Raw genomic sequence first — 284,534 nt, 5'->3', positions numbered from 1 at the left:
GAAATGGGATAAACCATGTAAAGGGCTTAGTGGGGTACTTAGCTCTCAGTAAGGGGCACTGGGGGTTCAGTGGTAGAATTCTTGCCTCCCATGCAGGAGGTTTGTTTCCCAGCCGCCCACCTGTCCGTGGAGGCTTGTGTGTTGCTGTGATGCTGGACAGGTTTCAGTGGAGCTTCCAGACTAAGCTAGGAAGAAAAGCCTGGTGACCTACTTCTGAAAAATCAGCCCGTGAAAACCCTATGGATCGCATCAGTCTGACTCACAACCGATCTTGGGGATGGTGCAGGACCAGGCAGCGTGGAGGTCCGTGGTGCGTGGGGTCGCCAACTCGATAGCAACTTAAAAAAAAAGAAGCCCTTAATTAACGTTTAAGCTACTGTTTTGTTATAATTCAGAATCTTCTAGTACATTCCGTAGAGCACAGAGGTTAAGAGCATAGACTCTGAAGGTAAACCGATCTTGCAAAAGTGTTAATTGTGGGCACATTACTTAACCTCTCTGAGCCTTGCTTTCAAATCAACAAAACGTGGATAATAATTGCTACCTGCCTGTGAGTGGCTCCCTAAAGATGCCCTCAGCGCATCCTCTTGCCCACCTGGAGGCCACACAGACACACTGCATACATGTACCCAAGGGAAAAGAGGGTCTCCTACTGCGGATTTCTTAGGGAATCAGGGAAATCAGGTTTATGTTACACTCCAACGGTAGAAACTTTACCAGGCTGCCCACTGGAAATCTCTGTGGCTTCACCCCAGGTTCCTCTACCCTCCCAGCTGCCCCTCTCTCCTTAGCCTTCACACAGCCTCTCAAAAGCTCTTCTAAGCAGCCATCCTACAAAGCCAGACTAGAGCTCACTGCCAAGCACTGTTCAGAGAGCCTTACCAGGATTATCTCACTCAGTGATCACTGAAATCCTGGGAGGGATGATGCCCATATCTATTAATGTACCCATTTTACAGATGAAGAAACTGAGGCAGAGTTTTGGTATCTGCCCAGGGTCATAGCGCTTATAAGGGTGGAATCATGATTCTTCCTCCCCCAGGCTCTGTGCCTGTCCCCTAGACTGCTCTGAGGTCTCATGTATATTGCTTAGCGTGGGGTCTCACTCTATCTATACAGTGTTAGAGTGAGGAGGAATTAGGCCTTGTTTCAGACAGTACATTCCCTTAACAACATCTCTGGAGTACCTACTATGTGCTTGGAGTCCCTGGGTGTGCCAACGGTTAATGCACTTGGCTGCCAACCAAAGAGCTGGAAATTCGAGTTCAACCAGAGACGCCTCGGAAGAAAGCCTTGGTGATCTATTTCCAAAACATTAGCCGTTAAAAACCCTATGGAGCACCATTCTGCTCTGACACACATCGGGTCACCATGAGTTGGAATCAACTTGATGGCAACTGGTTTTGGGGGCTTTAGTGGTTCAGTAGCACCCTGATGGCACAGTAGTTAAGTGCTCAGCTGCTAACAAAAAGGTCAGCATTTTGAATCCATCAGCCACTCCCTGGAAACCCCATGGGGCAGTTCTACCCCGTCCTATAGGGCTGCTATGAGTTGGAATCGACTCGACCGCAATGGGTTTGGTTTTGATTTTTTAGTGGTTCAGTGGTAGTATTCTCACCATTCATGCAGGAGGCCCAGCTTTATTCCCAGCCAACGCAACTCGTGCGTAGCCACTGCCCATCTGTCAGTGGAGGCTTGCGTTTTGTTATGACACTGAACAGTTTTCAGTGGAGTCTCCAAACTAAGATAGACCAGGAAGAAAGGCCTGCTGATTTACTTCCAAAAATCAACCAGTGAAAACCCTAGGGATCACAGCAATTCGATCTACAACCCATCATGGGAAGACGCAGACCCAGGCAGAGGTTCGTTCTGTTATGCACGTGGTTGCCATGAGTCAGGGGCCAACTTGATGGCAGCTAACGACAGCACTCTGCACCAGATGCCCAGGACACAGAGGTGAGCAAACAAGACGTGGTTCCTGTCCTCACAGAAAGTGCTCATTAAATCCTTTGAAAATAAAAAACAAAAAGACACTTAAACCGTAGAGGCACAAGCATAACTTCCGGGCCCTCTAAGCCTTGCTGGGACTGCTTGGCCCATAGCCAAGCCTCACTTCCTCCCCACGATTCGCCCAGAGTCCAGGGGAGACAAGCCCACTCATCCGCTGATTCTGGACGCAAGGGGTTGGTCTCTGGCCATGGGGAGCAGAGAGGAGTCCCAGGCAGCCTGCAGGCTGAGACCCTAGCCCAAACCTTGGTAGTGTCTCAGCCGGGATCGGGGTGCCCTCCCTCTTTCCTCCCTGGTTCTCTCCCCGCTAATGCTGGTAATTGGAAGACAAAGGAGCCTCAGACAGTTGGGGACCTGCGTCCTTAGAGTCTCTGAAAACATGCTATTATTAATTAAAGACTTTGGCTTCGGTGGGGCCCAGGCCTGCCTTTTTCTGGCTGGGCCTCAGACTTGTGTCTTTCTAGTCGTCTCTTCTTGCTAAATTTTTCAGTGTTTTTAACATCAGACTGATGTTACGTATAATTACCAACTTTGCACCCAAATTATATTTGACATGGCTTGTGTGGGAAATTAGACCATTTCAGCGCCTACAAATTCACCTGGGAAGCCGAGGCAGGCTTGCAGTCGTGCCGAGTGGAAGTAATTTAAATATTACATGCGCCCTCATGAAAATGCCAAAACTCTTTCAACTGCCAGGAATAATTTTCCCTTTCCCCCAACTTGCTCCCCCTCCCCAACAACTTTTTGAGTGCACTGAGGGTCAGGGAGCAGGGTCCTGTGGGTGGGAGGCTTTGGGAGGGTCCTTTCCAATGGGGCATTCATAGGGTTTGGTTTTCTGGCAGAGGTGGTCTGGGTGGCAGAGGAGGGGCCTCCAGAGATGCTGATGGGGACCCTGGTGTCACACCAGCAGTGGGATCTGTCTGTCTGTGTCTCTCCTCACACTTTCCTGCCTCTGACCCACCTGTTTCTGGGCTAAGGGAGAGGTGACTTCTGCCCAGGCACCTTCGCTTCTGTGCCTGCCCGGTGCTAGCTATGTCTGGCACACAGGAAGTACTCAGGAAGGGCTTCTGCTGATTGGCAGGCACAGAGGATATGCATTATTCCTGGGACCTGGGGGTCCATCTGACCCTCAGGCTGAGGATCCACCTCTAGCCCCCCACTATCCATCCCATGAGCACTGCTTGGGAGGACCACAGTTGGACACCTGGGCCTGGTCTGGACTCTGAGTGACCTGGGGCTGGGCTTCTCCTGCTCCAGGCCTTAGTTTCCCCACCTGGGAAATAAGAACGTTGGGTGAGGAGGAGATTAGGGGCTCCTCCAGCTCATTTGTTCTGGGACCCTCAAAGAGGGGATGAGGCAGCTTCCTCTGGAGCCAGCCTCCCAGCCTGATGGTATCTCAGAGAGACAGAGGGAAAAAAAAAAACAGCTGCCATGGAGTCATCTCCAACTCATAGCGGTCCCATGTGTATCAGAGTAGACCTGTGCTCCACGGGATTTTCAATGGCTAGCTTTTTGGGAGCAGATTGCCGGGCCTTTCTTCTGAGGTGTTTTTGGGTGGACTTGAACTTCCAACCTTTTGGTTAGTAGCCATTTGTTCCACCCAGGGCCCCTGGGACAGAGAAAGGGGAAGGGAACTGGGGTGTCAGAAGAAAGTTCCCCCAGCCATCATCATCCCCTCTCCGCAAGCTTTCTTTTTTGGAATCGTGGCAACACTCAGGCAAAATCCAGCCCTGGGAGCTGAACTGGTGCATGAGGGAGGGTCTGCTGGGGGCGGGAACACCCAAGGGCGGGGCCAGGACTGCGGAGAGCAAGAGCACCCAAGGGCTTCTTCCACTTGCTCGCCGTATGACTCAGACATATCCCTCCACTTTGGCAGGCCTCAGTTTTCTCATCTGAAAAATGAGGCTAGCAGTTAAGCAGCCACTGTCTAGAGCTGCTGGAAGGATTTGCAGAATGAGATGGTGCGTGCATAGGGCTCTGCCCAATAACTGGCACATACCTTGTGCTCCTCAAAATGAGCCACTAGAAAAATTGAAGCCACCATTAATGGAAACCACCAAATGCACTGGGCTGAGCATCTTACTTTCTTGTGATGTCTGTTCCTATCAGAAATCCTGTAGGGGTGAATATCTTCACTGCTGTTTTATAGGAGAGGAAATGAGGCTCAGAGAGGTTATGTGACTTATCCAAGGTTATACAGCCATGAAGAGGTGGGGCTGGAAGTTAGAGCCCAGGTCTGTCTGACTCCACCATCTTGAGGCCTCTCCTTCCTGGGTACCTCCATGTGGGGCAGGGACCAGAACTGTGATAGCTGATAACCGCGCGCAAAGGGCTACCTGGGCACTGCCTATGCCTGTGACAGCAGGAAAGAGGGTGCAGCCTCCCTGGACTCAGCACCCCCCGGCCCAGGTCAGGAACAGAGTTCACCACCCCAAGCTGAATCCCACGTCACAAGGGCATCCCAGAGCGGGCATTGGCACGGGGCCCTGACCCTGTCCTGGGAGGCTCTGACAGGAGAGGCTGCTGGCTAACCTCGCCAGGCTGGGGACAGGCCAAGAGCAGTGGGTGGACCATGTCCCCCTCCCCCGTGACTTTCCTTGTGCAATTGTTGGTAATTACAGCCCCTATCAGGGCGCTGCCCACCCACACGCAGGCACCGGCACACAGCCCCAATCCTGTCAACCCCCACTGTTCCGCCCCCCACACACTGGTCACATGCACACGGGGCAGGCCCCATCTCGTGGGCACCCAGGTACACAGTCATGTGCAGAAGCAGACACACGTGCAATGCCCACCCACGTGTCAAGAGGCACAGCAGCTCCCAGCTGTAGACACACATAGCTCTGCACACAGAGGCCCCTCTTCACCTGGCCAGGCTCCACCCTGATTCCTGAGGCCACATGGGCTCATTGACAAGAGAGGTCTTGAGAAGCAGCCCTGGCCATTACTCAGCCATGCAGAGGGCCCTTGGAGCCGAGGCTGCTGTAAAAGCCAACGGAACCTCCCCAGGCTCTGAGCTTCATTCAGTCTTGGTGGCAAACTGCTCAGATGGTAACTCTCATTATTCCTTAGAAATGAGGGTTGTGAGACTTCATCTTGCTTATGTTGGACACGGCATCAGGAGAGGCCAATTGCTGGAAAAGGACATCATGTTTGGTAAAGAGGAGGGCCAACAAAAAAGAAGGAAACCCTCAATGAGAATGATTCATTCAATAGCCACAACAATGGACTCAAACATACCAGTGATCATGAAGGTGATGCAGGACCCGGCAACATTTCATTTTATTATTCATAAGGTTACCGTGAGTCAGAGTGGTAACAACAATGTTACTCCTCATTTCCAGATGGTGAAACAGAGGCACAGAGAGGTTAAGTAACTCACTCAGAGCCACACAGCTGGATTGGAGTTGGCAGCATGCAGCTCAGAGCCCAAGGCCTTGGCCACCAGGCTGCGCTGCGGCTGTGGGGCAGCCCTCACCATCCTCTGTACCATCACAGCCCTTCCTGCCCCTCCTGCTGCTTTGCTGTTCCTGGGCACTTTGATCATCTGTGTCCCTTTAAAAATACTGGGAATTTAGGTGCTAGTTTCTCTGTCCCCCCAGAGTAAGCCCCATGGGGGTGGGAGTTTCTCTCCTTCCTTATGTATCCAGCCTCAATGCACAGGGCTTCCTGGCACCCCAGGTCCTGAAGTGGGGTGGGGTGAGGGGGTGGGGTGGTGATGGCAGGGGTTGGGGCCACGTGGGGGCTGCCAGTGACATTCCCAACTCCTCCCCACCTGGCGCTTGGTCTCCACACTGGGTGCAGTACTGGCGTCTGAGCTGTGCCTGGTAGAGCTTGCAAAAACTCTTGAAATGGGCACGGGTCAGTCCTGGACGTGGCACCTATCTATTCTAGTTCCCCTAGGCCTGGGAGGGGTGGCCTTAGATCCCACGCAGTGCCCGGGGAGGCAGGTGGACACCTCTCTTGGCAGCTTCTCCTGTCTCTGGTATTCATCCCCTCCCAGGGCCCCCACCTCACCCCACCTGCCCCACCAGGCCCTCTGATGCCCCCGCTCACCACTAGATGGCGCCAAGTGCCCTGAGACGGTGGGGGAGCTGCCCCAGAAGGGCTGGGGGTGGAGGTGGGTGGTTGGTCCCCGTCTTCCTGATTCTGGTTCTGCATGGGGCTCCCGCACCCCCTGACCTATCCCTTGAATGGCCATAGCAGCCCCCGAGTGCTCAGTTCTTCTCTAAAGGGCTTTCATACATCCCCTTTTGTTACCTCACAAGCCTCACAAAGGCCTGATGAGGTAGACACCATTACTGCCCCCATTTTACAGATGAGAAAACTGAGGCACAGAGAGGTTAAAGCAATGTATCAAAAGTCACACAGCTAATGAGAAGCAGAGTCAGGGCAAGAACATAGGTCTGCCTGGCTCCATTCGTCACCACTTCATCCCTAAAGCTTTCCCATAAGGGTCAGAAGCCCCCTGAGTGAACCATGGGGCCCCAGAGCTGACCAGAAGCTCAGAGGGAAGCCTCCTTGAGAGGGGGCTGGATTGGAGGGGTGCAGTGGGAGAAGCTAGGGCCTGTGCATATGACAGAGGGGTGGATGGAAGAGTCCCGGCTCCCATCTGATCCTCACAGCAGTTGCTGGGCCCAGGGCCCAGGAAATAGAGAAAGAGTGCAGAGTCAGGACTGGAGGGGACTCCCAGGGTAGGGAAGGCAGAGCCAGATCCCCTGAGTGCCAGAGAACAGCCAGGAGAAGCTTGGGGATACACAGGATGGGAAGGAGTCATACCAGATGCTACAGGAATTGGTGGGCTCAGATGGTCCTAGAATCAGGAGGCCCCTGTGTTCAAGTGCTCAGGCTGTGGGCAGGTCAAGCTCAGGCTGGGGGTCTGGCTCTGGAGGCGTGGTTGTTGCTGCAGGAAGGATCAAAAGAAGATGGAAGGAATACAAAGAGTCATTATACCAAAAAGAATTGGTTGACATTCAACCATTTCAAGAGGTAGCACATGATTAGGAACCAATGGTACTGAAGGAAGAAGTCCAAGCTGCACTGAAGGCACTGGTGAAAAACAAGGCTCCAGGCATTGACCAAATATCAATTGAGATGTTTCAACAAATGGGTGCAGCACTGGAAGTGCTCACTCGTCTATGCCAAGAAATTTGGAAAACAGCTACCTGGCCAACCGACTGGAAAAGATCCATATTTATGCCTATTCCCAAGAAAGGTGATCCAACCAAATGCAGAAATTATAGAACAATATCATTAACATCACACACAAGCAAAATTTTGCTGAAGATCATTCAAAAACGGCTGCAGCAGTATATCAACAGGGAAGTGCCAGAAATTCAGGCAGGATTCAGAAGAGGGCATGGAACTGGGGATGTCGTTGCTGATGTCAGGTGGATCCTGCCTGAAAGCAGAGAATACCAGAAAGATGTTTACCTGTGTTTTATTGCCTATGCAAAGGCATTCGACTGTGTGGATCATAACAAATTATAGATAACATTTCAAAGAATGGGAATTCCAGAACACTTAATTGTGCCCATGAGGAACCTGTACATTAGATCAAGAGGCAGTTGTTTGGACAGAACAAGGGGGCACTGAGTGGTTTAAAGTCAGGAAAGGTGTGAATCAGGGTTGTATCCTTTCACCATACCTATTCAATCTGTATGCTGAGCAAATAATCCGAGAAGCTGGACTATATGAAGAAGAACGGGGCATCAGGATTGGAGGAAGACTCATTAACAACTTGCGTTATGCAGATGACACAGCCTTGCTTGCTTAAAGTGAAGAGGACTTGAAGCACTTACTAATGAAGATCAAAGACCACAGCCTTCAGTATGGATTACACCCCAACATAAAGAAATAAAAAATCCTCACAATTGGACCAATAAGCAACATCATGATAAAAGGAGCAAAGACTGAAGTTGTCGAGGATTTCATTTTATTTGGATCTACAATCAACAGCCATGGAAGCAGCAGTCAAGAAATCAAAGGACGCATTGCATTGGGCAAATCAGCTGCAAAAGACCTCTTTAAAGCATTGAAAAGCAAAGATGTGACCTTGAAGACCAAGCCATGGTATTTTCAATCTCATCATATACATGTGAAAGCTGGACAATGAATAAGGAAGACCTAAGAAGAATTGACGCCTTTGAATCGTAGTGTTGGTGAAGAATATCGAACATACCATGTACTGCCAAAAGAGCGAACAAATCTGTCTTGGAGGAATCACAACCAGAATGCTCCCTAGAAGCAAGGATGGCGAGACTGCATCTTACATACTTTGGACATGTTGTCAGGAGGGATCAGTCTCTGGAGAAGGACATCATGCTTGGCAGAGTACAGGGTCAGTATAAAAGAGGAAGACCCTCAAGGAGATGGATTGACATGGTGGCTGCAACAATGGGCTCAAGCATAACAACGATTGTGAGCATGGCAGAGGACTGGGCAGTGTTTCATTCTGTGGTACATAGGGTCACTATGAGTCGGAACCGACTCGAAGGCACCTAACAACAACAGTTCAGGGGAGACCTGCAATAAATGAGGAAGCAGAAAACAGAGAGAAGACAAAAATTAATGGAGAGTCTAGTTTAGTTTGGATGATCCAGGAGAGCTTCTTGGAGGAGGCAACATTTGGTGTGAAGGCCAGAAAAGACTTTCCAGGCGAGGAAGCCCAGGTCCTAAGGCAGGAGTAAGCTTATGGGCTCAAGGAATGAAATAAAGGTCAACTGTCTACTGCAGTCCAGTGAGCAAGGGGTACGGGTGGGAGAGGAAGAGACAGTGGTGGGCAGGGCCAGACCGAAGAGGGCCCTGTAAGGCTGTCTTCTAGATTGGATGGGACATGCTTAGAGGTGGTTAGCACAGAAGAGGCAAGGTTTGGTTTGCATTTTTGAAGATTACAGTTGTCCATGTTGAAGAATGGATGGGGGGGACAAGGGTCAGACAAGGAGACCACCCCAGCAGGCTGGTCTGGACACTGTAAAGCACCTGGGTAGCTTGGTGCAGTGGAATGAGCACTGCTGCTCTGCCCTGGAGTCTAGTCCTGCCCACGCCAGTCACCGAATGTGTGACCTGTAGCCAGCCACTGTCCCTATCTCAGCCTCAATGTCTTTATCTGCAGAAGTGGGAGAAGCACAGCCGCCCAAGCTCCTTCCCTGGGATGCCGTGAGGGTTAAGGTTGGTGTAGGACAAAGGGCCAGAGCTTTATAAACCATAAGGTGAGAGGTCCCCAAGGCTGAGGCCACTTCCTCCTGGGGGAACCGATAAGGGTATGCCATGGTGGCTAAGCTCATCGCTGGGGAACAGCCCCCCACCCCTGCTCTGGGCTCCCCAGTCCTCCAGATGTGGGGTCCCAGTCTGACTCTGATCCTCAGGGGCTGCCTCCACCCCTCCCCCGTCCCTGTCCCTCCATCTTTTTTTTTTTTTTTTGGCATCTTCTTTTTAAAATAAAAATGCTGGCCGCTCGCGCGGCTCGCTGATGTTTATGCCTCAGTAATACATTATGTATTATTTTGTTTTAAGCACAGCTTTTGCATCCTGACAGTAACAATAAAATGTGACTATGGGATTGCTAATACAGACAGACTAATGTTTCCATTGCCTGCCTCTTTTTTTTGCGTCCTAAGCACTTTTGAAAAGGCTCCTTTTATACTCCTAATAAAATTATAGCAAAATACATCGATTTACTGGAAAAGAGTTTAGGGTCGGGGTTGGGTTTTTTCTCCCCCTCCTCCTGTGTGGGCTGCTTCTTATGTTTTTTTTCCCCCCCCCAAAGGCTGATGAATATTCGGAATCAAACCTTCTAAGTGCTTTTTGACCCCTGACCCTGGGTTGCAGCGACACACCATTGGAGGGGCTGAGGCCGCTCAAGGGCAGGGACGTGATGTGCTTAGGATTTTGTCTGGGTGTTGAGAAGTGGGGGTGTACCCGTGTGCATGGAGGGTTGTCCATGGATTGAGGCGTGTGGACTGTGTGCTAAGGTGTCTATGGGTACATTTGGAGGTTGAAGGATATGGCTGTCTCTATCTTGGACCCAGGCATAGGGTGGGGTGTCCATGCGTTGAGGTATATGGGCCTGTGGTAAGGTGTCTGTGGGTCTGACTATGTGTTTGGGGCCCACCTGCTTGGGTGGATGTTTCTGTGTGGGAGCGTTGGGGTGTTGTGGGTGTTGAGGTGTGCGTGTCTGTGTGTTAGGGTGTTGGTGAGTGCCCTGGGGTGTTTGGGGTTTACGGGGGGACATGAATCTATTGGGAGTCCACTGGGGCCTCTGACATTCGAAGCTAAGGGTTGTCAGCTTTAGTCAGTACTGGTACTTCCCCTGATGTCTGTCTCCAAAAAGAAATACATATTAGCGAGTTCCTTTCCACCTGAAAGATGGGGTCTCGTCCTAGCCCATCACTGATCCTTTCTCATGCTGGAGGAGTATGTGTGAATGTGTGTGCGTATATGTAAGTGTGTATGTGTGTGTGAGTTTGAGTGTATTGTGGGAGTATGTGTATATGAATGTGTGTGTACATGTGTGAGTGTATGTGTGTATGAATGTGTGTGCATGAGTACATGTAAGTGTGTATATGTGTGAGTGTATTGTGTATGTGTGTGTACATATGAGTGGACATGTGTATGAATGTGTGTGCACTGTGTGTACGTGTGTGTGTGCATGAGTATATGTAAGTGTGTACGTGTGTGTGTATATTGTGTATGTGTGTATGAATGTATGTGTCCATATGAGTGTACATGTGTATGAATGTGTGTGTACGTGTGTGTGCATGAGTATATGTAAGCGTGTATATGTGTGTGAGTGTGAATGTATAGTGAGAGTATGTGTGTGTATGAATGTGTGTGCACGTGTGTGTGCATGTGTGTGAACATGAGTGCATGTGTGTCTTCAGGGCTCTGTGAGGTCTGGGTGGATGTGGGAGGCTGGTCCACAGGTATGGAGGCCACTCCAGCCTGACAAGGCTGTGCCTGGCTCTAGGGCCGCCTGAGCCAACGGCCAATAACCAGCACCAGGTCTTAGGGCAGGGGAGCACCTCCGCTGCAGGCGGCCTCCTGGGCCGGGGGTGAGCAGGGGCAGCAGACAGGGAAAGGGTCCCAGGCCATTCAAAGGAGAGGCTGTGGATGAAGAGAAGGACAAGGCCCCTTCCTCCCACCCCAGTGGACCGAGGGAGAGGTAGGGAGGGCACACTTGTCACTTTTGCCAACAACCTCGCCGGGATCTGGGCAGCGGCTTCTGGTGGGGTAATGCCCAGTCCAGTGGCTGAGCAGGAGGAGGCAGCCAAAACTTTCTGCCCTGGGTGGGTGTGCACCTGGTGCTGGACTCCGAACTCAGAGGAGCGAAGACTCTCTTTCTAGCTCCTTAAGCCCTGGTTTTGTGGGGCCAGGCCCCACTTGCTTTCACCTTGCCCCAGACTCTGGGAAGTAGAGACCCCTAGATTCCCCCCACCCTTCTGATATCCCCCTCTAGGGAGTGGAAGCCCAGGATCCTTTGGGGCCCCCTGCTTAGGGGGTGCTTCTCAGGCATGGAGATGGAGGACCCTGCAGAGAACCCCAGAGTTCCTGTACCCCAGCCTAGCTGAGCTGAGTGCCTGCAGCCCCGCCTGTCACTCACCAAGCTGCCCTTCCTCCCCCACACTCGCCACCCTCCCTTTCTGGAATGTATGTGGATTTGCACGATTCAGAAACAGGAAAAAAAAAATTGGGTTTTGTATACTAAGCACTTTTGAGGGCAATCTGGGCCCCCTAATCCAGAGGTTTATAACCTCCCCAGCTAATGCTCCCTGACACTGTGTTTTGATATCATTACTACATTATACTCACAATTTTTGAGTGAAAAAATACAGTACTTAGAAAGTCGAAATTCATAAATAAATTCATGTCAAACCGCACTTAATATTGATTTTGTTAGTGTTCAGATTCAATAATAAGGTACTGCGTGCATGAATATTTAAATATAATCATCATTTCTGCATCTCCTAATGGCCTCTGCTCCTCTACACTCAATTTAAACACAATTTAAAAACTATAATGTATTGAAAAATACTAGGATTTAGCAATAAATCATCATCGGGAGATTCCAGGCCTCTTATAGGGTGGCTCGATATGGGTTTCTCCGGGGACTGCACAATTAGATTCATGTTTTTAAACTTCTCAATTATCCATATACCATAATTTTATGTGAAAGTTTGTTTCGCTTCCCCCCCCCCGCCCGCCGCCGCCCCCCACCCTCCCCAGCCCCCCCACCGGCCTCTCTGTAGGAAGTGGTAGAATATCGCTTAAGTGTTCTCTTAGCCAGAGTGGAGTGGGGTCAAGGGTGGCCGTCCTCAAACTGAATTAGAGGCCAGGCCTGCCAGAGGCAGCCGGCGCTGAGTCACTTAATCACATTATTTGGGAAAAATATAGGGGGGAAAGAGATAAAATGACTTAAAATGAACTTGCCAAGGAGGAAGTGGAGTTTTTTAGATTTATTTAAAAAGCCATCCTTGGCCTGATGAAATAGACGCAGGGCTGAGGCAGGATGTGGTAAGAGTCAGTAGAGGGGCTGGCGGGCGGGGGCCAGGCACTCGGAGCACCAGGGGCTTCCAGCCTGGTCCCTTGGCCCTAGAGCTTGGTGAGGAGCCCCTGGGGGTGCAGGAGGTCCTAGGGAGAGGATACAGGGGTGCCCTTGGGACCTGGGGGAGTGCGGGCAGCCCCTCATCTGGGAGCCTGGTGGCAGACTGGAGCGGTCTGGAGGGAAGGCAGGGAGAGGCAGGGCCCTTGGGCATCTGGGGCCTTGGATGGTGCCCTGATGGCGGCAGGCAGCAGCTGGCACTGACAGATGGCATGGAAGTGGCACTGTGACGCTGATTGATGGCAGGGTGGGTGGGTGCTGGGGGCTGGAAGGGATGGGGCCACTGGCTCAGAGCACCCAACCATACACTGAGTCTTTACGGATAGGTCGTATCATTGGTCCCGCTTAGCAAGCACCTACTGTGTGCCTGAGGCTTTCCATACAGCTCAGAGGAGCCTCCAAACCATGTTTGATGGAAGGTGAGGTCATGCCCATTTTATAAAAGAGAAACTAAAGCTCAGAATGGGCCCGCAGTGGGCACACATCTGGGGAGCCAGCTCACACCATAGCCAATGCTCCTTTTACCTGGCTCTGTGCCAGTCTGAGGGTGGATAAGAGGTTGGTCCTGAGCCTTGGCCTCTGCTTGCTTCAAAGTTCTGGTTCAGCCGTTCACATCCCAGGGAGATGGGACCAACATCTGCACATATGGGGAAGAGGAAAGGCCTCGAATATTTGGATTCTGAAACTGTCTGGTTCCTGGACAGTGAGGCCCAACGAGGGGGGGCTGTCAAGTGCTTGGGAAAACCCAAGTGTTAAATGACAATGAGGGATGCTCAGGGTCAATGATGCCCTGGCACCACCCCAGAGCAGATGGGACGGGCAGCTGGCTGAGGTGGATACCCGAGATGCTGGGAGACTTTCCTTGTTGGATAAAAACGCAACCCAGGAGCCCTCACTTGGGAGGGAAGGTAGCCAGGGGGGTCTTGGCTACTTTTCAAATCCAGAAATGAAGGGCTGGCAGAAAGTCACGCCCAGGGAGGTTGATGTCATGTCAATTCACCTCCCAGCCTCATTTCCACATCTGTAAAACGGGGAAAAAAGTACTTACCTTGGTGGGTTGTTGTGGAGATGAAGTGTCATATGGAAGGTGTCTGTCTATTCAGGGTGGCATCTGGCATACATGTAGCTGTTATGGTAATGGCAGATCTGGGGCCAGGCTTCGGGCCCCAGCTAATGCTTTTTCTACTGATCTGTGTTGGTCCCAATCTTGATGGGTGGGCTTGGGGCTATGGGACCAAGTACCATGGAGCCTGATCTCTGAGTGGGTGAGAGCCAGGCTCCTGCCCCCATCAGTTGTGCCAACAGGAGGCGCCTTCCTGGACTCAGGGCACTGGAGGCAGGGAGGTCAGGCAAGGGAAAATCAGGGGCATGAGTTTGTGGCTGAGCCTCTCCAGCAGCCCACAGCTTCCATGGTCTCCTGCTGAGACCATGGACTCATTCATTCACTCATTTATTCAGCAAATATGCACTACCTGCCAGGTACTGTTTTAGGCTCTGGCTAGGCCTGCTCCACCTGTTGTCATTGTTAGGTGCTGTCAAGCCAATTCCGACTATGCACAATAAAATGAAACACTGCCTGGTCCTGCACCATCCTCACGATCATTGTTATATTTGAGTCCATTGTCGCAGCCACTGTATAAATCCATCTTATTGAAGGTCTTCCTCTTTTTCACTGACCCCCTACTTTACCAAGCATGATGTCCTTCTCCAGGGACTAGTCCCTTCTGATAACATGTCCGAAATATGTGAGACGAAGTCTTGCCATCCTTGCTTTTAAGGAGCATCCTGGCTGTACTTCTTCCAAGACAGATTTGTTTGTTCTTCTGGCAGTCCATGGCATATTCAATATTCTCTGCCAACACCATAATTCAAAGGCATCAATTCTTCGATCCGCCTTATTCGTGGTCCAGCTTTCACATACATATTAGGCGATTGAAAATACCGTGCCTTGGGTCAGGTACACCTTAGTCCTCAAAGTGACAACTTTGCTTTTTAACACTTGAATAAGGTCTTTTGCAGCAGATTCGCCCAGTGCAGTATGTACTTGGATTCCTTGATTGCTGCTTCCGTGGGCGTTGATTGTGGGGCCAAGTAAAATGAAATCCTTGACAGCTTCTAGATTTTCTCTGTTTATCATAATGTTGCTCATTGGTCCAGTTGTGAGGATTTTGCTTTCTTTATGTTGAGGTGTAATCCATACGGAAGGCTATAGTCTTTGAACTTTATCAGCCAATGCTTCAAGTCCTTTTGGCTTTCAACTAGCAAGGTTGTGTCATCTGCATATCTCAGGTTGTTAATAAGTCTTCCTCCAATCCTGATGCCACATTCTTCGTTTAGTCCAGTTTCTCAGATCATTTGCTCAGCATACAAATTGAGTAAGTATGGTGAAAGGACACAACTCTGATACACACCTTTCCTGTCTTAAACCATGCAGTATCCCTTGCTCTGTTTGAACTACAGCTTCTTGGTCTAGGTACAGATTCTGCATGAGCACAATTAAGTGTTCTGGAATTCTCATTGTTTGCAATGTTATCCATAATTTGTTATGACCACATAGTCGAATACCTTTGCATAGTCAATAAACACAACATCTTTCTGGTACTTTTTGCTTTCAGCAATGATATCCCTTATTCCGTGCCCTCTTGTGAATCTGGCTTAAATCCTACTCTACCTATTTCTGGCTAAATTGTGTGATATCATGGAGGCTAAAGAACTCTAGGTAAAACCTTCTCCCAGGTGAGCTGTTCTTTTTCTAGTGAATGGGGCTGAGAAGACACAGTGGATGGAATTATTTTTTCTGTCTGCTGCCCTGCCAGTCTGTGGCTCCCAGGTGGTAAGGGCAGGAGCAGGGGTGACACTTTGGAAGCTAGGAGCCACTGTGGGCTCTTGAGCAGGAGTGGGTCACCAAGGAGGCTGAGTCAGGTCCTTCTGTTTGGAAAAGCCTGGGGGACGCTGACTGAGAGACCGAGGGGCAGGGACCTGTGGAAGAGGGGCCCCAGACGAGACCTCTAGCTAATTTCTGCATCCCAGTTACTTGCTCCTGCTGACTGGTGCTCGGCCAAGTTAGAGGGGATAGGAAGGAACACGCTCCCTTGGACCCCCATCACAGCTGGGGATTAGCAGGGGGCACTGCCCAGAGCCTCAGATATGTGGAGCTCCCCAATTCCGGACAGGGAAGGAGTTGCTAGGGAGAGAGAAGGCAGGGTGTGGGCAGAGCTCTTGATCCCTGGAGCGCTCCCTCATCTGCAGCTACTGGGGTAAGGGTGGGGGGCTAGAGGGTGTAAAGGATTTTTCTTCCTCCCCAGTACCCTCCTAGACCTTTCCCCTCAAAACGACCCTGCACCTGTGGACCCCTGGAAAAAAAACCCTGTTGTCATCAAGTTGATTCCAACTCATAGCAACACTATAGGACAGAGTAAAACTGCCTCAAAAGATTTCTGAGGTTTTTTCAGGGTTTCTGTAAATCTTTGCAGAAGCAGACTGCTACATCTTTCTCCCACAGAGCAGCTGGTGGGTTAGAACTGCAGCCAAGCATTTAACCACTGTGCTACCAGGACTCCTTGCTGACCCCTGGACCACTGTCCAATTCACTTCCAGCCAACACTCTGTCATCAGCCTTCCCTTTTCCTGCAAACCTCAGTTCTCTCATCCGGCAAGTGGAGCCACTCCAGCAGAATTCTCTCCACAGAGCTGTTGGGAGAACCTCGTGCGGTAGGGAATGTGAGAGCCTTTGTGCATGGGAGAGGGCTCCAGGGATTTTTCCAGTGTGGGGCCTCTGAGAGTCCCCGGGAGGGGACAAGTTGTAAGGCCGCTGAGAATCCTCTGAGGGCTCCAGCCATGCCCTGGTCCTCAGGCCAGGGAAGAGCCGGGTGCCTCCCCCAGCCCTGTCACTGTGTATCCAGGGCCCATTTTTTTCTGGAAAACAAGCGACATTCATCACTAGTGACAGCTGGCCCTAATGCAATCTCGGCTGGAGCCATGAATTGCAAATGCACTGCAGTGAGGAGGCCCTCCATTAGGGCCCTGGAGAGGTCACAGGCCCTGGGCCCAGGGTGCTGGTCAGTGGTAGGGACACCTCGCAGTGGCCCTTGGGGCCCACGGGCCATGGGGTGGGGTAGGGACAAGGACAAAGGAAGTCTCGAGAGTGGGTGGAAGCAGGGGCCTGGTGACTCAGAACCTGCTTCTGTCCTTCTCTGAGATTCACAGGAAACAAATAAAAAAAACACCCGGGCAATTAGCCAGAGCGAGTCCGGTGAGTGGGGTGGGGCAGGAGGAGCCCAGGGCCCTGGGCTCTGACACCTCATCTGTCTGGAAACCAGGAGGGCCCCACCTGGGCACTCATGTGAACAGGCTGTGCCAGGGTTCTTGGGGGGCCCCAGCCTGCTGCCACCCTGGGGGGCCAGGCCCCTGCCCTCACCCCAGATGGGCCCTGCCCTCCCTGCCCCACCTGTCTGGCCTCCTTCTAGCTGCCCCACACATGTGCCCGCCTCCAGCCTGCCCTCCTCCTCCCACTCATGTGGGCTCCACCCCAGTCCAGGCCTGGCACCACTTCCACACGCGTGTGCCCAGCCGGCACTTCCGGCTGCTGCTTCCTTCTCACATGTGGGTGCCTGGGCCTCACGTGTGTGCTGAGCTCGCCGCCAGCCCAGCACTGAGTCAGGGCTCGCTGGCCTGCCTCTGGCACCCAGTGTAGATGGGTGAGCTTGTTTTTCCCTGTGTGTTTTGGATTCAGGAAAAAAAAAAAAACAAAAACCCAAAGGAGCACGGCCTGAGGCTCTTTTCCCTTCATTTTTCTGCCCAGGTGTCTAAAGAAAACCTCATTGTCTGCTTCAAATTCATTTGCACTTAACTCATCTAGAAGTTTTGCAAGAGCTTTTAATGCTGAAGAGCCTCCAGCCCCTCCCCCCCCCCCCCCCCCGCCCCAGTCTTGTAATTAGTCCTTTAACCCTTGGCAACCTGGAGCTGTCTCCACTCCCCTCTGGGGCTGAGGGAGTGATGGTGGTAGGCGAGGTCTGTCCAGTGTGTTCTTTGCTCCTGGCCACAGACTCACCTGGGCCTCCTTTAGGACCCCCTCTCCAGTGGTCCCCACCCCAGTAGGGGCTTAGAGCCTCCCCCACTAATTAATGGGTACCTGCAAGGGCTGACTGAATCCGGTGCCCAAATTAATCTCAATTACAGCGATTTGGTAACTGCAGCCCTAGCCAGCCCGACTGAGCAGGGATTTCATCGCCTGAGAATGGGGAGCCAGAGCCGGGACAGCTCAGCCTCGATGTTATCAGTGGGGGGTGGAGTGGGGGGGGCTGGGTGGGGCTCAGGGGCCCCAGGCAGCCCAGCCTGTACCAGCACCATCAAATTAGTTCGTACCAGCTAATATTCGCATTGGCAACCAGGCCAGCCTCACTCCCCACTCCCACTTCCCAAGTGCTGGGGAGATTGAAGGAGGCTCCTGGTGAATCTGGGGCTGCCAGGTTTTACTCCCACTTCAGTCCCCAAATTCCATCAGCAGGCATCCTGGGAGCCAAGTGGGGCTCAGAGGTCTGTGGCTCTGGAATGCTGAGCTGAGCAAAGGTCCAAGTTCTAGAACCCAAGGTCCAGCTTGAGTTGCCTCTCCCCTCCCCTCACCCACCCCCCAGGGCTGCAGAGACGCTGGAAGGCAGATGTGGGCTGATGACTCCAGCATGTTGGCAGCTGTCTGCAGTTTCCAAAACCCTCTGCTATCTAGCAGCACTGGCCTGATCCCTGCAACACCCGCACAGGGCAGGATAGGGATCATTAACTCCATTTTACAGAGGGGGAAGTAGAGGCCAGGGAGGAGATGCAACTTGCTCAGCCAGCCAGAGCAGGAGCCAGGGCTATGCAGGACTCCTAGTCCAGTGCTCTTCCCAAGAGAACACATTCCTGAAGACTAGTTCTCTTTTCACCTCCCTTCAGCATCCCCACCTCCCCACCCCACCGCCCAGCACACTCAGCCTCCCCCTCCCTGCACACCTTAGTTTCCCCAATCTATTGCCATTTACTCATTCTTTCAAATAGGCGGGCTTCTCTGAATCTCAGTTTCCTCATCTGTAAAACCAGGGTAATAATAATAATCCCCACTGTTCTGCCCATCTCACAGGGGTGTCTTCAGGATTAAATAAACACATGTCTGTGAAAGCATTTTTTATGTGCTAAAGCCCCATCCAAATGTAAGGCATTGTCTTTATTAGCAGTGATGGGAATTGAGGGAACGGTAGACCTGATAGTCCCTCATCTGTTCCCCACCCACAGGGGCACTTCCACTTGAAAAAAGAGGATGGGAGCTCCCCTGGCTCTGGAGGAGAGATGACTTTTGTGGTGGTAATCCAGGTGGCAGAGCCCACCTGGTAGAGGAGGTCTTTGGGGCTTTTCTTTCTCACCCACTGTTGAGAGTCCCTGCACCTCAGGACTCTGGCTTCCAGACGACTGAGAGGTCTCCTCGGTGACCTCCCCAGTCTGGCAGGTCCCCCACCCAGCCTGGCACTGAGCCTAGGGTGTGGGGAGCGCTCGCTGAAGACATGAATGAATGAATATTATCCAGTCTCCTACTCACTAGACACTTAACACTGCTTAACCCAGTTACGCTCACCCTCTTCCCTGCCTCCCTCCATGCCAGCCTCCAGGGGGCCTGCTTGAGTCCACCACCTTGCCTGCCACACCCTTGGAGGCCTTGGGTAACCCCTACCCACTCCACCCCCTCATCGGGGAAAGGGCCCAAGGCTGGGGTGTGGTCCCTTGGGAGTGCTGCAGCAGGCATCCTGCCATTGCCCCTGAGTCCCAGTCACCACCACTACTTGCAAGGGAGCGGACGCCCCATGAGTCCTCCTGCCTGGCCCCCACTTCCCGCAAACACAGTGGCAGGATGATTGATTTTGCGGGAAGAGCGGCCCTGAGGGTGGGGGTGGGGAGCTGGGGCGCCAGGGGATCCTCACTCCATTTGCTTGTGGCTGCGAGTCAAAGCCAGGTCCCTCTGGAGAGGGCGTGAGGTGTTCCCCGGCTGCTCAGCCTGGCTAAGGGGGGACAGAAAGGGCCCTGTGGGGCCTCCCACATTGAGTCCAGGGCCCTTGGAGGCCCAGTGGAACTGGGAGAGCTCTGACCACTCAGGCTCCTGTTTAAGTCCAGCCCCTCAGAGGATGGACCCCAGGGAAGGTGAGTGTGATGGCAGAGTCTCCTCGGCCCTCCCTTGCTTGGTCTGAACTTCTCAGGGCGTCCTCGGGCTGGGGGTGGAGAAGCGGGTGAATATTGTTCTGCCCAGTGCTGAGCAGACCCCAGCTTGGTTGGCATTCCCCCCTTGTGGCCCAGGCCGAGAGCCCATGGAGATTGCTGGGGGCCTACAGAGGAAGGAGGGGATCCTGGAGTCGCTTGAGAACCATGGGTACATGTGCTCAAAGACACACACACACAGGGGTTTGCATTCAGAGGAGCGGGTGTTTACACTTGCAGGTACGGGGTGTTCCCACTCTCTTGCTCACATAGGCAAACATGTTTGTTACCCAGAGGTACCCTCACCTCCGTGTACTTGGATTCATGGACACACACACGCACACGCACGTGCACACACACACACGCATGTGCGTGCGCGCTTGCGGGGGTTTGTATTCACAGGTACTGGGTGTTTACACTCTCATGTTCACATAGTCAGACATGCTTTTTACCCCCAGTTGCCCCCACCTCCAGGCACTTGCATTCATGGACACATGTACACACACACGCTTGCCAGGATTCACACTCGCAGGGACACAGGGTCAGGTCCTTGAGGCATCACAGCCACAAAAAGCGAGCTTCCTCACAGGTAAACCGAAAGGCACCTTCAGATAGGTAAGTGTGCTCCAAGAAGACACCCAGATGACAGTCCTGGGTGTGTGCTCATGACAACAGCGTCTTCAACGATTAGAAACAGGATTTCTCCCCCTGTTCCTACTGGAGAGATGGGCAAACCGAAACCCAGGGAAGGGAAATGATTCAGACGCCTGGTGAGTCAGCAGACAACACGTCCCAGGAGGTCACCTGGATTCAGGTGCTCCAGAAAAACAGGCTGGTGCCCCCACTTTTCACATTCATCCTGATGTCTTGGGGCTAGGCACAAATGTGCATGGGGAAAAGCAGCTCTTTCTAGCAATGCCCAAGAACGGGTGACTCTCAGTTAGGAATTATGGAGGATTTTTTAGAGGAGGGCTGGGCAAGAGGATTTCAGTAAGTATTAAGTAGGGGGAGAAGAAGAGCAGGAATTCAGAGGTGGGTGTCTTGACTTGGATGATGGGAGGGAGGCAGCCTCTGGGAGCAGAGAGCAACAGAAGGGAGTCCTAAGGGTGGGTTTCCTGTTTGCAGAGGCTTTCCTGGCTGTTATGCAAGACCTGGAGCCCTGGTGGCACAGTGGTTTAGAGCTTGACTGCTAACCAAGAGGTCAACAGTTTGAGTCCACCAGCTGCTCCTTGGAAACTCTATGGGGCAGTTCAATTCTGCCCTATAGCGTCACGATGAGTTTGGTTAATGCAAGACCTGGGGAAGTCCGCAAAGCCAGCCTGGTCTCCAGGGGCCTTGCATGTCAACTGGGTGGATAGATCACCCCTCTCATTCCACGGAAAGATATCCAAATACAATCACAAAATCATGAGGGCCCACCAGTAACCCCAACCCAATCTGGTGACTTAGTCAATGCCACTGAGTTGGGACAGTCAAGGAGGCTTCTGGGACAGGGTGGACTTGAGGACAGGTTGGGATGGGCCACTGCAGAAGATGGACACCTCAGATGGGCAGAAGCTTGGAGAGGGGACCCCGAGAGGCAGACTCAGACCCAGGCTCCAGATCTTGTCTAGGATAGCCTAGAGAGATCAGAGAAGCCCTCAGAGTGCTCATGCAGGAAAGGGTGGCACCTCTTAATACCCTGGTGTTCACTGGTCTTCAGGGATTCACCTCGTAGCAAGGGGCTCCTTCTTCATCTAAGTGTGGGAAACCCCACTTGCTGGACAGTCGTCATGTGGCTACAGTAAGGGCTCGGAGAAGTCCTGCAGAGGCGACACTGGTTTTACTCTCTTTATCCTATCAATGATCGCACAGAATCCTTGTTTCAACCATCGTCTCTTAACAGGTTGTGAAACTAGCTTTTGGAAAACTCTGATCTAAATCCTTAAAGAAAAACCTTTTTTCTGTTGGCTAAAGCCATGCAATCCCCATTTTCGTTGCAAGAGCTTTGGAAAGAATAATAAGAAATACAGAAGAATGTTCAAATCTTTCAATACCTTATCACCTCAAAGTAACCCCCATCAGCATTTCGGTCTGTTTCTTTCCAGTGGTCTGTTTTTCTGGGAATGTGTGGAATGTGTGTTGGGAAGGTAATGGGGGGGGGGTTGCATAAAATTTGCAAATCTAAATTGAGATCATATAGTTTTGCATCCTGTTTTCTTTTCCTACATTTTAATGAACTATTTTTTTATTTAATACACAGGAGAGAGTATACGTACGGTTTAAAGAAGATTAATATACAACAGCCCTGTAACCACTCCTCAGTTTCAGAAATACAGCCTTACTTTTCTCACTTAACCTTGTACTCTGGATATTTTCCCATGCCATTGAATAGTTTTTGAGAACTGAAGTTTTAATTGCTGTTCGTGTTCCTTCAAAGAGTGTACCACACTTTATACAACAAATTCCATCTTTTTAGAAATTTAGATCGTTTCCAAATTTTTACCATTGAAATCACACTGTGGTGGATGCTATTATATGTAAATCTTTGCTCATAATCAGAATAATCTCTGATTATTTCTTTATCGTACATGGATAAAAGTAGAATCATAAGGTGTAACCTTTACAACGCTGTAGTAATAGCCAACATGTGCCAAGCACTTACTTGACAGCAACTTCATTTTTGCGCTAACTTCTCTTCAAAAAAAATTTTTTTATTGTGGTAAATATGTATGTCACAAAACATTCACCATTTCAGTGTTTTTGACAGGTACAATTCAGTGACATTAATTATGTTTGTCTTGTTGTTCAATCATCACCATTATTCATTTCCAGATTTTTCCATCACCTATCTAATTTCTTTATATGCATTAGCTCATTGATAGTTACGATTCCATGTGGTAGGTACTATTCTTTTTCCCATTGTACAGATGAGGAAACCGAGGTCAGGGAAGCTAAATGAATTTCTCCCAGATCACATAACAGTAAGTGACAAAGCTGGTCTTTGAATACCAGCAGTCTGGTTCCAGGGCCCAAGTTCTCAGCAATTATGCCATGCACCATTCATTCATTCATTCATTTATTCAGCAATATTTTCTGAGCACCTACTATACTCCAGGCATTGTTACAGGTGCTAGGGATTTGCAGTGAACCAAACAGATAAAAATGCCTGCCCTACATTCTATTGTGTAGACAGACAATAACACAATAGGTGAAAGATTGCTCGGAGACGGTAACTCTTCTGGCAAAACAAAACAATGCAAGAGGGAAGAGGAGTGCTGAGGCGGGCACGCAATTAAAAATGGTGAGATCAGGGAAGGCATCCCCGAGGACATTAAGGGGAAGTCTGGAAGGAGGTGAGGGAGGGAGCCATGCTGAGATCTGAGCAGAGAACACAGCAGGCAGAGGGACCTGCAAGTGCAAAGGCCCTGAGGCAGGGGGGAGCTGACATGCCCAAGGAGCAGCAAGGAGGCCAGTGGGGCTGGACTAGAGGAAGAGGTGGAAAGCAGGAGCAAGTGAGGTCAGAGAGCTGGTGGGGGGTGGGTGCAGATTGCTGGGTCCTGGCGGACTTTAGCTTTTCTCAGGGGGAGGTGGATGCCTTGGAGGGTTTTGAGCAGAACAGTGATGTGATCCAACTTGTATCTCGCAGGATTCCTCTGGCCACTGGGCAGAAAATAATTGTAGAAAGCAAAGGTAGAAGTGGGAGGCCACTGTGACAATCGATACTGGAGATGGTACCTTGGACTAGGGTGGTAGTGTGGGGCTGGAAAAAAGTGGTTTCCTTCTGGATATATTTTGAAAATAGAGTTGACAGGGTTTGCAAACCACTTGGCTGTGGGATAGGAAGGAGAGGAATCAAGGGTGCCTCCAGTCTGGGGCCTGAGTACCTGGAGAGGGGGAGATGCCATTAGCACACCCTGGTGGCATAGTGGTTAAGAGCTATGGATGCTAGCCAAAAGGTCAGCAGATCAAATCTACCAGCTGCTCCTTGGAAACTATGGCGCAGTTCTACTTTGTTCTATAGGGTCGCTATGAGTCGGAATTGACTTGATGGCAATGGTTTTGTTTGTTTGTTTTGGTGGGAGGAGGTGGGTTTGGATGCATTAAGTTTTGGGGTTCTGGTATCACCATTGTCCTAATACCCTATTCCCTTCTGCTGGGCAGATGGGGGGATGGTACATCCTGCTCCCTTGAAGGAAGATGTGTTCACAGGCCTCACTCTGGCCAGAGGGTTGTTGGTGGGAGTGATGTATATACTTCTAGACTGGATCATTTAATTGCCTCCAGCTCTGCTCACCCCTGAGATTGCTATGTCAGGGTTCTCCCTCAGCCTGGGTCCCTGAGGGACTCATGGAAGAGACCCCCTGTCCACTTGCCTTGAATATGTATCATCAGAAAGAAACAAGCCTCTGTTGTTCTAAGAAACTGCGATTTTGGTGTCGCCTGTTACCACAGTATAACTTATCCTAACCAGACTAATTGTTGTTATTGTTGGGTGCTGTTGAGTTGATTCAGGCTTATAGTGACCCCATGTGACAGAGTAGAACTGCCCCATAGGATTTCCTTGACTGTAATATTTACTGGAGCAGATCAACGGGTCTTTCTATCGTGGAGATGCTGGGTAGGTCTGAGCTGCCCACCTTTTGGTTAGCCCCTGAGCACTTAACCATTGTGCCACCAGGGCTCCTATCCTGACTAATACTGGTGCCTATTAGCAGGACTGTCATGTAAGGTAGAACAGTTTGTACACTGCACGACAGCAGCATATCCACGGGCGTTTTGTTCCCATCATAGGCTTGTCTACCTTCTACGTGTGCATGTTGGCACATACTCACCAGCACACACATATGCAGGACAGTGTCTGGCTGCCATCATGCTCAGGGCATCCCCTGAGCTTGCTTCTCTTGCTCCTCAGCCTCTCTTGAAGGCCCAATTTCTACCCCATCCAACTCTAAAGCTGTCACAGCCACCTCACGGGGAGGTGGGGTTCAGAGTGTGACTGTTGCCTTAGCACCTGGATACAAGTGGGCTAGAGTGTGGATACGAGTGTGTGCTAGACCAGGAAGGTTTCTCCCGGGCAGATCTGGGCCAAGCTAAGGCACTGAGTGAGCTTTGCCACTCCCTAACAGGATGCGTATGCTCTGGCCACAGATTTAACAAAAAGTCTGATTTATGGAATTGCCATTCAGATGAACTGAAGCTGGATGCTACTGATTAAGCCTGAAGCCAGTCCTCCCCCACCCCTGCACCTCCCCCCTCATTCCCCTTTCTCCCCTCCCTCTTGTTTACACGAGCCAGGCCTGGGGTGGGCAGGTGCATTCTGCTTTCTCCTGCCAGCCTGCCTGCAGTTGGACAGGCTGTGGAATAATATGTAGTAGGGTCCCTCAGACTGGAAACCCTGGTGGTGTAGTGGTTAAGTGCTACGGCTGCTAATCAAAAGGTCAGCGGCTCGAGTCCACCAGGTGCTCCTTGGAAACTCTATGGGGCAGTTCTATTCTGTCCTACAGAATTGCTGTAGTCACTGTGAGTCAGAATCGACTTGATGGCAATGGGTTTGTTTGTTTAGGGTGCCTCGGAAGATAGGCCTGGCAATCTGCTTCTGAAAGGTCATAGCCTTGAAAGCCCTATGGAGCAGTTCCACTCTGCACATATGGGGTCACCATGAGTCCGAATTGACTCAACTGGCGACCAACCACCAAGTTTTCTTCTTTTGTTTTTTTTAAGTGTTTTACTTAAGGAAGGAGCCTTTTCCTAACTTGCAAGGGGGTTGTATGCGCTACAGGCAGCCCTGTCTGTGAATTATCCAAGTGAAGATGTCCAGTCGAGAGACGTACAGACAAGCCTATGGCTCTGGGGAGCGGTGTGAGTTAGAGACATAAATGTGGGAACTGTCAGCATATATAGGGTGGTTAAAGAGTCACAGCACTGCTGGGATCACAGAGGGAGCGAGGGGAGATGGAGAAGACAGAGTCAGAAGACCCAGCGGTGTTTAGAGGTTGGGACAAGGAGCAGCCAGGGAGACAGGGGAGAAGCGGCTGAGTAAGAAAAGGTTTCCAAGGAGGAGGACGTGACCATCTGGGTCCAGCGCACCCATGGGACTAGAAAACCAAGGGCTGAGAACCGACTACTGGGTTAGCTACGTGGAGTCATTGGTGCCCAGGACTGGAGAGTTTCATGGAGCGGGTTCAAGAGAGGTTGGGAGGAGAGAGTGGGAGGAGAAGAGCTGGAGAACAGTGAGCCCAGGCCCCACTTTCAAGGAACCTTACTGGGCAAGGGGGAAGAGGATAGGGTGGTAGCTAGAGGGGAAGTGGGTCAAGGGAGAAATAAGGCACAGAGAGAAATGAGGCTGAGAAAGAACCAGAAAGGAGGGAAAAGTTACTGCTGCCTGCAGTAGGAGCAGGGTGAGAGGTACTGGGGCTTCAGTGCTAGCCAGTAAGAGAGATGGGACTCTGTGTACAGGAGGAGATATTGGCCTTAGACCGGAGGAACCCTGTTGCCAAATTGCCCACCAGAAAGCTCCCTGTTGTAGGACCCCACTAGCAGCAGCAGCATATGAGGATGTCCTGTTTCCTGCCATCCCAACACCCCATTTGAGCATCTCATGCCTTTACACCCCAACTTTTCTTAGGGGTTCCCAGTCCTATCCCCAGCTTAGGGTACTGCTCTCTGGAGCAGGAATTGCAATACATAGCAGCCTTTCCCAACCAGACCTTAATGATGTTGCAGATGGGGATACAGAGGCACAGAGAGGTTAAGTAACTTGCTTGAGGTCACACAGCTGTTAAGTGGCAGAACTAGAATTCCATGCTAATTCCGCCCAACACCCTCCTGGCCTCCCAAGCATAAGAAGAGGGTGGTCAAGAGGTCCCCGTGGGCTCTGTAGATGTTGCTGCCTCTCTAGCTTTTGTGTTTATTGCTTTCTCACAGGTGTGCTGGGTGCCCCAGATGCTGCTCATTGCCAAGGTCCCCACAGTGATGTGAGGCAGGGGGCAGTCCCCAGTGGGGAACATCAGTCTGTGATCCCAAGGACTAGGCAGTGGGTCAAATGTTTTCCCGGGGGCTGTTCAGGGGGTAGGCTGAGGACTTGTAGAGGTCTGCGGTCAGGGAAGGCTTCCCACGGAATGTCCTAAACTGAGAGCCAAACCAGCGAACAGTGTTAAGCCGCAGGTGCAAAGACCTAGAAGCCGGAGAGATTAGGAAATTGAGGGGACATCAGGTGGCCAGGGCGGGCACGTGGGGCGATAGGCGTCGTGGGGGCCTACAGCGTCTCCCGTTGGTCGCTCGGGGACTCCCAACTCGCCCCGCAGCCTCGCTCCCCGCCCGTCCACCCACCGCAGGCCGCCTCAACGGAGCCAACACGCCCCACCCGTGCGGTGGTCGCTGGCAGGCCGGGGCGTCTAATGGGCGGCCCGGTCGCGTTCCGGGGAGTGGTCCCGGCTGCGCTAATGTGCGGTCGCCCCGCCCGCCGGCAGCTGGTGCCCCCGCGCCGACCCCGGGCGCCGATCGATACGCATCAGGCGGCGGGCGGCCGGGAGCCCCCGCCCCCACCCCGGGCGCCTCTGACGGCCCAGCCGGGGCCTCCCGGGCGCAGGGAGGCGGGGGGGTGGGGGGGGTGGGGCAGGAGAGCGGCGAGGGGGGAGGAGGCAGAGCGGGGAGGGGCGCCCCACCTCCTCCGTCCCCTCTCCCCGCCTCTCCTGCCCTCTCTTCTGCCCCTCTCCTGGGTCGGCATTCCCCGCTCTGTCTCTCCGCGCTCTGGGTCTCTTTGTCTCTTCTCTTGTCCCTCTCCATCCAGGTCTCTGGGGAGGACCAGGCAGCAGCCCCAGGCACGAGGCTGCGGCCTTTGTCCCTTTCTGCTGGGCAGTGGCAGTCGGAGCCTCCCGCCCCCTGGCTCCTCTTTCCCGCCTCTCTAACCGCCCTGGAGCCTGGAGCCCAGGAGAGCCAGCTGGCTCCTTTAGACACAACGACAAGGCCAGAGTCACTAGTTGTGTGACCCAGGGCGGTGATCAGGGTGAGGGGAGTGAAGGGCCCGGGTGCAAAACTTCAGGAGGTGCCAAAAAAGCTCAGTTATCAAGATAAATAATACTTTGGTGCAATGTTTTTAAAAAATCAAAATTCACTAGGAAGGAAATATCAAAAATGTAAATGAAGACGGGGGAGGGGCCTGCAGAACTGTATGTGGTAACCTATGTAAAGCGCTTGCATTACAATAGTGCCCATGGCAAGTAGTATTAGATTTCAGCAATTATCAGGACTCACTCTATTATTGGAAAAAAAAAAGGAGCCACATAATATAGAGAGTGAATTCTAATCCTCGATTTTTTTATCCAGCGCCCACCTCATGGGAGGGTTTGGGTGATGAAAAGACCCTCTAGGGTGGGCTTCAGAGAAAGACCTAAGACCCTCTGCTGTGACTTTGGACAAGTTTTTCACCTCTCTGGGCCTCAGTTTCCCTATCTCTACATCTCTCCTTTCCGGCCTCTCAGTCAGATAAAAGAGAATGACCTGCTTTGAAAACTACAACTTGCCACGGAAATGCTGTCGTTGTTATGAACACTTTGAGGGTCTCTGCCTTAGGCTCAGTTCCCTAGGGGAAATTAAAAAAAAAAGATTACTGGGTATTGACTAGGAAGAGGCATGTGGAACCTTGGGAGGTAACGGGATTGTTTGGCGTCTTGATCTGGTAGCGACCACATGGGTGTGTATACGCAGGTGAAAATCATCAAGCTGTACACTCAAAAGCGTGTGCATTTTATGGAATGTAATTGCATGTCCACAAAAAAATTAACAAAAATGGTCACCATACAGTCCCTGCCCTTGAGGAGTTTACAGTCCAGCAGGAAAAACTTCCCAATAGTCTAACCTGTTCGGTGTCATCAGAGCAGTGGTGAGCTCCTCATTCCTAGAGGTATGGAAGCAGAGTGGGGGGCATTGCAAAACAGATTGATTGATATGGGGGCCTCGGATTCTGGGCTCCTCCTGGGCTATGATTAACCAGTGAGAAAGCATCCAATGCAAGCATTTAATGGTTATTAGTATATGCACAGAGTCGTGCAACCATCACCACAATCAATTTTAGAACATTTTCATCACAACCAAAAGAAACCCCATGCACATTAATAGTCACTCCCCATTTTCCTCTAATTTCCCCAGCCCTGGGCAACCACTCATCTACTTTCTGTCTCTGTGGATTTGCTCATTCTGGACATTTCATATAAATGGAATTATACAATATGTGGTCTTTTGTGTCTGGCTTCTTTCAGTTAGCATAATATTTTCAAGGTTTGCCTGTGTTGTAGCTCGTATCAGTACTTCTCTCCTTTTTATTACTGAATAATATTCTCTTTTATGGATATACCATATTTCATGTATTCCTTCATCAGTGGATGGAGACATTTGGGTACCCATAATAGCCACTTCTTGGCTACTATAAGTAATGCCGTTGTGAGTATTAGTGCACAAGTTTTTGTGTGGACATATGTCCTCATTTCTCTTGGGCATTATATCTAGGAGTGGATTGCTGGGCCATATGGTAACTCCATATTTAACATTTTGAGAAACTGCCAGACTATTTCCAAAGTGGCTGTAGTGTATGAGTGTTCCAATTTCCCCACAGCCTTGCCAACACTTATTATTATCTGCCTTTTTTATTATAGCCATCTGTCTTAGTTATCTAGTGCTGCTACAACAGATACAGCACAAGTGATGGCTTTAACAAAAATAAATTAATTTTCTCAGTTTAGGAGGCTGTTGTTGTTAGATGCCATTGAGTCAGTTCTGACTCATAGCGACCCTACGTACAACAGAACAAAACACTGCCTGGTCCTTCACCGTCTTCACAATCGTTGCTGTGTTTGAACCTATTGTTGCAACCACTGTGTCAATCCATCTCATTGAGGATCTTCCTCTTTTTTTGCTGACCCTCTACTTTACCAAGAATGATGTCCTTCTCCACGGCCTAGTCCCTCCCGATAACATGTCCAAAGTATGTGAGGTGGAGTCTCGCCATCTTCGCTTCTAAGGAGCACTCTGGCTATACTTCTTCCAAGATAGATTGTTCTTCTGGCAGTCCATGGCGTATTCAATATTCTTCACCAACACCATAATTCAAAGGTATCAATTCTTCTTTGGTCCACCTTATTCATTGTTGAGCTTTCACATGCCTAAGAGGCAATTGGAAATACCATGGCTTGGGTCAAGTCAGGCACACTTTAATCCTCAAAGTGACATCTTTGCTTTTTAACACTTTAAAGCAGTCTTTTGCAGCAGATTTGCCCAATGCAATATGGCTAGAAGTCTGAATTCAGGGTGCCAGCTCTAGGGGAAAGCTTTCTCTCTCTGTTCTGTCGGAAGGTCCTTGTCTCTTTGATCTTCTGCTCCTGGGCAATCATCGTGTGGCTTGGCATCTCTCTTTCCTCATCTCTGCTTCTAGCTTGCTTGTTTAATCTCTTTATATCTCAAGAGATCGACTCAAGATACACTCTACACTAATCCTCCCTCATGAACATAACAAACACAACCCATTCCCAAATGGGATTAGAACCATAGGCATAGAGGTTAGGATTTACACCACATTTTTTTTTGGTGGTGGGGGGGAAGGGGGACATAATTCAATCTATAACACCATCCTAGTGGTTGTGAAGTAGTATCTTATTGTGGTTTTGATTTGCATTTTCTTAATGGCTAATGATGTTGAACATTTTTTCTTGTGCTTATTGAGCCTTTGTATGCCTTCTTTGGAGAAATGTGGTTCAAATCCTTTGCCCATTTTTCAAATGTCTTAATTATCTTTTATATAAATAGCGTCACACCCCATGTATTGTTCTGACTTGCTTCTTTGCACTTGATGGTATGCCATGGAGATCTTTCCATGATCTTTATAAATCCGCCTCATTATTTTTAAATAGCTGTGCACAGTTTCATAGTAGACCGTGGGATAAGTATTTATGCGATTTCTGATTGATTTGTGTTTTTTCAAAAATGTTTGCTATGACAAAACAACAGAGCAAAAACTATCATTACATGCATGTTTGCACACCTGAGTGTTTCTGAAAAAGAAGGCCCTAGAAGTAGGGTTGCTGCGTCAAAATCTTTTGATTCGAAAGATACTGACAAATTGTCTTCCAAAAACTTAACTCAGGTACACTCTGGTCAAGGTTGCATGAGAGGACCCAAGGGCTTTACCAACACTAGGATACCATCAGTCTTTTAATTTCTGCCTATTTGTCAGGTTACAATTTCATTCCTCTGATTACTAATGAGTTTGAACTTTTTTCCATCCGTCATTTTCCTTTCACTTCCTGTGAAATGTCTGTTTACATCTTTTGTTCATCTTTCTGATGAACTTTTTTTTTATATGGTCTGGATACGATCCATTTTTCGCGAAGCTGTTCGCTGCTCTTTCGTTACATGAATGTTAAATTCCAATCTAGAAAAAAGAGTGTAGACACGCTTCCTTTCTGCCTCATGGGTTTTGTGACTTGTTTTTCCTGCTTCAAGGTTGTGAAAATATTTTTCTCTAATATTTCTATATTTAAACAATACAGAAGCATGCTATATTTTGGATGGGATGACAATATTGAAATAAAATAAATTCTTCATCAATTAATTAATAACTAAAAGGCAATCTCAATGCTATTCCCAAAATAGATTTTTATCAAATATGATTTAAAACATTTGTAGAGTTCATATGAAAAAGAAAATGCAGAATAATATTGAAAATTTTTTCAAAGGTGTATAGCCTCAACAGTTGGAAAAACAAACCATGAAAAAAAAGTTGCCGTTGAATTGATTCCGACTCATGGCAACCCCATGTGTTGCGGAGTAGAACTGCACTCCATAGGTTTTCATGGCTGTGACTTTTCAGAAAGCAAATGGCCAGGCCTTTCTTTCGAGGTACCTCTGGGTAGGTTCAAACCACCAACCTTTTGGTTTGTAGCTGATCATTGAACCATTTGCACCAACCAGCGACTCCTAAAACAGACTAGGAAGCCATAGTCATTGAGATAGTGTGGTATTGGAATGGGAGTAGTTGAGCTGACCAATGGAATGGAACAGGTCCGTGTTTATGTGGGAATTGAGTTTTATGATAAAAGGTGACATTTCAAATAAATAGAATTCATAAATGGTTAGGCTATCCATTTGGGGGGAAATAAATTCATTTATTCATCAACTATTTATGAATACCTAACATATCCCAGGCACTGATGCTGTAGTGGTTAAGTGCTACAGCTGCTAACCAAAAGGTTTGCAGTTCGAATCCACTAGGTGCTCCTTGGAAACTCTATGGGACAGTTCTGTTCTGTCCTATAGGGTCTCTATGAGTTGGAATTGACTTGACGGCAACGAGTTTTTAACGGTGCATGTGGCACAGGGGTGGAGCAATGGACAAAACAACCAAAAGGAGGACAATATTTCTTGGACTCACAGAGCTGATTTCTGGTGAGGTAGGCACCCAAACAACAAAATTATACAAGTAAAGTAAATTATACAGTGTGTCAGAAAGTTACACGAGCTATGGAAGCAAATAAAGCAGGGAGTCGGGGATGAGGAGAGAGATGACAATTTTAAATAGAAAGGTCAGGAAAGACTTCAATGAAAAGGCGGTACTTGAGCAAAGACTTGAAGGAGATGAAGGAATTGGCCTTATGGCTATCCATGGGAAGGGTGATCCAGGTGGAGGGAACAGACAGTGCAAAGGCCCTGAGGTAGGCCACTGTCTTTGGAGCTCTCACTGTGGGCAGTGTGGCTGGAGAAAGATGAGCGACAGGGAGAATGACAGGAGATAAGATCAGGGTTGGGGACCAGGGGACAAATTATATGAGGTCCTGTAAGCCTGGGTGCAGACTTAAACTTTCACCCTGAGTGGGATGGGAGGTCCTGGAGGGTTGTGACAGAGCCGACTGAGGGTTTATGGGACCACTCTCCATCTAGGTGGAGAATAGATGGCAGGAGCAAGGATGGAAGTAGGAAGATCAGGGAGGACACTCTTGCGGTTGCCCAGGCCAGAGGTGTTGGCTTGCACCAGGGCGACAGCAGTAGAGGTGGCAGGAAGTGGTCAGGTTCTGGATGCCTTCTGAAGATAGAGCAGTCAGGATTTGCTGATGGATTGGATATGGGGGGTGAAGGGTGAGGGAAAGAGAGGAGTCAAGGGCAACTCCATGGGTTTTGATCTGAGCCCTGGGAAGCTGGAGCTGCTGTTAATGAAGACAGGAAGGCTGTGTGTGGAGCAGGTTTTAGGGGAAGATCGGGGGCTCAGCTTTGGACATTTTGAGTTTGGATGCCTATTAAACATCCAAATGGAGATGGTGAGTAGGAGCTAAGAAGAGAGATCTAGGCTGGAGGTATGCACTGGGAATGGTCAGTACAGAGAGCTGGGCATCTGATCGGTAGCCGTGAGCTGTGTGTGGCTGGTAAGCACTTGAAATGCGGCTGTCCCTAGCTGCGATGGACTGTCTGTGTAATAGGTCCAGATTCCAAAGGCTTAGGACCAAAACAAAAAGCAAAATAGCTCATTCATAGTTTTTTATATTGATCACAAGTTGAAATGATAAAAAAAATATTTTGGATATATTGGGTTAAATAAAGCATAGTATTGGTATTAAAAAAAAATCTCACCTAATTTTTTTCTACTTTGAAAAAAATGTAGGCACCAAAAAATTAACAATTACGTGTGGGGCTTGCATTATATTTCTACGGGACGGTGCTGGTCTAACTGGTTGCCATCAGTTGATTATGACTCATGGTGACCCCATGTGTGTCAGAGTAAAACTGCATTCCACAGGGTTTTCAGTGGCTGATTTTTTTAGAGTAGATTGCCAGGCCTTTCTTCTGAGGTTCTTCTGGGAGGATTCGAACCTCCAACCTTTTGGTTAGCAGTAGAGCATGTTAACTCGTTTGTACCACCCAGGGACTGCACACTATGAGTGCTGGTCAAGATGGTAGTGAAAGCTATCAGTGCAATGAGGTCTCCCTGGAAGTGAGTGTGGAGAGATCAGGCCCAAGGACCAGGGATCCCCGGGCCCTCTGAGGTGAAGAGGAGTTGAAAAGAGATAAAGAAGGAGCAACTAGGGAGGTGGGAGGAAAAGGAGGAGACGGAGGTCCTGGAAACCAAGGCAAGAACAGGTTTCAGGCAGGAGGGCGGGGCTGCTGATGGGTTGAGTGAGGGCTGAGAATTGCCATTGAATTTAGCAACATAGAGTCACCAGTTGGTGTGACCAGTTTGTTAATGCATACAATATCCCTGAGCTCCTACTGTGTGCTGGGTGCTGGAGTTACAACAATGAACAAGAAGGGGGCCCCGCCCTCGTGGGGCTCACAGTGTAGTCAGGTGGGTAGGGGCAAGAGTGAGGGCCGGCCCCTAAGTAATGAATGAGCTGTCACTCACCTGAGAGCAAGGGTGAAGGAGGAGGGTGCAGGAGCCAGGAAAGGAGTCAGGAAGTAAAATTTGGAGCCATGCCGAGGGCTCTGGAGAAGTGTTGTTAGTTGCTATGAGTCACTCCCCCTTACTTCCCCCTACCCCAAGGAGACCCCATGCACAAAGGAACTAAATGCTGCTTGGTCCTACACCATCCCCATGATCGTTCGTGGATCTCACCTTCGTGATCCATAGGGTTTTCATTGGCTGATTTTTGGTAGTAGATTGCCAGGCCTTTCTTCCTAGTCTTTGTCTAGAAGCTCTGCTAAAACCTGTTCAACATCATAGCAATACGCAATCCTCCACTGACAGGCGGGAGGTGGCTGCACTTAAGGTGCATTGCCCGAGAATCAAACCCAGTAGCCCTTATGAAAGGAGAGAATTCTACCACTGAACCACTAATGTCTAACTCAGGGGAAATATCTATTCACATTTTGAAAACCCCTACCCTTGGGTCCTGAGCCCTGTGTGCCAAGCAAGGGAGGAGCCAAAGTAACATGCCAGGGGCTTCACAGCAATAGAGCACCCTCAAAACACTCCTACAAGGTGGCCAGGATTTGAACTCAGGGCTGTCTGGCCCCAAAGTCTGTGTTCTTAAGCACTCTGCTCACAGCCCTGATGTCCACGGGGACATGAGCAGTTACAACAGGCTCTTTACTCTGGCAGTTGGAAGCTCTTAGGCTGCAGAGTCCTCAGGCCTGGCTTTGTCCCTGAGCTCCAGCGCTTACTCACCTTGTTACTTTAGGTGAGTCCCTTCAGCCTCAGTTTGCTCATCTGTAAAAGGGAACCAATAAAATAGAGTGACAGCACATTAGCAAACACACCACCGTCCACTGTAGGCAGAGTGTGGCTGGGAGGATCAAGCCAGACCATGTAACTGCAGGTGCCATGGACTCACCCTCCAGAAAAGGCAGGCAGAGCAAGGTGGGCAAGGTGGGAGGAGGGCACTGAAGCTGGTTCACACTTCAAGAGCCTCCCTGGACTATGTCCTCAAGAGCTCTGAGCCCCACTCCTGGTGCCCCGAAGGTGAGGGACCTCCTCTGGCTCCCACTGTCTCCTCCTGCCTCGGACTGTCCCCGCCACACTGGATAAACAGCACCTCCGGCTGCCTGCCTCCTCAATCCCTCACGCTTCACCAGAATTAAATTCATCATTCATTTTTTATGGTTTATACATAGTGTAATTTATGTTTTCAAATATATCGAGGTCACACTTTAGCAGAAAAAAAGTATTTCACATTGAAATTGAAGGCATGTGTGTTCCATTAAACGGGGATGTTTGGGCTAATTTTAAGAGGCTAAAAGTAGTAGAAAGTAACATTAAAATAAAATTTGAGAGATGTAATTACCCCTAATCGCACCATAAAATAATCAATACTGCATTCCATTATTTCTGACTTTCCTAGTTATAGCTTTTTTTGTTAAGCTCTTGAATATTGATGAGGTGAAAGGGTCGTGTCTTCTGGCAGAGGTCTGATGGAGGTGGAATTAAGGTGGTGTCCGCTCAGATTATCCCGTGGAGAGCACGAATGCTGCTCCTTCCTAGCTTCAGTTCCCAAGGGGCGGCACCAGGCTCCCTGATCTACTGTCTGGTGGGTGACCCAGCTCTTCTGTTCCAGGGCCAGGTGGGGAGGCTGTGGATGCAGGCCGGGTTCATTTGTTTGGGCTACATTTTTGGAGTACTTGATGTGCCAAAAAAAAAAAAAAAAAAAAGAGCCCTGTACCTGCATCAGCTCATTTAACTCCTACAGCAACCCTTTGCAATGGATGTCAGCAAGAGCCCCATTCTACAGATGGGCACACTGAGGCTTAGTGTGATAAAGTGACAGTGACCAAAGAGCAGAGTTGGAATTTGTGCCTAAGTCTATGCTCTTGCCACTATCTATGCCACCTCCCTGCAAGAACTTCAGCCCCTGGCTTGAGGTGAGCTGAGGGATGGAGTGGCAGGGTGTGGGGATGCTGACCAAGACCTGGAATAGGATGACTCAGTGCCAACCTTGAGGACACTTGTCACTGGCCACAGTAGTATGGGTTCCCTTTGGGGTAACATGAGAACTTCTCCCCATTCCCTGTGTTTTATACAGTGGGTTCACTTCTCTGAGCCTTCATGTCCTCATCTGTAAAATGGGGGTCACAATAAAATGTTCCTCCCTGAGTCGTGCGGTTTAAAGGAGTTTGTGCTGAGCACAGTGCCAAACCAAAAACCAGACCCACTGCCGTCGAGTCGGTTCCGACTCATAGTGACCCTATAGGGTAGAGGAGAGCTGCTCCATAGGGTTTCCAAGGAGCAGCTAGTGGATTTGAACTCTCGGCCTTTTGGCTGGCAGCCAAGTGCCAGGCATTTGGAAAGTGCCAATAATTGGTAGCTGCAAAGGCATTGGTGACAGTGACACTAATGAAGATTCTCCTTCCCTTCCCTGGTCTCAGTTTCCCCATCTCTAAAATGCCCCTGGGTGGGACACTTGAACCAAACAAGGCCTTGTTCCCTTCAACTTGCTCTGTTGTATGATCTGTGCACCAAGGTTCTGCCACTTGCAGGAGGAACTTGTCTTTGGGACTGCCCAGTGTGAGAAGTACCCTCACTTCATCTCATCTAGCCCCACCTTCTGAGCAGGGTCACATGTCTGAGGGGTACTTCTCAGTCCCCCTTCCTCCCACCTCAAGGGGCTACAGACAGTGTCCCCGAGACTAAGGACTGGCCCTAGAGAATGGCCCTATGGGAGTCTACCTGCCTAAAGAGAACACAGGTGGTCCTTCAGGTCCCTGAGCTGGGAGACCTAGAGTCTGGACACTCTTAAACCCCAAATCTGGACGCCTTCCTGCCTAGAACCTGAAAAACCTCACACTCAGCGTATAGGAGTACGCTTGTGTCTGCAAATGGATATTTTCTGTCAGAATCTGGACATCTTCCCACCCAGAATTCAGACAATGATATGCTCAAAACCTGGGCACCCTCATAGCAGCACTGTTCACAACAGCCAAAAAGTGGGAATAGCACAAATAATTATCATCAACTGGTGAATGGATAAACAAAATGTGGTATATCCATAGAGGGGAATATTATTCGGTCATACAAAGGAAGGAAGTACCGATACATGGTACAACATGGATGAACCTTGAAAACATTATGCTAAGCAACAGAAGCCAGACACAAAATGACACATCCTGTGATTCCATTTACGTGAAATATTCAGAACGGGCAAATCCATAGAGACAGAAAACAGATCTGCGGTTGCCAGGGGATGGGGGAGGTGAGCAATGGGAAGTGACTGCTTAATGGATTCAGGGTTTCCATTTGGGGTGGTGGAAAGTTCTAGAACTAGTTAGTGGTGATGGTGGCACAACTTTGTGAATGTACTAAATGCCACTAAATTGTCCACTTTAAAATCACTAAAATGGTAAATTTGATGCTACTTGTGTTTTACCACGATACAAAATATTCTGGACAACCTGGGGCCTGGGCCTGTGCGCCAAGCGTGCTCACGCTCTGTGCAGGGTTCTTGGGACCAGCTGCTCAGCCCCAGCCCATTAGAAGCCGGGACAATAGGGAGCTGATGAGCCGCCTCACTCCCTGTGTCATTACCATTAATAATAAACAACAATAGAGTGTATTTTTAAAATTTTCCCTAATGGAGACTCCCAAGCAGCAACAAAAAACATTCAGGTTACCCGCTGGTCCTCTAAAGATACTGACACACAAAAGCAGAGTGGAGAACGGCGAGCTGGGATGGAGGGCTTGCTTGCTCCCTGGCAGCCGGGCAGAGTCCCTCACTTACCTCACCTCCCTGTCAGCTCCACTCACCAGCTTTTCCAGGGTGGGCAGGGACAAGAAGGTGGAGAAGGGTCTTTTGCATCCATAGGGTCCTTGCCAAGACTCTGGCCCTGGACTCAGCAGGCACATCATACATGGTTACCCCCAGAAAGCTACAGGTCCAGACCAACCAAACCCATGGGTTAGTTTTCTGCCCTTCCTTCCAGAGATTGTGTTTGAGGATGGAGGGAGAGGACCCCAAGCCTATAGCTGTCTGCGCAGATGAGCGGTGCTGACCTCAGTGCACAGTCTAATGTCTTAGACCAGCCTGCAAAGACCCTCAGTCCTCTGACATGCCTCCATTGGGAGCCTGAGGGCCTGAGAGGCAGACACAAGCTGAAGGTCTCCCAGCCTAGAAGCTGCAGAGCAGGGTCTAGAACACCTCACAGCTGATCCACTGTTTTTCTTCCATTGCACGCCACTGCTAAACAAAGGCAAAGCAGAGTGGTCACAACCCAGACCCTGGAGTCAGAGAGACTTTCCCTGAGGAATCCCAGGCATGTCACTAACCTTCCGAGACCTCGGCTTCCCTATCTGTAAAAGGGGGCAACGATAGTACCTACCTCGTCAGATGTGGGGGCTTACGGAGATGATGTGTGTGATGTCTCAGTGCTGTGCCAGTGCATGGTGAACAATATTTCAGTGACCAGGCCGAGTCTCAGTCCTGTGTGGCCTCATCCTCTGCCAGCTTCCCGGATCCACCTGGCAGACCAGGCCCAGGACCCATCTGAGCCCTCTGCTCCACTCAGTCAAAAGTTGCCTGGGTTCTCATGTGATGAGGGCCATCTTGATATCGGCCACATTATTGAGCACTTGCGCATTTTGTCAAATAATCCTCCCAGTAGCCCTGGGAGGGAAGTAGTCCTGTCCCCATTTGGCAGATGAGGAGACTGAGGTCCAGAGAGGCAGAGAACTTGCCCACCCAGCTAGATGTGGGATTCAAGAGCAGTACCTTCTGATTCAAGAGCCTTTGCTTTTAAACACTGTGTAGTGACTGGCTGGGGCAGGGGCCGCCATGGCCTAGAGCAGGGCCCATGCATTCCCTGCCATTTCGGCCTGTGTGTGCTTCGTTCTGCAGGGAGGGGACACAGCTCATCAGACTTTCTCAAAGGGATCAGAGCAGACTTTCTCAAAGTGATCAGGGCAGGCCTCCATTTAAGACCCAGCTCCTCCAGTTACCGACTCTGTGGCCTTGAGCAAGTCCCTTCCTCTCATGTGCCTCGGTTTCCCCAGATGTCAAATGAGGGGCTGGACTGGAAAAATCTCTAAAGTTCCTCCAAGCACTGACATTCACTCATTCCCAGCCCCCCGCTGAGTTCTCTCCATCCTCATGCTAGTCTTGGCCTCCCTGACGCAGCCTTGCAAACAGCTACAGGCCCAGGCTATCAACCACGTCAGGGCCAGGAGGAGAGCCTCCCCCTCCGCCGCCATAAGGGTATGTCAGGGAGAAGGCCCAGGCTGGCCTCCTCTACCTCCTCCTTCTAAAGTGCCCTGTCCCAGTTCTCCCCTTTGGTCAAGAAAGGCCCTACCCCAGTCCTGTCCACAGGCCCCCTGACTCCCTCCAGGCCCAGTGGCCCCTGAACCAGCTACAGCTCATCCATCCGGTATGATTTAATTGGTTTCAATTGACAATCATAACAAGAAGGCTCTTTTAGGAAACTTCGGAAATGGAAGGGAGGCCATTAAGAAATTTACATTTGCGAATATGATGTTTAATTAGCAATACCAATAAATTAATAGGAGAATCTTGCTGCGGTTCTGGGTTCATAAAACACCAGCCTTGGTTGGCAGAAGGAGAATGCGGCAGCCCCAGCCTGCCTGCGGCGAGAGGTGGGGGCCAGGGCCAAGCGCCCCGCCGGCTTCCTGTGCCCAGCCATGCCCCAACCCCTACAGCCCAGGCCTTGTTGGGGCACAAGGCACCACGAAGCCAGCATGGACCCTGGAACCCAGGAGGGACTGAGTTCACATCCAGGCTTCGGCAAATCACTCATCCTCTATGTTTTTATCTGTCAAATGGGGATGATAATAATAAAAATAACCTAAACACCTCATGGGGTGCTGTGAGGATTAAATGAATTAATATGGGTAAAAGCACATAGAACAGAAAGAACCTGGCACAAAGTAAGTGTTAGTTATTACTGCTGCTGCTACTACTATTATTACTAATGGGATAACAAATGGGAGGCACCTGGCGTGGTGTAAGGACTTGATAAATACACTGTGTTATCAGCTTTTAATTTTTCTTTTATGAGCCTAACTGGGCTCCCAGGTACCTGGGACAGTCATCCTGATGGCACTCACCACCTGGGATGGCCCTCACCTGGAGGGTCATCTGCTTCTCCCTTAGAATGATTGGCACCACTAGGGTAGAAGCTATGTCTTGCTCATTGCCACATTCCCAGCACAGCCCCCAGTCCTTAGCAGATACTCAAAACACACTTGTAGACAAACATGTGATACTCAGCTCTGATGGGTATCTCCCAAGCTTGCAGATCACCAATGGCTCCTGATCGCTTTCAGGATTTAGCCCAGGCCTCTTCTTAGTGCTGCCCCCACAGCCTCCCGTGATCTAGCCTACTCATCTCTGCCTCTACAAGGCAGCACCTCCTGCTGCAATGCCAGGCTTCTTGCCCTTCCCTAGCCCAAAGCTCCCCCATGCCTGGAGGCCTCATCACAGGTAGGCCTCCTTGGGGAGTGCTCTTCTCTGCAGGATGAACGTCTGTTTCTTCTCCAAGGCCCACCCTTACCAAAGCCTTACCAAGGTTCCTCACCCCGCCAGGAATTAATGTCAGCACCTGGGGCTGGGAACCAGGAGGCCTTTGTCCATCGCACTCTTCCTTCCTCCTCTTCCTCCTTCTCCATGCCATTGCCACTGTTGCACCAGACTTGCCAGTCCCTTCAAAGAAGACTTCATGCCTGCCCACTTGAAGCCCAGAACCCTCACCTTCTGAAGACCTGGTCTCCGCCTCCTCTCAAGGAAAGTCCACCCCCCGCCCCGCCGCCATTTTTCCAGTCTCCCATGCTCCCACCTCACCCAGTTCATTTCATGCCTCCATTAGCCAGTTTCCCGTTTGTGTTGTCTTGATTTGGCAGGGCTGTCTCTCCCACTAGGTCTTGGCTGCTGAAGACTGGGCCTTTCAATCTCCTGCTATGTTCTGCCTGCATGGATGGATGAAGACATTAGGGAGTGGGTTTACATGTTACCTCCTTCAAGAAGGCTTTCCTGACTACCCTAGCTCTAGTTGTAATCATCTATGTGTTTATCGTCTGTCTCCGCCACCAGTTGACCAGCTCTTTTAAGGCCAGGACCTTGTCATTTTGTTTGCCACTGCTTCCTGGCCCTTATACTGGAGCCTGTCACATGTCAGTTGCTGAGTATTGGCTGGATAAGTGAATGAATGAATGAACAAATGAATGAACAAATGAGAGAATGAATACCTGAATGAGGGACCGAGTGAATGAATCAGTGTCTGACTGGTTGGATGAATGAATAAGTGAGGGAAAGAATGACTGTGAGCATGAATGAAAGGTGGAAAGAGTGTTTTCTGGGCTGGGGATGGACCCCAGCTTCTCCTGAGCCCTGGCCCCTACCGAGGTCTTGTTTCCCTAACTGTTTATTAAGTTGTCTAAAGTGCACAGAAAACACGACAATAATTAAAGCAGACACAACAACAGGTAATTAATTGCATTTCCAAAATTTGATCCATGCATATGAATGAATGGGAGGTCACAGTTTCAGTTAAGGAGGGAGCCCCCACTCTCCCCCAAGCTCTCTGGGGAACTGAGGATGCTGCTGGCAGGCTCTGCTCTTCCCGACCAGTCTGCTTGGCTGAGGTAGCCAGGCCCCTGGCGGGGGAGGGGTGATGCAGGGAAGCCCGTGGGCGTGGGAGGGATGCCCTCAGGAGCTCACAGAGGGGGAAAATCTCTGGTGGCCACTCCCATGAGGTGGGGGGAAGGGGCCACCAGCCCAGATGGAAGAGGGTGAGGAATGGGTCTCTAATCCGACTGGCAACACTAACAGATAAAGTGGGCTGCAACAGGAGGCCCTGGGGCACCTACTGAAAAATTCCCACCTAGACATTCTGAGTCAAGAGGTCTGATGGGACCCGTTGTCCGTATTTTAAACAAGCCCCCCAGGCATTCTGGAAGATTTGGGAGCTTCTCAGGACCTCACCTCCTGGGTCCAGAACTACCCTCTCCCAGCCCCCTTTCTCTAGGGAGAGAGTCTCCCTGGGGCCCAGGAGCACCAAGGGCAGGACAGAGTCTGAATTGATGGACAGCTGTCCTGGACTCTGGGATGATGCAAGGAGGCAGGGATACTCCCTGGTCCCAGGCCCAGCAACTTGATATTAGTGATCACAGTCAGAACCAGGCTTCGGAGGACAGGGGGTGGTGGGGGTGGGGGAGTCCCTCTAGGCCCTGTCACAGAGAACTGAGTCTCTGGCTCATGGTTCTGCCAGGAAAATGTTGCTTCCTCCAGGATGTCTTCCTGGCTCTAGGCTTAGCTGGGGCAACCCTGCTTCTGGGTACCTAAAAAGGCAAGAGGATCCACACTTCACTTAGCACTCAGTCTTTGGAGACATGGGAGCCTCCTCCTCCATTTGACCGGGGGGCTGGTCTGGCCCATCTCTGAATCCAGAGCCAGGGTGGCCCAGGGTGGGCACAATGATGACAAGTGTAACTGGGGAGATGAGGGGACCAGAGAGGGTACTGTACCCCCATCATACACTTTGGCCTGCCCCAGAGGGTAACTGTAGCTGTTACAGTCTTCACCACTCCAGCACATCTCTCTCTATGGGAAGGGGCTTGGTCCCCTGTGACCCTCGACCCAGAAGTGACCTTCAACTAGGAGTGACCCTCAACCAGGAATGACCCTCAGCCCAGGAGTGGCCCTCAACCAGAAGAGCCCTTCAACTCATGACAGACAGGGCTCAGTGGATAAATACCCCAGCATCCTCACCCCGTTGGGACGGTCCTGAGTGTCCTTTACAGTCTCTGTGGGATTCCCAGGGGAGTTGAGCCCCCATTGCCCATGGCGGGAACTGCTCATTGACACGCCCTCTCTGTCCCACTTCCCCACTTCCTTACCGTGCTTCCTGGGGGTTGTTCCCAAGTAAACACACGCTCAAATCCTTGGTTTGTTTTTAGGGAAAACCTAAATGAAGACAGGGACTATATCCCAGGGAGGGACGAGGGCCCCAAATTACTAAGAGAATTATCCTAGAGGACCCCACGTTGCCCTGCAAACCCCTGCACCTTCATCATCTCACCTGGCCCAGGTAAGCCAGTGACACAGGCACTGGTTTTATTCCCAGTTTACAGATGAGGAAATGGAGGTCCAGGAGGTCAGGTTCCTTGGTTGAGGTAACAGCCAATCAAAAGCAGGAAGGAGACTTATTCCAAGGTAAGCATTGCACATTGGTTGTCAGGTACTATCACCCTAAACTGTTAAAATGATTCAGGAAACTATTGGGGGACCACGTGTTTTCCGTGTGTGGCCTACTTTATCCTTTTGTATTGGCCGTCTGGAACCCAGGGCAATTGAGTTTGCGACCCCTTTCCAGTGACCCAGACTAAGTGCCGCCTGGATGGAGCGGGCTCGTGGCCCTTTGGCATCCCAGGGCTGGGCCCACCCCACCAGTGGAACATCTGGGTGGGAGGACAGAGTTCCTCCTCCCTGCTCCAGGCCTCTTGGCTCACCCCAGCCTCAGGCTCTGGAGAGAACAGGCTGGGTTCAGATCTGAGCTGTGTGACCCTGGGCCCATGACTGCACCTCTCTGAGCCTCAGTTTGTGCATCTGTAACACGGGGCTCACTATCCTCATTTGCAGAGTGCTGCCGGGACTATGGCTCCCAACATGTGCCAACCTCTCAGCAGGGCCTTAACAAATGGCCTGGTGCTACTCCCCAGAGCCCTGGGGTCCTCAGCCCCTGAGTGGGTCGCCCCTTCCTTCTGGCTTATTAAAGCCAGGCAGTGGGTCAGGCGACAGCTGGAATGATGGGGAGGGGGTCATTAGAATCTGTTTGCAATAAGGAGAGGCCTCGAGGCCAGCCCCGTTCCCCAGGGGCCTGCGTGATTGGGAGCTAAAGCAGCTGCTTGAAAGCTGGGCCAAGACCTTTGCTCACCTTCTCATTACCTGCTTGTTAGGAAGCAGCGGCAGGCATGGAGAACAGGTGGTCAGAGCAGAGGGACCCCAGAAATCACAGCCACTTGGGGGGCACTCCAGGCCTGCTAGGGGGCTAGCTCTCAATGGTTACCCTCCATCCTTCTGTCACCTGGTGTCTTTAGGTGGGGGATGCCCAGAAAAGTTGTTCCTCCTGCAAAGGAGCCCCCAGGAAGATACCATCAGGACACTTTCTACAGGGACCAAGGTTGTTGTTAGTTACTGTCAGTTCTGACTCATGGCGACCCCATGTGTGCAGAGAACTGCTCCATAGGGTTTTCAAGGCTGTGACTGTTTGGAAGCAGATCACCAGGCTTGTCTTTTGCGGTGCCGCTGGGTGGGTTTGAACTACCAACATTTTGACTTGTAGTTTACGCACTTAACCATTTTTACCACCATGGACCCACAGATATATTTTGGGCTTTCCTGTATTTTAACTTTTTTTTTTTTAATAAGTATTTCAATATTCTACAGAAACTCCGAAATAGTCCTGTACTTTTATGCATTAATTAAAAATAATGACTTAAGTCACTCTGCTCTCTGCGCTGTCCAGTCTTGCACGCTTGTCCTGCCCTGAGGCTGCCCACCTGGTCTCCCACCGAGGCCTGGGGTGAAGCCCTGGGTGAGGGAAGTGGGCTTCCCTATTCCAGCCTTGGCTTGGGGCTCAGGAGGCCACTCTGGCCTGCTCCAGGCTCCACGCAGTCTCCCCTATCTCCCCAAACTCATCCTGGTTCCTCATCTTAAGGTGGATGGGAGGCTGCTTCCCAGATATGGTGGGAAAGAGGGCGGGAGAAAGGGAGGGAGGGCGACCCGCGAGGGCAAGGGCTGGTCAGCTGGCCAGGTGGTGGTAAGGGACGGAGGCAAGGGCTCCCTTCCTGGCCGGCCCTGAGCAGAGCAGACCTGCCCTGTCGGCCTACGGTTCAGTTGGATCCAGGATGCGGAGGGGCTGTGTCCCCGCGGAGCCCGCGGCCGCCGGTAGGGGGCGCCTTGGTCATGCATTATTCATCGCGGAGCCTGCCCGCCCGCTCGCCCGCCAGCCCGCGCCGCCGCCTCCCTCGTCTTCCCCGGCTCGGGCTGCGGGCTGCGCCGAGAGCGGGAGCGCGTAGACTTCACAATATTGTGGCAGCTCCGCGAGTAACGGCTCCAGGGAGGCGGGGGTGCGCAGCCTTTGGTGGCGGGCGGCGGGCGACAGCGGGAGCTGGGGCTGGGAGGGGGCCCTAGGGATGGGGGCGATGCTGGGTCGTATCGCCCTAAAGGGGCTCAGGCTGCGGGGTGAGGACAGGTGGACTTGGCGCAGGGACAACCTTTTAGCATCCATCCATCCATGCACCCATCCTTCCTTCCATTCATCCATGAAGTCAACTCATACATGCGGAGCATCTGCTACGTGCTAGGTGAAGGGGTTACAATTGCGAACAAGTAGACACGGTCCCTATCCTTATAAAACTTTATCTCGGGGTGGGGGACAGATAAAAACCATGTAAACAGGTAATTCCAGAAGGTGGCGAGTGCTCTGCAAGTATAAAGGATCTCGTGGGTGTGATAGCGCTGCGATAGCACTGTTCAGGTCCAGTGGTCAGTGAAGGCTTCTCAGAGAAGGTGACATTTGTGCAGAGACCAGAATGGCAGGGATGAACCTGACCTTGGCCTGTCCCTGAGCCTCTGGGGTCTCTCTTTCCCTGCCCTACCCCTGGCCTTCTAGGGGCTCTGTCAAGGTCATCCTCATCTTCCTCCCAAGAAGGGAGGAGTCGTCTTCGGGAGACCCAAACAGGGCTGAGAGCTCAGGATGGGGCCCCCTTTCAGCCTTCCTGTGGGCTCTCTGGCACTGGCTACAGCTGGCAGGCAGCCAGCCCAGGATCTCGGAGTCTAAGGAGCAGACTCCAGGTGCTCCCACCCCACCCGGACAGGCCCCGGACCCGGTAAGCTGGGGTCCTGGAGCCTGGGTGTCCCAGCTCAGGGTCATCACGAGCATCGGGTTTCCTTTCACTTTTACAAAGACTCTTTGACGCCTGAGCACATCAATATCCTTAATGACAGTGAGAGGCGCTGGAACTCCAGACGCCTGCGTTCCTGCCCCTCCCCTCACTCTTCCTAGTTCTTTTTGCCTTTATTCCTCTCTTCTCTCTGTGTCCTTCCTCACTCTCACCTGTCTCTCTCTGTCTCACCTCTCCCCTCTTCCCTGTCTTGGTGTCTTTCCTCTCCTCTTATCTCTCTGTTCGCTCTGTCTCAGTCTTTCCCCTCTCCTCTCTCCTGCCTCCCCTCCCCTCCCCTCCCCTCCCCTCCTCTCCTCTCTCCTCACCTCCCCTCCTCTCCCCCGCCCTCCCCTACCGTCTCCTCCCCTCCCCTCCCCTCCCTTCCCCTTCCCTCCCCTCCTCATCCCCTCCCCTCTCCTCTCCTCTCCCCTCTCCTCCCTCTTCTCTCCCCTCCTCTCCCCTCTTCTCTCCCCTTCTCTCCTGTCTTCTCCCCTGCCCTCCTCTCTCCTCTTCTCTCTCTCTCCCTCCCAGGTCCCAGAACTCTTCTGCATTCAGAAACTTTCACCCTGCAGTTAGGGGCTCCAGCTGGGCCAACCCCTCTGTATGTCTGTCCATTTGCGCCTGGGCCCCAACTCTTCCCTGGAGACAGCAAACGCCCTAAGCCAGGGCCTCCCAGTGGGGCCCAGGGAGAGATGCTCAGCTCCAAATCCCAAAACCACAGCCCCAAAGGCACACTAGCGCTTGGCATACCCACCACCACACGCCACACCGGGAAACCGGGAAACCAAAGTGGCACGTTTGGGTGTAGAACACCACAGGCAGGGAGTGAGTTTTGGGGAGGATATTCTGTTTTGTATTTTTTATGACCATATATAATTTCGCATTTCTCCCCTCAGCCTCTGCCTCCTTGGCTCCCAGATGTGTCCCACATTGAAGAATTATCTCTCCTCCCTAGAGTGAAATAAATGCAATCAATATGAGTATTGCTCTCAGGGCCTTGAAATATTACATTAATGTTCCATGCGGTGACATTTTAGCTGGAATTTTCAAATACATTATGATGGTTCAAATTAATATTTATCAGATCAGCTTTTATATTTTGCAAAAGAGAGAGAGAGGGAGAGAGAGAAAAGGAAAGACAGAACATTATTAAGATACAAAATGCAGATCAAGTCAAAAATCGATGGTCCATTTTCCCAGCACTTTCCAGGGGCTGTCTTTAGCTTTCTGGGTTTGTTTTTAAATTTATTGGTGTTTCAGGCAAATCTGTTGGGCTCCCTTGGCCCCCTGGTCGGCCTGCCCTCCTCGCTCCCTCTCCCAGGCCAGGGGCCCCTTCCCTTTTTCTGTCTTTCTCTCTTTATTATCCTGAAATGTAAATTACGACATTAGCCCAGTCCTTATTTTTTTTTAAACTCTCCGATGATTAAATCTGCTACACGACATCCTTGTCCTTTCTATAAATTAAATCATCCTGGCTTTGCACCTCCAGCTCAGGGTGGCTGCTGCTCGGGTGTCAAGACAACAGGCAACTGGGGCTGAGGACTGGGGTTCGTGTCCCTTCTGGAGGTGACATGAGGGGGAGGGGCCTTCATGTGGGGTAGGGAGGACACCTTGAGGGCTCCCTGGTTCTCTGTAAATAAGAAACATGGCGTGGAGGGAGGCGGTGGTGGCACTCAGACACTCCACTTCATTTCAGTTATTTCCAAACTGATTACTCTGTGAAGTGGAAAATCCTGGCAGACTGATGGTTTAATTCTTTCTCTTTTCTTTGGCATTTCCCGCCACCCACCTTCTGATTTTTAAATTATCCCCCCTCTTTCTGCATCTTTTTTCCCTTCACAAAGTATCACCAAAAAAGGAGGGTGGTGGAGGTGTGGCACAGTTCTAGAAGACAGGACAGCAGTTCGAGTTGGGGACCTTTCCAAGCCCTCAGCCCTGCCTAGGAGCTCTGGAAGGGTTAACAATGCCCACTTCAGCTGCTAACTTTTTCTCTTTGGTCATTATCCATTTCCTTCCTCCTGAGTTCTAGGAAAGAGTTTGAACTCAATGTCGGGTGCACAAAACTACACACATACACACACACACCCCCACACCCCACCCCCACTCCCCACTTGCGAGCGTGCTCACAGAAGCACGCACACAAACATGGCAACATATACACTCCGAGAGGATCTACATAAAGCCAGCTGCCCTCCCGGTTCCCCTCCGCTGCTGATCTGGCCAAAAGAACGCCAGGAAACTTAAAAAAGAAAAGGAGGAGGGATCGATTATTCGACCTGTACTTGAACCCGACTGAAAGAGATAAAGCGGAATTTTCAATAGGTCCCCTGCCCTTTTCACCAGGAGGGAAAGAGGAGAAGAAAAACAAGAGATATTTATATGACAGCAGCTGCTGAAAATAGCATTTCAGAGCCATTAAAAAAAAAAATTCAATGGTAGGAAAGACAAGAAACCCCTCGCCTGCTCCCCAAAAGGCGAAGTAGGCACCGAGTATCTCTGGCTGGAAATGCATGCAAGCCTCGCTATAGATCTGTTTGAAATTATACTTGTCATTGAGGGGGAATTTATGCTTCTATTGATCTGCAAAAGGAAAATATTAAATGGTTTGGTTTTGATCTTTCAGTGACCCCAAGGTCAAGGGTAGTAGCAGATTAGTATTCATAGAATTCATCACGGAATTGCAGCCTGCATCCACTTTATGCAAACATGCTCAAAACACGCCTGGAGAAGCAGACAGCAAATGGCCAATGACAAGGAAAAAGCCAACAGCACCCCCCTCCTGTCCTGCGGGGTGCTCCCCCTTTCGAAGGACAGGGGGAGTAGATGAGTGGATGGACAGATGACAGCCTGTGACTGTCATGGGCATGTGCAAAAGGCGGGGTTCCCAGATCAAGGGCAAGTATGGAAGGATGCTTGGAGGAACACCATCATGGCGATAGGGTGTGGGCTGAAAGACCCAGGGACACTGAGAGGGGGCCCAGGTACAGTAGTAAGTGGCATGCATTCCTGGGGCAGGACTTCAGGGAGGGCAGTGGCCAACACGCACATACTTCTGCACACCTTTGAATTCCCTCCCTGAAAACCAGAGTGCAGAACTGATGGACACGCTTCTGCTCCTCACCCCGTGGTGATGTGCACACGCCCCAGCCAAAAAGAAAAGCCCGGCGTTGACAATCAGCCTGCGGAAGCCCGGGGAGCAGCCTTTCTTGCAGAGAGATACACAGAGGGCTGGCTGCCGGCTGTGAGGTATACTCCTCTCCCAGGGTGACATTGCTTTTCATTCCACACTGAGGAGCATCCTTAGTGCCAGGTGCCCAAGGACCCAGTTGGTAAGGAAAGAGAGGATACGTGTGCATGTGTGCGTGCTTCCCGGATCCACCTAGGTCCTCTGCTTCCCCCGCCTCGATGGCCACGTAACCTGTGTCCAAATGTGTGTGCAAGAGAGGCAGAGGAGGCCCTGGAGACAGGCTGCAAACACCCCTCCCAGCCCCATGCTCAGCACACAAGTGCCCTCTTAGCAAAGTCTGTCCCCAACGGTGGGAACATTTGGTCAGTAACAGAGTCACTTGCCAACGAGCTAAAAATAACCCAGCCAGCGTATCCCTGTAATGGCAGGAATTCTGACTGGCCCTTGTTCTGCCAGTTGATCAGGGGGCCAGTGGGAGGCACAGAGCCTGACTCCTTGGGGGGGTGCCGAGGGAGCAGACCTCGGGGAGGGGGGTGAACATGACAATGTCCACTATCTTTATTAGATGCCTGTTCTTCTGTGCTTTACCTGCCTTCTTATCTCACCTAACACCCACAGAACCCTACGAGGGAAAAATTGGTAACATCCCATCGTACAGATGAGAACACTGGGGCTCAGAGACCGGACATCACTTGCTCAAGGTCTCAGCTCCAAAGTTCACTCTCTTAACTGCTCTGCACTAGTGGCCTGGCACTTGCCTTTCACAATTTGAACAAATTCTGGGATTCAGACTCAGACGGAGAGGGATGTTTGGAATAGGGACAGGAGCTTGGAGGCTTTGGGGGACCCGGGGGCTGTGGGGAGGGAGAGGTGGAGTAGCCCCAGCCCTGTCTCCTCACCCCTGTGCAGGACTGCTTTCCACCTATTAATCAAGTTTCATTTATATTAGCTTGACTCGATCTACTGTATATTTGAAATGGATTTAATTTTAGATCACACACTATGGAAGGGGGCCAGTTTGGTGTAAGGAGCATTATGAATATTTTCCATAAGCTGGATATACATTATCCAGGGACAGATATACGAGCGGCATCCCAGGTTCCTGACTGGGGGAAGGGGCTGCTCTCTCCTTCCTCCTCCCGCTCCCCCTGCAGCCCAGGGTCACAGGGCTTCAGAGGGACCCCTGTTCAGTCCTGTCCCTGTGGAGGGCTGAGGGGGTTTCAGTCCCATCTTTCCCCAATCCATGATCTCATCCTCGCTGACCTTGAAGCCGCTGCTTCTCTCAGCTCCCTTCCGAGTTGCAGGCCCAAGGAATGCGTGCAAGGAGGGAGGAGGTGAGGACTACATGGGACCCCAGGGGCTGGGGACACTGGCCCAATCTGCCAGCCATTCCCCAGAGCTGTGGGAGGCACAGGGCTAGGACTGAGGTATGGTTGAAGGGTGGGATTTGGAAGGAAAAAGGCCTCAGCGTTCTCATCTGCAATCCCGTGCTCTGATGGGGCCTGGGGAGGGGGAGAGGAGGATGCATGGTTCCTGCCCTCCCTACCCCCGGTGGGGGGGGGCACCGGGGAGTGGCGCCTCCTGCTCAACCAGGCAGGAGTGGACAGGTTTGACCTGACCTTCTAGAGATTCCTAGAGCCTGGGCAGGAACCCCCTTCCTGGGGAGTAGGCCTGAGCCCCGGCCCTCACACCTTTCCAAGGGCATCAGAGCTAGAAGGCTCTGATTCTAGACCCAAGCTGGGGAAACTGAGTCCCAGAGAGAATGAGGGTCTCATTTAAGGTCACAGAGCGGGTTGGCAAGGTGCATACACGTGCATACACACATTTGTACAATGTTTCACTTGTCGCAAAGCACTTCCCGTATTTGTTCTCTTGTTCTCTGAGTGTCACACAGCCGGCACTGGGAGGGAACCTCAGTGACTAGCCCCTGGACACACAGCTGGGAGCAGCAGAACTGAACATCTGACCCCCAACCCCAGCTCTGCGTGCATGGGGGCAGGCCTAGAAGTGGGCTGCCCACCCCCTGCTCACACCCTCCATGCCCTGCCACACCTGGATGAGTGAGAGTCAAACACCTTGCATCTTCATGAATTTCTGGAATCCATGCTGCCTGCCCCAGGACTTCCACACAAATTAGCTCGGCCCTGGCCTTCACACACCTGAGCCAGGCATCCCATCATATTTGACGCATAGAGGAAACTAAGGATCAGGAAGGGTGCCACACTTACATTCAAGCTTGGACCTTTTATCTCCCTCCACTCTCAAATCTGCCCCCACACCCCCATCTTCCTCTTCTAGGGAAGCATCCCCCATCCCCAAGCTGCGCATGCCCTGAACCTGACATTTGTACCTACCACCACCCTTTCCTTTACCCTCACCATCACCACGGCCAATCAGTCCTTCCTCAATTGTCTCTCTGGAAGCTGTCCGTTTCTCTCCTTTGTCCCCATCTCTCTAGTCTAGGCCACACTGTCTCCCAGGCCACTGCAGGGACCTCCTGGTGTGTCCCCAAATCCCCTCTGCCAACTCCAGAGTGTCCTCTGCACTGTGGTCAGCGGGATCTTCTCTGAACACAAGCAGAGGTAGGTTGCACACCCCAATCCACCCCAAAAAGGCAATGGTTTCCCATCACTCTTAGGACCAAATCCCAAATCAGTAAGGTGTCCAAGAAGGCTCATCAGGAGTAGCCCCTGCTGACTTCTCCAGCATCATCCCCTCCTCGGTCCCCTCCAGCTCCATTTCCTGCTTCCACGGCCTTGCTGGTTCTTCATGTACCACTGCCTCTCCATTGCAGCACCTTGGCACAAGCTAGTTCCCTTGCCTGGGTCGCTGCCCTTCTTGCATCTTCCCTGGCTAGTTTCTCTTCAAGCTTCAGGTGCTGCTTAAACTACCTCAGATCACATCCCTCCCCACCCCAGTCTAAATCGAGCCCCCCTTCTGCCTTTTGCAAACCCATAAGGGGATATTTGGGGTGAGCATCCACACTCAGCAGGCAAGTATCCCAGGCAAGCACCAGCCCATTCCACGGGCGAGTACCAGCCAACCCTCCCGTCCTCACCACCATCCCCACTCTCATCAGTTCCCCCACTGACACAGAGTATAATACAGTCATCACCCACCCCAGCCCGGGCTGGCAGCCTTTCAGTAGTGGCATGCGACACTTTCCTTGTTCACTCTTAATTTAAGGCTTTGTGAGTTGTAATAACCCCCTTTCCCCCCAAATCACTGGGAATGGGGACCTCCACGTCAGCCCAGGGCCAGGAAAGCTGAAGGGTAATTGTATTGCACAGAAGCTAGTGGGTGTCTGAAGAAGACAATGGCGACTGGGGAGTGGGGATGGGGCCTCTCTCAGTGCCCAGGGCACCTGGAGAGGTGTAACCTGGGCTGGCGGGGGGGGGGGGGGGTAGAGCTGGAGCCGCCAGCAAGCTGGGAACATTTAGGGGGACTGTATGGTCTGCAGTCCTCAGTGGCGGAGATGAGAGTGGCTGGAGTCCCAGTTTAGGGGGCTTAAGTGGGGACAGATACCCTGGAAAAAAAACAAAACAAAACTGGTTGCTGTCAAGCTGATTTTGACCCATGGTCACCCATGTGTTGCAGAGTAGAGTTGTTCTGTAGGGTTTCCTAACTGCAGTCTTTACAGAAGCACATTGTTAGTCTTTTCCTCTGCGGCACCGCTGGGTGGCTTTGAACCGCCAACCTTTTGGTTGGTAGACAAGGCAAAGCATTTGTACCACCCAGGGGCCTTGGATGCCCTGGTAAGGGGGCATGAACCCTCGTCTTCCTCCAACTCTCCTGGCCCAACCCCAGGGTGCAGGCTGCTCCCCTCTTTTTGGTGGCCAGGGATGGCTCTGGAGGAGAATCTGGGAGTGTAGGCACGAGGGCCACACAAATCCTTGTTCTGCTGCCTATAAGCTGTGTGACATTAAACAAACCACTTAACCTCTCTGAGCCTCAGTTTCCTTATCTTTTAAAACCATATTTTACCAGTACCTGCCTCTAGGTCACTCTATATATTAAAAGAGACAATGCATAGAGGTGAATCACAGGGTGCTTGGTACAGAGAAGGAGTCCCTGGGTGGCATGAATGGTTAAGTGCTCTACTCCTAACTGAAAGATTAGTGGTTCGAAGCCACCCAGAGTTACCTCAAAGGCCATAGCCTTGAAAACCGTATGGAACAGTCCTGTTCTGCAGTACATGGGGCCGCCATGAGTCAAAATGGACTTGACAGCAACTGGTTTGGTTTTGGGTTTGGTACACATAAGCATTCAACAAGTGAAGTTTTTATAACTATTAATCTATTATGGGTCAGCAACACTTGGGGATACTGTAGAGGGTGTGGCTCCTGGCTTCCTACCTGGAGGGCTGCCCCTAGGATGAAGGGAAATTCTGGAGGCCCAATGTCACCTCGTCAGAGAGGCCTTCTGCCACCTCCCATCTCTACTGCAGCCTGCCATCGCTTGCGTCTCTGCTCTTATCACAGCTTATAACACAACATTTGTTTTCTTGCTTGTAGACTGCCCCTCTCTCAAGACGGTGAGTTTATCAGAGACCAAAGAAGGCACTGTACCTGGCACAGTTCTTGGCACATAGTAGGTGCTCAATAAATATTTGTCAAATGAATGAGGCCTGTGCAGAAAAGTAGGGGGCACAGGGATCCGAGAAAGGTGTGTGGGTTGGGGGCTCAGGTAGGGGGTAGTCTGTGGACCCAGCTTACCTCTGTCTTGGGCCTCAGGAACAATCTTTGCCTTGCCCAGGATCCTATCCCCTTTTGGTCACCAAAATGGGACTTTCCTGACTCCCAGTGGATTCAGGAGCTGAGGGAAGGGATGATGGGGGCTGGGATCCCCCCGAGCATAGGGGTGGGGGTGGGAGGCCCTTTTGAGGGTGGGTATCCCCAGCTTCCTCTCCCAGGCTCTTCCTTCTCTACCTACCCCAGGCCAGACACAATGCCTGGGGCCCCTCACCTCCCTGTGGCACCTCTCCCCTGGGCTGAAGCTTCCGGGGGCAGCTTAGCTGTCCCATCTCAGCCTAAATGGGGCACCATCTCCCTTCCCTGGAGAGGCTGCTGCCCTTGAACCAGAAGCCAGAGCCCAGCACCTTGAGCAGAATTCACAGGGTGCCATGCACTCCTGGGGTACTAATTATAGTGGCTGAGGAGGAGGATGAAGGATCCTTGGCAGGCCCCCCTCCTGCAGCCCAGTTCCACTGCCATGTCCACTCAGCTCCAAGCACCCAGACTTCAGTCTGGGCCTCACCAGCTCAGGAGCCAAGAGAGGCGAGAGGCTGGCAGCCAAGAGGTCTTTGAGCCAGGCCAGACTGTGACCCCAGCAGGGAAGGTGTGTGGGTCCTCCCCAGGCCACGGGGTCACTAGTAACCTGGGATGGCTGCCCACTCCACCCCACAGGGCCAGCACGAGGGCCAGGCTGCAGCGTAGCTCCTCTCAGAAATTCTAAGTAGTGAGGTTGAGGGAGAAAATAGATCTGATGACGGTGGCGCGGGAGGACGGGCCTTCCAGTTTACAGAGGCCAAGTGCTGGGGGGCGGGGGGAAGGTAGACAGAGAGAGACATAGGGGAAGGGAAAGAGAGAGAGAAAGAGCTAGAGCCGGAGAGAGGAGGAAGAGAGGGAAAGAGAGAGACAGAAGAACACAGAGATTTTTCTAGAAAAAGAGACAGGTGGAGAGAGGGCAAAGAGAGAAAGAAGGAGGAAAACAGAAACACAGAGAAACAGAGAGGAGAGGAGGAGAAAGGAGAGAGAAAGAGACAGTGGAAGAGATCAGTAAAAGAAACAAGAGTCACAAAAAACAAAACAAAAAAAACTGTTGCCACCAACCAAGTCTATTCAGACTCATAGCAACCCCATGTGTTACAAAGTAGAACTGCTCCATAGGGTTTTCCTGGCTGCAATCTTTAAGAAAGCAGATTGCCAGGCCTTTCTTCTGTAGTGCCAGTGGGTGAATTCAAACCGGCAACATTTTCGTTTGCAACCAAGCGCTTAACAGTTTGCGCCACCCAGGGACTTGAGAGTCGTACAGAGGAAAATCAAGGCAAAGAACCAGAGGAAGAGGGAGGTGGGGAGCTTGTGTGAATGTGTGCAAGAGACAGAAAGATGGATCGAGTATGAGGGGCCAGTGTGTCTGTGGGTACCAGTTCTAGGATTGTTAAGCTTGTTGTTGGGCAGTGTAGTTTGGCCAACGCTTGCTTAATTAGATGGGAAGTTGGGGAGGGGCCGGTGTTTGAACCCAGAAAAAGAGCCCATTCATCTGTGTGTCTGCAGAGGCCTCGTGTGATGGTTCCCGCACGTCTGTGTTCACACGTGCAGGGTGTATGTGCACAGGCAAGTGTGTCCTAGTGCGGTAGAGAGCAGGGCTCAGTTGGCCCCTAGCTGTCCCCATGTCCCCTCGGCAAGGTTCCTGTGTGCAGACAGCCCGGGCTGGTGGGTTGCAGGCTAAGACTGTGTTAGCGGTGGGCGGCCTGACACATGCCCTCCCCAGGGGGCGGGCAGGGAACTGTCAGCGGCCCAGGGCCAGGCAGGCAGAGAAAGTCAGCCGTAAAAGGGCCACTTCTCCTTGCGGCTGTTCACTTGACACTCTCTAACCCAGAAGCCACCTGTTGAGCCATCAGTCACCCAAGGAAAACACAGCTTTCCTGAAACCGGGAATTGGACACAGAGTCCCAGGAGGGGGTGAGCGTGGGGGAAATGCCCGCCCTCTGCCACTTCCAGGGGCCCCGAGGCCCACCCCTGGGTGGGATGTAGGGGAGGTTAGAGGTTCATGTCTGGCCTCTGGAGCTAAAAACATACACTCCTGATCCTGTATACCCCTAGCACATTTGGGGAGCTCATGGGAGTATAGGGGGGTCACAGCTGGGCCCACTTAGAGGTGGCAAAGGAACAGCCGTACCCAGGTGGCAGAGCCAGGGCCAGGCCCAGTGAACCGTGTGTCCCTGGGTGGGACAGGGCAAGGGAGGGCGTGGGGTGGGGGTGGTACTCGAGCCAGGCTTGGGCTTGGGGGACAGGCAGGGAGGCTGTGGTGGTGGAGGGCCATGGCTTGGAGGCGGCCTGGGGCTGTGCCCAGTGGCTGTGCCCTGGCCTGAGGCACCCGGCCATGCCCGCCAGGCCCCGCCTTGGAGTGCTTGTTAATTTCATCGTTTAGCCCGTTTATGGTGTTCCCAGTTGCTGTTGCTTTTATAAACAAGCATTTTGGTGACCTTCCCCTCCGGACATCAGCTCCGCAAGAATCCCGAGCTCTGAACATTTATAAATAAGCCTTCTCTCAAGTTCCACAACAGGTGTGACCTCCCCCCGCCCCCCTCCTAGTCCTGTCCGAAAACTGAACAGTTTCAACAAGCAAAGGGAAGCCGCTCAGGCTGTCTTAAAGGGGTCGAGTGGAGGCCACCATGCACGTGGCTGCAAGGGGGACTGGCCCGCCTCCTCCTCCACCTCCCCTAGGCTGGGGGTCCCAGGGGAAGGTCCAGGTTGGCGGATAATTGAACCTCTGACCCCACTTCCCCTAAACACTTGGGCCCCGGATGCTGTGGTCTGAGAGGGCTTGTTTGCTGACAAAGGGTGAATCAAGCCTCCTTCTCCAGGGAAGTTTTATTAAGCACCCCCTTTCCCTTGACAATCCGCTCCCCATCTTCCTCCCTCCTTGGCTGCGCCCTGACCAGTACAGGGCATTTCCTTCTCTACTTCCTTGCCAAATGCTGATTCACAATTTACAACTTTGCACTCACGTTTATTTAACAAATATTCATTTATTCAACAAATATTTCTTGAGTGCCTACTCTGAGCCAGGCTCTGTTCCAGGTACCAGGGATATAAAGCAGAAAGAGATTCGGCCCTGCCCCCAGGAGCTCATTGTCTAGTGGAGCAGAGAGAACAGTAGCAAGGCACCTGAACGGTGTGTAGGACTCTGGCTCAGTGAGCAGGACAGGTCTTGGGAGCACAGAGAAAGGGCTCTCAATCTAAACTCGGGTGTAATAGTTTGGTGCGGCTGGAGCTCAGATGTTCAGTAGGAGTGGCAGGGAAGGAGGGACTCTTATAACCCACTATCCACATGCTTTTCCCTGACAGCAGTGCTGGTTTTTTATTTAGAAACCCCAGACAGCAGGGATCAGGCCTGTGACAATTGGTCCCAGGGGAGAAAATGGTCTTAAAAAGGTTCTTTGATCTGGTAATACAAGATAGCAAGATGGCAGCAAGATGGGGTTGTTGAAGGATGATGAAATGGTGGTGGTGATGACTGAGAAAGATGAGGAGAAAGGGGAGGGTGATGATGATGATGGAATTGAAGATGGTAGTGGCAGATGGTGATGTAGATGTTGGTAAGGATAGTAATGGTGGTGATCACAGTGGTGATGGTGATGGCTGTGGTGGTGATGGGGTGGTGCTGATGGCAGTGATGGTGGTAGTGGTAATCGTAGTGATCATAGTGGTGGTGATGGTGGTGATGGCAGCCATAGACATGGATGATCATGATGGTGGTGATCATGGTGAGGGTGGTGACCATGGTCATAGTTGTGGTGGTGACAGTAGTGGAGATCCTTGGTCATGAGGTGGTGATGATGATCATGGTTGTGTTGATGGTGGTGATGTCTGGGGTGGTGATGGTAGCGGTAGTCATGGGTGACTATGGTGGTAGTGATGGGAGTGATGGCAGCAGTGGTAATGGTGGTGAAGGCAGTGATGGTGATGGTGATGGTGATGGTGGTGATGGCAGTGATAGTAGTGGTGGTGGTAGTGGGGATAGTGATGGTGGTAATGATGATCATGTTAAGCAATAATGGTGGTGACGGTCCTGGTAATGGCTTTCATGATGATGGCCAAATCAAACCAGAAGGTGTATTTCCCCCAGTATAGTCCAAGGCAGGAAGGTGGAAAATCCTAATCATGCTTATAAGGGATATTCAAGATTGAGATTCAATTTTAAATGTCAAGTGTGAAGATCAAGATACAGATGGAAACAGGGGAAGAAGCAAAAAAGGCCTGGAACCAAGAGGATTGAGTGCTGGGCGAAGTATGGTTTGAGGGCAGAGTTGGGACAAGGAGTTCAAATACAGGTGTATCAACAGGGGGCTTTGGTGGCAGTTATTTTTTGCCTAGTGGCTGGCATGGGTGTCAGGGTGGACCTCAGGACTTAGAGGACTTCTGCAGGGCCTGGACTCTCTGAGTGGACAACAGCATGAACCATGGCAATATGGGTTTGCCGTGGCAACCAGGGACAGGTGGTGTGATGGAGGAGCCTGGGAACTAAGGGACCCTGTTTACATAAATAAGGGCCTAAATAGTACTTTCTTACGTGTGTCCTGTGATTCACAGTTTAAAAAGAACTTTCCCCTGCCTTCTTTCTTTGATGCCTCCCAACAACCCTTTGAGATGGGTATTATTATTCATTTTATAAATGAGGAAACCACTCTGTCTGCCTGGGATCCCTTTTCTCTAGGATCCTCTTTCTTCTTAGTCTTAGTAAGTCTGTTTGTCCTGTGGCTGGCTCAGTAGTCACCTCTTCCAGAAGCTTTCCCTACCAGCCTCAGATGGGGTCAAGCCCCCTCATCCAGGGTACCCACTGGCCACACTGGGTTACAATAGCCTTGTTTCTTGTCTCATTCCACAGACTGACCATGAGCTCCCTGAGGGCAGGGACCTGACTTACATCTCTACCCCCAGGCACCGGGTGCACAGCCTGGCTCAGAGTGCTCAGGAAATGCCAGGTTTATTGATTTCAATCACAAGCTGACTCAGGGCCCCTCTGCTGCTCCCCGGGTCCCCCCTGGCTGGCACCCCCCACTCTCTGCCCACATGAGCACAGGCTGGGCCTCAGGAGAGAGGATGGAACGTGGGCGAGCCTGGCTCAGCTGCCAGTCTGGGGCCTTCAGAGGGAGGATTTGGGGCTGGGAATGTGACAGCCGTGTGGCTGAGTCTCTTTTATTGCTCCAACCGTCCGTCCCGAGGGGCTGGCTAATGGCTGGCCGGGCACCATGAATTGAACGGCATCAGACTCAAACCAGTCATGTCTGCCCTTGATTTGTCCCTTCCCTCAGGGGCTGGGGGCTCCCTGGGGCCTGCCTAGGAGGAATCAGCCAAGCGCTGGGCACTTGAGCTGGATTTTGGCCAGCAGAACCTAGGGAGCAGGTGAAGGAGTGCCTCCTGGGTCCTGTGGGTAGCTGGGGTGGGCACGGCAAGGCCCTTGGCTGTGAACCCTTGGACGAGCAGCCATCTCTCAGGTCCTGGATTTCCAGCGGCCCTAGGATGACCAGACTCGAGTCCTCCCTGCTTTCTTATCTCTCGAGGTTGTTTGTCAGCAAGGTCATAGATGGACAAGAAAGCACTTTATACCCTTCAGAAGGAAGTCCATGAAAATACAAGTTAGTAACATCATAATTATTGGCAATAGCAATAAAATAGCGCTCCCTCACCTTGTGCAAGAACAAGGCACTTTCACACATACGGATACATTTGAGCCTCAGAACAACCTTGAGGGCAAGCAGGGTAATGTAATAGTAATGGCTCTACCTACCAGGCCCCTACTCTGTGCCAGGCACCTGCTAAGTGCTTTATCTTGGCAGATTAGGTCATCTGGGGGTCATACACCCTTCTCTTCCCAAGTTTCTGGTTCAGTGGCTCTGAAGGGGTCCCTGACCAACCCCCCCCAGCCTCAGCTCACTGGAGACAGTGGCTGCCCCCAGTACTCCTCAACAGCCCCTTCCCATTGTCCTGACATGGAAACTGAGGCTGAGAGAAGCAGTGTGCAGCAGGGAAACAAGCCTGGAGTTCAAGTCGTGCTCTGTCTCGAACTCCCTATATGACCCTTGGTGAGCCCCTCCTACTATATGGTCCTCAGCCCCCCATTTGCATATGGGGGAAGGGAGGGATGCTGGACAGAAGGATTGCCAAGGGCTCTTTTTTTTAAACAAATACTTTCTGAGCACCTGCCAGACACTTGTAGGTGCAGGGGCCCCACAATGAACAGGACTGATATAGTCACTCCTTCATGGAGATGACAGGCAGTGGGAAGACAGGAGACGACTTGAAAGGGAATTTCAGGCAGTGATAAGCCTGAGGACAGCTGTGAGACAAGGTGCTGTGACAGCAAACTGGGCTTCCTTGGGGGTAGGACCAGGGAAGGGCTCTCTGGAGCTGTGACATCAGGTTGAATGACAACAGCCAAGGGAAGGGCCCTGATCAGGTCTGATTCTGACCACCTGGGGCCACGTGGTCAGGAAGTAGCAAGGGTAAGACTCAAAAGGGGTCTCCTGGGTCCCAACCCTTTCCAGTGGAGCCACATGCCCCAGAACTTGCTGGGTGCCAGAGGAAGCAAATCACAGGCTGGTTAAGACTAACCCAGTGCCGTCGAGATAGGGTCGCTATGAGTCGGAACCGATTTGATGGCAGTCGGTTAAGACTAAGGCATGGTTTTTCATGCTGGCTCCACCGCTGACAGGCTGGGTGACTTTGGTGTCTCCTTTTGCTTCCAGGAAACCCTGGTGGTGTAGTGGTTAAGTGCTACGGCTGCTAACCAAGAGGTCAGCAGTTCGAATCCATCAGGCAGTCCTTGGAAACTCAGTGGGGCAGTTTTACTCTGTCCTATAGGGTCGGAATCGGCTTGATGGCAGTGGGTTTTTTTTTGGTTTTTTCCTTCCAAATGCTGTGGCCTGGAAACTCTCTCCAGGCAGGAACGGCTGGGGCAGTCACAGGGTTTGCCTGGCTTCGTTTCCCTCTCTCAGGAACCAAGGTCCAGCAAAACAGTGGAACCTGCCCAGGATTTCAAGGAGTTTAGTGATGCAGCAAGGACTAGAACTCAGGGCTCTGGGCTTCTGGACCAGTGCTCTTCCACTGCTCACCTTGGTACCATGAATGGGGGTGGAACGCCTCTGTGCTCTGGGCCCAGACAGAGAGTCCAAGGCCTCTTGGGAAAAAGGTGATGGACGAGGAGTAGGGAGCCCAGGCCTCTGACTTCATAGAACCACCTTCCGTGACTGCCACAATCCCAACCCCGACCCCAGTCCAAGGGCTCTCAGGACAGAGCTTCTGTCTCTTTCCAACAAAATGGCAACCTATTACCGAGCATCAGGATGAGCTAGGGCGTTTCATATGCTACCTCATATAAACTCCACAACCACCCCATAGGAAACTGAGGTCCAGAGAGAAGAAAGAAGCTTATCCCAGGTTCCACAGTGAGAAAGTGGCCAAAATGGAATTGGAACCCAGATCTGCCCATTTATTTGGTCAGTCAATTGGCACGTATTTCTGAGCACCCACTCTGTGTCAGGCAGTATTTCAGGGGCTGGGCACACAGATAAAGTCCCCACCTTCAAGGAATTCAGTCTAGTCAGGGTGGCAGACATCAGACCAACAGCAAATAGACCTCTCACTTATTATAAATAGCATGTAGAGCATTCGTGCACCTTCTTCAGGTCTTGACACAAAAGTCGTCTTTGCAGTGAGACTCACCCTGGACAATTTGTCTAAGGTTTTATCCCCCTTCCTGGGTTTGCGTTTTTCTTCTGGGCACTTACTGTTATCTAAAATAGCATACACTTAACCTACTTATCTTCTTTAACTTCATTCTCTTCCACTAGAACAGGGGTTGGCACCTATGGCCTGCCAAATATGGCCCACCGCCTGTGTGTGTATGGTGTATTGTGAGCTAAGAATGGTTTTTACATTTTTTAATGGTTGGGGGAAAAAAACTAAAGAAGATTATTATTTCATGACATGTGAAAATTATATGAAGTCCAAACTTCATAATCAAATAAAGTTTTATTGGAACACAGCCATACTCATTTATTTACAGCTGCTTTCATACTATATGGCAAGAGCTTACAGGTTACAACAGAGACTGTATGTGTCGTTCTATAAGTCGTAGTGATGCAGTTAGAACTTGATTTTGCCTCTTGGCTCATGAAGCCTCAGTATGTACTATCTGGCCCTTTACAGGAGTTTCCAATTGACTGTGGCTGATCCCTGACTTAGAATGCAAGCTTCACAGGATAGGGGTTTTTGTCTATTTATTTACTACTGTGTGCTTGGCATCTAGAAAATGCCTGAATTTCTGCTTCTGGGCATGATGGAGTAAGAAGGACCAAATTTACCCGTTTAGTTAGAAATCTGGGCAAAATCTATGAAACAGTACTTTTCAGATGTTGGACAACGGGAACTCCGGAACAGTGATCCCTAAAAGAAGGGGGAAAAAAATGGGATGAGCCCTACTATGGCCTCAGTTTACTGCCTGTAGAGAATTTCCAGGCCAGAGCACAAGGAAGGAAAAGGAGAAGCCAAATGGAGCTTGGTAGTCTCACTGAGTTGAGGAGGGAATCTGAAGTCCTGGGAGGCCAAGTGACAATAATTAATGGGGCCAGATAAAGAAAAGGAAGTTGCTGCACAGATAGAGTGCTACAGAGGTCTAAGAAGGGTCCCCTTTCATACCACCCAGAGTGAAAGGATATCCTAACACATGCAGCATCAGGTAGAGTCCTCAGAAGGGTATTTCTTCAATGTTGTTGTCGTTAGCCTCTGTCAAGTCAGTTCCTGACTCATGGCAACCCTACGAACAACAGAATGAAACATTGCTGGTCCTGCACCATTGTCACAATCATTGGTATGCTCAAAACTACTGTTGTGGCCACTGTGTATTTTGAGTGCTTTCCAACCTAGGAGGCTCATCTTCCAGCACTGTATTGGACAATATTCTGTTGTGATCCATAGGGTTTTCATGGCTAATTTTCAGAAGTCAATTGCCAGACTTTTCTTCCTAGTTCGCCTTAGTCTGGAAGCTCTGCTGAAGCCTGTCTACCATGGGTGACCCTGCTGGTATTTGAAATACAAGCGGCATAGTTTCCAGCATCATAGCAACATGCAAGCTACCACAACGTGACAAACCGATAGATGGTTGGTGGATTTCTTTAACAGTAGGGTCAAATTAATCCTAAAGACTGCTCTGAACTGATGCTAACAAAGCTTAAAAGAAAGACTTGATGGGATCAAGCCAATTTCAAATAACTGTGTCCCAGAGTCAAGTCCAGCAATATTTAAAGGAATACAACAAAATCTAGTACCCCAAAATTTAAAAAATTAAATATCATTTGAACAAATAAGTAAATGGATGTTGAAAGGTTGGAGCCAGGTTTCTCACTGTTGGGGAGTGAGGTTACAGATAAGCCAGAGAGGAAGGCTAGAATGATCTCTGTGGTGCTGCTTAATGCAGATATAGGTGGATAGATACAGAAACGATTGTGTTGTTGTTGAGTCAATTATGACTCATAGCAACCCTAGGACAGAGTAGAACTGCCCCATAGGGTTTCCTAGGCTATAATCTTTATGGGAGTAGATTGTCACGTCTTTTCTGTCATGGAGCCACCAGTGGGTTCGAACCACCGAGCTTTCAGTTAGCAGCCTAGCACTTAGCCATTGTGCCACCAGGGCTCCTTGGAAACAATTTAGATATGTGTGTATATATATGGGTTAGTTTACATACATGTATTACCTAGCTTTATCTGCTGAGAAGGCCTAGAAGCAATGACACCCTAGTAGCAACAAGCCCACTCAGCCAGATCTTGGTTTTTAATACCCTTCTCTAATTAGAGGAACCAGGCTCCTTGGAGAAGTGGTAAATTCTAAGACTGGGGCATGGAAAATACAAGATGAGCCTGTAGCATCTTATAGTAACAAAAAGTAGTGTAGCACCAGACAGTGCTCAAAAAATAAAAGGATGGAGGCCTGTCAAAGGGACACAGGAACCAAAATGAAAGAGCTCTCAATGGCCAAACCTGGAACCATTTGAACAACAAAAATAAATAGCATAGTATTGGATTATAACCCCAAATACGAAATGAATATACATGAATGCCCCTCCCAAAAAAACCAAACCCATTGCCACTGAGTTGATTCTGACTCTTAGCAACCCTAGAGGACAGAGTAGAACTGCCCCATAGGGTTTCCAAGAAACGCCTGATGGATTCGATCTACCATCCTTTTGGTTAGCAGCCAAACTCTTTTTTTTTTTAATTTTTATTGTGCTTTAAGTGAAAGTTTACAAATCAAGTCAGTCTCTCATACAAAAATTTATATACACATTGCTGTGTACTCCTAGTTACTCTCCCTCTAATGAGACAGCACGCTCCTTCCCTCCACTCTATTTTCGTGTCCATTTGGCCAGCTTCTGAACCCCTCTGCCCTCTCATATCCTCTCCAGACAGGAGCTGCCCGCATAGTCTCATGTGTCTACTTGATCCAATCCCTGTCTGAAGAGTTGGATTTGGGAATGGTTCCTGTCTTGGGCTAACGGAAAGTCTGGGGACCATGACCTCTGAGATCCTTCTAGTCTCAGTCAGACCATTAAGTCTGGTTTTTTTTACGAGAATTTGAGGCCTGCATTCCACTGTTCTCCTGCTCCATCAGGGATTCTCTGTTGAGTTCCCTGTCAGGGCAGTCATCAGTTGTAGCCGGCACCGTCTAGTTCTTCTGGTCTCAGGATGATGTAGTCTCTGATTTATGTGGCCTTTATTGTCTCTTGGGCTCATAATTACCTTGTCTTTGGTGTTCTTCATACTCCTTTGATCCAGGTGGGTTGAGACCAATTGATGTATCTTAGATGGCCGCTTGCTAGTGTTTAAGACCCCAGACACCACTCTCCAAAGTGGGATGTAGGATGTTTTCTTAATAGATTTTATTATGCCAATTGATTTAGATGTCCCCTGAAACCATGGTCCCCAAAGCCCTGCACCTGCTATGCTGGCCTTTGAAGTGTTCAGTTTATTCAGGAAACTTCTTAGCTTTCGGTTTAGTCCAGTTGTGGGTACGTCACCTGTATTGTGTGTTGTCTTTCCTGTCACCTAAAGTAGTTCTTATCTACTATCTACTTAGTGAATGCCCCTCTCCCTCCATCAAAGAGTGTTTTCTTCTGTTTAAACTCCTTTTCAAGTTCTTATAATAGTGGTCTTATACAATATTTGTCCTTTTGCAACTGACTGACTTCACTCAGCATAATGCCTTCCAGATTCCTCCATGTTATGAAATGTTTCACAGATTCATCATTGTTCTTTATCGACGCATAGTATTCCATTGTATGAATATACCATAATTTGTTTATCCATTCATCCTTTGATGGGCACCTTGGTTGCTTCCATCTTTTTGCTATTGTAAACAGTGCTGCAATGAACATGGGTGTGCATATATCTGTTCTTGTAAAGGCTCTTATTTCTCTAGAATATATTCCAAGGAGTGGGATTGCTACATCGTATGGTAGTTCTATTTCCAGTTCTTTAAGGAAGCGCCAAATCGATTTCCAAGGTGGTTGTACCATTTTACATTCCCACCAGTCTCTCCACAACCTCTCCAACATTTATTATTTTGTGTTTTTTGCATTAATGCCAGCCTCGTTGGAGTGCGATGGAATCTCATTGTAGTTTTGATTTGCATTTCTCTAATGGCTAATGATCGTGAGCATTTCCTCATATATCTGTTAGCTACCTGAATGTCTTCTTTAGTGAAGTGCCTGTTAATATCCTCTGCCCATTTTTTAATTGGGTTATTTGTCTTTTCATAGTTGAGTTTTTGCAATAACATGTAGATTTTAGAGATCAGACGCTGGTCGGAAATGTCATAGCTAAAAACCTTTTCCCAGTCTGTAGGTAGTCTTTTTACTCTTTTGGTGAAGTCTTTGGATGAGCATAGGTGTTTGATTTTTAGGAGCTCCCATTTATCTATCCAGTTTCTCTTCTGGTGTTTGTGCATTGCTAGTAATGTTTTGTATACTGTTTGTGCCATGTATTAGGGCTCCTAGTGTTGTCTCTATTTTCTCTTCCATGATCTTTATCATTTTAGATTTTATATTTAGGTCTTTGATTCATTTTGAGTTAGTTTTTGTGCATGGAGTGAGGTATGGGTCTTGTTTCATTTTTTTGCAGATGGATATCCAGTTATGCCAGCACCATTTGTTAAAGAGACTGTCTTTTCTCTGTTTAACTGACTTTGGGCCTTTGTCAAATATCAGCTGCTCATATGTGAATGGATTTATGTCTGGATTCTCAATTCTGTTCCATTGGTCTATGTATGTGTTGTTGTACCAGTACCAGGCTGTTTTTGCCTACTGTGGTGGTATAATAGGTTCTAAAATCAGGTAGAGTGAGGCCTCCTACTTTGTTCTTCTTTTTCAGTAATGCTTTACTTATCCAGGGCCTCTTTCCTTTCCATATGAAGTTGGTAATTTGTTTCTCCAACTCATTAAAAAAAGTCATTGGAATTTGGATCAGAATTGCATTGTGTCTATAGATCGCTTTCAGTAGAATAGATATTTTTACAATGTTAAGTCTTCCTATCCAAGAGCAAGGTATGTTTTTCCACTTATGTGGTCTCTTTTAATTTCTTGCAGTAGTGTCTTGTAGTTATTTTTGTATAGGGCTTTTACATCTCTGGTAAGATTTTTTCCTAAGTAGTTTATCTTCTTGGGGGCTACTGTAAATGGTATTGATCTGGTGATTTCCTCTTCAATGTTCTTTTTCTTGGTGCAGCGGAATCCAACTGATTTTTGTACGTTTATCTTCTATCCTGATTCTCTGCTGAACTCTTCTATTAGTGTCAGTAGTTTTCTTGAGGGCTCTTTAGGGTTTTCTGTGTATAAGATCACGTCATCTACAAATAGAGATGCTTTGACTTCTTCCTTACCTTGCCCTTTATTTCTTTGTCTAGCCTAATTGCTCTGGCTAGGACCTCCAGCACAATGTTGAATAAGAGCAGTGATAAAGGACATCCTTGTCTGGTTCCCAATCTCAAGGGGAATGCTTTCAGACTCTCTCCATTTAGGATGATATTGGCTATTGGCTTTGTATAAATGCCTTTTATTATGTTGAGGAATTTTCCTTCAATTCCTATTTTGCTGAGAGTTTTTATCATGAATCGGTGTTGAACTCTGTCAAATGCCTTTTCTGCATCAATTGATAAGATCATGTGGTTCTTGTCTTTTGTCTTACTTATATGATGGATTACATTAACTGTTTTTCTAATGTTGAACCATCCCTGCATACCTGGTATGAACCCTACTTGGTCATGGTGAATTATTTTTTTTTGATATGTTGTTGAATTCTATTGGCTAGAATTGTGTTGAATATTTTTGCGTCTAAGTTCATGAGGGATATAGGTCTGTAATTGTCTTTTTTTGTGGTGTCTTTACCTGGTTTAGGTATCAGGGATATGCTGGCTTAATAGAAGGAGTTTGGGAGTATTCTGTCCTTTTCTATGTTCTGAAATGCCTTTAGTAGTAGTGGTGTTAACACTTCTCTGAAAGTTCAGTAGGACTCTGAAGTGAAGCCATCTGGGCCAGGGCTTTTTTTTGGGGGGGGGGGGCAGTTTTTTGATCACCTTTAGCAGCCAAACTCTTAACCACAGGGTTTCTTATACATGAGTCCATACCGATGTAAATAAATGATTGGATAAATTAATAAATGAGGAAACGAGGCAAATCTTTCTTAATAGAAGAATTTCAAACAATATGTGTAGATACTCCCCCTACAGGAGGTAGAACTTAATTCCTATCCACCTGAGCATGGGTTAGACTTAATTACTCTCTTACAAAGAATGGAGTAAGGAAAGTAAAAAATAACTTTACGTGGAAAAGCCTGGCAAACATCACCTTAACCAAGTGATGAAGATTAACATCGCCAGCGCTATCAGGTGGGCATTGTGTATTCCCTGATATGATGCGACAAGAAGGGAATTTCATCTCTGTTGCATTCTTTCCAAAAACCCATAACTCCAGTCTAATCATGAAAAAAACAATAGACAGGATACCTGGTCAGTACTGCTCAAGATTTTCAAGGTCAAGAAAACACTGAGAAACTGTAATAGACCAGAGGAGACTGGGGAGACTTAACAACTAAATGCAATGTAGGTACCCTGGATTTTCTCCTGGAACAGAAAGATAAACTTAATGGAAAAACTAGTGAAATCCAAATAAAGCTTAGAATTTAGTTAGCAGTAATGTACCAATGTCGGTTTCTTAGTTTCAATAAGTGTACTGTGGTAATTAACGTAAGATGTTAACAATGGGGAAAATAGAGTGTGGGGTGTATGGAATCTCTCTGTACTATCTTTGCAATTTTCTGTAAATCTAAAATTATTCCAAAATAAAAAGTTTATTTGAAAAATATTCAGCATCCAGAAAAAATTACCAGCTAAGCAAAGAAGCAGGAAAATATGATCATAACCAGGAGCAAAACCAAACAATAGAGACAGGCTCAGGAATATCACAGATGGTAGAAATAGACAGAGAGATCAAAACAACTACTATTAATGTACTTCTCTTGTTCAGGAAGGTAGAGGAAAGCATGAACATGATCAGGAGAGAAATAGAAAATGTAAAAAAAGATAAACAATATAATATTTGAACTGAAAAATACATTGGATGGGATTAACAGCAGATTAGACACTGCAGAAAAAAGTATCAGTGAACTTAAAGTTATAGCAATAAAAACTATTTAAAATAAAATACAAAGAAAAAAAGAGATTGGGATAAAAAAATATACTGCCTAACAGAGCCTCAGGGGCCTGTGGAACAAAATCAAGAGGCCCAACATATGTGCCAGATGGAATACACATGAATCAAATCGGCTACATCTGTGGAAAGAGGTGATGGAAAAGCTCCATGTTATGAGTAGAACTAGGTCAGGGGCTGACTTCGGGACAGACCATCAACTGCTCATATGCAAGTTCAAGTTGAAGCTGAAGAAAATTAGAACAAGTCCACAAGAACCAAAGTACGACTTTGAGTACATTCCACCTGAATTTAGAGATCATTTAAAGAACAGATTTGACACACTGAACGCTAATGACAGAAGACCAGATGAGTTCTGGAATGACATCGAGGACATCATACATGAAGAAAGCAAGAGGTCATTAAAAGGACAGAAAAGAAAGGAAAGACCAAAATGGATTATCAGAAGAGACTCTGAAACTTGATCTTGAATGTCAAGTAGCTAAAGCAAATGGAAAAAATGATAAAGTAAAAGAAATGAACAGAAGATTTCAAAGACAAAGTCAAGTATTATAATGACATGTGCAAAGATCTGGAGGTAGAAAACCAAAGGGGAAGAACACACTTGGCATTTCTCAAGCTGAAAGAACCGAAGAAAAAATTCAAGCCTTGAGGTGCAATATTGAAGTATTCTTCAAGGAAAATACTAAACAACACAGAAAGCATCAAAAGAAGATGGAAGGAATACATACAGTCACTGTACCAAAAAGAATTGGTGGAAGTTCAACCATTTCAGGAGGTAGCATGTGATCAGGAACCAATGGTACTAAAGGAAGAGGTCCAAGCTGAACTGAAGGCATTGATGAAAAACAAGGACCAAGAAATTGACAGAATACCAACAGAGATGTTTTAACAAACAGATACAGCACTGAAGTCCTCACTCGTCAATGTCAAGAAATTTGGAAAAGAGCTACCTGGCCAACAGACTGCAAGAGATCCATATTTACGCCTATTCCCAAGAAAGGTGATTCAACAGAATGCAGAAATTATTGAACAATATCATTAATATCACACGCAAGTAAAATTTTGCTCAAGATCATTCAAAAGCAGCTGCAGCAGTACATTGACAGGGAACTGCTGAAACTCACGCTGGATTCAGAAGAGGACGTGAAACCAGTATGGATGCTGGCTGAAAGCAGAGAATACCAGAAGGATGTTTACCTGTGTTTTGTTGACTATGCAAAGGCATTCAACTGTGTGGATCATAACAAATTATGGATAACATTGTGAAGAATGGGAATTGAAGAACACTTAGTCGTGCTCATGAGGAACCTGTACATAGACCAAGAGGGAGTCAGTTGCAACCAAGGTGCCCATCAACAGATTAATGGATAAATTATAGTATAGTCACACAACCCCAACATGTCTGTCAGTTTGTCATACTGTGGGGGCTTGTGTGTTGCTGTGATGCTGGAAGCTATGCCACTGGTATTCAGTAACCAGCAGGGTCACCCATGAAGGGCACATTTCAGCTGAGCTTCCAGACTAAGACAGACTAGGAAGAAGGACCCGGCAGTCTACTTCTGAAAAGCATTAGCCAGTGAAAACCTTACGAATAGCAGCGGAACATTGTCTGATATACTGCTGGAAGATGAGCCCCCCAGGTTGGAAGGCACTCAAAAGATGACTGGGGAAGAGCTGCCTCCTCAAAGTAGAGTCGACCTTAATGACGTGGATGGAGTAAAGCTTCTGGGACCTTCACTTCCTGATGTGGCACGACTCAAAATGAGAAGAAACAGCTGCAAACATCCATTAATAATAGGAACCTTGGAATGTACGAAGTATGAATCTAGGAAAATTGGAAATCATCAAAAATGAAATGGAACACATAAACATCAATATCCTAGGCATTAGTGAGCTGAAATGGACTGGTATTGGCCATTTTGAATTGGACAATCGTATAGTCTACTATGCTGGGAGTGACAACTTGAACAGGAATGGTGTTGCATTCATCATCAAAAGAACGTTTCAAAATCTATCCTTAAGTACAACGCTGTCAGTGATAGAATAATATCCACACGCCTACAAGGAAGACCAATTAATAAGACTATTATTCAAAATTACGCACCAACCACTAGGACCAAAGATGAAGAAATAGAAGATTTTTATCAGCTGCTGCAGTCTGAAATTGATCGAACATGCGATCAAGATGCATTGATAACTACTGGCGGTTGGAATGCAAAAGCTGGAAACAAAGAAGAAGGATCAGTAGTTGGAAGATACAGCCTTGGTGATAGAAACAATGCCGGAGATCGAATGATAGAATTTTGCAAGACCAGTGACTTCTTCATTGCCAATACCTTCTTTCACCAACATAAAGGGCGACTATACACATGGACCTCACCAGATGGAACACACAGAAATCAAATTGACTACATCTGTGGAAAGAGACGATGGAAAATCTCAATATCATCAGTCAGAACAAGGTCAGGGGCTGACTGTGGAACAGGCCATCAATTACTCATATGCAAGTTCAAGCTGAAACTGAAGGAAATCAGAGCAAGTCCACGAGAGCCAAAATACAACCTTGAGTATATCCCACCTGAATTTAGAGACCATCTGAAGAATAGATTTGACGCATTGAACACTAGTGACTGCAGACCAGACAAGTTGTGGAATGACATCAAGGACATCATCCATGAAGAAAGCAAGAGGTCACTGAAAAGGCAGGAAAGAAAGAAAAGACCAAGATGGATGTCAGAGGAGACTCTGAAACTTGCTCTTGACTGTCGAGCAGCTAAAGCAAAAGGAAGAGTTGATGAAGTAAAAGAACTGAACAGAAGATTTCAAAGGGCCTCTCAAGAAGACCAAGTAAAGTATTATAATAACATGTGTAAAGAGCTGGAGATGGAAAACCAAAAGAGGAGAACACGCTTGGCATTTCTCAAGCTGCAAGAACTGAACAAAAAATTCAAGCCTCGAGTTGCAATAGTGAAGGATTCCACGGAGAAAATATCAAACGACGCAGGAAGCATCAAAAGAAGATGGAAGGAATACACAGAGTCATTATATCAAAAAGAATTAGTCGATATTCAACCATTTCAAGAGGTGGCATATGATCAGGAACCGATGGTACTGAGGGAAGAAGTCCAAGCTGCTCCGAAGGCATTGGCGAAAAATAAGGCTCCAGGAATTGATGGAATATCAATTGAGATGTTTCAACAAACAGATGCAGTGCTGGAGGTGCTCATTCATCTATGCCAAGAAATATGGAAGACAGCTTCCTGGCCAACTGACTGGAAGAGATCCATATTTATATTTACGCCTATTCCCAAGAAAGGTGATCCAACCGAATGTGGAAATTATAGAACAATATCATTAATATCACACGCAAGCAAAATTTTGCTGAAGATCATTCAAAAACGGCTGCAGCAGTATATCAACAGGGAACTGCCAGAAATTCAGGCTGATTTCAGAAGAGGATGTGGAACCAGGGATATCGTTGCTGATGTCAGATGGATCCTGGCTGAAAGCAGAGAATACCAGAAGGATGTTTACCTGTGTTTTATTGACTATGCAAAGGCATTCGACTGTGTGGATCATAACAAACTATGGATAACACTGTGAAGAACGGGAATTCCAGAACACTTAATTGTGCTCATGAGGAAGCTTTACATGGATCAAGAGGCAGTTGTTCGGACAGAAGAAGGAGATACTGATTGGTTTAAAGTCAGGAAAGTTGTGCGTCAGGGTTGTATTCTTTCACCATACCTATTTAATCTGTATGCTGAACAAATAATATAAGAACCTGGACTATATGAAGAACAACAGGGCATCAGGATTGGAGGAAGACTCATTAACAACCTGTGTTATGCAGATGACACAACCTTGCTTGCTGAAAGTGAAGAGGACTTGAAGCACTTACTGATGAAGATCAAAGATCACAGCCTTTAGTATGGATTACACCTCAACATAAAGAAAACAAAAAATCCTCACAACTGGACCAATGAGCAACATCATGATAAAAGGAGAAAAGATTGAAGTTGTCAAGGATTTCATTTTACTTGGATCCACAATTAGCAGCCATGGAAGCAGCAGTCAAGAAATCAAAAGGCGCATTGCATTGAGCAAATCTGCTGCAAAGGACCTCTTCAAAGTGTTGAAGAGCAAAGATGTCACACTGAAGACTAAGGTGCGCCTGACCCATGCCATGGTATTTTCAATCACATCATATGCATGTGAAAGCTGGACAATGAATAAGGAAGAGCAAAGAAGAGTTGACGCCTTTGAATTGTGGTGTTGGCGAAGAATATTGACTATACCATGGACTGCCAAAAGAACGAACAAATCTGTCTTGGAGGAAGTGCAGCCAGAATGCTCCTTAGAGGCAAGGATGGCGAGACTGCGTCTTACATACTTTGGACATGTTGTCAGGAGGGATCCCTGGAGAAGGACATCGTGCTTGGCAGAGTACAGGGTCAGTGGAAAAGAGGAAGCCCCTCAATGAGGTGGATTGACACAGTGGCTGCAACCATGAGCTCAGGCATAACAACGATTGTAAGGATGGTGCAGGACTGGGCAGTGTTTCGTTCTGTTGTGCATAGAGTTGTTATGAATCGGAACCAACTCGACCGCACTTAACAACAACGAGATGTACATCAGAACTTCACTCATTCATCAATAACATGAGTGACTGCTGAATCAGATGATATTTTTTAAATACTGGAGGAATATTTCCTCAATTTTTTGTGCTATTCACAACGTAATGGCTACAGACCTCACACACTTTTAAGTTTAATCTGCATTATTAGCGTTTTATCCATCACTTTCTTGTGCCTAGACATTCAACAAAATAACCAATCAAAGGAAGAAGGAGAGTCAGGAATAAGAAGAGGAAACAGAATGTGTGGCTAATTGGCTCCAGGAACAACTGCTTCCTCTGCCATGAAACCAGAAGAACTGCATGGTGACCGGCTCCCATTACTGAACACTTAGATCAAAGATGAAGTGGATTGACACAGTGGCTGCAACAATGAGCTCAAGCAAAACAACCATCGTGAGGATGGCGCAGGATCGGGCAGTGTTTCGTTCTGTTGTGCATAGGGTCGCTATGAGTCAGAACCGACTCAACGGCACCTAACAACAGCAACAACAACATATTCACACAATGGAATACTACTCATCGATAAAGAACAGTGAGGAATCTGTGAAACATTTTCATAACATGGAGGAATCTGGAAGGCATTATGCTGAGTGAAATTAGTCAGTTGCAAAAGGACAAATACTGTATAAGGGCATTATTGTAAGAACTTGAGACATAGTTTAAATAGAGAAGAAAATATTCTTTGATGGTTATGGGGGGGGAGGGAGGGAGGGTGGGAGAGGGAATTCACTAATCAGATAGTAGATAAGAGCTACTTTAGGTGACGGGAAAGACAACACACAATACAGGCGAGGTCCCCACAACTGGACTAAACCAAAAGCAAAGAAGTTTCCTAAATAAACTGAATGTTTCGAAGGCCAGCGTAGCAGGGGCAGGGGTTTGGGGACCATGGTTTCAGGGGACATGTAAATCAATTGGCATAATAAAATCTATTAAGAAAACATTCTGCATCCCACTTTGGTGAGTGACATCTGGGGCCTTAAACGCTAGCAAGCGGCCATCTAAGATGCATCAATTGGTCTCAACCCACCTGGATCAAAGGAGAATGAAGAACTCCTAGGACACAAGGTAATTACGAGCCCAAGAGACAGAAACGGCCACATAAACCAGAGACTACATCATCCTGAGAGCAGAAAAACTAGATGGTGCCCGGCTACAACCGATGACTGCCCTGACAGGGAACACAACAGAGAACCCCTGAGGGAGCAGGAGAGCAGTGGGATGCAGACCTCAAATTCTCATAAAATGACCAGACTGACTGAGATTAGAAGGGCCCCAGTGGTCATGGCCCCCAGACCTTCTGTTGGCCCAGGATAGGAACCATTCTGAAAGCCAACTCTTCAGACAGGGATTGGAGTGGACAATGGGTTAGAGAGGGATGCTGGTGAGGAGTGAGCTTCTTGGATCAGGTGGACACTTGAGACTATGTTGGCATCGCCTGCCTGGAGGGGAGATGAGAGGGCAGAGGGTGTTAGAAGCTGGTGAAAGGGACAGGAAAAGAGAGAGTGGAGGGAGGGAGCAGACTGTCTCATTAAAAAAAAAAAAAATTAGGGGGAGAGTAATTGGGAGTATGTAGCAAGGTGTGTATATAAGTTTTTGTGTGAGAGACTGACTTGATTTGTAAACTTTCACTTAAAGCGCACACACACACACACAAAGACTATAAACCAAAAAACCCTATGGAACAGTTGTGTTCCTAAACACATAGGATTGCCATGAGTGAGGGAGTCATTCAAACAGGACAAAGGGATATTGCATAAAGTAAGGAAAAGCGTGTGTCAGGGTTGTATCCTTTCATCGTACTTATTCAATCTGTATGCTGAGCAAATAATCCAAGAAGCTGGACTATATGAAGAAGAACAGGGGTTCAGGATTGGAGGAAGAGTCATCAACAACCTGTATTATACAGATGACACTATCTTGCTTGCTGAAAGTAAAGAGGACTTGAAGCACTTACTGATGAAGGTCAAAGATCACAGCCTTAAGTGTGGATTACACCTCAACATAAAGAAAACAAAAATCCTCACAACTGGACCAATAAGCAACATCATGATAAATGGAGAAAATATTGAAGTTGTCAAGTGTTTCATTTTACTTGGATTCACAATCAACACCCGTGGAAGTAGCAGTCAAGAAATCAAATGACGCACAGGATTGGGCAAATCTGCTGCAAAAGACCTCTTTAAAGTATTAAAAAGCAAAGATGTCACCCTGAAGACTAAGGTGCACCTCACCCAAGCCATGGTGTTTTCAATCACCTCATATGCATGTGAAAGCTGGACAATGAATAAGGAAGACAGAAGAAGAATTGATACCTTTGAATTAAGGTATTGGGAAAAAATTGAATATACCATGGACTCCCAAAAGAATGAACAAATCTGTCTTGGAAGAATTACTACAGCCAGAATGCTCCTCAGAAGCAAGGATGGCAAGACTACATCTCACATACTTTGGACATGTTAGCAGGAGGGACCAGTTCCCGGAGAAGAACATCATGCTTGATAAAGTAGAGGGTCATCAAAAAACAGGAAGACCCTTAAAGAGATAGATTGACACAGTGGCGGCAACAAGGGGATCAAGCATAACAATGATTGTGAGGATGGCAGAAGACTGGGCTATGTTTTGTTTGTTGTACACAGGGTCACTATGAGTTGGAACCGACTCGACAGCACCTGACAGAAACAACAACATATGCACAACTGGTGTCCCCAAGGGAGGAGTAGAAACAGAAAAAAATTTGAGGAAATAATGGCTAAAAATTTTCCAAATTTGATGAAAATTGTAAACCCAAAGATCGAAAAAGCTTGATGAATCCCAAATAGAAGAAAACCACACCCAGGCACCAACCCTCCCCCCTCAGAAAAAATAGCCCTGGTCTCCACCCACCTGGATCAAAGGAGAATGAAGAACACCAAGGTCACATGCTAACTATGAGCCCAAGAGACAGAAAGGGCCACACGAACCAGAGACTTATATCATCCTGAGACCAGAAGAACTAGATGGTGCCTGGCCACAACCGATGACTGCCCTGACAGGGAGCACAACAGAGAACCCTGAGGGAGCAGGAGAACAGTGGGATGCAGACCCCAAATTCTCATAAAAAGACCAGACTTAATGGTCTGACTGAGACTAGAGGAATCCCAGCAGTCATGGTCCCCAAACCTTCTGTTGGCCCAGGACAGGAACCATTCCCGAAGACAACTCATCAGACATGGAAGGGACTGGACAATGGGTAGGAGAGAGATACTGATGAAGAGTGAGCTACTTGTATCAGGTGGACACTTGAGACTGTGTTGGCATCTCCTGTCTGGAGGGTAGATAGGAGGGTAGAGAGGGTTAGAAACTGGCAAAATTGTCACGAAAGGAGAGACTGGAAGGGCTGACTCATTATGGGGAGAATAAGTGTGAGTATGGAGTAAGGTGTATATAAGCTTATATGTGACAGACTGACTTGATTTGTAAACGTTCACTTAAAGCTCAATAAAAATTATTAAAAAAAAAAAAAAAAGTCCTTTGCTGTTTAGTTGATTCTAACTCACAGTGACCCTATAGGACAGAATAGAGCTGCCCCATAGGGTTTCCAAGGCTGTAAATCATTATGGAAGCAGACTGCCACATCTTTCTCCCACAGATGGTTAGAAATGCCAATCTTTTGGTTAGCAGCCAAGTGCTTAACCACTGCACCACCAGGGCCCTTCACCCAGGCACACCATAGTCAAGTTGCTAAAAACACAGTTCCTGGTACAAAGTAGGGGCTCAATGAATATTTGTCAAATATTGAAATGAATGAAATTAACATATATATATAGACTGCCAAATAAAGGCTATGGAGAACAATAAACCAAGATAAGGGGGAAAGGAGTGCTGGGTCTGGGTAAAGGGAGTGTGCTGTCTTCCATAGAGTTCTCCTAATGATGTGATATCGAGCAGAGACCTAAAGGAACTGCGTGGCTATCTGGGGGAAGGGATCCCAGACAGAGGGAAAAGCATGAGCAAAGGCTCCAAGAAAAGAACATGCCTGATGTATTTAAGGAACACACCGATGTCTCCAAGCCAGTGTGACTGGAGTAAGTGAGTGGAAAAGTAGTAGATAAGATCAGTGAGGCTGGGCCTTGTGGCCAATGTAAGGGCTTTGACTTTTACATTAGGAATGAGATGCGGAGTCATTGGAGAACTTCTGAGCAGAAAAGTGATGTGATATGAGATAGATTCACTCAGGACCACGGGGGTCAAGACTGGAAGCAGGGAGACTGTTTAGAAAGCTGTTGTAATAATCCAAGGGTGAAACGGTGGTGACAGACTGGGTGAAATCAGTGGAGGTGCTAAGAAGTGGTTAGATTCTGGATACACTTTGAAGGTAGTTGTTGTTGTTATGTGCCGTCAAGTCAGCTCCAACTCATAGCGACCTTATGTATACACCAGGCAGTTTTCTCTGTTTCTGTTTTGATATGCCCTTTCTGGCCAAGGTCTTGTAACTCCCACAAAATGATTGGCTGAGACTATGCAAATAAGATGTGTAAAACCCTTGCAGGGATTGGTCAATTACAATGCAAATTAGGCGAATGTAGCCTACCTAGGGAATTGCTTAGTGTGTGGTCTTGTTGGGGGTGGGGGACACTTCTTGAAATTGATAAGGAGCTTGCTATATATGAGCAGCTTACCCCACAGAGGTTTTGAGAGAGGGACACAGAGAGAGACAGAAGGAACTGTAACATTGAAGATGGCAAGAAACAGCGTGAGAAAGCCAGAAGTGGCATCAAGAATCACTGGGAGACAGCAGAACCCGGCGGCAGTAGGCCCAAGCAAAGGGCTGGGCAGCAATAGGAGCTGAGAGCAGTCTTGGTTGGAAGTCATCCTGATTGACGCACCATATCCTATCTCCTAAGTTGTTCCTGTTACTTCCAAGTCGATCCTGGTCCTGAATCGTAACCTGTTACTTCCCTAATAAACCCCATAATCCTGGGTATGTTCTGTAAATTCTGTGTGGTCACTGCAAGAAATTATGAAACCCAGCAGAGAAGTAGAAAGTGCTGTGAGAGGGATGGCTGGTGTCAGAATAGGTAAAAAGTTTGGAGAGAGGAGGCCTGTCTGACCTTTACCCCATAGGATTCAGCTTTGTGCTGGTCATGATTCTCATCTCTCCTCCCCCTGAAATTAGGTGACTTTTGACACTACTACATTACTGTATAACAGAATGCAATGTTGCCCAGTCCTACGCCATGCTCACAACAGTAGGTATGTTTGAGCCCATTGTTGCAGCCACTGCGTCAGTTCATCTTGTTGAAGGCCTTCCTCTTTTTCGCTCGCCCTCTACTTTACCAAGCATGATGTCCTTCTTCAGGGACTGATCCCCCTGATAAACACGTCCGAAGTAAGCAAGACAAAGTCTCGCCACCCTTGCTTCTAAGGAGCATTCTGGCTGTACTTCCTCCAAGCAGATTTGTTCATTCTTCTGGCAGTTCATGGTATATTCAGTCAGTTTGTCATACTGTGGTGGCTTGTGTGTGGCTGGAAGCTATGCTACCTGTATTTCAAATACCAGCAAGGTCACCTATGGTGGACAGGTTTCAGCGGAGCTTCCGGACTAAGACAGACTAGGAAGAAGGATCTGGTGATCTACTTCTAAAAAAAAAAAAAAAATGTAGTCAGTGAAAACTTTATGGAATTGCAAGTAGAAGCACCAAAATTTGCCAAAGAATTGGATGTGAAGCAGAAAGAAAGAGGAGTAGAGGAAGGCTTTAAAGCGTTTGACCTGGGCAGTTAGACAAAGGGAAGACTTGACCATGAGCAGGTTCAGGGTAGGAAACACATAGGGCTAGAAAATGCACAGCCACCTCCCACCGCTCCGCATACCACAGTGGCAGACATCGCTAATGGATCACCCCACTTTTTCTCACTGACCTTGGATTCAGCCTTAAAATCCTCCATTCAGTGCGTGTCTGAAGCCCTTAGTAGTTCACTCAGGAGGTAAGCAATACAGCAGTTTTGGGTTTGAGCTTGGGGGCCCCATTCCCTGAGTTCAAATCTTGACTCCACCCCTAAGTAGCTTATGGCTTTGGGCAAGTTACTTTATTATCCTGAGTCTCAGTTTCCTTATTTGTTAAATGTTTTCTAATTTCCTAGTTTGCGAAACTGTTAAATGGGGCTGATATTTGGCACTTATCTCTTGGAGTTGTGTGACGATAGAATGTATGAAGAGACCTGCACCCAGCGCCTGGAACACGGTAAAGACCCTATAGTCAGCAGCTGATTCAGGTCGCCATGATTACCCGCTGGTCTGCCATTGCTTTGCCTGAGGAGGGGCTACTTTCATGGCCCCAGGAAGGGGTGAGCAGGGAGCGGAGGAACCCAGGAACGAGTGCTCAAGGTTTGATCTCTGCCCTCTGGGCCCTAATCCAGAGCTCTGGAGCACCCCACATGGGCCCAGATGAAAACTCTCCCGTTTTCGGACAGAGTGGGCAGTCGATGAAATCTAAGACGTCTCTGTTGAGAAATACCCCTGCTGCGAGCACTGCTGGGTGGATTAGCTGGCATTCCTTCTCCTCCACTGAGCGGAGTCGCAAGCTAATAAATATTTCAGAATTGGCTGTATTCAATCCAGCTCTTGTCCCGTTTGACGTCTGTTCTCTCAGCTTTCAGAAGGAGACAGGTGCAGAAGGATGAAAAGGGATTTAATTACTAAACATCCCCAACTCCCGATATGCAAACACATGCTGTACTGTACACACACCTACTGCACACAGTCACGCATGCCCCGTGCACTCACACATGTGTGTCGCACGGCTCTGGGCACCCACACACCCACAGGGACCTTGGCACACCCACGCCGTATCATTGCCCAGTGTGGTGCCATGTTCACACACACATGCCTGCACACAACTCACATGGCAGCCACATATAAGCACATGGGCATCTGTACACATGTGTGTCCAAACATGTACACAACACTCATAGGTGTTAACATAAGCATGTGTATAGCCGACATGCAGGCACATATATTACACATATGTATAGCATGTGCACCCACAGGTGGGCGCATTATCCCTGAGCCACAATGTCCATTCTCAGGGCAAATTTGGAAACCTAGGTGAAAAGACAAATGGAAAAGGGGCATGTAGGCCTTTCACCCTGGAAACTTCTATTTTCCTGGACACATTATTGAGCGCATGCACATAACACGTGAATGCACGCATGTGCACCCAGACCTACGAGGCACACACATTCTGTGCCTAAGACGTGAGTATCCTCACATACACACAGAACTGTGTCACACACCCACAGCAGTGAGAACAGCATTGACTGGACACACTCTTGTGCACGCAGCTATATACACGCAAGTACACATCAGGTACGCACATACACACAGTCTGTAGTGCACACTTCTGCTGCTGCTTTCATCACAGCTCTTTTGTCCTCTCTGAAAATTCCCCTGGCTCTGACCTCTTGCAGTCTGCCCTCTGGGAGGCTGGGGGACTCACAAACCAGTTGCCATTGAGTCAGTGCCAACACATGGAGGCCCCATGTGTGTTGAACTCTGGCGGATTTTTCAAAAGTAGATCACCAGGCTTTTCTTCCAAGGTGTCTCTGGGTGGACTTGAACCTCCAACTTTTTGATTAGCAGCCAAGCATGTTAATCATTTGCACCACCCAGGGACTCCTGGGGGACTCACAGACCTGAGGAAGCAGAGAGGGTTTCCAAAGGTGGATGATCAGGTGGCTGACCCTGACTTGAAGGTGGAAGGCCATGCCTCTGGATCCCAACTCAGTGGTGAAGGCAGGGGTGGGCTTGGGGGGCAGGAGGCTAGAATCCTGACTAATAGCCCCTAGATTCCCTGACCTCCACTTTCAGGGCTGGCCACATTGGTCCAGGAGGCTAGGTCTCATCTCAGAGGTTCTGGGGGCCCCATCGCTAAGACCATAACCGAAGATTTGAGTCCCCCGGGTAGCCAGCTCCAGCTTTGCCCCCGTTCACGCATTTGCTCATTTCTTTATGGAATAGCCAGGGTGTACCTTCTAGCTGTCATGCCCCAGGTGAGACCTGAGGACTGTTACATGCTCCGTGCCAGGAAGCAATGCCTATAGGCCTGATTCGCAGTGAGCAACCAAATTACCTCCAGGCTAGGCCTGTGGGTTAGCCTCAGCCTCAGTGGGCTAGCTTCAGCCCTCAGTCAAGCAGAGCCCCACTACAGTTTTTTTCTAGGCAGGGCCTCGGCAAGCAGACACACGGTGATCTGGAAGGGGTTAGGAGGGACTGGGGGCTTTCAAATAGCCAATCAGTGGGTCCTATGGAAATGTATGCAAATGAAAGATGCAAATCAGCACTGAGTCTTTTTGCATCCGAAGCCAGCCCCATCTGCCCTAGGTGAGCTCTTCCTTCCCTTCAGCAGGAAGGATGGGAGCTGGAGTCACAGCAGGAAGCAGACCGCAGGCTGGAGGTCTGAGGTCCCTACTGCTGGCCCCCAGCCATACTCCCTGCCAGGCCCAGTGGGCTTCCATGTTGAGTAGTGGGGTCCATCCCTCTGCAGCTGGCCCTGTACACACACACACACACACACACACACACACACACTTAATCTACACTCAGTCACACCCTCCCATACTCATTTTCACTCAAATGCAAACTTACCCATGCACAAATAACACAATTATGCACACACATCCATACACACCTGCACACTCATTACAGTCATTTGTGTTACTGACCCACAAATAGGCTTATAGACTCAGCACACACACTCATCTTTTCACACTGTCACATATACACATTCCTATCTCTCTACTTACACCTTCCCACACCTGCACGTGTACATTCATCACTAACAGGTGTTAACATACATCCACACGCATGCCTACACACACCCATCCTTGTCAGTGTATGGGTCCCTGGACCTGTGTCCCATCTGTGCCAGGAGTCTAAGATCCTAGGAGGGGCAGGTCGGGGCAGTAGGTGGTGAGCCTGTGGGGTGACCTGAGTGCCCCCCACTGGAGGCTGGCTGAGGGGCCAGCGGCCAGGGCCCAGCCTGGCCACCTACGGGCTTCCCTGAATGGATGGGGACCCCCGCCACAGACCTTCCCACAAACACCCCAACAGCCTTCAGGCCAGGTAGGCAGGTGCTCTGGGATAATGCCTCCCTCAGGAAGTGGTAATTGAGGGGTAGAGAATTAGATAATCAGCAGTACCAGGAAGTGGGGATCCGCCCGCGTTGCCTTTGTTCCTAGAATGAGCAAGTCGGGGGACAGGAGGAAGGAACCTAGCCAAGCTTGGGGGTCACTGGAAGAGGAGCACCCTTCATCTGCTGCCTGGCTCCAGCCTTACTGGGTGTCCCCACCAAGCGTATTGAGAGTAAGACAGGCACCGTCAGGCCCGGACCCCACCAGTGGTGGAGACACTGAGGGGCTGGTTACCAGCTGGAGAGAACTGACCACACCTCTGATGTCCTGGTCCTTCCGTTACGCCACAGAGATGCTGCTCAGAGCCCAGGAACCAGGTGAGCCTGAGTCCAAATCCTGGCTCTTTCTTTAATAGCTGTGTAACCTTGAGTGGGTCTCCTAAGCTCCCCGAACCTCAGCTTCCCTGCCCCCCCATCCTTCCAGCAAGCACAGGGACTCTTTCTCTGCTTTCTGAGCCCCTAAACCTACTAACAGTGCCCCCGTGGTGTGTGCTGATCTCATGCCCAGGCTGTAGGAGGGCCTTGTATGCATAGTCTCATTCAATCCTCCCAACCACCCCATGCGGCCAGTGCTCTTGTTGTTGTTCTTCCCATTTTATAGATGAGGACGCTGTGATAGGGAAAGCCATATCAAAGGCTGGGTCATGCACTAGAATGTGCCAGAGCCTGTGTTTGAACCCAGGTCTCTGTGACCTCAGGGCTCAGTGGGCTATGCCCAGCTTTGCCTGCTGCCCCCTTCTGGGCCCAGGGAAGAATCCCATTGGCTTCTTGACACTGAAGTCTGGGCCCTCAATGGCTGCCTCTCCAAAGGGCTTCTGCTTGCAGTGTGTGACCCAAGGAAGCAATCATGGTGGGATCGCAGGAGTGGCTGTTGTTGTTAAGTGCCATAGAGTTGGTTCCAACTCATAACAACTTTATGTAGAACAGAATAAAACACTGCCTGGAGCTGCACCATCCTCACAATTGTTGTTACGCTTAGTCCATCGTTGCAGCCACTATGTCAACCCTTCTCCTTGGAGGTCTTCCTCTTTTTCACTCAGGAGTGAGGTGGCCACCTTTTCCTGGCTCCTCCTGATCACACCAGCCTCCCCTTGGCCCCTCAACCTCATTCCAACCTTGAGTTTTGCCACTGGCCTCCATGCGTCCTCATCCCAAGAGCCCACCTATGTGTACCAGGTGTCCACAGCCAGGCCCTCTTCAGGGGTCCCTTCTGGAGACTCTTCTGACCTAATCTCTGAGAGTGCCCCTTTCTGCCCGCCTTCCACCCCTGCAATAGTTGGAACATTATACCCATGACAGACCCAGCTACATTGCACAGATTTGATCACTGAACCCCACTATGGGCAGGGCCTCTGGGCTTTGGTTTCCCCTGTTGTAACATGAGAGGGTTGGACCACACCCCCATCCCTTCCCAGACCCTCCTTTCTCCACCCCACAGTCCCCTGTTGCCTGAAAGCCATGCTCAGAGTGACTAGGAAGGTTTTCCAAACTGCCAGGGCATTGACTGCACATCCAGAGCCCTGTAAAGATGGACCAAGCACACACCGACTGTGAGGCATTTGCTCCTTCTCTGTCTTCAACAACATCTTCTTTGCCCTTCTGGTACAGGACAGACAGAGCACTGGAGAGGGAGTCAGGGAGTCTGGAGTCTTGTCCTGGTGCTATCACTTCTTCACTGCCGACCTAGGACAAGAGAGCACAGGGCCCAAAACCTCTCTTCTCAAGCCTTGGTTTGCTCGTGTGAAAATGGGAATGATGGCTCCATCCTTCAGGAGCTGAGAGACCACAGAAGTGGACAGACAAATGCGCGTAAGGAGTATGAGAAGTGCCAATAACACCCAGCTATTAGTGTGTCCTTCCTGAGCCTGAATGGGGGCCTTGCTCTGCTAAGTGCTTTACCCGTGGTCTCTCCTTCAGCTCCCCCTCCCCGACAAAAAACCCAAGAGTCAGGTACTCTTAGCATCCATCTGCTGTTCCTTCTGCCCGCAATGCTTTTCCCCTAGACCTGCTTGGCTGGCTCCCGCCCTCCTGCCAGGATGGACTCAAATATCACCTTCTCAGTGAGGTTTCGCAGCCCTCCTATCTCAAGCTGCAACCCCTGGCCGGCACTTCCCGCCAGCTTCCCTCCTTGTCCTAGTGGAGGCTGCTGGGTATTTAATCCATGTATCTGATTACTGCCTGTGTCTGACCGTAGAATGGAAGCACCCCGAGGACAGGGAGTTGAGTGTTTGTCCACTACTGCTTTTCTGGTGCCCAAAGCAGTGCCCAGCATGTAGCACGCTTGATATATGCTTAGTGAATGGACACTCGTTTTACAGATAAGGAAACTGAGACCCAGAGAGGTTCTGTGACCTGCTGAACTGGGTGCTAGGGCCGGAGTCCAGCCTTCTCAGGATTCCCCTGGCCTATGAGAAGCCCACCAGCACCCACACTTAGCCCTGTCCTGGCCTGGAGCTTGTGTTTCTGCCCAGTGGTGATGGACAGGAAGTTCTCCCCTGCGCCCTGCCCCACCCACCCCCAGGGACCAGAGGCAAGGCTGGGAGGGGCCAGCAGGACAGGGAGGAGCCTGACCCCTCCTCCCCTCCCCCTCCTGGGCTGTCTGTCCCCCACCCCCACTGAAGAGGCTGGAAACCTGACACCCGCGGCCCATCTGCTCAGCTGGCCCTCATCATCCTGCCCCTGGAGGCCGCTGGGCCTGCTGGCTGCAGAGCAGTGATTGTTCGGTGCTGAATAGGCAGCTGGGCGCCCGTGCCAGGTGCACCATTGTGAGGTCTGACACCTGCCTGGCGGGGCGCAAGCCTTGCCCGCCCGGACCCTCACCCAGCTGAGAGGGGCTGCCTACTGGCTTCTGGGCTGGGGCTGCGGTCCAGCGCCTGCTGCTCCCCCAGAGAAAAGTGCCCCCCACAACACCCTGAGTCCCCACCCTGCTCGGGGCTATCTCCTTGGCACCTTCAGCCCCCACTACCCTCTCTTATTCCTCTCCTTATCTCTCTCCTGGTGAAAACTCACTGTGGGTGTCCTCACTTAACTATAATGGGCAAGAGAGAGAACAACTCTGAGCCTCAGTTTATTATCTGTAAAATGGGGATGATCATAGAACTGACCACATGGGGTCATTAGGAATAGATCAAAGGATATAGTTCATGGTCCCTGCTTCATACACTGGGCGACGCAGAAATGCAATTATTACTACTAAGACCCTGCAGCGTGCAGATGGGAACCCAGGGGAGTTGGTCTTAGCTCCCAGCAGGCCCAGCCCAGGGAGCCCCCAGCCCACCCCCCTGCTCGACTCCCCCTGCCCGGCCTCCCGCCCGCTCCATGAAAATTTAATGCTGGGTAATGACAGTCTGGGCTAATGAAAAAGGCTTCTCTTCTGGCAAAAAGAGAAAAACAAACAAAAATCAACAACCTGCAAGGGGGCATTAAGTTTTCATGAGCTGCTATCCCTCTGACATCCCCGCCCTGGCTCACCCGGGCACCATGAGTCCCCCTTCTTTCTTCCTGCTCTCTCAGAGCTGGGACGGGGTGGCCTGCAGTGGGGTTAGGGGTGGGGGCAAGCTAGAGGGGGGCCTGGCTCTTTGGGGGGCACCTTCCTTGGCCTCCCCAACAAGACGTCTAGGGATGGAAGGGGGCCAGTGGAGAACTCTGGGTTGGGGCTCCAGCTCACAGAGTCCTCTCTGGGGTTGGGGGGAATGCAACCCAGAAGGCAAGGGAGAAAAGAGGACTGGCTTGGGGGCCCCTCTCCTATCGACAGTGACCTCCTCCACCCAAGCTCGGCTTGGCTCCTCCACGTGCATTTGTTCCCTGTTGCCAGCCACCCGGGCTGGAAGTGGTTAGAGAAAAGGGCATGAAGCGTCTCTCACTCTCTTTCCCTCTCTTTGTGGTATCCTGGAGAGCCATTGGCTGCTGCCTGTGATATCCTGAGAGATGCGACAATTAATTTTCTTTTAATCAAGGTCGGATGAAGTAAATTGGTGCGGTTCTGCAGCCCTTCATTTTCTGTTTTTGCAGTGATGCAAAACAAATATGATCAAATTATGCTCCTTCTCACCTTATTGAATTAGAAAGCATGACTGATCAGAGGGAGGGAAATGTTCTATATCATACACCCCCCCACTCCCTCCCCAGCCCAGCCTCAGTCTCCCTGGATTTACTGGGACTCTGAGCAGAACCGCCTCCCCCAGGCGCCCCAGGGTGTCAGAGGACAGCCCAGCCCCATTGGTGCTTGGCGAATGAATGAATGAATTAGCCAGTGACAGACGTAGGGGTTCTGAGACAGAGCTGAGTCAGGCTGGGAGAAGGACTTGCTTTGGCTAAGACTAGAGTTGCATCTGCCCAGGCCTTCCCTAGAACATCTCCATGTTTGTTTCTTCATAGGTTTTATCAGGGTCTGAAAGGATCTAGTCCACATTATTGCTGACACGTGTCTTGTCTCAAACTTATGCTTCCTGAGCTGAGGCTGTGTCTGTCTTGTTTACTGCAGGGCTGGGCACATAGAAGAAGTTCAGTAAATTTTGGTCGACTGAGTGATGATTTCAATACCTCTTGACTGAATGGCTAGGAATCCCCATTCAGCAAGGGAGACAGACATGGGCAATTCCAATGCAAGTTCTTGGTGCCATACAGAGAAGGCCACCAGAAAGAGTTCTGCCTGGGGCAGTTAAGGAGGGCATATTTGAGCTGGGTATGAAAAAGAAAGTAGGAGTTGAACCTAGGGACAAGCAAGGGAAGAACTTTTAGGCAAAGGAACTATGTATGTGTGCAAGGCTGGTTGTCAGCAAGGACACCACCATTGTCATTGTTTTCATGTCTATCATGAAAGGCAGGTTTGGGCCGGATTGTGAAAGGCCTTGAATGCCATGCCAAAGAGGCTGGACAGAGCAGACAGGTATGTGGTCTTCTCAGGCTGCTGGCAGGCCCAGTTCTCATAACAGGCAGGCGAGTTGGAGCTCTGTAAACAAATCCTTTTCGTTGGTACTAGGAGAACTGGCTCTTTAAAGGACTCTGGCCAAGCAGCCTTCTGTAAAGCAAAACCTTTCAGTAAAATGAATTATCCTTGCTAGGGTGTCAGGTTAGTTAGTCAGAAGAGTCGCCTTTGCTTATGGCAAGGCTGACCTGGATGCCCTCTGTCTGTGGTTCTTAGGAAAAAGAACACTGGAGAAGCTACTCAGTCACCCAGAGATAGGGTCACTGATTCCAGGGCCTTGGGACAAAGGGACAATGGCTCAGTGGGACAGGGAGACTCACCTGGAAGAGGTGTTCCTAATGGAAGGAGAGGTGTTTGGGGAAGCTCAGGGATAAGGCGAGTCCCCAAAGACGTGTGGATTGGTCTGATTGCCCGCCTCCCACTCCTGAGGGTAGTGCCTGCTGTGAAACTACCCCACTAATCTGGTCCTTAGGGGCCCCTGGAAAGCCCCCACCCAAGCCCCAGAGTCCATGGGGCTCCTCCTGAGCATTCCATAGTCCTTGGATCTTAGGATAAAGAGCTTGGGGTTCACCCCCGTGCCAATCTCCAGCCAGACTCTGATGTCATAGGTAAGCTGTGGGCTTCCTGGCTCTAGCATGTCTCAGCTGTGTGATGTTGGGCAAGTGACTCGACCTCTCTGAGTTTGAATGAGAAGAACCTCACAGGTCTTGCTGTGTGGCCCCAGCAAATTCCTTGATCTCTCTGGGCCTACCCTGCCTTGAGTGGAGTAGGGCTAGCTGGCTCTGGGTCCTTAGCCTAGGTTGAGATGTGAAGGGTCCAGAGGTGACTGAGCCATTAGGATGAAGGGTGACTCTGGACATTGCTCCTTGGGCCTCCCTAGCATGTGCCTGCTATGCCTGTGGGCCTGGGCCACAGCCTGTGGGGCCAATCTCTGGGTGGAGACTTCTCTGAGTCATCAATCCTGGGTGCAGCCAATGACCCAGATGGGGCAAGATCATGACATGTCTTTATCTATACCATTTCCCCAGTGCCTCCCCTTCCTCTTCCTCTTCCCATTCTCATCCCTTCCTCCAGCCATTGGGTGGACCAATGTGACACTGTGATTACTCAGCCCCCAATCTCTCCTATGCTAGACAAGGTCTATGGTCCTCCTCAGCCTTCTGTCTTGTCTTCTCTAAGCGTGATGACAATAGTAATAGCTGCCATTTATTGAGCACTTATTATTCAACAGTTGCTTTGCATACAATAAGTCTCTGTCATATGACATTGTTACTATTATTACCATCCCCATTTTACAGATGATGAAAGGAGGTGCAGAGAAATTGAGTGAATTGCCCAAGGTCACAGAGCTAGGAATAGCCTTGCTAGGATTTTAAGCAGGGCTGCTCGGATGCCAGAGCTCGTGGTCTTTCCACGATGCTTTGTGAAGTTTGTCTTCATGGCGTTGCTCCTGACTTGGACTACCCTTCTCTCAGGAGCCCCCACTGGGAGCCCCCATCAGGTTCCCGATAGAACTGACTTGTCCCAGGTCCCCTCATCAGGGCTCTGCTCTCCCAGGTGATAGTGGCTAATCCGATCCCTTCATTCAGCCAGCTTCTTGGGTCACCTCTCTCTGGGAACTTGCTAACTCCAGCAAAGGAGCTTTCTAGAAACACTGCCTGAGTCCACAGGAATGAGTCCAGTGGAGAGAGGTTTCTAGCAGGCTGAGGAGTCGGCTCTAGGACAGTGTGTGGCGGGGATCCTGGGACCATGCCCACAGGGAGCTGCGCCCTCTCCAGAACAGGGCCCAGTGCAGGCAGAGAAGTGGTGGAGAGGGAAGGGGTGGCTCTGGGGGTGGGGGTGGGGGGGGTGCCCAGCTGGTGAGCGGTGATCCCTCCTTATCCCAGCATCAGCCTCGTTGCTTTTCCAGGCTGAAGTTTCATGAAGTTTCAGATCTCGTTTTCACTTTGGCCTTTGATCACATCCAGAGCGGGTGATGGGTGGGAGGTGTGGGGCCATGAGTACTATGGGTGGGGGGGTAGTAGATTCCAAAGCGACCCTCCTCCCACCTTGTTCAAGTATCTGTTGCCAGAGGTGACTCTCTGAGGACAGCTAACAAGGGTGGCCGGAGCAGGCCCTCCCAGGATGAGGCCCTGACCCAGTCGTTGCTTGTGGCAGCTCCTTTTTTTTTTGTTTTCTAAGTGAAAATAGCTTTGCTGGGTTTCTCCCCCTCTGATTATTAAGGATGTACACGTTTGTTGTGTAAGATTCAGACAATAAAGAAGGGGGTAAAGAATAAAAAAATGGCCCTAAGCTCTCCCTCCCCATTGCTGACATTTGGGAAGAAGAGTGCAACTGTCCCTATGATATGTTCACACAGAGACCTTTGCCATTACAGAAAACGGGGTCCTACACCTCAAGCTGTTTTGAAACCTGCCTTCTTCGCTTTGCAATATGTTTTGAGCATTTCTCCAAGTCCATACATCAGGACTACGTTCAATAACCGCATAAGATTCTACCTATACACTATGATTCATTAAACCAATTCCTTCCTGCTGGACTTCAAACTTCTTTCTGGTTTCTGGCCTTCCCGAGCAGAGTGGTCAGGGGCTGCCCCTCTGCTTCTTCTCTGGCCCCTCCTGCCAGCGATGTCTCGGTCCTTGTCTCCCTCCAGCCCCATCCACAGAAGAGCCTTGGCTCACAAAGATGCAAGACAAGCAGGGTTTGATGCAGTGGAAGGAACGTGGACATATAACCAAGGAGCCTGAGTTCGAGGGCCACCCTGCTGTATGTTAACCAAGAGGCCTTGAATAATCTCTTTACCTCTATGAACCTCAATTTTCTAATATGAAAAATGGTGCATTTGTTTCCTAGGGCTGCCATAACAAAGTACCACAAACTGGGTGGCTTAAGACAGCCAAAATGTACTGTCTCATAGTTCTGGAGGCTAGAAGTATGAAATCAAAGTTTTGGCAGGACCAAGCTCCCTCTGAAGCTCCTAGGGGAGAACACTTCTTTGCCTCTTCCAGCTTCAGGTGGATCCCAGCAATCCCTGGCGTTCCTTGGCTTGTAGCAGTATCCTCCAATCTCCACCACCATTGTCACATGGCCTTCTCTTAAGGACACCAGGATTTAGGGCCTATTGGAGCCCTGGTGGCACAGTGGTTAAGCATTCAGCTGTTAACTACAAGTTTGACAGCTCAAATCCATCAGCCACTCCTTGGAAACCCTATGGGACGGTTCTACTCTGTCTTATAGGGTCGCTATGAGTCGGAGTCAACACCATGGTGGTGGGGTGGGCCTATTCCAATATGACCTCATCTCAGCTAATTACACCTGCAAAGACCCTATTTCCAAATAAGGTCATATACTGAGGTTCCTGGTGGGTATGAGTATGGGGGGACACTATTCAACCCAGTACAAATGGGTACAATAATAAAGCCACCTCACAAGACACCTGCGAGGAATTCATGAGCTCGTCAGCGTGTGCGTGCTCAGTCCTCAGCTTAGGGGACAGGGCGGGAGCTCAGCACATTTGAGATGAAACTGAGGAGAAGGAGGAACGGTTTGCCCAGGCGAGGCAGGTGAGGAGAGACACTGATGTCCTCATCCCTTTCTTCCAGCAATCTGTTAGTTTTTATCCTTCACTTTAAAAAAAATTACACACTCACGCTCAGTGTGGAAAAAGGAGAAAACACACAAATGTTTTAGAAAGCACACGTCGTTTCCTGGTGACCTGACCTCTGTAACCAGTCATGGATCTGAGGGCCAGAGCCTTCCTCTCACCTGAGGAACAACAGAAGCAGGAGATTCAGACTTGGTCTACAGCAAGCAGGATTTAGGGTAGATTTGGGAGAGACTGTCCCAGATAGCCACAAGGGTCAGCATCCCTGGGTCGGGCAATGGAGGAAAGCAGAGGAGGACTAGAAGCTGGGGGAGCCCCTGGCTGGGGTTCTCTGGAGGTAGCAGCCATAGGGGAACCGAAGCTAGAGGGTAGAAGGGTGGGGATGTGAAATGGGGTACAGCAGTGTTTTGGAGGGGATAGCTCTTAGACAGGAGGGAACTAGGGAGGAGAAGAGAAAGGGGGCAGGGAGAGATGGTTTGCAGCCAGAGTCCGCGTTGGCGAGGGGGGCTGGTGGAATGAAAGATGGTGGTGGGCTCTGAAAGTGTGCAGTCAGCAGTGGGCAGGGCCCGCCAATGCTTGGCGCTGCCAGGCTGGAAGGCACTTTCAGGGCGCGTGAAAAAAGGGCCAAGGATCTGGGTCATGTGATCTGTGCAGGGCCCGCTCCCCTCCCCGCACCCCCAGGGGGGTGGTATTTGGGGTCCCTCGTCTTTCATCGCCGTCTCCCCAGGAACGTCCTTCATCTGGCCCGCAGGGTTCGTGTCACCCCGTGGAGTGTGGGCTCTGTGCCACTGTACACTTCAGAGGGTCATTAGCAGAAATCATTAGCTCAAATACAGCCTCCCCCATAAATCTCCCCTGCACCTGGATCGTTTGTCCGTGCCTAATTTCCATCTCCCGAACTTTATGATTTGTCCCTCGTTTGATGAGTGCTTCGCCCATCAATTGTGCCGTAAGTGCTTGCAAAGAAAGACCCCCTGCACTGACCCCATCTCAGACAGACGGGTTTGGGCTCCTCGCCCTGCGAGCTGGGTGGGGGCCCCCTCCCCAGGCTCCTCCTCAGCTTGTCCCTCAAAGGGCAGCTTAAAGACACTGTGTTCGCAGCCTCCTCCCTTAGGGACAGGAGGCAGAGCTGGGCCCTTAGTGTGGAGGAACAATGGAAGAAGGAGGGAGGTGGGAAGGCCCTGTGGCTGGCTGGGTGGCACATAGGGGAAGAATCCTGGACCAGGAGTCTGGAGGCTTTATTCTCATCTCTACCTACCCACCTCACTGTGTGACCCCGAACCCATTGCTTTCCCTCTCTGAACCTTAATTTCTTCATCTGATAAACCAAAACACCAAACCCACTGCTCGAGTCGACTTTGACTTATGGTGATTCCATGTGTTACAGAGTAGAACTGTGCTCCCTAGAATTTTCTTGGCTGTAATCTTTACAGATCTCCAGACCTTTCTTCCGAAGCACAGCTGAGTGGGTTCAAGCCACCAAACCTTTAGCAGTAGCGCACAAACCATTTGTACCACCTTTTCTTCATCTGATACAGGAGTTTATAATCACCCAGCTGCTGCCTAACTTTCACGGTTATTGTGAGGGTTGAGGTCACTCATTCATTCATTCATTCATTTGGTGATTCATTCACTCATTTGTGCTTTCACACATCCAAAAACGTGTGGCTGGAGGGAGCGGGAAATAAGGAGCTATTGCTTAAGGGGTAATGAGTTTCTATTGGAGGTGATGACAAACTTTTGGAAATGGAAGGTAGTGGTGGGAGCACAACGTTGCGAATGTAACTAATGCACTGAATTGTACATGTAAAAATGGTCAAAATGGCATGTTTTTGTTATATATATTTTGCCACAGTAGAAAAGAAAGAAAGAAAACTCAAGCGTTTGTTCATCTACTCAGCAAGCATCCATTGGACACCTGCTATGAACTAGGCCCTTGTGGGTGTAGACAGAATTATCAAGAGACTTGAAAGCTGGAAGAACTGGAAGGGACCTTGGTAGTTAAGAGCCAGCACCTTCATGCTTGGAGATGTGGGTTCTAATCCTGACTCTACCATTGACTAACTGTGTGACCTTGGACAAGTCATTTTACCTCTAGAGTTTCAGTTGCCTCATCTGTAAAATGGGAGTGAAATGAGCAACTGTATAGACAAAACCTAACACACAGCACATGCTGGACATATTGCTGTTGTTATTCTGTCTGTGAGGACACAGAGGGACCTGACTTTCCCAAAGTACACAGGTCATGGGACAATGTGAACGAGAATGTTTAGAAAAATATAAAGCAGGGACAGAAGCATGGGGTCAGGGGTTTCTCCCAGACTGGCCCTGCCCCCAAACCAGCTGCCACTGAGTTGATTCTGACTCCTCGTGACCCATGTTCTTCAGAGTAGAACTGTGCTCCATAGGGTTTCAATGGCTGTGAGCTTTCAGAAGTAGATTGCCAGGCCTTTGTTCCAAGGTGCCTCTAGTTGGATTTGAATTGTCAACCTTTTGGTTAGCACTCAAGTGCTTAACCATTTGTGCCACCCAGGGACTCTGGACCCCCACCCAGGAAAGGGATATTACAGGCCTTGCCTCATTGCTCAATGGAAGCATTTGGAAATGTCAGGTGAACCCTGGGAAAGGGGCTGAGAGGAGATTAGGAAAAGAACTGGCTATTCTAAACCCTGGAAAGGAAGTGCTCCCAGGGCCTGTCTTCAAGTGACAGTGAGGCCCCAAGGAGGTGCCCACTCTCAGGCTGGGGTAAGGACATGGAGTCCAGGAGATTGGGAAACCATCCGGCTGGGCCCTTCCTGAGCAGATCTGCAGGTCTAGAAGGCTCCCCAGTCATGAGTCTCGTACCTCTGGGTTCTGGGACACTGAGTTCAGCCTCATCTGCCCACAGAAGGTGCTAAAAGAAGCCAAGGCCTCTCTGAGGCCGAAGGCACGGGAGTTGGGTGGGGCTGGGGAAGGAGGCAGGTGGTCCCATTGGGACCCATGGCAGGGATGGGTCACCTGGAGAGGAAGCTGGAAAAGGGAACACCTAGTTTAACGTCCCCAGACTGGCCCCCACCTGAAGGGCAGGGGAGGTGCCCGGCCAGCCCAGAGATCACTCAACCTGGTATCTCAGGGGTGTCCTTAATTCCCTCCCATCGTGGGAGGCCGGAAAGCCTGGGAGTTGAATGTGTAAGTCATGTGGCCTCAGGCAAATTCCTTAACCTCTCTGAGCCTCAGTTTCTTCCTTTGAAAAAGAAGATGATAATCTCACAGAACTCATAAAGCTGATGGGAGAACCAACTAACCACCTCTTAGATGGTACCTGGCACATAGTAGGTACTCAACAAACAGGGATGGCTTACCCAATCAGCAAGGTGTGCATAGGCTCTACTGCATTTAATTACTAATCTGTAGTGCACATGTGAAATTGTGCACCACAGACTAGTAAATAAGCACAATTAAGCCCATGAGTACCTTGCTTACTATAAGCCAACGCACGCCATACTTACTGTTTAGTCCGCCCCATCAACAAATGATTAGTTCCCATCCCAAGAGCTATACTTCCTACGACATAATTTACCACTTTATTAGCTTCTTGTAAAATTACAAAGGGCAGACTTTTTATGCCCGTTTTAAAGGTAGAAAAACTGAGTCCCAAAGCTACTAAGAACTCACATGGTTTCAGGCAGCCTGTTGGTGGGGAAGTGGGGACTAGAACCCAGGTCTACTGACTTGCATCTCACCACAGCTACCTGGCAGCAGACCCAGGGGACGGGGTGTTTGCCCCCAGCTTGTGAATTCCCAGGAGCTGAAAACAAAGAGCCGGGATTGGGATTCATCAACACTCCCACGGGGGTGACTCACCCGAGAGAATGAGAGCGAGAACTGGGATCTGCCCCAGCACATACCCGCCCCCTGGCCTGGCAGCAAAGCCCTGCTGACCTGAGGGCCGGGTGAGGGGGTGGAGGAGGAGGCGGGAAGGGACCTCACCTCACCTCCCAGCTTTGTCCACCTGGCCAGACCACTGCAGCACCGGCAGGCTGTGCCCCCAGCCCTAGGATCCCTCTGATGCTCAGAGGGCCTGGGCCCCTTGGGGCATCCCAGGCAGTGCCCTCAGCCTGGGGGCAGAAGAGGGGAGGCAGGGGTGGGAGTAGGGGGTAGGGCCTGGGCGCCACAGGCTGAGAAGCAGCTTGCAAATTTTACAGGTCACATTATCTTTTATGGGCATCCTAAAAAGAATGTCAGGCACTAGAGGTTTTTTCCCCCCTTTTCTTTCTCTCTCTCTCTCATTTCTTTTTTTTTTTTTCTTTTGGGCTCTGATCACCGCAGTCTCCACTGCAGAATTTTTATCACTGGCCTGGCCCCAGGTACCAGTAAGTTAAGGGTCTGCTTTGTCTTCTGAGGTGGGTAGGGTGGCTGGTGGTGGTCGCAAGTTCTCTCCTTTTCTGACTGGGGAGGATCCCCGTCTCCCCATGGAACCAAGAGCTTCCAAAGACAGTCTTTGTCCCTCCTACCCTCCAAGTCTCTCTGCCCACAGGCGGAGTTTAGTCCATCTGGTACAGACCGACTTTCAGCATCTGTTCTCCGGCTTGATTATCTCAGGTGACAGGAGGATGGCTGGAGTCTCCACGAGGACCCTGGTACTCTTGACCTTTTTCCAAGTGGCTCAGTTTCCCCTTGGTCCCCCTCATCTGCAGCTAATCTCACTCCCAGAAAGAGCCTCGGCCCCTGGCGTCCCCAGAAACCAGCTTTTGGGCCCAGAAGTCCTGCCTGGGCAGCCTCACCTCCTTCATCTTTAAAATGGGTGGATCCTTCAGAGCTCACTACCCCAGGGACATTGTGTTTGGGGTTTTGGCTCCTTACACTTACAGAATGCACCATTCTGGAACCAGAAGGGAGACACCCAGAAGAGGTAGGATGGGGTGGAATGGGGCAAGGGGGTGATCAGCCAGGAGAAAGACATTCAAACCCTCTTTGCATCCATACAGCTTGGTGGCCACTGGCAGTGATTTTGGGTTCCAGCTCCACCATTTACGATATTCAAGCCTCACTTTTCTCTTCTGTAAAATGGGCATGGAAATCATGGTTTCCAGATTTTTTTTTACCTCCTCAGGTTGTTGGGGGGAGTCAGTGAGTTCACATGGTCTGGCACATAGTAAGTGCTCAATAAATGTGAATAATCATAATTGGCGTTATTATTAAACAAGTCTGGGTATGTCTGAACCACTGCTCTCTGTCCCTTGGAGACTCTAGGAACAGGGGATTCAGGCTGACTTGGCAGCAAGAGGCACTGAGGTGGCACAGCAGGAAGAACTCCAGGCCATGATACTCGGGTGGTGAGGGGGCCGGGAGGTGTGGCAGCTCTTTCCTCTGAGATGGTTAAGAAACAGGCGAGACTAGCCAAGAAAGCAAGTGCTGCCCAGGAAAATTAGGCAGCAGGCCTAATGAAAACCAGGCAGCGGGCCAAGTGGGAAATGTGACCTTCCTTCTGCTTCTCCTTTTTCTTTACTTTGAGCCTGGACGTGGGCGGAGGGTGGAGTAGGGAGTGAGGAGGCAGGGTCTTTGCCTTCAGCTGGGTCTCAGGCAGGAGGAACCACTAGGAACAATGTTGGGGTCTGGGGGCAGGGAAGGAAGTTCTGGGAGACAAAGTGAGGAGTCCGGCAGATCGTGTGGGACTGGATGAAGCTGGCCAACCAGAATCAGACAGGTTTTTGGAGCTTGCTAGGATCCTAGAGAAGCTCTCATCCAAGCCCACAATTTTACCCATGAGTAAACAAAGGCCCAGAGAGGTGAGGTGGCCTGCCCAAGGTCACACAGCAAGCAGGGTCAGAACATTGATTCCCTCTCACTTCCTCTGCTCTGGGCCCTCTCTTAGCCCCCTACCCCGTCCTTTGGAGGCCTGGCTTTCTCAGGCCAGGCCAGAGCCGCCTTTTGTTCTGGGATAGCTCCATCGCTGAGGCAGGAAGTCTCAAGCCCTTCTCCCCCAAAGTGACTCTAAAGCAGCTCCTTGTCAGGGTGTCTGAGGGTGAACCCCCAAGGGGATTCTAACAGCCTTGTATTTCTCTTGAAAGTTTGCATAAGTCTGAGGAGCTGTTCCATAACGGACCTCTGTTGCGTAATTAAAAGATAAGCCTCCCATTCCCAAATTTAAGAGGGAAATTGATGCATCAGGTTGATGGGCCAGGTCGATCCTGCAGCTTCATCTCCACCACCACCCCCAACATACAGCAACGTCTCTCAGGGTGACAGCTCACCCTGTCATAGAAGCTTCGAGTTCAACGGTCCACTCTAGATGTCAGCTCCTCAAGGACAGGAATTTTTCTTGACTTTTGTTCACTGCTATGTCATTAGCATCCATAACAGTGCCTAGCACATAGTAAGTGCTCAATAAATGTGTCTGGGAAGGCCTGTCTAAGGAAGTAACATTCAGTTGAATTTGGCAGGAGCAGAATGTACAGGGAGAGAGAAGAGGGAACAGCGTGTGGGAAGGCCTTGAGGTGAGAAAAGCTGAAGTAAGACAAATGTGGCTGAATTGTGGGGAGAGGGGCAAGGGAGGGCGATGACCTCAGTTCCACTCTTTTGTAGCTGCGTGACATTGGACAGGTTACTGATGCTTTCTGAGCCTCAGTCTCCATGTCTGTTCAATGGAATAACAAAAGGATCAACCTCATCGGGCAAGGGGATGCCCGTGGTCAGCTCCAAATACTCAATGCCTCTAATAATAATAATGATAATGGTAATATTTCAACTACTACCAGGAAGCCTTGAGTTAGTTTCACATCATACCCCCATATCTCACCCCAGACCCAGGCCAAACTGCAGGTCCAGGCTGCAGTCTAAGGGTGCCCCCTCCCTGCCCCCACCCTCTTGAAGGTCAGGCCTCCCCAAGGTTATCTCTGTTTTTCGCTGGATTCTGTGAAGTCGCACGGGTCACACTCTGGGGCTGAAATGTGTTGCTTTTTATAGCCTTCCCTGATGGTGAGGAATGCCGGGGGAGGGGGAGCAGTCCTGGGGAGTCCTGTCCCCTCTGGGGGCTGGGGCCCCACGGCCACACCAGCTTAGCACCCCAGCAGCCTGGGGCCCTCCTAGGCCAGGCTCTCGCCCCTGCCAGGGTCAAAAGGACAGCGAGGCTGGTGGAGAAGACAGAAGTGTTCTGGACAGAGAGCCGGGAGGCATGGGTTCTGACTCTGGTCTTGGGCAAGCCATTATCCCTCTTTAGGCTTCAGTATCCCCATCTGCAAAATGGGAATGTTAAGCCTTGCCTACCTTCCACAGTGGCAAAAACCCAAAATCAAACCCGTTGCCCTTGAGTTGATTCCCACTCAGGGTGACAGCATGTGTTACAGAGTAAAACTGCTCCATAGGAGTTTTTTTGGCTACAATCTTTATGGAAACTGATTGCCACGCCTTTCTGCTGCAGCACAACTGGGTAGGTTCAAACCACCAACCTTTCTGTTCGTGATGTTAGTTGCCGTTGACATGATTCTGACTCATGGCGATCCCATGTGACAGAAGTAGAACTGCTCCATAGGATTATTTTTTGTTATAATCTTAATGGAAGCAAATCCCCAGGCCTTTCCTCCACGGCACCACTGGATAGGTTCAAACCTCAAACCTTTTGATAAGTCCAAACTGAAAACCAAACCCGTTGCCACTGAGTAGATTCCAACTCATAGCAGCCCTATAAGACAGAGTAGAACTGCCCCATAGGATTTCCAAGGAGCGGCTGGTGGATTTGAACTGCTGACCTTTTGGTTAATAGCCATAGCACTTAACCAGTGTTAGTAGTCAAGAATAAACTGTTTATGCCACCAGGGACTTTCAGGGTGGTGAAGGGTCATTGTAGTCCCTGTTGGGAGGCTTTGGAGAGAATGGGGCGGAGGGACAGCAGGTTCCAGGGCCAGGCCCCCATGGGGATGAGCCCCAGTGGCCTGGGAAGGATGATAGCAGGTGGCAGAAGAAAAGGGACAAGGGAAGAGCCAAGGAAAAATGGTGCTGGGGACTCAGTTACTATTTCAAACAACATGGTGAAGGAGGGAGAGGTACTTTATATGGCGGGCACTCTGGCTCCATCACCTCATTTAATCCTCACCCCAAACTTGGAGTAGGTGCAGTGATCAGCATGGTTTATAGATGGGGGAACAGAGCCTGGCAGAGCTGATGCCATTTGCCCAAGCTCACCCGGCTTGTAAGGGGCAGAGCTGGGATTGGCACCCAGATCTGTCCCTCATTTGAGTCAGCTCAGCAAGCAGCCCCCAAACAATAGCTGGCAACAGGGAGGACCCTGGCAAAAGGGAGGTGGGGCTGTGTCCTTTGTGCAGAGCCTTCTGCCTGGGATGTCCCTGCCCCCATCCCCTATTCCAATAGGCCTTGCCCCCTTCCCACGCCACCAGGTAAAGGACTGGTTTCAGGGTCCTGAAGGGGCCCCAAGGGTGCCAAGGGCTGGCTCAGCACTTTGCTTCCCCTCACACCTGCCCCCATCCCCCTCCCCTCTCTCCTTTTAATCTGGTTCTTATCAAGGATGATAACATTCAGCAATAATAAAACCCAGGTCCACTTTCTAACAGCTGATTGCCCCCACACCCTGATTTGGCAAAACAGAAGCCCACGTCCTGCTGTGGCCTGAGTACACCTCCAGCAGTGACCTCCCATGGGGCACCTAGGAACCCTTAAATCACCCACCCAGCTAACTCCCTGGGAAACCTCCATGAAAAGGGTGAAGCCTCCAATTACTAAAAGAATCTCAGAACTGCTTCTTTCTCTTGGAGGCCTCCAGACAGAGTCTGCAGCCTGTGATGTCCATCTGTCCATCCGTTCCTCCAAATAACAGCAAACAGCTACCACTTCATAAGCATCCCTTTGTGCCAGGCTCTGTGGTAAGTGTCTCAGGCATTTCTCAACGCATCATGAATAGGAGGTACTATTCTTAACCCCCTTTTAGTCAGAGATGAGGAAACTGAGGCTCAGAGAGGTCAAGCCACTTGACCAAGGTCACATAACTGGTTAGTGGCAGAAGTAGGATTTGAACTCAGGGCCGCTGGACCCCAAAGCCCAGACTCTTCAGACCTCTATCTCCTGCCTCCTGCCTGTGCCCTGCTATGTAAGGAGCACCTGCCAAGCAGTGTCCGATCCTCATACAACTTGCGTGGCCCCAAGTGAGACACACCCAGGACCCTGCTCCTTCCCACTCTGCCCTGAGGCTCAAGATGGCCCAGCAGGGAGTGAGGGTTCTTACCTCAGTCTAGGCCTGGGCCACCTGCCAGAGCTAAGCCTGGGTGCCTGCACCCTATGGGGACCTTTGTCCCTTTAATAGGTCCTGTTGGGTTGGGTACAGAACGTCCCAGGGCGGAGGGTGCAGCCTAGATGCCAGGCTTGGGCAAGCCCTGCCCAGGGCACTCCCCACGCTCTGGGCTGGGGGAGGGCACCTTGCCTTTGACTGCAGGCTTTAGTTTTCCTTCGGACAAGAATAGTACCCCCAGTCACCTCCTTGCAAGAATAGGATTAAGGAGCCCCAGGTATAGGGGGCCTGACATACAGCCTGGCTCTTTCCGAAATAATTCATAGACAGAACCCTTACCCCCGTGTTTGCACTTATGCCCTTACCAACCTGTTTCCAGCTCTACACTTCCTCCTCCTCTACCTTCTATCCCAACCTCCACCATGCCTAGAAAAGCACCAGCCCTCCTCCCTCCAGACTATTTTGATCCTCCATAGGCTTCAAGGCCTGCTCCGGCACCTCCCTCGGGAAGCCCTCCCTGACTGCTGCAGCCCACAGTAGCCTCCCTTTCTGCCTGGGACTCCAAAGCCCCTAATGTTGAACACTGCATTTTCCTTCAGCTCTTCAGTCCATATGATTGAGCCCCTACTGGGTGTGTGGGGTACAACCAAAACCAAAACCCGTCACTGTCGAGAAGATTCTGACTCATAACGACTCTATAGGACAGAGTAAAACTGGTCCATAGGGCTTCCAAGGAGCAGCTGGTGGATTTGAACTGCTGGCCTTTGGGTTAGCAGCCATAGCTCTTAACCACTGTGGCACCAGGGCTCCGTGTGGGGTGGAGGAGAGTAAAAAATTATACATTCTCAGGCCCGTGGAGGAAGGAGATCACAGCACACATTAGCACTTTTCTAAATAACATGAGCTCCCGTGTTCCCTGCTCCCCGATTCCCCAGGGGAACAGGCACCCCAGGCTTGGCCCATAGTATGTGGTCAATAAATTCTGGTTGGATGAAGAATGAATTGGACGAATGAATGAACTAATAAGCAAGTACCGTTGCCTGGACTCTAAGCTCCTTGAGGGCAGGGACAAGGTGATGTCTGCGCTTAGGGAAAGCTGGAGTCTCTGCGGGCTTAGAGGAGGGGCTTGTAGCCAAGGTAAGGGGGGTAGTCAGGGAGGTGCTGTCTCCTCTGAGACCTGACAAGGCAGGAGGTGGGCAAGAGCAGGCAGGAACAGCATCCCAGGAAGAGGGAACACCATGTGCAAAGTCGAGGGGGTGCCCAGATCTTAGCCTCTAGGGGCCAGGGAGGCTCCTTCAGTCCCATCTTCAGCTCACAAAAGGGATCACAGAGGCCCAGAGCTGAGAGATCCTTGTCCGAATCTGAGAATGAGCTGCGTGGGTGACTCCATCCTGTGGGGCAAAGAAAGGTGATGGGTACCGGTGAGGGCAAGGGCCCATTGAGTGGCACTTGCTCAGGCCACAGGCAGACAAAGTCTTGGGTGGCAAGACCAGGGCATATAGAATGGGCCAGAAGAGGGTGCTAAGGGTGAAAAGAATCATTGCATGGAATGAGGGCAGGGAAAGCAGGAGAAGCAAGTTTGAATGTGATACAGGGCCCTGAGCCCACCGGGCCCTGGGCGTACCCCTGCCAGCCTTCCTGCTTTCAAAGAAGGTCATGAAGTAATCCTGTTATTGCTATAGCAACAAATGATGATGATAATACCCACTCACCTTTTGCGTGCACTATTTCATTGAGCCCTTATGATAATCCTGTGAGGGATATTAGGATATTGTCCATTTTACAGATGAAGAAACAGAGGCGCAGACAGGTTGAAGTAATTAATGAAATGGCTGTGACTGGGAGAGTCAGCGTTTGAATCTGAGCAGACTGACCCCAGAGCAGTCTCTTAATATCACCTGGCCCCACTGGTTTATGCTGATTTGAGAGTCAGACAGGCCTGGGTTCAAGTTCAAGATCTGCTGTCAAGGGACCTTGAGCCAGTGACTGCCTCTCTGAGCCTCAGCTCCCCCCCCCCCAACCCCATAACACAGAATGAGGACAAACTGACCTCACACGGTTGCCATGAGGATACAGGAGAGGACACATTAAAAGTGCTTGAAACACACACAGAGGGGGCTTGGAAGCGTCTGCCTACCTTACCCCCCAGCGGCTAGTCTTGCCCTGCTGGTCCCCGTGGTACGTCCCGCCCTTCACACTCAGTCTCTGCCCCACACCCATTTGCATGCCAGGCAGCCTTGGCAGGTGAGCAGGGCCTCCTCCCTGCTCTCCCCTTTCTGGGGATGGTGGGGCTGCCTACTCTGGAGGCTGGATGAGCAGGGTCCTAAGTCAGGGCTCTTGCCTCCCCTGGGCTGTGGTGGGGTGGGGGGAGAGCAGGTGCTGGGCATGAAGGACAGCCACCTTCTCTAAGGGTCCCAAAAATCCTGGTGGGTGTTGACTCTGGAGAAAGGAACAAACCTCCCTCCCCTCAGCCCTCTTCCTCAGCCCTCGATAAAGGTGTTTAACAAGCAAACACATATTTAAAGAGATAGCCCATTTCTGGTAAGACTCTGGCTTCTCTGAGATACCAAACAGCATTTCCCACTCTCATCTCCCCTGCCTGGCTTTGGTTATGATATTGGCACAAGTGAGCCGCTGGGCCTCAACTTCCTCATCTGTAAAATGGGGATGAGACTTCTTCCCTGGGTGGTTGTGAGGTTTCAATGAAAGCACATGGAGGGGTAATTCTTTTAGTTTACCCAAATATCTCCTGCCTTAATCAGTTCAGTTTGAATCCACCAGCCACTCCTTGGAAACCCTGTGGGGCAGTTCTACTTTGCCCTGTGGGGTCTGTATGAGTCGGAATGGACTCAACGGCAACAGGTTTGCTCCGTTCCTGGTCTGAGGTTTCCCTCTTGAGCCTCTGGGGACACTGAGGCTCTGCCCCCAGGCTCCTGGGAGTGGAGCTGGAGAAGAGAACCTGGGTGTTCCAACTACTGCCTCAGCCTGTCCTCGGGGTGGTGGCACTGAGATACTGACTCCCGTCCCAGGGGCCCAGAGGAATTTGGACAGCGAGGAAAAAAACCAGCCCCAGCCTAATGTTTTTCATTTTTGTCCTGAACAATGCCGTTTCTGGGTTGATTGTTAAGCAAATACTGCAGGAGGCTGCCCCAGAGCTGACGCAGACTGGGGACATTATCCGAGCTACCGCCCCAGGGGCAAGCCCGGGGCTCTGCCACCCACAGATCTTGCCCAGGACCCTGGACCCCTGGTCGGTCCTTCCCCTCTGGGGACCACTTCTGCCCAACATGCCAGGCCTCCCCCGCCCTCTTTGTCCTCCTCAGGGCAACAGGTGGGGTGACTGACTGTCTTTGTTTGCCCTGGACTGAGGGGTTTCTCAGGACATGGGAGTTTCGAGGCTAAAACCGGGCACATACCTGGGCAAACCAGGATGGTCGATCACCCTACAGGGCTCAAAGAATAATTAGAGTCAGAGGGAAGATTCCTTAGATGATAACAATAACAACAACAACTTCCACTTATTGAGTGATTACCATGTGCCAAAAAGGGGCCCTGGAGACACAATGGTTAAGTGCTCAGCTCCTGGTTCGATCTCACCCACCGGCTATGAGAAAGAAAGACCTGGTGAACTGCTCCCAGAAAGATTACAGCCAAGAAAATCCTATGGGACAGTTTTACTCTGTCACATGGGGTCGCTTTGGGTTAAAATCAACTCAACTGCACACAACAACAACCACATGCCAGACACCTTGCCAGGTGCTTTACCTGTATCGCCTCACTTATCCCCACAAAGTATGACAAAACTGAGGCTGAAAACCTGACTTTCATGAGGTCATGCAGAGGAAGTTGCAGAGCAGGGTCAAAGCCAGTCTGATTCCAAAGCCCTAGCTCTCAATGACCACCCTGCATCATCTGGGTGCTTGCCTTTATCGCAGTTATAGATGGTAAGACCAAGGTCAAGTGAGGTGGAGAGGTCCAGAGTCCTAAGGTGGAACTCCCTTAGTGTAGCCAGCTTTAGGGGGCTCCCGCATATCAGGGTGGGGAGGCCTGGTTGCCCCTTGGTCCAGCCCCTGAAATCACATACCAGCTGGCTTAGGGGAATAAAATGCCTCCCTTCTGTCTAAAGGGTCTCAAAGGTGCCACCAAAAGCCACAGCTCCAGCTCACATATGGGGCCAGTGCAACCCCTAGGATTTTGCCTTCCTGGTAGAGCTTTCTCAATGTCCAACAATCCCAAGCCTGCTGAGCAGGGGAGAGTCACAGCCAGAGTCCAGAATAGAGCAGGGTCCCAGAACTCCAGCCCCCACTGGTTTGTAAGGACAAGAAGGGGGAATCAGAGCTGGCCTGCACCCCCTTTTCACCAGAGACTGGGCCTGGCTCTGCCCACGCGACCCCTCCTCTCTATCCCTAAGCGTGTCTGGTGCCTTGGCCATGGCAGGGAGGGCGCTGGCGCTCTAGGGGTCTGTTTGAGGTTTCCTCCAGCGACTGGTGGCGGCGGGTACAGCTCACTAATTAATTAGCGCTTAAGTACTTAGCATCCTCCTGCATCATGTCAAATGAGGATTTGAGTTTTAATTCCCTGTGTAGGTAACGGTGGGAATGTGCTGGGGAGAGCGATCAGGACAGAGAAATGCTTCCCCTTGCTGGGTGAGGGCTGAGAAAGCTGGCTACTACTGAGGCTCAGAGAGGCCCTGGGGAGCAGGGTGTCCGGACCCCTGGGTCCCCACAGCCCCTTCCATCCACTTATCCACCACCATGTGAATTAGGGTCACAGCCAGACTGCCTGGGTCAAATTCCAGCCCCACCACCTCCCACCTGTGGGCCTGAGCCAATCACTTAACCTCCCTGCGTCTTGATTTGCACGTAAGGAGGTGATGGTACCTACTCACAGGACTGCAGAGATTAAACAAACCAATAGGCAGACGTTTTGTAGAACGTGGCTGGCGCGTGGCGGGCCCCCAATGAGTAGACGCTGTTACCTTTCATGTATTAACACATGTATTGGTCATGTTTTTATTTATTCAACATTTATCCAGTGTCTACTATATGCCTGCTGGGGGGCACAGAGTTGAATAAATCCTTTAGCCTCCTAAACCTTAGTCTGCGCATCTATGATCGGGAATGATGATGGATCTATCTCAAAGGGGCAGAGTGAGGCTTCATTGAGATAGAATGAGTCAAAGCCCTTAGCCCAGGCCAGCTTGGCTGTTGGTGGGAGGAAGATGAAAGCGGCCACAGCACAGTTGGGCTGGGGGCTGCAGGGCAGGCTGCTGGTCCCACTCTGGCCCATCATCACTCACAGGACCCACCTGGAAAGGTGAGCCCGTTGCTTGGCTGCCCAGGCCATGCTAGGCTTGGGACTACTTGGGAGGGCTCCCCCATTCAGAGCTGAGACCCAGAAACACTGGGTGAGGGTCTTAAAGTGTCCTTAGAAGGGGCAAGGGGGAGGGGGAGGCTATGGAACAAGTGAGGCCAAATTGAACTCCTTTTTTCCTAACGCTTTTGGCTTCTTCGTTCTTCCTTGATGGTCGGGAATTGCTGGACCAGAGAGATGGGTAGTGTCCACTGCTGCTGCCGCAGAAGGGGCATTGGCTGGGTCTGTAGCAGAAACCCCTCTGCATTGGAGGGCCTGAGCGGGGGCATCTCAGGCCCACGGAGTGCTGTCAACCACTCCACCACACTGGAGAAGGTCTCAGGCCAAACCTGAATGAGCAAAGGAGCAGGAAGCCATGGGGATGTGGGATAAGACAGAGTAGGGGACTGAAGGCAGTGGCCTGGGGCAGAGGAAGGTGCTAGAACTTGAGTCTAAGGTTGGCCACAGGGCTCTGCTCCATGACATTAAGAAAGCCACACAACCTTTTTGAGCTTTGATTGCCTCTTACATGAAATGAGGCTAGCAAACCTGCTCTGTGAACCTGGAGGGAAGGATCACAGGAGACAGTGTGTCTAGGCGAGTGCCCTGTAAAATAACATGTCATAAACCTCGGGGATTGTGCTATTTAGGAGCCAAAATTGGTTAATGGTCTTACAGAATCCTTTCTCCACTATGGAAACCTTTCTCCACTATATTATAGGCAGAGACCCCTATGATCCTAGCACTGGATTTTGTCTGTAATAAAAATAAGTACAATTTGTGAATTGTGCTAGGCACCAGGCATTCATTATGTCCCACTGACTCCTCATGACACACCCATGAGATGAACATTCTTCCTCCCTTTTACAAATGTGAACTCTGAGACTCAGTCTGGTTAAGCCACTTGCCTAAGTTCTCCCAGGTGGTAAGTGGTAGAGCCAAGGATTCGAACTCAGGTCAGCTGGACTTGACACTCAGTGAATGTTTGTTGAGTGAATAAACCAACAAATGAATGCATGATTGCAGGAATGTCATTGGCTGGGGAAGACAAAGGAGGATCTTCCTTTTAGGTGATGCTATATGGAGGCGCTCTGGTGTCACAGTGGTTAAGAGCTTGGCTGCTAACCAAAAGGTTGGCAGTTCAATTCCACCAGCTGCTCCTAGGAAACCCTATGGGGGCAGTTTTACTCTGTTTTTTTAATTGGAAATCCTGGTGGCGTAGTGGTTAAGTGCTACAGCTGCTAACCAAAGGGTCGGCAGTTTGAATCCACCAGGAGCTCCTTGGAAACTCTATGGGGCAGTTTTACTCTGTCCTATAGGGTTGCTATGAGTCAGAATCAACTCAATGGCACTGGGTTTGGTTTTTTTTGGTATAGGGTCTCTATGAGTTGAAATCAACTCCACGGCAATGGATTTTCTTTTTTTCCATAAGGGCAAGGGCAATGAGGAATGAGTTCATAGTTTTTGCCAGTCTTGAGCTATTTATTACTGATTACCGCACAGATTCCAGAAGTTTAAAATACACGAAAAAAAATCCAGCCCAGAAGGAAGTGTGCAGTTCCATCGACAGTTCAAGTATTCAGCTAGTATAGATTATGGAATACCTGCTATGTCCTGGGCACTAAGACAGGAGCTGGGGGCACGACATTGAGTGAGCAAGTCATTGTTCTGCTTTTATGGTGCTCACGGTGATTGCCAAGGGCACTGGACTTGAAACTTGAAGTTCCAGGAGGGTCCCCTGGAAGATACCACATCTCTGGCAGCGGGTCGGGGACTTGGATCTCACCATTACCCCCCTCCCCTTTATATGCCGATTCTCCTCTGTGAAGAAGGGCTTAAGAACTAGGATGTTGTCTAATCGCATCGCCTTGCTTACATATTCAGACCCAGATCCTGAAAGAAATTAGATGGAGACAAAACAAAAGTAGGAGATTAGAAGAATCAAACTCCTAATAAAACCTGGAATCTCCTCCATGACCACAATGATAGCTCACAGTCACTGAGCGCTCACTGCAGGCCAGGCGCTGTGCTAAGACCTGCCCTACCTTGTTTCATCTGGCCCTCACAGCAACCGCATTTTACAGTCGTGAAGCTGAGGCTTAGAGAGGTCACTTTGGCCAAGGTCAAACTTTGAGAAAATGGTGAGCTGGGATTTAGACCCCAGAGATTCTGACTGTGGAAACCAAAGAAAGGAGTCCCTAAGTGGTGCAAATGGTTAATGTCCTCAGCTGCTAATGGAAAGGTTGGAGGTTCAAGTCCACCCAGAAGTGCCTTGAAAGAAAGGCCTGGCGCTGTACTTCTAGAAAATCAGCCACTGAAAACCTAATGGAGCACAGTACTACTGTGACACACGTGGGGTCACCATGAGTTGGGATCCGCTCACAGCAAGCAATTGGTTAGCACAGGAAATGTGGGGGGAGAGTAGGGGAAAGTTCCCAGACTGGTAGCCAGTGTTCTATCTGCAAGGCTGTCTTAGCTTACGGCGCACCCAGCTTAAGGCAACTAGAAGGTAAGTGTGCCGCTTAGAAAACCTTGTGAAACTGTGCTCCGAGTTAACAAGTGGCTTGGAAAACCTCTCTGAAGGTTCCTGGCAATGTCCCTGTGGGAGCCAGCTCATGTATTTTAAGAAAAAAAAAAAATCATTAAAGAAGTGAGGACTGTGGCGAGGCCATAAATGTAAAATATTGGTGGGTCGACAGTGTATCCCTAGCAGCCGCAAGCAAAGTTCAGTCTGACGAGCCAGAACCCTGTCTGAGAAATAAATCATTTTGCTTTCCCCAGATGGCACCCCCCGAATCTTTTCAGGATGTCCGCTCCTAAGTTTTAACTTACCCACCCAGCTCAGGATCAGCTAAGACCATGGCCGTAAGGAGAAGCTTGGATCCCAGCGGTTAGCCGCAACCATCTCTGCCATGGGTGCCCAAGAGAGCCAGTCTTCCAGACAACCCCCAAGTCTTCTCTGACCTTGGCTATTAGAGACCATAACCATCTTGCCAACACACTTCATTTAACAGGACATTTGGAGGTGGGAAGTCTGTTCCTTGGCACCTTTTCGGCACTCGGTTGGTTTTTGTTGCTGGTGGAGCATAGACGTGGCATCTGCTTGTCCCTTTGTCTGATGGGTGCCTTGTTTTCCACCCTTTGCCATGCCTCCCCATGGCAAAGGAGGTGCCACCACCATCGACCCTTTATTCTGCTCCCTCTGGCATTTGGCAAGCCATAAGGAGAATCAGGAGAGTGAGGATTTAAAGGTGTTGGGGCCCCCACTTGTTCAGATCAGATGAAAGTCCATTGCAGGCCAGGCCTGGACCCAGCCCAGGCAGGAGGGAGGATCTCCAAGGTACAACCATATCCCCCAACCCCCACACCCAGGGTGACTTCCAACAAACCACCTGACCCCTCCCCATCCTTCCTTCCCAGCTGGGAGACAGGGAGGGTGACATTGAGCAGAGGCTCTGGGGCGTCCTAAGGGTTAACTAATTAATGGTTGGAAAGTGCTTTGAAAAAATAAAGTGCTGGATAATGGGAAGGGCAATTATGTTGGGAGAAACTCCTAATTTGGCTGGAATTGATGTTAATGATAAAGTATCTGAAACATGTAGCAAGCAAGCGTGATTGTATTTTATATGACAGAGAGAGACACTCACATGCAGGGGACATGGAGAGCAGTTAATTTGGTTAAATAAAGTGAAAGATAAAAGGAACGCGGACGCCATGGGCCTGGCTGTTTATCAGGGACTCTGTGTAACACTTTGGAATTGGATCAGGCCCTTTGACTCTTATTTGTTTGTGATGGAAATAAATTGGGAAGTGCAGGGTTTATGGCTCAAAAAGAGACCTTGGTAAGTGGACTGTGATTAGGAGGACCCGGACTGCGGAGGAGGCACAGGCTGTGTTCCAGGGCTGGAGCCAAAGTCTCCCCAAGAGCCAAGGTGGGCAAAGACGTCCCCACTGTACCCCACATCAGAGCCGGGGTCGGGGAGGAACTATTCAGGGCAGCCAGCATAGTTCTCTCACCTTCCGAAGGGAGAAATTGAGACCCAGAGAGGGAAGCAGAGAGGAAGGGAAAGTATTAATGTTAAAAAAAAAACAAAACCCCAAAAAAAACACTTGCCATCAACTCGAATCTGACTCTTAGTGACCCCCATGTGTTTCAGGGTAAAACTGCCCTCCATAGGGTTTTCAAGGCTCTGAACTTTTGGAAGCAGTTCACCAAGCCTTTCTTCCAAGGTGTTTCTCGGTAGGTTTGAACCGCCAACTTTTCAGTTAGTAGCTCAGTGCCTAACCGTTTGTACCACTAAGGAAATGAAGCTCAGAGAGGTAAAGTAACATGCCCAAGATCACATAGTCAGGAAGAGGTAGAGCTGGGAGTGAGACTCAGGCGGCCTGGTTCCGGAAGCTCAGCTCTGTGGCAGTGACTTTTGGACTAATCAAGTGTTCTCGATATTTACAGCTCTGGTCTCCTTGACTATGTTCTGCCAAAGCAGAGACCCAGAACAAAGAGGTGGGAAGACTCTTGTCCCTGCCCAACGAGGAGTAAGTAGGGCTGCCCAGGGTGATGGGCCGGGTCTGTGGCCCCATGGGCTGGACAGGCCTTTCGACCTAGAACCAGCATGATGCCAGGGGCCCTAGCAAGGGTTCGAGCCATAGGTTGGGGCCCAAAAGGACAACAGAAAGATGCCCCAGAAGAACAGAAGCCTTGGTTTGTGGAAGGTCTGTGAGGTCCCCGCAGGTCCAGATTAGTATTCAGTATTTATAATATTTCCATAATGGTAAAACAAAAGAAAACAAGCAGAGAGAATGCATTTTTAATCACCAATCATTTCTCTTTGTTTGTTGTGAATGAACAGCGAGGTGAAATAGTATTTCATAATCACCCCATTTGAGTTTTCCTCCCCACCAAGTACCGAGAAATCTCTAAATAAAATAAATAAACAAGCCAAGACCTTAAAATAAATTCCAGAGGGCAGAGTGCTACGTGTGAGTTATCACAGCTGAGGGGAGGCAGGGGCTGGAAGGTGGAGAAGAGAGGACAAAGGGGCAGGGGCATCGTCAGTTGCCTGGCATCAGGGACCCCCGGTCTCGGGACCCACAGGCAGGTTAGGAAAAGCAGAGCAATGATTCGAAGATCCAGAGAGCAAGATGGAGCAGGGGCAGACTCCTCACCCTTTATTTTCTCTTCCTTATTCTTATTCTTCTGGAATCTTCTGGTCTTAATCCTCTCAGGAGCTCCCTGGGGCTTCACAACCTCTCACTCAAAGGACTACTTATTCAGGAGGTCTTCTCTGCATAGTGTCTTCCTGCCCTCCCAGCTAGTCCAACACTCTCAATTGGTAGAGGATGAGACCAGAGCAAAAAGAGAATGGAAAAAGCATATCCAAGCCCCCCAGACAGACCAGGGCCTGCAACTTGGGGGGCTTGACTCCCTGTCAAGCCATGACTCATCCACCTGCATTTCCTTCTAGATGCCTTTGAGAAGCCTCCTGCTCCACTGCTCTTTCTTCACTGCATATCACTGATGTTCTGTTTTGTGCAACGCAGAACCCCCATATCCTCAGGCCTTAGCAAGTGCCTGACACATATTTGTTGGATATATGGGTGGGTGGATGCGTATATAGTAGTTTGGATGGATGGATGATTAGATGAATGGTTGACTGCCTAGATGGGTAGATGGATGGATGATTGGATGGATGGGTGGATTGTAAATGGAGGAATTATTGGATGGCTATATGGATGGATGGATGGCTATATGGATGAGGGAATAAGAGGCTAAAGCTGACTTGGTCCTTCATTGGCCAGAGGAAAGGCCATCTTTGGAAAAACTACTGCTAGATTGCCAGTGGCAATACAGTGTGGTCTGGTTAATATTTGGGGTCCTGGCCCCTTGAAATTATATCCCAACAACCCCTTGAAAGGCCCTGAAAAAATCACCTCTAGCAAAGCAGGCCCCTTCAAGGTAGAAATTGAGGCAAAACTCTAGGGCCAGGCAGACCCCATTTTACAAGCAAGTCCCATAGTTGTAAAGAGTGCTGGCCTAGGGGTCAGAGGACCTGGGCCCCTTCCTCACTCTGCCCCTTACTCACTGTGTGGTCATGGGTGAGTGTGTGGCTTCGTCTCGATGGGCCTGTGTCCCACTCTGAAATGTTCTCTGTTAAACGTTCTAGGCTCTGGGTCTGGCCCCTTCTAGGTGAGCAACTTGGCCAAGGCTTGGAAGAACTCTCCCTCTGGAGCAGCCCCTTGCCCATGTCTCCGGTCCCTTCCAAAGCCAGGAGCACCCACCCTGGCCCTCTTTTCCCCAGCCTTTCCCCTGGTTGGGGGATGGAGTCAGGGAGCTAGGCTGGATGTTCAGGCCACAGCTAAGGTCCACGCTCCCTCTGAATCCCATTGAAAAATAATAAAAAGGTAATTACTTTGTCATTACTGAACACTGGTTTGTCTTTTTATTTATTTATTTTTTAGCCCTGACCATAAATAACCAGCCCATTACCCTTCAGAGTGGACACACACATCCCATCCATACAGGCCCCGCCTCCTTGTGCATGCCGCACGTGGCCTAGCGCGGCCATGCAGCCACTTACACGGTGCACATCAAACACAAAGACACCACTCCTCACATCTCACTTCCTGATCACTCTGTTAGATTCGGGAAAGAATCACACCACTATTATGGGTGAAGCCAAGCTCTGTGCTAAGCGCGAATTCTCTCCATTAATTCTCCCAACAACCTTGTGAGGCAGGTACTGGTTTTGTTGCTGTTTTACAGATGGGGAAACTGAGGTGGAGAAAGGTCAGGGAACTTGCCCAAACTCACACTGCCAGTAAACAGCACACTGGGATTTGAACCCAGGTAGGTGACCTAATTCCAAAATTCATGCTCCAACACATTGATAATTCAGACACGTGCAAACCAGTGTTCACCATAGCCAAAAGATGGAAATAGCCCAAGTGGCCATCAGTAGATGACTGGATAAACAATGTGATATAACCATGCAATGGGATATTATTCAGCCATAAAGAGAAATGAAATTCTGATCCCTGCTATGGCATAGATGAACCTGGAAAACATGACGCTGAGCGAAATAAGTCGGGCACAAAAGTACAAGTAGTGTATGACCCCACTTATATAAGATAACTAGAATAGGCAAATGCACAGACACAAAGGTTATTAGTGGTTACCAGGGGCTGGGGGGAGGAAGGAAGGGGAGTGACTGCCGAAGGGGTTCTGAGTTTCTGTTTGGGGTGATGTGAAACTTTTGGAAATGGGTAGTGGTGATGGTGGCATAATATGGTGAGTATAATTAATGTCACTGAATTGTACACTTAAAAACAGTTAAAATGGCAAATGTTTTGTGATATATATACCTCTCACTATAAAATAAAATGAAAATCTTGGCATCCAAAAGGCAAAAAAGCAAACATGCGCACGTGCACGTACACACATAGTCTAATGTGGACCGCAGGGAGAAAACAGACTAAATTGAGGCCTCTGGGAGCACAGATGGGCCACCCACACAGTCTCAGGCAGGGAGACATCAGAGAAGGCTTCCTGGAGGAGGTGACACCTGCTTTGGCCTTAATGGATGAGTGAGAGAAGGACAAGTAGCAACCGGGAAGCGAGGCATTCAGGGAAGAAAGAATAGCCTGCACAAAGGCCTGGAGGTGAGAGGAGAGGGTGCGTTTGGAGCCAGGAGCAGCTCTGTGTGGCTGGAGCCCAGGAGGTGTGACTGTGATGAAGGAGAGGGAAGAGGTTAGGCCGCAGAGGTGGGCAGGGCGCCACTCACATCCGGGCCAGTCTGGCATAGCAGGCAGCCCTCCCCCACCCACAGCCGGCTACCTGGCACTCCTGCTGTGTGACAAGAGGGCTTCTCATCAGGAGAACAGCTCTTTCCTGCCTGCCCGGCCAGTCCCGCCCTCTGTGAGACAGGGTGTCACGGGCAGTGGCACAGGTGCCAGCTGGGAGGAAGCATGGCCACTTCCGGAGTCCCAGAGCTGGCCGTCTTTGCCTGTGGCCTGGCCACGCCAGTGTCAGGTGGGACCCCATGCTGGGGCAGAGACAGTGCAGTCCTGATGAGGCCACTTGGGTTCTGCTCTCAGAAGTCTGTGCTGAGTCCAGACCTGTGAGAGGCATGGGAAGGAAGGAGGGAGGGGCAGGGGCTGGGATTTAGGACCAAGTGGTATGTGACAGGAACCACAGGGCCACAGGAGTGTGGTTTTTGCTCTGAGCACCAGCAGAGAGTAGAGAGGCTGGTACCCTCAACTCAGTTTACCTTATAAAACAGGCCCCTGGTGCCAGGTCTGCCCATCCCTGGCAGGCGTGGGAGGGGTTAAGGTGTTGGCCCACAGATCTTTGGGTAAGAGGTGATGTCAGCAGTCAGCCCTGCCCTCACCTGGCTGTACCTCTCCGTATTCGGGTGTCTGTTGACAATTTGAGCACAATCTTCTGGTGCACAAAGTACAGCCGTACCTACATGGACCAAAACCCTCCATTAAAGGACACACATGGCCTGACAAGCGTGTGCAAACACACACACACACACCTTCCCACGCAGATAAAATCAGACACACACCTCACCACTAGTCATGAAAAATCCTCTTACTCACACACACCCTCAAATCTCCCAAGAAGGCCACAGAGATGGGCTGCGAAAGATGGATTTGTTTTTCATTTAAATGCATTATTTTATGTTTTAAGTCCAATTCCCAAGGATTTGGGAAGTTTTACATTTCACAACCAAATGCGTGTCTCTGGGATTATGGATGGTCTTTATGCTTTCTTTATATTTCTCTAGGTTTCCTGACTTGTTTGCAGTGAACGCGAATTAACCTCATTTCCAGAAATTTAAAGCTGTTTTCAAAAGTGAGATGGGTCAGAGGATTTGTCAGGCTGGAAGGGGCTCTGCTATAGAGATCAGAGACCCTGGGACCAGAGAATATTTCCTAAAAGGAAAAATATTAGTCACCAGCAATTCTTCTTGTTATCTGGCAGGGGTAAACATAAATACAAAAAATTAAATTAATTAGAACAAACTAGAAAAGGAAAGGTTGAGCGGGGAGAGCAACACAGCATGGTCTTTGCCTCTAGCTGAGCAAGGGCACAGGCAGGAAAATGAAAGCAGCTACAAAGTGTGAATCCCAAGCTCAGAAAACAGGTAATATTTATGGCACAGAAATCCCTAAGGTTCTCCAGTAGCAAGAGAGGTTCCTAGAAGGTGTGGGTGGAGGGGTAGGAGGAAGTGTGGACCTCAACTCTCGTTGAGGTTGAAAAATGGAGAGAGATGACGTCCCTTAGCCCTCAAAGGTTGAGCAAATGCCCAGGAAACCTGGGCTCAGGTACAATGTCTGAGTCTGGAGACCTATGAGAACCTGTACAATGGATCAGCTCTAGCTCCAGCTGTGGATTGCTGGAATCTGCCCTCCTCCTCATCTCTGCTCGAGGTTGTGGGTCTGAACAAGGCCGTGCAAACCTTGAGACAGCCTCTGCTTGCAGCCAGCACTGTTCTAATAAGGATTAGTCACTAGAATCACAGACGCTTTCACCCATTGGGGGTAAAAAAAAAAAAAAAAAAAAAAAAAATCCAATCTAGGTTGCAGAGCAGCCGGGGAGATGGCTTTACTCATATACTGCTGCTGGATGGGCACATAAACACAGCCTTCCTGGGAGGGTGAATTTGGGAATTCGTATTAAAAGTATTACAGAAGCAGTGGTGACTCTATTGTCACCTTGCATGCGGGAGACCCAGGTTCAATTGTCGGCCAATGCATCCCAGGTACAGCCACCACCCCGTCAGTCGGTGGAAGCTTGTGTGTTGCTTTGAGGCTGAACAGGTTTCAGCAGAGCTTCCAGACTAAGACAGACTAGGAAAAAAGGGCTGTTGGCCTACTTACAAAAATCAGCCAGTGAAGACCCCTTTGGATCACAACAGTCCAATCCGAAACTGATCTTGGGGAAGGTACAGGACTGGGCATGGGGTCCCCATGAGTCTGGGGCTGACTTGACAGCAGCTAACAACAACAACAATAATCAAAAACATTAAAATGTATGCATACTCTTTGACTCAACAATTCCACTTGAAGGAATATGTATGATCGTTTATGGACAAGGAGAGTCATTAGAGTTAATTATAACAAGGAAAAGCATTGGAAACCAGCTCGATGGCCAAAATTTATAAGAGAGAGGGACTGGTTAAATAAATCAGGACCAACCTCTACCATACAGTCCTTAAAAAGCACATTATAGAAGAATATTTAAGGACATGACAAAATGTTCACGCTGCATATACGTGGTAGGCTTAAAAAAAAAAACAAACCAGTGTGTTCAGTATGATTCTAATTTTATAAAATAAGACAAAGCAAAAAACAAAACAAACAAAAAACCTAGACTGGGAGGAAATACACACTGCAGCATCAACAGTGATGATTCATGGGTGGCAGGATTACAGATATTAAGATTTTCTTCTTCCTGTTTACCTGTATTTTCTGAATTTTCTATAATAAGAGGGTATAATGGAATTAGTCAGAAATAAGGAATCAGGCACTTGACAAAAAGAATGAAGGCATTTTGGGGGTGGATGGACTTATAAAGTTCGTCAGGCTGAGCCTCCATCTGGATGGAATTTGGAGACCAAACTCAGTTTGGGAAAAGCCCCTCTCCCATTCTCCCTCCTCAGGACTCCCGAGAGAGAGACAATCGTAAATAAAAGAAATGAACTCAGCTTTTAAAAATTTTTAATTACAACTTGCCCAGTAATCACCATAATCACTTATCTCAGGCCCTTGTTTAATTATTCAGTCACTAAGCATCTACTGAGCACCTACTATGATGTTAGCACTGTGCCAGGCACAGGGAACCCCCAAAACACGGGCCCCACCCAGGGAGCCCCTCAAAGTAAGGAACAGCTTGGGAAAAGGGGAAACAAGCACACAGTCTTTAATTTTTTTACTACTTGTTCTTTTTTTATTATTTAAAAGTAGTTAACATTCTTTTTTAACATTTATTGAGCACTTACTGTATGCAAAAGGAGGCCAGATGGTGCAGGGGTTAAAGCACTCAGCTGTGAACCAAAAGGTCGGCAGTTCGAACCCACCAGCCATTCCAAGGGAAAGATGGCAGTCTGCTTCCATAAAGGTTTACAGCCTTGGAAACCCTGTGGGGCAGCTCTACTCTGTTGTATAGGGTCACTATGAGTTGGAAATGACTCTGTGGCATTGGGTTTGGGTTTGGTTTCTGTGTGATAGATTCTGGGCTGTATACTGTGTTTTCTTTGGTTGGGTTTATTTTCTACCAGATTGGAGGCTCTTTAAGGGCAGAGGTTCCGGTGCAAGCGCTCAGCAATGGAATGGAAACGAGATGCATTCAGGTAAGTAAGTTTTACTGTAGGAGTCCCTGGGTGGTGCACACAGTTAACTGCTGGATTACCAACCAAAAGATTGGCGGTTCGAACCCAGAGCACCTCGGAAGACAACCCTGGTGATTTACTTCTGAAAAGTCACAGTCTTGAAAACTCTGTGGAGCACAGTTCTACTCTGCACATACGGGGTCACTATGAGTCACAGCTGACTCCATGGCAATCTACAACAACAAGTTTTTGTTATAAAGAAAAGCACATGGTACTCAAGAAATCACACCACCATTAACAAGAAATAAGAAAAAATATATATACAGTGAAAGGACAGATTTGTTCTTCTTCCTCTTCCTCTCCCAATGCACACATATTCAAGTTTCATCTCCTTATGGACTCAGAGTAAAGGTAAAAAGGATTATTGCACTGGGGTAGGTCAGGGAGTAAAGCTTTGGTCACCTCCCTGCTCAAGCAGGTGGTGTGGGGATTAAAAGCTCTGGAGTCAGACTGCCCGGCTCAGACTTGGTAAAGTATTCTCTATGCCTCAGTTTCTTCATCAGTATTAATGGGTATATTTGTAATACTAACTACATCATAGGGCTGTGATGAGGATCTAAAGAGATAAGTGCTTAACATGGTGCCTGGCACATAATAACCTCTCCATGGCTCTGGATGTACAATCTAGTTTTGCTTTTCATCATTGCAGAAGGCCACAAACCAAAAAATTGTGACCAGGAAACTTAGCTGAGATTGCTTTCAAGGCTTTCCCTATTATACAAACTGAGACAGACTTATTTGACAATCAATTATCAAGAGCCTCCTGGGTGCCAGGCACTGTGCTTGGCTTCCCAGCTTCTGAGATAAAGGCACAGACACAAGGAGCTCACAATGTGGTGAGGGTTTAGGAGGTCTTCCCCAGAGATTCCCTGGAGACTTAGAAATGGGAGAGGCTTTTCATGATGTGCAGCCTGCCTGGAGGCAGGGGGCTGGATCAGATGACCTTGATACAGTCCTTAGCTGACTCCACTTCCCCGCCTGTCTCTCCTGGGGCACAGATCGCCAAAGCCATCTATTTCTCCACTGTGCACCCCTGGCCAAATGCCAGGGAGTTGGAAACTAAGCAAGGCCAGGCTGTCAACCTGGCAACTCCTGGTAACTTCTGGATCGTAACAGCTCCTCCTGCCTCCCCAAAACTTTGTCTTAGGTGCCTTCTAGTCATTCTGCTATAGCATAGGCGCAGGCAAGGGCAGGGGCCATGTCTGTTTATCTCAATTCAGCACCTACTCAGAGAGTAAGGCCCTACCATGTGCCAGGGACTGTTCAAAATACTGAAGACATAAGGGGACACAAAACATAGTCCCTGCCTCCAAGGAGCTCCCATTCTAGTAGGGCAGCCAGATAGTAAATACAGGAGTAAGAAAGCAAGTGATAGAGAAAGGCTGGGGCTACTTCAGTGAGCTGGGCAGGGAAAGCCTTGCCGAGGAGGTGAACTGCAAGTAGAAACCCGAGTGATGAGAATAAGCAGCCTGCAAAAAGGGCATTCCAGGCTGAGGGAACAGCAAATGCAAAGGCCCTGGGGTAGGAACAAGCTTGGTGCTTTCAAGGATAGGGAGAAGCCTGTGTGGTGTTAACACCAGGACCAATGGGGAGAAGAGGTCTGAGGGGCAGGCAGGGGCCAGATCTCAAAGGACCTTGCTGGCCACGAGGAAGAGATTGGATTACATTCTAGGGAAGACTCAGGAAATGCCAAGTTGAAGAACGCGAGGAGAAAGAGCGTCTAATTTCAGGACCTGAATGGGGAATGGGGGTGGGCGGAGAAAACAAGGGAGGGAAGATCAAGGCATTGAGATGCTTGACTGAGTCTAGAGGCTTTTTGGGTGTGATGCTCTCTCTTGGACGGTTTGAACTCACCCAGTGGCCCCACGGAAGAAAGACCTGGCTATCTGCTTCCGTAAAGAGCACAGCCAAAAAAATCCTATGGGGTAGTTCTACTCTGTCAAATGGGGTCGCTATGAGTTGGAATCAACTCGACAGTACCCAACAACTCTGTTCTGGCCCCTTATAGGCAGCGGCTGTGGTTGTGCTAAGGCGCTTTGTGTGAACTTTTTGTGAGTTGGAAGTTGTGATTGGAACAGGGAGAGGAGCCTTCCCGTTTCACCGCCCTCCCCCCCCCGTTTCTTCCTCCCTCCCCAAGCTTTGTCACTTGTTCAGCCTCTCCCACCCCAGATAAGGCGCCATTGGAGGAGGTGGAAAGACCCCTGGGGGTTGGGAGAATTGCAAAATATCTGAGAAAAAATGAAGGGAAAAACAACTATTTTCATAAAAGTTAGGTGGGTAAGATGTGGCTGTCGGAGATATGGGGAGGGGTGAGCCTTATAGTGGGATGGCAGGGAAGGGATTCCTCAGGAATTCCATGCCGTTCCTTAGTTCCTCAAGGGCAAGGTCTTGTCTAGTTCATCTCTGTCTCCCAGCCCTGCATGTGGTGGGGGTCTGCTCTTTGCTGGTGCTCTGCCAATATTTGCCAAATGAATGAACGAATGAATGAAGGGCTATTACTGGAGGGAAAAAAGGACAGAGGAGAAGAAGGGATGGAGAGAGGATGGGAAGAAATGAGAAGGAGGGGGAGCACTGGATATCCCCAGGAACAATGACAATTACTGGCATTTACCAATCAATATCTTGGCTCAGGCACTTTTTCATGTATTACTGATTTTGCCCTTTCAACAATCCCAAGTGATAGGTACTTTTATTATCCACATTTTACTGCTGAGGCAACTGAGGCACACAGGGATCGAATGCCTTACTCAAGGTCACTCAGCTGGCGAGCGGCTGGGGTCTGACCCCAGAGCCCAAGCGGTTTAACCATTTCTTTATATTGCCCCTGAGTGGAATGACCCCCGAACCAGAAGGCAGAGACCTACTTTGACACTTCTCAAGTCACTACCCCTCACTGTGCCTCAGTTTCTCCTTCTGCAAAATGGCAGGATTGGGCTTGAGATCTCTGGGGCCGCATTCTGCTGAGTTACCAGGCACAAGACTCTTACAGGCTGTGGGTGAGCGCCTAACCCCTAGAAGAGTATGCCTCTGGTGGCAGAGGTAGTAATGGACAGCAGTGGGTCAGTAGGTCTATGTTGTTGTTAGTTGCTATCAAGTGGGCTCTGACTCATGGCGACTTTATGTACAACAGAATGAAATATTGCCTGGTCCAGTGCCATCTTCATGATGGTTGATATGTTTGAGCCCATTGTTGTGGCTATTGTACCAATCCGTCTTATTGAGGGTTTCCCTCATTTTTGCTGACCTACTTTACCAAATGTGATGTCCTTTTCTAGAGATTGGTCTTCCTGATGATATGTCCAAAATAAGTGAGTGGATACTTGGGCACTGTTAATTAGCATGCATTGCTGCTTCCTATTAGTTATGAGGATGAGCAGGCAAGCAAACTAAATGAACATGAGAGGTGTGTCTTTTTTCCCAAATATGGCTTTTCTGGGGTCAAGAGATGTGTGGCCCATGAATCCTGAACTGACCCCCAGGCCTTTTCCGGTGGTGAAAACACAAGCTCCACTTTTGAGGTGGTTTCTTCCCCAGCCCGTCTCCCACAGTGGAGATCATCCAGCATGCAAGGGTTGGGGGATGGATGGGGCCTGGCTGAGCCTCTTCCCTCAAACCTGGAGGAGAGTAGCCACGCCCTGCTGGTTTGCTTCTGGACCAAGTGACTTCCAGCTTCAGGCAGGGGCATGGGGCGCTCATCTTGGACAATTATTTTTCAGGGCTTCAGGTCACTTCCAGTCCTGAGAGGCTTTGCTGAAACGTTCAGATTTGGCCCCAAGGTCTACCTATCTGCAAAAATCTTTACCAGCCTGAGGCATTTCCTCTTAGTTCAATGCCTTCTGTTGCGCATGTTTCAAAGCTATGGGTCCTACTTTTAATTTTTATTCATTAATTTGCCTAATCATTTATCTATATAATTTACTATTGTGGTCAATTTTTCACTTATCTAGACTTCTAGGTGTCCACTCTCCTCTCTTTCTTTCAAGTCTCACATTATTTCCACCCTCTCCTTGTTTGTTCAGAAGGGAAAACAGGTGTAGAGACTAGCTTAGTCTTGGGATGGGGTGTCCTAGTTGAGAACCAGGGCTGATGCTGACCAATACAGCTAGGCTCTATTCCGTCTCTGGGCTCAGCCTGGTGTGGCTCCCTCAAACCAACTGGGAGGTGGGAAGGGGGGCATGCGGAGAAGAGGGGATTCCCTTCCTGAAAGCTGCCCTCCCCTACCACCTGGTTGGAAAAAAAAAACACCTGGTTGGAAGGGGGGAAGAAAAGTCAGCTCTCCCAAGCCACTCTTTATCCTATTGCCTTATTTTATTTTCCTCATGGACCTTTTCATTCTCTGAAATACTATTATTAATTTGTTTTAATGTTCCTTATCTGCCCCTCTCCCTCCACGCTGCACGGCCCATCTTGTTCACTTAAGCTTTATTTCTTGCACAACGGACTGAATGAACAACTCGTTGCAAAGAATAAGTGCAAAGTGAATATCAAACAGTGAGAACACTGCGTTCCTTTGGGTTCCATAACTCTAACATTCTAACTTGCAAAAAAGAACTAGTTCTTCAGTGGAAAAGTGGAAAGCCAAGTGGCTCTCAGGGTTCAGAACGGATGAACAGTCACTCATCCCCCACCCCTTCTCTCTTCTCCCGCAGCCTCAACGCTACTCATGGGATGTCGAAACCTTCCGGAGCCGAAAAAGAGAGCAGCGCCCTGCGATGCTCCTCCGCAGGTCTCGTCTAGCCGCGCGCCTAGACGCCCTATGCGCGGCGGGTGGGTGGGAAGAACCCGGGAGGGAAGGTCTGGGGGTGAGAGTGTGGAGTGGAGCCCGGCCCGGTAATCCGGCCCGGGTTTTGCATGCCACCCACTCGCCCGCCCGGCCGCGGAGAATTCCATAATCACAGCGGGCGAGAGCGGAGACGGGGAGCGAAAAATCCGGGATCCGGCAACTTTGGGCAGCGCATGCGCGCCCGCGGCGCTTCATCCCAAACACACACACATTTTTCCCCCGGACTTGGAAAGTCACCCAAAGCCGCCCCAAGTGCAGGTAAGAGACTCGGCGCTCCCTCCGCCGCGGCCCCCCCACACCCCCCGGCTCCGCAGGCCTCCCGGGGAGCTTCCCCGCCTCGCCCCCTGCCCCGATGCAGCCCCTCACCCCGGGGCTGCCGCTTGCAGCAGGGAGCGGGCGGGCGAGCGAGCGAGAGAGCCAGCCAGCCAGCCTGCGAGCGGCGGCTGCCACCCAACTCCGGCCGTGCGGGAGGCAGGGGGCATGGAGGGCTGGCATCGGGGCTTGGGGCGGCGCGTCGCCCGCCGTGGCCAGGGGAATGCCCGGCGCGCGGCTCCGGGGGAGGGGAGGGCTGCTGCTCCTGGGGGTCACTTACTCATCTGAGGGGGCGGCCGGGTAGGGGAGAAGAGGGGGAGGTGCCAGGCGCGAGTGCAGGACTTTGCAAATATGGTGGGGGCGCCCCCCGCGCTGCGGACTCCCGGGGGGGGGCAGGTGCTCTCAAATACCGGGTAATCATTTCTTCCCCCCACGCCCCCCAGCTGCAGGAGGGTCGTGCGCTCTCCAAGGCGGAGGAGGCAGGGGTGAGGGGCGCTTGGGGTGACTTTGCAAGACTTTGCCCAAGGGAAGGGGTGGGTGGGGAACCCCTCCAGCTGGCCCTTGTGCCCCGATGCTGGGGTGTAGGTTCTGCTGGCAGAGGTAGACAGTGTTAGCTTAGGCCTGGGGTGCTAAGGGATGCCTCCCGGTGGGAAAACGAAGGCAAGGGGTTGCTTGGATGGGGGGAGCGGCGCCCCCTTTTTCCTCTGTGCCTGGGAAGTTTGTCTCAAGTGCGCTGCTCCGGGTGCGGCGAGTGGCGCTCCTCACTCTCCCCACCCCCCTAGTCTCCCCGGGCACAGGGCTGGCAAAGCTGGGCACAAGCAGCCAGGACACCGGCTCAGAGCCGCGCGGCTGTCGGCCGGAGCCCGCCTGGGTCCGGGGGGGAAAGTTCCGGGGAGTTGTGGCGGCTGTTGTGTGCGCTGGGAGAGAAGTTGCGCCCGGGGACGTGGGACGCTGGGCTGGCGGGCCGGCGGGCGGGTGGAGCGGTGCGCTCCCGAAGGGCACACCGCGGTGGGAGAGGGTCTGGCGGGGACTGTGCCCTCCAGGCGGGCTGAGGGTGAACCTCGGAGCTCAGCAATTGGGGTGGAGGCACCTTGAATTCAGGGGCGCACGGCCGAAATAGGCACCTGGCAGAGGGTAGAGAGAAGAGAAACTGGGGCGCAGAGGACACCCAAGAGGAGGTGGCGGGGCCACCCAGTCACTTGGGGGTCGGGCTGCAGGGCAAAGGAGCGCGTGGTGGCCGGCAGAGGAGTGTGGGGGAGCGGGGCTACAGGGGGTGCGCGGGAATGGAGGCCGGGCCCGGCGGGCAGTAGGGAAGCTCCCGGGGTAGGGGGCCGAGTCGTGCGCCCGGGGTGAGCCGGCCGGGCGGAGCGGCGGCCGGTTTATTTTTACTCGGTGGCATTTGCAGAATGTGCAGCTGATGGCCGTCCGCCGCCAGGAAGTTTTGCTTTCTGTTCTTTCTCTCTCTTTCCGAAGCCAGCGCGGCCGGGAGCGGGCGGGCCGGGGAGCTGGGACGGTAGAGGGGAGGGGGCGGCCACCGGTCTGGCGGGGCTTGGGCGATGGGGGCAAGGGCGCGCTGGGGTCGGGGCGGGGGCTGGCCGGGCGCAGGCGGTCGCTGGGCTGCTGCGGAGCGTTTGGGTGAATTCTGTCCCCAGCTTTGGAAGCTCCTTGGCGAGGGGAACAGGTGTACGCGCCGTCAATCACTGCGGGAGGGACACTTAAGGGGCGTAGATGAAGATAATAATAACAGATTTCTCTTCATGGGGGTGGGTGCAGATTCTTCTTCCCAGTCATCCCTAACCCGGGTCCGGAGTTGGGGGTGGAGTGGAGAGAGAGAGAGGCAAGGGCCGCTTCTCCCTCCACGCAAGTTCCTTCGGACCTATTCCCAGCTTGGGAAGCGAGCCTGGGTGCGGCGATGACTTCCTTCCAGTCAAGCTGGGGAGGGTGCGGGTGCGTGTGCATGTAGGATTTATCCACCATCGAAGCCGCGATAACACCTCTCCTCCGAACCAGGAGCTCCGCCCAGCCCGGCTGGATCAAGGGGCGACTGGTGTTGTCTGTGTGCGTCGCTGCCCCAGCAGAGCCTGGGGGCGAGGCCCTTAGTGAGTGTGGGTGTCCCGCCAACATCTATACACTCATAGTGATGGGGGCGGCGAGAAGGAAAAGGACAGGGTAGTCGCTGGGCAAAGTTGGTAAATTTAGGACGTCTCCAAGCTGCTACAGGCGCGGGGTCAGAGAACTCCAGAGGACTGAAAAACAGATCGCCGGTAATATCGGCGCCCCCTCCCAAAGGTGCGCGCGCGCGAACACACACACACACTTACACTTACACATAGACACTCACGTCGCTGTCCTAAAGGGAGCCGTCCCGGCTGAGCAGGAGCAGCTGCGCGGGGCGTGGGGGGAGGGGGAGTAGTTGGTCCCCGGGGGCTGCGCCCGGGCTGCGCTCCACGTGCCCGGAGGGGGCGCTGGGTTGTTCGGCGCCCGAGCGCAAAGCGCTGGGTTTGCGCCCTGGTCGCAGCGAGACGGTGCGTCCCGGGAAGGCGTCGCGACCCGCGCGGTCTCCAGCTCCCCGCGCTGCCTCCCCACACCCCCAGCCGCTTTCCACTTCCCCAACTTCAGGCTTTTACTGGTTTGCTCCTCGAGCTCTGGGACCTTGTCAGGGAAGACTGGGGAACTTCTTTCCGGCCGACAGCCACCATCTCTCTCCCCGGAATCCTGCGAACCGTAGTGATTGCCCCCCCCCATCTTGTTAGCCACCTTAGAGGCGGTTAACGAGAGTTTATGGAGAATATTGTTGAACTTCAGTAATCAGGTTTCCAGCGATCTTATGCCTCCTGTTTAATTTATTAGACTAGTTATTTATTCTGTTGATGATAATCTGTTGCTGGTTTCTATGGAGATGTTAAACTGATCTCTTTCAGAAATCAAACTCCATATGCACTAAAACGTTTAAAGGGGCAGTGCCTTCCTCTTTTTTTCTTTTTGTTTTTTAGACTTTGCACCTTGCCGAGACTTCGTGTCTTCCTCTGAGTCTGGGTGCATTTTTATTTCCTTCTTACGAAGGAGAGGAGCCCGAGAGACTCACGCTTTGTGGCAAGTACAGCTTATTATGGCTAGAAGAAAGCGAAGGCTTTGATCCCTAAGTTGCATCATCATTTAAAACAGATCATTTCACCACCACCCCTTCCCCCCATCATATAAGAGCAAAATTCTTTCAACATCAAAGAGTCCAACCTAAAAAAAAAAAAAAAAAACTATTGTTTAAAAAAAAATAGCAGAGTCAGTCAAATGTGAACCTCCCCCTTTATCTGCTCGCCTTCTGTTTAAAGAATTTTTTGAATAAGAAAAACAAAACTTGTAGTTCAGCTAATTTTTTCATACTTATTAATAGTTTATCTTGCCCTCCCCCTTTTTTTTTCATTTAAAAAGAAGTTCAAAGTTAGATTTCTCTGCCTGTGGGGGTTGAGGTATATTTGCTTCTCTTTCAGATCCTGACCATCTGTTTTTGGAAAATTAGCCTCTGGGAAGAGGGGAGAAGTTTTTACTCAAACTTAATGCACTGCTTTAAATTTCCTGGGAAAACAGTCACCCAAACATTTTCAAGCCCTCATTTCCCTGCTGTTTGAAAGATCAGTCACTTCGGGTGTGTGAGACCCTATCAACTTTTTCTCTTTTTCTCCCCTTTTCAGGTGTTTTTCTGTAGACTTGTGACTTTGGAGGGGTGGGTGCAGTAAATGAAGAAAGTTAAGGGAGAAAAAAAATTATCTGGGTTTCTGACACTCTGAGAAATTGTGAACCTACCCTGAACTCAGATATTTATCATGCTGACAGATATGATACAAAGCGATTGCGTTTCTTGATGATCCCCGGGGACTAAGTTGGAGGTAAAACCATTTAATGCATTTTTAATATTAAAGTAAGGCCTGGCTTCCATTTTCTTGGCGGTGGGGGGGGGGGTGGATATCTCTATAAAGCTGGCGCATTGTACGTGTGTATATTGTTTTTTCTTTTTCAGCTAGAACCCCACACCCCCACCTCTTTCACATTTCCATTTACTTTGGGGAGGGGTGAGCCACATGCAGGGCATTTGGCCTTCATAAATAAATTTATATTTGGCCAGAAGTCCAGTGCTAAATAAGAGCACATTAAAACAACAACAACGAACTCAGACTCCACCCCTGTCATAGGAAATAAAACAGAGGCAATACTCGACTTTTTTTTTTTTTTTCCTCCTCCCGTCCTTATTCTCTTTTGTATTATTTTATTTTGGAAGGAGGTGGGGCGGTGGTTGCCACTCAGCTCTGAGGAGAGAGAAGCCATTCCTGTGTTATTCCTCTTTTTGCTATATTTTCAAAATTTGTTTGATTTGGTTGACAAACAGAACAGAGGCTTACGAGTAAAAAAAAAAGAGCACTGTGGCTTTAAACTCAGGAGTTTGCATATTCTCCTTGTATCTTTCCCCTTTGCTAATTATTGTGTTGTTTTCAGAGCAAATATGTCATATCCATGGCGACCGGGCAGGTTTATTGTCTTTCTGAAGCAATAGCTCACATAAGTAATTAATGACTTTCTTTTTTTTCCTCTGGCTTAGGTTAAACAGATCATTCAAGGAAAGTCATATCTCTCTCTCTCTTTTCTCTCTCTCTCTTTTTTTTTTAGCCTGGTGACATAAGAACATGAGTTAGAACAAGAAAATACTTTAACCAAGAAGTCAACAGCTTATTTTCCCCCATTTCTTTTAAAAGCTGAAGTGTCAGCTTTCAGACATATTAGGCTGTCATCCTCAAAGCCGTGAGCAGTGTAGTCCACGGCTGGGCTGGAAATCCATTTGAAGGTTGTGCAAAGTGGAAACGGGAGGTATTGGCGTGGGGGGGAGTAACCTGAAGGAATTTGTTTTTTAGTTGTGGGGGGGAAGCACTCCAAAATGAGTATTTCTCCTGTATTTAGCAGAATTTAATTAAATTGTTTACAGGAAAGAATTAATGAGTTGGTAGTAAAGTGTTTCCCCCTCTCTTCTTTTTCCTAGACTAGTTAATTGGAAAGACGAAGTTTTTCTTTTTGCTTTACCTACTGTTCAGCTTTCTCCAACTTTTGTCGAAAGTGCGTTTTCTAAGAAAAGTAGCTTTTGGAATCCCTTCTCGTTTACTGTGTCCAGAATTATAGTGGGGTTTTTGGGTTTTTCCTTTAGACCTACAACTTGAAGCTGGTTTCCACTTCTCAGGAATCAACAGCTATGATGATCGACCAAGATTTGGATTTTTTTTTTAACCTCTTTTTTTGTTGTTGTTGAGGGGGGGTCCTTTTGAGGATGTAAAATGTGTAGTGAAGGCATGACTACCTTCTATATTCAGTGATAGCATTGGGGAAGGTAGAAACAATTTTTTTTTCCTTTTTAAAAAAATCACCATTTATGTTCCACTCTATTCAAATGGGCCTTTTGCTCATAAGATGTCATATGATGTCACCCCTTAACTTTAGAAATGTACTGGCTGTCCAACTAATATTTTCTGGTAACTTCTTTGGCCCACCCCCTGTCCCCGCTACAGACATACATTAATTAAGTACTCTTGTCGTCTGTCCTAACGCCCCCCGCCCCACTTTGTAAATTTGACATATAGCCAAGGTTTGGTGTATGTTCTTCAAAAGGAGGAGAGAGATAAAGAGAAAAGCATTTATGTCGTACTCCACAGTTAAAAAGGAGATTTCTCCCTTACATGAACCAAGTTTAAAAAAAAAAAAAAAAAAAGGCCTGGAGTCAACAGAATGAATCTTTAGGCTTTGGGGCATTCAAAATAAAAATATAAAGAAGAAGAGAGATTTATTTGGTATCTGGTTTCTGAGGAGGAAAAGAGAAGGCCAAGCAAGTCGGATGCAGAGAATCTAGCGCAGTTGTAATTGAGCCCGTAACCTCTTGATGTCTATATCAGAAACACAGACAAGAGCAAAGGGAGCTGAAGAGAGGAAAACAAGCTTGTAGAGGAGGGAGCTCAGGGGGAGATTCACAGAGAGAGAGAGAGAGAGAGAGAGAGAGAGATTTAATTTATAGCATTTTAAAAACCGTAATTTCATTAGGATCTGTTCTTCCCCTGCTCTGAAGGGCAGCCGGGCAGACCGATAAGGCCAGTGCCTTGGCCCAGGGTACGTGGCGGTGTGGTGGGTGCAAACTTGACCATCTTGTCAGCATCCAGGGTTTGCTTTGTCTGCCCACTTGCTGCTACCTTGATTATTTTTAAAGAAAAAAGTCTCAAATTGTTAAAAGTTAGCCGTGCCTCCGGGGTGCCCTGTGATTCCCTTCTGGGTACCACGATGTTCCACAAGCAGTGTGGTTTGGCTGCCTCCTGCCTGGGCCGTGGCATCTGCGTGTCTTCTGTCTGTCGCTTGGCTGCCTGGGGTTCCAGCTGCAGGAGACCACTGGGGGAGGGGGGCACCTCCATCTCTGCCCCCCCTCAAGTTTACCAAGTTAACTTGCTGTGATTTGGAAGCCACAGCTTGGGGAAAAAAAGCGAAAGGCTGTCATAAATTCTGCAAAAATTAATCAACCGTGTAGAGCTGCGTGATAGGAGGGCTTGCAGGCAAGGTGGGCCCTTTTCCCAGTCCCCCTGCTCAAAGTCCAGCAGAGGAAGGGGTGGCCTGGACGGTGGCAAGGGAAGGGTTTTTTTTTTTTTTTAATCCGAATAATTGAGAACAACTAGGGGGAGAGAAGAAGAGAGATGGATTTATTGAATATAAATCCTCAAATGCTCTTGTTCCATATTGTTGGGTTCCCCCCGCCCTTTTGGTCTGGATTTGTCCTATGTGCCTTTGATGGGAAAAGCATGTAGGGAAAGAGAGCAAAAGGGGGTGGGGGGAGAAGGAGAGAGAGAGAGACAGGGACGTGTAGCTCCTTCGGAACTCATTATCATTCTTAATAAGTCTTAAGGAATAAAGAAGAGCATTGAGTGTAAATGCTGGTAATCCTAACACTTCTCAAGGTGAGAGGAGTCTTGAGGACACAGAAAAAAGAGCGTGGAGGAGGGGGTGGGAGGTGGGGGCCCAGAGGCCCTGGGGGAGTGGCAGGCCTGGGGCTTGGGAGGCTTGCAGGAGGCCCCGGAGGCTGGGGGTCCCGGAGGAGTCCCAGTCTGGACAGGTTGTGGGTTGGCACTGGGATCCCCAGGACAGGGTGACTTTCTAGGGGCAAGGGGCAGAGGGGAGCATCAGGCCCTGGTTCACCCAGTTGGGAGGAGGGCATTTGCCCCTCCTGGGCGGGGTGGGGGTGCTATCTCTAGGGTCAGTTCGGCCCCTTCCCCTGGCCTTAGGTTCCTGGAGAAGGCCTGGAGGTGCTGGCCTCATCCCAGGCCCCTTGCTGCTCTGTAGGCCTGTAGCAGCTGCTCTGGGAAGCAAGAGGGACGGCGGTGCGGCCGGAGCTCAGCTCCGGACACTAGGTGGCTTAGAGGATCTGCAAGGTTTTTCAAGGCAGCGGCCGCAGGCTTCCTCTCTTCTCCCGCTGGTGGGCTCCTCTGCGCTGCTCCTCTGCTGGTCTGTGGGCAGCCCTTGTCGATGGAAGAGGGCGAGTGGGCACTGGCCCAGGGGCATGGCACCACTCCTGGGCCCGTGCTCCCGGTGACCAACTTCCTGGGGCAGCTCCCAGGGTGGGGGCGGGGGCGGGGGGGGAGAGGCAGCTGCTGAAAGACACTAGCAGGAGGGACAGTTAGAGCCTGGACTTGTGTTCTCCGCCCTCGTCCTCGGCCACTGGGGTATGAGGCGCTGTGGAGAATGTGGGAGCTCTCTGGGCAATGGGTCCTCCCTCTTTTGAGTTCCTGTGCCTTCTTTGAGAATTCTCTTAATAAAAAAATTTCATAAGTGTAAATATGGCTTATACTTTGATGGGTTTCACAGACCTTATAAACCCAGCCTAAGGACCCTCTGGGGTCCCCTGCTCTGGTGGGCTTCTTTCCAATTCTCCAGGATGGAGAGGGGAGGAGAAGGGAAACCCACATTCCCATGAGACAAAATTGGCCCTCACCTCCACTCCCACCCCTGCCTACCTCAGTACCGGGAAAGAAGCTTGATGCCAAGTGGTGACCTAGGGGTCTCCCGTAGCTGGATTAGGGGGTAACATTCAGGCTATCGCTATGAAGAACCATGCCTGCTCAGGTGGTAGTCTCCAGCCATCAGCAGGGGCCTGGGAGAGGCCCCACTCCAGGCCAAAGGGAGCCCCAACTTCCAGCGGATATTCTTAAGGGTCCCCAGGGTGTTTGAGGAAGAGTCTTAGCCAAGGTCACGTCTGAACCATGCATGCGTTTCTCTGGAATGAGGGGTGGCCAGGGAGAGCGACAGAATTCAGTTTTGACTTACCGTCATCAATTTTTTTTTTTTTAACTATATGTTTTTTGGGAAAGCAACTTCTGGGGAGCATGCAAGGGTGTGTGGGCGTTGGAGGTGCAGGCTGGTGACAGAGCCGGTGCAGAGCCCAGAGGGAGAACAGCACGGGTTAATGGCAGGGTGGATTCTGCCTTTCTGCTGTTTAAAAGCAGTAATGACCAAATTGCATGCCCTGCGTGTTCGTTGCTGACGAGATTTACCGAAAGGAAGCTGAGCTGTCTCTCTTCTGCTGGTCTCTGGGTGGGTGAGCGTGTGTGGTGTGTGTGTGTGTGTGTGTGTGTGTGTGTGTGTAAATGAGAAGAAGGGGTGGGGGTGTGAGTGCTGCCAGGCTGGCACCCTTCCCCAGCACTAATTGCTGGCAGATACCCACGGGGGCTGTGCCAGCGTCTCCAGCTCCACCCGCCCCCCCGGCCCCTGGGGAGCTCAGCTGTGCAGTTCACTATGTGAGGGCCATTTCCGGGCCCACTAGGCCTGGTGACTCCTTTGGGAATCTCAGGGAAATCTAACCTTTGGGACCATGGACCAAGACCGAGCATCCCTGACTGGGGATGGGGAGACAGAGGGAGACGTGGGCGGTCCGGAGCTCAGCTGTGGTCTGGCTGTCCATGCCTGCAGGGTCTTATGGGGTGTGGCCTGGTGGGCTAGTCATTAGGTAGTCTGTTCCAGTCCTAGCTCTCAGTGTGTCACTGTCTGATCTTAACCAAGTCATTTGTCCTCCTGAGCCTCAGTTTCCTTTCTTGTTGAATGGGCTCTGATCCTGCTGACCTCACAGGGTTGTCTTGACAGTCAGCTGGGTTCATAGCTGTAAAAGTCCTCTGAATATAATTAAGTGTAATGAAAAATTTATCATGGGCACTGCTTTGTCAAGTGCATGAGGCTCCCAATGTCAGATCAGCTGGTTTTATATAATATGGGATCAGTCTCAAAGGGGACCCCCGTGAATTCCTTTCCAGAAAGTTGTGGGCCTGGACCTGATATGTGGTGCTGGGGTTGCATTTGTATCAGGTTGCAGGTTGGTTTTCTCATTATTTGGGACTTGGAACTAAGTTGGGGGAGGGTGTTACTTTTCATGTAGAATGGGGGATCCCATCAGGGTGCTGGGTGTGCTTAGCAGCTTTGAGGAGCTGTTTATATCATGGATCAGATTATGCACCTGGAGTCAGTTGACTAGGGGTCAAAGCCACGTGGCTTTCCATCAGTGAGTTAACTAGATGGTGCCTTGGTTTTCTTATCTGTAAAATGGGAATACTAGTACCTACCTAGTGGGGTTGATGGGAGGCTTAGATGAGCTAAGATGTGTAAAGTGTTTAGAACAGGTCTGGTACCCGTGTAGGGGTGAGACTAGAAGCACTTGCCACATACTAGGGATTGCTGTGGATGAAGGAGTGGGGAGAACTCATCCTCTCCACATCTGAGGGCTAGGGACTCCATCAGGTGTGGGCCGATGTGGCGTTGGCTGGAAATTCTGGGTTTAGTGTTTCACTTCTCTAGGCTGTCTTGGGGTCCTCTGGTATTTTGGGAGATGGATCAGCAAGGCTGTGACCACATTTGGAGTCAGCCTCAACATGGGGAAGGGCCATTGGTTCCTCTTCCACTGTGGCCAGACTGGACTCCCAGTCAGTTGGGGAGGGTCATCCTGGGAGCTGTTTGGGACAAGAGGCAAGGGATGGGGCGGGGCAGGGCCTGGGAACTGGCCCAAGGAGCTGTGCCCCCTGCCTGTGTTTGCACTGCCCTCGAGCTTAGTTCTGAGTGGAGGTTAGTCCCAGAGGCTGGGAGTGCCTTTGTGTGGGAAAGCTCCTTTATAATGGGGACAGTGTGGCTGGCAGAGGCTTCTTGTTGTTGTGTGCTGTCAAGTCAATTCCGACTCGTAGCGACCCAATATGACAGAGTAGAATTGCCCCATAGAGTTTCCAAGGCCATGATCATTACAGAAGCAGACCAGCAGGTCTTTTCTTCTGTGAAGCCGCTGGTGGGTTCAAACTGCCCGTCTTTCGGCTTAACCATTGTGGCACCAGGGCTCCTTGGCAGAGTGTTAGAGCATGGGCTTTGGAGCCAGGCTGACTCAGATGTGACTCTTGTTTCTACCACTTGGGCAAGTTAATTCCTCTAATCCTTTGTTTCCACATCTGTGAAATGGGAGTTACAAACCTATCTCGTGGGGTATTGAATGAGAGGATAGTAACCTGGTAACATCTATTGAGGTTGCACTGAGCATTATTGCATGACATACAGTGGGGGACGAGGGGGAAGGTCATTAACGGGCTAGCCTTGGACTGAGCCTAAGTTGGGTCCCTGGGTGACCTGGAGCTTAGTTCAGGGGCTTGGTGCTGAGCAAAAGGGCCCAGCAGGGCGAGTGTGACTGGCGTCTTTTTAACCCCTTTCGTGGACTCATCTGAGGTTTCCCATGTGCCCTTGGCTAATCCTGCCCAGGGGCATTCCCCAGGTGCTGAGGAGGTGGAGGAAGGGCCAGAGGAAGACAAGGGGTGCCATGGAGGCAGTGACCTAAGGAGGCAAAGGCAGTGGAGGCTGAGGAGCGGGGGGCACTGGAGGGGCGAGGGGCACTTATGGAAGATGAGGTGTATAAAGCTCCATCGTCCTCTCCCATTTCACTGTGCTGTGCCAAAACACCCCGGTTCTTGTTTCACTATCTGCGATCTGGGAGCAGGTTAATTTCCATGACGAACTCCAGGCCACGTGCTCGGAGGATTTATCTAATTAAACTGATGCCTTTTTCTAAGAAAGAAAGGATGGAAGGAGGAAGAGAATGAAGGAAAGAGGGAAGGAAGAAAAGAAGGAAGGAAGGAGGAAAGAAGGAAGGATGGGAGGGAGAGAAAGAAGGGAGGAGAAAAGGAAGGGAGCGAGAAAGACAGGAAAGAAGGGAGGAAGAAAGGAAGGAACACAGATACACTGGAGGCAGACCTGTGATTTTTGAAAGTCTGTGACAAACTAAAGGAGAGGCTTGGTACCTGAGGTGGGGGCTTTCCTGGGGGACCGTGCTTCTGTCTTTTGACACTTAGTCTATTTCCAAAATAGCTCTTGGCCTGGGATGGAAAGAGTTCTGGAGGGTTCTGGATCTTCACTGTTTGATATGGTAGCCACTAGCCCAGATAACAATTTCAATTTAAATAAAATAAAATTAAAAATTCAGTTCTTCAGTTGAATTAGCCACATCTCAAGTGCTCTATAGCCACATGGAGCTAGAGGCTACTGCATCGGGCAGTGCAGATACAGAACATTTTCATCATTGCAGAAGGTTCTATTAGACAGTGACGGAAATGGGCGTTGAGTAGTGGGGATACACCCAGGTGCCAAAGAGGACTCCCTACCTGGATCCCAGGCCTCTTTAGGATCCACTGCAGGCTTTCTCTCCCAGGGCAGGCGATGTAGTGGGTCTGGAGTTAGACAGAAAGAGGTATGTATTAGTTTCCGAGGGCTGCCATAACAAATTTCCACAAACTGGGTGGCTTAGAACAATAGAGATTTATTCTCTCTCAGTTGTATGGCCAGAAACCCCAAATCAAGGTGTTGGCAGGTCTGATTCCTTCTTGAGACTGAAGGAGAAGCCATCCGATTTCTCTCTCCTAGCTTCTAGTGACTGCTGGCAATCCTTGGCATTTGTGGCAGCATAATTCCAATTTCTGCCTCCATCTTTGCATGGTGTCTCCACCATGTCTGTGTTTCCGTGTCTGTATCTATGCCTTTACATGGCCTTCTTATAAGGACACCAGGCACTGGATTCAGGACCTAGCCTACTCCAGCGTGACCTCATCGTAACATAACCAATTAGATCTCTAAAGACCCAACTTCCAAAGAAAGTCCCATTCTGAGGTTCCAGGTAGATGTGAATTTTGAGGGGACACTATTCACCCTGGTGTAAGCATTAGATTCTCTAATCCCATTTAGGATCTTTGTGGCCTCAGGCAAAGGGCTTACCCTTCCTGACTGCTTTATCTTCGGTAGAATTGGACTAACAGTAAACAGTACCTGCCTCATAGGTTTCTTGTGATCATTAACCGAGGTGATGTGTGTAAGTACTTAGTAGGGTGCCTGGCACATGGCGAGCTCTTGAAAAATGGGGACCACCATTATTATACCAATTATTTTAATTGTTGATATTATTTTCACAATAATTATTGAAGATCTTTTGTTGCTACCAAGTTCTTAGGACACCCCCCCACCAAATGCTGATTTATCTGTAATCAACATTTTTCAAAATTAGTTTAAATGAGCCCCCAAATCACTTTTTTCTGGGAACCTAATTTGGATTCCTTCTTTTCATCTCTCTCCAGCCCTCCTTTCTTAGGGCAAAAAGAAAACTTGGATCTGCCCCAGAATTAATTCTTGAAGGCCTTTCTACTTGTGAGTTAGAGCCTCTATCCCTCCTTGTGCCCCCAACACACGTATAAGTGAACCCACACACATGCACATACACACACACAGGCTCTTCCACTGATCAAACCACATTTAAAAACAATCCAAAGTATTAGAATAGAGGAGAGCAGATGTGGCCTGGAAGGGCTGGCTGGGTTTGGGGGTGGGGTCGGTGGCCTCTGTGTGTTTATTCTGGACATTGCCCAGTGCCCTGTGTGCTAATGTGGAGCTGAAAAGTCCCCTGCATTGTGCAGGCTCCTTTCCCCGTGAAAAGGCAATTGAGTCAGTGAGGAGTTCCGAATGGATTGGAGCTGACAGTATATGAGAATTTGGCAGTGGGTAGAAAACAAGCTAACCCCCCCTCCATACACACACACACACACACACACACACACACACACACACATACCCCCAACTCATACATACACTCTTATCCCTCCCTAAACTCCCAATTCTTATTTGGTTTTTAGAGGGATTTTGAAAGGAATTATTTCTTTTTTTGTGTGCGTATCAACATTATCAGCAGGGGTATTCCCAGCCTGGCCTTGTCCCCCAGGTTACCACCCTTTCCCATTCTCCCTCACACCTGCCGCCTCAGTGGCTCCGCCAGTGATCCTGAACGAGTTAAGGGCTGAATCAATTCTAGACCCAGCTGTTCATTTTACTCTGGGTTCCTGAATGAAGCAATGTGCTGTGCTCAGCACGATTGGAGACTGTCTGCCCTAGTGACCCACCCAGCCCCCACCCTGCTGGGCTCTACCAGCTTTCACAGGATCTGCTTTTGGGCCCCAGGACCTCCTCCCTGGCAATGGGGGAGCTGGTGGCCCATGATATGGGGGCTTTGTCTGGTGCCCCGCTCATGTCCAGCTTCCCTTCAAAGACTTATTTCAATTTTAAAAGACAGGGTGCACCATTTTGGGCTGCCATCATCCCTGGTTTGCAAAGAAAGCTTGCAATTTTAAGGGTTCCAGTACGCCAAGGGCCCTGCCCCTGCCACCCATAATTCCCTTCTCTACCATATCCACAGCAGTAAATCAGCCAATAGATAGTGACTTGTACCAGGTCCTCACCAATGGCTCCATTGTCCCTAACCAGTTGCTGTCAAATTGATTCCAACTCATGGTGACCCCATGTGTGTCAGAATAGATAGAACTGTGCTTCATAGGGTTTTCAAGGCTGTGACGTTTTGGAAGTGGATTGCCAGGCCTTTCTTCTGAGGTGCCTCTGGTTGGGTTTGAATCATCAACCTTTCAGTTAATAGCCCAGCACTTAACCATTTGCACCACTCAGGGACTTCTAAGACGGGACTTCTAAGACCTCCCCATTTAAACATTAAGAGAACCAGGGAGGGAAATACTGCCACCTTGCAGATGCCCTTCTAGCCACTCTCTATATTTATCAAATGGCATTTTTTTAGCCTGGCTGTCCTCTTCTCCATGGTGATATGGAGTGTCTCCTATTCCTGGAGGTTAAGAGGCAAGGAGAAGCCCTCATTTGACAGAATGACTGTCTGCTCCTTTGGGGTATACTCGTCCCCTAGTGGCTAGGGCTGCCTTTCAGGGGCTTTTTCTGGAAAAGGCTTTGTGGAGTCTGGTTGCTTTAGGAGCTGTGCCGGGAGAATGGCTGCCATGGAGAGGCACCGTGGAATAGTGTGGTTAAGTGCACAGGTTCAAATCCCTGGTCCCTCGTTTATTGGCACTGTGACCTTGGGCACATCACTAAATTCTGAGCCTTAGTTTTCTCATTTGTAAAAAGGGTCACATGGGGCTGATATGAGGATTAAATGAAATAATACCGGTAAGGCACTTAGCACAAGGCCTGGCACATGGTAACAAAGGGTAGCTATTATTACTACTGTTACTACGCCTTCTTTCTCACTTGTCATCAGGAAGGCAGAGGGCTCAGGCCTGTCCCTGTATTAAGGTACCAGGGCCCCTGAGGCCAAACTGGAGCCCTAGCCCAGAGCCTGTGGCCACAGCAGGAGTGGGAGGGAGGCTAGCAGTGCCCCAGGGCTGGGTCCTTGGCTCCCCAGGTGACAGCTCCTGGGCTGGCCTGGACTGCCTGGCCCAGGGAGGAGTTGACGCCCAGGCGCTTGTCGCCATCTTGGTTCTCCTCTGCCTTCCTGGCAGACGGGAGTGTGGCCCTTGCCCTCCCCCAGGCGCAGGTGGCCTTTGCTGCCTGGCACCTGTTCCTGGAGGGTGGCTGCCAGGAAGGTGCAAACCTAGGGATTGCCCTGCGTGTCCTCCGAGTGGCTACATGAGGTCTGTCTGCTCCCTGGAGGGGCTTGCCTGGGTGCTCACTGTTCGTGGAGGAGGCCAGAGGAGGGGTTTGTTTTCACATCTGAGAGCCCCCTCCTCAACTTCCAGGTGAGTCAGAGGCAAGCTGGGGCCAGCGTCCTGAGGTCTGTGTGCTGGGATCTTATTGCGGGAGGAGGGAGAGGGCTGAAAAGATGTGGAGGAACTTGGAGAAGGTGCTGGTGAGGGGCCCTGCTTTTGTCCCCAAGGGGCAGCCTGCAAGTGGAGTTGATTTTATATTTTTATTTTATTAAAAGAGGAAGGAAACATACATTTACCGAGCGCCAACTGTATGTCAGACGCTGTGCTGTGACTTTTTGTGGGATTGAAGGACACAAGGCAGGCAGTGGTTTGAGTCCCATTCTACCAGTCAGGAAGTAAGGCTCAGAGAGGCTAAGTAACTTATCTGATCTCACACAGCGAGTTAAAGGAGAGCTGGGTTTGGACGCATGTTGATACGACTTAGGAGCATATGCTTTTCCTCACGCATTGGAAAAATATAATCCTATTTTAAACAGTTTTTAAAAATAGGTAAAAGGAAACAAATATCACCTAAAACTTCACTATCATAACCCAGCATTGTTTAGTATTTTTTTATTTCCTTCTAGTGTTTTTTCCCCTTTTGTTACTATACATGCATATTTTTATAATGTATATCTTTGCGTAATTGTAATCATGAGAAAATATGGTTTGGGTTGAGGATGAGAACAAGGTTGGAGGGTCTCCTGTGCTGGAACCACTGGGAGTGATTGATTCTCAGGCAAAATGGAACCCTGATTTTGGCCCAGCGCCATCTTGCCGGTAACGAGGTTCCCGAAGTTGCCTTGGTTAAAGCAAACTTGGTGAATGGCGAGGCGTACGAGACCCTTGTGTTCGCTCCTGGGCTGGTTTTGCTCAGTTAAGTGGCAGAATTTTCCTTTTAACTCACTTCCTTCTTGCTTTTGACAAATGGGAATATTTGTACCATTTTCCCGAATGACCTCCTCTCCTTGGGGTAATGAGAAAATGAAAGTCTTTGCTAAGTGCTTTGAGATATTCAGATATAAAAACGGAGCGCAGAGTGTTGTCATGGGCCTTTTGCTGGCAGGGCGCTTTATAAAGAGGAAGTGCAGTTTGTGGGGAATGAAGGTCAGCGTGAGGATGAAGGCCATTGCTGGAGCTGACATCTCTCTGGGCACCAGGGCGGGGGCATTCGTGGCCAGGCACAGGATGGGCGAGGTTTTGGTGGCACCTCTGCCCGTCCTCCAGGTCCACGTGCCCACACTGCCAAGGTGATACAGATCGCTCACGCAAAACCCCGCACCTCGACTTGAATCGTGTGGATAAATGATTCCATTCAAGGAAAGGACTCCCCTGGCCCCCTCTCTCGATCTCGCCCAAGAATAACACGGTGGAATAAATACTGTGTCCCCTAGACAAATACAAATCCTGACGATGATTTCCAAACATGGAAAAATATTTATTGTAGGAGTGAAGACAACAACAACAAAATATAAAGCAACAAAACACTGAATGCCAAATGTTGTGTTGTGAACGTCACACTGGAAACTACAGTATATAGAAATACAAATGCTAATGGACAAAGCTTGAAAGGTAATCCTCCCAAATGAAAATTACAGCGTTAGGGTGGTGGGACGACGGTGATTTGTTTTTTATTTCACAACATTTTATTTAAATTCCCCCCTGTGATTAAAAACCAACAAAGCCAACGTGTCCGCCCAGTATGGAGCCCTGGTGAGGAGGAGGGGGCGGGGCAGCGCCGGGTGAGAGGGCGCCTGCACCCACGGCCCCCGCAGGGTGCTGAGCTCACTGCCTGTGCCAGCCACAGAAACCTATGAGATCTCCAGAAGCCAAGGCGTATCGGTGACTCAGACAGTCATGTTGTGCTGTTCAACAATAGCTTTTGTCCTTTGCCCAAAACTCTAGGCCAGTGTGTTAAGAAAAAAAAATTATAAAATTCTGAGATAGTTTGTACTTTCCTTACCAGCCGGTGCCAGCTCTGGGTGCTTTATTTATTCAAGGTGGGGAGGCAGGGAAGGCGGGGTGGGGGTGGGGGGAGACAGAAAGGAAAAGAAAAACAAGGTGGAACTCGGACAAGGCCCAAGAAACATTTGCACCTCAACAACAAACTTTCTTTTGTTTCTCCCTTGGGGAGAGAAAAGTAAGGAGGAAAAAAATGCAGAGGACCAGTTTGAACCAAATAAAAGTCCTCGGGTTTTGTGCTCTGGTTGCTTCTTTTGCTCCTTGAAAGGGGTTTGGCCTTTGATTTGTGAAACCTCCAAGCTATTTGGCAGTGTTCACCTGTGGGCCAGAACGTGATGGGGTGGAAGTGGAGGGGCGCAGGAAGGCAGGGGTGGAGCCACTGACCAGGCTGGGAGCAAGGACAGCCGGGTCGGTCTGTGATGAATGCATACGTTTCATCTGGCAGTTCTGGCCAATAGTGCCCAACTGCCTACAGCTTTTACCCTCACTCCTGGTTGGGTTTAAGGAAGATTCTTACCTACTGGTGTCCCAGAAGCTGTTCTCTGCTACTGGGACTCAGAATTCCACGTGGATCAGGGATGAGGACAAGCTGGCCTTGCACAGGTTTGGACCAGGACTTCTTCACAGCACCTAGTGCAAGACGTTTTAAGAATAAGATTCAGGAAGACTGGGAGAGGAGAGTTGAGTGTGTGTGTGTGTGTGTGTGTGTGTGTGTGTCCCCTTTAGTTTTAGTCACTTTTTTCCTGGTTGTAATAGCCAGGTGGAGTCCCTGGACAGTGCACATGGTTAATGCAGTAGGCTGCTAACCCAAAGGTTAGAGGTTCGAGTCCACCCAGAGGTGCCTCAGAAGAAAGGCCTGGTGATCTCTACTTCTGAAAAATCAGCCACTGAAAACCCTATGGAGCACAGTTCTGCCCTGGCACACATGGGGTCACTATGAGTTAGAATTGAGTCGATGACAACTATTTTTTTTTTTTTTTAATAGCCAGACAGAGAAATGTTTATGGGGGAGGATGGCTTCAATTCTATTTTCTCACATATCATATTGTCCTCCTGCCCCAAAGCAGCTCTTCAGGTGAGACAGTGAGGCTGCCTGGATCCCAGGCTGATTGGTGATTCTTCCTTCAGACAAGTTTGTGGGAATAACTCAGGGTCTTCTCTTTGGCAGTGGTTTGACCAGTAAGAGAACGGAGGTTTATGGGTTGAAGGGGTTTATGATCTAGAATGGAATTGGACGCCCCTGTCCGTGGCTCTTGATGGGCCAGGGCCCTGGAATCCAACCCTGTCAGAGTGCCATCTCTTTCTTCTTCTGGCGCTTATGCATCTCTCCCTTGACATGCCGTCTCAGGAACAGATCTGCAGCTGAGCTCTGAGGCTCTCATGGGCTTTAGCACCTTCCAGATCTTTCAGTCATTATGACATTTCCTGTGAAGAAGGCGGCTTGGGGACTGTTGTTCCGTGTTACAGATGAAGAAACGGAGGCCCAGAGAGAGGAGGTATAAGGTTGCACTGCTAGTCAGTGACAAATTTGGTCTTCAGGCCACTTGGAAACAGGGCCATCTACCATGTCCCAAGGCAGGGCTGACCAGTTTCAGATACGGAATCACGATTTCCTCTACTTCCAGAAAAAAAAAAAAAGAGGCCCTCCTGGAGGAGTAGGTGCCTTGTGGCCCCCGTTGGTGTGACAAGCCCTCTAGTTTTAGGGATCTTCTCTCTGTTGATGAAGACAGTCCATGGGTGGTACAAACGGATTGCACTTGACTAGCTCTCTGTGGGAGGAAGATGTGGCAGTCTGCTTCCGTAAAGATTACAACCTTGGAAACCCTATGAAGCAGTTCTACTCTGTCCTGTGGGGTCACTATGAGTCAGAATTGACTCTGTGGCAACAGGTTTGGTTTTTGGTTTTACCAACCTAAAGGTTGGCAGTTTGAACCCACCCAGCAGCACCACGAAAGAAAGGCCTGGCGATCTGCTACTCTAAGATTACAGCCAAGAAAACTCTATGGAACAGAGTTCTACTCTGTAACATATGGGTCATCGTGAGTCAGAGTCGACTCGACAGTAACCGGTTTTTGTTGGTGAAAGAACACAGTTGGTGAAATGGGGCTGGGGAGTGGTTCCCAGCCCACTTCTGCCACCAACAAGCAGCCACTTCCCAAGGCCTTAGCATTGCCATCTGCAGAGCAAGAGGGCCTGGCCTGTGGTTTCTGAGTCCCTTTGCACTTTAGCATGGCTCCAGCTTGCTGCCACAGTCTGGAGCCCCAGCTATGCCTGTACAGCAAACCCTCTCTCCAACCTGTCAAACCAGAGGTGCTAGTTTCCCCAGGACTCCCGTGAGCTCCTTGCCCCATCCTCCACCAGGACAGCCTTCACAGCCTCCAGGAGCCGTGCCCCCGGCCCCTACCCCGTGCACCAGCTCTTGATCACCATGTGTCTCAATGCACCCTATGTCACAGCCCTTAGCTTTGAACATGCCGAGTTCGTAGAGGCTAATTTGTGAGGATGTTACCAGCAGGGAGAGACTTGGGACCCTGTAACAAGAAGCAGCAGTGGTGAAGAGGTGGGCGCAGTGCCCGGGGTGCACACCATCTGGGCAGAAGGTCTGGCCTCCAGCTGTGAGGGCTCCAGAAGGGCAGAGCCTGGATGCCTGCTGGCCTGTGTGCAGGCATGATGTTGAAGCCACTACCATGGAGATTAAGGGGATGAGAATGTAAATCTCAAGTAAAAAGGTAATTGAATGTAATAGCAAACACTGCTCGCTCTATGTTAATTTTAGCTCTTCCCCTGGATACAAGGCGCTGTATTAGTGTTTTATTACCATTTTGTTTGCACTAATAAAATAGTAAAATTTATTTCAAGGAAGTTGAAGGATGGTTTTACAATGCAAATTTGAAGAAATTGGACTTTTCATTTATGCCTCTGCTATTTTAAACCCTGACGGGTGTAAATTAGCTACAGGGACCAAGCAGACCCCACTGATGAGGACTTGGGAGGCGGGAGGCCTGGCAGAGGTTCCAGGCGAGCTTAGGGCACAGAGCAGTGAGCTCTGCACGGCTGGGGCACTCGGGGGCCTGATTGGGTGGCACGGGGTGGTGGGTGAGGGCATGTCAGGCAGGAATGACTGTGGATGGAGGTGGGCAGATCACACACAGGCTGGTAGGCAGGTACATGTGGCCTCACACCTCGGGGCTGCCTCCTGCCTTTCGGCCCTTTGGCCTCCATTTTGTCCTGATATTAGGCCTTGATTTACCCAGTGGATCCCACAAGGAGAACTATACAATCTTTTCCCTCTGCTTCTGGAATTCCATCGTAGGCCAGGCGTCTGACCCACACACACTCCTTTTACGAGAACTGCAGATTGAGGGGAGCAAAAGGAATACGGAGGGGAGACCCTGAGACTCAAAGGAGCCAGGGAAAAGGGCCAGGCCAGAAACCAGCCCAGCAGAGCTTCCCAGGCTTGTTCCTTTTTTCCATTCTTCTTTATGACCCAGGCGTACTTGAGAAACTGGGAGTGGGATCCTCAATAAGCCAGTATGGCTTCACCGTGTGCCGAATGGTCCTGTGGTCGTATCCATGCAAGAAAAAATCTAGAGAGCTGATTTAAAAAAAATCAAGTTGTCTGAATCTGGAAACACTGGTGGCATAGTGGTTAAGAGCTATGGTTGCTAACCAAAAGGTTGACAGTTCAAATCCACCAGGAGCTCCTTGGAAACTCTATGGAGCAGTTCTGCTCTGTCCTATAGGATTGCTATGAGTCGGAATCGACTTGATGGCAACGGGTTTGGTTTTATGGGAGTTTTTTTCGGTTTGGGGTGGGGTAGAGGGGGTGATGTCTTGGGTGGGTGGACAAGGGTAGGAGGGGTGTAGTAGGAGAGTTTCATTTTGAGTTTTGGGTGAAGAATTCAGGTTGGTTCTTGTTTTATCCAAACCGGTTTGTTTATCTCTGAAAAATTATCAGCAGCCATGGCCCAAAGCAATGCATTGGGGGACCAGCTTCCAAAGGGGAGTGAACTGAACAAGTGTTCTGATGTCTGGTGAAGCCAGCAGCATGTTGTATCGCCCAAGGTTCTCTGGCAGCCTGCCTAGTGCGGGGGAAACGGGGAGCCAGTGTCTCTGGTTTCCAACCCCAACCCTAGGTGTTGTGGGGTTTTTTTTTCCTCAGTGTGTTCTCTCTCCCTCCTTTGGGTGTGTTGTGTGTGTGTGTTTAATGCAAAGATGCAAACTGTTCACATTGGCAAAGCCAGAGTGGAGAAATTGGAAGAAAGATTCTGCAAGAGAAACTGGAGCAGAAATGGTGGCAGGAGACACCAGAGGATCCCCTTGACTGCAGAAAGTCTGAGCACGGGGTGTGGGACTCTGCTCATCGGCTGCAGGAAACTTATTACTGGGGTGGAGGAGGGCAGGCAGGGGCTCCCTGGCAGGCAGTGCTGGCAGCCGCCAGGACCATGTTGTTGCCACCTCTCCTGATGGCTCTTCTAGTGCCTACAGGGTCACATTTGGAGCAGAGGGCTCTGCGGTGACTCAGGTGGCAGGGAATATCAGGAGGTCCAGACTGGCCTTGAGCAGCAGTGCCAGTGCTCCTTTTGGTTATTGTTGGAATGAGAAAGTCCTCCATCTGGGCTTCTGGTTTTCCCTTTGGACTAAGCAACTATGGATGGAATCTTCCCATCCAGGAATTGTGGGATTGGCAGAGGGGACTCTAAATTCAGCCGTGAAATAGGCCTGGAGTCTCTTCTTCCCAACTGCTGGGTACATAGGAGGCCGTGGTGGCTCTGGGCTGATAGCTGACGGGACAGAAAGGAAGGACCTAACCAGGTGGAGGTGGTGAAGGCCAGGGCAGGTTTGAGAGTGCTGCTGAAAAAAGCCAGAGACAAAATTAAAAAGTGGTGCATCTTTTGGCTTTTGAAATGGTTTGTGATTCTCCGTGAGTGTGGGGAGGGGCCCACCGTGTACCCAAAGATTTAGAAAGTACATTAGGCAGAGGGGGTCCCACTCCAGCTGGATTTCAATCAAAAACCGTAATTACACCAAAGAGCAGATAGAAATGAGAAAAGATTAGTAGGGTGCCCCCTTGGGCCTGGTGGTGGAGGTAACACTAGGAAGTGCTTGCCCTCTGCACAGGCACCTGCCAAGTCTCTTATGCCAGACCTCTGTGCCGGGATCAGAGTGAAGGTGGTTTACCCCAAGAAACGGCCAGGACAGAGCTGAGGGCCCTCTGAGCAGCTCCAGGGCACCCCTTCCTTTCTCTGCCCTCCCTGCTTCCCAGCTCCAGCCTGGAATAGGACGAAGCTACATTTCGATGGATCTGGCTTTCTTTCTGGCATGGGGTATGTGTGTTAGAATTCTCGCCTTCCAAGTCTCCTGCAGAGACCTGGGTTCGAATACTGACTAAAGGCCTCATGCACAGCCACCACCCATCTGTCGGTGAACGCTTGTGTGTTGCTATGATGCTGAGCAGGTTTCAGTGGAGCTTTCAGACTAGGACAGAAGAGGAAAAAATTAAAAAATCAGTCAGTGAAAACCCTATGGCTCACGACACTCCAGTCCCCCACTGATCATGGGGATGGCACAGGCCTGGGCAAAATTTTGTTCCATTGTGCATGATGTCGCCTTGAGTCAGGGGCCAACTCGATGGCAGCTACCAACAATAACAACAACAAATGTGTGTTGGGAAGAGCAGTGCCTAAAAGTCACCAGTGGACTGCTGCCATATCTGACCATAGTTAGCCCTGGAAGGTGGACTCCTCCCCACTTCTGTGTCCTATTTGGTTTGGGGAGCCTGTTGCATGGTCCCTACCTCCCCGCACCCACAAGTTTCTGCTTTATTTAGAAGAAAAGTTTCTCAGAGCTCCTAGATCTCTTACCCACAAGACACTGACCCTTCCTCTCAGCCTGCCTAGTTCCCAGGATGTGACGGCAGAGTCCTGAGTATTCTGAACCCCCGGCTCACCTTTCTCCTCTCCCGGCCCCCCCTTTCCTGCACCTGTCAGCTGTCTCATTGACTGTCTGGCTTGGCTGCCACCCATCCTCTCCTCCCAGGCCAGCTCCTCCCCACCCCCCCAGCCCACACTCCCTCCCTTCCTGTCTCTGCCCACGTCTGCCTCTACCTGCCCGTCGCCAGCACACCTGAGGATTGGAGGCTGCCTAACGGAGAGTGGGGATGGCTCAGGGTGTTTACCAGACAGCCAGGATAAGGTATTAAATCCTGTTGCTGTCTTCCCAGGGCCGGGTTCCTCAGATGGTTTTCCAAATTACTAATCTCAGTGCCCACATCCCTGCCCGGCCTATGTTTGATCGGAGCTTTCCTTTCCGATTGAAGCTGAGCAGAGCAGGATCTGTTATGGGGTTGGGCCTGGGTTCCCACCGGTGCGTGATGACACGGACGCCTGGCCCCTTCCTCTCCTCCTGCCTTTGTGTTTTTCCTTCCTCCCCTCCTTCCTTTCTCTGAGAATCTTATGTGTGGGGGCCAGGATTCTGCCACCAGGTGTTCTAGAGCCTTCTCGGCACCCCCCCCATCATGGTCAGGAGACCAGCTGCTGTCACGTGGGGGGGTTCCAGATTGAGCTTAGCATCCGAGGCAAGGGGGATTCTGATTTGAAGATGGTCAGAGATGGGAGCGAGTAAGAAAATAACAGTCCTCTCAGAGCCCACTGTTAGGATTCTTTAGACTCAAACTAAAGATGGCCCACGTGAGGTTGTGGTCACTATGCTGACTACCCTGGCCCACCCAAGAAGAGGGTCCCTAAAGCAACTTGTTTTTCCACAGTGTCCTGCCTTGGCATTGTAAGCTGGCCTAGCCTCTGGGGTTCTGGGAGGGCTCAGGTGCTCCCCAGCGAGCAGAGCCATTGAGGCATAGAGTGGGAGCTGTTTTTGTTGTGGGCAGACACAGCTTCCCCAGCCCTTCCCCTATGTAGAACAGTTTCGGACTTATCTGCCCTTCCAGGAGTGGCAGTACTGAACGGATAGTGGAGAAGCTCTGCCTTTTCTCCAGAAACGAGGCTGAAAGCAGAGATGGGCCATATCAGCTTCACCCCCCTTATCCACTGAGCAATGAGGTTTCTACAAGGGGAGGAGCAGGTGGCTAGACCAATGGTGGTGGCTTGACCAATGGTGTCAGCTAGACTAGTGATGGTGGCCTTGAACCTCCCCATTCTGGGGGTGCCTGGATCTGATGGGTGTGTTCCTTTTCCCGACTGCAATTTAACCTGGACAACCCCTTCTCATTTTAGATTCCTTTCCCTGGTTATGGGAGCCCTGGTGGCACAGCGGTTAAGCATTCTGCTCTTAACCAAAACGTTGGCAGTTCAGATCCACCAGCCAGCCACTCCTTGGAAACCCTGTGGGGCAGTTCTTCTCTATCCTATAGGGTCATTATGAGTCGGAATCAACTCGACAGCAATGGGTTTTGGTTCCCTGGCTACAGGCTCCCTCTTCTTTCTCGCTTTTATGCCCCTTCCCCTCCTTTCTCCAGGCAACCAAAGTTCTCTGGGGTTTCACAATGGCTTCGGCCTCCCTCTCTCTCTAGATCTTCTCACCTTCTTCTTGCCTGGCTCCAGGTGTCACAGTCTCCACACTCCTGCTGGTGTCTTGGCAGTCAGTGCTGAACAGGGCTTTTCGCTTGCTCCCTTACTGGTTAGTGCCTTGACAGGAGTGGAAGGATTCTAGGACCCAGCCAAGAGGGGCTGGGCAGCAGTGAAGCAGGACTGACAACCTTTGCACAGGGTTCAAGGGCAGAGTCGGGTTGGGTCCTCAGTCTGCAGTCCTCCTCATCAAGACTTCCTTGGTGGTTCTCTAAGTCAGCTCCCGTGGGCGTCCTGGGTGTCAGGGCTCTCCATTTTATTTTGGGTGGTATTCTTTTTCTCGTATGTGTTGGGCAAGGATTGAGAAGGTGACTAGAAAAAAGTGGGTAGAGAAATTCTGTAGGATGACAGTTGGGCTGGCGGGGAGGAGGAGGGAAGAGGTGAAATTAATTCATTAGAAAAACTTGTTTACTGACTTTGCTTAGGCGCCTCCATTTTAAAAGTCCACGTTTACAATAAGTCGCTAATTAAAATACAAAATTAAGCAACAGCTATGTTTTTTTTCCCTTACACTTTAATTGCATGATTTTTTGTGATGTAATTTCTGGAAACACCCAGCATACCTCACAGGGCTGATTGTTTGATAAACTCGAAGCACCTGAAACCAACCCAAAAAATAAATATATAAATCCAAAGGGAACTTAAGGGAGATTGGAAATGACAAAGAACTGCAGACAGCGGGGAACCAAAACTCCATAATAATAATAATAAAAAAACCTCAAAGTAAGGACATTTGGACATTTATCCAGCACCCACCCCCGCCCCCATACCAGAACAATTTGTGTATCTCAGAAAAAAAAAAAAGCTGAAATGGAAACCAGATCAAATGGGGCAGTGACTCCCTTGCTGCCTCCCCCTGCCCCTAGGAGTTGGTACTATGGAAAAAAAGAAAAATCAGCCTGGAATCTTCTCTGATTCGGATTTGCTGGGCTTTCCTTTAACGGGATTTCCCTTACCCGTCCTCTTGTTCCGAACCGAGGTGCAATTCCAGGAGGAGGTAAACGGGTGAGAACTGTTCCCCCATGGAAAAGCCATGCCACAGCAGCCAGACAGTGCATCCCAGGGCTTGGGTTACCAGCCAAGGTTCCTGGCTTCCCTAGGCACCTTGGTGCTTCTAGAAGATGGCAGGAATTGTGGTCCAAGGTAAGGGAGGAGCACATTCTCCTTTGTAGACTGCCTCATGGTCTGCTGCCTTCTAGAAGATGTAGACCTGAAGGATGATTGCAAAACTGCTGAGAAACCTGTCAGGAACTGACTCCGGGGTGGGGCTGGGAGGAAACTGGATCCCGCTGGAAGCCTGACTGCTGGAGAATCCAAAACCCAGCATCATCCGTGGCCTCCAGGCCTCCTGGATGTAGGTGTCTGGGCAGCGGGAGCATGCGGGAACCAGGGGACTTGTAGCCGATCTGCCGACTTCTTTCTCCATCCACCAGTAGGGGCCCAGTTGGCTGGGGGTTCCAGTACCCTCTCCATATATGTACTCTGGTCCTGGGAAAAAAGCAGTCTCCCCCTTTTAAGGTCTTAAAAAAATTTTTTTTCCCCCTGATTCTAAATCATGTTCATGGCTCATTGGAAAATACAAAACAGTGTAAAGAGAATAATTTTAGAAGTATGTAGTGTAGTAGTTCAAAGTATGGATTGTTGTTGTTAGCTGTGTCGGGTTGGCCCTGACTCATGCTGATGCCATGTGTGCAATTAGAACTGCATTATACTATTTTCTTGGCTATAATCTTTACGGAAACAGTTTGCCTGGCCTTTCTTCTTTGGAGCCACCGGGTGGGTTCAGACCGCCGAACTTTAGTGGTCGAGTACAAACCGTTTGCACTACCCAGGACTTAGGGGGTCAGAAAGACCTAGGTTTGAGCCCCAGCTTCGCCACCCAGCGGTGTGACTTTGGGTAAGTTACTTAACTTTTCTGAACCTCAGTTTCCTCATCTATAAAGTGGGGATAATGATAGCATACATCTTGTGGGGTGGTAAGGAGTCAGTGAGATGATCTATATAAAATACTTAGCACTGAACTGGGCACACACAGACACTTAAATGTTAACCATTTTGGTAATCATAGTTAATAATGATTATTCCATTGCCTTGGGACAATAGCTTTTTAAATTTTTTAAGAAAAAAATTTTTACATCGAAGAGATTATCTATCTAAACCTATGCTGTCCAATACAGTAGCCTCTATCCACATATGGCTACTTAAACTTAAATTAATTAAAATGAAATGAAGCAAAAAACTCAGTTTCTCAGTCATGTTAGCCACATTTCAAGGGCTCAACAGCCACATGTGGCTGGCTGGTGGTGCTGTATTAGACAGCACAAATATAGAACACTTTTATCATGGCAGAAAGTTCTGCTGGACACCATTCTAAATAATACAATCATCTGATTTTTTCACTTAACAGTTTCCTACTTTTTGTAAATGCCTCTTAATGGCTGCATAGTAGTCCATGATGTAGCTGAATTACACTGATTTTATCGGTGTATGTTTTTATTCCTAAGATGTTGGAGCGTCTTCTGGGCTCTGATTGGTCCATTGAGGTTGCCTTTCCTGGGCACCCACGCTGTGGTCCTTTCTGATTGGTGCCAGGCGGTGAGGGATTTTGGGAGGAACAGTGTTTCACCTGCTGATTGGCTCCTGGTAGTGGTGCCAGGGCCCAGGGTGGAGTTCTACCTTCCCCTGAGGGTTCCAGTCAGCCCTGGCTGGCAGGAGGGGGCTACTCCCCAGAGCGCCGAGGGCCTCCCCTAAGGTTGGCTTGTCTACACTCTTCACCTCATAGGGCTGGAGACAAGCGAGAGGAGTGACTGGCTTGAGGTAGTAAAAATGGTCCACCCTCTCCTGGCCAGAGGGTCCCAGATGCACCTTGGAGCCTCCTCTCTGGGAGCCCCCAGGCAGCCCCCAGCGATTAGGACTGCCTTTCTGGGATGAATACCATGGTGGGAGGCTGGCCTAGCTCCCCAACAGGCCCCCAGATCCTACTGAGGGTCTTCAGGCTTCCAGAAGAGCCCTGAGTTAAGATGGTTATGAGACTCTAGGGTGGGGGTGCTGAGGTCCCAGTGAGGGTACAGCTTCAGGAAAACCATGCAATGCCTGGTGGCCATTCCGTGACTTGGTGGAGTTGGTGTTGGGGTGCAGGGGTGATGCTGGGGTCGTGGCCTGAGCCTCTCCTCTAGCTGGGCACCCTCCTCATTTACAGAGCACTGGGTGGAGGGCTGTGGGCAGGGCCGTCAGGGGAAGTAATCCCGGGGGCGGTGGGCAAGACAGATAGGGCAAGCCGAGACTGGACCTGCTGATGTGGCCCTTTCTGCTTGCAGCGGATCATAAAATATGGCTCAGATTTTCATTACGGGCTCTATCGATTATCTTCTGGGACGGATGAATTATAGAGAACATTAAATTTTTTTAAAAAAGCAAGTGAGAGAGGAAATATCTGAGTTTGGGTGGTCGATGGCAGAAAGGGCTGAGCCACCAAACCTGCTTGGCCTCTGTCTTCGAGAGGGTGAGGACCAAACCTCACAGGACAAGCAGCCTTGCACTCCAATGCTGCTGCATCTCATCCCCTGCAAGCATCTGCCTAGCTCTAGAAAGGCAGAGGGTCAGGTCATTTACAAGGCTTAACCAAGAAATAGGCCATTTCTCAGGCTTTGGGCCTCCATTGCTAGGGCAGGGTCCTCAAGCACTGCTGTCTTCCCTTCGGGGACCTCCTCGTCCTGGAGATGGCTGCCTGGGCCAAGGGAGGGTTCACAGGACACCGTGGGTCTCTTGGGAACAGGACTAGGGCAGGAACTCCTGAGGAATGTGGACACCTTGGCCTCTCGGCCACCTCATCTTTTCTTTCTTTCCGGTTGCCATCGAGTGGATTCCGACTCATGGCAGTCACACGTGGGTCAGAGTGGAACTGTGCTCCACAGGGTTTCCAATAGCTGGTATTTTCTGGAAGTAGATCACTGGGACTTTCTTTCAAGGTACCCTTGGATGAACTCGAACCTCCAACCTTTGGGTTAGCAGCTGACCATATTAACCATCTGCACCACCCAGGGACTGACTCCCTTTTTCTTATACCTTGTTCCTTTGTAAGTTGGAGGAGAATGGATCTGGGCCCTACTGCTGTGCACAGTCAGAGTCCAGTCCAGAAAGAGAGCTCCTTAAGGCTCATCCTAACCCCCGGCCTTCCCCTTTCCTTGCCAAGCAGTGCGGTGATGAAATGTCAGACAGTCCTGGGTTCAAATCACTCACCACGCATGACCTTGAGTGGGTCACATCCCTCTCTGAATCTTAGTTCTTCAACTACCAAATTGACATAATAACCTCCCTCACTGAGTTCTTGCTTAATAAGCACAGACTGTTGTTAGGATTTTTCTCCTCTACCGGGACAGAGTCTGGTGGAGTCCTCTCACCCTTTCTTTTCACTTAGGCTTTTTAATTTATCAAATGCTTATAGCACCTACTTTGTGCCAAGTACTTTTCTGGGTGTGTTACTCATAATAAATCATTTAAACCTCATAACCCTATGTGGGAGGAACTACTATTATCTCCATTCTACTGAGGGGGAAACTGAGGCACAGAGCAGTAAAGTAATTTGCCTGGGGCCACACAGCTCCTAAGTGGCAGAGCCAGGATACATACCCGGGCAGTCTGATTCCGAATCTTGTGTACCCAACCACTATGACTTGATTCACGGTGGTCTGGTGGAGTGGTGTGTGTGTGTGTGTGTGTAATTGTGTTCCAAAAGCCCTGTCCACTTGGTGGTCTCTGGCTAGTGTGGACCTTGATTCTACTTCCTGACCCTCCACCCTGCATCTGGCCCCTTCATGTCACCAGAGACCCCAGCATTTTCCAGGCTCCCGTCCGGGTGGAGTATCTCCCAACCCCCACACCATCGCCTTGCCCTGGCTTCACCTAGGCTACTGCGAAAAGGTGGTGGTTTCCATGGAGATTCGTCTCCCTCTGACGACACGCCCTTTTTTGTATAACTCTGTTCCCCAGAGTTGATCGCTTTTGGCACACGGCTCTATAAACTCATCCAACAATTAAAAAGGGGGAGGAGTGGAAAATAAAGGAGACAGTAACTTCGGGGTGAGTGACACACAGGAAGGGCTTCTAAGGTGTGGGCCCCTCTCTGTCCCCTGTAGGCAGCGGGGCAGCACCTCAGGTGGGGAAGAGCCACCTAACCAGCTGACCCTGAGTTCCATGTCTGGAGTTCAGAACTGTAGGTGTTTCCTTCCATTCGAGCCGTGTTCTCGCCCCATTTCTTTCTCCCTCTGAAACCTAAAGGCGCCCATCGGGGGAGCCAAGAGGCCACCTGAAGCCAGGAGAGGCCAGCTCAGCCCCATTTGACTGTTGACTGGCCTTGTTTGGGGTCATCGTGCGTGTTTGTTCTCTTTGTGTACCACCCAATAGCTTCTGTGCTGGGCGTACCCGTCATAGGCCGCGTGAGATCACAGATGAAAAATGCAGTGAAAAACATTTTCGTGCCACAACACATCATGTAGGATTTTTGTATTAAGATGTGGATTTTTTTATTGTGTTTTTTTTTTTTTTTTTCCTTTTCCATACAGACCGAAGTTGGGCAATGTGCACGTCTGTGTTTTTGTTTTCACTCCGGGTGGCTTATGAAATCTGCTCATTAGGGCTCTGTCCTCCCCTACCCCCGCCCCATCTTCTACCCCTTCATCTGCTTGGATGTGGCTCCTTCCCCTGCCACCTCCCAGCACCTTCACTACTTTGGGGAGATGATGGGTGCCCCCCTCCCTGAACACACACTCACCCAGAAAACCAGGGGTTTCCTTCAGCCCTGCTTCCCATCCCCCGGCCTCCAAGGCAGATGTTCTCGACGTGGCGGAGGCAGCATAAATCTCTGTGCCCCAGGATAAAGCCCTTTAGCGTGCTCCTTGTTTGGAGAGAAGAAATGGAGATTGTCCCACCACATAGGACCTCCTGGCCTTAGAGCAGCCTTCTCCCAGGTGGCTGCCTTGTCCACAGGTGGCTGCCTTGTCCACAGGTGGCTTAGCCCCTTCCTCCAGGAGGGCATTCCTAAGCTTGGGAACCATTTACAAGGTGGGCTCAGGGCTTCTTACCTGCTCTTCAGGTGTGTTATCTACTTTCAGCCCGGCTGGAATCACCAAGGAGGGATGACACCTGGGCGGTGCCTGATCTGAGTGCTTTCTGGCGACCCTGCGGGATCTGATAGTCGAGACCGGTGTTGAGGGTGGGAGAACTGAGGTTCACGAGGGGAAAACGGACAGGGTGTGTGTGGGTGATTGCTGAGATCTTGGGTCGGGGAGGAGGAGGATCTTTTAAATGAAGTGGGCCTAGGAGTCTGTCAGCCCCAAGTCCAGGCCTCATTCCAGCCCCCACCAACTGTGTGACCATTGGCAAGTCACTTGTTATTTCTGTGCCTGCCTCCTTAATCTGTAAATGGGGGCCGTAATTTTTCCTACCTCGGAGTGTTGTAAAGATTCGCAAGTACAGCAGGTACAGCACTCAGCATGGTGCTTGGCAAGTAGAAGGCAATCAGCCATTGTTAATTAATATTATTCCTTCTCACGTAGGCCTTGTTGGCAGCGTCCGCCGCTCCCAACATGCTCCTTGCGCATAGTAGGGGCTCCGTCCATTTTTATCGAAATCAATTGGAGGAGGATCAAGTGACCAATTGATCCTGTTGAACCTGCACTTTACTAATTCATGTCGCTAATGGAGGAGAGGAACAGACCAAGACGCAGATCGGGGCTTGGGGAGCCAAACAGAATGGAGTGTGAAAATAGGGAATGAAGTGTTCCATGGGAGGAGCAGGAGGAAGCTGCGCCAGGCTCATCTCCTGACTCTGACATGAAATCGGGGACTGCTTCAGTTCCACAAACACTTACCGCTGCCCACTGAGGGCCAGCGGGTGTGCTGAGTGCTGGAGACCCAAAAATAATTAAGCCTTGTTTCTGCCCTTGAGGAGTTAAAAATCCGTTGGTGGAGACAGACCTGTGAACAAATTACTCTAGTCCAGTGTCAGGAACGATGCATGTGGAGCAGAGTGGAGGGGCGTGAGGGCCCACTTGGGGAAGATTCTAGACGGTTACCTGAAAGAAACTCGGAAGGAGAGGGTGGTGACAGGGGAGAGCATTTCTAGAGTGCTTGTTAACAGCCTTCCATGTCTCTTTTTGGGCCTCCCCACCTCCTGTGAGGTAGGAGGGAAGAAGGTGTTATTCTCTACAGTTGCCCGATGAGGAAATGGAGTCCTGAGGAGGTTGGGTGGCTTGTCCAAGGGCCCACAGCAAGCTGGGGCCAAATCGCAGAACAGGGGCACAGACCCATGTCTTCTGATTCTCAGCCTAGTGTTATCTTGTAACCTCACATGGCTTCTCGCCTCTTCTCCCCTGGAGCTACCGGTCAGAGAAATCTGCCCTCTGGGCTTTACACCTCCTGACTGGGATTGGCACGCTGCCAGGGCCTCCTGGGTCCTACGCTGTGGAAGGGCCTCAGTCCACAAAGGCCCTGGGGCCTATGCCCCGGTTTGGTAAATGGGTCAGGGCACTTGGTTGGGGACAGTCCAGGAGGAAGGCCGTGTGCCCTGGCAGGACCGGGGGATGGCAGAAATGGGGAAGGCTGAGGAGGAGGAGGAGGAGGAGGCCTGGCCACGCCTTTCATTCAGTTGCTCTTGTGGCCAAAGCTGAGGAACTCCCTGTGGCTGGGTTAGGCCCCTCTCAGCTCTAAACCAGGGTTTAGAATACTCATTGCCAGCATAACTGGAACCCGCTTCTGACCAGGACCTAACACACTGGTATCATCTACCACTGGTGTGTGGTCAGACTCCAGCTTTCTAGTTCCTTGCCAGGAGTCAGGGAGGTGGAGGTGTTTCCTTGACCTTGGCCCTGGGGAAATGTATATGTCCCTTCTAAAGCTGAGAGGGGTGAAGCATCAACCCCTTGGGTAAGATGCAGGCTTTTGGGTGGGGCAGGGGCCGTTCTGATGAAATACTGGAGTACAGACCCTGGCAGAAGAATGTTCTGGGGGTGGGGGGCTGTCAGTGGGCCCAAAGCATCCTTTCCTCTAGCTCAGAGATAGTTTGTTGGTGGGTGGACTACCCAGGGCTTCAGAAGGTTCTGGACTGGTCAGCAGGGAGTGTCAGATAGAGCCCAGAGGAGTGAGTCTCCCAATGGCCCTGAAGTTCCCATTAAAGTGTTTTTTCCTCTTTTTTAAAGAAAAAAATATTCCCAAACTGGAAAACAAAGGAAATCCACTTCCCCCAAATCACACGAAACTCACATTAGGGGCCTGGCGGGAATCCATGGAAACCAGGAAACCTGCTGTTAACCCTGTATGGTGCTTCAGGGTGGGGTGGGAGCTGGGCAGATCCAAGCCCCTTTCCAGGGACCACTGTCACTTTCCATCCTGCACGGCCTCCGCAGGGAGCTGGTCTGGGTAGCTTTGCCCCACAGCAGAGGTGGGGGGTTGAGATGATGCTGGGAGCCTTTGCCTTCAGAGCTAACTTCCCCTTGGACTCATGCCCAACCCTGGGCGGCCGGAGAGGAGGATTCTTGTGCTCCAGGGAGGCCCGGGGGCCTGAGAGGGCTGGGTCAAGTTGGAGAACCTGCCAGGCAGCTGCCCACACCATACCACACCATAGAGTCAGGGCTGATCCACTCACACGCCTCGGGGACACTCAGCCACAGTGGATGCTGCAATCCCAGCAAAGGGGGAAGGAAAAGACTGGAATTTCAGCTGCCACCTTCCCCGGTGCAGGGTGGGTGTGAGAGTGACTGAGGCTCTCCGGCTCCCTGCACCCACTCCCACCTTCCTATGAGCTCAGCCTTCAGGTCTGGGAGGTTGTGTGTGAGATCAGGGGGTGTGTTTGTGTTTGCATGCACACGTGCCCATTTTTCTAAAAAGGCTGAACGTATTTACAGGTTTGACATTGAAACGCAAACAGGAAAAGCCTTTTAAAAAGTGAGCGTAATGGATATTCAAAACAGGAATCACCATGGAAACACACCACAATATTTGCTTAAATTGACACAAAGGTTGCTGGGAGCAGGGCACCAACTTTCTTTGGCCACATTTTTGGGCCTGACACCTCTCACAGATGCACCTCAGCAGCCCCATTCTGTGTGAGTGGATTTTTTTCTCTTTAATAACATAAAATCACACAGCGCCAAAATGGAGAGGGGGGAAGGAAAAGAGAAGAAACCAAACCCACCCAACAGTGCGATGACACCTGTTGATTCCGTTTTTAGAGACTCCCATAAGGCCACATGGGGGTCATGGGAGCAGCTGGGAGCAGGCAGAGGGAACGTCTGTAGGGAGTGGGGTCTGGCGGAGCCCAGGGGTCAGTTCTGCTCCATGGGCCTCTGATCTGGTTCTTGTGCTAACTTGCTCCATTGTCAGGCTGACCTTTCACCCTGGGTATTGAGCCTTGGGTGTGATCACTTTGTTGTTACCTGGGATGGCACCTGACTGGCCTATTATTGTTCCTACCTGTTGGATTCTTTTATTAGGTGCTACAGCTGCATAGCAATTGGCTAATAGTTGTGCCAAGGGCTTGTTGGGTGCAGGGTCAGTCACCACACTCACCATGGCGATGCCACCTGCTAGTTGGCATTCGGGGTCCAAGAGCCTCTGAACTCGCGGCTGGCTAGGTACTGTGCCAGGTGTGCCGACCTTCCCCTTCATCACTCTCCTGCATGGACCAGCTTTTTGGGTGTCACTAGTAGCCTCATCTTCTGTTCTCCTTTCTCATTTTGGTAGGCAAACAGACCTCCTGGACTGAAGGCAAAGATCCTCTCCCTCCCACTAGCCCTACCAGCTGCCACGGCCATCGACCCCTCCTTGACAAGGGGATCCTGCCAGTCTCCAGTGGTGCACGTGGGCATGGACTTTGAACCCCATCCTCTTGGGATGCAAAGGTAGCTGATCCTGGGAAGTGTGGGTGGAGGCTATGCTTGGTCAGTTTGGGGGTGTTCCTTAGGTAAGGATTGCATGGGCCCTGGACTTGCATTTCTCCGTGTGTTCTGGCCTTAAGCATCACAGGCTGAAGTACAAAAAAAAAAAAAAGTAGAGTCAAGAAAAAGGGGCTCGCTTGGAGCTAGGACGCCTACATTTTGTCTTGGCTTTGATGCCGCCTCACCACTGGTGCCCACTACTAGAGGTTGGAAGAACTGACCTTTAGGAACCCACCTAGCATTGCCATGGTCTGACATGGAATGGTGCCAGTGGTGGGTGTGCAGGGGTTGCAACTGAGGTCTGTACCCCTCAGACCCCACTGGACCTAAGCATCAAGTCATTGTGACTTCCACTCTGAGACTGGTAGGTCCAGCCAGTCTGCGTGTCCGGAGGCTGCTGCTCCGCTCTGAGGTGGAGCAGGTCTAGGGGTGACTTGTTGGGGCTCTTTAGGGGGCCTCCAGCCTAGGCGGGGGGAGACCAAGGATAGCTGGTATATAGTGCTGGTGCTGTCAGATACTTATCCGCAGGTATCAAAGGTGGCAGCCCTTGGGCCGGTGAGGTGACACACGGCAGGTGAGTCACCACGTAGTGGTCATTACTTAATATTCTCTTGAGATCCTGAGGGAACCAGCCCAGAAAGGCTGGTATTTGTAAAGTTAGTGGGCAAGGTCTTGGGTGGAGGCCAAGGCCAAGGGCCTGGAGGTCGGCTGGGGAGGGGAGGCTGGAGTCGGCATCCCTGGCTCACCCACCTGCCCTCTCCCTTGCTGTGGCGCCATGAGCAGGTGTGTCCTGCCCCTCCCTCGGTGACCAGGCTCTGTGACTCTGGACTTTGAGCTTGAGGGGAGGAATCACTTCCAGATGTGGGTGCCCTGGTGCCCACAGGGGCTTGTGAGGTCCCCAAAGCTGCATCTGCTTCACTGCAGGCTGTGTCACCTCAGGGACTAGCTGGGCCAGCCAGAGCCCGGATGCGGCCTAGGGATTTATAAATGAGATGCAAATGTGGCCTTTGTTGGCTGCAGTGGGGCTGGCTGAGACATCTTCCTGGTGCCCCAAATGCTCCATGAATTGTTTTGTCCACACTCTAGATGGGCCACCATTGTCCCCTGAGTGGCAGTGGGTCTGTTAGGATGTTTGCCTGAAAAAGGCTGAGCCGGGAGTTGGGCAGAGCAGAAGTCTTGCTCGCTTCTGGCACTTAGCATCTCTACCTCTTTACTGCCATCCTGGGTTCTTCTTGCCTGGCTGTGCTTCCTCTGATGGCCGTAAGTTCCGGAAGGCAGACCCAAGCATCTTGGAGCCTCTGGTTGAACCTCCTGACCCTGCCCTATGCCCTGCCTGTGAACAGGCTGCGAGGTGCCTGCAGAGCCCCTTAAAGGGGATCGTGTTTGCCTCTTCTGTTCTCAGTGGCAGGCTTTGTGTTTTCGTCTTTCCCTAGGCAAAACATGCCCATTAGTTTTTCCCTTTCCGAAGTTTCCACTCACTGTTGGCTCCCAGGGGCCATGCCAGCTGGGATTTGCACCCGGCGTAGGGTATGGGCTCCTGGGTCCAGCGGGACTTACGCATCCTGTCATCGGCCGTCTTGGGCTTGATAATGAAGCTTGGGAACTCTGAGGGCTCTGGGAGGGAATGTCATGCCCAGTCCCCTCTTCACCCACTTGGCCCTTTCCGGGTACTGGGTGTGCCTACAGGAGGGGGCTTCTGCAGCAGTTATGCTCTGTGATCTCGGGGGTCCTGCTTCACCGGAGTCTGCTCTAGGGTCCAGTCTACAGGCTGCCCATGCCTTAGCATCTCCCCCATTCTCATCACTCTGTGAGGTGTCTGGGTGCATGTATTCAACAAATACTGATGGAGGCCTGGTGCCTGTCGGTCATCAGGAACTGAGCAGACAAGACAGCCCTTGCTTTCATGGAGTTCTGAGAGGGGGAGGCGGACAAGAAACAAACCCCCAAAGATAAGTAAGAAAAACACTACTGCTGTGTGGAGAATTAAAATAAGAGAGGTGATGGGAAGTGGCCGGGTGGCTATTTAGATGGGTGCTCAGAGGCAGCCTCTGAGGAGGTGACATTCAGCTGAGATTGGAGGACAGGAAATAGACAGCCATCTGAAGATCGGGGGGAAGGATATTCCAGGCAGAGAGGGCAACTGGTTTTAAAGCCCTAAGGAGGGAATGAACTCAATATAGTCAGTGACCAGAAAGAAAGGCCAGGTGGCCATGAAATGGACAGGGAGCAGGGGCCGGGTTGATAGGGCGGTGTATGCCAGGGAAGAAGTTGGGATTTTATTCTTTGGGTGATGGGAAGCCACTGGAAGCTTTTAAGCAGGGAGATCACATGATCTGATTTTTGTTTTAAAAACATTGTTGGTGGAAACAACCCAAGTGCCCATCAACAGATGAGTGGATAAACAAAATGTGGTATACACATAAATGGGGTATTATTCAGCCATAAAAAGGAGATGTTCTGATACATGTTATAACATGGATGAACCTTGAAAACACTGTGCTGAGTGAAATAAACCAGACACAAAAGGACAAATACTGTATGATCCCACTTACATGAAACACCTAGAAGAGGCAAATGCATAGAGACAGAAAGTAGATTAGAGGTTACCACGGGCTGGAGGGAGTGGGGATGGGGAGTTATTGTTTAATGAGGATGAGTTTCTGTTTGGAGTGGTGAGAAAGTTCTGGAAAAAGAAGTGGCAATGATGGCACAACATGGTGAGTGTACACTTAATGCCACTGAACTGTACACTTAGAAATGGTTAACATGGCAAATTTCATGTTTTGTGTATTTTACCACAATTAAAAAAAAAAAGTTGCTGCAACTGCTGAATGGAGGAGAATGAATCGGAGGTGGCGTGCAAGAGGAGACACTGGGAGGCCAGAGGGGCGCTGCTCGGCTGTTGGACGAGATGAAGGTGGCTGGGACTGGGAGCAGGTAGAAATGGAGAGACACGGGCAGATCCTGGTACAAGTGGAGAGACCTGGGTACGCTTTCTTGGAAGAAAGGGCTGGCAGTCTACTCCTGAAAAATCAGCCATTGAAAACCCCATGGAGCTCAGTTCTACTCTGACACACATGGGATCGCCATGAGTTGGAGTTGATTCAAAGGCAACTGTTTTGTTATGGTTTGGTTTGGGTATGCTTTAGAGGAGGAGTTAACAGGACTTGCTAACAGGTTGAACGGGACCGAGAAAAGAGAGGCCCCCAGGAGGACTCTAGGCATTACAAGCCTTCTGATGGGCCATCCTGTGTCTTCTCTTCTCTCTCTTGTCCCACTCACCCAACAGTGCCAAGCACTGCCCCAGGCACAATGCAGGCTCCTGAGTAGGTTCTCCACCTCTCGGTCGGCCTGATGTAGGGGCACAGCTCAGCTCTGACAGCATTTTCCATGGTCAGCAGTGGAGTAGGCCAGGACTTCTGAGCACCCTGTCCATTAGGCCCTAGGACTAAGCCCATCTTGCGTCTGTGTTCGAGGTTGGGCCTAGAAGTTCCCGGAGTTTCTCTCCCTGTGGCTTTAAATGTAATCCATGTGTTCAAGGCTGAGCATCTGTGTATCTCCTGCCATGTAGCCTGTGTGGCCCAAACGGAGCCTCCATTGATTAGTTCCGAGAGTTAAAAAATGGGCTTGTCTGTGACCTCGTGGTTTCCATGGACCAGCCTAGACTTCAGCCTAGCCCATTGGCAGGGATCCTGGCCTTTCCACACGGACCGGGGTGGTGTGAATTGTCGTAGATTACCAGTTACACTTGACCTTTCTCCGCGGTACCTTTCTCCAGGACCTCTGACACGAGGCTCCACTCTCGGGGGTCCTGAGATCACCTGTGTGGCCCAGGATGGGACCTCATCCTACCAGCAATGCCATACCCCCTGCATAGTCCCTGTGCAGCCCTGGGCATCGTCATGCAGCTTGGGGGGCTGGCTGCTGCAAGCGTGAAGTCGTCACAGCCAGCTGCTAGGGCCCCTGCGAGCACTTGCCCATACTGGCAACATATTCCCAGCCATATGGCCTGCTCAGCCATCCTGGAAAGCTCTGGAGGCCTGGCCTCGAGGGGGAATAGCAGGAGGGGGGTCCAAAGGATGTGCTGGTGACATCTTACGGGGGTGACAGGATGCCCCAAGTTACAGCTGGTGCCTCTGCCTGGTTCCGAGGGGGCATCAGCCTGCCTTCCTGGGAGTGCCTGCTACGTAGAACACCAGGCTGCGCCCTGAGGGAGGGTGTATCTGGGTGGGCAGGCGGGTGAGGTGCTCCTGCTTGCTGCCTCCACAGTCTGCACTAGATCAATGACCTTCACTCCTAACTGGTCTGGACAGTTCTAACTCCATCCTCTCAGGCTTTGATGTGATGGGAGGCCGGCCGCTCCAGGGCTCACAGCTGGAGTGGGGATGAGGAGAGGGAGGTGCTGGCTGAATGGGAGTGGGGCCCAAGCTCCCCACCACCCCTGGGTGAAGCAATACTTAGAGGACATGTGGACCCCAAGGTCCCTGCCCCTTTTGGCTGGACTGAGACAGGACTGGGACGCCTTTCTGGTTTCTAGTCTGTGCATGAAATTCTGCCTGGTGCTGCTGCCTGGGCCTCCATCCTCGGGACTCCCTTGTACCGCTTGTCTTCCCAGCAGTCAGGAAGCCCTGCATTGCGCCAAGCACAGATCCAGAGGAACAGGGATTGGGAAGGGCTTGCAACGCCTGCCCTTCTAGAACTGTTGTTGTTGTTAGGTGCCATGAAACCGATTCTGACGCATAGCAACCCCATGTGATGGAACTGCCCCATAGGGTTTTCTTGGCTGTAGTCTTTATGGGAGTCTTCCTGCTGTGGAGCCACCGGATGGTTTCGAACCACCAACCTTTCGGTTAACACCCGAGTACTTAATCATTGCACCGCCAGGGCTCCTTTTTCTAGAACTACACTGGGGCTTCTCCTTGTCTGGTGACACAATTGCTCCAAAGGTTAAATGGCTTTCAGAGGGTTAAGGTTGAGTATGTCTTGTGGACCCTTCTGTCCTGCCTAAGTCCCTGTGACCTCTGAACATCCACAGAGGAAAATGCTGGCTCCGTGGAGAAACAATGTCAGGTTTCGCACATGAGAGGCAGCCCAGTGCCTGTGATGCGCTCTTTCCTTGCAGACCTTTAGGCTCCTCGCATTCTATCTCCTACCATCCTCCCCCTGGCCACTTTTATCCTGGAATATTCCCGAAGAGTAGACCTGAGCCAGATGAAAGTGCTTAAGCTCAACGGCCATCACACTGAAGCAGGAGACAGCCCACAGGACCCTTGCAGCCCCCTCCTAAGACCCTGGGGTAGCCACCATGTCAGCTACCCTGTCCCACCATGTGGCACTTGTCCTTTGTGAACCAGGCCTGAGGTGTTTCTCCCTCTGTTCACCACCCAAGTTTTCTCTCCGGTCAGCTCCTCGGCCTCCATTCTTACTGCCCTCTCTTGGGAGCAGGGGCTTTCTGACCCTGAGCCTTCTTATGGTAGTGTGGGGTTGGGACCTTCGTGGCCAAGGGGGATTGGGAGGAAGGAGGTGTAATTAATCACTAGTTTCTTCTCCGGAAATGCTAATCGGAAAAAGCAATTAAAAGCCACTTTTTTCCCTTAGTAATCTGTGTTAAGAGCTGGTAATGAAGTTTAGGGCCGTTGTGACTCAATATTTCAGCTTCAGCGACTCAAGTCAAAACAATCGAAGCCCAGGAGTTTGCCGGCAGCAGAGCTGGGCCCAGGCAGCAGCTGTTCCCTCACGTCACTGCCGTCCCACCTTGTGGGGCTCCCCAGGCAGGAACAGGAGGAGTCCCAGGTAGCAGGGGAAGGCCTGGGTGACACTGAGGTGGGTCCCCTGGGACACCACTGGGAGACCCAGAACCTGGAGATGCTTTTTAGGGAAAATGCTTAGAACCAGGGTAGGGGCAGAAATGGGGACGAGTGGGATCAGTGGGTCAGGCGAGAGGAGGTGGGTGAAAAAAGTGGGCCAGGGCTCAGCTGTACGGGGCTTAGAAGAGATGGTGGTCCAAATCTTGACCTCTAACCTCTGGTCATTAATTTTTCATTCATTGACCAGGTGTTGTTGAGAGACTACTACATAGGAGTCATTGTAGATAGATAGCTAGATAGATAAACAGCTTTGACTCATGGCAACCATATGTACAACAGAACAAAATGTTGTCAGGTCCTGTATCATCCTCACAATCACCAGCCTGTTTGAGTTCATCATTGTGGCTGTTGAGACAATTCATCTCACCAAGGCTCTGCCAGGCCGTCTCTGGCCCTCTCCTTCACCAAACGTGATGTTCTCCTCTAGTGACTGATCCCTCCTGATGATGCGTCCTAAGCAAGCAAATCAGAAAATTTTCTGTTGCGATCCATAAGGTATTCCTTGGCTAATTTTCAGAAGTAGATAGCCAGGCCTTTCCTCCTAGTCTGACTTAGTCTGGAATCTCTGCTGAAACCGGTCCACCATGGGTGACTCTGTTGGTATTTGAAATACCAGTGGCATAACTTCTAGCGTCATAGCAACACGTGAGGCACCACAGCATGACAAACAAACAGATGGGTGGTGGACCAGTCATTGTAGCCACTGGAAATGCAGGAGTGTCCCAAAGAGGCAAAGTGCTGCCCTTGTGGAGTTAGCATTTAGTGAAAGGAGGCAAATGATAAATGAGACAAGTAAATAAAATATATGTTCAGTGGCAACGTGTGTAAAGGAGAAAATGGATGCAAGTTTGGAGAATAGGAAGTATGTGGGGAGATGGGGGTGGATGGTTTGTAATTTTAGGTGTCCAGTGAAGATGCTGGAGCCCTGGTGGTGCAGTGGTTAAGAGCTGGGCTGCTAACCAAAAGGTCAGCAGTTCGAATCTACCAGCTGCTCATTGGAAACCCTATGGGACAGTTCTGCTCTGTCTTATAGGGTCACTAACTGACATAATGATATTTGGGTAAAGACAGAAAGGAGATGAGGGAGTGGTCACCCTGATGTCTGAGAAGAGTGTTCCTATCAGAGGGAACAGCAGGTGTAAGAGCCCAGAGGCAGTGAGGAGGCAGGGTGGCTGGAATGGAGCAAGACTGGGGAGGTGGTATATGGGGTCAGGAGGGGTGAGGGTGGGGCGCACCCATAGCTCCTTGTAGGCCATGGTGAGAACTCTGGGTTTTGGGTGGAGTAAGACAGTTTTTGAAGAGTTCTGAGTGACAAGGTCTGATGAGGCCCAGCTCTTTATTAACAGACAAGACCCAATTGTCGATGACTTCTCTCCTGGGTCCCATGTTATTGTTGTTGTTAACTGCCATCGAGTTGGCCCTCAATTCATAGTGACCCCATGCGCAATGGAATAAAATGCTGCCGGTACTGTGCCATTCCCGTGATGATTGTGAAACGAACCATCGTGATCCACAGGGTTTTCATTGGCTGGTTTTTGGAAGTAGACCGCCAGGCCTTTCTTCCGAGTCCATCTTAGTCTGGAAGATCCACTGAAACCTGATAAGCATCGTAGCAGTATACAAACCCCCACGGACAAACGGGCGGTAGCTGCGCTTGAGGTGCATTTTGCCTCCAGCATGGAAGGCAAAAATTATACCCCTGAACCACCTCTTCTCTTACCCTGGGTCATGTCAACGCCTGAGCCTACCTTCCTTTGCACTCGGCTCTCCCTCCGTGTCTGTGCTCAATGGACCTTTTGTCATGGAGCAGGCAGGAAGAGAGAGGGGGGTCCGTTTGGAAATCAGCCTGTACCAGCCTCAGCCTCAGCCCCCCAGCTCTGCCTCAGGGCGCAGTTCAGAAACAGGGTCTTGTCCCTTTAAGCAGCCCCTCCAGGCGGCCCTGGCCTGCTTTATCTGAAGTCCAACCGCATGTGGTTCCAGGACCAATCCGCTTTAGCTAATTAATAATCTGACAGGAGCCACCCAGGGGATTAGCCGCAGAGCTGAGCTCCACCAAGCCCCAGCAAATGAGCCCTGTGCTCCTCAGGGACCTGGAGGTGACTTTGGGGGGTGTAGGGAGTGGGGACCCCACAGGTGAGCCTGGAACTGTACAGTGCAGTAGTGATCAGGGAGGAGCAAGGGCGGTAGGGAGACAGCTTTGGAAAGAGCCTCCTGAAAGGAGTCAGCTGTCCTGAGATGGACGGGAGACAGCACTGGCCCTTAACTGCCCTCACAGTCCTTTACCACCTTCCAGAAACCCTTCCCCTGTGCCAGGTGTGACTGCTGAGTTGCCAGGCTAGGGTTGTCAGATTGAGCAAATAAAAATACGAGACACCCAGAGGAATTTTAATTTCAGGTAAACAGCCAGTAATTTTTGGTGTAAGTATATTCCCTGCAATATGTGGGGCATATACTAAAAAAATTACCCTTGTATTTGAAATTCAAATTTAGCTGGGCATCTGGTATTTCTCTGGGAACCCTAGGTGGGAAGGGCCAGAGGTTTTGGGGCTCCCTGCCAAGGGCAGCGTGGGGCTCCCTCTGGAAGAGGCGGCACCCCTTGGGGCACTGCCTGGGGATTTTGGGAGCAGGGCAGGACTGGGGTCACGGTGACCTCCACTGCCTTGGAACAAGGAGAGGAGGATGGGGGCAAAGTCTAGTTATTCGCCTGAGTCTCCCAACCTATGTTCAGGCCCAGCTGGTCTTTGGATGAGTGGAATCAAAGTCTTCTCTGAGAAGTCTGTGGCCCCTGGGCTGGGGAGCAATACCTCAGGGTCACCTCCCCTCCGTGAGGCTGGGACCCTCTTCTGAGGTGAAGGGCCTGATGTTCTTTGGGTAACTTTGACACAAATGGGGTCAGCCATGAGTTGGAATTGACTCGACGGCAACTAGTTTGGTTTTTGGTTTTAGTCATCAGCCAGGGGCGTTTGTTTTGAGCCCAGGGAGAAGCCTGCAGGGATGGCCCCCTCCTCACAGGCAGGATAGGCACACAGTCAGCTGGAACAGCTTGCTGTGTGGGAAAACCTCTGTGTCCCAAGGCTCTGGGCACTGAACAGAAATTCCCCTGTGCTGACCTCTCAGCACCCACCCCCGAGCCACTGAATGGCCATGGGCCAGCTCCTGAGAAAGAGTGTTCCGTCCAGTGGGCTGGGACATCATTGTTGGGGGAGGGGCTGTGGTCTCTGTGGAAAAGCTGGGTGGGGTCCTTATTGCTTCCTCTCGTCACCCCTGTCACCCCGGCTCCTTTCCCAGTGGCCAAGCACAAAGGAATGAAAACTTAGGGTTTATTTGAGCCAAATTCGCTACGCATGTGAAGAGACTCTTCTGATTCTAAAAAAACCAAATGGCTCAACATAGGCTAGTTACAGTGAGGCTTCTGAAGAGAAGAGGGAATCGAGGAATAGAAAATGAACTGTTGGCTAACGGTCATGTGATTGGTTGAACCCTATCCCCATCTTACTGAGATCAGCTGACATCAGGTTACTGGGTGGTTTCTGGCCTAGCCCCCCTGCCCCAATTCAGTTGCACAAATCTTGAGGTGTAGTCCGGAGGTTTTTTTTAAATGGTAAAAGGTACCTCATCTCTCAGAAAGAAGGGAAATTACCTAAAGTTACATTTTTTTTTTTAGTAGATAAACTCAGAGCTAGTTTATGGTTAACCAAGGTCTTTGTCACAAAGGCGTTTGCAAATATTTAATCATTGTGCTAAACTTGGTCTCAGTTTCCTTAAGGAAACTATTATTAATACTCATTATTATTATTAATACTCATCAATATTATTATTAATAAAACCAAAACCAAACCCACAGCCGTCCAGTTGATTCTGACTCATAGCGACCCTATGGGACAGAGTAGAACCACCCATAGGGTTTCCAAGGCTGTAAATCTTTATGGAAGCAGACTGCCACATCTTTCTCCCAAAGACCATCTGGCGGGTTCAAACCAGCTCACCTTTTGGTTCACAGTCGAGCACTTTAACTATTGCGCCACCAGAGCTCCGTTATTATTAATACTTATTAATAATGATCGCTTCATATGCATGTGAAAGCTGGACAATGATAAGGAAGACTGAAGAAGAATTGACGCCTTTGAATTGTGGTGTTGGCGAAGAATATTGAATATACCATGGACTGCCAAAAGAACAAACAAATCTGCCTTGGAAGAAGTACAACCAGAATGCTCCTTAGGAAGCAAGAACGGCGAGACTGCATCCTACATACTTTGGACATGTTGTCGGGAGGGATCAGTCCCTGGAGAAGGACATCATGCTTGGCAAAGCACAGGGTCAGTGGAAAAGAGGAAGACCCTCAATGAGGTGGACTGACTCAGTGGCTGCAACAATGAGCTCCAGCATAACAATGATTGTAAGGACGGCGCGGGACCGGGCAGTGTTTCGTTCTGTTGTGCACAGAGTCGCTATGAGTTGGAACTGACTCTACCGCACCTAACAACACCTAACAACAACAATAACAATATCGTAACTAACACTTAATACTTATTATTAATGACATTAAGGATCCCTGGTGGCGCAATGGTTAACGTGATCCACCGCTAACCGAAAGGTCAGCAGTTTGAGACCACCAATGGCTCTGCAGGAGAAAGACGTGGCAGTCTGCTTCCATAGAGATTTACAGCCTTGGAAACCCTACTGGTTCACTATGCCTTGGAACTGACGTGACAGCAGTGGGTTTGGTTTGGTTTTTCTAATAATATTATTAACAATAATATTATTATTAATACTTTTTAATAATGGAGCCCTGGTGGCACAGTGGTTACGAGCTCAGCTGTTAACCAAAAGTTTCGCAGTTCAAATCCACCAGCTGCTCCTTGGAAACCCTATGGGGCAGTTCTACTCTGTCACACAGGGTCGCTATGAGTCAAAATCAACTCATCGGCACCCAACAACAACTCTTACCCATGAGCCCAAAATTAACAATAAAATTCTGACTCCCCCAAAACCTGTGAAACTATTAACTTGGTTTTTCTTTTTCACCAGGAACTGCTAAACCACTTCGCAGCATTTTTTTCTGGCCTTGAGGAATATTAATAACAATATTATTAATAATAACTATTAATAACAATATTATTTAGCGTTAATAATAACACTATTATTAAGAAAACCAAATCTGTTGCCATCAAGTCGATTCCAACTCATAGTGACCCTATAGGACAGAGTTTATTGTAAATTTTGGGCTCGTGGGTAAGAGTTGTTGTTGGGTGCCATTGAGTTGATTTTGATTCATGGTGACCCTGTGTGACAGAGTAGAACTGCCCCATATGATTTTCTTGGCTGTAGTCTTTGCAGAAGCAGATCACCAGGTCTTTCTCCTGTGGAGCCACTGGGTGGGTTCGAACCACCAACCTTTCAGTTAGCAGCCAAGCACTTAACCATTGCGCCATCAGGGCTCCTTTCGTGGATAAGAGAAACCCCTTAAAATCAAAGTAAGATGTCTGTTATTAATTTTTTTTCATAGTTCTCTAGGCGGTAAGAGCATCCGGGACTCAGATCCCTCTCCTGCACCCTCTGAGGCCCCCCCTCAGCTCTCTGCACTGCCTCCTCCAGCCTTTCCCGGCACAGCTTGCCAGCGAGCCCTGTGGTGGAAGCCAGGGGTGGGGGTGCCGGCTGGGGGGAACCTCTTCCGCTTCCTGAGCTCTCAGCCTCTTCCCCAGCGTGCCCGGCGGTTTGGCCCTGTTTCGCGAGCAGTCTGCTGCCCGTGCTGCCTCTGACCGACATCGTTAGCATGGGTATTTATATTTCATTAACGACATTAAGTCCAAATGGCATTAAAAGCAAAGCTGGTGATAAATAGCTTATTAATAAACAGGGAGTGTGCCGTGCTGCCTGGCCTTTCCCAGCCCCAGTGTTAACCCTTGCTGCCCTAGATAAATAGGCTTTGCCCCCGAACACCCCTTTAAGATGGGGCAGGAAGAGCGATGAGTCTCTGCTCTTCCAGCTTTCTTGGGGTCAGGGCATCTTAGATCCCATCTGGGCCAATTTTGCTTCCTAGGCTTGCAAACCCCGGCAGACCTCCTCCCTGCCTCTGGTCAAATCTTCCTCCTTTCCCTGCTAGTATTGGTTCTGGGGCTGAAGTAGTCAGGAAATGTGGCTTTTACTGTCACCCAGCTTACCTAGGCTGTGAGCTCAGTCAGATCTTCCCATAACTTGGTGGCTCTGTCTGAAAGGAGGCTCCTAGGATATTTGGAATCAAAAAGAAAGATGCTTGAGAACATGACAATAATATCGACCAGGATGATAACTTGTACTAATGTTTACGGGGTGCTAGCTATAAAAAAAAAAAAAAAAAAGCTATAAGCCAGGTGTTTTGCTAATCACTTGACAGGAAGCACCCCTAGAAGCCTCCCAGTGGCTCCCACAATAGTCCAGCTCCACCTCAGCTTATAAGCCACGGGGCTCAGAAGAGTGAAGCAGCTTGGCCAGCTGCTGGGGTCTGGGCTCCGGGGCCGAGTAGTGCCACATCTGTGTCATCACACAGCTCCCCCCACCGCCCCTAGAGGACCTGTTGCAGAGGGTCCGTCCCTGGCTTCTGGACCTTGGACCTGCTAGGGCTTCTCAGAGCTGTGGCTCCAGCCTTTGTTCTCTTGAGCTCCCTGTCCTTGGGGCTCCAGCCTCTCAGTTACATGATGCACCTGTCTAGGTGACCCCACCTGTCATACCTGTCACATCACTGACCACCTCACTCCCTAGGATGTGGAGGTGCCAACAGAGGGCACATGAGGGTGCCCGTGGTGCCACGAAGACCCCAAACAGCCTCTGTTTTGGCTTGGAACAGCATCTATGTGGCACCCTCCTGGGCCAAGGTGGGATCCGGCCAGACTTGGGTGGTTTGGATTTGAAGTTAGTGTTTCTTGAATGTATGACCTGCCCTTAATACTTTCAGGAGCCTCTGGGTGGCTACCAACCAAAAGGTTAGCAGTTCAAGCCTACCCAGAGACGTCTCAGAAGAAAAACTCGACAATCTACTTCCGAAAAATGAGCTATCAAAAACCCTGTGGAGCAGGGTTCTGCTCTGACCCACATAGGGTTGCCGTGAGTTGGAATTGACTTGACAGCAACTGGTAATGCTGCCAAGAAACAGGGGCCGACGCAGCCCTGGGTCCTCCCCCACCCCAGCCCTCTCCCTGAATTGGTTGAAGGCAAGAAGAGAAACCAGGACCTTGTCTAAACTTTTGCTAAGAGGCCCCACTTAGAACTTGTCACCCAGGGTTCTTGTCTTCCTCCCTGTCTGTGTGGGGCTGTCTGGGCTCTCGCCTGAGGAAGGGGGAGAAGGCGCTGTCCTGGGGGGTTTGCAGCATAGAAGGGAATGGCATAGGGGGAGCACAGAGTGAAGATGCCATGTGGTTCCAGACGAAGGCTGGGGGTAGAGGGCACGTCTCTGGGACCATCTGGTTGTGTCTAGTAAGCACTCTAGGAAGACGGAGAGCTAATTAATTAGCAGACCTCCTGCTGCCTGCTTGAGGGGCCTGGCCTGCCTCTGCCCACCCATTCCTGAGCTGGGAAGGACGCTGGGAAGCAGTGGCCCTGGGGTTCCTTGTCCAAGAGGAAATCCACTTCTCACCCTGATGGATGGGAACCCGACTACCCCACAAAGAGAAAAGCAAGCAGGAGGTAGCCGGCAGGGAGGCTCCCGGAGATGCCACACCCAGCCGCCATGGTGATATTGGACTGCCTCGGAAAGTCTGATTCATGCCTGCTTCCCCTCTCAGGGTGACCTTCCAGCTTGCTTTGGCCACACCGGCCTTGGCAGTCCTGGATGGCAGTCCTGCGAATGGAGGCCCTGCGGAGTCATGAGTGTCACTCATACTATATGCACGCACAAGCCTCATGCATTCAACTGGAGACCCAGAAACCTGTACGTTAGCAATCCGGGGAGGGGGCTAGCCATGCCTGCCCTGGGCTTAGACTCCAGTGAGATGGGAGGTGAGAGCTGGGCTTTGGAGCCAGGCAGGCCTGAGTTGCAATCCTGGCCCACCATCTTTACATGTGTGGCCAGTCACTTAACCACACTTGGTCTCGATATCCCCCTCTGTAAAATGGGGACAGCAGTGCCGTCTTTGCTGGGACGTGGTTGGTAAAGTGCCTGCGGCAGGACCCGGGCCCAGGAGGTACTGTGTAAGTGACAGCTGCCACCCTTATAACTTTTAGGCCTACTCCGGATCTTTCGCTGATGGTGTTTTGTTTTAGAAACAGGAAAGGGAATGGGTAGAATGTGCAGTGCATACAGCAGGGTCACGCCTCTGCTTCTGCTGGGTAGGGGTGGCCGCAATAGGTAAGGACAAGCCAGGCCATTCCATCAGTTTTTGGAGCACATTCTCAGGTTTGAGGCATAGAAGGGGGAGCAGGTACAGAGGAGGCTTCCGAAAGAGGAGCGCGACGTACCCACCTCCCCACGAGTGCTGGGCGTGGCCAGTGCTGGCTCCAGGCAGCTGCGGTGTCTGTGAAAGAACAGGACAGGATGCTTAGCGTGGTTGCCCTTGCTGCCTGCGGTGCCACCTGTAGTGAGGCAGGATTTCTCTCCCCTTCTCTTGGAGGTGCTCGTTTGTAGTGGGTGCCCTGTAGGCCAGCCCAGGGCTGGCCTTGGATTAGCAAGTGCAGCCCTTCTCACTGTCCCCCCATGAGAGGATGGAGGCAGGTCCCACTCAGATCTGCCCACATCCGTCTGTCTGCCAGATGCCCCCTGGACATCTGGGTAGAATGTCTTTCCCCCAATGCTGGGACCCGACCGTTGTTACAATATCCGTGGCAACCATTGCTTCTGCCAAAGTCTGGCGCATGCTGGACCTGGCACTTGGCAAGATCCCAGCCAAGAGATTTGGTTGGTCTATGGGACTGCATTCATTTATGTGAAAGATGAGAGTCTGGACCCCCTCCCCCTCCAGATCCCCACCTTCCCAGCCCATCCCCAAGGGCTGCTCCCCACTTCCTTGCCTAGCCCTGCCCTTAGCCTGTGTTCTCCAAGGACCTTAGGAGTGGCTTATGGAGTGGCCAGTGCATTCTGGAGTAAGGGGTCTGTGTATGCTTTCCTGCCTTGACAGAGTGGCATGGCTCACTGGGAGACTTCTATGGTGTGTTACTTGTTACTCTGAGAATTTCTGAGCATCCACTCCTGGCCAGGAGGGACCATGTGGGGAGAAGTCCTGGGGTCATCTGTTTTGCCCACACGATCTCAGAGCTTCCCATTACCCTAGACCAAGGAGAAGGAATTGGGGTCCCGGTCTGGAAGACAGCCACAAGGGCTAGAAGAAGGTGAGCCCAGTGTGTGGGTGAATTGGACAGTGGCCAGGGAGCCAGGCCTTCTGGCTCGATGGGCAGATCTTCTAGTAAGCCAAAGGCCACTCCAGACCCAGAGCTTTATCTTTGCCTTGCTTGCTTGCCTCCAAGGTAGTAGAAGATAGCTCACCTTTCCCTTGGCCCTCTGGGGCCGGGACACCAGGTCAGCCTTGTCAGGCTGGGCTATGGGATGGCTTTTGGAGGAGGACCCAGGACCAGGGCTGGCCCTTGGCTGGAGTGTGAGGTGATATCTTGGCACTGTGCCTGACCCCCGTGATGGGCAGTGCCAGCCTGTCCAGGAGGCGCTCCCGATGCCAGCCACAGGCGAGTCGCCATTATCTGATGCCGCTGGACTTGGGGAGGGGGAGGGATCACGGGCACATTCTCTCTTCTGGGAGCCTTCCCATACTTTCATTTTCTTTTTGCCACTATTTTTTTCTTGGGGTCTAATTAAAGACTTGGAGCAGTTTACAGCCTGTGGTTGGCTTTTTATATGGATCCTTGGCAATTACCTCTGCCCTAAAATAAGTTTCGAAGGAACAGGGGTAGGATTTTTCTTTTTGGCGAAATTCTCAACTTGAAGTTTGCCGTGTCTGTCTGTCTGTCATATCCCTGGCTCCTTCTCCCTGTCCCTATCTCAAGTGTCCCCATGGCCAAGACAGAGGCCTGGACCTCCGGAATAGTATGTCTCCAGCCTTGGCCTGCCTGGAGGCAGCCCTGTGACAACTGGCAGACCATCTGTTGACTCTGCCCCAGTTTCTTCACCTGTGAAACGGGGCCAGACAGGCTGGACCCACCAGAGGCTTCCCCTGCTGCGCAGCTTCGGACCAGCCCTCTTACCACAGTAGAGTAGGGTCATCCCTGGGGTGGGAGGAAGCCACCACCAACGCCAACAGCCCCATTTTCCCCTCTTGATCAACACGCCTTATGTTTGCATAGGAGCGTACCATCAGGTTTTTAAAGCTCTTTCACACACTTTCCCCCTCTATTCTCCCAGCCACCTCGAGAAGCAGCTGTGATTGTCCCACTTTTTAGTGGGCCAACCTGCAGCCGAACATAATTAGTGGCTTTTTTGATGTCACTTGGCTTATAGAGTTGGAATCGACTTGACAGCAATGGGTTTATTTTGTTTTTGGTTTTTGGCTTATAGGGGACAGAGCCTTGGGATTCAAACCCTAATCCTCTGATCTTCAAAACCCATACCCAGGACCAGCGATGTAATTTGTGAGACCTGGTGCAGAATGAAAATGTGTGGCCCCTTATTCTAAAAGTATGAAGAATTTCAAGGTGGCGACAGCAGACCATGAACCCAAGCACCAGCCATTGTAAGCGTGGGCACCATGCGGGTATACAGGCTGTGTGACACCTGCCCACACCCCCTTCAGTCCCCTTCTCCTCTTTGTCCCTGTTCCTACCTGAGTGGTGAAGGGCATGGAAATTCAACAGGGGCCAGGCATGCTCCATGTACCTGGTGGCTGTGGCTCTCTCCTTCAGATTGAGAGGACTCTGGATTCCCCCACCCTTGGTCTGTCCCCCCGACCCCTGTCTTATGAAGAAGCACTGTGCCCTAGCATGGCACAGGCTTTCTGGGGTTCCCTGAGTCACTTAGGGCCCCCCTATTTAAGGCCACCTGAACCAGCAGTTAAGCCAGTTAAAAAAAAAAAATCAGTTGCCATCAAGTCAATTCCAACTCCTGGCGACTCCATTTGTGTCAGAGTAGAACTGTGCTGCACAGGGTTTTCAATGACTGATTTTTCATAAGTAAATCGCCAGGACTTTCTTCCGAGGCACTTCTGAGTGGACTCGAACCTCTAGCTTTTCAGTTAGCAGCCAAGAGCGTTAACCATTTGCACCACCCAGGGACTCCTTAGGTCATAGGTGAGGAAATAAAAATAAGACAAAAAATTTGGTAAGAACTTCCTTGGGGTGGGGTGGTGGTGGGTGAATATTTTGGGGGCTCAGCCCCCCAGTTTCATTCTGGAGCCCCACAAAATCTCTTTGTTAAGCTGAAGCTAGTGGTGACCTGCCAAAACTATCCAGGTCAGACCAGATTCTGAATACTGTGGTTGGGGCTGAAGGTCAGGCAGCCCATTCCTGAGGCTAATCTGGAAACTACCTAGTGGGTTGCTGGGACTTTGCAGGAGTAGTGGAATCTTGTTGGGTTCCAAGAAGTTACCGATGGTGGATGGATGGATTGACTATACCTCCAGGCGTGTGTCTGTGTAGACTGGTATATATTTGGTTCTGGTAAGGACACGGCTGCCCAGCTATTTAAATAAGAGCTATTAGGATGGATGGCACTTTCTCGTTGGCTGCCCCTGGGTGGAGCAGCCTTTTTCTGCCCATCTAGGACCACCTTCCCTGGTCAGTATGTGCCTGCCCACAACGTCCTTTCTCCCCTGCTAATGGACACCCACCCACAAGGAGTCTGAGTACCAGACCCACCTGGCCCCAGGAGCCCACCCCAGCACTCTCTGCTTTTGCACCTGCCTCCTAGAAAACCTTCTTGATTTTGGAACTCGGGTGAGCTTTGGGATGAAATTTGTTAGAAACACTGTGGCAGCCATTTCCAGGAGGAGGAGAGCAATGCTATCTAAAATTGAGGGTGGGGTGGGGGTGAGAATCCCATAGACTTAAGGTCTGAGGCGTTTGAGGATGGCAGAGAGAGTGCCCGAGTTTCCAAGGACTGATTAGATGGCATGAAAGTGTATTAAATTTTGCAGACATTTTAACAGCAATATGCTAGATAGTTGGGTGTCCCCTGAGGCGGCTGGATTTTTTATATCCTTCACAGAAGGTCAGAACCCTCTTCTGCCTGCCTTCCCCCTCCCCCATGCTCTTCTCTCTCCCTCTCTGACTCTCACCCTCCCTTTCCTCAACAATTTTCCTTGCTTCTTGCTCGCGGTTCACCGAGAACCTAAATGACGTGTCTGGTCCCAGCCTGGGAAGGAGAGAGCCCTCCTGCCCTCCTGTCCGGGACAGGCGTGAGTGAGGAGCTTGATTTCTATTTTTCCTCCCCTTCCCTCTTCCTCCCCCCACTTCAGAGACTGTTGTAAGACCTACTCCCCCCCTCCCCCCTTATTTTTATAGGGAAAAAAAAGGCAGGAAAAGAATCCATCTGGCATATGAATAATTGAAATGGCTCAACTCTGTTCCTGTTGCTGCTGTTTGTTCTCGGCTCCCCCGGCCCCAGCCCATCCCCCTGGGTCCGGGTCTCTAAGCGGAGGCTGTGTGGGCATTCTTAGAAGGTTCTCTGGAGCTGCCCAAGGCTCTCCTTCATCTTACTTCCATACTCCCTGTGAATTGATAGGCCTGAGTGGGGGGCATTTGGAGATGGGGTTTCTTTCTGCCTATCCATGGAGACAGCCTGCATCTGGCAAGTCTCCCTAAATATCACTCAAACTCGACCCTGACCCTGATCTCCCCCAGGGAGTCTCTGGTTCATTCCCAGACTCCTTCTTCCCCCTAGACTCTGCCCCTCCAACCTGAAGGCTCTGTGCCCAGTGCCCACCCTGAGGGTCAAGGGCTGGGGGACTCTTGATTGGAGAAAATGCACCTTTGCCGTGCTCACAGCAACTCGCTCTGCTGGTACCTGGGGGCTGCCGTCACCCCTTAGCCCCTCACCCAACCCAGGACCTGACCTGGGCACCTTGCTCAGAGGTCTGGGAGTCCTTGCCTCTTCCTCTCCCTCCCCTCCAGGACATCCCTGGGCAGGGGGATTTCCCTGCTTCACTTCGGTGCCACACAGCCCTTTTGCCGGGAGCCCTGAAAGATGGAGATTTTGAACTTTTCTTCCACTGGGACAATTGGTAGAAAGCACAGCGGCTGGAGGTTGGGGCCAGGGTGGGCATGGGCAAGAGAATGAACTCTGGCCTGGCTCAAACCGGCTGCCTGTTCACCGTTCAGAGCCTGGACCAGCTGCGCACCAAGCTCCTGTGTCCGGGGCCGAGAATTCACTGTCTCTTTAAAACCATTTAGAGGAAAAACAAAAGAACTTTAGTGCATTAATTCTAGAAGAAGATGGGTCTCCAGATGACAGCCTGATCCACGTTATTCCCCACAAGACAACCTCCTCCTCTCCTCCCCCCCACCCCGCCACCCCCTCTGTCCAGAGTTTGCTGGCACCACCACCACTGATGGCTCTTGCTTTGTGGCTGACAGAGGGCTCCCTATGAAGTGTGTTCGTGTGCTTAATTTCTGGAAAGTCAATATTTGGTTTGTTTGTTTGGGACATGATGTCTGTGTCATGTGGGAAGTTTTGGCTCGCAGCCATGGGGCCTGTCACTGTAAAGTGCTGTGGCCATGTGTGCGTTCCCGGGTGGCCAAGCAGCCGTGGGGGAGGCACATGCATTACTTCAAAGTGGCGAGTGTCCCTGTCCCTGAGCTTCCAGTCAGGTACACTAGGTCTCTGAAGATGTCCCCACAGAAGGAGGTGTGAGCACCATTGGAACATTCTAGATCTTTCCTGGGTTCATAAAAAAAAAAAAAAACTCTGCCCACTAAGCAAAAAAAATAATTCAGGTGAAATTTGAATCAGGTTTATTAATGTATATCTGTATATATGTAATATATATAAAAGTCTTTTGTAAAGACTCCTACACAGGTTATAAAAGCTGCAAAATGTCTGCCATTCTAGGGCCTGGTACAAATAATTAGATATTTATATCCAATAAAACTGGTTTGATGGGGAAATCGTTTCCCTCCGTGTGGATTCTCGGTGGAGGATGAGTTTCGGTGGTTGAGTTTGTTTTTTTTTCTGACAATAAAACCAGGGGTTTGGCACCAACAAATGTATTTCCCGTAAATATCTAAATCACCTTTTTCCATTGTGAACTTGGCAAGGCTGGCCCTGTCACGTCAGTCAGCTCAGCACACCTCTCCTCTCTAGCTTTCCACTGGCAAATGCATGTGTGAAGCCCCCTCCCTGCCCCTTAAGCCTGAGCTCCCACCCAGGATCAATGCTGGAACTCTTAACGCACCTTGTATCGGCCAAACGGGCTGTCATCCACCCACACTTGGCCTAGAACAATCGTCAGTGGGGTTTTCTTGTCTTTTTTCTTCTTTTCTTTTCCTTTCGTTTTTCTTTCCTTTCCTTTTCTCCCTTCTCTTTTCTTCTTTTTCCCTCCTTTCTTTCCTCTTTTTTCTCTGAACACTTCCTTATGATAGGACTTCTGCTTTCATTATCCGTGGCAGCCCAATGTTTCTGTTTTACTGTACACCTCTCACCCCCCAGCTTTCACTCCCCCTACTTGCAGGCCCCTTCCTAAACCCCATTGCCTTTGGGGTCCCTCCCACAGTGTACTCTGGGGGAAAGTCTGCCCCACTGCCCTGGCTTGGAGAGACCCCACCCCCACCCTGTTTCTTTTCCATCTGTCACACAGCTATGGACAGATGGAGCCAGAAGGAGTTGTCGATGCCTGAAGTCCCACTCTCCCGTTATACAGATGTGGAACTGGAGCCCCTTGGGACAGGCAGGGTCGTGGCGGAGGGGGGCTTGGCTGGCTGCAGGCTCACAACTGGAACGGTGCAGAGCTGGGGCCGGACGCAAGGCCTGGTGACTTCCAACTGGTTCTTGGAGTATGGAAGACACACAGGCCTGCCACTGCCGCTTGCTAGATGGAGGACTTTGGGCAAATTGCCTCTCCTCTCTGGACCCCGCTTTTCCAAATTTGTCTCATGGGATTGGTCGGTTCGTATGCCATACGGTCACTGAGAGGAGCGAATAAATGGAAGTATTAGAAGCTTTTGGCATGTGGGGTGCCAATGCCCATAAGGGTGGTAGAAATCATTATTAGCCCAAACCAGAAATTGGATGCCCTGGGTGGTGCAAACAATTAACGTGCTCCACTGCCAACCAAAAGGTTGATGGTTTGAGTCCACCCAGAGGTGCCTTGGAAGAAAGGCCTGGAGATCTACTTCTGAAAAATCAGCCACTGAAAACCCTGTGGAGCACAGTTCTACTCTGACACGTATGGGGCCGCCGTGAGTTGTGATCAACTCAACACAAACAATTGTGGTTTTACAGGATAAGGACACTCACCGCATCGCTGTGACACTGAAGTGGTAGGTTTTGTCCCTTCCTCCCCTAATGGCTGGGATCTGCCATTTTGGGAAGAACCAAGGAATCGGAGCGCCTTGCAGCTTCCTGGAAGTCAGGCTCTGACCCACTTCCGCTGGGTTGAATGGAAGGAGAAGCCATGAACAGTGGTTGTTGTTGTTAGGTAGTGTGGAGTCAGTTCCGACTCATAGCAACTCTGTATACAAAAGAACGAAACACTGCCAGGTCCTGCGCCATCCCCATAATCATTGTTATGCTTGAGCCCATTGTTGCAGCCACTGTGTCAATCCATCATGTTGAGGGTCTTCCTCCTTTTCCATGACCCTCTACCAAGCATGATGCCCTTCTCCAGGGACTGGTTCCTCCTGATAACATGTCCAAAGTATGTGAGATGAAGTCTCACCATCCTTGCTATAAGGAACATTCTGACTGTACTTCTTCCAAGACATTCGTTTGTTCTTCTGACAGTCCATGGTATATTCAATATTCGTCACCAACACCACAATTCAAAGATGTCAGTTCTTCTGCCTTCCGCATTGTCCGGCTTTCATATGCATATAAGGCGATTGAAAATACCATGGCTTCCATCAGGTGCACCTCAGTCTTTAAAATGACATCTTTGCTTTTTAACACTTTAAAGAGGTCTTTTGCAGCTGATTTGCCCAATGCAATGTACAATGGACAGTGGAGGTTGATAAAATGCAGGGTTGCAGGCATCAAGGTTTGGCCAGGAGCTAGACACCCAAGGGAAGGCCCAGGAAACAGAAGAGGTGAATTCAGTGCATTTGACAAAGTCGCCCTTCTGTCTGGGACATTAGGGCCAAACCCTGGTGGTACAAATGGTTTCACACTCTGGCCACTAGCCGAAAGCTGGGCAGTTTGAACCCACCAGTGGCTCTATAGGAGAAAAGATTACAGTTTTCTAAACTCAATGGGGGCAGTTCTCTGTCACATGGGGTCAATTATGAGTTGGAATCGACTTGACAGCACCTAACAAAACATAGGTTGGGCTATTTGGCACCGGTGGGCCCCTTGTTTTGACAAAGGCCTTTCAGACCAGAGATTTGAAGTCTCCTGAAGGGTTGGTGGGAAGACGAAGTAGCCAGTGGGCTGGGGCGGGGAGAATGCGCTGGGGGTGGGGTAGGGGCTACTGGAAAACGTCTGTTAGCCCAAGTGGGAGCAGCAAGCGTAATTACAGGGCAGTGAATAGATGAAAAATAGACAGCCCTTGATGCGCAGCTGGGGCTGCGAGTCACCGTTGCCACCGTTACACGCAACATTCCCCACACCCTCCCCTGCCTAGATCCTTGTTCATCTTCACCAAGGGCACTGCCCTCTGAAGGTAAGGGGCAAGGGGTGGGCCCCTGGGGGAGCGTTCCACCGTGGTGACGCATAGAGTGACATGCACACACCTTTTCTGCCCCGTATCCCGAGAGCGAAGTGGCCCACAGGGCACATGCACCCTCATACTGAGTATGTGCTCCGGCTGCAGGTGTAGTAACAGGACTCTTGGCTCCTTATGGTCTGAACCCCTGCTGAGAATCTGCATTTCTAACAAGTTCCCAGGCGATGCTAATGCTGCTGGCTGGGGACCAGTTCTGAGAACCACTAGTAGAGCAGTGGGTCTCCTCATTTATTATGCATAAGAATCACCTGGGGATCTTGTAGATTCCGATTCAGTATATCTGGGGTGGAAATGCAAATTCTTAGCAGGCGTTTGAACCAGAAGGAACCAGTTCGAAGCCCTGGTAATAACTCTATGGGGAGGGGATTTGCTGGGTCAGACCCCAAAAATATAATTACACTCCAACAGAGGTGATTGATTGCCTCTTGGGTGTCTTGTTTTTTTTTTTTTGTTGTTGTTGTTTTTGCTAAATTTAAAAAGAAAAAGCAACTCAACAAGAAGCAGCACTCAAGCTTCCCCTGACTGGCTCTCAGAGAAGCCAGTCAAATCTCGCCTTGCCGAGAACATTTTGACAGCATGAAATTGCTGCCGGAATGTGACTTTAGCGAAAAGTAAAAAAAAAAAAAAAATCCTTCCTTCATGCATATGGAGTTTTTTGGAAAAAAAAATGGTATTTTAATGCTTTCTATTAAATTGGGACTAAAAGTGGTGTCTTAATTTGCATGCATTAGCATATTTGCATATAGATCACTGAAATGGTAGAAGAGAGAAGGGCCTTTAAATGAAAATTCTTTTAAAGGCACAGGCCTGCCTGCCTCTCCCTCTGGGGTTTACTCTTGATCTTTCTGCTCACCTCCCACCTCACCCTTTTGTATCCTCGCAGTGAATGGACGTGAGGGCCAAGGCCCTACCTCTCCCCTGGTGTCTCAGGGCTGCCTCAGTGGGCCGGGGAAGCCCTGGCCCTTGGTCACCCTGTGGCCTTGAAGTGTCCTGGTACAGGTGTGACTCCTTTCGAGCCTGGGGGTGCTCCCTTTCTGTCCCAGCAGTGGAAGCTCTGGAGGGAGGGGCCTGTGTCCACAGCACCAGGCAAATGGCCTCACAGCTCCAGGTCCTCTGGCAGCCAGCATCCTGCCCTCTGGCTGGGCTGTCCCCCTCCCACACCACTGCAGGCCATGTTGGTTCTCTACAAACTGACGGGAGGGGCACCCGTCCTGCCAGCCACTGGCCTGAGCCTGTGGCCACCTGGTGCCAAAGGAGGGGTGAGGTGGGGTGCCCTTGATCCTTCTGGTGTTCTTCACAATGTCGGCCCTTTGTGCCCCCTTCCCACCTCCCTCAACCACAGGACCCAGGCTGCCGTGTTCTCATCTGGGTCTCTAGTTCAAATGTCACTCCTCATGGAGACCTTTCCTGACCCCCCAGCTAAAGCAGCCCCACCTCATTCTTTGGTCACCTTCTGTCAGTTTGTCTTCGTAGAACTCATAGTTGTTTGTTTACTTGATTCTTTGGTTGTCTGTTCCCACCCCTGCCAGGTGTAAGCTCCATGGAGGCAGAGGTTTGGGTTTGGGTCCGTTCACAGCCGCATCCCCAGTGCTTAGAGCACTGCCTGGGACATTGTGGGTGTTCAGTACCTGTTTGTTGAGTGAGTGAAAGGGGGCTGGGACCCCTGCCAGGGCTGAGACTGAGCCCCCTCCCCCCTTGGCGTCGACCCACGGCTGGACACAGTGCCCATGGTTCTGGGCCCGGCCTTCCTTAGATGTCTTCAGCCTGGTGTGTGCTGAACTCAGAACCCCAGGACGGTGCCCTTCCTGAGGAGCAGGTGGGGGACTTGGCCAGGGACTCCCACTCTTCTGCAGCTCAGCTGATTCTTGCTCCTTTGGATGGCAGCCTGGAGCCAGAGCCTGGCCCTGCTGGACAGCAGGTCGGGGTTCCAGCTCAGGGGGTAGTAAAGCCAGGGCAGCCCAAGAACCCCACTTCCTACAGCCACCTGAATCCCCCTGGCCTCTTCGTCCAGGCATGGGAAGTGGAGGCTCCTTAGAAACTCCAGGCAAGAGAAGGAGAACCCTAGTGCTCTGTAACCAGCTTGCGCCCGCTGGCTGGCCCTGCTTGGGTAGCGGAGTCCTGGGGAAGCCCCACCACCCTCTGTGTGCTCTGAGAGCTGGCCAGGGAAGTGAGGTCTGGCCGCTGAGCTGTGCGCCTGCCTCCCTCGCTGCTCCCCTCTGGTGGGCCGGGCACTCTGGATGGCCCCTCCAGGCAGACAGACGGCAGCCCCAGGCTCCATGCCCAGCCTGAGAGGGGAGGGCCTCAGACGGTGAGGAGGACACCCGGGTTGGAGTGGGGCTGTGCCTCTACCGCTAATGAAAATCGGAAACCAATTGAGTAGGACAAGGTGCCCAGCCAGCAGGTTGTGGGAATGAGGGGCCTAATGGATGTGGCTGGTTGGGGAACGGATGCCTCATTGATTGCCTGGTGGCTATATTTATCCTCCTTGGGTCTGTGGCCCCAGCAGCTGGGGGGCGCAGCGATAAATAAATGGCCACTGAAATATTCATAAGGTGCACATCCGTGGTTGGGGGCACCGCCAAGGACCTACTCTTCCTTCCCTCGCCCCATCTCTCTGCAGAAGCCTTTCAGGAAATCCCTCCCACCTGGGCCAGGTGAAGTGCAGCACAGCCTCACAGGTGCTGAGCCTGGCCCGAGGACCCTGGGAGCACCTGCCAGGGCTGGGCACCTCCTGCCCTGGGCCAGCTGATTCAGCATGCATACCCTGGTTCCTGCCTTCCCTTTGTCCCCACCATTTCATGGGGACATGCTCCCATGTCCCTGTCCCTTAGTGATGGATTGGACACATTGGGCTGTGGCTGCTCGCCTGACCCCTGTGTCCCTGCTGGGCTGTGTATTCCTCAAGGACAAGCTCGTGGGTCATCTGTCCTTGTATCTCCTACTCAGCATGGCCTGGTGCCTACACAGCCTAGAGAGAGGGTGCTTGTATGTGATAGGTAAGAACTCAGAGGTAGGTTTGCATCTCAGTGCTGCCCTGTGTCAGCAAGTGACTTTACCTTGCTGAGACTCAGTTTCCTCATCTGTACACTGGGGTTATTAACATTGTTTCATTGTGGGCTCAGGTCGGCCTGCATCTGAATCCCCTGTGGATTGGGTTAAAACCCAGATTTCTGGGCCCCACTTCAGACTTACTGAACCTGAGTCTTCCAGTAGAGGCAGAACAAGCTTCTTGATGATTCGCCACTCACCAAAATTTGGAACTCCTGGCTTATCGCCTCTCGATATTAAATGGGGCCTTTTATCTGTGAGCACAGACTTCTACTTTGTGTCTCCAGAACCTGACAAATGGTCCAGGAGCTTCGGGAGGGAAGCACGATTTTAAAGGATCTTTCCATTGGGCATTCTGGTTAGCTTGGGGGTTTCCAGAGGCTGAGCCAAAACTGGTCCAGAAGGGCTTGGGTGGTTGAGCCTAGAAATGTAGGACACTGTACTCTTGGGGATGGAAAACCCTGGTGGTGTAGTGGTTAAAAGTTCGTCTGCTAACCAAAAGTTCAGCAGTTCGAATCTACCAGGGGCTCTTTGGAAACCTTACGGGGCAGTTCTCCTCTGTCCTGTAGGATTGCTATGACTCTGAATCAACTCGACAGCAATGGGCTTTTTGTTTTTTGTACCCTTGGGGAGTGTGACGCTGCTGCCCATCAGGCATAGGTGGACCAGGGCCTGGGCACTTGGAGGCACCACCCAGTTGCTAGCGGTGCTTCCCCTTCATATGCCCATAGCTGGGCAGCCTGTTGCTAGGCAGAGTGCCTGGGGAGGGGGAGGGCACGAGCACATCAGTCTTTGGGATCTCTTTTGCCTTTAAATATATCAGTCTTTGGGATCTCTTTTGCCTTTAACACTTGGCAATTCGTCCCCAATTCAAGGAAGGCAGGAGATCAAGCTGCCTCCATCCTTGGGTGAGAGGGAACGGTGTCAATAGTATAGTTGCTTGGCCCGAGCCTGCCGGAACATTCTTCAGCCAGATGTGCCTGCTGCTGCCCACGGTTGTCAGCGGCTTTCTTTGGATGTCTTGGGTACCTACAGATCCTGCTGCCTACTGGATGCAGCCCAGGACCAGCACCACTGGCCTGTTGGGTGCCACGGGCCAGGCAGAGGCCCTTAATTCTGAAGCCATTCGACCACACTTAACTGGCAGGATCCAGGGTTAAGCGGCCATCTGCCAGGGGTTCTCTGCAGGTTCCCTGTGGGATCAGAAACTGGGAAAGTCATCTGGGATGGGTGAAGGGAGGACTTCTGTCCCTGGCACTCAGCTAAGTGGCACCAGCCATCGCTCTGCGTTGCCCGCCCATCCTCCCACAGCCAAAGTTTGATCCAAACAGAAGCAAACTTTGGAGAGGGAGCTGCGGCTGCAAGTGGTGGTGAGAGCAGAGGGAGGCGGCCACAGCAGCCCCGGCGCCTGACTCGCTGGTCCCCGTCCCCTCCAAGAGCTCCCCATCCACGCCCACGCTTGCAGGCGCCTCTCTCGTCAGCTCAGAATGCAGCTTGGGGCCCGTGGCGGCTCAACCTTTCCCTCTCCCAGAGCCCCGGTCTAATCAACCCCTATAATTTATGCAGAAAATATGATTTATATTTAATTTCACCACACTTGCATTGTTAATTTGAGATGTAATTAACCCGTCGCCATGACAACTAATTTTGTGATGCCGTAAATTACCGCCGTCTTTTCATCAAAATTCAGTTACTTTGGCTCCTGTGTGCAATGTACTGATGCAATTAGGTTGCTAAGGGCAACTCAAAAGTGTTCAATTTCTTTTGTGCAACTGCAATGGGGTAGAAGCTCCCTTGTGTCCTCCCAGGGTCCCGTTGGCCGTGGGGCGGGGAGCTGGGGAGATGCGGAGATGCGGCCCGCCCTGGAGGAATGCCGTTAGAAAGCCCGGCTGGGTGGGCGCCCACTGCCCCTCTGTCCCCCTCCCATCCTCTTGTTCTCAGTAATTATTTCTAAACAGGGACTCCTAGACACATGCTCCCCATACCCCAGACGAACCCTAGGGCAGGCAAAGGGGGCCCTAACTCCTCCTGGGCCTGATCAACCCTTCACCTTCCCTATCCCAAACATTTCGGTACTCAGCAATAGGGAGAAAAGCAGAGTCTTTTCTCTTGGTGCCTCACTTGTTTATATAGATCTTCCCTTCTCCCTCTCTCTCTCTCTCTTTTTTTTTTCTTTATTTAAAACAAAAACCCTCTGTGTTGCTTTTGTCACGTTAATTCCCATTTTGCCAACACCAGGGGCCCAGGCAGACGAGTTACCAAGGAACACAAAATTTTAATTAGTGTATTTTAATCATTCAGGCTTTCCGAGCTAATCCACATGCCCCAGAGAATTCCCAAGATGCAGCGCTGCCCTGCTTTACCATTTATTGTTGAGTCTATTATAATTACTGTTAGCAGGTGGGGACTGGGAGATGTTTATTATGAGTTTTTCATCTTTAGTATAATTACCGAAAAAAACAAAATAAAAAGATGTCGTCGTATTTTGTTTCCTAGAATTTTTTTTTTTTTTTTTCCAGAGGAGGGCATGGCCCTGGGATTTTTTTCTTTCTTTTTTCCCCCCCGGCTTCTTCCCGGGCAGGTGACTTGGAGTTGTGTTGCTGGAAGACACACTCCTCAAGATCAGCTTGGAGTCGTAGTCAACGCTTCTCAGGCCCAGGAGAGGCAGACGGCTGCCACATCCTCCTGTCATCTGGTTGACCAGGCTTTGGGGTTCCCCTGCTTGCTGCCCCTTGTGTGCCTGTGGTGGGGGGGGGAGGGAGTAGTGGTTAAGGCTGATAGGGCCAGGGGTCTACTGGTGCCCCCACTTTAGGCTGGTAGTTCTGCCTGGTATGGGCCAGCCTGGGGGTCTGGCCAGGGTGGACCTATGGAGGGTGAGAATAGGGCCTTGCTGAGTTATAAATATTGTTAGCTGCTGTCATGTCAGCAGCTAACTCATGGTGACCCCATGCACAATAGGATCAGACCATTGTGATCCATAGGGTTTTCATTGGCTGATTTTCATAAGTAGATTGCCAGGCCTTTCTTCCTAGTCTCAGTCTGGAAGCTCCGCTGAGACCTGTTCAGCATCATAGCAATACGCAAGTCTCCACTGACAGACGAGTGGTGGCTGCACGTGAGGTGCACTGGCAAGGAATCAAACCTGAATTTCCCACATGGAAGAAGATAATTCTACCGCTGAACCACCACTTATATAACTTACATAACAGTTAGCATTTACTGAGTGTTTAGTATGTGTTAAACATGGTGTCACGCTCTTTTCCTGAACTGTCTCACTTAATCCTCACAGCAACCCTACAAGGCAGGTACTAACATATTCTGACTTTATAGAGGACGGGTCTGAGGCTCAGGATCACAAGGCTAAGATTCTAACAAGGCACGGAATTCTAACCCAACTCTGTCTCTTGAGTCCATTCTCCTACCCACTACACTGCACTGTCTCTTTTGAGCAGGTCCTCCAGGCATCTTATCATAGATGCCACCTCCTCCCAAAAGCCTTCCCAGATTTCCCAAGACTGTGGTTCCTTCCCTGGGTCCCCTCGTCATCTGTCACATTATGTTGTAGCTGCCTGGTTGCTTCTCTGGGTCCTCTGCTGGCTTTTGAGCAGCAGGAGAGGATGGATTAGTAAGGGTGGGGGGCTTTCTGCCACTGTCCCTGATGAGCTTGTAACACCTAATGGGGTAAAGTTTGTGGATTGATAAGCATGGATGTATCTGGTCAGGTGCTGGTCCCTGAGCCTCCACCCAGTGGTATCTGGCACAGGCTGTCTGGAGGGAGACATTTGGCTGCTTGGATATCCAGAGACTCACTGTAGGATGCCACTCTCAGCAGAAGTCACAGGTCTTATGGGTCCCAGAGCTTCAGATCACAGGAGGAAGGGGTAGCCTGGGCCCCAGGTCAAGCTTGGGTCTTGTCCTAGGGTCTTTGTGCACGAAATGAAGACATGTGGCTTTGCCAGCCCCCCAGCCTGCCCTCTTTCTTTTCTTTCTCCTCTTCAAGATAGCTTTTCAAATGTCTTCCCCTCTCGGTGATGATTTTGTAGTTTTCCTGGAAAATTCCACATCTCCGCACAACAGCCAAGCTTGGGGCCCAGGACCATTAGTTTTCCCAGGCAGAACAGAGCTAAGTGAGCTGGAGCCCGCCTTTGCTCATTTCCAGCCTGGGTACCCACGGGGACCGGTGGGGGAGGATAATTAACATGTCCCTGGGAAGGGGCCCAGGGCATCCTGCAAATTGCACACTGGTGGCAAGAATCCCTATTCGGCTCTAAATTCTTGGGCACCCCTCACCAGCTGCTCTTTGCATTCTGACAGGTGGTGGGATGCAGGGCAGTGCCGCCTCACCTGATCCCATGCTACCCCTCATGGGGCCAGACCCTGCTCAGGCTAAGGGCTGACTGGACACCACCTCTGACTACTCCCCTCAGCTCACAAAAGCCCCCAAGTTGTTCTTCAAACATGTACCAGTACCGCCTCACCCTGCAGCCTTCAGCCTGGGGACTCACTGGGGTCACCATCCTGCTTCTGGATCTGCTGGGTCATCTCAAATGCCCTGGTAATGCTGGCCAGGCAGCCCTCACCAAGTCCAAGGCCAACTGTGGGCCTGAGAATTATCCTTGCTGGAGCCCCACTCCACAAAGCCCTAAAACCAGAAACCAGTTGCTGCCGAGTAGATTTTCATTCATGGTGACCCTGTGTGTGTCACACTAGAACTGTGCTCGATAGGATTTTCTTTTTGTTTTCTAAATTTTATTTATTTTGTTGTGTGTTGTTGAGTATATAGCAAAACATACACCACTTCATGTACAATTCAGTGACATTGGTTACATTCTTCAAGTTGTGCAACCATTCTCACCCTCCTTTTCTGTGTTGTTGCTCCCTCAGTAACATAGACTCACTGCCCCCTAAGGTTCCTGTATAATCTTTTGAGTTGCTGTTGTCAAACCGATCCCACATAGGTTGTTCTTAAAACGCGTAACGCTCAAGGCAGACCTTTTTAACTAGTTAAGCCAAACTGTTGTTCAGTTTTAAGATGATTTCAGGGAATATTTTTGGTTTAAAGTTTAAAGATTATCTCAGAGCAGTAGTTTCAAGGGTTCATCCACTCTCCATGGCTTCAGAAAGTTTAGAGACCATGAGTATTGGAAATTCTTTTCTGCATATTCCCCCTTTTGATCATCATTCTTCTATGGGATCTTTGATTAAAATGTTCAGTAGTGGTAGCTGGGCACCATCCAGTTCTTCTGGTCTCATGGAAAAGGAGGCAGTCGTTCATAGACGCAATTAGCCTCCATATCCTCCTCCTATTCCTGACCCTCCTTCTTCCTCTGTTGCTCTAAGTGAATAGAGACCAACTGTTGTGCCTTGGATGGCTGCTTGTAAGCTTTTAAGACCGCAGGCACTACACAGTGAACTAAGAGGTAGAACAGAAGCACTAAACACAATATTAGGCCAACTAACTGGGATGTCCCATGAAACCATGACCCTAAACCTCCATACCGAGGAGCCAAATCCCTTCAGGTGTTTGGTTGTACATAAGCAGCCTCAGCAGCCTTTTTTTTTTTTTTTTTGTCATTGTTGTAAATATATCTATCACACCGCCCAAGAAACCGAACCCACTGCCATCAAGTTGATTCCAACTCATAGCAACCCTATAGGACAGAGTAGAACTGCCCCATAGAGTTTCCAAGGAGCACCTGGTGGACTTGAACTGCCGACCTTTTGGTTAGCAGCCGTAGCACTTAACCACAACGCCACCAGGGTTTCCTATCTATCACACAGCTTTTTGCCAATTCAACTTTTTACAGGTGTACAACTTATTGACAGCAATTACAATAATTGGCTGTGCAACCTTACCCTTAACCGATTCAATATTTCCATCACCGTTAACCCACCTTCTCCCCCTCCCTCCTGCCCCTGATAACCACTAATAAACTTTGGTCTCTATACATTTGCCTTTCCTTGTCTTTTTATATAAGTGAGGTCATACAATATTTGTCCTTTTGTGATTGGCTTATTTTGCTCAGCATAATGTCTTCAAGCTCCATCCATATCGACACTTCATTTTTTCTGCTGGCTGAGTAGTATTCCATTATATGTATGTACCACATTTTTGTTTATCCATTCATCTGTTGATGGGAATTTGGGTTGTTACCACTTTTTGACTACGGTGTCCATAGGATTTTCATTGGCTGGTTTTTTAGAGGCAGATTGCCAGGCCTTTCTTTTAAGGCACCTCTTGGTAGACTTGAACCTCCAACATTTTAGTTATCATCCAAGCACATTAACCATTTGTATCACACAGGGACCCCTATGGCATATATTCTCTGCTCCCTGTGCTCTAAGTCAATGGTTCTCAGACTTGTTGGTCTCAGGACCCCTTTACACTCTTAAAAATTATTGAGGACCCCAAAGAGTGTTGGTCTGTGTAGATTATATCTGTTAATATTTACCATATTAGAAATTAAAACTGAGAAATTTTAAAAACATTTAGTAATTCACTTAAAGATAACAATAATAAATCTATTATGTATTAACATCAAGAACATGTTTTTTATGAATATAACCCTATTTTCCAAACAGAAAAAAAAAAATTACTGAGAAGTGTAGCTTTGCTTTACATTTTGGCAAATTTCTTTAGTGTCTGACTTAATAGAGGACAACAAGATTCTTCTATTTGCTTCTGCATCCAATCTATGGTGATACATTGTTTTGGTTGAAGTACATGAAGCAAATCCAGCCTCATACAGATGTGTAGTTGGAAAAGGGAAACGGAGATATTCTGCTTTGATACTACACCAAAACTTGACAAGGAGTGGTGTCCCAAAAGTTAGTTACAATGTGAAACCTAAAACCACATCAATGAACTTTCTACACTCTGTTACTAGAATCTTGCATTCACTGATGTGTGGTTTTATAACCTCATGCATCGGTCATTTGGAAAACACTGGTCTGCTGAGGAACACAGACATCTGGAAGCAAATGTCGGCACATTTCATTATATGATATTGAAAAATCACATTTTTATCACCACCAATCTCATCAGAAAATCTTTAAGTATTAGGGCTCTAATCAGTCATAACGGCAGATATAAATTTTCCAGAATTCTAATTTTCACTTGAAAGCTCTGATTTTATCATTGACAACAAATACTGTCAGTTAGTTTTCCTTGAAGTGACAAGTTCACTTTATTCATTTTTGAGAAAATTTCTGCTAAATACTCAAGCTTGAAAAATCAGAGTTTGTCAGTTGATCTTCTAAGTAAAAACAGCATGAAAAAAAGTGGCTAGTTCAGCTTGCAGCTCAAAACAATCACACAAGTACATTTCTCCTGGACAAACATTAGACTTCAGTACCCAGCAGAAGTACTTCATGAGTACTTCCCTCCCTGTCACACAGTACATTACAAAGACACATACTCAAGGTCGAAATTTAATAAAAATTAACAATTTTTACAGCTTTATCAAGGACATTCTTAAGTGAATATGGCTTTTTTATTTTTAGCCAAAAGTGTGTGGCGGTGAAAAATACAGTGAGTACTGGTGCTGGTGCTGTGAGTTATGCTCAGGCACCAAGAGTCTTACCCACCATTGCTTTTGCACCATCAGAGCCAATGTCACCAAGGTGAAAAAGGCCAATCACATCTTTGCATCATTAAGAAAATCATTCTGACTTTGCAGGACCCCTGAATGGGTCTTGGGAACCTTCAGAGCTCCACAGACCACACTTTGAGAAGCACTAAACCACCCTAATCTCCTCTCTCTGGTCATGGCTAGAGAAAAGGGTTTAACTTTGGCACTTGGTTTCTGCCTTCTTCGGCCTGATGTAAGACGCTGGCTCCTGGCTCCTTTGCTGATTACCCTGTCCAGGACTAGGGCAGTGGGGAAAGACAGCCAGGGGGACCCTTATAGAGCCACCTGGGAAGAGGGAGAGGAGCCACTGGGCCCTGGCCTTCCTCCAGTCCTCCTCATGAACAGTAACATTCTCCCCCACGGAACAAATTATTACTTTAGTCTTGTCTTCCTCCTCCAGAAAACCCTTCCACAGCTTTCTTGCTTCCCATTAGGGCTCAGACCTGTCTTAAGTTTGGGTTCCCATACTCTCCTGCCTGTGGCAGCACTGTTTCCCATCAGCCACCTGCCTTCACGCTGAGGCCCATTGGGGGGTAGGAGCCAGAAGCAGGCCTTGACTCCCCTTCCCTCTCTGCAGCCTTCCTCTGCCCTCACTCCCTTCCCCCACCTGCCTCCAACTGCCTCCCCCCAGCATGGCAGCCTGTCCAAGACACTGGGTTTTGTCCCCTCGATCCGGGCACCCTGAGAGTCAGAAAAAATAGCTGTCCAGTGAGCGGTGGGGGGAAGGCCTCTTGTTTTCACCTCTCAGCGGCTGGTTTTCCCAACTTTCCCATCCCAGCTCCTGCGGAACAAAGGGCCTGCGGCCCCGTGTGCTGGGCCGGGCTCAGCAAGGGGACTCACCAGCAACTCTTTATTGAGTCCTCAAGCGCCGACCAGGCACTCCATTAAAAAGCCATTCCCCTTTGTGCTGCCCGGCCCCCAGCTGTCCCCCCTCTCATGTGACGGTCGGTCACAGTTGTAAAACAACAACACACAGAGTTGGCAACTAACGAGGCTTTTTTTCAAGCCAGAGTCTCCATGGCAACCTCCGTCAATCACCCCTCAGGAGCGCTTTAACCTGACCAAGAGGGGGAAATAAAAAATAAAATAATAAGGAAAAAAAAGAGAGAGAGAGAGAAGCCAAGAAAGAAAGCCTTGGAAAGAGAGTGAGAAGCCAGTAGACAACTGGGGAGGGAAACAATTCGGGAAGTTTCTGGGGTTTGCTTCCTCAATTGAACACAAGTGAAAATTTAATCATTTGGTCAGGATTGTCGTCGTGACTGGAGGGGAAGGACATTCATTTTAATTTTTACATAGGGTCTGCACAGTGGAGCTAATTTCACGAAGGCTTCTGGCGTTTTCCCATGGTCCATAAAGTGGTGGAACATGGTTGTCTGTGGCAGAGAGTGGGAAGGAGGCAGCCTCACGGGCCCTTACATTGTATAGATGGTACCATGGGCCCAAACCTAGAGATGCCCAGTTTGTGGCCTCCAGCCAGCAGGGCGAGCCACTCAGAGCTTGGCTAGAGTCCAGCTGGGTGTCTGAGTCCTTCCCTGTGCGGCCGGGTGCCAATGGGGATAGCCCACAGTATGCAATGGGCATGGCGCCAACGGGACATCGGAGGGCCCCCATGCTCAGCATCGTGCTTGGAAATAGGGGACCTACCACTGGGCCACATGGAGGAGTAGCCCGAGGGGTAGGCAGGGGTCGAACCACTCGCCCCTCACATGATTCCATGCCAGCAGATGCCCACTCCCAGGGTACGTGGCATCCCGCCAGGGGTGAGTTCAACCTTCCACGTGCTGGCATGATGCCGGGGGCGTGGAGAGCCTGGATTCTAGCCCCACCTCACCCCCGACCCTCATCCTTGCTATCTGGCCACTAGCCAGGGCCTCCACAGGTTCCTAGGCCTGCATGGTCTGGGCTCCGCTGGTAGGCAGCCCTGGCAGCTGCTGCCCGGCCCGTCTGACAACTCTGACCAGGAAGAAGGCGAAGGCCAGTGTCACTGCCATTCTTCATTGCCCAGGCTTTGGCCACCCTGAAGTCTAGAGCTCATCTACCTTTCCTCTGTGGCAGTGGATAAAGGAAGGAAGTTCCCATCATGGGTCCCAGCACCTTGGGGAAGGCTGGTTTTTTGCTTATTTGTTTGTTTTGTTTTTGTAGTCTATGGACCAGGCACGGGGATAGGGATCGTTGGGGGCAGAGCCTCGATACAGCCTTTTGGAGAGTTGGATGTTGGATTGGTATCACTGGGGCACTGCTGGGCCATGCTGGATCCCAGGGACCCTGTAATAAAGGGAGTGAGATTCTTGAGTCTATCTGTTTCTGGGAGGCTAGGCCTTTTCCAGACTCCCAAGACCTAGCACAAACCCAGCACTCAAAATACCAAATACTAAATAGCTGTGGATAATGGATAGATGGATGGTTGTGGCTGATGGATAGATGGATGATGGGATAGATAGATGGATGGATGGATGAATGAATGGATAGATAGATGAATGGGTAGATGGATGGATGGGTAGTTGAAAGGAAGGAAGGAGTAAAAAGAAAAAGAAGAAAGGAAGGGAAAGAAGAATGGAGGGATGGTAGATGGATGGGTGACCAAGCCAGAGCCTGGCTTCAGGTCTATTTCCGGTACCTGAGGGCCATGGGCTCTGCATGGAGACCCTGGCTGCCCAGCTTCCCTTAAGCCTGGAACCACTGTGAGCCCACTGCCCACATCTGCCCGACTCTCCCATCACCTGCTCACTTCTCCCCAGGTCCACGTTCTTCCCATCCCACCTCCCTGATGGGGGCATTCCTTGACTTCCATGTCTCCCTCTCTGCTCTTCCTTCAGTCCTTGTCCTCCCTACTCACATGCTTTGTTCACTTCCAGAGTGGGTCAAGTCAAAGCCTTTCTGGTCACCTCTCCCCATCTCTGCTCATCCACTCTCTCCCTTGTCATTCCTTAGTGGTGGAAAAGTTGGCCTGGATGCCCAGACAGTGCGATTTACATGACATCTCAGTGGGTGTCACAAGGGCTGACTCATTCCCTGGACCCTTTCCTCCCAAGACCAGGAGAAGGCCGAGGAAGAGCCCCTGGGTTTCTGAGCAGCCCTTGGCCAGCTTCCCTATGGCCTCAGAGGCCCCAGGCCTCCCTTCGGAACCCTGAGATCACCGCTGAGCTAGGACCCTCCAGGGACTGGAACCGCGTTGGCTGGAGCCCCATCTCGGCATCTCCTTCCCTGGTGTCCTGGGAAACTCCTGAAGGAAAGGAATGCTAACAATCTGCTGGTGTAGTAAGCTGGCACCGGACCCAGGCAGGGGCTGCGTGGTGCCAGAGCCTAGTAAAGACATTGGCGAGGGCCCCGTTCCCCATGCCTAGGGCTGCTTCTGCCCGCATTGGCGTGCGGCCCTCAGCTCGTCCCACAGCTGCTTGGGGAAGCGATAGCATCCTCGGCGGGCCCCAGCCTGGAGGATCCCACTTCTCTGCCCCTCCCTCAAGTCCAGGAAGAAGGGCGGATGATGCGATGTTGGCGAATATGTTGTAGCGTTTTGTGAATGAAGGCAGGAGCAGAAGCATGGTGCGAGCCAGCAGAGAAAGAGGATCCCAGAGCTCTCGCTGTTGGTCAGTGGCAGCCAGACAGGGGCCAAGAGTTTTCTTCACCTCTCTTAAGCCTCATTTCCTCATCTCTCTTTTTGGGTTTCTGCTGTGATTTAATAAGATTATGTTGAAAAGGGCTTGGCTCTGCCTGGGACCTGGTAACCCCTCAGTGTTCTTGTTGTTGTTAGCTGTCATTGGTTTTCCCCTTATTCCGACCCATGGAGACTCCATGCACAACAGAACAAAACGCTGCCCAGTCGGGGATGACTGGTTGTGGTCCATAGAGTTTTCATTGGTTGATTGTTGGAAGCAGATTGCCAGGCCTTTCTTCCTAGTCCATCTTAGTCTGTAAGCTTTGCTGAAACCTGTTCAGCATCGTGGCAACTCAACACTTGAGCCTCCACTGACAGATGGGTGGTGGCTTCGCATGAGGTGTGTTGACCAGGAATTGAACCCAGATCTCCCATATGGAAGATGAGAATTCTACCACTGAACCACTACAGCCCTCATAAACCCTCAATAACAAAAACCAAACCTGTTGCCATCAAGTCAATTCCAACTTGTGGGGACCCCATATGTGTCTGAGCTGAACTACTCCAGAGGGTCTTCTTGGCGGTAATCTTCATAGAAGCAGATAGCCAAGCCTTTCTTGCAACCCTTCAACAGACATTAGCAATTAGTAGTAGTAGTAGCGGTAGTACCTACCTCCTAGGGTGGCTTTGAGGCTTCAGTGAGAAGAAGCACTCCATCCAGCGCCTGACATACGGCCAGTGCTCTGCAAGTGTTAGCTATCATCGTTATTAGTACTATTATCATTGTTATTATTTCCTGGTGCTCTGAGGCAGAGCCTCATACATAAGGGGCCCTGGACCCTGAGGATGCTGCCCCCTGCTGAGTCCAGCCCATCTTTCCAGAATGTTCCACAGGCCCCTTTGCCCCTACTATGTGCGAAAACTGCCCCGAGCGCTCCTAATGTGGCGCCCCTTACTCTCCAATGCCTGTCCTGCTGTCTTGCAGCCCCCTGCCCATCCCCCTCCCACCCATTGTCACTCTCTGTCACTCCCCTGGAGCCATCCCCTCAGGGATCCCTCACAGAAACCAGCTTCTGGAGCGCCAGTTTCTACCTCCTACCCTAGTGCCTCGCCTCCTCCAGCCTGGAGTCTGACTGTGTATTGTAACATAGTAGCTGAATGAACTCCAGTTTCAAAGGTTAATATCAAAATCTGGAGTGGATTACCTAAAAATTACTTACAACACCATTAAAATTCTGAACTCTTTTTGTTGTGGCTGTAAATTAATTTAAAATGTCAGGTTTTTTGAGAAATCCAATAAGAAATTGAGCCAACAGAGCAATCTGCAAACTGTCTGGCAAAGAGGAAAGTGTGTCTCTTCAATCGACAAGGAAAAATATGGAGCTTAACTGGAACCATATGGCTTAGTACTTGAGAGAAATCTGCTGAAGCGGGCGGGCGGGCGGGCAGGCGGGAGGGGGAGAAGGGAGGTAGGAGCTCAGCTGACAGCCACACGCATGCAGTGCGAGGCCAGGAGGGGAGGCCGCCTGGACGGACGGGGAGCCAGGCCAGCTCGGCATTGGCTCGGCCTAGGGGCCTGGCAGGCGCCTGGCACGTGGCCTACTTGGCTGCCCTGGGCCCACAGTCACCAGGCTGCCCCAGTGGCGACGTGGTCAGCCCATGGTCTTAACACTTTCTCTCTGTGTCCCTCCGGGGTACCCTGGCCAGCCTGGGAATCTTAAACTCCCACCCCACACCCAGCTGGGGGAGCCCAAGCCCTCTCCCTCCAGGGGAATCTCCCTGGGAGCCATTGTGTGGGGAGTCCCCTCCTGGGACAGCCACCTGTGTGTCTCCAGGGCCTGCTTTCCCTCACCCCTCTCCGGGCTTCCTCCTGGCCAACATGTGGTCCCCATTATTCCCGAATTCCCCCAGATTTACAACACATTAAGTAATTTGTAGGTTATTTCAACTTCAATCTGCAAAAGTCAAGAAAATCAAAATTAAATTCAAACCACATGGGAACTTCAAAGAAAGAGGAAGAAGAGGGAACTCAAGCACATTCTCTGCCCCCAGCCCCCCGTATGTCCCCCTTATGGCGTCCTCAGAATCACAGCCCATCCTACTGCCTGCTGCCTCAGTTTCCCTGCTTGCCTGCCTCCTCCCTGGGCGCTGCCAGAGCCCTTGCCCTCTCTGCCTCTGGCTGGGGAGCGGTTCTCCATGGTGCCCTGGGTGAGGATGCGGAAGGCCAGGGCCACGTCTGGGGCTCGAGCTGGAACAGGGATGGCAATGGGGCAGCCTCTCCAACTCCTCGTGCTTTCCATGCTGGTTGAGTTCTTCTGGGCTCCTCAGCCCGTCTGTTGGCTTTCCTGACCCCTTTGGGGAGGCGATCTCCACCAGTGCAGTTCCAGCCCCCACTGTGCCCAGGACAGCTGACAGCTGGTAGATACCACCTGCCCCCTCGCTCGAATAGCTCAGGTTACCTTATTTTGCTTTCTACCCTTTAAAACAGCCTTGTAAATAAGCAAACCGTCAGTGCCAAGCACCTTCGGCACTTCGCCAGGCTGGTAAATATTTTAGCAGTGACTTGGTAACAGTTGTGTTCACTTTGATTTCCTCAGAAAGGTTCTTGGTGTTGGGGAGGGGGCCCCGGCTCTTGGAATGATTTGCTGGTTATTTATAGTCAAGTTCTGACTGTGTGGCCTTGGCTTTAACCCTGTGGACTGTGTGCTGGGGTATTTTTAAAGCCGGTATGGCGTTAGCTCTACACCCTTTACGGCAAAGTTGGGGTGGACTCTGTCACCTTCTCCAAGAGTATGCCATGGTAAAGAGATCCAAGGTCCTGAATTTGGGAAATCAATTCTACACTGGTCCCCACCAAGAGCCTGGAGCGAACTGAAGACTTAGGAGATACTAGGGGTTGGGTGTGAGTTTGGGGTGGGTTCACACTGACGTGACTTGGGCTTGAGAAGGACCCCAAGGAGTAGGGAAAGTAGGGGGCTTTCGGGCTGGGATACATGGAACTGAGGCAGTGCTGAATGGGGGTGACCGCCTGAGGTGGCTGGAAAAACGCTGGCTGTGAGAGTAGCCACGTTGAGGAGGGGTTTAGGGGCAGTGCATCCGTTGACCAGGTTGTCTTGTTCTGGAGGACCTGTACCATGGGAAACAAGCGTGGGGAACAGGGCCAAGGGAGGCTGAGGGAGGGAACTTCCAGCCAGGGCTGCTAATTGGCCCTGGCCTTCCCTGGATGCCATGACAAGGGCACCTGCAAAGCTCAGGGCTTTCTGCTCAGTGCCAGCAATTGCTGTAGCCCCAGTCAAGCCCCAGACTACCATGGCTGGCGGGGCACGTGCCCAGGATGCGCTGTGGGTAAGGAGGAGGCAGCGGGTGGGGGCAGGCATCTGGCTTTAATAAACTGCTCAGAGCCAAGACCACTTGCTCCTTGGTTTAATGGGAGATTTTAATGCCAGATGGGTTGGTTTCAAAGGGGCTCGAGATCGTGCCCCAGAGGTTGTGCCTGGGGGTGCTCACAGGGTGGGCACAGGCACAATCGGAGCGAGGCCTGTCCCCTCTAACTCTCTTAGCAGTGGTCAGCAGGGCCAGGGAAAGTGGACACTTCTAGGCTGGGCAAGGCAGTTCCAGCGAGGACCCTTCCTCTTCCTGGTTCTTCTGCCCAGTGTCCGCACTGGAGAGTGACACCTTCACGCCTCCGGCCCTGTTCAGCTGACCAGCCTCCCTGCTGCCACACCCAGCTGCCTGCCCTTCCCCTGGTCTCCTGGCGCCATGATGTGGCCTCTTGTCTGCGCCCACGCGCACCCCATTGGTGCTTTGCTGCCGTGGGCGCGAGTCAGGTGAGCAGCAGACAGAGTGGCAGACCCTGCTCACCTCCTTCCTGGCGGGACTGGTGCCAAGGCCGTGCTCTTCCCGGAAGGCTTCCAAGCTCCCCCACACGGCATCCTGTTGAGCCTGTTCCCGGGGTGCGGGGGTAGGCCTTTTTTGGGGGGAGAGTGTCTGCCCCAAGCTGCCCTGGCGCCAGCTCTTCCTGGAGGCCCGTGTGGAGTTGCCTGAGGGAGGCAGCTGGGCCCGGGCAGGAGACAGGGAGCCTAAGATGGGAGTCAGCCAGGATCCCACCACCACCTCAAGGCCCTGCTGGGCAGAGCTGTCCATGGGCAATCAAGGATGGCGCTCACCAGGTGCCTATTGTTTAGCTGACCCTTGAGTCTGGGGCTTCTCCATGGCTTTTCTGCAAGACACAGCATGAAGGGCTGCCTGGGCCATGGCTGTTCCCTCACTGGGCCCTCAGCTGAGGCTCAGCACCCATGGAGGGCTCAGGAACCCTCAGGACTCCCGCCTCCTCAACCTTGCTTTCACTGGCTCCCCAATGCCTAGTTTCGATGTCCTGGGAAATGCAGATGAGTTCCAAAGTGGGGTGGGATGACAGGAAAGTTAAAGAGGCTTCTCCAAGCGCCCAGAACGTTTGAGCTGGAAGACTAAGAGGTCAGTTTTCCAAGCGACTGGGGCCCCAAGTCCGGGGCCCGTTAAGTCTCCCCTGTTTGCTGGCCCCCAAGTGGAGGTTGAAGCTACTTTAGTGAATCTTCTCCCCTGTAGCCTCAAGTTTGGAACTGTGTGGCTCTTGTCCCTCACTGAGTTCCCAGAGCAAAACATGTCTTTTCTGTGCTTCCTTGGCATTTAGGAATGGGGACGCCCCATCAATGCTCCCTCCCTCCCCCACTCTCTCTAAACACATGAGGCAAAGGAAGCCCTCCTAGGGTGTCTGAGCCCACTTCACTGTGGGTCACAAAGGGGCTGGGGCCAAGGCCTGGATGTCTGCCCGGCTGCAGTGGGTGCTGCGAGTCTTCAGAGCTTTCCATAGACTCCCTGTGTCATCTTAAGGAGAAGGTGCCATGCCATGCCTCAGTTTTCCTGAGGATGGTTTCCAGATGGCCTCTCTCAACAAGTGCTGGGAGGTAAAAGATGCCTCATGAGAAGCAAGTGTAGAGAAGTGGAGGATAGTAACTGAGAGGCTCCAAAGAGGCCGCTTTGGGCCCCCTCTTCTTTCCTTTCATGTGGACCTGCCTCTGCTTCCCAGCAGGCAGGATCGAGCAGCAAGAGGCAGGGCGGTTCCACAAAGGTAGATGGGTTTGCTGGGCTGAGGCTGCCTGAGGCCTTCTCCAGCCTATCAAACCCAACAGAGACACATGCTGCCCTCTTCCTGGTTTGAGATCAGCCCTAAGTGGGTAACTATAGCTCAGGAAGGGAGGCAGAGCGTAGGCGGTAACGAATGGACACTGTGGGACCAGAAACAGTCTGGTGGCGAGAGGAACACGCCAGCAGGTAGCAGTTGCCCTGTTTCTCCTTGATGCCTGCGTGGCAGTGAGTCCTGGCTCTGAGCTCCCTGAGAGCCGGGAATGGAGGAGATCCTATGAAAATGATGATATGTGACAATCAGTCACAGCAATTAGTGTTTTGGTTAACAGGCCTTTTTTGTTTTCTCTCACCCAGACAGAATGTCACAAATAAATCCTCTCCTGCATTTGCATATTAATTGGATCGGAGACGTCAAGCATCTTTCATTAAAGAAAATGATCTGCATATTTGGAGACATAAAATAGTTATTTTGATGGGTTTTTTTTCCCGAAGATCAGGGGGTGGGGGAAGTAGGTGATGGGAGCAGTAGAAATTGAGGTAGAGTGAAGGCAAGGCCAGCCGGCCCCTCCATCGGTAGTTAACCCTCTGCAGTCTGGAGTTGATGGGCCAAACTTGGTCAGAAAGATAATTAATACGTAAATAAATCAAGGAAACAAGGGGACCCCAGGCATTGGGCTATTGCCCAGGGCTCAGGAGCCCAGCTTGGCTCCTGTGCAAAAGGGATCCCCACCAGAGTTACGGGCCAGGAGGCAGAACGCAGGCCCCTCCTGCTTTGTTCTTAAGGAGCCTCGGTGGCTCCAGTGGTTTGCGATTGGCTACTGACCCAAAGGTTGGAGGTTCAAACCCACCCAGCGGCTCTGCAGAAGAGAGGCCTTGCGATCTGCTTCCGTAAAGGTTGTTGTTGTTGTTGTTAGGTGCCATAAAGTCAGGTATGACTCATAGTGACCGTATGTATACCAAAATGAAACGTTGTCTGATCCTGTGTCATACTTATAATCGTTGCTGTGGGAGCCCATTGTTGTAGCCAATGTGTCAGTCCATCTCCATGAGGGTGTCCCTCTTTTTCGCTGCCCCTCCTCTTTACCAAAGCATTCTGTCCTTCTCTAGCAATTGATCCCTCAAAGTGAGCAAGACAAAGTCTCGCCATCCTCGCTCCTAAGGAGCATTCTGACCGTAGTTTCTCCAACCCTGTGGAGCGTTTCTACTCCATGACACGTGGGGTCGCCCTGAGTCAGGCCGACTTGAGGGCAGTTAACAGCAACATCCTGCCTCACTCTTAAATGCCCCCATTCGGAGCTGTTTGCTGTCCTGCCCGGCCCATTTCCCCAGTGCTGCTGGTGGCGGGAGGCAGAGGGAGTGGTAGTGTGCTCACCTTGAATCTTTGTGCCCTTGACTAGTCCTGCTCTCCCACCTGGCCACCTGGCCAGCCCCCTTCTCCAGTCCCCTGTTCTTCTTCCTCCCCTTTGGTTGCCCATTGATGCCCACTTTCTGTACACTCTCTGACCTTGAACTTCCCTGCGCCCTTCTCATTCTTTGCCAGCCGTCCTCCCTCTCCCCAAATGGAAAGTTTTCTGGGGGCAGCAGAAATGAAGCCTGGAGTTATTATCACACACACTCGAAATAACCCAGAAAGCTGCTGGGCCCATATTAGGGCATGAGGTCCTGACCAAAGCTGAGTGAATGTGCAGTTTTTGATAGGCAAATGTGACCACCTCATGTCATACCGGTTTTCCCTCACCTGTCTTGAACTCTAGACGGTTTCTGGGGCAGACAGCAGGGGCGGGCTCCTTTAGATGTTTCTGGAGCCCCCCAGGCTCTTGGGGAGCGTAGCCGGGGAGGCCAGTTGGCAATATCCAACTTGTCCCCCCCCCCAGTCTTTCTGCTGTCACCAGCCCCAGAACCATGACCCCTACTGTCATATCCTGGTTACAAAGACATTTAGATGGTGATGATGATGATAATGATGGTGGTGGTGGTGACGGTCACTGCTACTACTTTTTGCACATAGGAAATGTGTAGACGCTTTGCTGAGAGCTGTGCACTCGTTATCTCCCTGAATCCTCGGCACAATCCTCTGCGATAGGCACTATCATTGCACAGGTTTCATAGATAAGGAAACTCAAGCTCAGAGAGGCCAGAGAACTTGCCAGGCATTGCCCAGAGAATTTAGAACTCTCCCCGAGCTGCGCCTGCGGCCAGAGCCAGCTATTCATGGCCAGGCCACAGGCCTCTGGGCCGGAACACCGGGAACTAGTGAGTATCTGGCTCCTGGTGTGCACTGAAAAAAAAAAAAAAAAAATTTGCTGTAGAGTCACCACGATCCCATGTGTGCAGAGTAGAACTGCTCTATAGGATTTTGAAGGAGATCACCAGGCCTTTCTTCCAAGGCACTTCTAACTGCCAACTTTTCAGTTAGTAGCCAGCATTTAACCATTTGCACCACCCAGAAACTCAGTGAGCACCCCGGCCGATTCTTGTGTGTAAGTGCACATTCTACCCCAGCTGTGCAAGAGGAATTCTTTTAAGACACTGCCTCTCCACTGCCCACCTGCCTCTTCTTCACTTCATGAGAAGCCCTAGCCACTTTCACAAGATTGTGCCTTCCTCCTGAAGGGCTGGGGCTGCTTCTAGTAGGTTCTGTGAGCCCTTTAGCCCTGGAGGTGCTGCTCCAGGTCTGTGAGAATCACCCGAGGTCTTTGTGGGCAGTTTGCTTAGGTTCTTCTGTTCCCACACCTGTGGGTTCTTCCTCGCTATGCCCAGTTCCTGAACACCAGGCGGTCCCTGAGGGCAGGGGCCAGCTCCTTGGTTGAGCAGTGAATCTGCTGCGTTCTCCTGCCCTTTACCTTACAGGTGGCCCAGCCTCTCCTCCTGCTCTGGGTGGGACCAGACACCCCAGAAAAGCTTGTGGCTGGTATTTCCTCTTGGAGATCCCTTCTCCCAAGTACCCAGCTTCCCAGTGCTTCATGTATGCAGCCTTGGACCTTTGCCCTGAACTTCAGAGTCCTTTCTCTTCTGCCACCGTACTCCATCCCACCAGCCACAGGGTGTGGGCAGGACGCTGCTCCAGGTCTGAAGGGAAGGCAGTGTGGTGTGGTGGAAAGAGCAGGGGCATTCCATTCAACTGCTTTGAATTCTAGCCCCTGCCTTTATGAGTTGTGCACCTCAGATGGATCACCTCATTCCTCTGCGCTTCAGTTTCTTCACTTGCAAACAAAAACAAAAGACTCATTGCTGTTGAGTCAGTTCCAACTCATGGCGACCCCATGTGTTACAGAATAAAACTGCTCCGTAGGGTTTTCTTGGCCGTAGTCTTTACAGAAGCAGGTCACCAGTCCTTTCTTCCACAGCACTTCTGGGTGGGTTTCAACCACCAACCTTTAGGTTAGCAGCCAATCTCAAATCACTTGCACCACCCAGGCTCCTTCACTTGCAAAAAGGGGGCAGTAATTCCTCTTGTAATCCCTGGGTGGTGCAAATGATTAACACGCTTGGCTGGTGACCGAAATGTTGGTGATTTGAGTCTACCCGAGGTACCTTGGAAGAAAGGCCTGGCAAGCTGCTTCTGAAAAATCAGCCATTAAAAACTCGATGGAGCACAGTTCTACTCTGACACACATGGCGTCTCCATGAGTCAGAATCAACTCAGTGGCAACTAGTGGTTTATAATGCCTCCTGTGGGCAGGGGCTGAGGGATGATTGGGCTTATCTTTGCTGAGTGCCCAGGCATAGGGCTGGGATGGAGTGGGGACTGGGTTCTGCCACCCAAGACTCAGTGGGAAGGTCTGCAATGGGTCCCCTGGGCTAGGAACGGAGGTGGTTTTTTCCCAAAGGCAGCTGGCAGCTGTGCCCCAGCTTGTTCCTCCCCCCTCCTTGTCCCTCTGGCTCTCAGCAACTTCATCTAGCTGCTTGTGCTCCTGGCAGGGCAAGGCGGGGATGGAGACAGGGGCCTAGTGGCCCTTGAATCTGGGGTTTTTGGAGAAGGGGCCTTGGGTGCCCCCCTCGGGGAGCAGGTGGACAGGCTGGGTGTTTTATGGAGTCTGGGGGAGGCCTACGGCAGCTGTATCTGTTAAATGCCAAGAAGCCAAGTTGGCTTAATATGATTGTAGCTGCTGCTTTGATAAATCAAAATAATTAAAAATAATAAATTTGATTCCTCAACCAACAGGCTGTGTGTGGGCGCAGGGCCTGGGCTGCCGAGCCAGGGCTGGGGAGGTGGGAGGGGGCACAGGGACACAGGAAGGCTGTCTTGGTGGAGTCACGAATGGGGAGGTGGAAGGGAGCAGAGCCTAGAGGTAAATTCTGCAAATTAATTATCAGGGGAGGAGCATCTCTCAGGGGCAAAGCTGCCATTGAGCTGGGCCGGAGCCCCAACTGGGCCTGTCTGGTACTGGTTCTGTGACCTCGGGCCAACCTGAGTTCTCTCATCTGTCAAATGGGGCGATCGTTCTGCTCCCTCATAGGGCTATGTGAGGAGGCAGAGCTTTGCCGAGCCCGTGGCAAGCAGTCAAGCCTGACTGAAGGGATGGATATGGCCCCTTCTCCACCCCATGTCGAACGGACCCAGTAGCCCCTGTCGTCCCATCCTGCCAGCCGCTTTGGTACTGCTGTGGTTGAGCCATTGGAAACCCTGGTGGCGTAGTGGTTAAGAACTATGGCTGCTAACCAAAAGGTTGGCAGTTCTAATCCACCAGGCACTTCTTGGACACCCTATGGGGCAGTTCTACTTTGTCCTATAGGGCCACTATGAGTTGGGATCAACTTGACAGCAATGGGTTACGGGTGGTTGAGGCCTGGTGACCCCAGCATCTGAGCTACCTCATAAGCCATCAGCTTCTCTGGGACTCCTCCTGCAGCAGGCTGGGTCCTCACCCAGAATTGTGCTGTGTGTGAGGATGTGCCCTGCTGCAGGACCCTCTATTGATAACTCCCTCCTGGTTCCACATTTGGGTCAGGAAGTGCCATGCCACACCCTGCACCTTTGCCCTGGGCCTGAGTCCCTGGTATAGTGGGTGGGAGCTGGAAAGGGCAGCTGGGCCCCTCGGTTTCCCACCCTTCCCCCACCCCCGCCCGTGTCCACCCATCCACATCCTCAGAGGCCGTATTTGGTGTCTGATCCAGAAGTTTCTGAGCAGCCGGAAATCTGAACTGAGTATAGGAGGTAGGGGCTGGTGGGGCAGGAGGCACAGAGTGTCTGTCTCTTTAAATGCACTTTGTGTCAGTGTGATAAGGAATTTGATGGCTTTATCAGAAATACCAAAGCTTTATTTAGCAGGGTGAGGCTCACACCACTCAGCTCCACACAATCTGCTGATAAATAGCAAAAAAGAAAAAAAAAAAAGCCCAACAATTCACCAACACCCCATTAAAGCGGGGAGGAGGGGAGACAAGGCAAGCAGAGAAGCAAAGTTGGAAGTTTTGGAAGGATTGTGAGTTGCAGGCTGTGGACTGGGGTGGGGTGGGTGCAGTGGGAAATGCAGGGGCTTTCTGGGTAAGTGCTAACAGGCAGGCATTTTTCCAGTCTCCATTCCAGGCCTTTGTAGATTTTTCTATTATTAGGTAAAAATACTATAATTGTTTTCATTCTTCCCGAGAAAGGGCCAGTTAAAGAGACATGTCCTCCCCAGGGTCCTGATCTTGGCTGGTTTTATCCCCTGCTCCTTTCCCCTAGCCAGCTCAGCCCATCCAAGTCTCTAGGTGAATCCTAAGGTTTGTCTTCTGGCCGCCCGGCTGGCTGTGCTGGTGGAAGCAAGGCCAGCCTTAGGGAAGGAGAACTGCTGGACCAAAAACAGAGGAAACTGCCCAGGAGTGGGAAGCTGCCCCTCCTTGCAGCTCTGAGAAAGGGGTCCTCCTCTCTGTACAACGGGGCCGAGGGAGCTGGGGCAGGAAAGGCTTGAGAAAGCCCATTTAGGACGGCACTCAGCCCAGGTCACGTGGGGAAGCCGCAGGAGTGGTGGCATAGCCCTGCCTACCTGTGGCATTCCAGAACTTTCTGTGCTACCTGCCAGTCGGGCAGCTCTTGAGGAGCCCGTCCACCCTGGTCAGCGTAGATTCCTCCTGCCTTCTAAAAGGTCAGCAAAACAGAATGATGGCATTTCCATTTCTCGCTTTCGTCCTTCTTGAACCTTCTCTTCCCACTCTTGGCGCCTGTCTTCTTGCTCCTGCTTTCTCTCAGGGAGCCCCTTCCCTTCTGATCTGGCTTCTGTTCAGCACACCAGCTCGGGCACAGTGGCACTTGGTATCCCTCTTGACTGTCCACACTCCTTCCTTTGCCCTCCACTTCCTGCAGATTTTTTGAGGTGAGCAAACCAGATGTAAGCTGCAGCCCCCGCCCACCCGTGCCCCGTTGTATGTGCGGTACATTTCTGCCTCTTCAAACCAGCTTGTGCATCTGACATTCTCTGGAAAGGAAGGCAGGAGTAGGAGAGCCACATAGAAGGGGAGCAAGGTGGGTGTTGGGGGAGATTGGGCAGGGGACCTCTCTGTTTTTCAAGCTCCCCTGGGGGTTTTTCCAGGGGTCGCCTCTCCTGGCCCCAGACTCTCAGGCTCCTCTCCTCTTTCTAATGACTCCATAGTCCAGCAGAGCCAGGGGCCTGGGGTCCTAGGTTCCAACTGCTTCTACCATTGCACACCCAGTGTTCCTCTTGACGGCTTGTACGGTTGGTTAAGCAAGAGAGGTCTCTGCCCACATGGTTGTCCCCAAACATGGCCAAGGAACCAGTGCTTTCTGGGCCCAGGAGATGACCCCTCCAACGGGATAGAGGTTGAGTGAGGCCAAAGGATGCTTCAGGACAGTTTTGAGGAGCCCAAAGTGGGACCTGCTGAAGGTGAGGGTAGGCAGAGTTTGAGCATAACTCTGGGCTGAGTGTCCTCCCCCTGGAGCTAAGGAGGAGCTGAGCCTGTGCGCTCATGTTGTTAGCTGCCATTGAGTTGGTTCCAACTCATGGCAACCCCATGTACTACAAAACATTGCCCAGTCCCGTGCTATCCTCATGATCATTGCTATGTTCAAGTTCATTGTTGCAACCACTGTGTGTTTTAAGTAACTTTCAACCTAGGGGGTTCATCTTCCAGCACTATAATGAACAATATCCTGTTGGAATCCATAGGATTTTCACTGGCTAATTTTTGGAAGTAGATTACCAGGCTTTTCTTCCTGGTCTGTTTTAGTCTGGAAGCTCCACTGAAATCTGTCGACCATGGGTGACCCTGTTGATATTTCCAATACTGGCGTATGGCTTCCAGCATCATAGCAATATGCAAGCCATCACAGTAAAACAAACTGACGGACGGGTGGTGGGCACCCTCCTGACTCTCCCCAAAATCAGTTAGTAGAAGGGAGCCCTGGCCAAGGTTAGTCCAGCAGGCCTACTGCTGGTGGCGGGTCAGTCTCTTAGGAATCCCTGGCTTTCAATAATAGAGGAACAGGATTAGCCCAGCTGCTTGGGGAGGGGAAATGCTGGGCGGAGAAACAGGGGTGCTTGGAGGAGAGGGTGGGTGGGAGCTGAGCTGGCTGGGGACAGGGCAGAGGGTGGAGGAAGCTGTAGAAAGGCTGTAGCCTGGAGACAGACAGGAGGAGTAAGTGGAAGTGACAGGGTCAGGCCAGACCTTTGTCCTGCAGCCTGATTAGAGAGTCTGCCCTGGATTTCTGAAACTTTGGGATGTTGTCGGACAAACTGGAGCTTAATTCTGTCAGAGCGCCGGAGAGATTAGAATTGACATCCTGGGAGCACATTCCTGGCTGGGCAGAAATCCAGCCCCCACTGGGAAAAACCTGTGAAAGCATGGTCTGCCCAGCGGTCGGGGGGCTGTCAGCCCCAGGGGCCACTCCAGCCTTGTAGGCCTGAGCCAGGGGCCTCCGGAAGGCCGTGCCATGCTGCCGGAAGGCTTGGGCCTAGTGGAAAGAATGTGGGCTCAGCATAGCCCCCTCTGAGCCTGCATCCTGGGTCTGAGCCTTTTCCTAGCTGTGCTGCCTTGGGCAGAATGCCCAAGTTTATTGAACCTCAGTTTGCTCATCTCTAAAATGGGGCAAGTCTTTCTTCCAGACTTGTGATGACACCCATCTCAATGCCTGGTGCATAGCAGGCACTGAACTGCCCTTTCCTTTCAAGTTGGAGGCGTAACCACAGTAGCTGAGAGAGACTTTTCTTCATGCTCTGAGGGAGGTGGCATAGCCAGGGCCTGCTGGAGGGGGAGGAAGATTTCCCTTGTTGAGGGCCCTGGCACTGGGAGAGTGCACAGAGAGCCAACCCAACAGGGCACTCCAGCTCAGGCACTTGGGAGGTCCCTGCCCCCTGCGGCCAGTGGGTCCTTCCCATCAGCCAGCTTCCCTTCAGCCTCCAGAAGCCCAGGAATAGCCTTAGAGGTGACGTCATCCTTCCCTAAGAGCTCCACAACCCCACCCCAACTAAGACAGCTGAGGGAACCAGATGTGGGCCTGCCCTACAGGAGCTTTCAGTCCAGGGCGGCTCCTGTTGGAAGATGCAGTGGGGTCGGGTGAACAGGATGAGGCTGAGGACCATAGCCCCATACCAGGCTGCTTCGGGAAGAACAGGGCACCCCCTCTCCACTTCCCTCCTGATCCTAATGACTTTTAAATATTGGTAAATATTTTGGCTCCTGCAGGCTCTCATGGCAGAGAGCAAAGCTGTCTGCAGTTCAGGACCTACAAATTATTTATTAAAGATCTGAGATGCGGCACAATTATGTGGAAAGAACCCAAAAAATTAAATAAATAAGGTGCAAAATAAATAAATAACAGCCACACTGGCCTCTTGAAGGCTTGGGGAGCCGAGCGCATGATTGCCGTCTTGATGAAATCCCCCCGGATGTAATGAGCTGATTTTCTGCTGTTAATATTGCATCTGCTGATGAAGGATTCGTTAGGATAATGGAACGAAGCTAAAATATAAATGACTCCCTGTCAAGAAGCAGCTTTTGTTTGTTGATCTCCTGACAGTTCCTGGGCCAAGGCAGGGGTTTGTGTGTGCACATGCATTCCGGAGCAGGCAGGGCGAGGTGCGAGGTTGGGGGGCTGCTCCCTAGGGTCTGGCTCTCTGCCTGTCTGCTTAGCCTCAGCTTTCCCAGTGAGGTGGGACTCCCCCACTTTGGGGAGCCCTAAAGCCCTGTGGGTAGGACAGTCATCAACTCAGACCCTCCCTCCCCATCCGGAGAGCAGTTAGTTGCTCTGGTTACCGGGCCACAACGAAGTTATCTGGGGAGCAAGACAGAGAGAAGGCTGAGTTGAGCCACACACATATGAGAAGGAGCACAGCTGTGTGTGCAGGGAAGGGTAGAATGTGGGGGTACAGAGACAGAGGCATTCGAGTGAGATTTCCTAAGAAGAGGCCCCATCACTGGAAAAATCTGTTGTTGTTAGCTGCCAGCAAGTTGCTCCTGGCTCATAGCAGCGCCATGCACAAATGGAACAAAACGCTGCCCAGACCTGTGCAGTCTTCATGATTGGTTATGGATCGGACAGTTGTGATCCATAGGCTTTTCACTGGTTGATTTTCAGAAGTAGATTGCCAGCCCTTTCTTCCTAGCCTGTCTTAGTCTGGAAGTTCCACTGAAGTTTGTTCAGCATCATAGCAAGCGTCCACTGCCAGGCAGTGGTGACTGCACATGAGGTGCCTTGGCCAGGGATCGAAGCCGGGGCGCCTGCATGGGAGTCGAGAACTCTACCACTGAACCACCATAGCCTCCAGAACTACCCCTAGCCTTTCCATATTGTATTTTCTCTCTACAGTCACAAAGCACACTTTGTGGAGGCCCAGGACTCTAGAAATACACCAGGCAGTAGTTCAGGTTGTTCCTTAGAAGTGGGGGGAAGATGGACCCGTCTGAAGCTATGATGATTCCCTCTTATGCTCTAGCTCTGGCTTGTCCCGTACTTCTGCTGAGCTGCTCCATGGGACCAGCTTTCTTTTCTCCCCAGCTTCTTAAAGGCGGGGACCCTAGATGCTAAGAGCAGGTAATATTTCCTGAGCACTTACTATGTACCTGACCGTTTTCACTGGAGCCGTACAACAACCACCAGAGTGGAAGCTCCATGTAGGTAGAGTCTAGGTTGACCACTGTTCTCTAGGTATAGGACAGTGTCTAGCACATGGAGGTACTCAGGAAATGCTTACTGAATGAACTGCCTTTGAGGTGGGGACTCTTATTGCCCCATTTTCATTTGACGAAGCTGAGGCTGAGAGGGGCTAGCAGCTTGCCCCAGTGGACCACATGGCAGTAAGTAGCAGAGGCAAGATTTAGACCTGACTCTGCTCTTTCTCTTCTCTCTTCTTCCTCATGCCAAGCACAGGGTCAGGCGCACAGCATCGGTTCAGTGAGAACCTGGTGTTCTCTATGGAGCAGGGACAGGAGCAATCTAGGGCTCTCTTTACCTGGCGGAGGAGCTGGGGAAAAGCCCAGAGTAGATGTCATCTTTCTGTGCCAAATACTCCTCCCAGCACCAAGAGAAACCTTCTTGTCAACTCCTTGACCAGAACCACTCCTCAGCATAACCTTTGAGGTCCTCGTTGTTGTTAACTGTTGCTGAGTTGCCCTGTCTGAGGGCGATCCCACGCACGATGGAACTAAGTCCTGCCCAGTCTTGTGCCATCCGCATGATCAGGTGAGGATCAGATCATTGTGATCCATAGCATTTTCATTGGCTTATTCGACTATATGGCAGTGGGTTATTTTCAGAAGTAGATGGCCAGGCCTTTCGTCCTAGTCTTCTTAGTCCAGAAGCTTTGCTAAAACCTGTTTAGCATCATAGCAAAACGTAAGCCTCCACTGACAGATGGGTAGTGACTCTGCATGAAGTACATCGGCCGGGAATTGAACCCTGGTGTCCCACATGGAAGATGAGAATACTACCACTGAACCACCACCGGCCCCTCTTGAGGCCCTTAGAGAGAGGAAATAGCAAACCAGGCCACCCACTCGGACTCTTTTCCTGGGAACGGTCAGAGGCATCTCTGCTTTGATGGGGCTGGACCACTGGGAAATAAAGTGGTTCTTCCTCCTGGGGGGCAAGGAGGTCCAGATCTTCTCCTGGAGCCCTGGAAAAGGAAGGCAGGGCCCCCATCCCCAACCAGTTCCCTGGCCAGTCCTGGAGGCTGGGCTTGGATCAGTTCTGAGATGGGAAAAAAAGCAGACAACTAGATGTGGGAACTGGGTGGGGCCACACCTACCAGAGGAACTAAGGGTCCAACTGGGGAGATCTGAGCAAAGAGGGTGAGCGAGAGGGCCTGAAGTTGGTGCTGAACCAGCAAAGGCTTCACCAGCTGCAGGAAGGAGGGGTCATGCTAGATACCTGTCTGATTTTTTTTTAAGTTATTAAAAACGTTTGCCTGAGCCAGAGCTTGAGAGAACAAGGTGGGAAAACCCCTTTTCTACCCCTAACTCTGAAGAACCCTGGTGGTGCAATGGTTAAACGCTCAGCGGCTCGAACCCACCAACCGCTGTACAGGAGAAAGATGTGGCAGTCTGCTCCCGTAAAGATTACAGCCTTGGAAACCTTACGGGGCAGTTCTACTCTGTCCGTTCTAGACGGTCTCCGTGAGTCAGGATCAACTCAATGGCAATGGGTTTTACCCCTAACTCTTAAGGAGTCCTGGTGGATCAATGGTTAATTGTTCGGCTGTTAACTGAAAGGGGGTGCTTTGAACCCACCAGTGGCTCCAGGGGAGAGAAATCTGGAGATCTACTTCTATAAAGATTACAGAGAAAACTCTACGGGGCAGTTCTCTGACACATGGGATTGCTATGAGTCAAAATCCACTCAAGGGCACCTAACAACTCCTCACTCCTGGGCCCTCCTTCTTGACCCTATTCAGTTTTTTCAGGATTTCGGCCAAATTCCAATCAACACTGTTTGGAGAAACCTGAGAGCCAATCCGGAGGCCCCTCCAGTTCCTGAGTCCTGACACAGGCCAGCCCCCTGCCCCCTGTCTGCCGCTAGGTGTTGGGCTGGTTCCTGGAGGACAGGCCAGTGCCCTGGCTGTCCCTCCATCTAGATCCGGCACCTGCTGGATGGGGGGGCTCCCACCTCCCTCATTGTCCTGCTAACCACTGTGTAAAAGTTCCGGGCTTCCTTTGACCTTTCCGTTTGGCCTGGTTATGCTACAGGTGCTCCACATGGATGTCCCCTGGCGTTATTGCCAGGGTAACTGCCTGGCCCTGCCCTGGCCTTTCTCCCCCAGCCTTCCTCCCCTGCCGCACTTTGTATTCGCTCCTTCTTGCTTTTCCCCTCTACTTCTCCCTCCCTCTCTCACTGTTTTTTTTTTCCCCCCTTCACTCTTTTAACATGGTTTTCCTAAAAAGTTTTTTAATCAATCAAATTTGAGGCAGAAAATAGGTTTTGTCACGCCTGGTCCCAGGGTAGTGTGACTCTCACTCAGGCTCCTGACAGCTCCTGAATGCAGGAAGGAGGCCAAACAGAATATTTCTCCAGGAAAGTGCCCGTTTCCATGACGCTGCCCCTTGTTGTCTGCCCTGCCCCCCTCCTGGAGCTGCGGCTGACAAGGCCCCAGCCCTGTGAAAGGGCCCTAGCTGAGGAGAGGGTGTGCTATGGATGCCCAGTGGTGGGCTGGGGGAGGGGGTGGAGACGGCATTGGAGGGGTAGGGGCGGCCAACAGCTGCCCCAAGCCTCCTCCTTGGTCTGGGAGGGCTGGGAGCAGGTAGGAGCGGCTGGGACCGGGAGCCTGGCCTGGGCTGCATAATCAGCCAAGCCTCATAAATATGGAGCTGAGGGGCCGCGCGGGTGAGATGCTCCGAGGCCCTGTCCTGGATAGTTGGTGGCTGCAACCAGAGAGGACTGTGGATGGATGCGGCCCTGGTCTTGGTACGATGCTGGTCCTGGCTTTCCACCCTCCTTTTCTCCTGGCCCCCTCTCCTGAACTTATCCTCCACTCTCTGCCCCTGAGGGCCCCCTCTCCACTTCCTGGTCTTCTTTTCTGCCATCCCTCCAGCCCAGAGGAGCCTCTGGTCCCTCCTGCTCTCAGCCCACAGCCCCCCACCTAGAGTCCCTGCAGGCCTCTGGGTCTTCCCACTTTGTCCTGCCAACACTTGTCCCCCTTTCCATCTCTGCCTTTCACCCTCTCCTCTCTCTTCTCACTCTCTTTTATAATTAATGATTAGTTTTAATTGGTTTGCTTAGGCAGCCTGACAGCAAATTAACAGAAGCCAACCCAGGGCTGCCAGGCTTGGGTGGGGACCACTGTGCTTCGGCACGGGCCAGGGCAAGGAATGGGCAAGGCTGTCCCCACAGCCGGTGGGCTGGCAGGGTGGGCTCTTGGAGGAAGGGCTAGGTCACACCTGGGTGGCACAGCGGCCAATGGGGAGAAGGCAATAGATCCCCACACGCACGCACAACCACAGCATCAGGCTCACACGTGTCAACTTGGCTTCTCTGGGCACTTGTTTTTGTTCTCCTCACAACCCTTCATGCAGAAGACATTGCCCAGGTCTGTGAAGATGAGGGTTAGGTGAAGGTGGGCAGGTGCTCTGCCTGTAGTCTGGGGTAGGGTTTGATTCTGATCACTCCATTCTCATTTGTGCCACGGGCCAATGGGACCAGTAGCTCTCTGCCTGTGGGCACAAGGTCCTGCTTTTCCGCATAGACAGGAGGGAGGAGGTCACAGGCTGTCGTCATGATTAACTTGGCTGCCCAGTTAGCCTCCACAGCCTGCTAGCTTCAGGACCCAGTTCTGTTTCTGATTTGCTGTGCACTGCTGCATGGAGTCTGAACCTTTTGGGTCCTCAATATTCTTATCAGTGTATGTGGGATTAAGAACTTCGGATGGGTAGACAGGTGGATGGATAAATGGATAGCAGGCAAAGAGTAGGCATGTTGGCATTTCTTATGCAGTCTCTGCCATGATCAGCCCTGAGCCCCTAGAAATGGGAAGAAAAGGCATTACTCTTCTTTCATAGCTAGGAGGGATTTCATTTAACTTCAGCCTTCCTGAGTGTAGGGCCCTGCTCACCTCTGGGTCTTCCTGGCTGTGGTACCTCTCCCCTGGCCTTGCAGAGTCCTTTCTAAACTGCACCAGCATTCTGATTCTCCAGCAGGCCTGAGTCCACCCCATCACTCACTCTCACGGGCCTGAATCATACAGAAGGGACAGTGAGAGGCAGAGATGGGCAGATGCTTGGACAAGAGGATGGACACAAAGGTGAACTCCTGGGTACTTTCCAGGCCTCTGCTGGGGTTCTGGAATCCATCAGTGTCCTAGGTCCCACACAGAAACCGCCTCCCTGCTCTTGTCAGCCAAGCCACCTGTTTCAGGGCACTCAGGACAGGACCCCAGTTTGAGTCCTGGTCCCCGTGCAGAGAGCATCTCTGCCCCTCCCACCCCTCCTCTGCCCCTGGCCAACTCCTGGAAAGTTTCCTCCTCGATTGTTCTTGTGTGATCAGATCTGCAAGTTGCTCTCTAAGCTTCTTGTCACATTTTGACTTAATGAAGTGCAACTGCTGAGGGATTTGGGTTCAGCGCTCCGGTCTCCCACGCTCCCTTGTTGTCAGAAAACAGGGGTGGTTGGGGACAGCAACACCGCGCTGCAAGTCGTTATCATTCCGGTCAGTCTGTTTAACACAAAATTAAACAAAGAACTAATTAGTGCCTCATGAATTAATAAATGCACAGTTTCCGAGGAGGATGGGAGGGGAAAAAAAGGTGGTAGAAGGGAGATACTGGAGTTGTGGAGTTGGGGGGCTTTGGGGTGTTCAAGAGAGGCTGGCCAGGGTGCCTGGAGAGATCTCAGGCTAGCAAGTGTGGGATGGACAGGGTGGTGAGAGCGGTCCATCTGGGGCCCTGGGCTGGTGGGATGTGACCTCTGATACCACACCCACCAACCCGCCTGCCCAATACCTCCCAGTGGAGGCAGGTGACACCCCCTCTCTTGTTCCCGTGCCTCTGCCCTGCTTGCCCCTCCATTTCCTCCAACTCTTCCTCTCCAACTTTCTCCCTTCTCCACCCTTGACCTCTTTTCCCTACTTCTCTCTGCTGTCCCCTATCTCAGTTGTCCTCCCAGCTTTCTGCAGCCCCCATCCTCTCACTATCTGGATAGGCTGGGCAGAACAGCACCTATCAGCTGGGCAGTCGGAGGCCCAAGGGGCAACCCTCCCCAACCTCTCCATCCCACTGGGCCCTCAGCCACCCACAGCCCTGTGTCTGACAGGGTGGACTCCGCCCCAGTGGGCACCCTCCGCCCAGCCGCCCAGCAAAGACAGCGAGAGCTAGCAGAGGGCCTAGCCCCTCCTCAGGAGGACTTGTCAAGAACAATTAGTGTTATCTGTCTAAATATGTCCTGGGAACCGAGAGAGTGGGCAGCGGGACTGGGTGGCATTCCGGAAGCCCAGTCCAAGGTCACCTCACCTCCTGCAATCCCCCCAATCTGATTTGGGGATTACACAGCCTAAGGAAATTGGTGTTATTCCTCTTGCATCATTGATAAGCCACAAAGGAGGGATCGAGGAGAAAAAAATGTAATAAATAGAAAACCCTCCCTGAGCAGGGGCGAGTTCTGAGGTCCAAGGGGCAGGGCATGGCCCAGACCTGGGCAGGTGGGCCCAGGTCAGCAGGCCAAGGGCTTGGTATTCGTCTGTCCACATAAGGAAGCCTGTCTCCTTTAACCCTGGCTCACCACACTCACTCTCTGGCCTGGAGAGCCTGGAACTGGCAGGCTGGGCTGAGTTGTGTTAGTTAAAGACCCTCCGCCTGCCTGGACCCCCAGTGTGGGTTGTTGTACCTCATCAGTAGCACCCCAGGTGGGCCATGCTGTGGGGCAGCCTATCCCTGTGGGCTGGGGCTTCTTGGTGCCTTGGTCCCTGGCCCACCTTTGCCCCTCTGCCACCCACTTGTGATAGCTAACAGCTTTGGGTTTGTGATTTTAACTTGCAGGGGCCGGGCGGGGGAGAGTACAGGAGAGGGGCGGAGGGCTGCTCTAGTCTGCTATCATCCACAGGGACCCCTGCTCAGCCACAGTACCTGCACAAAAGCTCCTATGGGAGCATGTAGGCCCCATAACCAGCACCCTCCACCCCCCAGAACTCCCACCTCTGCCTCCAAGATGGAGTGTGCTCAGCATGGCCCTGTTTACTTGGGGGCATCCTGAAGACCTCATTTGCACTGTGATCTGCCTCTACCAGTTTTTAAGTGTTTTAAGACTTTGGCATACACTTGAATGGGCCCAAATTTGTGCCGACTCAGCATGTCTGGATACTTTGACCTCCTTGGCCTTCCTGGGGTACCAGCCCCTCGCCTGTAGGGTGGCAGGGGCACACAGCAGGCACAGTGGGTGTGCAGTGGGGTCAGGGGCTTCCTTCCTTGAAGACCTGCAGGCTAATGGTGCTCCTTTCTACCTCTCCAGGATGAAGTGACGCCCTGAGCTGTGTGCGAGGAGCCTCTAGGACCCAGTACAAGGTAAGGTCCGAGTCCCGTTCATGATCCTTTCATCCTGCCCCCGCTGATGGGCACCAGCAGGGAGCAGTGTCACCTGGGTTGGGCCGGGGCATGTCTGGTACCCAGGGAGGGAAAGAAGAGGGAGACAGGGAATTGGAGCCAGGCTGCCTGTCCAAGACTAGCAGAGAAGATGGGCTACATCAGAAGGTTCTCAGTTTGGATACTGGGCTGGGAGTGGGCTGGGAAGGTGTCAAGAAAATGAGGAGTGAAGGGGCATCTTTGGTGCCAGGGCTGGGGCAGACCAGCAGGCACCATGCCCGGCTCCCAGCAGCATCTCTGCAGTGCTGTCTGCCCTCCCGGGAAGCTCTGCTTATAGCTCATGCTTAGAGAACCGAATGGATGTGAAAACCTTTCACTCCATCCTGGCCTCTCTCACTGGCCCCAGTGGCCTCCTCCCTCCTCATTGAGAGGCTGGCAAGGGATGGGGCCGTGGACCTGACGTTGGCACGAGGCAGCCGGGTCCTACCTGTGCCCAGGTCCAGGGTTCCCCCCAACTGGGCACACCGGGCTGCCCTGGCCTGGCCCAGCCAGGCCTGCACAGGCGGCCTGGGTTCTCCTGGTGGTGCAGGAGCCGTGGGGCCACCGGGCCTCAGGCCCCAGGCAGCGCAGTGTCAGAGGTGACCGGTGGAACGCCAGTGTTATGTAAATAGCGGGGCCTGCCCGGCGGGCGAGCTGGCTGGCTGCAGCCATCCATCATCCAGCGCGGCGGGGCGAGGGACAGACGCGGCACCGTGCGCCTGGCTCCAAACCTGTTTGTTTTCCCTTTGTCTCGCGCGTTTCGGGGGCCTAGCTGCGACGGGCTCCGGGTTTTGTCCTGATGGCCCCCTCCCCCCAGGAGGACAGGGGAAGGAAGGCGGTTTGCCTGGCTCCCACCGCGGCATCTCTTTCGGACTTCAAAGGCTCCCCCCAGCATTGTCTGCGCCGGCAGGCAGTGGCCCTGAAAACGTGATCAGAGGCGGCCTGGTGTAGGGCAGGCCCGGCCAGCGCCCTGCGCTCTCGCTGGGGCCCATGGATTCCTCCCTTTGCCGCCAGCACCACCCTGGTTACAGCACTGCTCCTGGCCTCTCCCCACACCTCTTGTTCCCTGTGGCCAGTCCGGCCCCAGGCCCCCATCCTGTCTTCCTCCTAGCTGCTGCCTCGCTCCTCTCTCAGGGAATCAAAGATCCTAGAATTTTGAGTGCTGGACATCTCTACCTCTTCCTATCCTCTGTGAGAAACTGAAGCTCAGTGGAGGGCTTCTGTGATGCCAGAGCTGGGACCTGGACATCTGTTTCCCCGGGCAATGCTTGTTCTCTTTCCTTTTTCTTCTCTACCCTATGCTGGTCATGAGACTTTGCTTCCCCTGAGGCCTCTGACCCAGAATTCTGCCCAGCCCTGCTCTCTCCTCCATGCCAGCTCTGGTGGGCTCCAGCTTGGATGGCATCCTGGGGCAGTGGGATGGAGCCAGGCATCCCAGAGCCTCAAAGGTGTGTCCATTCTCTGGAGCAGGGGGTGACAGACTACAGCCGGAGGGCCAAATTTGGCCCACTGCCTGATTTTGTAAATAAAGTTTTATTGGAACACAGCCACACCCAATGGGTTACATATTGTCCGCAGGTGCTTTTGCTCTACAGTACCAGAGTTGAGGGTTGCAACAGGGACTTTTTGGCCTGCAAAGCCTAAAATAATCTGGCCTTTTACAGAAAAAGTTTCCCAGCCCCTGGTCTAGAGGTTCAGGCTCTTGCTCTGTACTCTGGTCTTCTATGGGATTGCTCTGAGAGGCCCAGGCATTTGTCTGGACCCTGCAGGCCTCTTGCAGTAGTCCTGGTCTGTTTGGGGGATCGCCTTCTTCCTACGTTCCTAGGGCCTCATCCTCTGCTCAGTCCCGCCTGCCTAGAAGTCCCTGCTGTTTCTCTGCTTGACAGCCACCCTTTCTTTAGAACTCTTGCTGCTAGTGTTCCAAGAGTCCCACATGTCTCTCTCTGGTAGCCTTTAGTGAGCCCTTTAATCTCGGATCCAGAGTTTTCTCTTTTGTTAAGGTGAGAAGAAGAATACCAACTTTGCAGGGTTGTTGGGACAAGTAAGTGAGCTGATGTGGCTGAGAATGACCAGCCCAGGAGCCAACAGATAGTGAGTTCTCATGTCCCCTCCTTCCCTCCCTCTCTGCTCCCTCCCAGACCCTGAGTCTCCTAGGTGTTGGAGGCTGCAGGTTCCATAAAATTGTCCATCCTCTGTCCCCAGGAGCTCTGAGTCTGACTCCTTGGGGGAAAGCCAGGCTCCTAATCCCAGGGAGCATTGTTGAAGGTGCTTCCCCATGGTGGTGGCCTGGAAGCTGTCAACGTTCTTGGGTCAGTCCCGGGCCGACCACTTGCATTGCAAGGCCTGGAAGTTGTACAACCTCTCTGATCTGTAAAATGGGGACCCTGTCCACCATGCTGTCTGCTCCAAAGGCTGGTTGCAGGGAGGTACGGGATGCTTTGGGGAAGGCTGTGAAGGTGGTGTTTGCAGGGACTGCTGGAATGAAGCAGGCCGAAGCGTGAGTCCGGGTCCCAGTTGGGCCTGCTCTGGGGGAGGTGGAAGTAGCCTGCAGTTCTGGCTGAGCAGGCCCTGGGGGTCACTCTGGGTGCTGGCTCTGCAGCAAGTCAGGAACCAAGACTGCTCTGCCACCTTACTACTGCTGTAAGCTCATCTGGGAGCCAGGCTACAAGCCTGGAGGAAAGGCTGGCGAGCAGGAGGGTGAGGAGGAGAGGGAAACTGTCAGAGGTCTGAGATGGAAGCGGCCCTCAGCCCTGATGCACGAACTGGCCACCCGCTCCTGCTGGGCCTCCCTTCCTCTCCTCTTGCCGTGGCCGCCTCACCTTTTTGACTCTCTCTGTTCTCCTCCAAGCCTGCTCACTGCATCCTACTAGTTTCTTTCCCTCCTTGCCTTCCCACCACCCATACCGCCCCCTCCAACTCCATGGCGAGCTCTCTCTTTCTGTCTCTCTCTCTCTCCTTTTCATCTACTCAGAAGGCTTTACTTTACTTCCTTGTCACCCTAATTGATTGCATTAACCTTTCAGCGTATTGGATTTCCCCGGCCTCGTGCAGAGAGCCCTGCGCAATATGCTTATAATCTGAGCCATAATGGACAGTTTGCAGTCAACAAGCCTCTTCCCCCATCGGTCCCGTTGACATCTCTCTTGCCCCAGGTCACCAGGGCCCCTTCCCCCTCTGGCCGGGGTGGGCAATAGAATGGGGCTGGGAGAAAGTGGACACACTCTCGGAACCCTTCGATGGATTCCCTGCCTCTCCTTTCCCTGGCCAGGCCTCCTTTCCGCTTTGCTTCGTGCTCCTGGGACCCTCTCTGTCTAGTGAGGAGCTGATGGGGCCAGCTTGGATTTTGTGAATAAGGGTCCCTAGATTCCACCCAGATTGTTCTCAGGGCAAATCATCTCTCCCTTACTTGCCCAGGAGGCTTTGGGGAAAGATGTTAGTGACCAGGAGGTGGAGGGTGGCTATGAGGAGGAGTCTGAGATCTCTGGCCCCTGAGTCAGCAAGAGGCCTCTATGGACCTTCTGGAAGCTGGGCCCCTTCCTGGAAAGGGTGTAGGAGCACAGGGGAGACAGAAAAAAAGGGGTCTTCCAGAGCCCAGGGAAGAGAGGGACAAAGACCTACAGGGTTGGCCATGGGGGAGAGATGGCAACAGCTTCTCCAGGTGGGCCAGGATGCAGGCACTCAGATGGCAGATTCAGCCCTGTGTCCCCACACCAAGCCTGAGGTCATGTGACTTGGGTGTGTGGTAGAAGATGTCACAGAGTCTCTATTTCCATCAGGCATTTGGCACTTGCTGTGAGCAGACCTACCTACCCGCGTTCGTCAAAGGAAGACGGATATACGGGTGGCAGGTTTCAGCAGGGGCCCCATGCCGACAGGACAGTAAGCGGGAGAGAAGTCTCTGTGGGGCAGGGTGGGCTGACTTGAAGGGCAGGCAGGAGAGAATGAGAACCAGCTTCTCAGGCTTAGAGGAATGGGCTCCCTCAGGCTGGTTGCCAGCTGGACATCTGCTTGTCCAGCAGTAGGCCAGAGGTGCCAGCTCCATGCGAACCCTGGTCCTGGGAGCTCAGAGTGGCCTGGCCCCCATCTGTCCTGGCCAAGACTGCCATATCTCAAACCCGCAGCTAGTCAGCAGGTCTTCATTCAAGACAGGAGGGCTGTCAGGTTGGATGCATTAGTGTCAGGCCCCAGAGCAGGACAGAAGCTCTCATTGGCCCTGGTGCTACATCCTCCCTCCTTCCTAGTCCCTCTCCCACCCTCTGCCTATCAAATTCTCCTTCTGACCACCCACCCCCTTGCCTCCCATCACTCTGTAACTCTGCAAGGCAAGCTTGGGCAAGAGGGGGCCAGGCTTTGGCCCTTCCCATCCTCTCACAGGGATTTTGGGGGTGGACAGAGGGCACAGCAAAGAGAAGCCAAGCAGCGAATTAAAGTTTGGTGATTGTCAGTGTCAGGAGAAGCTAAATAACCCTGTAACTAGTATGAAGGTGAATTCACGGTCTGCTGCACATGGAAAATATGAGCACTCTGCAAGACAGGGAATGCGTGTGGCCGAGGCGGCCGCCTGCCATGGTGGGCAGCCACCTCTCCAGGGACCTTCACAGGGCAGCAGGAGGAGGCCGTGGACTCTCCCATCCCTGCCAGCGGGCAGCCACCCAGGAGCCGAAACCAAGTGTCGTGGGGCAGCTCAGCTGCTTGATACTGGCCTGGGCTCCAGGGAACCAGGGAGACATTGGTAAGCACCAGGCAGTATACAGTCATGGACACCGGGCCCTGGGATGCCCACCCATCAGTCCTGACCCATACTGGCAGCTCATCTTTATCAAGCACTTACTTTATGCCAGGCTGTGTGCTATGGGCTATGCAGAAGTTCTGTTTTTCTTCCCCCTTATTTTGTAACTGCTTTCTTGTGATATAGTTCCCATGCCATAAAGTCCATGCTTTTCAATGGTACAATTCAGTGGTTTTTAGTATAGTCACAGCATGGTACAGCCATCACCACTATCTAATTTTTGAACATTTTCCTCACCCCAAAAAGAGACTGCCGATTAGCAGTCCCCCAGCCCCAGACAAGCCACTAATTTTGCTTCCCTTTTGATGCTGAGAAAATAGAGGTTCAGAGAGGGTCAGTGACTTGGTCAAAGTTGCACAGCCAGGGAGTGGGGGAGCTGGGGTTTGGGCCCACCAGTCAGACTCCAGAGCTCCATGTGGGACCACACGGATGTCCTGGCTGGCCCCTGTGCACATACATGCCCTACCACATGTTTCTAACAGTATGGGCTCAGGCGTGTATATGCACCATCCCAACATGTAGGCCCAGGTGGCAACATGTATTTCTCCTCCGCTCTCCAGGTACGCTTGCCATTCTGTTCAGAAAAGTTTCACACCCATCAAGAAGACAGCCAACCTCCCCTCTTCTGGAACGCTCCCTTTGCTGCTAGAGGGGAGTGTTGGCACAGGAGCAAGGAGCTGAACAGAGGAGCTGAAGTGGACAATGAGACCTAGAGGGTTTCGGAGTTTTAAAATGAGAAGCCCCTATATCTCCTGTGGCTGATAATTGTAACTGAAATAAAATGCCAACAGCACATTCCAGAACAGGTCCCTGCCCGGGTTGGGGCCATAGGCTGGGCTGTGCCCACAGGGCCAGTGTGACTCGCTCAGTTCCTCTCCATCCGTCCTTCCTTCTGTCTGTCTTTTACTCTCTCCTCTGCTTCTGTGGTGTTTCTTCCTACTGCTTTTCTTTCCACACCCCCTCCCTCTCCTTCACACCCAAAACTTACAAATAAACAAATGCTTCTGTGGCCTTGCTCTTGCACTTGCAAAATTTGGGAACTGAAGTGACACTGTCACTGGCTCTGATAAGAGAGATAAGAATGCAGAGGAGAGACAAAGGGAAAGGTAGACATGAGAGAGAACCAGGATTTGGTTTGGGTTTTTTTTCCTCCTTCTCTCTCCCTCTAAAGCGGAGGATCCGGCCGGGCCAGTTTGGATATTTATTAAGAAAAAGCCAAAGATAATTAACTTTTTTGTTTTTGTTTTGTTTGCGGGTGCCTCCCCTGCTGGCACTCCTGACTGCCTGGCAAATTAAACCTGCTCCTGCTCCTGGGCTGCTGGGCGCCAGCTCCTCTGCTGCCGGCCGCCCGAGTTGGCCAGGGCCATCGGCCGCCCACCTAGCCACCTCCTTGGATTTCAGACCTTGGGTCAATTTATGCTACCTCTGATGCCACCTCCCCAGGCTTTCCTGACTCTCAGAACACCCTTTAGAGCAGGGTAAGTGGCCTGTGGGAGGTGGGGAGGGTGGGAGGGGACAGGCTACTCTTTGGAGTTGTGGCCAGCACTTCCCTAGGAGGTCGGGGTAAAAGAGTGAGCCTCTCTCATGGGACAAGGGTATTCCGTTCTGGCCAGGCCAGGGCTGTTGGCTTCCCAGGAGAGGGTTAAAAGGATTAGCCAGGGGTGCAGGGAGAGACAAGATTTGGGCCATGTCAAACGCTACCTCTCTGGTACACCATGAGAATCCACGCCCCTAGGAACAGTCTGGAGAAGATTCTGGGCCGTGGAACCATCCCATAATATCTCTCCACTCTGTACCAGCTCCGTCTACTCCTGCCTCTGACCCAGCCCACATCATCTGGGGCCTGGCAGAGTGGTTAGAGAGTAAGAAGCTGACTGCCTCTGCTCTGCAGCCCCAGAACCACTCAGAGCCCTGAGGCCAGACCACACCCTAGGCCTGAGCCCTGTCCATTGTCCCAAGAAGGTGGCAGTTATAGAAGGCTTGGTGGGGGACAGGGTTGAGGGCATCCCAGGAGCCAGGACAGCCAAAGTGAGGAAGGCAGGTCCTCCCCAGAGGCCAGCACAGCCCAGAGCTGGCTGGGACTGAGGGTGTGGTTTGCCCTTCGGTTTAATTAATATGCCTCGGGCCCCTCCCCTGCCTGGGCCCTCTCCTCCCTCTGTCCCCCTGGCTTCCTTCCCACCAGGGAAGTAGGCAGCCACGGGAGGTCCCTCCAGGTGGGGAACCTGCTTTGGAGCTGGGCACAGAGAGGAGGGCATTTTTCAAGGATCTTGCTGCCCCCCGCCCCCTGCTTTTTTTCTCTGAAATGTAAGGATGCGCAATTTTTTTTGGTTTCAATTTAGCATTGGAGAATTTTATAATTTAGTAATTAAAATCTCTGATAGGCTTTAGAAATTGCGGCTAATTGAATTTAATGGGAAGATGATTTTCAATTTTATTTGATTACCGGGACCCCTGGCATCGGTATTTATGGGAAAAAAATGGGAAATGTGCTGTGTGGGCTAAGATGGCATAATTGAATTAGGGATAATCGGATTTCTCCGTCATGAATTTCACTATAATTTTCCTATAATTTTCCATTAGATATCTAGTTTACAAATATTCACAAAGAAATGAAGCTCTTTCGGAATGGAGATTGCTGGCTAACAGGATTAGAGGGCCGAGCGTGCGGCTGTGCCAGCCCTATACGGCCATAATGCAATCCCTGCGTCTGCTTTACACGTAGCGTGGCCTCAGCTCCTTGTTTCGCCACCCACTCTGCTGCTCCTCTCTCCCCTTTGTTTCTTCCTCGTCCCTGTTTGTCCCTTGGCCCAACACCCACCCATGTTGTGACCCACACCCTCTAGTGCCCTGTGGACAGATTTTCCCATCCCCCTGCCCATACCATACCATGGTGTCTCCCAGCTTTGCCTCCACCTCCCCACCAGCGGCTCCTGTCCACAGTCTTCCCTCACTCCTGCTCCCCCTGCCACCTTCCCTCCATCACATGCAAACACACAACCTCTCTCACAGGTGCGAACACGCTGGTTCACATGCACACACGGTCCTTTGGCCAAGGCTTCTGTGCCCTGGCCCAGTCGCCTCAGAGGGAACCAGTTTATTGGGATCCTGGGGTGGGGTGCAGAAACAAAAGAAGCTTTGTTCCAGTTTATGTGAAAGTTACAAATTCAAAATGAGAGCAGATAAAGCCTGGGATACCTGGTGTATAAACACGCTGGTGAGTGAGAAGGCCCCAGGCTCGGGAGGGAGACAGAATGAGTGGGCACACTGGGGGTGCAAGGGGAATGGGAGCCAATGATGGAAGCTGATCGGGGTGAGCTGAGTTGTCCCTGGTACTGATGTGGGGTGCTGGTGGGTGGGATTGCTTTGTAGGTTTCCAGTCTTCTTTTTCTGTTGGGTGAGTGGTGTCTAGGAGTAACTGGTGGCTCTGTGCCTAGGGCCTGGAGACCAGTAGGAATTGTAGCATTGGGCTTTCCATCCCCAAAATCCCAGGCATAAATATCTTTACTGTAGTCTGGGCCTCAGAGTTGAAGAGGTGTCACTGTGGTAGTGGGAGAGGTAGTTGACCTGGAGTATCTTGCTGTCACCACTTCAGGGTGGTCAAGGCAAAATTGGGCCATGTCCTCAAAAGGTATCCAGGCCTTTCCCCTTCATACAAGCACACACACCCAGAGAAACAGAGAGATGAATCTGGGGACCCCTGTATTATGCGACCTCTGACTCACACCCCCACGACCTTGATGCCTCAGCCTCCTTCTCAGACCTTCTCAGATCCCGCAAAGCTGGCCTCCTTTTCTGTCTTCTCTGACCAACACTCCTCAACGGGAGGCCCCTTGCTCTTGGGCCGGGCCTGTTAAACCTCCTGAGGTTGACTTTGGCCATTCTCTTGGCAGCACAGTGGCTTTCCAGGCAGCCCTGTGCCTACCTCCACCACTGGCTGAGCCCGGTGGGTCCCTCGAGCTGGCCCTGCCTGCTCTACCTTCCTTCCAGCCAGTGCTCTCAGGTCTTTGTCCACCAGGGGCCCCAAAGTTATGGGGAGGCTAATCTAGTTGGCCCTGCCTAGGTAGTTAGAAAACTCTCTTCCCTTCCCCTCCCATGCCCTCCTCAGGGGTAAGGCCCTGTACCCTGACCACCATCAGCAGAAGCCCAGAAGGGTATTCAGAGCCACCAACAGGTCATGTGGGTCATGTATGCAGGGAGCACCCCATATGTACAGACTTCTTACAAATGCACCCAGAAATCACCCTGTCCTCCCCAGCCTCTTCAGGCTTCCGTCTACACCCCAGATGGGGAAGCAGAGGCTTGGAATTGGGAGCTGGGTGTGGGATCGCCTGTGGTTACAGACCCACAGCCTCAAGGGAATAGAGTCCTTGTTTTGGGGAGTCTTGGGTAAGAGAACCCAAAGGCATGTGTGTAGCCCAGAGCAGCCAAGGTCACAGACAAGTTTTCAATCCCCTCTGGGGAACAGAAGCACATGGTCCTCTTGACCCAGGTGCCCTGTGCCAGCGGTTGAACTTCCAGGCCCAGCCCTTGGGAAGCATGTGGCTTGGTTTTTTAAGGGGCTCTCTTCCCTTATTTGGGGTTTTTAGGGCCAAGGGAGGCTCATCAAAGCTCCTCAGCCTCTCTGGGGCTGTTCCTACACAGGGGTGGGGCAGACCTGAGGGTGGACGGCTGTATGGCAACCGGAAAAGGCAGTCAAATAGGGGAGGATGCTAAACTCCATGTAAGGCCCTTTGGAACTAAAGATCAATCAGAAAAAGGACAAAGAAAAATAAGGGGAAAGTGGGAGAAAGAGTAGATTGTTAACTCCCTGAGTTTTTGCCCCAAGGCCTCCCTGGGCCTCTCCCTTTGCAAAATAGAATATTGCAAAACTAGGCCAGCGCCATTTTGCTGAAAGCTGCCCAAAGACCAGAGAGCACCTGGGCCCTGGGCCCTGGGCCCCTCTCCTCATCTGAAGGCAGTGTGGCCTCTCCTGAAATAGGGGAAAAGAGGAAGAGGAGCTAGAAGGGACAGAGAAATGGAGGGGGGCAGTGAGGGGTGTGTGTGTGTGTGTGTGTGTGTGTGTGTGTGTGTGTGTGTCTTTCATTAACAAAACTGTCCAACTCCCTTGCTCACCTGGCTGCCTCTTTCCTTGAGCCCCACCAGACCCCAGGGTAACTTGGGTCACTAAAACTTATGGCCTCTCAGCATAAGGCTCCAGCAGGGACTTCTGGGAGTGTGTAGGGGCTATGGCAGCAATACCCATCAAATTGCCTTCTCTGGGGAAGAGGAGCAACGAGAGGACAAAGGGCCTGGTCCAGCGACGAGCTGGGAGAGAGAGGAAATGAGGTCCATGTACGACGGGGCACAGGGCCTGACCCGGGGCCAGGGGGACAGGTGGTAGGACGCTTGGTTGAGGGGTGCCCGTGCTCTGTCTGCCAGGCCCATCGTGGGACCCGGACAAAGTCAGAGGCTAGAGGGAAGAGGGCAGGAAGGAAACCCAAGTGATGCCGTGGTTCTGGGGTGGGGGTGCTCCCAGGAAAGGCTGCCCAGGGGGGTGAGGGCAGCAGAAAGAGGTGCTTCCATCCTCGCCCCGGCGCCAGGCTGGTGGCTGAACCGCGACGCAGGAGGAGGGGACAGGCTAGGAGTTTAGGGCTGTGCGGGAGGGGGTCTGCGCCCCCTTCTTGGGGTCCTGGGGGGCACAGACCTCAGCCCCGCCGGTGGGGAGGGCGCCCAGGCGAGCGAGTCAATAGGGTGCCAGGGTCCATTTAAGACAAAACCCATCCAAGACGGCCGCCGCGTCCGCGCCCCCTCGGGCCAGAGTGCGGGGGAGCGAGCTGACGTGCGTGTTTACCGACACACCCAGCCGCGCCACCCAGGAGGCTTTTCTTCTTCGAACTAAAACAGAACCAAAAAAAAAAAAAAACGAGGAAACTCAGGGCATCGGGGAAACAAAACCCCTTTGCAAGCCCCAGTAGCCGCGAATCCCGGGTAAGCGAGCCGGGTCCGGCGGGCCGCGGACTGCACGCTGGCGGTGGGCGCGACGGCGGCGGCCCGGAGCGCCCGCGCGGGAAAGTTTGCGCGGCCGGGGGAGGGGGCGCGCCGCGAGGGTCCTGAGCGGCAGAAGCGAGCGTTCGAGCGCGCGCCCGGCGCCCCGACATTTGGCGCGGGTGCGCGCGTCCCAACCCCGGGACCTCCCCCCGGCTTCGGCAGGCTTTCCTCACACCCCCTCCTCACCCCGGCTCTGCGCGCGGAAGGCCTCTGCGTCCCTCCGGAGCCAGAGTTATGGGAAAGCGCTGGGCCAGTAAGACAGGCGCGCGGCCCTGATAGGGCGGCCGCCGGAGCCGGTGCGATGAGGGCGCGCGCGCGAGAGGAAGGGAGGGCGTGTGAGGCGGGTGCGCGCGTGTGTAGCGAGCGGGCGCGCACGGGCGCGCGTGTGAGGCGCGGGGCGGGCGCGCGCCGGCGCGGCCGCGCTCGAGCCCATTCACTCCAGCATCCCGACTCGGCGGCCGAGCGGCGCGCGGGGCGGCGGCGGCGGCGGCGGCGGCGGCGGCGGCGACGGGCGCGCGGGGCGGGCCAGCTCTGCTCCTTCACCTGCCGGCAGCGCACTGCCCGGCCCGAGAAGGCGGTGCCGGCCGCCCTGCCAATCACCTCGGCTTCTGGCAGCGCCCCCGGCCGCTCCCGCCCGCCCCCTCCCTCCTGCCAAACTGTTACCCTGAGTGTTACCGTCAGGAGCAATGACATCAGGGTTTTAAAACAACTTGTTATTCGGGGAGTAATCAGTTGCAATTAGGCATTAATTAAGTATTATGAAAGTTGATTATTTAAGTGAATTCGGCTTTCGACTCTCCGACTATGGTGAGTACCGGGCGCGGGGCGGGGGGAGCCGGGGGGCCGCTGGGGCCCCAGGCCGGCTGGGTGCGGGGCGCGGGAAGGTCGGCTGGGCGGGCGTCTCCGGCGCCCGGCCAGGCCCCCCAGGAAGGCCGCGTCTATAAATAGTTTCTCTTTTAGTTTAATAAACTCGCGGGCACTGTGGAGCGGCTCCGTGTGCAATGCCGGGGCGCGCGAGCGAGCGAGAGGAAAGAAACTTTCTCGCCCTCCCTTGCTCGCCGGCTCCTCCCGGACCCTTCTTGATCCCCCGGGCTCCGGGGGTCTGTCCGTCCTGCGATCGTGGGGGAGGCGAGTCCGGCGGGGGGGATGGGATGGGGGGGACTAGAGGGGCACCTCGAGCCACTAAATCGATTTTCTCTTTCTTTCCTATTTTTCTTTTTTGGGCGTTCCTCGAAGAGTTTGGGACCAAAGAGAGGAGAATGGATCTCGGCACAGGTACCGGCCGGTGGGAAGCCCGGGAGGCTCTTTCACTTTTCTTTCGGTTCTTGGACGGAAGTTCTTATTTTTAGCCCAATGAGGCGGCAGCTGAGCCCGGGTGGGGGCGGCCTGGGGAGGGTCGGGGGCTGGCTGCGCGCGCTTGCCCTGGTTTCTGGATTGCGAGACTTCGGATGATACGATTGTTATTATTTGGTACTTGCTTACTGGCTGTGACTAATTTGATGCTTGTCATTATGAAAGAAGCGAGGGGGGAGGGTGCTGGGGGGCATCCAGAGAGAGGAGTTAGGGGGTTTTGGTGGGGGTTTTTGTGCTCCGTGTTTTTTTGTGTGGCTCCGTGTTTTGTGTGTGTGTATGTGTGTGTTTTTCCCCCTGCAAGATCTCTCAGTGTCTGGCTATGGGGTGTGTGTTTTTATTTTTTTAGTGGGGGGTGGTTTAGTTTTTGAAAGCAGCGTCCTGTTGGGAAAGGTGGTTAGTCTGGTTTCGGGGCGACTGTCTCAAGGTAAAGGAATTTAATTTATTTGGGACAAGACTGTGTCGGATGATCAAGCTGCTTATTATGGCTAATGAGTATTTTTCACCTGAGAGTCTGTGGGATGAGGCGGCTGTTATCAGTTCAAAGTGAGGGGCCCAGGACTCTCTCCCCCGTTCCCCTTTTCAGCCCCCACCCTGGGAGGGGGTAGACCAGGCAAGCTATTAAATATAGGTGTCTGGGTTTAGGGGGCCTAGGCTAGGGCTTCAGATGGCACAACACTGGCCTAGGGCAGAGTTGGTCCTGAGGTTTTGTTGTTTTATTGGTTTCAATCTGATTTTACTCAATGTTTCTCTTCTCTTCCCATCTGGGCTTCCAACCTAAGCCTGGAGTGAGGTTTGTTTTAAGCTTTTTATGCTTTCCTCTGCCCCTCTGTACTGAAACCGAATTTTAACCAGAACCTTAGATCCTGGGCTGTCAAAAGCTGCCTTCTTCTTCCTAAATTAAAAAAAAAAAAAGTGAATAATAAACAGATTGATTATTCATTGAGACTGACCTCTGAACCCTTCTGCTTCATTTATAGCATGGGTAGTGGCGGTGATTGTTAGAGTTGTTGTCTGTAATAGGTCCAAGTTCATGGCACTGGTCCTTGGGACAACCGCGTTGGGACCCATGAGTTGACCTCTGACCTTCTGAGGTCAAAGAGGTTTAGGCAGAAGGCAGCACTGGGGGGCCCGGGGTAGGTGTTATGGTGGCAGGCTGTAGGAAGAGGGTATGAGCGGTGTTAAAGCAAAAATCGTATTAAGCCAATAATAGAATTTGATTGCAGCTTGTTGAATATATGATTTGTGAATCGGGGGCGGAGGGTAACATGTCGACTACCTATTACCATCGAGTCAATTCTGACTCATAGTGATCCTATAGGACAGAGTAGAACTGTCCCTTAGGGTTTCCAAGGAGCCGCTGGTAGATTTGAACTCCCGACCTTTTGGTTAGTAGCCGATCTCTTAATCAGTGTACTACCAGGGCTCCAACATGTCGACTAAGGAGTCAAAAGTGTTCCAAAGAGAAAAGAACTTCCAAAGATTCTTGTACTCCATCTTATCGACACTGCCATGGAAGTGGGGCCAGAACAGTGTTTTCGTAACAACAGTTTACCCTAAAACACAGCTTGTAGCCCAACCCTGGAGTTTCCGTTTCCCGAAACTGACTGAATTCTTCAAAAGAGCACAATGCTCGAGGTAAATGATGTTTACTAAATTAGCAAGATTATCGTTACACATAAAAGTCACTTTTAGGAGACTAGTCATTTCAGGGTTCAAGGTTCAGATGAACACCTCAGGGCAATGGCCTGGGTGGGTCACCTCAACTCCATGGACCCCAACATCTGGATTCCAGAATTAAAAACTGTTTCTCAGTGGGAAGGGATAGTTCGTAGAGTTTTAAGACTCTGTCCCACCAGGTGTGATCTTGGCAAATTGGATATGGAGGTGCCTCAGGATCCCTATGACCAGGAAGGGTGTGACACCACCTGCTGGGCAAAGTGATGAAGGTGTCCAAGGCCACTGCTGCCACCCTGCCCCACCCTGCCCTCCATTCCCACAGAGAACCAGCCCACCCCCACCTCTAATCAGTTGCCTCATCACCTCCCTCTCAGGCCCCACCCCCTTTTTTCGGAAATGGGGCCCCCACCCATCCCAGCCAAAAAACAGACCTTAGAGACGAGCTGGAGTGGTAATGTACCACCCCTTACCTGGGCCGGGCAAGCCTCTGCTTGCGGGCGGGCACATGGGACCCAGGAATTACTCACCTGGAAGGAGGGCCTTCCTCATCTTCCTGCTGATATCTGGAGGTGCCAGCTGCCTCCATCCTCCTGCCCTACTCCAACTAGTCCCTCCCAGTGTGCCATGGGGGCATGACTCCAGAGCCCTCCTGGGGGGTGTCCTGACTGTAGGGAGGACTCCCAGGCCAAGCAGGAAGCGGTGGCAGAACCTCTTGTGGCATCTCTCCTGAGCCTTGGGGAGCCTGACTTCTCCCAACACTCCAGGGACAGTTCTGAAAACTTTTCCTAGAAGCTAGAAGGACCCCTGAGGTCAGCTAGTCCTGAAGCTGGCAGGACCCAGGGGGACTCTGGCCCCTCAACGAGGGGAGGTCCGGGGTGTCACAGCTCTGACTTTTCCTGGAGGAGTCATCCGATGATAGCATCTCAGCCTCTTCTTTGAACTTGCAAGTTTCACTTAATTTCAGAACTTCAAAAGAAAAGCATTTTGATCCTTCTTCACAAAAAAAGGAAAGCATTTTTTTTCCTTCTTCACAAAAAAAAGAAAAGCATGTGGCAACTCTCAGATCTAGTCTGAGCTCACCTCTGGGCTGACTCCATGCTTACCTTCAGAAGCCTCTGAACATGTTCCTGGACACAGGCAGGGCCAGGGCCTCCTCTCCCGCTAGGGGTCATTGCTAGTGCAGCGTGGGTCTCTCTTCCTTTGGGGACACCATGGGCAGCTTCCACAGTGTGGGTCTCTCTAGCACCATACAAGGCTGGAGATGCAGGCTCCAAAGGGTTGCTGGCACCAGGGACTCAACAAGCGTTGGGTCATGGGTAAACGTTACTTCGGACATGTCTAGATAGGGAAGCGCTCAACCATAAGTTATTCAGTGGTGGGAGAACCATGGCTTCTTGGGAGGGGATGGCAGGACCTCAAGACCCTCAGGGGCCTTGTGGACTCCTGTTCCCCCACCATAGTTCAGCCAAGGGCTGGATCAATCTGGACGTCTTTAGCAATAAAAAATGCCGATGTCGTCCTAATTCACCAGGCCCCGAGATGACAGCAAATTTACATTTTTTAATTAAACTAGCAGCCAGTTTTTATGAGAGGGGGTTGGGTTATGCAAATCAAATGGTTGTGTACGGAAGATTAGGAGAGTTTGGGAATAAATTCCACAAATGCTAATAAAAAAAAAAAGAGAGAGGGAGGGAGGGAGGGAGGAGAGAGAGGAAGAGAAGAGGACCTGGTTCCATTAGGCCCTTTTAGAGTGATTTCCCTGGGGGCGGGAACCGGGAGCAGAGAGTGGGGTGAAGGAGGAAGCTTTCAGACACAGGTAAATCCATCCAGCAGTTGGGAAGCTCCCCAGGATTAGGCCCCTACCAGGCTGATTCCTGGGCCCTGGAAGCTGAGGTGAAAAATGGCTGTGAAAACAGCAGTAGAGCTGGGAGCAGGAACTTGCCCTTGAGTCTCCGGGATCTGGCTGTAAGGGCCCTCCCTAAAACTTTGGGGGAACTGAGAGGAAAGGGAGGAACTGTCCAGGGCTAGAGCTGTCACCTAAGGGATCTAAGGTAGGCTTCAGCAAGGTCAAAGGCCAAGTAGGCAAGAGAGCAGAGTTCAAAAGGAAGGCCACAGGCTGCAAGGGCAGCAGTGAGTGGTGGCCCTGCCCTGCTTGGCCCTGCTGTCACACCCTGCTGTTGAGGTGAGGCAGTGGGAGGAATCCATGCCCATTCCTTGCAGCACCAGGCCTGCTTCTTTGTCCCTGGATGAGCTCTGCTGAGGCTCCAGGCTAGGACCCCCTTGTATTACATGTAGACTGCCCTGGCCCAGGCTCCTGCTGTGGAGGTGGGGCCAAGGGAGCTGAACTAGGTTGGCTAATCAGCCCTGTTCTTGGAGTGGAATTTCCTAGTAGCCACATTTACATGCTTTGAGGGCACAGAGTCTCAAGGAAGGAGAAGGAAGGCTGCAGACTTCTTCCAGGTGGCGTCTGACCCCAGGGAGCAAAGTTAGGTTTCCCAACCTTGCCCCACTATGCATTGCTCAGGCTTCTGGCTGGAGGCTGCCATCTGACACTGGGCATGCCCCTGGTGCCCTGAGTGTCAGCCACTTCCAGGCTCGCAGAGCTTCTTTAGGCCCCAGCTCAAGGCCAGGGCCTTGCCAGGAGTGGAGGCTCCTAGGAACCCTGCTAGCTCTGGTTATGCCTTAGACCCAGCACGTACCGGGGAGTGGGAAGTTTGTGTGCTGTGTCTGGAGGAAAGATGCCAGGCTGTGTTTGGGGTAGAGCAGGTTGCCTTCGGCTTTCCTTCCTAGAGCCTTTTCTTAGCCAGATACACCCACTGCACCAGTCTCAGGTGGGGCCGGTCCCTGCCATCAGGTTAGGCATCAGTTCTGCCAGTCTACCGCAGGGGGTGGGCACATTGGTGCCATCTTGGCAGGAAGGACCAGTCAGAGCTAAGGACAGACTGGGCCATCCTGGAAGTGGTGAGTTTCCTGGTACCATGCGAACAGAGGCTGGGGGGCGGGGGGGACACTGGCAGTGAAGTTTGGGGGGACCCAAGCATCAGATGACCTTTAATGTCTCAGGTCCTCTGACTCCCAACTTGATTTTATCAGGAGGACTTGGTCGGGTGATCTTGGGGGAATAGGTTGAATGGATGGGGCAAGAGGCAGATTATTTGGGCCCTTTAGTTCGATGACAAGCATGCAAAAACGGGCAGCTCTGGACTGGGACAAGACCCCCTGAACCAGCCATAGTACTAGGCATAACTCATCAGAGCAAACCTCAGGATAAAATGGGTTCAGAAGGACCCCTACAGGCACCCCACCCAGGCCCTTTTTTCCTAGTAGACCCAGCTCAGGGAACCCATTAACCTTCCTCTCCAAGAAAGGTGCTGGGGGGCTAATATTAGTCAGATCCCTCTCCCAGCCCTCATTCTCACCCAACCCCCTACAGCCAGGGAATCTGGCGAAATCACAACCTGAGCTTTTATGACGGAAAAATAAAATAAACAGAGGCACCTTTGGAGGGCTGAGTCACGGCAGCAGTATCTTCTCATTAAAGCTGCTGCCCCTGGCTGAAGTCCCTGCCTACTGTTTGGGCAGGGGATGAGTGGGGCTCAGAAGCTCCTGGCCCTGCCTCCTCCTCTCCCTGGAGCCTACCAGCTTAGTGGTGCCCCTGCCCCCATCGGCTCCTCTGGCCACCCATAATTCCTGGAGGGGTCAGGGCATTTCTCCCTGGCCCCCAGGCCCCAGGCTTGTGTTGGAAACGGCTCTGAACTGCCCTGGCTACTCCCCTGCCTCCTCTTTCTGCCCTCCCGGGACTGGTTTTTACACCTTGCTGCCCTGGCTACTGCCACTGCCTCCTCCTTCAGCTCCTTTCCCTTCTCCTCCTCCTCATCCTCAGGGGCGGGGAGGGTGGGGGGAAGGAAGTGGCTCTGTAGTAATTACCGCCTGTAGGTCCCCAAGGTGAGCAGCAGCTGTTCCGGGGTGGTTGGGCCAGGGTACAGCAGGAGCACGACGGAGCTAGGGAGGAGGAGGGGGAAGGAGCAGACAGCTTCATCTGCACTGATTCTGAAAGGCGGCAACTTGGCAGTCCATTGCGCATCCCTCTGGCCACCAGGCCATGGGGTGGAATAGCATCCTCACAGCCCAGATTCCTGAGGACATGCCATTCCCTGTGCAACAGAGACCTCATGCAGACGGCGAGGCCTGCAATCCAGTGAGCATTTGGGGAGCACCTGCTATAGGAGTTGCAGCAGTGAAGACTCCCCGTTCTCCCCAAGTTTGCAAGTCCTGCCTGGGGGAGGGACGCAAAGGCACATTTGTCTGTAGCACCCAGTAGAGGGTGCAGGGAGCTTTGGGAAGGAGTGGCCTTTGGACTTGAAAGGATGGGAGACATTGGGACAGATGGAGACAGGCAGCAGAAGGCCCCTCCACCGTCCCCCATCCTTCGAGGCTTCCACCGGCCTCTTCTCTCTCCTTGCATTCCTTACCCTCTGAGAGCAACACTCAGGGTTCCCACTGGGGATCCATAGTTCACAGCCCTTTTTTGTTTAGGCTATCCAGCTCTCTAAAGCTAGGTCCTTCCTGCCTACCTTTCTTGCCTTGCCTCCACCTTCCCCCCAGCCTCATACCCATTTGGACCCGGAAGGAGATAAAAGATAAGAGGCTGCCTGGGGGGCTGCTGCTGTGAGCATCTGGTTATCCCTGTGGCAGTGGTGTACCAGGGCAGCTCTCAGATTCCGTGTGCCCTGGCTCCAAGGAGGCCCAAGCCAGGGACCTGGTTTTCCTCTGCAACTGCTGCTCGCGTAATGGTGACCATTAGGCCTTAGCGCTGTTTTGACATCTCCTCCCAGTGTTTGGTGGAGGGCTGGGTCTCTGTCCCACTGTAAGTGCTGGCGGAATTGATTGATTGATGCATCTCTTCCCCAAGTGCTTCCCCTGCTTCTTGGTGGGGGAAAAGAAGGAAAGCAGGAAATGTTGGCCGATTCCCCTAGGACCTGGCTTTTAGCTCCTCAAGAGCTTTCCAGAGCTGGTTTACAGGAAGGTATGGCGCTGGGATTAGCATGATCTGAAGGGGGCAAGGGTGTAGAAGGATAAAGAGAGGAGTTGTGTGGTTAGGTGGGAGCCCCACATCAACTTCTGGAACCATGGCTTGGGGCTGGGAGGGTCCAGGATATAAGGTAGGACCTGACTCTGCAGCCTGCTGCCTGGTGGGGTCAGGGGGGTAGTAGCCAGTGGGTGGTCTGGGACTCTGCTACTTCTTCCCTTGCCTATCTCCCCTTTCTGTGCCCCGTCACCCTAGGCAAACCATAACTCAGTGTGTCTGTCCTCTCTAGTTCCTGCTCCCCAGTTCCAGGGCCTCTCCAGCTAGGCAGACCCAGTGAGGAAGTGAGGCCACAAAGGAGGGGGTGGGCTCATGCTGAGAGCCCACCCAGATTGCCAGGGCTTTGACCTCTGCCCATGGTATGGCGTCTGGGCTGCTCCTGAGCTGGCTGTGCGGTCTTCCCACAGGCTTCCTCCTAGGGTTTCTTCCCACCCATCTGGTCCTGTAGGTTCTGCCAGTGGCATAGACTCTGGACTGCTGAAACTCCTTCTTAAAGCCAGCAAGGCCCTCTCTAGCTGCTTCTTTGGCTGAGGTCAGGGCACTGTCTGGTGGGGGGAGTTTGGACAAATTTGTGACTCCAACAGACCAAGGAATCCCAGAGAAACCTTCCTGAGTTGAGCTTTGGCCTTAACCTTTTAGGGCTTTCTTAGTAAACTAAAGGGTACCTGGGGAGGAAATGAGCTTCGGAGAATAGGTGACAGATGTAGGAACCAGGCAAAGCACTAGGTTGGGGAACTCCCCAACAGTGAGAAAGCAGGAGGTGTCCAGAATGCCAGCAGGGAGAGGATCTGGAACTGCGTTGCACATGGAGGTGCACCTTCTCCTTGGCTACGATCTTCATCTCCCTCTTTGGCAGTGCATCCCTCCCTGCCACCCTTTCAGCCCGAGAGCCCAAGGCTGCAGCGAGCCAGGAGGGCTACCTCAGAGAGGGGGACCTCAGAGAGGAATGGACAAGATGCTGCATTGCCCAGCAGGGGGCGCCCTGCTGCATCTGCCCCAGTTCTAGGGAGAGGGAAGCAGGGTCTCTGACCTGGCCCAAGCCTCCTGGTGGTGGGTGGGGGGAGGGGAGCCTCCTGTCCCCACTCCCAGAGGTTCCTTGCGATGAGTTTGTTTTGCCAGGGTGACCTGTTTAATCATCTCATTTTCTGGTGGCCGTTTATTCCTCGTTTCCACGGTTACGGCCCCATTAAGGGGAGAAGCAATAAGGCAGCGAGTCAAACAGGTAATAAAAACATTAAAGCCCATGTGCGTAGAGGGAGGATGGGCGGGTGGGAAGGAGGTTCAGTGAGGTGAGACGGACTGGGAGAGGCAGGGGAAGGGGCCGCCCAGCTCTTCCTTGTCCTCCAGAGACCACCAAGAGAGCTGGGGGCTGGCGACAAGCACAGGCCAGCACTCCACTCCCCACGTCTGTCTGACTGAACCCTTTGGGGGCCAAGACCCAGTGCTCAGGTTTGAAATGCCTCTGAGTCCTGTCCCAGCGCCTTGGTCCCCTTGGCAACAGGCCTCTAGTTGGGAGGTACCACAGGAAGGAGGAGCGTGAGAGTGAGAAGGCTTCCTCCAGGACATCCCCCACCCCTCGCTGGCTGTGGGACCTGTTTCCAGGCCCCACCTCACTCGCACACAGAGCGGGTGGGGGATGGCTTCTGACATTGTTTTGCACTCTAGAATTTTTTTCTGCCAACTTTATCAGAAAGCATGTTTGTGGTGAGTGCTGCTAACAGGGCTAGTCTGGTGAGTAAATATTCACGGTGTGGACGGTGGTGACCTTGAAAGGGAAGAGCCCAGCGGTAGGCCTGGGGTGCTGGGAGAGGAGGCACAGAGTAGGGGCCTCTCCTGGGAAGGGGTGAAGTGGGTGGAGGGGTTTGTCCCCAGCAACCTCTTCCCAGCAGTATGTTCTGTCCCAAGTTCAAGTGACACTTCGGCTCAGCTGGTCTGTGTGACTTTCACATTTGTGGAACAGACAGTTGCTTCCATGGAGGAGGGGCTGACGAACTCGTAGGGGCTCCATAGGGACACTCCCTCCCTTCCTCTCCTAAATGGAAGCTCAAAGGAAAGCCAGGCCCTGGGGCGTAACCCCCTGAACCCAGGAACATGTGCTTCCCTCTCAGGGACCCCTTCCTTCCTTTGCTAGGTGCCGTAGGGGTGCCCCCAGCCCTTCTACTCTGCCCTTGAAGTTGGGGAGTGAGCAGACTGAGTGGGTGGGGCTGACTGAGGCAAGAGGGCCAGTCTAAAGTTCCCCCTTAGCCAGAAAAAGTGGGGACTAGATAGGCATGGTCTTTGCCTTCTTGATCCAGCCTCTCTGGCCCTGGGGCCTAGGGTGAGTTGCTCAGAGAGTCAAGCAAGAGAGGGAGACCTGCTCCCAGCGTCTCCTGTGGGTCAGTAAGGGGCCTACCTTCTTTCTCTCCAGCATAGTATGGTCCCATGCAAACTCACAAAGGTGTGTGTCTCCTCCGATTATTCATTTCAAAGTTCATTTCTGAGTAGAGAGTGAAAGAGAGGAAGGTATAGGAAATGGGGGAAACCCTCTGGCTGGGAAGTATGCCTTGGGAATGGGCCTAGATGAGTTAATATTCCAATCGAACAATTAAAAATAGAAAATGCTCCCTCGACAGCAGCTGCTGAGGCTTTTCACAACTGCCACCAGTGGGTTCATGGGGCAGGTGGTGCTGGAAAGGAGTTTTTCCACAAACAGCAAATATCGGAGACGACAGCATGCCCCCCACTTGCCTCCCAGGACCCAAGCCAAGTGTTTAGGGGCTCCCCATTCTGCCCGGCCTCCCCTCAGGGACCCGGAGCCAGGGGTCTGTGTGCTCGCGGGCTGCCCCTCTCCCCTCAGCGCCCGCTCGCCGCAGTGGTGAAGTCATCGCCAGATGCCTCGGTAATTGCTTTAAGAATCTAACTTAAAATAAGATGAAAACTTATATTCCTGGGTGAGGAGTAATTTCCCATCTAATAGTAAATTAGTGAAAGGATTATACAAGGGGGCCTGGCTGGTATGTCAAGCTCATCTGATAAATCCTATGTCTCAGGCCAAATGGTTCTAGACCAGGAGAGGCACAGCCCCCGAGGTGTTCCCCTGAACCTCAGTCCCAGGTTCCTCTGGGGCTTGTCCATGCCTGTTTAGTTGGCAAGACCCTCTCTGGGTGCTCACCATCCCTGTCAGTGAGGGGACCAGCTTCTCAAAATCAAAGATGGGCAAGGCTAGAGTCTGCACTCCGTGGCAGGAGAAGGCCAGGTCCACCCAGGCTAGTTCTTCAGGTGAGAGCAGCTCTTCTCTTGGCAACTGAGGTGGGAGCCAATCACTAGTTAGATTCTGGGTAACCATGTAGTCAGCAATGTTGCAACCTCACAGGAAGGTGACCAGCCGTCCTCGTTTGCCCAGGACTGTCCAGTTTCAGTGGAATCCATCAGCTGCTGCTTGGAAACCCTATGGGGCAGATCTGCTCTGTCCTGTAGGGTCACTATGTGTTGGAATCAACTCGACAGCGTCAGTCCAGTTTCAATACTGAAAGTCACGTGTCCCATGAATGCCCTCAGTCCCCGGCAAACCAGAGCACTTGTTCAATCCTGTTTGGAGGCAGGAGGGATGGGAGGCTGATTAAGTGGACTGGAAGCAGGGAGGACATCATGAACAAGGATATGTCTCCGTCCAGGGTGGGCTACTCACAAAAAAAACCAAACCAATTGCCATCGAGTCAATTCCAACGCAGAGTGGAACTGCCCCATAGGGTTTCCAAGGCTGTAAATCTTTATGGAAGCAGACTGCCATATCTTTCTGCCACGGAGCAGCTGGTGGGTTTGAACCGCCGGCATTTTGATTAGCAGCTGAGCACGTAACCACTGTGATACCAGGGCTGCTTGAGTTACTCAAAACTGGTTCCAACAAAAACCATGCCACCCAAACCAAGACCATGCTCCGTGGGCTGCCTCTATCAGCTCGGTGTATGGGAACTTGAAGGGATGGGTGCGCTCATGTTCCCAGGCATGCCTGAAGACCTCTGACTGGCCGAGAAAAGGATTGACAACTGCGGATCCGCACACCCCCCACCACTTTAAAATGGAATACCCTTCCTCGTGTATAAGAGTTAGAGAAACAGGGCTTTGTAAGGATGGTGGTAAGACGTGCAGCATCACAATGACACCCACTCCGTGTGTTTACCTAATGCCTTCCTTTGAGAGATTCCCTTCATGCCACATCTGATATCTCCCTTCTCCTCAGTCCCCTAGGAGGAAGACAGAGGGTGTTGCCCTGTTTCATAGGTGGGGAAACAAGAGGCCTAGGGACGCTATTGAGGGGTTTGTTCCCAAATGCTGGGAGACAGACACGGAGTGGGGCTCCCCTCCCATGGGGAAAGCAGGCTTTTCTGAGCATCATTCCAAATGGCAGAGTTGAGCAGAGGACGCACGCATCTCTGGGCCTCATGCATCCCATCTGTAGTACGTGGACACTATCCCTGGGCCCTCCTTGCAAAATAAAATGAGATCGTTGATGCAAATGCCTTCTGAGCTTTTTGGAGGAAAGCCTCCTCGAAGGCATCCATTACTGCCTACCTCCTGAGAAAGAGGCGCTCTGTATATGTTCAGGTGGAGGCTATGGGGGAGCTGAAAACATTCTGCTTTGTCTCTGGTGAAATGAAAAGGAGTGGACTGGAAGCAGGGTACTTCAGGAAGAAAGTCTAAATGAACGGGCATGCTCCTAGGAGACAAGGTCAAGATGCATGTTTGTCAGGTATATTTCTGTGTAAGTGTAGACTTCTCTGGAAGGAAAAATTGGGACATTTCCCCCTGGTTCACAGGGAGACTGGTTCAGTTTGGCCCATGGGTGCATATCTCCACTGGCCTTCATTGCTGCTAGAAGTAACGGGGTTACCTGGGAGGCTACAGGATAAGCCTGCTGCTTCGCAGACCACTGTCCTGTGTGGGGCATTAGCCTGGGGGCTGAACTGAGTTTGTGATGGTCTTGCTTGGGTGTCATCTGCAGGACTACCCAGGGTCTTTCCCCGTGTTGACCACACTATGCCTTCGGAGGTGGGGACCAGCCAGGTGTTGACTTGTAGGAAGACTTGTGCTACTTGAGTGGCAACCAACCCCACCGCCCCCCCCCACACACAAGAGGAAGAAATTATGGGGCAGTAGGACTGAGAACTCCTAGTCTAAACAACCCAGGAAAGCATGCTCAGAGCGAGAGCCAAGCCAGAAACACAGATGCTGCAATCCACGATCGTAACTGTAAGGATGGTGGCTTTGAATGTTCCACGTTATATGGCACTTGCTGTTCAAGTAGGCAGATCGGTGAATTCCAGGCTGCTGGATACACTGATGGCATAATGGTTAAGTGCTACAGCTGCTAAGCAAGAGGTCGGCAGTTCAAATCCGCCAGGCACTCCTTGGAAACTCTGTCCTATAGGGTCACTATGAGTCGGAATCAACTCGATGGCAGGGGGGTTTTTTTGGGGGGAGGGGATCTGAGCAGGGCCTCCTTCCTTTCTCTTGTCTCTTGCCCCCAGGCTGAGGAGTGGGGGTGGAGTAGACAGAATGGACAGGCAGCCCTGAAAAGCCAGGCATAGGAGAAGGAGGGAGGGAGGCAACCAGCCAGGAGCTCCCTGCTCTCGCCACTCCAAGTCACCATCCCCAGCTGGAGCTAACAATGCCTCTCTGGGACCTTGTGGGGTCCCTCTTCTGGGGGCTGGGCTGTCTGATAGTCAGGGTCACTCTGGGACCTGGTGAGGGCTTACAATGGATCTGGAGTGGAATTCCTCTCTTTCGACCCCTAGGCCGGGCCAAGAACCCAGAGAAGGAAATGGGGATGTGTTCTGTTTCCGGGTCCCTTGGGGGCCCAGGGGCAGATTGAGACAGGCTCCTTGCAGGGAAGGTGTTAACAAACAGCAGGTGATTAAACATGACAAGCGGTGACATTTCTGTGCAGGGTTCTCAGTCCCGGCAATGCCAAGAATGAAGCTATAAACCCTGACATTTTGTGTTATGCACTGAGAGGTTTTTAATAGACCTCTCTGCCTCTTCCCCAGTCAACTTCTCTTTCCCTCCTTCGTGCACCCTCCCCCCCATTGTATCCGCTGCCCCACGGAGACCTCCTGCCTCCCTCCCCCACTCAGCCTGGCTTCCAGGAGCCTTTCTGGACTCTTGGGTTCTTGATGTGTTCTCTGCAGGCCTCCAGCCTCTCCCTCTCCTCATCTTTAGACCCCCTCCTGCAGCTGCAGGCTAGGGTGTTGGGTGCCACCACCCCCCAGGGCCCCCCCTTCCTTTGATCTTTCCTGTTGCCCCTTCTCCCGCTCCCCCCTCCTGGATCCCTCACCTCCTTTTTTTGGGTCCTGATCTCAGAGCCTCACCCTTAGCTGTAGCAGTCCCAGTTGTCTGGGACAGCAGGTGGCTGTCCCTGTGTCCTTTTTGTGCTACTGACATTTCAGACAGACTTGCTAGCGGGTATAGGGAGATTGTGGGGCTTGGTGTGGGATTTCCCCCCTATCTTTTTTTCAGTTTCCTTCTCTCCTTTTTGGGACAGAGACAGGAGGTGGAGGGAGAGACTCACACTTCACTGCAAACAGTTGCTGGGTTTGTTCAGAAAGGGACAAGGCAGCAACAGTTGTTCCTCTTGCAGAGAAGTGTTGGAACAACTGGGGCCTCTTTTGTTCTCTGGGCAGAGCTCTGTGAAGGGCATTTGGAGGTGAGCCTGAGGCTCTGGAGAATGAGAGACCCACAAGAAGGGGCTTCAGCCTCAGTCTCACCCAGGGAGTCCCCACCCTGGCAGACGAGAGGGCCGTGGAACTCAGCAGGGCTTGGTACAGAGGTCGGGCCACACACCCAGGCGTCCCCTCGTGAACTTGAGAAGCACTTCGTTTTCGGTATTCTTCCAGTAGATACTTCTTGGGCCAAGCTTGCAGTCCATGAGGTGGAGGGATCATTAATTGAGTTATTACAGAAGTGACACAGCAAGAAGCCGGGTGCAGTGACAGGGCAGGAGAGGAGGGTGCCATACACAGTGTGCCATGATGGAAGGCCTCCCAGAGGAAGTGACTTTTCAGCTGGGACCCTTGATGGAGGAGAACCCGGGCCCAGAGTTGAGGGAGGTGTGTTTTTGCCCCTGAGGTGGTCAAGGCCTGAGAGTGAGAGGCATGTGCTCCCTGCTCCAGTGTGCTGGCCGGCCGCAGGTAGAGGGATAGTGAAGTGCCGCTCCGCAGTGGTTGTGCCCTTTTGATCTCTGGGTGACTGACCCAGAACTTGCCTCTCCATCCGCCCTTCTCCCAGCACAACCCATCTGTGCCAGGCAGGGTGTATCAGAGGCGTAAAGCCTGAGGCACAGCCCTGCCTGATGAGAGGGAGAGACCTGGAAGTTGGTCAGTGCTACCAAGGACCGGGGCTACTCTTGCTTGGCCCAGCCCCCTGGTCTTCTTTGCCGATGGATTATTGATGGGGGCAGAAGGGGGTGCAGGGTTCTAGGAGAAACAGGAGCCCAGGGGGCCTGGGCCAGGGAGGCATTGTGTCTCCTGCGTCTGCCCACAACCACCCCTTCTTACCTCTTCTACCTGCTGCCTCCAAAGCCCAGCCTGGCATGGACTGCAGGAAGCCCCTGTTGAACCCACAGTTGGCCTCTGCTTTGTGCTCTCAGCAGTGTTTGAAATGAGCTGGTGATGGTGTGTCTCCCCACTAGACTCTGAGCTCTCTGAGACCTGAGCCCTCGTGGGCAGTGCTAGGAGGTGCTCAGGGTACATTTGATAAACTTTACCGAATCAGGGGGACTTGGAGTTCACTCCTGAGATCAGGATGTGAGGATGCTTCGCACAGCCTATGGGCCCCTGGTAGCCAGACTACGGGCCCCTGAGACCAGGCTGCTTTCTTTCCCAGCCTTCATCTCCCTCTCCCAACCCAGAGTAGGCCTCACACCTCATGGGAGCCTTAAGTCCAACTGCCCTCGAAGGGCTGTCACTGAGCCAAGCCTTTCGAGTGCTTCCTTCCCGACCTTGTTCAGTCTTTGCCCAGGATCAGGCCCAAGGCACCGACTTCCATATTTGTTCCCCGAAAAAAGGATGGCCAGGGTGGCTACTTGGCCCAGAGCAGTTGTAAATGAAAGAGGGCAGATTTCAGCCATAATTCCACTCCCTACCTTCAGCCCTGCTCTGCCAGACTTGGCCTGGGGCCCTTAATGATACCCTTTGCCATCCACTTCCCAGAGTCCAGCCAAGACCCCGGGAAGGGCCAAAAGGCTCAGTCTTCCCACCTCAATTGGCCACAGGACTGGGAGGGGGTGTCCTGGAAAGGAGGAGAAGGGAGTCCCAGCGCCAGGACTTGGCCCGCTGCCCCTGTAGATCCGGAGCCAGGTTTTACTGTAATCCCTACATCCTGTTGCAGATCCTTAATCAGCTGGAGCCCAGGTTGGGCTGGGCCCTGTGGCGACACTTGGGGCTGTAGCCTGGAAAACCTGAAGTGGAGCTTCTGGAGCTGGGGTTGGGGGCTATGAAGAAGAGGCAGGTGGATGGAAGGAGAAGGGAGCCAGTGCAGCACAGAATGTGGAAAGAGCCCAGACCCATTACCCAGCCGACCCCAGGCTGGGGGTGGAGGAGCAGCTGTTGCCGGCTGGGAACCAGGGCAGTGGGGGGGGAAGGAGGAGCCCCATTGGGCCCATTCGGGTGCCAGAGTCTGTGGGAGCTGCCCCTGTGCCTCTCAGCACCACTGAGACAGCTGGCCCTGGAGTTTCTCTGTAGTGAGTAGTGACTCCAGCCAGGAAGAGCAAGAGGGGACCCTGGGTGATGTGAGCACCCAGGGTCTCTACTGACCAGGACTCAAATCCAAGGCAGGAAGTATACCTGGCCTGCTGAGAGCTGTGCTTCCTGAGGAGGGATGAGCCAGAGGGCCCAGGAGAATCAGCCCAGGTTCGGCTAGAACCACAGGCTTTGGGTCTGTCAGGAAGCAGGAGCCTGGGATTGGCCATTCACGGACCTGGCCCACAGCTCCCTCTCTGTAGCCTCTCCATGGATCCAGGGAAGAGTTGGGGGGAGAGGGAGTGTCCCCCTACTAGATTTCAATTCCTGTCAGCCTATGGAGCCACAGTGGAGGAGAATGAGGGGCAACGCGTGGCCCAAGCTGGCCATAGAGCCGGAAGGCAGGAGTGGACTGGCTGGCAGCAGGCGGGCAGGCGGGCAGACGGGCGTCTGTCCTGCCAGGGGCCCGGGCTGGCTCTGCAGACAGCCTCTTTTCTATATGGAAATGAAGAATTTAGGCTAATGGAGCTCAACCATCTCTAATTTTGCGATGGCAGGAGGATTTTGATTGAAAGTAATTAAGCAAGCTAGCTGTAAAATTAATTAAAGCAAAAGGGGGGGATTTTTTATTGGATTGGATAGCGATATAGCGTCTGTCAGGCGGGGGACGGATGGGGGTGACCTGAATCCTCTGCCCTCCCCCCTCCCACGCGGGACGTTTATGTCACTTTAATCTCCTTACAGCGGCTGCTGTGCATTTGTTTGAAATAATCAAGGAAATATGGTCAGAAATTGTCAGCTTTCAGATCTAATTTACCTGACGGCCCCTGCGCGAGCTGGCGCGGCCCAGGGAGTGAGCGTGCGTGAGCGGGCGGAGGAGCTCAAGTGGGCACAGAGGACACTGGCTCGCAGCCCCCTCCCTGGCCCAGGCCCTGCCAAGGGGCAGGGAAGGTGCTGCCCGGGCCTGGGGCCCCTTCCCGGGCCTCTCCCCTTTCTTGAATAGACCCCTACCCCCACCCACCTGCTGCCTCTCCCTCACACTGTAACCAGCTTTAGGGTTTAGGGAATATAGGATTAGGGAGGCGATTGTAATTCCTTATTCCAGATGGCTGACAACTGCTAAACCCCTCCAGCAGGGCCACCATTTTAAAAATACTCCTAAATTAGTCCCCTCATGTCAGATTGTGGGGATGGGCTGGCGGGAGGATGAGGTGGCAATGTCATCAACAGTGCCCCTCTGACCTGTTGCCATCCCCACCTTCTCTCCTGGGGCTACTCAGGGGCAATTCAGGGACTGTGCTTCCCCATCCTAGGTGTCTCTGCCCCAAGTCTTTCCTCTGATCTAGAAGCTGTGACTGCCTTGTTACTCCTTCGTAGCACAGCTCATGTGTTCTGGGGGTCTTGGGCTCTGCAAGAAGAAGGGCCCCTGCTCCAACATGGGCACACCCTCCCATGCACACAGGTGCTCGAGCCTTCCACGTGGTCACCCACAGACACTCCTATCCATTCTGCTGTTGGTCACCCAAGCAACTAGGCCCAGGCTCCACTCCCTTCCTCAGAGAGTTGGGGGCATCATTCAGGCCTTGCTCCCTGGAGACACTACTTCAGAGCCATTTGGTGTCTGCCCTGGCCCATGTCGGACCAGGGTGCAGCTTGAACCCTCTGCAGCAGGGGACCCTGTGGTGTTTAGAGCTGACAGGCCCTGGAGCAGTCTCCAGGGGCTGCAGAAAGTTCCCCTGTAGAAAACAAACGCCCAGCAGTTTGAGTTGCTGGATGTGAAAGTGTCCTGAGTGGGACTTGGCTGCCTGGATGTGTCTGGTCCTGACGAGTGAGCAGCCTGGGCTTTCGACAAGTCTCTCCACCACTTGGGCCTTACTTCCCTTCCAGTTCTAAAACTCTGCACAAATCTAGGACAGCTTCACCCTGAAGACCACCTCCCTCATCACAGGGCCTGTGGAACCTGAGCTTAGGCTCCCCTCTTGAGCTTCCTGTCCAGCCAGCACACCTTACTTTTCCCCGGGACAGGGGAGAAGGTGAGGGCTCTAGAAACAGCAGGTTAGCAGGAGCACCCTATTTGCCTACCTGAGCATACTCACTCACAGGCTTCTGTCCTCACCTCCCCTTCTAGGGAGATAGGCTGGGCACCCAAACACCATCTGCCTTACCCTCTGCCAGTCCTTCTCCTGACCCCACTGAGCTTTCCCCTACCCCCTCCTTCTGCCCCAGCCCAGGGCTTTGGAGTTGGTGACTCAGAGGCCACCTTCTCCAGCAGCAGCAAGGGGGTTTGAGCTCCTGTCTCCTTTCAGCCTGATTCTTGAGCAGCAGGAGGTTTGGGAAGCGTCGCCAGCCCCCCATCTTGAGCTCTCTGCCTCAACCTCCACTCTCCCCTTACCATGAGTCACTGGACTTGGGGAGGGGGGCCAGGGAAGAGGGAAGCCATGGCCTCCACCCCGAAGAGGGGGAGGACAGCTGCTAGCTCTTCTCCATTTCCTCCGAGTAAAATCCTTGGTGCCCACAGCCGCCACAGCACAGAGGTCTTTGAGCTGTGTGTTTCCCTGGCCAACTATGCCTGAAGAGGCCTGGGTAAGAGGTAGCAGCATGGCTAGATGCCATGGGGCTCAGCCAGAGCCAGAGTTCCTGCCCTTTGTGCCACCAGCTACCCAAGAACCAGATCCTAGAAGACACAAGGTTAGAGAGAATCTCTGGACCCAGCCCAGCATCTCACCTCCACAAGTGGCTCGCAGCTGCTCACAGCAGCCTGGGCTGCTGTGATGTGGGGGGACCTGCCCAGAGACTGGCAGGGCTTTCTCTGGGCTTGATGCTGGGCCAACTGCTGATGGCAGGCTCTGGGGTGCAGAGTGGCTGCTGCAGAGAAAGGAGGCCCAGGCAAGTGGGCACACTGGAGCACAGAGGGAGGCTCCTTTGCTCAGAGGAGGCAGGGGGCGTTCTCATGCATCCTTGAGCCCATCCTTTGCTCTGCCCTGATGGGACAGCCTGAGTTTGGTGATACTGTACTAGAAAACCACTTTTTGGAACTAATTCTGTGTAAGGAAGAGAGAATGATGATTCTAGAGTGGAGAGGAAGTATGGGTGGGCGGGCAGCAGCAAGACTGGCCATGGGCACTGGGATGCTAGGTCAGAGGGCAGTCCTTGGCACAGACAGCATTCAAGCCCAGGGAGCCTGGGACAGGGAAGGGTGAGAGCTAGCCCAGGAGCACCCTGGTGTCTATCACCTGCTGGGCATGGGTGTTTCTCCACCCGGGACACACACATGCTCATCGTGGCCACCAACCATTTCTGCTTTTCCCTCTTCTTGGCCCCCAAGGCTTTGAGGATAAAGCACTCTGCTCTTGGAGCCAGCTCATGGTTGCCGGCCTGGTCCAGGTGGCCCCCCATGCTCCCAGGGTTGGGCACCTAGTCCATCCTGATCCGTCTCTGTGCCTTCCCCTAGAGCCAGGAGCCCTAGCCTCTAGGTGGGACTTTTGGGGGGTGTGGAGAAGGGGACAGGCAGAAGGTGAACTGGCCCAGCCCTCCTTATCCCAGGTGCTTTGGGCTTAGCACAGACCCCCAGGCCCGGCTCCCTCTGGACCTTGGGGGACAGGCACTTCCCCAGTGAGGTGCAGCCTGGCCTGTCTCCCTCACCTCCTTGTTCCTGGTCCTTACTCATGCTGAGCAGAGGTCTTCAGCAGAATGCTGGAGCGTGGGCTGCCCTGCCCTGCCCTGCACTGCCACAGGAGCTGGAAGAGAAGGGCCTGGCCGACTTGGAGGGAAGCCCAGAGTAGCTGGGTCCAGGGCAGGGAATCATTAACTGCAGGGTCTAGTAATGCCCATGGTGCCGGGGCACCCAGCGCCTCCCCCAGCCAGGTCCCTGCCGGCCTTGGCTGGATATGACCTAGGCCCTGGCTCCCGGAAGTGCCTGGGGCCCCGCTGGATGCTGGCATTGCACCCTTCCTGGCCTCACCAGCCTCCCTCACCAGCCTCCCTCGCCCCGGGCTCGGCGGGTTTCCTGCTGTGTCAGAGCTCTTGCTCCCACCAGGCCAGCCCTGCTACCCCAGCCCCCAGCCAGACAGATGGACCACTGACCCTGATGCGCCTCCCACACTCCCATCCTTTTCCCCCATCTGTCTGTCCTCGGTTCCCGCCCTGTAGGTCTGAGTCCCCAGGTCCAGCCTGGCCTAGGCCTCTGTCCCCCCTGGCTCCCACAGTCACATTTTGCTGCCAGCGCAGGGCACTGAAAAACTGCTGGCACTGCCAAAAACCCTGTGTGCGCTATGACTCCCCAAACATCCCTTTATTTTTATTGTTCTGTTAATTACTGTTTAAACTTTAATAAGTCACTTCGTCAGGAGGGGGGACCTGCCGTGAGCTTTTCTGTGCAAACACGGGCCCGGGAGTGACTCGGGTGTAATATAACCCTTTATGCGATGTGGGAATGTTTAGATTGTAACAGAAACTTGTTATTTTAATGACAGTTAAGATGGGGGGGGGTCTGAGCACAGAAAAAGAGGAAGGGTGGGAAGCAGCCCTGCTCCCCTTGGGTCCCCACTGAGGGCTCAGAGTGGCCTGGCCTCGCGAGGGTCTCTCCCTAGCTGTGGTAGCCGAGGGTGCAAGGAGCCAAGGGCCCTTCCGGGCTACCCCACAGTCTGCTTGGGATGGGGTATCACAGGCAAGCCAGCCAGGAAGGAGGAATGCCTACGAGTTGGTGGGGGGGGGGCTCTTGGGTGGCCTGGGCAGGTGAAGGCCCAAGGAGAAAGTTGGGCTTTTTTGGGTGAGGATGGGGAGTGGGAGGAGGGCGCTTCCCCAGTGCTCCAGATGGTTCTCAGGTCCTGGGTAAAGGCAGCAGGGCCCTTTGAGGTCAGACTGGAGAGGAAGCCCCCTCCCAGCTCCAGGGGCCCTGCCCACGGTCCTCCGAGTCTACTAAGTACATACCATGTGCTACCAGGTTCTGTGCCAGACATACCACCATCCTTTCAACAACCTGCTTACAGATGGGGAAACTGAGGCCCAGGACTGAGATGTGGCTTGCTTAAAGTCACAACTGTCCAGAGGTAGAGCCAGGTTTCTCGTGTGGGCTTGTCTTATCTGGAACCTGGTGGAGTCCAGGTGCCTGAGCAGGACACTATCCCTTAGCAGCAAGGTGAGGGGGTTTCAGGTCATTTACTGGGATCTAGGCTTGGAAACTCTATGGGGCAGTTCTACTCTGTCCTATAGGGTCGCTATGAGTCGGAATCGACCCGACGGCACTGGGTTGTTTTGGGTTAGGATCATCCTCCTCAGCTCGGGGTCGGGGGGGCTTTGGGCATGGTGCACCTGGTGGGTCCCCATGCCCACCCTACTTCCTCCTACTCTTAGGAAGACCAGTTGAAAGGGAAGATGAAGCCAGAGTTCCCCTAAATCTGGGGACAGGCCACATGCCATTTTCCTCATCAGGGCCAAGCTGTGTCTCGAAGGCAGTTTGAGGGTCTGGGGCCTGGGTTAGGGATAATGGCATCTGGCTTGCCCCTGACTTGCTTTGATATCCCTGATCCTCTATACCCAGAGGCACTTCTGCCCCAGATCTGTCCTTAGAGAGGAGTGACCCCTGGAGAGGGCGCCTTGCCCCCAGCATCTGGGGCTTCTGCAGGGACCCCTTGGGCCAGTATCCCCGACTTTGTCTTCTTCCAGTCCATCTGTCTGTCCATGTGTGCACACCACTGGGCATCTGCTCTGTGCCAAGCACTGGAGCTGCAGAAGCAATTAAGCCTGTACTTGCCCTCAAGGAGCCCACGGCTGATGCAGGGGAGTGAAGGGCAAGACCAAGGGGCAGCCCTGTCTGAAGGCTGAGAATTCCATCTGGCCTCTCCTTTCTGGTGGCCTCCCACTGAGGGTACCACGGGAAGGCCCTGCGTCCTCTCTTCCCCTGCCTCCTGCTGGGGACGGCAGAGGTTCAGGGCCCAGTTCCTTCGCACTGGAGGTGAGAGCCCCCCAGATGCTGCAGCGTGGGCCACGAATCGCTGAGGTTTTCCTTTTCCGAGCAGCGCGTTTCCCTAAATTGTCTTTGACTGCGTGCATGGGTAATGAAAGTTTATGCCCTTGTTAGAAGGACAGGCGGCCAGTTCCAGTTAGAACTGGGGCTGTCTCCCTGCCAGCCACCCTCAGTCCCCCTCCCCAGCAGGAGAGAAAGCGAGCATGCTTATGTGTGTGTGTGCGTATACTCATGTGTGCGCATTGTGCGTGTACCCACACACACACACACCTCCTTAGTGGATAAGAAGGCTGTTAAGGGGAAGGGAGAGGGACTGGAGAAAAAAAAAAAAAAGAAAAAAATTTCCATATTTGTGTAAGTTGCTTTAAAAGCATTTTATCATGTCATAAAAAAGGGAAAGTACTCTCAGAAATTGATCCTCTCCGCCAGCCCATTGGACAGAAGGACGTTGGGATGTTAATGGCCATCCTGCTCCAGGGTGGCTTATTAAAAAATTTATACATAAATGCTTAAAATTGCATAAATTATTTAAAAAAACCAACAAAGTAAGCAATTTGAATTCCCTCTTTTCCTCCCTTTCTCTCGGTCTCCCTTCTGCGGTCCCCCTTTTTCAGCCCCCCAGGCTCTCTGCCCCCTCCTCTGGGGTTTCCCTCTCTTTCCTCTACTTCCCACCTCGCACCCTGACACTGTCTGCCTTTCCCTCCTCCTGGGTTTCTGTGCCTCACCCACAAATTAGTGAAGCAACAAGCCCACCACCAAACACTCACATGCACACGCACTAATAAAAACACCACTAATAATGCCCCAAACCGAGAAATTAAATATTAAGGCCAAAGGGGGTGGATGCGGAGCAGAGCCACCACCACCGTAGCCGAAGTTGGAGCTGATGAGTGTGTCTCTCGCAGGCGTGGAATGTCACCCACACATCCTGGAGACCGGAGTGGGGAGTTTTATGATGGTTTTTCATTGATTTGTTTCCCCAGCGCAGCTGCCGACCTCTATTGAGGGACAAACATAATCAGCACTGACGCAAATTAGATGGTTATTCGTTTTGAAAATTGACAGAAAAACAATAAAAAAGATGAAATGCTCCCAAATCAATAGATATAATGAAATTCAAATAATCCGAGAGATGAGGTCTCCATGGCAACTGATAATGTGGAAAAGAAAACAATTTAATAAAGGACAGACACACTTTGAAAACAGATTGGGCCCGGGGAGGGGGGCGGGCTGGCGGGCGGAGGGCTGGAGCGCGGGCTGGCGAGTGAAGGATCACTGTCCGTCCCAAGGACACCCGCCATAATTAAGCGAGGCTTTCGGCCCCAGAAAGTGCAGATTCAGGTTTTAATACACAAAATTATTTCAGGAGCAGTGAATCGGAAAGTCGTTTGTAATGACCTTCCTGAGAGGCCCGGGCGCGGGCCATGTTGGAGGCTGGGCGGCCGGGCGCTGAGTTATGGCGTATTTGTGTTTTTATAGTGCGGAGGGGAGGGGGTGGTGGGGGGGGAAGGGGGAGAAGGTTAAACAGTATTTACAGCTCAGTTGTTTTCAGAGACGAAAGAGAAATAGAGTTCATGGGGAGATGCAGGCGGGCGGGTAGGCCAGTGAGCTGGGGAGGCCTCTGGGGGAGCGGAGGGAGAGGAGGTGGGCCCAGGTGGGGGGTCTCCCACCTTCGGGTTCACCTCAGGGATGCCAGGAGTGGCTGAGGGGGTACAGGAATGGTCTCCCTGTCTCCAGTCCCTGGTGTGGCTCAGCTACTGAATCTTTTATGTCCGGGGCCTCTGCCGGGATGGGCGGGATCCAGTCTCTGGGACACCCGGCCACACCCACTGGAGTAAAGGGTGGAGCATCCCTGCCCTCTGAGCCTCTGTGTGGCACCAGTCACTTCAGTAGACACACTGCCCTTCTTGAACCAGATGCTTTGTTGGGGTATGTCCAGTCCAGGGCCTTGGTCTTGAGCCTTGGGGATTATGTACACCTTGGAGGTGGCTGGAGCTCCCAGCCTTCCTGCCTTCTTTTCCTGGCCTCCACACCCCTGCCAAGTACCTACATTCGAAGGGCACACAAGAGGGCACAGCTCGGTCCCCTAGGGGCTTTGGGCTGGGAGGGAAAGAACAGACCTCCTTCATAGCCCTCCAGACCCACTTGCCTGAAACGGGCCAGCTTGGGCCTGGGATCCCACAGGAGCTCCCTGCTCAAGGCCTGCCAGGACACCCTCCCTCAGGCTCTGTCTCCCCCGATTACTGCAGAAAGGAGGTGGCGGCAGCCGCCGCGTTTGTGTCCTATTGCCGTGAGCCACATCCCCTGTTTCCAGGGGCCGCTCTGCATGTGTGCGTGTGAGCATAACGCAGTTGTGCAAATACAGAGGCGCCGAGCACGTGTGCACGCACTCAGGCCTGTACACGGCCTGTGCAGGCCTTCGCGACGTGTGTGTTTTAAATCTCCCCTGGGTGGCAACTCTTTTTTTCTCCCCTTCCTGTTTGGCTGTGACCTGGGGGAGATTGATGGCCAGCCTGTGCGGTGGATGCGAACAGTTCCCCTGATTTATAGTTACTTACGCTAAGTGAGGCCACTTAGACGCGTCTGGATAGTAAACCTTTTAACTGGACTAAAAAATCATAATAAATAAATAAACAAAGGGAGGCCAGCAAGGGCCCCGTAGGCTGGCCCCCAACTCTCCCATCCAGGAGCTGTTGAGGACCGGGGGACCTGGCTGAGTGCCCTGGGAGCAGAGGCCTCTCCTCCTTCCCCGGCCCGAGCTCAGAGCCTTCTCTACAGCTGGAAATGGGATTACACCCAAGGGGGAAGGCCACCTCTCCCTGGGATACAAATCCTGGTTGGCGGGTGGCGGTCACAGTGGAAGGAGACAGGGGAGGAACTGTTAAAATGGAGCTGGGCTACAAGGTGGGGAGCAGGGAGCCCCCAAGGGGTTCTGGGGAGGAGGACGGGGAACACATGTCTCTGGGAAACCCTTCTGCCTCCAGACTTGCCACACCCGTGGCACCTGTACTTTTCATGGCAGTCTTTGCTCTTGTGATGACTTTTAAATGTCTGTCCCCTTGTTTAAATTTTTCCTTGTCCATGAAGGCATATTTGTCTGTCTTGCTCACATTGTGTCCTCAGTAGCCAGCCTAGGGCCTGGCTCATAGAAGGTGCTATAGAATGTTGAACGAACATAGGCATGGAACCCCAAAACTGGGCCTGTGGCCTGTCAAGTTCAGGTTGTTATGGGATAGTGACTCTGATGTCTGAGCCACCCCTGAGATTCCAGGACAGCCACTGGGGGGCTATGGGGAGGTGTGTGTGAGGCTCTAGGAATATGAACTTAGAAGTCAGAGCCTGGAGTGAACCGGTGCCGGCACCAGTTCCTGTGTGACTGTGGGCAGTCACCGGCCTCTCCAGCCTCTGCTTTCTTGTCTGGAAATGGGGATATTACAACCAGCTGCATGGAGACACTGTGGGGATTGGCTGAGGGACACCCCCAAAGGCTCAACACATCCCCAGCACATAGGAGGTGGCAGAGGACAGGGAAGTGCTCAGGCGCCCAGCAGTGCCCGCAGCCGGAGCCGCTTGGCAGAGGGCAGGCAGGGCTGCCCCACCCCAGGGACTGGTTCCTGGCCCTGCCTCCCACCTCCTGATATACAGCGGGCATTAGGCCGCCCAAAGGGGGTACTGCATCCTTAGGAAGAAATATGCCCTCATTTTTCTTAAACACCGTTTCCACTGAGTGAAATGTTTAGAAGGGACGCACAGGGAGAACTTTATTTCCTACCAGGGAGTTCAGAGCCACCAAGCAGAGCCCATAAAGCACCGGGAGCCTGGTGGCTGACAGGCGGCCTGGCCCGAAACACCATCACTCACGGGGTAGGGAGGGGCCCGCGGCCTGCCTGGTCCCCCGGGCCCGTCTACTCTGCCCCGGGGCAGGACACACAGCCCAGAGACACAGAGCCCGGGGCAGTGGGCACAGTCGCCTTGCTGCGTGGGGCAGCCTTGAACCCAGGCTGCCTGTAGGGACATACCTGGCTCTGACCCTGCTGGGGAGCCCTTCTTCTAGCTGCCCCACACTTTACTCCCAGGGTCAGGGGACAAGGGGCCCAGGTGCGGCTACAGAAGCCCCCCTTTCTCCCCGGCACTGGCAGGAGCCCTGGCCTTCCACAGCCTTTGGAAGGAGTGATGAGATTCATGCCATCAAGGGCCTCTTCTCCCAAGGCCCTCCCCTCGTTCGATTTCTGAAGCTGGCTGATTTGAATATTTATAAATATCAGTAAATTATTTATTGTAGCAATCTGCTGCACCATTTTGCCCATCGCAGTTAACACTTTAGGGGGCTCTGTGTTATGGGAGCAGGGAGTGGGGGTGAGAGGGAGACGGGTCGGGGCGGAAGGGAGCTGACAGGGCAGCCTGGGGCTTCCTAGCACCAGCCAGGAGCCTCAGGGAGGGTGTTTATGGGGCACTCCAACCCCAGCTGAGTCCCGCCTGGGTGAACTCTTGTCTATGGTGAGCCCAGGCTCTGGGATGTCAGAGCAACGGAGGATCAGTTTCTTCCTCTGTAAAATGGGGTGATGTCAGTAACTGCTTCATTGGGCTGTTAGCAGGCATCAATGAGATAGTCCCCAAAACGGTGAGCAGTCCAGGCTTGCCCCGTGCCCCATGCCCATCGGGATCTGTTCAGCTCAGAAGAGAGCTGCCTGGGGGAGGGCAGGGGCTGGAAGGGAGCAGAGCCCTAGGAAAGAAGGTCAGAACCTGGGGAGGTGGGCCATGAAGGAGGAAGGCTGGGAGAGCAGCCTGCCCCTGGCCCCAGCCCTCCAGCCTTACCTTCCTCCCTACCTCTTCCAGGCAGGTAAGGTGACCTGGTCCCAGGGTCTCCCACCTAGATGTGGGGCCACATCTGGCTGCTCGCTCCTTCCAGGCTTAGCTGCCTTTTCCCAGGTACCTGTCTGCCAGGTCCTATGCCGGGCAGGCACCCTTTCACCTTACCGTCCTGCACCCACACTGTACAAGGAGAGAACATGCCCAGGACCCAGAGCTAGTTCTGACAGGGCCAGGCTGTGAGCTCCCAGCTACTGGGCCCCAGAGCCCAGGCCTGGAACCATGGTGAGGGGCCACTTCCTGGCTTTCTTCCAGCGGGCCCACCAGGATGGAGAGCCCCTGGGGTGGAGAGGGCTCACCACCTGCCCTCAGGTACCAGCCTGACTGGGTCCACCTCAGCTGCCCCCTCCCCTTGCCTCGCCCCTGGTAAGCGAACAGGAGCGCCCGTGCCTTCCCACCATCCGGCCCAGCCTGCCTCCTGGGCAGTATTGTTCCCAGAGGAAGTGTCCAGTGTAAATAGAGCAGCGGGCAGGCTGGTGGCGGGAAGGAGATGAAAGGGGCAGTGACAGGGCCAGGGACGGATGGCTTCCTCCCATTGAGGCCTGGCCACGGCGTTTATATTTTAGGGAAGAAAGTCAGGGGAATGTTTACATGGGCAGGAGCCTGGGGTCAGACATGGGGGGGGGTGGGTAGTCTGCGGATCCTAGGGCCCTGCTGGGGGCAGGGGAGAAAGGGCCCCCAGGGTGGGCCAAAGGCAGGTAGGGGGGCAAGCAGCTTCAAGCTCAGATCTTGCATGCCCCTCGCCCACCACCCAGCCTTGAGCTCGGCCCTGCTCACGGACAAACACTGCTTCTATCTCCCACCCTGTCGCCGCTCGGCCCACATGGCCTTCTCCCACCTCCACCCCTGGGACCAGCAGTAGAGTCAGAGGTAGGGCAACATCTGGAAGGCAGGTGGGCTGGGGCCGAGAGGCAGCTGGAGAGCAGGTGCAGGGGGAGTCATCAGGAGCAAAGGGGCCTGGGAGCTGGGGGGGCCCAGCATGCACAGCTGCATCGCAGCTGGTGGGGGGCCCAGGCAGGAGCGGAGCCAGGCACGGAGCTGAGATCGGGTGAGGGTGGGCTGGGGTGGGTGGGCCAGAGTGCAGGGGAGGTTCCAGGATGGGTGGGGGCCCAAAGAGGGGGTGTCACCAGCAGCAAGTGCAGCCTGTGGAGCTTGTACGGCCCTCTTCCTTGGGATAAATATTTATAGATTCATTTGCCATCCGCTGTACACACTCGGCTGCTTCCCTCCCAGTAAAAATAGTGCATCGTCCCCTCCCTCCCTTCCTTCCCCATCCAGGGCAGGGAACAAGGGGACCAGGTGAGGCCTGCTCCCCAGTAGGCTTAGGAGTAGTGAGAGGTTGAGCCAGGGTTGGAGGAAACTGGGTGTCACCAAGCCTGGGGCTGGCCCAGAGACTGGGTGGCTGGTGACATTAGGGGCCCCACTGCTGAACATGGAGGATTCCCTTGTCTTTGCTTGGGGACTGGAGATGTAGGCAGCAGAGTTGGAGAGAGATGAAATGTGGGGAGAGTGAGCACTGGCTTGGGCAAGGTGGGGCCACAGGGCTGGGGCAGAGGGGAATCAGACCCTTCTCTGATGGTGGGGTATGGTGGCTGGAGTTACCTGGGGCCCTCCAGGCCGAGTGAGGCTATGCACACTGGCACTGGCCACCTGGTCAGGATCTAGCTGGGACCAGTGGGCATTGTATGGATCAGGGGACAAGTGTCTGTATAAGTCAGGCCTGCTGTGAGTTTTATGGGGGTTGATCCACTAGGGTGAGGCCCCTTTTGATTGTGCACTTAGAGAGTGGAGACTTTTGGCCTATATAGGGGCTCGGACCTGCCCAGTTCTGGCCTAGAACACTTGATCCAGGCCACAGGTGCTTTGCAATTGGGGGCCAGCTTTGATATGGCCCCCTGTGCACAAAGCAAGTGTGAGCTGAGGACCACATCTGCAGCAACCCCTGCCTGTCCTTGGCCCCACCACAGGGTCTGACACACAGTAAGGGCTCACTAGATGGACGGACGGACGGACGGATGGGTGGGTGGGTGGACGGACGGACAGGTGGGTGGGTGGGTGGACGGACGGATGGATAGGTGGACATACAAATAAACATGGGGGGCACTTTGTGTGTGTGTGTGTTTACCCTGGTTAGCCTTTGTGGCAGGTCCCAAACTGGCAGGTGGGCTTGCTTTATCCCCCCCCAGGACCCTCGGTGCTGCCCTCAGGGACGGGGGCTGGGAGCTGTCCCTCTGGGCTGAGCTGCCGGAGGGAGGCTGGCTAGCACACTCCGCAGCCCGGTGAGCGTTTCCGGCTATTTGTGTCGGACTGTCACGTTCAGGGATTAGGCACTGCAACTGCAGCTTCTGGGCTTCCCACTGGGAGCTGAGGAATCTCAGCCTGTCCCAGCTGGGGCTCCTCGGGCTGGAAAGTGGGCTTTCCAGAGCTGGCCAGGCCTTCCCGGGCTTCAGGAGCTGGCCCAGGCCAAGAATGAGTGAGGTCCTGGGGCAGGGCCAGTGGCCCTAGGAGGAACTGAGGTACTGTGTCCTAGGGCTCTCTTACTGATGCTTGGGGTGAGGCAATAGGAAATGGCCAAGAAACCAAGAAAGGGGCTGGGCAAAACTAAAACTATTCCCGTAGCCAACTCTTCAGACAAAGATTAGACTGGACTCTAAGACATAAAATGATACTGGTGAGGAGTGTGCTTCTTAGCTCAAGTAGACACATGAGACTAAGGTGGGCAGCTCCTGTCTGGAGGTGAGATAAGAAGGCAGAGGGGGACAGGAGCTGGTTGAATGGACACACAGGAAATACAGGGTGGAGAGGAGGAGTGTGCTGTCACATTGTAGGGGGAACAACTAGGGTCACATCACAATGTGTGTATAAGTTTTTGTATGAGAAACTGACTTGAATTGTAAACTTTCACTTAAAGCAAAGTAAAAAAAAAAAAAAAGTACAAAAAAGAAAGGGGCTGGGAAGGGGCAGGGAGTGAAAAAATGAAGGCTTTCTGCAGGGTCCTGGGTGGTGTTGTTAGGTGCTGTCAAGTTGGCTCTGACTCATAACGACCCTGTGCACAACAGAACAAAACACTGCCCAGTCTTGTGCCATCCTTACAATCATTGTTATGCTGGAGCTTATTGTTGAAGCCACTGAGTCAGTCCACCTCGTTGAGAGTTTTCCTCTTTTCCACTGACCCTGTACTTTGCCAAACATGATGTCCTTCTCCAGGGACTGATCCTTTCTGACAACATGTCCAAAGTATGTAAGATGCAGTCTCGCCGTCCTTGCTTCTAAGGAACATTCTGGTTGTACTTCTTCCAAGACAGATTTGTTCACTCTTTTGGCAGTCCATGGTATATTCAATATTCTTCGCCAACACTACAATTCAAAGGCATCAATTCTTCTTTGGTCTTCCTTATTTATTGTCCAGCTTTCACATCCATATGATGCAACTGAAAATACTATGGCTTGGGTCAGGCGCTGGAGAAAAGGAGATCCCAGGGTTCTCCAGTGGGATGGAGGTTGGAGTTGGGTGGAGCCCAGGGCCTGGCCTGCAGGGAGCCATGTGGGGAGATGATGTGCGGGGGGGGGGCGGGGGGGCAGCCAAGAGCTGCTGAGCAGTGGGGCAAGAGGCAACACGGGCTGGCCCTGGACCTTAGCTGTCTCCTCCCCAGGAGGCCATGGGGTGAGGGAGAAAGCCCACAAGGTGGGGTCATGCTGCCTTCCACCCAGCGCTGTCTCTCACCAGGTTTAATCTGTTGACCGCCTCCAGAGCTTGTTGGTTCCTCAGTCTTCTTGTGCGTTGAAGGGCTCACCCACACCCTCTATACCAGGACTCACCCACCCCCTTTATGCCAGGGCTCACCCTCCCCCTTTGTACAAGAGCTCACCGACCCCCTTTATACCAGGACATACCCACCCTCTTTATACCAGAGTTCACCCACTCCCGTTTTACCAGGGTTTACCCACCCCCTGGAAACCATGGTGGTGTAGTGGTTAAGTGCTACAGCTGCTAACCAAAGGGTCGGCAGTTTGAATCCTCCAGTCACTCCTTGGAAACCCTACGGGGCAGTTCTACTCTCTCCCATAGGGTCACTATGAGTCGGAATCGACTCGACAGCACTGGGTTTGGTTTTTTTGGTTTACCCACTCCCTTGATACTAGGGCTTACCCACCCCCTTTATACCAGGGCTCACCCACACCCTCTATGCTAGGACTCACCCACCCCCTTTATACCAGAGTTCACCCACTACCTTTTTACCAGGGTTTACCCACCCCCCTTGATACCAGGGCTCACTCACCCCTTCTGTGCCAGGGCTCACCCACAACCTTTATGCTAGTGCTCACCCACCCCCTCTATACCAGGGCTCACCCACCCCCCCATACCAGGGCTCACCCACCCCCTTTATACCAGGGTTCACCCACCCCCTTTATACCAGGGCACGCCCACCGCCTTTATACCAGGGCTCATCTACCCCCTTTATACCAGAGCTCGCTCACCCCCTTGATACCAGGGCTTACCACCTCTCAGAGGAGGTATTTAGCACAAACAATCCAGGAAGTATTTCCAGGAACTAAATGTTGGGAAGAAGAGTACTGCTTGTATTTGAAGAGTCATTCATTCATTCATGCATGATTCATTTGTTCACTCACAAACTATTTCCTGGAGTACCTACTATGTGCCAGGCTCTGGGAATAGGATAATGCACAGGCTCAGCCTCCTGGAGCTTGAAGCCTGGTAGTAGACAAAAACTCCAGATAGCCTCAGGGCAGTGTAGGGGAACCTGGATAGGGAGCTGGGGAGTGTGGGGCAGAGCTTGGGTCCCAGCATTTCAAGGGGTGGGCGGTGCTTAGCCTGCATCCTCTGACTTTTGCCCTCCTCCGTCCCTGCAGCTGAAGGCACTCGGTGCTCTGACCCGCCTGCAGGCAAGCCCGCAATGGCGGCCAAGCGCAAAGGCGGCCTGAAGCTGAATGCCATCTGTGCCAAGCTGAGCCGCCAGGTGGTGGTGGAGAAGGGAGCAGAGGCTGGCTCCCACATCGAGGGCAGCCCGCTGCGGCTTCGGGACAAAGAGCGAAGTGGCCCTGAGTCTGGGGTGGCCCAGGCCCCCCGCAGCGAAGAAGACAAGAGGCGGGCGGTGATTGAGAAGTGGGTCAACGGGGAGTACAGTGAGGAGCCAGCACCTGCTCCTGTGCTGGGGCGGATTGCCCGTGAGGGCCTAGAGCTGCCACCCGAGGGCGTCTACATGGTGCAGCCCCAGGGCTGCAGCGATGAGGAGGACCACGGGGAAGAGCCCACCAAGGATGGCAGTGTCCTGGAGGAGAAGGACTCGGACCGGGTAGCTGCAAAGGACGACAGTGGCCCCAATGCCAAGCATGCTTCAGGTAAGGGTTTGGCTTTGAAAGGATAGTACGCAACCCCTGGGGGGGCCCAAGGGGGAAGGATGACCAGGGATCATGTACGTATCCCTGCTCTTGCTCCAAATATTGGCAAGGACCCCTGTGGAAGGGTGGGGCTTAGGCCCAAGGTAGTAACTAGAATGGGGGAGACTAGTTTCGAAACAGTTGAGGAGGGCCACCAAGGGGGAGAAAGAAGGGACAGAGAAGGTAGTTTCCCAGGTGCGTGAGCAGGGCTAGGAGCTGCCTAACAGGAAATGATGGGTGGATGGACTGACGGACGGATGGACAGATAGTGAATGAATGGGTGGGTGGCTGGATGGATGAATGGACAGTGGGTGGAGGGTAGGTGGATGGATGGATGGACAGTAGGTGGGTGGGTGGATAGATGGATGGATAAACAGACAGTGGGTAGATGGATGGCTGGACAGATAGTGAATGGATGCGTGGTTAGATAGATAGATGGATAGACAGACGGTGGTTGGATGGACAGTGAATGGATGGACAATGTGTGGATGGATGGATGAGTGGCCAGGTGGCTGGCTCTGTTTTTACCACACCTGCACAGGGATGAGCCTGTTGGGGGACACAATAGCTGCATGTGAGTATGGGGTGCAGTGGTCAGCATCATGAACTACCTGAACTGCTTGTCTCCAGATATGATTTCTCAGGGAGGCTTCCAAGAAGCTCAGGATGAGCTTTGTTCTCCCATACTTCCCTTTGGTGTTCTTTCGAAGCTGTCACCGCCATCTCATCTCCCCTTGCCTTTTCCTTCGCTGGCTCTCCCAGGCAGGGCCGCTCAGCCCAGAGTGGTGGGTGAGGCACAGGGCCACGAAGATGGCCTGGACCAGCCCAGCCAGCAGATCATGTTACACCCACCTGCCCAGCCGTGGTCCTCTGGCTGACCTCCTGTTTCCCACGAGCTGGCTGAGCCTGGCTTTGCAGGAGCCTCCTAGTCCTCAGATCTCAGAGGAGCCCTGAGTGCCTTCCGCTCCAGGAGAGGGAGGGCTTGGGGTTTCGGGTGGTGGGGGGTCCCCACTAGAACTGGAACCCCAGGGCCTGGGGTCTTTTCTCTAGCCCCCAGCCTCCCTCCTGGGTTCTTGCCTGGTACCCTGGGCCTCCCCTGCCTGCTCCCCGTCCCCTTCCCCCCGCAGTGAGGGTCGCATCTCCTCCCTGCGCGGGGAGCCCTGCGCAGCCACATAATTATGCATATAAGATATAAACAGAGCTGTTTAATTATCCTTCGCCACATCAGTGACAGAGTAATTAACAAACATTGCAAGATCAATGAGGAAAAGTGTGACCTTCAGTTTCCTCTGATAGGAAAAGCCCTTGCCGTTCCCAGACACAAGGTGATTGTGCTGGGCCTGAGGAGAGGAGAGCGACAAGGACCAGGGCTGCTGTCCCTTAGCACCCTGCCCACACTCACGCCAGGGGAGCAGAGTAGGCCTTGGCTGCCTGCCCCTCCCTCTCCAGGGGAGTGGAGAGCTGGGAGGGCAGGAGGCAGGGCCTGAACCTGCCCTGGCCTCACCCCTCTGGCTAGAGGCTGGGTGGGACGCCTGCTCAACCCTGAGCACTGGAGAGCACACCCAGGGCTCTGGCTGCCCACCATGGGCTCAGCCCACAGTCCACCTTTCTGGGGCCCTGGGGCTCAGGAATGCAGGCCTCCAGGCTGCCCAGGGACCCCAGCCTGGTCCCCTCCCGAGCTAAGCCGCCTATCCTTCAAAGCCTTCTGTTTCTCTGCCATATATAGTGAGGGCTCAGCTGCCTCTAGCTATTTTTAGCCCCTTTCTCTGGTCCCTGAGCCACTGAAGGCGGCCGCCAGCGCCCACTCCTCCCAGGCCAGGCCCCCAGCCCTGCAAGCTAGAGGTCAGGACAGCGGCTCAACGCTGGCCTCACCCCAGGGGAGCAAGCTGTGTTGGCTCCCCGAGTCACTGCCCATTGGTGTCAGGTGGATGTCCTTGACGTCCTCTCCTCCCCTAGTAGGGTCCTAGCCCCGACAGTGGGTGCCCCCCCACCCCAGGAGCTCAGAGCCTTTCCTTCCACGTGCTGCTGGACTTCTCTTACCCAAGGGCAGGCCTGGCCCATCTGGGCACCTGTAGGTGAGGTCTGGAATGCCAGGCGTGGGTGTGGGTCAGGAAAGACCCTGCCTCTGCTGCCCTGCTGGGCCCTGGGCTCCACCCTTGCTGCTGCCACTCCCTCCTTTTTCATGCTCTTGGAGCCCCCGGCCTGGGGTCCTGCTGCTCTGCATGTGCCCAAGTGTGTTTACTCACACGCAACTCTCACTCTTCTGTGTGCAGGCAGCCCTGGCTCAGAGCGGGGCACGTCATAGGTGTTTAGTGAGTGTTCATGAAGGAACGAGTGCTGGTGTGCAGTGGGGAGTCATGCGTCAGGTGAGCGTGAAGTTGTACGCCGAAGGAGGTGCCTCTGTATAGGCACTCCAGAGAGAATGGAGTGGTTTCGCCTACCACTGTCCTGAGATGGTGACTTGGGAGCCGGGTGTGGGGTTTGATGTAGTGTGTGTGTGTGGAGTTAGGAGAGTAGCTAGGGATGTGAGCTGGTGAGTGGGAGTGGTAGAGTGTATGTGTGTGTGTGTGAATATGTGTGTGTCAGCATCATTGGGCTGGAGGGCTGCTCCCTGGAATCTCAGTGTGCCCTTGAGTGGAGACAGGTAAAGGGGGATGGGTGGACCACACTGGAGCCCCTTGCCCTGGGCCGGGCAGGCCAGTCCCCTCCCAGCCCACGCTGGGTCCTGCTCACGGGGACCTGGAGAAGGGTGGGGAGGTGTGAAGGACTCTTCCCCATTATCAGGCTTGGTGCCGGGTGGCGGAGGGGTGGCCTGAGTCAGAGCAAGCTCATCCGTCCCCACCCCTGCCCAGCTCTGTGTCCGGGACCCCCGGCTCCCTGGGGAGCAGTCTTGGGGAACCACCTTCTCCCGGGGACAAGAGCCCGTGTATCCATTTGTGGGCGTCAGCAAAGTTCCTCCAGGCAAGTGCAGCAGGCCCATCCCTGACCCCAGAGCGTCTCCCGAAGCCCTCAGGGCTCCCTCCCGGCTACCAGCCCACATCCCTACCTCTACCTGTCCTTGCGCCCTCTTCTCACCCCAACCCGGGAGGCATGTTGGGTTCTGGCCTTACTTCCAGGAAAATGACTTCTCTTTCATATTCGGCCAAGGCGAGAGAGCGGAGACATTTATGAAACTTTGTTTAATGTACTGAAAAGCCATCGGCCAGAACATTTAGGAAATTGATTTTCCTGGCATTGATGAACTCGTTTTATTTTACCCCAGTATTAATTACTTTTTTTTAAAACAAATTAATTTAAGAGTCGTAAAACCTAACAAGTGAGCCAAATGTCCATGGATCATGTCCTGCTCTGCCCCTCCCCATGCAGTGGTCCTTTCTCTCCGATGGGGGGGTCCTGCCTCTCTGATGCCCCTCACCGAGGTGACCGCCCCTCTCCACCCCGCTGTAGGAGAGGCCTCCTCGCTGCGAGACTACGCGGCCTCCACCATGACCGAGTTCCTGGGCATGTTTGGTTATGATGACCAGAACACAAGGGATGAGCTGGCCAGGAAGATCAGCTTCGAGAAGCTGCATGCGGGCTCCACCCCCGAGGGGGCTGCCTCCTCCCTGCTGCCCCCCTCCGAGGATGCCCTCAGCAAGCGGGCACGCTTCTCCAAGTATGAGGAGTATATCCGAAAGCTCAAGGCGGGCGAGCAGCTCTCCTGGCCAGCCCACGGCACCAAGGCCGAGGAGCGGACTGGCAAGGAGGTGGTGGGCCCCCTGCCCAGCCTACGGCTGCCCAGCAGCACAGCCCACCTGGAGACCAAGGCCACCATCCTGCCCTTGCCGTCGCACAGCAGCGTCCAGATGCAGGGTCTTGTGGCCCGCGCCTCCAAGTACGACTTCTTCATCCAAAAACTGAAGACAGGCGAGAGCCTGAGGCCCCAGAATGGGAGCACCTACAAGAAGCCGTCCAAGTACGACCTGGAGAACGTCAAGTACCTGCACCTCTTTAAGCCCGGAGAAGGAAGTCCTGACATGGGTGGGGCCATCGCCTTCAAGACAGGCAAGGTGGGGCGCCCCTCCAAGTACGATGTCAGGGGCGTCCAGAAGCTGGGCCCAGCCAAGGTCCCACCTGCCCCCAGTCTGGCTCCCACACCTCTCACCAGTACGCCTAGCGTACCCAGTGCCCCAGGGCCTGCGCCTGAACCACCCGCCTCCCTACCCTTCAACACTCCTGAATACCTGAAGTCAACCTTCTCCAAAACAGACTCCATCACCACGGGGACCGTCTCCACTGTCAAGTAAGGTGCCCCCCACCCCCACTGCCACCTCTGCCCTGGGACTGTAAGAGACGGGGAGGCCACTTCTGGGCCTTGGAGTGCATGCTGTGGACTCACACTCACACCTTGTGCACATTCGCTTAGGCACATGGGTGCATGCACACACCGATTCCCGTACACACACATGCACACATGTGCACACACGTTTATCTACCATGTGTACTTATCCACCTACACAATCACTCAGACACCCGAGTATGTACTATGGAACTACACCATTATGTCCTTACACTCACGGGCCCACGTGCTATCCATCTTCCTGTCCACACACAGGCTCATAGACACACCCTCACACACTCAGGGACTTAGATGTACACACTCATTGGCTAGCACACACACACTGCGGATTGCTGTGGGCCCCTTTTGGCCACCATAAGTGTCTTCTGCCTGCTGCTGTGGCTGAGAAAATCCTACCCGGGGGCGGGGCCCTGGGGTCCATGCTGGTGGCCAGGGCTCCTGGGTTCAGAACCTGGGCTGTGGGGCAAGGCAGGAAGAGGAGGTAGGAGGCCAGGTGGGATGGGTACATTATTTCTGCCCTAACCTTGGGGTAAGGTGAGCGCTGGTATGGGGCTGAGCGGGACCTTGCCCACAGCCCTGCCCTGCCCTACATTCCACCAGTGCACGATCCCCCAGGCCCTGGACGGAGGACTGTAAATTGCATGAGCAGACTTGGGGGCTGCCAGGCGTGCCCTCTGGCATGAAGGCGAGGCAGCTTTCACTCCGCCCAGTGCACTGGTGTGGTGCTGCCTACCCAATCCCCCAGCTCTCTCCTCAGCCAGCAGCCTCCATCTTCCCTGTGTGCAAGGGGGGCAGATCCAGACCTCTGAGGCCTTCCTCCTTGTTGGACTGTAACTCAAGCCATGGCACCTGCTCTGCCAGCTCAAGACGTCCCTGCTCTTGTCAGAGTTGGGCTGTTTGGAGCTGTGCCAGGTTTCTACCCAGGGACTTTGTCAGTACAAACCTGAGTGCCTCGGAACATGACAGAGCAAAGGCGAGAAGGGCCAGGGCCCCAGGGCAGGGAGCTGGCCCTGCCAGATGCTCCTGGGGCATGAGGCCACCCCCTGTCCGCTAATCGGCTGTGCCCTGTGTGTCTCTCGCCAGGAACGGATTGCCCACAGATAAACCAGCTGTCACCGAAGATGTAAACATTTACCAGAAATATATTGCCAGGTAGGCCCCTGGGGGAGGAGCCTGCTATGGAGAGAAGGTGGTAGGGGGAACCAGGAACCCCTGGGGACTGCTGGACCAGTCATCTGTCTGACTGTTAGTGCCAAGGTGCCTGCCTCCTCCCCACACACTAAACTTCTCCAAGGGGCTGCCCTCTGCATCCATCTCAGTGTCCCCCACCTGGGGTGGCCATGCCACAGGGCCCTTAAGCAGATTGTACCCCAGGCATGGTTGAGGAGGGCCCTGAACACAGGGCCTGGCCACAGGTGATTGCAGGGCCCTCCTCCCTCCATGGCTGGCTGGGCTCCCGCCCTCCTGTGGAGCCTAGGATTGGGGTGCAGGCCACTGTGTTGGTAACAGGAAGGGGTGTGGGCAGCAGTTGTCAAAGGAGTCCCTCCCTGACCTGGCCCAGGGTGCTGCCCAGGTGAGGTCCTGATCTCAGAGCCCTTTATATCCTCAGGGAAGCAGGGTTGGTGGTGAAGAAGCCTCAACAGATGCCCCCCAGTCAGGGCCATTCACTGCCAGTGCCTTGGCATCTGTCCTCTTGCTGGTCCTCTAAGTCATTGCCATCCCTCTCTATGTCTTCCCCCCGCCCCCTTGTCTCTGTCTTCAGCCTTGCTCCATTCATTTTCTCTTTATTATTATTATTATCATTATTATTAGTGCCTCGACAGATGGCCCTTTTGGCAGCTCCAGCTAAAATATTTGTTTGCAAGTGGCTGTTCCCCTTATAACTGGGGTTTCTCTTGCTCTCTCCTGCAACCTCACGTCACCATTGGAAGGGAGCAAGTGTGCAGGGCGCACACCTTTCCCAGAGTTGTCACGGCACACCCCCCAGGGTGCGTCTCCAGGACTGGCTGCCCCTGGAGCTGTGAGAACCACGTCCTGGCAGGATAGAGGCCTGAGAGGAAAGGGGTTTTCTGGGAGGCGGGCAGTGGCCAGGCCGGGCAGGGCTCCTGGCTGCGGAGTTGGCTGGGAGAGTGAGCTCCCTGCTGCGGGCAGCCAAACAGATGCTGGGCTTTAAAAATTCATAACTCTGGACTGTTTCAAGTGTCAGGAAAAGCCCAGGACAGAGAGCCCTTTAACACCTCTCAGCAACAGAGCCATGGGGCTGACCCAACCGGGGTCCCAGCACTTGCCCTAGGACTGAGTGGGGAGGAGGGGAGGTTGTAGAAAAGGCAGATGGGCCACCTCGGAGCTCCTGCCTTCCTTATCCCCAACCCACATCTCTATTCTGGCTTTGGGCTGGCCCCAGCTTCTTCCTTTCCAGCCGGGGTACGAGACCTCTTTGCCTTACCTCGCACTCACTCCTAGAGCAGACAGCTGGCCGCCCTGCAGCTTGGTGGGCCTGGGATTCCCTACAGACCTGTCACTCCCCATGGCCCCAGGCCTGGAGAGCCCACCCCATCACCTAGCCTCTGCCACTCTACCTTAGCCTGCCACCTTGGTCCCTCAGCATCCCCACACAGGGCCCGGGCCCCCTGGGTCCTGGCAGCATGTCTCAGGCGGAGAGCCCAGGAAGAGGCCTGATCCCCCGCTTCCTTCTGCAGGTTCTCGGGCAGTCAGCACTGCGGCCACATACACTGTGCCTACCAGTACCGCGAGCACTACCACTGCCTCGACCCTGAGTGCAACTACCAGGTATGGGTCCTCAGGGCCTCCCAGCCAGAGGCAGCACCTGAACGTAACTCAGGCGGAGAGGCCGTAAGGACTAGAAGCCTATCCACGTTCCCTGATTCCTGCCACAAGGCAGCCAGTCCGCATAGTGGTGCGATCCATCTAATTCCCATTCACTGAGAGTCTACCATGTACCCACGATGGTGCTAAACCGTCTGTATACCTGTCTCATTTAATCTTTCCAATGACTTTCAACATTGGTATTGCTGCCCCATGATGGTAAAATTGAGGTTCGGTTAACTTGTCGCTTAGTGAATGAGATGGGAACGTGGGCAGTCTGCACAGGGCCGGTCCCTTCATCTCACCAGGGAGCCCAGCAGGCACGGCCCTTAAGTGGCACTGGGAGGAAAGAGCTGTCACCCATCAGAGGCCTTGTCTCTAAGGTGTGGCCTGATTCAGTAGTCTTGCTCCTGAGCATGGCTGCCAGGAGCTTGGGATGAGGTCAGGAGAGGGCCTGTGGGCTGAACGTTTGGAATTGTTCCCGCCAAGGTCCGGTGTGCCAGGAATTGACTTGGAGGCAGTCTGGGCTGCCTTGGCCTCAAAAGAGATCATCTGTAAGAAGGCCGAGGGGCCTGGGGCCTGTGCCTGGTCCCATGACCTTGGGTGGCCTGCAGCCCACCCCTCCACCAACCGCCCTCTCTCTGGCAGCGCTTCACCAGTAAGCAGGACGTGATCCGGCACTACAACATGCACAAGAAGCGTGACAACTCCCTGCAGCATGGCTTCATGCGCTTCAGCCCCCTGGACGACTGCAGCGTCTACTACCATGGCTGCCACCTCAACGGGAAGAGCACACACTACCACTGCATGCAGGTGGGCAAGGGCCTAGCTGACCAGGGCGCTCCCTCCCTCCATCCCCTGCACGAGGATAGGCATGGCTGGGGCCAGCGGAGAAAGTCCTGGGGGCTCAGGCCTGGGCTGCTCCGGTGGGCCCGGGCGGGGCCTTCCCCATGGCCATACTTGGTGTGGGTGAAATGCCGTGAGCTGTTTATACAGATGGACGTTTTTCAGGCTTTAACACCAAGAGCAGCATTGCACATGATTCCTGAGGAGGTTTTTGTTTAATTCTTTGTTTTAATGCCGGGCAGAGTCTGGGCTTTTTCAAGGTGTCAGGCCCAGGGAGAGGGACTTTGGGTTGCAAATAGCAGCCGCTGCCCCGCTCCCACCCCCCGGTATTTGTCAGGAGTTGTTATGGCCTCTTTGAAACAACCTGGGCCGTGAGGAGAGGGGGGCTCCCCTGTGAGCCCTGAGATGGTGCAGACACTGGCATGGCCCGGCCCTCAGGAGTTTTCAGATTCCACTGGTTTTTACTCAATATGGCAACATTGCCTGCCCTAGCCCGTGTGGGATGGGGTGGGGAGAGTCCTGTGTCCAGGAACCGTCTGCTGAGCCACTAAATGAGTTCCTGGGCTAAAGGTGACCGCCTGGCCACCAGGTTTCAACCCCTGCCCACACCCTGGGGGCTTTAGAGGTAGGGCCACAGATGGGGTCTCAAAAGCCAACTCCTATGGTGTGGGGCTCCTGCATCTACGTTCAAGTGACCAGGGGGTCTGAAGACACCTGACCGTCAAGTGTCCAGGGTGGTCTTAGTCGCTCCCTGGAGGGGGTAAGGGATTCTTGGAGGCTTTCTACTTGGCTTCATGTATTGACCTGACTTCCCACCAGTTTGAGCTTTAGTCATACTGAAGCTCCCCTAGGCAGGGAGGCCAGCAGTCTAAGGCCCTGGGGCCCGGGCGTGCCTGGACTCAGTTGCCCTGACGGCCATCTGGCCCCTGCAGGTGGGCTGTAACAAGGTGTACACGAGCACATCAGATGTGATGACCCACGAGAACTTCCACAAGAAGAACACCCAGCTCATCAACGATGGCTTCCAGCGCTTCCGGGCCACCGAGGACTGCGGCACAGCCGACTGCCAGTTCTATGGGCAGAAGACCACACATTTCCACTGCAGGTGTGCAGGGCCTGGCAGGGAGGCTTCCTGGGCTGGGGTGGGCAGGAGGCAGGGACCCAGGCTGTCTGCCATCTCAGGGCCCTGTCTCTGCAAGATGAGCAGGAACAGGACTTGAGGGCTGCTCAGAGGCTCTGCCTTGGCGTCCAGCCTGGGTCTTCCATCCCCAGCGGGAGTGGGGCAGGACCTCCTCTTGGTCCCACAAGGCCTTGATGGGTCCCTGATGTCCCGTCCAGGCGCCCCGGCTGCACGTTCACCTTCAAGAACAAGTGTGACATCGAGAAGCACAAGAGCTACCACATCAAGGACGACGCCTACGCCAAGGACGGCTTCAAGAAGTTCTACAAGTATGAGGAGTGCAAGTACGAGGGCTGCGTGTACAGCAAGGCCACCAACCACTTCCACTGCATCCGCGCCGGCTGCGGCTTCACCTTCACCTCTACCAGCCAGATGACCTCACACAAGCGCAAGCATGAGCGCCGGCACATCCGCGCCTCAGGCGTGCTGGGGTTGCCGCCCTCACTGCTGGGCACCAAGGACACGGAGCAGGAGGAGTCCAGCAATGACGACCTCATCGACTTCTCTGCCTTGAGCAGCAAGAACTCCAGCCTGAGCGCCTCACCCACCAGCCAGCAGTCCTCTGCCTCCCTGGCCGCTGCCGCCGCTGCCACCGCCACCACCGAGACAGTGCCCAGTGGTGCCACCAAGCCTCCCAATAGCAAGATGTCTGGGCTGCTGTCCCAGGGCCTGCCCGGCTCCATCCCCCTGGCCCTGGCCCTCTCCAACTCGGGCCTCCCCACTACCGCACCTTTCTTCCCTATCCTTACTGGCCGTGGGAGCACCTCCCTGCCTGTGGGTACAGCCGGCCTCATGGGTGCCATGTCGTCTGGGGTTGCAGCCTCGGCCACCCCTGACACGCCTGCTCTGGCTGGCTCAGGAGCTGGCGATACAGCCCCAGTGACCGCCGCCTCTGCCCCAGCACCCCCAGCCTCCATCATGGAGAGGATCTCTGCAAGCAAGGGCCTCATCTCGCCCATGATGGCCAGACTGGCCGCGGCCGCCCTCAAGCCCTCTGCCACCTTTGACCCAGGTGAGCAGGCTGGGCCCTGCCCAGGGAGACAGCACCTACAGATCCCAGTAGCTCCCTGGCCTCAGGTTGCAGAGCAGAGCGGGGGGTGGGTTTGGAAGAGGCATCTCTCTGGTTCCCGCACCCTCATCTCTTGCCCTCCTGCCCCCTCTCCGTGCCTCTTCTCTGCCTCCATCCTGTTTATTTCCTGTTTGCAACCCAGGGAGCTGTTGTCTCTTTTTCCTGTAAAACAGGGGCAACGATCCCTGCCTGTTGAGGTGCCCACCCATCCCAGGTAACTGCTAGGTCCCTCCGTCCCTGCCTTCTTGCCCACATCCCGGGTTTAATCCCTGCTGGGGAGCAGTCCCAGCAGGCCTTGCGGGCACCAGGCAGCTGGCCTGGAGGAGGACATGAGGCCAGCCCCGGGGCAGGGGCGGCTGTGCTTCAGGGAGATTCCAGCCTGAGAGAGCCCATCTCCCCAAGGCCAGGGCTGCACTTCCCACATTCACCCTCCACGTCAGCGCTGTCAGAGCTTTCTGCAGGGATGGAAATGCTCTACTCGGCACTGCCTAGGACAGCAGCTCCTAGTCTCATGTGGCTCTCGAGCACTTGAAATTGGCTAGTATGACTCAGGGACTGGATTTTAATTGTAATTAGTTTAAATTTAAATGGCCACACCTGGCCAGTGGCTACTGAACTGGATGGTGCAGAGCCAGAGCTGAGGGCTACCATCCTGTCCTGCCTTTGACTCACTCTCGAGGTGGTTCTCTCTCTCATTCCTTAAGTTTTCTCTTTTATTTTTTTTTTCAACTTTTTCCTCTGGGTTTTTCTGCCTTTTCTGGATACCTTGCTCCTCTTCCTCTGTCTCCCCATCCTGGTAATTGGTATTAGTGGAATCCTGGAAAAGAGCTCAGTGGGCTTGTGGGGTGTGTCACCTTCCACTCATTCACTCAGCACCATCGATGCTTGCTGAGAGCTCGGTGCAGACAGACAGCAGGGAAGAAGACAGACACCCACCCTGTGGAGCTGACAGAGCAGTGGGGGATCGTTTATCACCTGTCTGGCTGCTGAGCCCGTGCACTCCAGTCCCAAGCAAGACTGTCTCAAAGCCAGCCAAGACGGAGGGTCCTTGCAGGCCACCCCGGGCTCTGCCCACACCTCCCAGAGGGCTGCCAGGGCTTGGCAGCAGTGCCTGCGCCACGTTTCCCGGGGACCTTGGGCAAGTGACATCAGGGTGGAGTGGACTCCTGAGTTCTGGAAACTCTATCCCAATGGGATGCACATTCCAGGTGGCAGTTTGGAGTAGCCTGCCTTACACTCCAGGTCCTGCCCTGGCTACACCTTCTAGCCAGAAGCCCTGCGGCCATGGGCAGGGCCCACTCCAGGGCCCCACTGCTGCCTTCACTCAGTGGCCAGGCTGTCAAGTACTTTCTTTTCACTAGAAAGATCTCCTTCTCCCAAAAGAAAGGTCAAGCAAAGAGGAGGGGGGCGTTTTCCTTTATTTTTTAATAAAATGCCACTTGCTGTCTGTGAAACAGCTCTCTGTCAGCTGTAGCGCCTTGGGGCAAATTAATATTTCAGTCACTTGGGGATTGTGGAGAAAGGCTTGGTGGACATGTTCTTGTCAGCAACTTCTTTGGCCTCTGCATGGCTTTGCCTCTGCACCCTCTCTCCGCCTGGTTCCAGCCGCGCCCTCCCCAGCTCACGCCAGGCCGGCTGTGCACCGCCAGGGTGGCCTCGAAGCCCAGCCTGGCCTGGACAGCTTGACGGGCGAGGTCACATAGTTTGAACTACTCTGATTGGCTGTCAGCCTTGATAGCCCTGACACAGCAGATGCTCCCCCGGGCATGCTCAGTGGAAGGCAGGGCCGTCACCCCGGCAACAGTGGGATGGGGCCCTGCGGAGGGGGCGCAGCTCCCAGTCTAGATCTGCCACTTTCCCTCAGCATTAACAGAGTCTTTAATAAAAGCCTAAGCGGCAGCCCCACAAATTGACTATGACAGTTGGTGGAGAAAATGAAGGGCCCCCACCCCCTACTCAGCCCCCTCCCCAGCCTCCCGCCCTTCTCCTCCAGGAGGCCCTGAGCCAGGACAACTTTGACATAATTTTGCAATAATTATCACTTGAAGAATTGCTACACAGGGGTAAGCGTCACAAGCAATCACATCAGTGGGGGAGAATCGCTGACCAACAGCCAGGCCTCCCCCGGGGCCCCTGTTTGCCCAGCCTGCTACCCCTCCTGGGGGCTTTGGTTTGTGCCCACATGGCACCTTTGCCCCTCTGATGCCATCTTCCCTGCCCTCCGCTCTGTAGGAAACGGGCAGCAGGCCACCCCCACCAGGTTCCCCCCGGCCCAGGTGAAGCAGGAGCCCGGTGAGAGTGCTGGCGCCCCAGGACCCCATGAGGCCCCCCAAGACCGAAATGTAGACCTGACTGTAAAGGAGCCCAGGTGAGGCACAGGGACTCACTGGTGGGGCCCCCAACTCTCTTCCCCCAGGGAAAGAGCTGGGAGCTGGAAGGGAGGCTCTGGGGGCAGCCACCCCCAATGCCAGACCCCAGAGGAGCCAGGGGCCACTCCTCCAATGGAGGGTCATCCTCCTGCCCAGGCAGGTGCAGCAAGGGGGGACCAGAGCCCCAGGGACTGGGTGGGAAGGTGAGTCCAGGCTCAGTCCCACGTGTGTCTGAGCTAAGGTCTCTTGGTTTGCATTTCTAGTAATGAATCAAATGGCCACGCAGTCCAGGCAAATTCATCTCTTTTATCCTCGCTTATGAATAAGGTAAGAGCCATCTATCACACGCCTCCCATTCCCCCACCCAGAGAAATTAAAGCTAGGCTGGGGGGTGGGGGGTTGGGTTTGTTTTTTAATGTTTTGCCTCTAATAAGATGAGTTTGTACCATTTAAATTTTGAGGCCATTTTTCATCGGATATAATTCCAGAGCCACTGCTTACAAATTAATTTAATGAACTGGCTGAAGAAATATATCCCAGCCTCTGACACCTTTCCCACCCCCACCCCACTTTGGATGGAGGGCTCCAAAGCTTTCTCAGGGTCCTCCAACTTTTTCCACTCTCTGTTTTTAATGTTATTTATTTATTTTATGTATTTTTTTTTTTTGTTTCCAAAGGGGTAGGGGGAGAGGAGGGGCTAAAGTGGGAGCAAAGCATCAATTTCCACTTTTCGGGTTGAGTAATGGTCTCGGACGCCTTCCGGAGAGGTCGCACTGGAATATTTATTTTAAATAATGCAAGGTCTTTGTAAATTATACATCATCTCAAATATATTTTTCCCCTTCACATGATGAATTTGACTACAGCAAGATTAATTTGGTTACTGTACACAAGTGACTGTTGAGCAGGGAGCTGGGCTTCGCTGGACCACGTGGGGTGGGGGTCCCTGCCAGATCCATGCCGGGAGGCACCTTCGGCCACCCTCTCCCTGGGCTCTTGGCCCCTCGACTTTCTCGCCTGCTCCTGCTTGCTCTCTCGCTCGCCATTTCCCTTCTTAGCTTGCTGCCCCACCCCGCACCCCCTCACTCCTGCCTGTCAGCACCTGGCACCCCGTGTAGGGCGAGCCTTCACACTGACTCTCCTCCCACCCTCCCCCTCCGGTAGCAGCCTGTCTTGATTTCACCCCATGAGCCTCGCCCTCCCTCTCTGCTCCTCCTTTGTGTGTCTTCTCTGTTCTCAAGGAATTCGTAGGGGTTCCCCCATCCCTCCTCCTCCTGCACTTCTTTTGAAAACCTTCTGGCAGGAAAATAACCAGGGAGCCGCGAAGTCTGGGGAAAGATGGGCTGCGAAAGCTCCCTGATCGAGGCCTTGGCTTGAGTGATGGAGCCCAGCAGCACGGGCTGGGGGCCTGCAGGGGCCTCGCATCTGCAGGGCCCCGGCCGTGCCATTCAGAGAAGGCGATTCTATAGCCAGAGCCACGTGGGGTCGGCTGCATTCTCTGCTCTCTGCTCCCAGCATCACAGGGCTGGGGTCACAAGGAGCAGCTGTGTCTGCTTCCTGAGGTTCCCCCAGCCCCAGCACGGCCACTGTCTTCCCCGCAGATGTCTCAGGGCAACCCTAGTCTTGGCAGCCTGTTGAACACCAAGACAGAGGCCGAGGGGGGCTCGGCCTTGGAAGCCTCACCCTTCCTGGGCAGGGCCGTGAAGGCCCTGGTCCACGAGCAGCTGGCAGAACCCTGGAAGGTGTACCTGCGCAGGTGAGGGCACGGCTGGAGGGAGGGGAGGGTGTGAGGCCAGGTTCCAGCCACCCCCAGCCCTGGGTCCCCTAACCGGCTGCTTCTCTGGCAGGTTTGGCACCAAAGACTTCTGTGACGCCCAGTGCGACTTCCTTCACAAGTCCCACTTCCACTGCGTGGTGGAGGAGTGTGGAGCCCTGTTCAGCACCCTGGATGGGGCCATCAAGCATGCCAAGTGAGTAGGGGTCCTGGGAAGGGATGGGGCAGAGAGGATGGCTGGTGAGGGCAGAGAGGATGGCTGGCAAGAGGTGGGCCTGGGTGCTGCAGGGCTAATCGCTTTCCCCAAAGGGCCGCATGTATGGCTCCCACCAGACCAGTGCTGAGCAGGCTTCTCAGAAGAGGCTGTCCCCTTCTTTCACTTGCCCAGCCCCTGCACAGCCCGTACCTGAGGCCCTGGGCCCAGCTGCCATGGCCCCGGTCCTGGGGGCCCCGTCAACCACACCACCGACACTCCGTATAGAGCCAGCCTTGAAGGCTCGAAGCCTGTCTGGGGGCCAGCACAGACTTAGGTGAACACCTTGCAAGCCACGATATTACCTTCTTAGATTCTTTTTGACCTAGAAATAATGAAATCAATTGGTGTTATCCATTGAGTTAAAAAGTAGCAAGCCTAGCAGCCTCCCAGCTATTGAACCAGAATCTGTAAATGTTGAAAATCCCTCCCTGCTGCCTGAGCCCCCGGCTGGGTTCTGTTCCCACTGAGGCCCCTGGCCACTGGACAGCAGCGGAGCCATGCTCAATCCCACGTTCAGAACCTCAGAGCAGATCCTGGAAGGACTTCCTGGGGCAGGGCCTGCTCTCCACTGTGCAGGGAAAAGCTGGGGACAGACTCTACCAGGAAGGCTACTTGTAGGAAGATGTAGTCGGACCACCAGGAGCCCAAGTCAGAGTCCAAGGACAGAGCTGCCTGCTTGCAGTTGAGCCCTTCCGTCTGGGTGAGGTCACAGGTGGCCTCTGGGGTCTAGTGCTGAGGATGTGATGGGGATACCAGGCCCCCAGGCTTGTGACAGGGTTGTCCCCAGGACCTCCATCCAGGGCAAAGCTGACCTGCTTGGGCCCTCTCTGCTGTCCCACCTGAAACACCCTCTCTGCCTCTCGCAGCTTCCATTTCCGGACAGAGGGAGGAGCAGTGAAAGGAAACTCAGAGACTGCCTTCCCAGGCTCAGCCGCTGAGACCAAACCCTGCCTGGCCCCCTCGTCCCCACCGGCACCTCCTGTGACCACCGCCACAGCTTCCTCCCTGGAAGGGCCAGCCCCCAACCCAGCCTCCGTGCCCTCCACCCCCACCCTCCTCGCCTGGAAGCAGCTGGCTTCCGCCATCCCCCAGATGCCTCAGATCCCAGCATCAGTGCCTCACCTACCCGCTTCACCCTTGGCAACGACTTCTCTAGAAAACGCCAAGCCCCAGGTCAAACCCGGATTCCTCCAGTTCCAGGAGAAGTGAGTCCCTCAATGAGCCGGGAGTCCCGCGTCCCCCGCGTGTCTTGGGCATAGGTGCTAGCAGGGACAGCCGAGGCGGCCCTGCTCCTCGCCCTGAGAGTAGCACTGGCCATCCCCAGCCTCTCTGGGACATAGTCGTAGGTCGGTGTCTTTTTAGCCAAAGATGCTGCTGCTCAGATCTCAATGCCTGTCTCCTGAGCAGGCCAGGGGCTGCCAGGGGGCCAGGGGTGATGGCGGTGGTAGCGGCCGCTGTGCCAGGCGGGTAGGTGATCAGCGCGGGCCAGCTGGAGTGGTGGTGTTCAGAGGACGAAGCTTCCTCACCCTGCAGGGAGTCCTGAGCCTCCCTTGGGTCTCCTTGTTGGCACCACTGTGACCCTTGCCCATAGCTGAGTCCCCGAGGGGCACAAGAAGTCATGGGCAGGGAGAGGGGCTAGGCCCACCCCCTGCACAGAGCTCTGCGCGCTCAGGGGTGGATGGGACCTTCCTCATGGTTGGTGGTGGCTCCTTGCGGCGAGAACGGTGACTTTGTATCGTAATGTCTGCACCGCGGCTTCCTGTTCTAAATAAAATAAATTGGATGTGAACACACACCACCTGAGTGGCAGCTGTCCTCCCTCTCTGAGCACCTGGAGCTGGGCCCCCAGCATGGAAGGGAACCGAGCTCCTTCTCCATCTCTGCCCTGTGTCCCTTTTTCCCCTGGTCACCTCCCCAAAGTGACAGCCCTCTTATTTTTCTGGATTGGTCAGAGCTCCTATCCCCGATCTGATGTAGGGGGTGACAGTGTTGGCAGCCAGAACAAGAGGGGGTGCCCAGTCTCTTCCCGCCTCTCTGCATCTCCGAATCAGGACTCCAGGGGTGAGGGCTGCTCTCCCAGCCCTTCCAGGGCTCTCGGGAGGGTGAGGTGTACGGGCTTGGCCCATCACTCCCCCGCCCATCCCTGCCAGCCAGTACACTCAGCTGGGTCTCAAGACTCTCTGAGTGGATGGGCGCTGTAGGCCCCAAGCTGACCCTGGGGAACCCCAACAGCTGTGTGCCTTGGTGGGCCCTGACACAGGCACATGTCCCCACCTGCCAGGCCCCATGGGGGCACACCTTCCTGGTGAGGCTGCCCACCCATTTGCAGCCTGTCTGTCACATCCAGGGCAATGCCTAGGCTGTGCCAGCCAGGCCCTTGCTGGCATCCTGCCAAGGGCTGGCAGCACCATCCCTTATTTCCACATCCAAGGAGTCAATGCCACCATCCTTATCTGTAATCCTGAGGTGTGGTCGTGGGAACTTCGTGTCCCAGCATGCACTGCTCTGGGCACCCTGCATATTGCAATCCTCATGCACCATGCAGGGCTCCTGACTGGTGCAGGATGCATGCTGGGATCTGTAGTTTCCTCTGGCTGAACTGTCCTGCTGGGCAGGAGGGTGGCCCTGGGGCTGCCCCTTCCAATGGCACCACTGGTGAATGGGGAGCAGACCCCAACGAGCGCACATCAGGACCCCGGAGGGGAGGGCTCTGGGGATGCCAATGACCGTCTGGGCTGTGGTTTCATTCCAGTGATCCCTGCCTCACGACGGACTGCAAGTATGCCAACAAGTTCCACTTCCACTGTCTGTTTGGAAACTGCAAGTACGTCTGCAAGACCTCCGGCAAGGCCGAGTCCCACTGCCTGGACCACATCAACCCCAACAATAACCTGGTGAACGTGCGAGACCAGTTTGCTTACTACTCCCTGCAGTGTCTCTGCCCCAACCAGGTCAGCGCAGCGGGCAGGGCACGGGGCTGGCGGGGCAGGGAAGGTGTGGGCCCCAGAGGAGATCCTCCTGGCAGGGGCTCCATTTCACACGTCATTTTTTGATTGGCATCCACCAGACTCTGGGAAGGACATTATCTGTCGCTGGGCCCCGGAGGCCCCTGGGCAGGCATCCAGATTGGTGCTAAGTCTGTCATTTCATCCTCAGCCTCAGTGGGGACTAAATGCTGGGCTGCCAAGTGCACTTGGCATCATCATTCTTGCCCATCCTGGAACTAGCTTTACCGTCTACCCAGAGACTTAGAATGTAAAATAGGCCCATCAGACAGATAAAGAGATTGCACTCTCCAAGCCCCAGACAGGCAGGGATTGCTGGCAGAGAGCGTTGAGAGGAGTCTGAGCCTAGATCTGGGCATGCAGAGAAGAGTGCGAGGATAGATTGGTGATGTCTGCCATGGGTGTGGGATTGAGAGGGGTGGGAAGCGTGCCAAATAGGGCATCTTGATCAAATGACCAAGGGGACACACTTTTTCTCAGTGTGGGAAAGGTCTTTATATAATGGCATTTTCTGATTCCGAGCATGGAAGAACACCCCTGCCAGGGGCCTGCATGGCTCAGAGCTGGGCCAGGCAGAGCTGGTGCTTAGGCAGTCTCCTGCCTGGTCCTGACTGGTACCCCCTCCTTGCAGCACTGTGAATTCCGGATGCGCGGGCACTACCACTGTCTCCGCACTGGCTGCTACTTTGTGACCAACATCACCACCAAGCTGCCATGGCATATAAAGAAGCATGAGAAAGCCGAGCGGCGGGCGGCCAATGGGTTCAAGTACTTCACCAAGCGTGAGGAGTGTGGCAGGCTAGGTAACAGCAGGGCCGGGGGGCGGACTGTCCAACAGGTCGCAGGGCTGGTCCTCTGGCCACCTCTCCTGGTACCCACCCCCTGCCTGTGCACGTCATAGGCCATGTTCTGCTAAAGATGCCACATATATCACAGGCCAGACCTTGTCAAATTTGTGAAACAATCGAAGCCCAAACAGCCCAGGAAAAAGTGGTGAGGGTGACCCAGAGTACCCACCTCCACCCCCTAGGAGAGTGCCCTGGGGCCCTCAGCATCATTATCCAGGGGCTGACTTAGCTTTTTTTTTTTTTTTTTTGGCTTTCTTTCTGAGATATGAGGGCTTACAGGTAAGTCTTAGGAGTTCCCAAAATTCAGTGCCCTGGAATCTCTTTCCATGACTTGAATTATAAGGTGTTTGTCTGAAATCGACCAGGACTTATTCGTTAGGTCATTCATTCATTCTACAGATACTTATTGAGGTTGAGGAGCAGTGTTCTCAGTGCCGGGCTCTGTGTTGTTGCAGGGGAGGGGGTGGCAGCAGCTAAGACTTTTTGAGGGTCTGCTGTGTGCCAGGCACATGGTTGGGGCTGGGGATGGGGAACAGTCCAGCACATCGTGGGCTCAGCCTAGAGCCTATGTGACCTGGGGAGACCCGGGAGGGAGGTGGCTGTGAAGCTGGGAAGAGGAGGCCAAAAATGGCCCTGAGCTCAGCAGCAGATGCCTGGGTGTTAATTCTGCTGCTGAAAGCAGAACCGCCCCCTAGGGAAGCCACCCCCCAGCCCCTGAGCAGGGCCTCCCTGCTGAACCTGCCCTGAGGATACTGCCAGTCCAGCCCCAGGGCCTGCAGGCAGACTCAGGACAAAGCCACACGTTCATGGACCTGCAGAATTGCCCAGGAATAGACCAGAAACTAGAGGGCAGGGGGGAGCCAGGCAGGTAAAGGCAGGCTGGGCAGACACCTGGGCCACAGGCCTGTTGTAGCACAGGTGGCCATGGCAGCAGGGTCTCGGGGGAGCAGGGGGCACTGCCTGGGCAGACAGGCCCTTCCACAGGTGGAAGGGTGAAATGCTAAAAGTCAACGGCCAGAAAGGAAACAATCCTTCAAGTATTAATTCAAAAAGAATTCAGGGCTGGAGTGAGGGTTGGTTACCATGGCAACAGGTGTCAACACCTGCGGCCTCTGCTGTACCTGGGCTCAGTTTACAGATGTCAGGGTATTCTGGAGTTGCCGTTATTTATTCAACTTTGGGTGTTTTCGGTGGTAGCTGGGGCCAAACAAAGCTGGGAGATGATATAAGACACCTGGCCAGCCCGGGCGCCATGGCAACGGGCAGGCCTTCACCTGCCCTCTGCTGATAGTGTTTCAATCCCGCCTGCTCTATTTGTTCTCAACCCTGGGCAAAGGGGGGAGGGCAGTAAGCAGAGCGGGGAGCACCCCAGGCTCCCCAGAGAAGATGTGGGACAGGTGCTTTGTCACGATATGACTGTACCAGTGGACAGAATCCATTAGGGTCCCTTGCCCTGGAGCCTGTGGGCCTTTCAGAGTATGGGGTTGGGGACGGGGGCCAGCCTGCCAATGCCACGTGCCTCCATGCTGGGCTAGAGGGAGACCCAGGCTCCAGACAGCCAGGCGTCCTAGGACTTCCTGGTAGATGGGGTAGGGGTACACCCAGGTGAACACCAAACTAGTTGCTAACGAGTTGACTCCAACTCATGGTGACCCTGTGTGTATCAGAGTAGAACTATACTCCCTAAGGTTTTCAGTGGCTGATTTTTTAGTAGTAGATCACCAAGCCTTTCTTCTGAGGCGCCTCTGTGTGTATTTGAACCTCTACCCTTTCCGTTGCCAGCCGAGTGTATTTACCTTTTGCCCCACCATGGGGAAAATGTCCTTTTCCCAGACGCCCTCTGCCTTGTTGGCCAGCCCCTATTCCCCTGGCCCAGAATGGACACACAGTAGGTACCCCATGGGCACGTGCTGGCACGGGAGGCTCATGGCTGGTGGGGCTGTGTCTGCAGGTTGCAAGTACAACCAGGTGAACAGCCACTTCCACTGCATCCGTGAGGGCTGCCAGTTCTCCTTCCTCCTCAAGCACCAGATGACCTCGCACGCCCGGAAGCACATGCGGAGGATGCTGGGAAAGAACTTTGACCGTGTGCCACCCTCACAGGTGAGCGCTGGCACCACGCCGCTAGGGTCCCCCTCCCAAGAGAGGGCGCATCACCAGCGTCCCGCTCTTGCTTCCAGGTGGTGGACCATGCCGCCCAAAGCAACAGCCTGCCCCTGGGACTGGCACAGCCCCCAGCCCAGCTTCCTCAGGGACCCCCACTTCCTTTCAGGGTACCCCTAGCCTGATGGACCCAGAGACAGACGAGTACATGGATTACACAGGCTGCAGCCCGGGAGCCGTGTCCTCCGAGTCATCCACCATGGACCGGAGCTGCTCCAGTACCCCCGTGGGCAACGAGAGCACTGCGGCAGGTAGGCGGGCAGGAGGCAGGTGGGCCAGGGGGCAGCAGGAAGGGCACTGGGGGCCTAGGAGCCGGTGCACTTCGAGTCCATCCTAGGACAGAGGTCTGTGGTCCAGCAGCCTGAGGGGAGCAGGCCTGTGTGTGGCCGAGCCAGAGGGCCTGTGAGACTGGGTCCCTGAGACCCGCCTTCCTCCCTGGTGCCCCAGAGCCTCTCCTCACAGAGGGTCACTTCAGTTTCCGGGAGGGGAGCCTGAGATTGTCTCCTCTGAGAGTTACTACCACAGGCAGCCAGCCCCTCAGGTGGGGGGCTGGTGGGCTGGGGGCCTACTGACCCTGACCCCCTTTGTGGCTCTTCTGCCCGTTATTCCCAGCAGTGGTCCTCGGACCCCAGAGCGAGGTCCCACTCCGGTGACCTTGCCCCCGGCACTGCCTGTCTGCTCTCTCCTCCCCACATCCTCATCTCTTCACCGCCCCCTCTCTGTTCCTCATCCATCCACATACCTTCATATCATACTCGCTTCTGCCATCGGGTTTCTCATTTTGGTTCTTTTTTTGTTTGTTTGTTCGTTTTTTGGTTTTCTTTTTTTTTTTTCCCCCTGCTTTTCTCCACCCTCTCCAGGCTGCCCGGCTCCTCCTCCTCCTCTTCCTCCTCCTGCTGCCGCTGGTGACGAGGCTGCCCCCGTGGCTCCGCCGCCCCCACTGCCTCCATCCTTCCAGCCGGCCCTGCTCCGGCCGACCCTCCCCCCCCTGCCATACCTCCTCTCTCCGTCCTGTCTCTCATACTCTCTGCTCAGTGCCACTCTCGGAGCCAGCCGGGGCTTGGCCCAGCCCATCAGCAGCCCACCCAGCTTCCTGCCTGTCACTGCCACTCCAACTCCGGTAAAAAGTGACGTCCCCCTAGTTCAGGACGCTGCAGGTAACTCACTCACCAGTGTCTGTTGCCCCTCCAACCCACGAGGCTGGGATTCAGGACCTGACCCTTTCTCACAGCTGACCTGGGCCATGGACAAGCTACCCCGAGCCCCTCACAGCTAAACACCTCTGGTCTCTGTCCCAAGGCACCTGCTCAGCCCTGGGCAGGCCAGAATGTTGTCACCAGAGCTACCCAGGGACATGTCCTGAATCAGCAGCCAGCTGGAGCTATGGAGATGGCTGTGCCTGCTGTACCCCCAATTCCTGCTGGGCTCCCTGGGAGAGCCTGTCCCCCCATTCTCAGCAAGTTCATCTGGAACCTATACTAAGGAGGGACAGAACGTGTTCCCGGGAAGGTTTGCTGGGGCCTGGGGCCTGCCCAGATTAGGAGGCTCCTGGCACCACCCCACGCCTCCAGAGCCGCTAAGGAAGGGGAAATCCCTGTAGCCCCTGTCCCCAGGCAGTGCTCGATGGCCAAGGTGACCCACAGGGGTGGGGTATGCCCTGCCTTGCCCCTTGAGTGCAGTCCTCGCCAGTCTTTCCTCACATTCTTACTGTGCCCCGGCTTTATGCCAGGCCCCAGGGCAGGGTGGGTACAGTAGTAAGCAGGACAGAGGACCCTGCCATCTTGGAATTCAGCCCCTTGAAGGCTCTGTCATCAATACAAGCAAACAGAGCCCCCTGACTGTGGGCCTGCAGCAGACACTCCAGATTTCCACGTGTGAGACACCCCCCTTGTCCCCTACCTGGGGGTCACTACCCATCACAACCCTTTGTTTCTCTTCACCTTCCGAGGGTGGGTGACTGGACAATTTGTGCACAGGGTGGTGGCTGGCTCAGGGAGAGCCAAGTAGGTTGCAGGTGAGCTGTCTGGGAGAAGCCCAGGGGAGCCTACCACCCTCTTGGGTAGGGCCAGGCCTGAGGGTTCCATTTGGTATTTCTAGGGGATGGGGCAGGGAGCCAGCAGGGGGCTGGCCTTCCCCTCACCCTACAGCTGCAGGAGCCATGGGTGCCCTCCAGAAAAGGGGTGAAAAAAGCAGAACCCTACAGTCTACAGGGCAGCCTTGGCAATGGGGTATCCCGAGCCTTGGGAAGTACTTGGGGCCAGGAGGGAGAGCACAGCTGAGCACCTGTCCCTCTGGTAAGCCCCTGGGCCAGGTCAGTGGCTCTGAGTAGAGGAGGCAGGGACCTGATTTCTTGGCTCCTAGCTCCCTGAGGACTAGCCCCTCAACAGAGGGCCCTCTCCTAGCTCACGAGCGGCAGAAACCCCAAGACCTGAAAGAACCTTCTGGAACCTCAGGGCAGGGAGTTGCAGCCCCAAGCAGCCCCAGGGCACTTGGCATCCCTGCTTTGAGTAGGCTGGTCCCGCTGCTCAGACAGGCTGGCAGCCGGGGAGACTGGTTAGCCAGTGGAGAAGGAGCCGGCCTGTCCCTCATTAGAGGCAGGCGGGTGATGGTGTTCTGGCCTCTGTCCAACCTGGGTAATTATGCTCTGCCCCAGATTCCCCCTTCAGCTGCAATTAGCACCAGGATGGTCTTCACTTCCCGCCCAAACGGGCCAGGAAGCAGCCACCACATCCCCCGAGCTGGCTGTGCTGCCACTCTAGGTGGACGTCTGCCGTCCATCCCGCAGACAGTGATGATGAAAGGGGAAGCCTGGGGGGCTCCCTGGCTCTGAGGGCAATGGGTGGGAGAGAAGCCAAGGGGTCAGGCACAAATGCCCGCTGCCTGTGCCAGGATCAGGGCCCGTGGGTGTGACCCTGGGAATGGTGCCCAAGGGGGTACCCCTTCGGCACTGACCGCCCCGCCCCTTCCCCAGGGAACACCATCTCCATGCCCACAGCCTCAGGGGCCAAAAAGCGCTTCTGGATCATTGAGGACATGTCGCCTTTCGGCAAGCGGCGCAAAACGGCCTCCTCCCGCAAGATGCTGGACGAGGGCATGATGCTGGAGGGCTTCCGGCGCTTCGACCTCTACGAGGACTGCAAGGACGCAGCCTGCCAGTTCTCGCTCAAGGTCACCCACTACCACTGCACGCGCGAGAACTGCGGCTACAGGTTTTGCGGCCGCACGCACATGTACAAGCACGCGCAGCACCACGACCGCGTGGACAACCTGGTGCTGGACGACTTCAAGCGCTTCAAGGCCTCGCTGCGCTGCCACTTCGCCGACTGCCCCTTCTCGGGCACCAGCACGCACTTCCACTGCCTGCGCTGCCGCTTCCGCTGCACCGACAGCACCAAGGTCACCGCGCACCGCAAGCACCACGGCAAGCAGGACGTGATCAGCGCGGCAGGCTTCTGTCAGTTCAGCTCTAGCGCGGACTGCGCCGTGCCCGACTGCAAGTACAAGCTCAAGTGCTCCCACTTCCACTGCACCTACCCGGGCTGCCGCCACACGGTCGTCGGCATGTCGCAGATGGACTCGCACAAGCGCAAACACGAGAAGCAGGAGCGCGGCGAGCCCGGCGCCGAGGGCCCCGCGCCCGCCGCCCTCAGCCTGGACGGCTCGCTCACGCTGGGCGCCGAGCCCGGCGGCTCCCTGCTCTTCCTACAGACGGCCGCCGCCAGCCTGGGCTTGGGCCTGAGTGACGCGGGCGACCCCGGCCACCCCGGGCCGCCCGCCGCGCCGCCAGGCCCCCGCGAGGGCCCTTCTGCGCCCGCCTCTGCCGCCGCCGCCGCCGCCGCTGGGGAGTCCTCGCAGGAAGACGAGGAGGAGGAGATGGAGCTGAACGAGGAGGAAGACGACGACGAGGAGGAGGACGAGGATGACGACGACGAGGACGAGGAGGAAGATGACGAGGACGACGAGGACGACGACGAGGACCTGCGCACCGACTCGGAGGAGTCGCTGCCCGAGGCGGCGGCGGCCGAGGCGGCGGGGTCGCGGACCCCCGATCTGGCGGCGCTGGGCCCCGCGGCCCCCGGGCCCGCGCCCGCCGCCGCCGCCGCCTCGCCGTAGGCCCGAGCCCACGCGGCGCCCCAGCGGTCCGGCCCTGCGCCCCTGCCCCGCGCCCCCGGCCCACACGCTGCGGGTCCGGCGGAGTCGCCGAGGTCCGCGCCCCACGCGCGCGTCCAAGAAGGAGCAAGCGCCGCGGGCTGGGCGCGCCCACTCTTCCAGGCCCGCTCTGGCATCTTGCCTCTTTATTATATTATTATTATTAATTTTGTAAGAAATGTTATTTATATGGAAAGCCTCCCTCTGTCCAGAGCTGGATGCTTCCGGGGGCGCTTGGGGATCGGGCTCCGCCCCCACCCGACCTGGTCGGCCCCGCCGGTGCTTCGGGACCCCGGGTCGGTCTCAGGACCGAGGGGGGGCCCCCTCTGGTGCTCCCGGGGCCGCCCCGCGCTCGCCGCGCCCGGAACGCACGGCCCCACGGCTGGAAGGACTGACCGAGGCTGCCGAACGACCCTTTTCTAGCTGAAGTTTGGGGATCTTCTTCAGGGAAATAGAAGGTGCTCTTGTCCGGGTGGGAGTGAGGGGCAGGGGTCCCCGAGGGCAGAGGCAGGCTCAGACACCCCGTCGCTGCTCCAAGCGCCCC

At 52.2% G+C, this 284,534-nt stretch overlaps 1 protein-coding gene across 9 annotated transcripts; it reads left to right on the top strand.

The window, feature by feature from the left end:
* The first annotated feature begins 121,958 nt into the window (after positions 1-121,958).
* Positions 121,959-283,954, top strand: CASZ1 (castor zinc finger 1). Of its 9 annotated transcripts, none has more exons than XM_049877896.1 (21): positions 121,959-122,184; positions 156,566-156,723; positions 215,177-215,229; positions 227,339-227,377; positions 258,639-259,127; positions 262,614-263,448; positions 264,589-264,657; positions 266,205-266,295; positions 266,980-267,144; positions 268,110-268,282; positions 268,516-269,369; positions 271,659-271,794; positions 272,059-272,122; positions 273,397-273,551; positions 273,643-273,765; positions 274,692-275,030; positions 276,578-276,776; positions 277,462-277,633; positions 279,630-279,781; positions 279,951-280,092; positions 282,813-283,954. In XM_049877896.1, the coding sequence occupies exons 4-21, from the start codon at positions 227,362-227,364 to the stop codon at positions 283,952-283,954; spliced, it is 5,316 nt and encodes a 1,771-aa protein (XP_049733853.1). In that variant the 5' UTR covers positions 121,959-122,184; positions 156,566-156,723; positions 215,177-215,229; positions 227,339-227,361. The 9 variants fall into 9 exon arrangements, with proteins under 9 accessions (XP_049733853.1, XP_049733860.1, XP_049733854.1 ...); XM_049877897.1 differs by lacking the exon at positions 121,959-122,184 and adding an exon at positions 136,392-137,336; XM_049877899.1 differs by lacking the exon at positions 121,959-122,184 and adding an exon at positions 139,621-139,850.
* The last annotated feature ends 580 nt before the right edge of the window (positions 283,955-284,534 follow it).

This window comes from Elephas maximus, chromosome 3 (assembly GCF_024166365.1).
Source record: "Elephas maximus indicus isolate mEleMax1 chromosome 3, mEleMax1 primary haplotype, whole genome shotgun sequence".
Taxonomy (NCBI): Eukaryota; Metazoa; Chordata; class Mammalia; order Proboscidea; family Elephantidae; genus Elephas; species Elephas maximus.
The sequence above is the reverse complement of the archived record's forward strand: the minus strand, read 5'-3'. Positions and strand labels throughout refer to the sequence as shown.

What these genes read in the sequence shown, in the direction of transcription:
- CASZ1 (XM_049877895.1), top strand. Translation starts at nt 226,861, where the DNA reads ATGAAAGTTGATTATTTAAGTGAATTCGGCTTTCGACTCTCCGACTAT. An exon ending in CTCTGCCACCTTTGACCCAG is followed by an intron (nt 269,370 to 271,658) that starts GTGAGCAGGCTG and finishes TCCGCTCTGTAG; the next exon opens with GAAACGGGCAGCAGGCCACC. An exon ending in GGGGCCATCAAGCATGCCAA is followed by an intron (nt 273,766 to 274,691) that starts GTGAGTAGGGGT and finishes TGCCTCTCGCAG; the next exon opens with CTTCCATTTCCGGACAGAGG.